General features: G+C 43.0%; 6 protein-coding genes across 9 annotated transcripts in view; 1 reads left to right on the top strand and 5 right to left on the bottom strand.

Moving 5' to 3' along the window:
* DIABLO (diablo IAP-binding mitochondrial protein) overlaps positions 1 to 11,140 on the top strand; it is an 11,847-nt gene extending 707 nt beyond the window's left edge. The window contains exons 3-6 of the mRNA XM_066603302.1: positions 5,417 to 5,545; positions 6,053 to 6,163; positions 7,889 to 7,985; positions 9,929 to 11,140. Coding sequence (XP_066459399.1) covers positions 5,417 to 5,545; positions 6,053 to 6,163; positions 7,889 to 7,985; positions 9,929 to 10,155 — 564 coding nt within the window. The 3' untranslated portion in view covers positions 10,156 to 11,140. The remainder of the gene's footprint in view (positions 1 to 5,416; positions 5,546 to 6,052; positions 6,164 to 7,888; positions 7,986 to 9,928) is intronic.
* Positions 11,141 to 28,991: 17,851 nt separating this feature from the next.
* Positions 28,992 to 42,600, bottom strand: B3GNT4 (UDP-GlcNAc:betaGal beta-1,3-N-acetylglucosaminyltransferase 4). The gene is made up of 3 exons (XM_066603301.1): positions 42,351 to 42,600; positions 37,782 to 37,844; positions 28,992 to 31,892 (listed from the first exon to the last, which is right to left on the bottom strand). Exon 3 carries the CDS (start codon positions 31,864 to 31,866, stop codon positions 30,772 to 30,774), a length of 1,095 nt encoding a protein of 364 aa, XP_066459398.1. The 5' UTR covers positions 31,867 to 31,892; positions 37,782 to 37,844; positions 42,351 to 42,600; the 3' UTR covers positions 28,992 to 30,771.
* A 20,853-nt stretch (positions 42,601 to 63,453) lies between these two features.
* Positions 63,454 to 85,805, bottom strand: LRRC43 (leucine rich repeat containing 43). The gene is made up of 12 exons (XM_066603300.1): positions 85,648 to 85,805; positions 85,219 to 85,452; positions 82,017 to 82,127; positions 81,772 to 81,911; positions 81,155 to 81,393; positions 76,590 to 76,768; positions 74,130 to 74,208; positions 71,002 to 71,138; positions 69,581 to 69,688; positions 68,293 to 68,490; positions 67,349 to 67,439; positions 63,454 to 63,881 (listed from the first exon to the last, which is right to left on the bottom strand). The coding sequence occupies exons 1-12, from the start codon at positions 85,732 to 85,734 to the stop codon at positions 63,778 to 63,780; spliced, it is 1,707 nt and encodes a 568-aa protein (XP_066459397.1). The 5' UTR covers positions 85,735 to 85,805; the 3' UTR covers positions 63,454 to 63,777.
* Positions 85,806 to 90,205: 4,400 nt separating this feature from the next.
* MLXIP (MLX interacting protein) lies at positions 90,206 to 170,429 on the bottom strand. Its single transcript, XM_066603299.1, has 17 exons — positions 170,029 to 170,429; positions 129,771 to 129,877; positions 124,976 to 125,061; positions 123,643 to 123,732; positions 123,031 to 123,072; positions 120,715 to 120,874; positions 118,649 to 118,738; positions 115,886 to 115,995; positions 114,829 to 115,423; positions 111,869 to 111,990; positions 111,451 to 111,628; positions 110,678 to 110,790; positions 100,581 to 100,682; positions 99,216 to 99,343; positions 97,661 to 97,784; positions 95,082 to 95,211; positions 90,206 to 94,970 (listed from the first exon to the last, which is right to left on the bottom strand). Exons 1-17 carry the CDS (start codon positions 170,346 to 170,348, stop codon positions 94,861 to 94,863), a joined length of 2,607 nt encoding a protein of 868 aa, XP_066459396.1. The 5' UTR covers positions 170,349 to 170,429; the 3' UTR covers positions 90,206 to 94,860.
* A 16,336-nt stretch (positions 170,430 to 186,765) lies between these two features.
* Positions 186,766 to 214,008, bottom strand: BCL7A (BAF chromatin remodeling complex subunit BCL7A). Of its 3 annotated transcripts, none has more exons than XM_066603296.1 (7): positions 213,792 to 214,008; positions 202,130 to 202,211; positions 201,173 to 201,235; positions 197,561 to 197,657; positions 196,355 to 196,519; positions 194,619 to 194,737; positions 186,766 to 190,699 (listed from the first exon to the last, which is right to left on the bottom strand). In XM_066603296.1, exons 1-7 carry the CDS (start codon positions 213,881 to 213,883, stop codon positions 190,625 to 190,627), a joined length of 693 nt encoding a protein of 230 aa, XP_066459393.1. In that variant the 5' UTR covers positions 213,884 to 214,008; the 3' UTR covers positions 186,766 to 190,624. The 3 variants fall into 3 exon arrangements, with proteins under 3 accessions (XP_066459393.1, XP_066459394.1, XP_066459395.1); XM_066603297.1 differs by having other exon boundaries at positions 197,561 to 197,654; XM_066603298.1 differs by lacking the exon at positions 201,173 to 201,235.
* An 11,994-nt stretch (positions 214,009 to 226,002) lies between these two features.
* CFAP251 (cilia and flagella associated protein 251) lies at positions 226,003 to 288,046 on the bottom strand. Of its 2 annotated transcripts, none has more exons than XM_066603294.1 (22): positions 287,995 to 288,046; positions 281,774 to 282,025; positions 279,217 to 279,525; positions 278,881 to 279,021; positions 276,835 to 276,944; positions 273,743 to 273,851; positions 273,570 to 273,650; positions 271,178 to 271,255; positions 269,823 to 269,867; positions 261,574 to 261,791; positions 260,509 to 260,703; positions 259,192 to 259,442; positions 253,445 to 253,596; positions 250,688 to 250,861; positions 250,421 to 250,605; positions 248,483 to 248,594; positions 247,346 to 247,509; positions 245,354 to 245,444; positions 240,287 to 240,430; positions 237,790 to 238,018; positions 235,646 to 235,747; positions 226,003 to 227,551 (listed from the first exon to the last, which is right to left on the bottom strand). In XM_066603294.1, exons 2-22 carry the CDS (start codon positions 282,017 to 282,019, stop codon positions 227,412 to 227,414), a joined length of 3,276 nt encoding a protein of 1,091 aa, XP_066459391.1. In that variant the 5' UTR covers positions 282,020 to 282,025; positions 287,995 to 288,046; the 3' UTR covers positions 226,003 to 227,411. The 2 variants fall into 2 exon arrangements, with proteins under 2 accessions (XP_066459391.1, XP_066459392.1); XM_066603295.1 differs by lacking the exon at positions 287,995 to 288,046 and adding an exon at positions 287,591 to 287,608 and having other exon boundaries at positions 226,003 to 227,553; positions 235,648 to 235,747.
* Positions 288,047 to 288,358: the final 312 nt, after the last annotated feature.

Genomic DNA, 288,358 nt, shown 5'->3' with positions numbered 1-288,358 from the left:
ACCCTAACACAGTGCCCCCGGGGGACACGCGGCACCCTAACACAGTGCCCCCGGGGGACACGCGGCACCCTGACACGCGGCACCCTAACACAGTGCCCCCGGGGGACACGCGGCACCCTTGCACTGGGGCGGCACACCAAACAGGTGAGAGGTTTGTGCTACTGCGGATATAATGAGGACTTTCCCACAATAAAGCGTTTATCACCTATCTGCTGGACTATTGATAAATATATGATTGCTGGGGTCCGATCACTGGGGCCCCCAGGGACCATGAGAACGCTGCACTCCAAGTCCCCTTACTGAATGAAGCAGAAGTGCACTGGATTTTATTTTTTTTTCCTTCAGCCCCATGGAAGTGAATGAAGCCGTGACTTTGCATATGCACTTTCACTCCATTCATATCTAGCATTCAGGATGTCCCATGCTCTTAATCCCTGTGGATATGTGCATAGTACATGGGGGGGGGGGGGTTATTTTATATAAGGGAATCGCATACATGGCAATTCTTTGCTAAGCCATGATTATCAGAATTGTCCCATTCCATTCTGATAATCTGTATAGATCTAAGGGAAACTGTCATCTGTTTTTACCAAACTAAACCTAGAACAGTGCTACAATTATGACTGCCCCCTTTCACAAAGTTATTTTACCCTGTGGAAAAGTTTATAAAACCATACCTGAGGAATTACAGTTTAAAAGCTTTGCATGGTGCATGTAAATCATGTAGAGCACTTCGAAGTTCAGGCCAGATGTCTCTGCTAGCTGATGGTTTTGCCATCACAACTCTTGTCTCCTCTGATGTGGATGATGTAGTAGGCGCCATCTATGCAGCACTGCAAAGTCTTGCATATGCGCATTGAGTTAGTCTATGGGACAGATGATCTGTGCATGTGAGTAATATTTTATGTAAGGCCAAAAAAAGACACATGTCCATCCATTTCAACAAAAAAAAGTTGAGATTGAGAAAAAAGAAATTCAAGATTTAAATGTTTGGCCATATCGCCCAGTGCTAGGGGATATTTTCTTTAACCCCTTCATGACATGGCCTATTTTGGCGTTGAGGACCAAGCGATTTTTAATTTTTTTTTTTTTTGGTATTTTTCCATCTCCATTTTTCAAAAGCCATAACTTTTTTATTTTTCCGTGGACGCGGCCGTATAAGGGCTTGTTGTTTGCGTGGCGAACTGTAGTTTTTATCGATGCCAATTTTGGGTACATAGACTATATTGTAAATTATTTTATTTTTTTTTTAATGATAGCAGAGAGAGAAAACGCATCAATTCTGCCATAGATTTTTTTATTTTTTTTTTACACCGTTAATCATGCAGCATAAATGAGACTTTCCATTTTTTCTGCAGACCGGTACGGTTACAACGATACCAAAATTCTAACTTTTTTTTTAGGTTTTCCCACTTTTCTGCAATAAAAACCCTTTTTTTTGGAAATCTTTTTTCTATTCTAAATTGCTGCATTCAAAGTCACGTAACTTTTTTATTTTTTAATGTACAGAGCTCTATGAGGGCTTATTTTTTGCGAGACGAGCTGTAGATTTTATTGGTACCATTTTGGCGTACATACGACTTTTTTGATCACTTTTATTGCGTTTTTAGTGAGGCAAAATGCTAAAAATGAGCATTTTGCCTCAGTTTTTTAGCTTTTTTTTTTAGCGTTTTTTTCGGTGCACAGTCAAAAGCATGTGCAACTTATTGTACGCATCGTTACGGACGCGACAATACCAAATATGTGGAGTTTTATTTTTTTTTTACCTTTTTTTATGCTAATCTGAGAAAAAGCATAAAAAATGGTTTTTTTACTCTTTTTTTTTTACATTTTTTTAAATTAATTTTTTAAATCTTTCTTTTTTTTATACTGTTTGTGTCCCTCTGAGGGACTTTAACCACTGCCCTGATGATCGCTGTCATAAGGCATGGCAGAGCTACTGCTCTCCCATGCCTTATCGCTCATACAGCGATCTCAGGCATAGGCAATACAGGACGCCAGTGTCTGGTGTCCTGTTGCCATGGTGACAGGCCGGGCTCTCGCGATGACATCGTGAGAGCCGGCCGGAGACACAGAGGGAGCCGCGCTCCCGCTGTGAACTCTTCCCCTGCCTCGATCTACTTAGATCGCGGCAGGGAAGGGGTTAAAAGTGGCGGGCGCATCTCCGATGTCCCCCCGCTGCTGCAGCGAGATGCCGGCTGTGACTGACAGCCGGCTCCCGCTGCGGGATAGCGCTGGATCACATATGATCCAGCCCTATCTCCAGGACGTAAGTTTACGCCCTGTTGCGGGAAGTACCCCGCTCCCAGGACGTAAACTTACGCCCTGCAGCGGGAATGGGTTAAAGAGGTTCTGTCATTAAAAAAATAAATCAATACTTACCTATTCCTCCCCTGTCAGTCTGCTTACTGGATCTTCTTCCCACCGATCTTCTGGCTCCTCCAGTCCCCTGGGTCACCTCACCTCCAGCCATCTGGATGATCTTCCGGTGACCAAGTGTACATTGCCGGCATTCTTCTTTCTGCAGGGCAATGTTCGCTATGTCAATAGTGATGTAGCGTTCACAATCTAGCAGGGAATGCCGAGCTATTGCCAAGAATGTACATGTGCGCTGCCCTGCGTCAATAGTATGAGACTCGCACTAGAATAGGACATGCTGCGATTTCCACCCCAGCAAACGGAATATCACAGTTGATTTTCGCCCATGGGCATGGAAATAATTTTTTGAACGCATGTCCTATGGGCAGTTTAGGTTGTATCTACACATTGTTTTTGAAGCATTTTTAAAAAAAACATTCTAGTTTTGGTTTGTCTCGCGGACAAAGAAAAAGAGAAACAAAAACTTTTTTGGAGGGGCAAATATAGAATCTTCAGACAAAAATGACTAATTTTTTTGCCAAAAAAATATTAGTTTATTAATAAGAACTAGCTTGTAAATGCGCTTCGAGGTGTATGAACCTCTTCCTCAGTACCTGAGATACAAGTTCCTGACGGTTTACATTAGAAAAAGTTCTTGCAGCGCTGAAAGACCTTTTTCTAATATACACCATCAGGGACGTGGGCTGCACCTTCCTAAGAAAATAAAAAAAAAAGTTGTCTCCATCTTATTCCTGCTTCCAAGCTTCAGGTTCCTCACTTCAGACTTTTCCACACCGGGGTTGCTCCACTTCATCCCTTTTTTCCCCTATATAGTTTTGGGTTGTCTAGACTGGATACAACTGTAGCAAATCCTCAGCTATAAAGTGTTAGGTCTATAAATGGTAATTGGGAATACACAATGCTTTGACTTCATGACAGTAGACTCATGGTTGGGCTGGAATGCTCTTCCTTATTGGGGTGTATGTGTGTCTGTAATACACACACAGGTAACTGGCCTTAAAGAATGAATCTTGGATGTGCCAGGCACTAGCGCACAGCCCTTATGTTCTTGTCCTTACTTGTTTTGAACATTTTTTATTTAGTAGTAGGGAACACAGGAAATACATTACAGTTATATTGCAACAGAATAATTTTGAGGGCTTCCGTCCTTCTTGTATGCGTAACATGTTGTTCTTGTCCTTACTTGTGATGGGTTTGATTCCAGTTGCATGTAATTTCTGTTATCTGCTCTGGGAATAAAAAAAATAAATAAATAAATTGCATGCAACTTGCATGTGTTGCAGAGCTCTTAGCAGGCACACGATGCATGTTGAATCATTGGACTGGAGTATGGAGTACTTTCTATATAGTGAGATATCCAGTGGGTGTCACCAGCTATAACGCTGAGTTGTGTAGTTTAGCCATGGCTTACAAACCAAGTGGAAATTTGGGGTAAAGTTCAGGTATATGCAGCTAGTGGACACGCGGGTAATCGCAGCACGTACTGTACAGTCTGCTTTACCAGCTTTGTGAACCTTTCATTGTTAATCTAAGTAAAATAAAAACAGAGTGGTGGCCTTGCCCCGGCCCGTCGGCTTATGTCTTTTGGCCAAAATACTAACACCCGCATTTATCTGTGTGTGTTTTTTATGCATGCAGTGTGCTATAGATGCTGGGGGAGCCCAGGATGGCATGCCCGTGTGGCACTCTGTTAATACAGGGCAATCCACTGCTTTGTCAGTGAGGGTTCTACTCCTTTATGGTGAGGCGCACTTATCTATGGCTGTCATCCACGTATCCGTTCATACTGTGCAGATTAGGTTTGTCGACAGACTCCCCTCCCCCACATTGGGTTGGGTTGAGTGGCTGCCCATTAGTCTGCACATGAACACTTTTGCTCCTCTATGTTGCAATCTGGCTTGCTGTATGCTATATGGGTACATGGCGATTGAGCCTTCCCTGCAGTATATATCTTGTATCTGACTTCTTTTTCTGCGAGTTGTCCATCTTTTAAAAAAAAAAAAAAGCCTTAAATGTCCTTCATAGGAACTAGAGAAGCCTTTATATGTGTCTTTTATAGTGAGCGTCATCGCAAGAACCAGTAGGTTCTCATACACAGGCTGAATATTAATAAAGTTTACTTACATTAATAAAGTGGGTTTACATACAAGATATCAAAAGGAATAGAGCTATAAAGACATCCAAGATCTCAAGAAAGATGTCGTCAAAAGAGACGTATAAGATCAAAGCATGCAAATAGTATAATATTATATCCGTAAGATATAGAAAAGCAAAATGGTATTGTTCTTGGCATCCATGATCTGCAGTGAGCAACCTGATGGAAATCAGCATGCCCCCCCAACCCCCCAACCCCAGAGGCTGGGAGTAGACTTCATCCTTCTTAGTCTGAAGCGAGCGTGTATACCACGGGTGACGTTACATAATGCTTTTACAAACTATCCAATGAGGCATTATAGAGCTGTTCTCTCATCACTTATGAGGTATGGCACATGGCCAAATATCTTAGGCTGCCTGTCCACGGGCGAGTTTGAATTGCATTCCCTGTGGCGATAATCCAGCTGTGGGGAACGCAGTGAACGCTCTCTATAACGTTGCTATGGAGAGAGCCCCCCCCCGAGCAGAGAATCATTGCAATTCTCCGCTCATTGCCGGCAAATCGCAGCATGCAGCGATCTGCCGCGATTCTCCACGGCCAGCCTATCTGTCAGACAGGCTGACTGGCAGAGATCAGTCTGCCGGCTCCTGCTCCGTGGACAGGCAGACTTCTTCTTAAGGAATGTAAGCAATGTTCAACTGAGTGAAACCAATTAACCCTTCAGTCAAGTGAATGCTAAAAACCAATTAATCCTTTAGCTTAATGAATGCTAAAACCAACAAGGTCACAATCAGATGTTCGCATAAAAAGCTTTTACTTCTGTATTCTTGAATGAAGAAGCAGAATATTATGCCGCCATCTTTCACTGTAATTTCTGACTACTGTATGATGATGATGTATAATAAAACGCTGACTCTGCTTTTCCTCCACATGTTCACGTAGAGATCAGAACCTGCGCTATCGAACGAGTATCTGATAAAGAGGGCTGCCGCTCTGGTAACAGACAGCACACAGACCCTCCTGTCACAGACTACATACGCTCTTATTGACTCGCTCACAGAATACACTAAGGTAAGAAAATGATGGGACAACTGTACGTTTTACTTATCTTTATTCCAGATTTACACTTGTTACGTGAAGCCTTGTTCCCACAACAGCGTTCTGTTTAGTATTCTGCATTACGATTTGTGAGCCAAAACCTCAAATTGAACCCACAGAGAGAAGGTATAGGAATAGAAAGTTTGCACCTCTTCCATACTTTGGATCCACTTCTGGTTTTAGCTTGCAAATACCGATTTAAAATATTGTATTGCAGTGTGAGTGGTGCGTTAGGCCGTCTCACAGGAACATATGATGATAGCGGATTACACGCAGGGGGTTTATGCATGTAATGTCCTGCACCAATATCGCATAGGTGTCCATGTTACAGCTCACACGAATTGCGTAAACTGCGCACACAAGAAAAATCACAGCGTGTTCTACCTTGGCGTGTAGTGGTCCATTGTAGAATGAAGAGGTTTTTTTTAATTTCCATCCTGTGGAGCACATGTGCAGTAACGTTCTCCCTTTTGCATCCAGGCCGTGTACACACTTCTCTCTCTACAGAAGAAATATACATCCCTTCTGGATAAGATGAACTCAAGTGAACAAAGTGCAGTTTGGCAGGTGATGATTGGGGCACGTGTGCAGGTGAGTTGGGCTGAGGTTTGTAATATTATGGCTGCATATTTCTCTACAACCTTTCCTTGGAACTGTCTGCTATCCTTCTAAAGTCCTGGATAATCTAGGCTGAAGTGAATGAATGCACTTGGTGTATACACAGAACTTAAGGACTGCTGCTGGTAGAAAGTGATTAATTCCTTTTCATTGTCTAGAAACCCCCCGACTGCCATGCAATCCCCCTACATACATACTCCAATGCCGCAGGCCGTCAATGGGCGTATCGGTGGTCTTTAGGGAGTTAGTGTTCATAATAATAGTTCTATAAAAATATTATGTACATTAAGTTGCACAGTGCATGGCATTAAAAAATAAATTCAATGCTAAAATTGCTATTTTCGATTCATCCACCTCAAAAAATACAAAACGCAGTCAAAACGTCACATGCATCCCAAAATGGTACCAATGGTGGCTGTTAATGTGCCATCCCACAAAAACAATGCCTCATATGGCTATTTTTTTCAGTTAATTTAGAAAAAATAATAAAGATTAAAATCGAGAATAGTGCATGCATTTCAAAAAATTGAGATCGTAATTTTTGGCAAAATCGCTCAGCTTTACTTACTACTATATATGTGTAGATGAGATTCAACTAGCTTGTAGTTGGAAGATATGACTGTGAACTTGTCGACATCATCCAGCTTTATTTTCCATCATACTTTAGTTTTAGAAGGATAAGGAAATGTTGTAGGATAAAGTTGTTTCCACCTGTGGGTTGCTTTTGGTCTTACTACCTTATATTGTTAAAGGGGTTTTCCAAGAATAGGTCATCAGTAGTTGATCGGCTGGGGTCTGTCACTCAGGACCCAACCGATTAGCTGAGTGGGCGCATGCGGTCAGCTCCACAAATCAGAGCGGAAGTCTCCACACTGACCTCTGTGTAGTGGCTGTCGTTTGAATCTGCCGGAACAGCTCTTATTTAAATCAATGAGAGCCATGCCTGCAGTTACAAGCACTGGCCACTACACAGTGGTCATAAGGAAAGGAGACAGCCTTAGGGTATACCTGGCTAAACAAAAAATTACTTATAGCATTTCTATCAACTAACACCCTGTGCATCCCAGTATTGGCTGCCTGCAGTTATGTCGTTTCCCTGAGGACTGCATGCTGTGTGAATATGATGGGGCAGTCATTTATAGCCACTTTCAGCTTAACTAGGAAACTTATAATCAGGCTGCTTGCATAGAACCTTTATTAACTCACACTTGTGTATCATACCCTTTCAGCTCATCTAGCTAACATACACTTAGTGCCTATATGGACACTCCAGATTTAGTTCAGCCACCTACTCCTTTATTTTAAAGTGTCTTTATTGTCCTTTTTTTGAACGCATATATGTTAATAAAGTATACAATCTTTTATTTTGTGAATGTGAGGGTATAACCATTAGGCTATTCTCTTGCCTCTGGCAATTTTCTTGGTAACTACACGGAGGTCAGCGCAGAGACTTCTGCTCCAACCTCTGTGGTGTTGTGGCGCTGACAGCATGCGCCCACTCAGCTGATCGGGCAGGGTCCTGAGCGACAGACCCCAGCCGATCAACTATTGATGACCTATCGTTGGGATAGTAGCATTCTCCCTGGAAAACCCCTTTTAAGAATGAAGTTTGAATAGCATCAAATTACTTGAAATTCATTGAAAGCTGACCAGGCTTAAGATGATTTATCCTCTTAAAATGTTTCCTTACATGTGAAGATGAAAAAGTTGCAAGAGGAATACCTGAAGTATGAGGCCAGCTGGGCACGTGCTGTCAGTCTTTCAGAAATGGCAGCAGAAGCTGCTTACCAGGCTGGTGAGTATTCGGTACACATTAAAGGCAGTGCTGCCACTATGTATTTCCTGTGCCAGCCCTGCTCAGTTTTGGACAGTCTACTTATGAATGTTGCTTTGGCATTCTCAAAACAGGACTTATTATTTCTCAATTTTTTCTTCCTTCTCTGTTATTAGATTGCTCAGAGTGAGTAATTCCAACAATAGAAGTATATGGGGGGATTGTTGTATATGCAGTTTTCTATGTGTAAGTCGTCCATAGACAAACTTATATTCTATTCAGTCAACCGAAGGATTGTTACAGGTTAAGTTAAATATTTATATGGTGCAGCGCAATGATAAAATTATGGTGTGGGCTTCACACGAGCATATGCGTATTTGCGCACGCATGATGCCATGTATTTATAGAATCAATGTTGCTTTTTTGCGGATGCATCAGCACATATTGTGCTGCTTTCTACATGCACGAGGCATGCATTTTTTTGCATGAGCAAATGTGCACTGATTCTCCCAGCAATTGAAATGGATAATTAGTTTAATGAGTTCAATATTTTATTTTTTCTGCGCAATTAGAAAATGTATCATACATCTCCTAGTGTATTGCTTGCAGTTGTGCATCCTCATTAACTTCTATGGGAACTTGTGGTGCACAAAATGCACAGTAAAATAGAGCATGCTCCGTATTTCTTTGCACGATCGAAATGCATAGGGAAATACACACGTGAACAAAACCATTATAATCAATGGGTTCTATGCACTGTGTAATGCACGCATAAATACGCCCGTGTGAAATCCTTATAGGCTTATGTTGCACACAGATTTCTTTTTTGTTTAAATGCAGTGTTACAGGCAACTATTGCCACTATTAAGGCAAAAAACGCCGCCACCAGAAGTCAGTTGTATTATAGGTCAATGGGGAGTTGTTAAACTCAATACAAATAGTCCATTTCTTGCACCTGCCCGTTCTCCCTCGCTCTTAATGATTTTTTTTCCCCCTCTTGTTTTCATTATTTGTATGGGTCCATGGTGTTTTTTCAAAATCACAGCACACTCTTGGTGTGGCATTTCTCCCACACATGCACTTTTTACAGCGATTACTTTGGCGTTTTGAATGCCGTGGTAGAAAACTCCCATGATTTTTATTCTTTCTTTCGCTGTCTACTCTATTTTGCCACGTTTTTTTAACGCACCTCATCACCCATCACAATGCTGGGTTAACAGTGGTAAAATCATGGCAAAACTTTTGATCGCTGCGTTTCGCCAACGCTGTGTGTGTGTGTGTGTGTGTGTGTGTGTGTGTGTGTGTGTGTGTGTGTGTGTGTGTGTGTGTGTGTGTGTGTGTGTGTGTGTGTGGCCTTATTCCTTTTACTCATTTGTATAGGGTGTACATATTCTGCATCGTTGTACATCACTTGATAAAGGGTTTATATCCCATTGGGTGTAAATTCACTTATTAGTATGTTTTTTGGAGTGTGGGGGAAACATGCAAACTCCATGCATAGATTGTCCTAGTCAGACTTGAATCAAGCCTTGCAAGGCTACAATACAACTTCAGGAAATTGTACCAACTACAGGAACTTGTCTGACCTGCCTTACTGTAAAAGGGTTAGTGGTGGCAGTGAGTGTTGGGGCGTGCAGGACTGGGTCAGTGTGTGATTTGTGCTCGATCTTGCAGCAAGGACTACAGGTTTCAGAGAGTGAAAGTAAGTGATGTCCACATCATGCGGTGTGATGTCCTGTTTCATGACAATACTTTCCCAAAAACACCATAAACTTTTATCTTGTAAAAAAAACACACATTATGAAATTATTTTTTTATTTTTTTTTTTAAAGCTTCAAAAAAAACTGTGAAGGAAGCCTTCTGCTCTCTTCCCATCACTCAGATGCAGTAATTAAGTCACTTGTAATCTCCAGTATATGTCTTGGCCTGCGTGCTGAGTTGATCCCTCTTTCTCTAATGTGCAGGTGCAGATCATGCCTCAGTAACAGTCAAAAATCACATCCAGTTGGTGCAGATTCAAGTGCAGGAGACCCGTGAGCTCGCTCTAAGAGCAGAAGCCCTGCTGGCTGCCTCTCAGTCCGAGGAAATTATGAAGACCATTACAGAGGACAAAAACAACCCAGCGGATGCTGGCAGTCCTGTAAGCAGTCTTTCTGAAGACGTTCCTGAGGCTTATCTGCGTGAAGATTGAACTATGTTTTATCAGCTTCTAATAACAAACTACTAATTGTACAGTTTACTACTGATGGCCTATGTACTAATAGTGGGGGCAGAGTCCCTGCCTTAAGAGGATGAGCAATGATCTGCCTCAGATAACCCCTCCCTGCCCTACCATATATACATGGAAGCAGTCCCTGGAGTAATGTGGTGCATCCCTTGGTGCTGAAGCTATCCATATGTTTTGTTTTGTTTTTAAATCACTGTAGAGCAACGGGAAGACTGACTGTCTTCTCTTGTCAGAACTACTATCCTTGTATTTACTAGTCCTTGTTCACCCACATGTGCACAGACTTCTACAAAAGGTGGGTGAAACTTGTTACAGACAACGAGGGTGCCTCAGCTATTACGGTACAGTATTGTGTAAACTGCATACAACCAAACTATGGATTCTGTCAAATTGTGAGCTGGCAAGCACTTAAAGGGGTTATTCCCTATAGACCTTTTATTGCGTAGCCACCAGATAGGCAATAAGTGTTATGATCATAGAGGAGGGGTCCAACTGCAATGTCCCCTAGAACAATATACCCCCCAAGTCTTACTAGGGAATGGAATGGCAATGCACAAGTACGGCCACCATGTTCGCTTTTGTGGAACTGTGGGAGATGGCCAAGAACAGTACTCTATCTCCAAAGACAGTGAATGGTGCCGTGGTCACATGTGTAACGCTGTTCCATTCACCTGGGGGACGTTGTGTGGGTCATTCTCATGATCCCTGGGGGTCCCAGCAGTTGGACCTCCGGCCTTCATACACTTATCACCAATACTACATTGTTTTTGGTGGGATAACCCCATTAATTCTTTTGTAGGTTGTTGGGTTTTTTTCAGATTATGGCTTGCCTTAGTCAATAATATGCACAATTTTGTCAGTTTTGATAGTTTCATAGGACTATAAACAATCTGCCAACTGCTGGATATATTTTTATTGATAATGTTAATAAAATTTAAATTGTATTTAACTCCTTTTTTGACCATATCTTAACTTCATCCTCCACATCTAAAGAAGATGTTGTGAAGAATGCCAACATGTCCTTTACTAACATTAAGAGGCAGAACAAAGCAATTCTGTTGAACATAATTCTTGTTGGTACAGTGAAACTACTTTGAGACAAGCACCTAAAATTGCATTAAAAAGTAGTCTTCTAGTAGGTGGTCCTCTGAAAGAAGATGGCCAGGAAGCAAAACTGATAGAACTGACAATTTCAAGGAGAAAAAAAAATGCCCAGATGGACAAATAAACTATTCTATTTTCTAAACCCCCCCCCCCCCTCCAAAAAAGTGTGATTTCAAAAGATAACCTGCTATATCGATGTAAAACCACCATATTACGTAGTAACATAGCATGTTAGGCTGAATGAAGACAATGTCCATCTAGCTCAGCTGGTTTCTAACCCCCTCCCCTCCTTGTTGATCCAGAGTAAGGCAAACAAAAACCCCAATGAGACAGAAGCCAATTTAACTCATTTGGAGGAAAAAAAAATTCCTTCTTGACTCCATAACGGCAGTCAGAATAATCCCTGGATCAACGTTTGAGTTCCTACCCAACTCCGAGACCTGGATCAACAACCCCACTGGTCACCTAATGTCTATATCCTGTAATATTAAAATTACAGATAAAGCACCTTAAAGTACAAAGCAGATTATTGGAGCTTTATGTGCAGCTTTACTATGATGACTTTCCAGTAATATACTAAGCTAGATTTGAAAATCATACATTTTGGGGGGAATATACAGTTAGGGCCAGAAATATTTGGACAGTAACACAATTTTCGCGAGTTGGGCTCTGCATGCCACCGCATTGGATTTAAAATGAAGCCTGTACAACAGAATTCAAGTGCAGATTGTAACGTTTAATTTAAAGGGTTGAACAAAAATATCTGATAGAAAATGTAGGAATTTTACACATTTCTTTACAAACACTCCACATTTTAGGAGCTCAAAAGTAATTGGACAAATAAACATAACCCAAACAAAATATTTTTTTTTCAATATTTTGTTGCGAATCCTTTGGAGGCAATCACTGCCTTAAGTCTGGAACCCATGGACATCACCAAACGCTGGGTTTCCTCCTTCTTAATGCTTTGCCAGGCCTTTACAGCCGCAGCCTTCAGGTCTTGCTTGTTTGTGGGTCTTTCCGTCTGAAGTCTGGATTTGAGCAAGTGAAATGCATGCTCAATTGGGTTAAGATCTGGTGATTGACTTGGCCATTGCAGAATGTTCCACTTTTTTGCACTCATGAACTCCTGGGTAGCTTTGGCTGTATGCTTGGGGTCATTGTCCATCTGTACTGTGAAGCGCCGTCCGATCAACTTTGCAGCATTTGGCTGAATCTGGGCTGAAAGTATATCCCGGTACACTTCAGAATTCATCCAGCTACTCTTGTCTGCTGTTATGTCATCAATAAACACAAGTGACCCAGTGCCATTGAAAGCCATGCATGCCCATGCTATCACGTTGCCTCTACCATGTTTTACAGAGGATGTGGTGTGCCTTGGATCATGTGCCGTTCCCTTTCTTCTCCAAACTTTTTTTCTTCCCATCATTCTGGTACAGGTTGATCTTTGTCTCATCTGTCCATAGAATACTTTTTCCAGAACTGGGCTGGCTTCTTGAGGTGTTTTTCGGCAAATTTAACTCTGGCCTGTCTATTTTTGGAATTGATGAATGGTTTGCATCTAGATGTGAACCCTTTGTATTTACTTTCATGGAGTCTTCTCTTTACTGTTGACTTAGAGACAGATACACCTACTTCCCTGAGAGTGTTCTGGACTTCAGTTGATGTTGTGAACGGGTTCTTCTTCACCAAAGAAAGTATGCGGCGATCATCCACCACCGATGTCTTCCGTGGACGCCCAGGCCTTTTTGAGTTCCCAAGCTCACCAGTGAATTCCTTTTTTCTCAGAATGTACCCGACTGTTGATTTTGCTACTCCAAGCATGTCTGCTATCTCTCTGATGGATTTTTTTCTTTTTTTTCAGCCTCAGGATGTTCTGCTTCACCTCAATTGAGAGTTCCTTTGACCGCATGTTGTCTGGTCACAGCAACAGCTTCCAAATCCAAAACCACACACCTGGAATCAACCCCAGACCTTTTAACTACTTAATTGATTACAGGTTAACGAGGGAGACGCCTTCTGAGTTAATTGCAGCCCTTAGAGTCCATTGTCCAATTACTTTTGGTCCCTTGAAAAAGAGGAGGCTATGCATTACAGAGCTATGATTCCTAAACCCTTTCTCCGATTTGGATGTGGAAACTCTCATATTGCAGCTGGGAGTGTGCACTTTCAGCCCATATTATATATATAATTGTATTTCTGAACATGTTTTTGTAAACAGCTAAAATAACAAAACTTATGTCACTGTCCAAATATTTCTGGCCCTAACTATAGAAGAGCCTATTTGTCTCCCTGGGCAATTTCTTCTTGTAGTATATTGTCTTTTTCCCCTGGGGTCTTTATTGCTGTGTTGAGAACTGAAGATCTGCCACAGGAAATCTGGTCTCATAAGGGGGGACGGGGGGGGGGGGGGGTGTTAGTCTTCACTGTACCCCCCCCCCCCCCTCCTCTGTTATAGGCAATAAATAGGTGAGAAAGAAAGCAATCAACTCACTTGGTGCTAAGTGGGACATACCTTTAAACTAAAGGGGACCTACTAGCACCTATTCTCCAGGCAGGGATATAATCATAAACCCCATCCGTAATCCAGCTGATCACTGGAGAGCAGGCTACCATCCACCAAGATTCCTTACAGGGAGAAGTCTTCACTTAAGCATAAACCATAAGAACAAAAAACTGGGTATAGCGCTCACAGGATCCGGGGTATAAAATTCAGGGATTGACTAGAATAAAGTATAAAAGTCCCTTCTTTAAATATCATACTATGCGTTTCGGCTATAAAGTCTTCTTCAAGCAATACAGAGAAAAAAAAAAGGGGTGCACATATATATAGTATACAATAAACAGCTCCTACCTTGCCAAACACCAATTGCATGTGGGAGGCGTTAGACCTGTGACATTTCCCTGTCACATGATCAATGAGTCACATGATACCATGGAACGCTCCAAGCGTTCCATTATTACATAGTAAGGAATGCCTCAAATTGCGTTCCATTGGTGTTCTCACTAATCAAACCGTATCCATTCATATAATACAAATGCATAATGATTCATACATACAAAGTGTATGGATGAGTTCACATGGGGCTGATTTGCCATGGAAATTCCATGCGGAATTTCGCCGCGGCAAAGCCGCATGCGGCCACTAATCCCAGGATTAGCCAGCCACGTGGAGGAGATTTCTCAGAAATCTCATTCACACGGGACGGCAAATCTGCTGCAGCTAGGTCGGCAGACGCCGCCGCTGTGGCACGGATTTGCCAACCGCAGCATGTTTCCTTCCATCTTCTTGCTTCGGCCCGGCGCATGCGCACGGCACACCGCCGACATGCCGAGCACATCCGCCAGCCGAAGAAAGAAGATCCGGCCACGAAGAGGAGAAGACCTGCCCGGTCCGCTGCGGGTAAGTTATTCTTATTTATTTTTATTTTCAGCGCTCATGTCCGCGGGGCAGGAGGGACCCGCTACGGATTCTCCATGGAAAATCTGTAGCGGGCCTGATTTTCCCCGTGGACATGAGGCCTAAAGCCACTTCTACACGCCTGCCACAGCCGTGCAAGATGCTCAAATTCCGCGCAAATATAAACCCTATTCTTTTGAATGACTAATTTTTTTCGTTTACGTGGGGAGTGGGCATGGGGCAGAGGAGGAGGAGGAGGAGAAGGGGGGGGGGGGGACAAACAAACAGTTTTCAATTAGGATGGCAAAGCAGCGTGCAAAGTGCACACGACTGCAATGCAGTGTTTCCCATTGAAAACAATGCAAAGCACTTGCTGATCTTCATGCCCTGAAGCGAGAGATAGGAGGCATTTTTGACAGAAAAATGCATTGCAGCCGTGGGCAAATCGCAGATTCCCGAGCGAGATATCAGGCCAAGTTTCACATCCTGATATTGCACTCGCCCATGTGAAATTATACTGCATGAGGGAAGGAAACATAAGTACAGAGATGTTATTTTATATAGAAAATGTTTGTGTTTTTTGTAATGTAATTGGTTGTACAGTCATGAATAGATGTATAGTCACCTATTTCTGGAGATCAACCCCCAATCTAGGCCAGATTTTTCTGAGAGGACTACAACTCTCGAAGACCGCTTTTCACTGCAGTTTTAGGTGACTGGTTCAGCATTTTCATTATATTCCACCTGTTGTACAGAGACGTCACAAGTTGCCAGGATGCAGCTGCTATTCCCATAGTGTATTGGCGTCAGGTGCTATAATAAAACACAGCTCATGTATTTCCTAGTAAACACTTACCCAAGCACCAAAAGTGCTCCTATATAACCTGATTCTACATTGAGAAGCAGTGAAATAAGTCGTTCCATTACAGATTTGGGACCGCTGCAGTATCACATGCCCTCTGATCATTAGGACCGCTGCAGTATCACATGCCCTCTGATCATTAGGACCGCTGCAGTATCACATGCCCTCTGCTCATTAGGACCGCTGCAGTATCACATGCCCTCTGCTCATTAGGACCGCTGCAGTATCACATGCCCTCTGATCATTAGGACCGCTGCAGTATCACATGCCCTCTGATCATTAGGACCGCTGCAGTATCACATGCCCTCTGATCATTAGGACCGCTGCAGTATCACATGCCCTCTGATCATTAGGACCGCTGCAGTATCACATGCCCTCTGATCACCAGAGAAATGTCTTTCAGTAACATAGTATGTAATGCCAAAAAAAGGACATGTGTGCATCTAGTTCAGACTATTACCCCAATGTTAATCCAGGGGAAGGCAGAAAAAAAAATTGAATAACTCAAGGGGAAAAAAAATCCTTCTTGACTCCAATCAGAATAATCCCTGAATCACAGATTCTTTTGAAGTAATTAGTGACTCTAACATGTAATATTGTAATGCTCAAAAGGCATCCAGGCCCCTCTTAACCCTTTAGCAACCACCCATGTGTTTTAACCTCCTGGGTGTCTGGGCTTTATTCTACAGGGCTGTGAAAATACGTTAGCCCTGTAGAAGAAAGCTGCAGGGTCGGGGAGTGTGACCGCTAAAAAGTTAGTTTCCTCTCCCGTCACCAACCTGCTTTTGTGAGAGGAGATAAACTTTTAACCTGAGGCCTCCCGCAATGTACACTTAATCCCTTCTTTTTCCTTGCGACTTGCACAAGCTGTAATGGCTCAGATACATGAAGGAGCTCCCTTAATCATCACATCAAGTCTAGAGGAATAGTACCCCATGTCTTTGGGTCAACATACCTTTAGCATGCCAGTCAGCCTCATGCGAAAACAAGTTGACAGAAATTGCGTAGTTTGGGATGCCTAATGCTGGAACTGTTACAATTGCATCTTTCAATTTCATAAACCTTTCTTTTGTGAGCTGATAGAATTGTCCATTATTGTAGGTAATCAAAACCTCAGGCGAGATGCAGGAGTCCACTCCATCGAATAACTGATCAACCTAAGGAAAGTTCTGAGTGCCCGTAACCCTGTGGGCTCTACTGCTTGTGTAATAGCTGCTTTTCTGTCTTCTGTGATAGCTACACCACATAAGGGGAAATATAAAAGAAATTAAAAACAATCACAGAAAACGGCCCTTACTTACTGAGTGAGGAGTGCATATAGATGCATCCTCCTCTCACCATGCAGGTAGCTGACTATCAAATGAGGGAGCGAACTACACCTGTGCAGGACACCAATGAGACAGCCACTCACACTGCCTCTTGCTATAGAGGGGGGGTGGCTGCTTGGTGTATACTCCCACACATAGTGGATACAAAGTGCCAGACCATTCTGATATATGTAGTTCACCCATGCAGACCAGCAACCTATTAATGACGCCATAATAATTCGGCGGGTTGCCCTGCACTTCCATCACAACCACATTGGTACTGCCACCCTGGGCTCCCCCTGGAATCTTAAAGCCACACTGCATGTGGCTCTTGTACTAACGGAGAAGTTGCCCTGTGGTAGTCTCGCCCAGCACAATTGTGTGTTCAAGTGGGGTATACATAAATTCGGGACAAATAGTATTTAATGCTGACTTTATTAATGGGTAACGGGAAGAAAAAACAGGTATAGCTGTGCATCCTTACTTATGGCAGTATTGGTATGATATTACTGATCTACAAATATATCACTTCTTCATCACTTTGGCTTTTAAGGGAGATAATATTTCCCTGCTGTACTAGTCCATGCTTCAGATTGTTTTTCATATCCATGTTTTTCTATCCAACAATCTGCATGCAAAATCCCTCCACCTCTCCACAGCAAGACACCCCTCTAATCCTAGGCATATTTGCCTTTTTCAGGATGCGTCTTGCATTTCGTGTTGCTGATTTATCATGTACTACGCCTTACCAAATCTCTCATTGTGGGTTTCGGGTCCAGTTTCATATTTTGTCCTGATTGGGCAAAGGACAATTAGCAATTGTCAAGGGTAGCAATCCCTCGATTTAGTATTTGCTATGTAAAAATACAATTTAAATACCCAGCTACTGACCCATTAGAGTAGACGTAAACGCTGCAGCCAACAGAATGCAGAGCAATAGTTGTGGATATTCTAGACTTATACTGAGGGAGCTTTGCACTTCAAACTCAGAAGAATATTTGCATGGCAGATATTATTCTCAACCACTTAAGCATCCACCCCCAAATCACCACCTGAGTGTTCAAACGTATTTTAGCATTCAATGCTATGTACCCACTGAGGTATATACCAGCTAGTGGCTATTAGTTGTGACTAGAGATGAGCGAGCATACTCGCTAAGGGCAATTACTCGATTGAGCATTGCCCTTAGCAATACCTGCCCGCTCGGAAGAAAAGATTCGGGTGCCGGCGGCTGGCGGGGAGCGGCTGGGGAGAGTGGGGAGGAACGGAGGGGAGATCTCTCTCTCCCTCTCTCCCCCCTGCTCACTGCCGCAACTCACCTCTCACCTGCGCCGGCAGCCTAACCTTTTCTTCCGAGCGGGCAGGTACTCGCTAAGGACAATGCTCGATCGAGTAATTGTCCTTAGCGAGTATGCTCGCTCATCTCTAGTTGTGACCAAACTTTCCCTAGTGCGGAGGGATGTGGAATATCGCAACAAGGAATACCAAGAAACAGCCTATTATCTATATATTAATACACTCGTGATCTAATAGTCGCACATACTTGCCAAAGAATCCAAGGGGCTTGCTTTAGTTTCCTGTCTAGCCGAAGTCACAGTACATACACACTAATTACAGACCATTCATGTAACATAGTTCACAACAATCTAGCTATTGGAAACCCGTGTTTTTGATCTTTGTAGATCCTATATGCCAACTACAATGTCATCGACAAAATCAAAAAGAGTATACCCCTCAATGCAATACGCATCCACCCACCATAGCCTCGTGTTATAAGGATGCATTGTGTTCATACTTTACTTATATTCGTGATATCCAAACACCAATCAGCACATAGAATTGATATTCCTTTCAAAATAGTAACAAAATACAGTCGCTACACTATATACTATCCAGTTAAACATAACAATATGTGTCAGCTTAAAGGCAGATAACATACAGTATAATCAATTTGCAAGTTTCGGTCAAGGACACACAATTATCAAAAAGGAGGTAGAAGTGTTAAGGCCCTTTTACACGCAACAATTATCACTCAAAATTCATTAAAACGATGGCTTTTGAGCGATAATCGTTGTGTGTAAATGCTACCATCATGCACTTTTCGTTTGAACGATGATTTTTAGTAGAGTTCAAAAACCATTGTTCATACCGCATGCTGGGAGCTAGAGATAACAATGTATTCTGTGTGCAGCCAGCCAGAGAAAACAACCCGCAGGCTGTTAGGTACAAGGGAGCTAGAGATTACATTGTTTTCTCTAAGCAGCCCCTGCCAGAACAGTGAAGCTAATTGCAGACGTCAGACCACCTGCAACAGCTCCTGGAGGCTCATTTGCACGCAAATGAAACTGATAAAGTACTAATGGGCATTAGTGCCCATTAGTACCTTATGCAAAATAATCGCTCAAAACGGTCATTTCTCTTATCTTTTGAACGAATTTTGAGCGATCATCTTTGCGTGTAAATAGAGTTTTACTGATTACAGTAGTTGCAGCACAAAGACAGGAAAACATAAAAAACAAACAGATAACACAAAGTAATTCTAGTTGGCCTATGGGTGTTCACTCCATTATTAGCCTAGTGTCCCATCCATAGATTGGGGGCTACAAGGAGGGTATTGTTGAACATAGAAGTAGCGCTATAAAGTTAGGACGAGTCTCCCCAGTTTTTCCTGCTTGAAACAAAGAAAATGGTCATGCAAGTGACAAATGTCAGAAAAAAAAAATTGGGTTGCAAATCCTCATTTTCATGTGCACTATACCAAAAAAAAGGGTCTTCAAAATGACATATTTGCAAATATATGAAATTTAATTTTTTCTCCTCTAAATTGCATTAACTACTGAAAAAGAACTGTACGGTCAAAATACTCATGACAGCCCTCAGTGAATACATTAATGGAGTCATTTAGGGGGGTGGCTATAAATCCCCAATTTTGGTGCTTTAAATAAATATGCACAAATTCTATCAGTCTATTTTTAGCACCTAAATGAAGCACAACAATGTCAGAATTACCGTATATACTCGAGTATTAGCCGACCCGAGTATAAGCCGAGTCAGTAAGTTTTACCACAAAAACCTGGTAAAACTTATTGACTCGATTATATACTGGGAACCCCCCCCGCAATACTCACCTCTTAGCCAGCGTCTGTGTCCCCAGCGCGATGCTCTCCCCGGCGGTGCGCAAAGCAGCTTCAGACTTCTCCCCGCTGTCATCTCCCTAGCTTAGTTTTGAATTCCCCCACCATCAGCGCTCTGTAATTAAGCACTGTGATTAGATCGAGTTCCAGCCAATCACAGCCATTCAGTAATGGCATTTACTGAATGGCCGGCGCTCAATCCAATCACAGCGCTTAGTTACACAGCGCTGACAGCGGGGGAATTCAAAACCGAGCCAGGGAGATGACAGCGGGGAGAAGTCTGAAGCAGCTTGCCGCACCGCCAGGTACAGCATCACCCCGGGGACACAGACGCCGGCTGAAAGGTGAGTATTGTGGGTTTTTTTTTTTTTTTACCTCACTCGAGTATAAGCTGTGCTGGCTTTTTTCAGCACATTTTTTTGTGCTGAAAAACTCGGCTCATATTTTAGTATATATAGGTAGTTGTATATACAAAATCTTTATGGAGTTATTCTATGTAAAATTGACACGTCAGATTTCCAAAATTTGGCCTGGTCATTAAGGCGCAAACAGGCTTGGTCACTAAGGGGTTAAACGCCTTTAGCAAATTCCATAGTCTCACTGCTCTTACAGTAAAGAATCCCCTTCTGTGTGGGTGATGAAACCTTCTTTCCTTTAGATATATAGGATGCACCCTTTTTACAGTCACAGTTCTGGGTAGAAATAGATGACGGGAGAGAACTCTGTATTGACCACCTGATATATTTATATATAGTTATTAGGTCGCCCCTCAGTCATTTTTTTCTAAAGGGAATAACCTTAATTCTGATACTCTCTCTGGGTATTGTAGTCTGCCCATTCCATTTATTACTTTAGTTGCCCGCCTTTGTACCTGCATTACAGTAAAAATAGGTACGGAGGGTCGCGGCCATGCTCACAGCTGGAATCCACTGCAGGCCTCCCGCATGCGGAATCCGGTCCACTCCTGTGAGCTCCGCCTAATGGTTTCTAAAATTATTTTCTATATCTATTGGATTTGTTAGTTTCTCTTTATTGTTCTGACCTATCAGATATGGAATCTGAGATTTAAGATGAAGAGCTTTAAGACGTCTACGTATATGGGACAAGCTTATGACCTACTTTGCAAACATCCTGTCCTGTCTCCCATCATATCCTGTTTCCACCCCTATGCTAGAGTCTGGTGATATCAGTTGAGACATCTTATCGATTTCTGGTAACTCAATCTGTTGCAAGAGGAAGTTAAAACAAAGAGATGTGTTTTAAGACACATTACTTGTTAGAACAATTAGCATTAGGGCCGGAGGGCAGCTGTTTCCCAGCTTTATTGTATAAAACCACCATGAGGAAAAGTGAATGATTTATCGTTCGAGCGTTGGCTGCGTTTACACTGAGCAATGGTCGTTCATTTTTGCTAGTTGGAACAAATTGTTCCATATAAAAGGGCCTTTAGAGGTTGTGTCTATAGTAGTATTAGAGACTGCATTAAATCACCGCAGATAAGAAGTTTGTTGTTTAACCCCTTAACGCTACAGGACGTACATTTATATCCTGGAGGTTCAGGGTATGTATGGAGGGGGATTGGGGGTTGATCCTGCTCCATACAGTGCGGATGCCGACTGTTTCTTACAGTCAATACCTGCCTGCATCGCCACAGAACATAGCTGTTAACCCTTTGAATGCAGCCAATTCTGACAGCGGCATTTAAATGCCCCACTGTTTGAGGGTCTTGAATGGCTCCCCTGTGATAAGATTGCAGGCTACCATGCAGTTGCCATGACATCCGGGGACCTTCTGAACCCCCCCCCCCCCCCCAGAGCTGCCATGGCAGATCACCAAGCGATGCTACAGGTAGATTGCGGTATAATGTTGTACTATGGTATTCCGTCATACTACAGGCACAATCAAACCATCACAAGTTCTTGTTCCCCGTGGGGACTAAAGAAAAGGGAAAGATTAGTTAATAAAACTTTTTTTTAAGTTAAAAAAAGTTTAAAAAATAAAAACCCTTTTGCCATATCTATAATAAAAGAATCTAAATAAATAAAAACAAAAACATATTTGGTATTGCCACGTCCATAAAAGTCAGATCTATCAAATTAATGCATTATTGGCCCTCATGCTGAACACTGTCAGAAAGCAAAAAAAAATGCCAGAATTGCACTGTTTTGCTCACCGTGTCTCCAGGAAACAAGCCGCTTAGGCTACAAAACATCGCTCATGTGAAAGAAGCCATTGGAAACTATTGGCCTCAGATACACGTTTTGAAATGATGATCTTGTAGCCCGTGTGAAAGAGGCCTAAAGGTTTCCAGTGTACAAAAAATATCTGGAGATAGCGTTTACGTTTTCCCACATATACACCAGTTTTTTAGGCTATTTAGCCCCTTTAAATTCAACAAAACTACCTTAACCCCTTAGCGCTACATGTAAGTTTGTGTCCTGCCTGCGGGGTACTCAACGCAAGAAGACGGAAACTTATGTCCTGTGGATGGTGCAGGCTCAGAAGCAGAGCCCACACCATCCCGCAGCAGGAGCCTGACTGATAAATGGCTTCCCACTGCAACAGCAATCCCCACTGTTAGATCATGGCATGCCGAGGGTTCACAGAGGAAGCGCACTCCCTTTGTAATGTCGGCCCTCTGCAATGCAATTGCGGAGGGCGATGGGTTGACATTGCAACCGGACATCAGATACTGATGTCCCAGCTTGCCATTGCCTATGATCAAGAAGACATTGCAGTACATGGATTGAACGCTTCTTGTTTGAAATAACCAACGATGCATTTGCCTGTCTTAAGACGCTACACAAGTGTGAACGAGTTAGCGATGACATTACAAATGAGAATCAGCTTGTCTTAAAGGAACCTTAGATTGCATAGATAATTGCAAAGCTTTAGCTGTCCACCACTAGCAAAAGTGTAGTGTTAGTTGGCGATTAGCCACTCACCCTGGTACTGGATTGCCCCTCTGGAGAATCCATCCTCTGCCTTTGTTTTACTGGGCTAGCAGAAGGAGAAGAGGCCGCCACTGCCATGTGGCCATGCAGAGGATAATGCTGATGATGTTGCTGTTGTGAAGACTCCCGCCTCGTTTTTCATAGGGCTGCTCTCCAAACTGTAAGGTGCGGGAGCGATCGGAACAGCTAGACTGCATGGAAAACTTTGCCCTTTGAAGCAATCGAGCTGTTCCCCTGCCCTTGTTCTGTAGAACCTGTACGCTCCGATGATCAGTCTGCAGGCTCCAATACTGGGGAGCTGCACCCTCGAGCTTCTGGCCATGCCATCTTGGCCTCACGCTGGCGATCAGGAGAAATAAAAATTATTAGGTCTTTTCCAGCTTGGCAGACATCCGCGTCCTCCTCTGTGGCATCCTGGATGTCTAAACAAGAGGTGAAGCCCGAGGAACCCTAGATTTTACGGCTGTAAAGTCGCTTTTGGGTCCTGGTGGATAAGGTGCTCTACACTAGGCAGCCATTCACTCCAGCGGCCAAACCGGGCCCCCTCTCTGATTAGGTGCCTTCCCAAGACTAAAAGACTGGAAACAGATTGCATCCAAGTATAGCAGATTTGGGGCACTTTTATTGCCCTGTGTGTTACAGGTACTCATTATGTCACACCACTCCCTAGCATGCCACCAATTTTGGTGAACTATTTATTAATTGGATTAGGCTAGTATATGATAGTTTATCACAACTTGGGCCACAAGGCTATCCGGTCAGGAGCATTTCGCTTAGGCATAGGGAACAAGACAAGTTTGTTCCTTGTTTTTTAGTTTTGGTTAGTGATGGAGCCTTGTGGTGAAAAAATTAAATGCGATTATGGAAACATCAAGACACTTTCCGAGTAAGACAATTTAGAAAGTATATTTATGGAAAGTTCTCTTTTTCTGTGGGAGTAGAGAGGAAGCTAGAATTGAATTGTAATATCGTCAGAGGAAAGGCAAAGAGTGGAGTATTTGTGAACCGTTTGATATATGCACTGGAAAGACTCCCGCTCTCAAAAAGATACATAGGTCCATTTTCATGATAGAAAACCTAGTAAGCCTGCACTGCCTGATAAGGGAGCTGTGCCTCATACAGCAGAGCACAACGTATGGCTCCTCTGGGAAAATGAGGCGTGAGGAAAATAGAAATTACTGCTCAAGAAAAGCAGTGATTATGATTGCACAGCACATTTTCAGATAGTGCCCGTACATGTAATTTTCTGCCTATTTATAGTTGCCTGTATAAAACTCAAAACAAGCTCAATTTCAGTAACATGTAGAAGCTAAATAATAAAACATTTACACATAATTCAGTAACTAAGGGACATTAACCTTCCCAAGACCATATTATATGCTTACCAGTACTTTGGAGGGGTAGTCGATATTAACTGATCAACTGCTTTAGGGGTCGCGACACTGCGGCCTCTTCATTGTATGTATTACAGGCACAGTGACGTGCAGCGTGGTGCCTGGTATTGCAGCACATGATGTCACAGGCTTGAAAAAAAGGGTGTGTACTCCCCCTTCTGACAGCTGATCAGTGGGGGTGCTGGGACCCCTCAATCTGATATTGATGAGCTATTATAGAACAGGCCATCAATTTTTAAAGAGGTTTTTCTGCTAACAGTTATCCCCTACCCACAGCATAAGAGATAAAAGGTCTGTTCCCTGGGGGTAGGACTGCTGGGACCTCCAGCGAAAGCAGATATCTGTGCATCCCGAGCTCTCTATGTGAATGGCAGAAGTGCTGTGCAGACACTACCAGTCACTCAATTCATGTCTATTGGACGAAGGAAATTTTTGGAGCACATTGATCTCAAACCATCCCACTGATGTGAATAGAGCAGTGATCACACCTGCGCACACTCGCTCCATTCACATGAGCAACTCAGGGGGCACAGATATTGGATTGCTGCTGATCCCACTCCTAGTAAACAGACATTTAGCTATTTTGTGGATAGGGGATAAATGTCAATAGTGAGTAAAACTCCTTTAAAGCAACCCTCCAGTCCAGGAAAAACAAAGATGGCTGCACCACTTCTCTGACTACCTGATGCACATTGTACATTAGTTTACACGGGTAGTCCAAGACACTACATGCTGCTCTGACCGCCCAGTGCTGCCCAATGAAAGCAACATGTAGTGTTGCCTGTACATATTTTACTGAGAGTAGTAGGTGCTTGGAACAAACTTCCAGTTGACGTGGTTGGAGAATTAACAATAAATACATTCAAGCTTCCTGGGATAAGAATATAGCCATTCTAAGAGGGAAATAATATAGGTGCAGATGGACTAGATGGACCATATGGTCTTTTTCTGCCTTCAATTTTTTTTAATGTTTCCTCTGCACTGCGGAATGGTTTAATATGTTGTGCAATAGTGGAGTCTTGCTTCAAAGCAAACCTGTCACATTGAAAGTGCAGTCCATTCTGCAGGCCACAAGTTACAGACCAGTTTTGGTCAAAATGATTCAGTATAACCAGTCATTTATTAATTAAAAATACTCATTCTTGGGTTAGTTGTCATCTGGGCCATCTTACCCCGGGACTGACAGCCACCTCTGCATGCACAGTCATACAGGGAAAGGCTGTCAATCACCGATCTTAATGTAACAGGCTCACGTTAAAGGAGTGGTGCGGTTACTGAAAAACAACTATTGCAGCAGTACTTACCCATCGTTGGCTCTGGCAACCCAGTGTTGCAGCCCAACGGTTGTCCTGGTCTCAGTTGACAGCAGAAGTCTGGTGACCTCTGCATGCCAGCATCACCACCCTTTCTCTTAGCATTAGCACTCGCATCCTGGGCGCCAGGAATGAAGACACTGTGACCTCTGACAGGTGGCGGACACCTGACTTCACTGGGAGAGTCGCGGGGCTGCAACGCCCCCGCAGCTGTAATTTTCACACATCTGCAGCTGTCATTAAAATTTTTAAAAAGCAGCTGGACAATCCCTTTAAGTCATGCTCTAGTAGTACATGCAGATGTACAGTATATGTACACTTCTCACACGTCACAGGAAGTTTGAGCAAAAAAAAAAAAAAAAAAAGGATTGTTAGAATTGATGAATGCAACTCATTTTAGTCACAGAGGTATAGTAAATGGATACAATCTGGTTTCCTGGGGTACAATCATGTACAATATTTTATGGCCATTTTTCATCTGCACATTTCTTGCCCAAGAGTCTTGGGTTGTTTCTATACACAAGTAAAAAGCTGCTATGTACAGGATGTTTCTATCTTGTGTCAAGAAGGAGCTCTGATCCTATCAGAACACAACAGGAAAACCTTTCCGAAACACAGAGAAAGTAATCTCCGATTCTACAAGGATCCAATGTCATACTTGACAGCTAACATACACCTCCAATATTATAGCTATTTGAAAAAGCCAAATTTAGACAGTTCTTCACGATTCTACTGAACCTACAGCATTCTGGAACTTTGGGGTGAATCCAAACAGGATGAAGAGAGGAAACTCTTCTCTGTAGATTTTCACAGGAAAACTCTGCCTCAGATTACAGTTGCAGGTAAATGGATGCAACGTTAACAATTCAAACATTCATGTTGCAGAAAACTTCAGCACAGAAACTGATTTTTAAAATCTGCTGAATATTTTGTTGATTTTTTTGCAGATTTCAAGTCAAAGACTGGAAGTTAGGAATAATGACACACGCAATTGCAAGCCAAACCCAAGGACCTCAGGCGCAACTCGCATCAGACAACACACCTATATGTGTGCCATCTGATCAAAAAATGTTTGGTATTGCCTTATGCCCCATTTAAACAGGACAAGCTGTCGGGCAAACAATGCCCGGCCTCACGCCCCACTGATGCTCGCTCCTGTGCTGTTACGCAGGAGCGAATATTGCTGGCATCGCTGAAAGCACTGCCGGCATGGAGACAGAGCGGTCCGAGTAGCGCTCTCAGCCCGCCCGCCTCCATTCACTGTAAGCAGACAGTCTGTCAGAAGTGATGACTGCTGTTTACACTAAACGGCGCATTATCGGTTTTCTGCATGCAGATACTGAACTCTCGTTCAGTCTGTGCATGCATTTATACGGGACGAATATTGTTCAAATGCCCGCTGGAGTGTGGAAATGTTAGCAATTTTGAATGATTACCGTCCTGTGTAAATGTCCCTTTAGCCAGTAGAGTAAAAAGCTAAACAAAGTAATCTTGTTGATATGATCACCATTGAAAGGTATCCTAAAAGAGAATTATGTTACAGCAAGCTTTCAAATCTATCCATCAGGCTTCAGCACATTACATGCCCTATTTTCGAGAATAGGACATACAATGATTTTTTTCTTCCACACACCCTTGGTTTCTGTGAAATATCACTTGTGTGTATAGCCACATAAGCTATAATGAGAAAATATGACCATGTGAATAAGCCCTTACAATCTATAAGCAATGTATTGTTATAGATATTGCTGTGCACCACACCTACAGCAAAATTTGCAACTGCAGATTTCAAGTCAAATATTTTTTCCAATTTGGCATAATCCACATGTTTTGGTACAGATTGGTCTTGCAGATCTCCCTACCGATTGTGAATTTACTTCAGAAATTATCTTCTGCAAATCCATGGATTTACCACTAAGGGTTCTTTTACACAAGTACTGTTTTTGCATATTAGAGGCGCGTAAAAACCAATGGTTTCCTATAGAAGCGTTCACATGAAGGTATTTTAGAAGCGCTAAATACTCGTACCAATCAAAGATAGAACATGCGACTGCAAATTTTGCATCTAAGGTCCTTGCAGTGAGAAAATATAGGACTTGTCCTATCTTTGGTGCGCAATGTGCAGGAGTCTCCATAGGCTCCTATGAGAGCAGGAGTCTATGGAAACTCCTGCGCACGAAAATGAGATAACAAATCTCATTAGGAGGATTTTTGTCGATGGAAGGAATTCCCCCCTACTTACAGCGAGACATTTAAAACGTGCTGCCCAGAAGCACATTTTAAATGTCGCTCTGTAAACTCCTGTTAGTCCCCGAGGTTTACCTTAATCCCTGCGGGGACTAACAGAAGTTTACAGTGGGACATTTAAAGTGTGCTTCTGGGCAGCATGTTTTAAATGGCTCGCTGTAAGCAGCTGGGAATTCCTCCAGCCCCGCTGCTGGGCAATTCCCCAGGAGCAAGGTGTTTGTGTGTGTGGTGGTGATAAAAGAGCATGGCAGAAGAGGGTGGGGCTAGAGAGATCTGCCCTCTAGCCCAACCCTTCTCTCTTTGCTATGGGGAATCCCTGTGAGAAGCCCTGTAGCACCGCCCACTCTGCGCTATGGGGATATCAGTCGGGGGAGTTGGGCTATAAGTTAATCCCCCATAGCAGGGAAAGATAGGGCGGGGCTATGGGCACCTATACTGCGCTAAAACCACGCTCGTGTGAACGAGGCCCAACAGTGATCTAAGCTCAGTTCAGTAGGTCTGCAAGGCAAAATAGTTGCTTAGTTGTTGCAGCCACAACGCAGACCCTACAATGTGAACATATTATGGCTTTAGTGTAATGACAACAGACTTAAGTTGGCAAAGCCATGTTCATTCCAAGTTAGGGCTAATTCCCACGGGAGGATTTCCGCCGCGTGATACGCAACAGAAATCCGCGGCGTTGCCCCGCAGCTATTAGGCTCTATTGAACCTAATAGTGCAATGCTCACGGTGCGGAATTCACCCGTACTCATCAGCGGCATGTTCTATTTGCGGGGGCGTACGCATGCGCGCCGGAGCGTCATGAGGGACGTCGGGGGATGGATCCGAAGGTAAGTATGGGGTCTCTGGGGGAGTGCAGTGACGGGCTCCGCTGCGGAATTGCGCTTGCGGAGCCCATTACGGCCATGGGCACTAGGCCTTACTGCATTGTGTTATGAGTGTTAAGTAGAATACCAAATTCCCCAATACAAATTTGTAAGTTCTTCTAATGTGCTGCATGGAAATTTTTGCTTTTAGCTGCACATTTTATACTGCTAGTACAGGATAAATCCAGATATGACATTATGTAAAAGACAGAAACAACAGAATTTCTGAGACATTTATTCAAGTTCCAGAAACAGCCATCTCTGAACTGTCAATTAGCAAACAAAGTTATTCCCTAGTGTGCAACGAACATTTGAGAAATTGTGCTCTGACTGCAGATTCTAGTCTCCTTGCTGATTCTTCACTCCACACGGATGTAATGATCAATAACTGGTGCAGCACTTAATACTGACTGAAGCTTCTAAGAAATTCACCCTTAAACAAGCTTCTAGCTTTCAGTATCATCTCAGGTAAATAACATTCCCTCATATGAATTGAATTGCACATATTTTGCATATTTAAGTTTTTTTCAAATATATTTCTTTCAATTTCTTTTAAGTTAGGAGCACACTACTGTATTTCAGCCGCCGCTTTGGATCCATAATACGAATGTGTCCCGGCCCAACTGTGGGGTCTCCTGACCCGACCTCCGAGCATCATACATTCCTATGGGACACAATTCTGTATTACGGATGCATAATGCTGGCCAAAATAAAGTAGTGTGTAGTTGGCCTTTATCAAAAATTATCAGGGAAGTAGCACTGGCAGCCATCAGTCTTTAATATGTGGGATCCAAGCGCCATGCAACAGAAAGAGAAGGCCTAGCCCCCCCCCCCCCCTCACACAGGCGGTTTTTACCACGATTAGCGTAGTACTTTCAGCACAGTGGTACAACACTCCCATTGTTTTCAATGGAACTGCTCACACAGGCACAGATAGCGGCTTAATTGCAGCGCTTTTCAGCATCCTGATTTTCGAGCAGAGCATATTCTATTTTTTGGCGTTCCAGCATTTTAAACACTGTGCGTCGCCCATTAAAATGAATGGGCAGCATTTTCAGCTCTGCTGAAAATGTGGCACAACTTGGTACCACGTTTTTGACAGCATTAAATGCCCTAGCTACAATACGTGAAAAAAAAAAATTGCAATACCTAGCAGGCGCTGTCTGGGTCCCTCCTGCTGCTCTCCGGAATTCCTGCAGGCTTCCGTGCAGTTCTCCGCGTCGACAGAGTAGCTACAGCAAAAGATTACTCTGATTGGCTGAGACAGTGCTCAAGAACCAATCAGACCCAATGATCAATGAACCAATCACAGCCATTCAATGGCTACCAGCAAGAAATGCTCTGTCGGCGCTGACAACTCCACAGAAGTTTATAGGAACGCTGGAGAGCAGCAGGAGGGACCCGGACGGCGCCTTCTAAGTGAGTTTTACTTTTTAAGTTTCCTTGGTTGCGTTTTCAGCTGTGCCAAAAACGATGTAAAAAAAGCATGCCAATGCTGCTGAAACCACAGTAAACGCAGCATTGAAAAATGCTGCGGTTTTTAGCAAACGCCTGTGTGAGGGAGGCCTTAGACACCTGTTCCAGCTCTGTGGTCCTTCATTGTAGTAACCAACATAGTAAAGTCCATGCCAGCACAGCGATATTGCAGCTCCATCCAGTTTAAGTGCATGTGGCTGAGCTGCAATACCAGTTGCATGAATTGCAGAGCTGCTGTGTCAGGTGTTATAGATGCAGACCTTCCTCTCTGGAGTCAGATTACCTCCCATAATCCCAGGTGTGAGGTCCCTGGCAATCAAAAACTGATGGCCTACCCTAAGAAAAGACATAATGTTACTTCCTGGAAAATTCCCTTCATTTCTTAAAGGGCCATATTCTTAGGAACCAAAGCGAGGTCCGATAATTCTAACTAGGGCTAAACTTATAACCCTTTTTTATCTTTGGGTCTCAAGACAAAAGCACTTCAAGTCTAAATATTCGCAAAATCCGTGAGGTGTGTAGTTCACAATGAGTTTTTTGATTGTGCACAGTGCATCCCTTCATCATTCACTAAAGTCCACATGATCCACATTTCTGTTGGATTTAATTTGTGAACAACCATTAGCCCTTTGTACAAACACGGATCGAATGGATTAACCAGTTTACGGATACCGAATGTTTTGAAGCCTGCATGATACTGCGGTGTCACATTCATCTTTTCAAGGCACATGCCAACAAAAACATCATCAATAGGAAAGAGCTCGGTGCTTTCAGCTGTCCTAAGAAGATGTTGGGTAGTCCGTCTGGACATTAAGTAGCCTCCTCCTCCAGCATATAAAGGATAATGACTCTTATTGTACATTTCAGATGGAATGAAGTATTTCACTTTAGGGTTCCTAATGGGAAATGCATTGCTGATTACATCTCCAACAAAAAGTTCATGTTCTGCATCCATCTCCAGCAGAAACTCCACAATATTGTACGTATTAATGAAGACATCGTCATCCCCTTTAAGAACAAAGCTGGTGTGTGAACATCCTTCTGTAAACCATCTCAAAAAATGAAGCTCCTTAAGTGTGAGGTTAAAAAAATTGTCTAAAAAATTCCACTGAATGATATCATTGAACTCCTTGTCTTCATAAGATATGAGTTGGTCCAGTGATTTAGCTGGTACACTGGCCTCGGTTTTGCCAAGCAAGAACACCAGCTTAATCTTCTTGCCCTGAAATTCCTGCCTTTTCCCCCAGGTATTTCTTATTGCAATCCTCCTATCTATATTCATAGGATGAGACTTAATAGCCAATAATAAGAAGGTATCTTTTTCACATTCTTTGGGCATGATAAGAGTTGAAAAGTTCCTGCAATGTCTGTACATCAAGAATATGCGATGCAGTTCAGGAAAGGTTGAGGAAGCATTGACTACAGACTCATTGGGAGAACATTGAATGACCTTTTTTGATGGAAGAGCCCAGAAGACAAATTCTTGTTTTTGTGCGTCTGCTTTTCTAGGGACAATAGTGCCAATTTCTGTTTTAGTATCTTTGTAAAAGTAGATAAAAAGCCCAAAGACTGACAAAAACAAGGTATAGAGCACAATACTCCGCAGCCGTAGAACCATCTCTGTGCAGCAACTTGAGAATTTTTCTATGAAAGGAACAAAACATGGGAACAGAGAAAAAATATTAAGTGACAGAATTGCAGTAAATGTCCCAGGTTCAGTTTATAACGGTGTCGGTCACTGACAGAAAATTAGATTTTTGTACTTACCGTAACATTGTTCTTGCGTCGTTCATTGGGGGACATTATTTGGAACTTGGGTATAGCTACTGCCACTAAAGGCCATTTTACACGCAACGATTATCGCTCTAAATTCACTCAAAAGCATCTTTTGAGCGGTAATCATTGGGTGTAAATGTGCCCATTTTTCACTTTTCTGCTGAACGATGATTTTAAGTTCAGCATTGGAGATGAGCGAACGTACTCGTTTAGGGCGATTTTGCAATCGAGCATCGCTTTTTTCAAGTAATTGACTACTCGGGCGAAAAGATTCGGGGTGCGCCGGGGGTTGCAGAGGGGAGTGGGGGGGGGGGGGGGCGTCTGACTGTCTGCAAAATGTGCTGACCGAGAGAGGCGTCAGCAGATACAAAAAGGTGTGAACCGTGTAAAAGTGGGTAAAGAGGTCCATGTGGCTGCTCTGCAGATCTGAAGGGCAGAAGGGAAATTACACGCTAACCAAGAGGCACCCACAGCCCGAGTCAAATGTGCAGTTTTGCAGAAGGAAGGATCTCTGCCCTTTGCACGGTATGCCTCTATCACGGCGAACCCCATCCAGCTTGGAATAATCACCTTGGTAGCCACAAGGCCTTTTCTAGGACCATCTGGAATCATAAAGAGGAAGTCAGAGCACCTGAAAGAGGAAGTTTGAGCCAGATAGACTATCAGAGCATGAACCAAAAATCGAGTTTATGGAGAGCCCATGCCCTCAGATGAGTCTGCAGGGCACAATGATGGTAACACAATGTCCGCATTTACATGGACTGACAGCAGCAATTTCAATAGGAAGGAAGCCACAGGACGAAGGACCACCTTATCCTGGTGTACTACAGTGAAGGTAGACGTAGCCGAGAGGGCTGCGAGCTCTGAGGCTCAGCGAATGGAGTCAACAGCTACCAAAAAAGCCACCTTATATCTGAAAAGGTGAGCTTGAGATTGAAGTGCACCAAGGCAGAGTTAAGATCCCAATGTGGAACTTGAGAACAATAGGGAGGAGCGGCAAGGGCAACTCCCAGTTTGAAAGTAGTCGGCCGCTTTGGACGCTAGAGGGCGCTGGAAAAGAATGGACAGGGACGATACTTGCCCTTTTAGGGAATTGAAGCCCAAGCACATGTTTAGGCCTGCCTGGAGAAAAAAGAAAGTACACGAGAAAGAGAAAAGCACATAGGGTGATAACCACACCGTTCACACAACATGGTGAACCCGAGAGCATTTCCATTCTCCCGGGTTGACTTTCTCTCTGCTTAGGAAGTCGGTTTTCCAGTTGTCCAAGCCTGCTATGTGGACCGCCGAGAGAGATGCGTTTCCGCCCATGCTAGGATTTTTTCCGCCACCTCCATGATTGCTGAGCTGTGGGTTCCACCTTGATTTATATACGCAACAGCCGTCGAGTTGTCCGTTTGGACAAAGACTGAGAACCCCAACAGCTGTTGCACAAAGTGACGAAGCGACAGTAGTATGGCCCAAAGTTTCAACGCATTTATTGGGAGCAACGACTCCTTTACGATCCACTTCCCTGATGCTGTTACGTTGTGCAATAGCCCTCCCTATCTAAAGAGACTGGCGTTTGTGGCCAGCACCAAATACTGTAGTGTCAAGAAGGATCGCACTTGGTGAACGAGAGGAGATTCCAGCCACCAAATTCTCTGATCCAGCAAGTGTGCGGATATATCTGACAGAGAGGATTGTCCACTGGAGAGGTTGGGCATGAAATTGGCTGAATGGAATAGTCTTGAATGAAGAGACCATTAACCCGAGGACTCTCATGCAATATTGAATGGGGATCAAAGTCTAAATTTGTAAGGAGCTCACCTGTGTCTGGAGTAATTGAAGTTTCTACAATGGTAGCAGAACACGGGAACTTATCGTGTCAGAGACCAGGACAATAAATTCCAGACACTGAAAAGGGAAGAGAGAGGTCTTGGAGTAGTAGATAACCCAGCTGAAACAAGAGATAGTGTCTAGGGTGATGTGGACACTCTCCAGAGCGGTTGAGTGAGAAGGTCCTTTAACTTAGATGTTGTCGAGATAGGGGATAGTGACAATTCACCTGAAGTGTAGAAGAGCCATCACTGCTGCCAGGACTTTTGTGAACACCCACGGAGCCGTGGCCAACCCAAATGGGAGAACTACAAACTGGTATGTTCCGACCAAAGTGTGAAATGCAGAAAATGTTCATGCATTCTGCAGATGGGCACATGGAGGTATGCATCCGTGATGCTGATGGATGGCAGGAATTTGCCTTGTTGCATGGATGTGATGAAGGCTTTTAGGCCAGACTTTCACATATTGATTCAGTTTCTTCAAGATTAGAACAGGGCAGGACAGACCCATCCTTCTTGGGAACAACTGGAATGCTTGAATAAAAACCTGTCAAATGCTCCACGAGTGCAGCCGGGACAATTACAGTCTGCCCATTCCAGTTGAGCAGCCAACAGAGCTGTAGCTCTGAGTGGGACAGTAGGTATATTGCTGGGAACCTGTCGCGATGGTAGACAATCAGCACAGTGTGGTTCAGACTGCCCGCATGTGAATTTGCCCTGGGGTCAGATATGGTGCCTGGGTCTAATTCGCTTGCTGCTATGAGTGCTGCACAAGGGGCACAAGTAAAAGGGAGCTAGCCTCCAGGTAGAGCGTACCCTATACTGTGCTGGTGGTCTCAGACTTCGTTGCTGTGAGAAGATGACAAGCCACGAGTAATATCACAGGTCTCAGCCAAAGAGAAGATGCCGAGATAAGGAGGAAAGGGACCCGAGGGCACGCATTAGCCCTGGGTAGCATGGGAACCAATGGGAGCACAGGAAAAGAGCGCTCAGAGCAGTGATTGGAGGATTCTCCATGAAGTACCGCCTCCCTGTAGGGGCACCCCAATAAGTTGAAGAGAGCCTGTTAACCCACCCCTGTAAGTGTAGCCACCCCCCTAAGGTCCTAGTAATATTACTGCCAACAACCCGTGCCTCCTCTCTTCCCCAAGGGAAACACGGTCTGGCAGCAAGCAGGACTGGGAGAAGATCCTGCACTGTGTGCAATGAAGAAAGTCCTGCCGGGTAGGAGGGAGAGAGGCTCCTGTCTGACCCCCAAGCAGCAGGCACCTGCAGAAGAAAGAGGAGTAGAGAGGCATTGGTAGGGGCAGCTGTCCCACTGGTGTAAAAGAAAAGGAAAATAAGTGCTGGAGCACATGGAGGGGAGAACTGAAAATGAGCTGAATTGAGATGAAGAGCCTTAAGCGGGTATGATGGAGGTGGTAGTAGGGACATTAGCAGGCAGACTCCCATTCAGTGGGTGAGGTGTTACTCAGATTAATAGAATTTTCAGGAGCACACAATTCATCCCCCAAAGAATTTTTTTTCTTTATTTGGGGGGGGGGGGGGGGGGGGGGATTTATTTCACGATTTTATGCATAGCCAGCTACGGGGTTATGAACCAATGACCCCAAGGATTACTCAAGGATAAATTGAAGAGTGGCAGCATAAATGGTGCAAAAAGCAGCCTTTGTATCAAATGGACATTTATTGTTCATGATTAGATGTAAAGGGGCAACATTTCGACCGTATCGGTCTTTTTCAAGCCGCTATCTGATGAAACAGAGCAGTAAGTCCATGCTCCGGAGCCTTTACGTCTAATCATGAAACAATAAATGTCCATTTGATACAAAGACTGTTTTTTGCACCATTTATGCTGCCACTCTTCAATTTATCAGTGGGTGAGATGTTAGGAGTGAGGAGAGTACTTACCTCATGGTCAAGTCTACTCACCCATCCATAGATTGACTCCTATATTCAGACAGCGTGCGCCCCAGTGCTCATCCACCCTTTGTGGAGGGAGTGTTTGCATTGGTGGGTGCACACTATGGCTGGCGGGTCAAATTGGCGTTACACCATACCGCCTTTTCTTCTGAGGTTCGGGGTTACAACAGGGTGGTTAGCTCCCCGCTGTTAGCTCTCCTCAGTGAGATACCAGGGAGAATCTAATGCCTACCCTGTATTCCCAAAGGCAGTCATAGAAAAAGGAAAAAAAGACAGGTAACTGAGAGGTCTGCCTCTTACGGACACCAAGCTAAAATTGATTAGCTTGGTGCCTGCAGAAGGGGCATAGCTGGTAGAAGGAACTAACATTGCTTAGTGTCCGTCTCCTAGTGGCAGTCGTTATACGCACTGTCCAATGACACAGGCAAGAAGGAAAATCATATATGCAACAACATACAGAATCTACAATGCTGCAAATGTGAACAAAGCCTTAATAGTTTTTAGAAATGAATGAATGGACAGCAAAGATGGGGTGGTACCATGTTAGCCATCATTCACCTAACACTTGTCTTATTTACACAAAACCATTTAACATCACATAAAAAAGGCACAAAATAAAAAATGTAAATAGTTGACCCTGTCAGCTCATGGGGACGGGATAAAATATTCTTCTTCATAACCATGCATAAATTCCCAATGTATGCATTTAAAAAGATTGTCCAAAGGTCCCTTGATGAGTAGCTGAGTATGCGAGGTTACACATCTGGAAACCAAGCTCTTAATGCTTGCTTCCCATCCATAGTGCATCACATTGGTTGTATTGAGAGCAGTATACTAGTCTGTCTCTACGAGTCCCATAGATTATGAATGGAGCAGCACAGTGCATCCTCGAACACCACTCCATTCAAACTCCTCACTACAGTCATGCAGTAAGGAGTAATGGGGGATGCAGATTTCCATTCTAGTGTTCATGAAGCTCCTGGGGCCCAATGCAAAATCTGTAACAGATTCCCCAACTATAATGCTTTATTCATAGTACTGGGCTCCCATTATAGAGCAGAGAGGCCTTATGTGCCCCCTAAGGCTCCTGGGCGCAACCGCATCCACTATAGTTACGCCCCTGCATGGGGAATATCTGCGATCAGATATTCATTGCCTATTGTGTGGACAGCAGATAAGTGTTCACTTTGGGAAAACCCTTTTAATTTCTTAATGAATCTTGATTTTGGTTGGAGCTCAGTTGTGCGGACTGTAAATATCCTACATAGACATTTAAAACACGTTTTAGGAACATTTTCTTTAACATAAATTCCAACCTAGGTTCTAGACTAAACCTCAAGAACTAAAAAACTGATTTTACAGGGATTTTTAATCTGCGTTTTAGTGTGACTGCTGCACTACAACCATATTGTCTAGACCCATCTTAAAGCAAACAAGACCATGTTCACATCTGCTTTGGAGGCTTCATTTAAAGCCTCGGGTACAAGATCTCAAAGTAAAGCAGAATGCTGCAACATTGCAGGCTTACTCTCACGGACGCAGCTGGCCCAAGTATTACGGGCATACTTTTCACACCAGTAATACGTGGTGCTAAAAGCCCATTGACTTCTATTGAGGTGCTCACACCTGCATTTTTCACGCACGTAGAAAAGAAAAAAAACACGGCATGTCCTATTTTGGAGCATATTATGTCCCATTACAGGCTATGGAGATTTAGGAAACGCAGCAAACATGCATGTTACATATGTATTTTCTGTGTACTGCACACTACACGTGTGAAAAATACTTGGAATGACAATCCTCCCGTGTGAGTGAGCACTTTGTCTGAGAAAATGGAAGGTGAGTGTTGGGTGCCATTCATTTTCGTCAAGTAATGGCTCTGTCCCTGGCTGGGGTTCCGTTTTCCTGCTCCTATGACGCATGGGGAAAATGGAATGCCCCAATGCAGATGTGAATTAGGCCTTTTAAAAAAACAAAAAAAAACCTCAATTCTTTCATGTGACTGTAGACATACCTCCTGTTTTAATGCCAGTTTCTCACCGCTTTTCTCATTGCTGGCAGCGGCAAAATTGCAAATCTGTAACAGAACACACAAGGAAGCTTAGTGAATGCGAATAATAATAAAGGTTCTCAATGTTTTTGCAGTGGTAATAAGCTTTAATCCTGCTAAATTTAGTTGAAGGCTCGTCTATGTGATACAGAAATTCATTCATTTAGTCAATCAATCTTCACCACAGATCTTGTAAATAGTACCCCGTAAAGTAAGAATTCAAGCAAACCTCATAGCCACGGCCGTGTCAGACTTCGCCAGTGGAATATCACAGTGGACTCTGACACGGCGCCCCCCAAAGACCACATACTCACCTCTCAGGTTCCGAGGAGAGAGTCCCGTCCAGCGCGCAGGTGCACATGCGCAGCGCAGAGCATGACGTGCCGGCGGTGACGCGTATTCCTGAGCTACTTCCGGTGTGCTCACAGCGGAGGTATTGCGGGACAGACAGCTCCCATTGACTACAATGGAAGCCGGATGCACGTATTTTTGCGAAAGTGCATGCCACTATTTCTTTCACGCTGTGGAAATCCGCGGTAGAATTCCACAGTGTGAGCATTGGAAGGCAGAAAGCTATTAGGTTCAACGGAACCTAATAGCCACGGAATAACACCGCAGATTTCCGCCGGCAAAAATTAGTTCGTGGGCATTAGCCCTCATATTGTAGATCACAATATTAACATGTTCCTTATAAAGCCCAAACAGGAAACGTCAAAACACTCAGGTATTCCTAGGAAAAGATTAGAGTCAAAACGAAACAGAGAGATGGTAACATTGTGTGCCTGACGTGGAGGACAGTTATATGAGGAGCCGGTAGTAGAAGGTATCAGCTGATGCCGCAGCCGCCTGGCTCCAGTAGATAATTCACCCATCTCTGTGCCCGGCGGCTGCACCTTCAGATATCTTAAAACTGTCACTTTGTTTAAAAAAAACAAAACAAAAAAAAAACCTGTTTCTGAAAGTGAGGAACAGAGCAAGAACCCTGATAAAGCATCCCTGCGCGATCCGCTGTATGTGCAGTGCAGGGTCTTGAGAGGGTGAAGGACCTGCGATGGCATCATTGTCACTTCACCAGGGATGCACAGCGGAAAAGGGATAGAAAGGGACATCATGCTACTGTCAGTGGGGGAGGGGTGAGAAGGGGTACAGTGCTGCTGCCAGCGGTGGAGAGGTGGGAAGGGGCCAGTGCTGCTGCCAGGAGGGAAGGAGTGGGTATTATGTGCGCTGCATGGTGGCATTCATAGAGCTGCTGGGGTAAAATGGGCACTGCACAGTGGTATTTCTTTGGCGTAGTGTGGCAGTATTTAATAACTAATGAGGTCTAAATAGAAAAAGTTTGAGAAGGTGTCACTGACAGGCACGTCCGCTGCCCGGAACAATTGTGTGTGTTGTCATTCCTAAGATGCGTCCAACCCCTTCCGTGCGCCAACACTGAAGGGAGTATTTCCAGAACGACAATTTATTACCCATTTACAAGATAGCTGATAAGGGTGTAATCAATGAGGGTCCCACAGCAGACACCCCCATTAATCATCAGAACCCAGGTCCCCCATTTGAATGGCGTGTGGTCGAGCCTGCACACTGCCGCTCTAAACACTATGGGACTGCCAGAAGTGGCAAATGTTAAACAAATGGTGCTACACAATCTCTATAAGATGTAGCAGCTGAGAAGAGACAATAGAGCCAAGTTGTAATACACAAATCCAACCTGTTAACATAGCAATAGGGAGCAAATAAGGGATTTAGTCTTAAGGGGACAGTTAACCCTTTCCAATCTAATTTTGGATACAGGGTTTCCTAAAAGGCTTTCTCTTTTGGCGATTATAAAACGGTGCCATCTGTTGGCTTAAGCCAGTGTGTGTGTGCCAGAGAGGCTCCGACAGAGTGGCTGGTGATAGACGGTAAGAATACCCTGTTGGACATCTTCGGTTTTTTATTTTAAAGGGAACAAACAGCGCTACAGACTGCGCTATTTGTTCAGTGAACATAATAGATGCCGAATGGAAACTAAGAGAACTGACAGTCTTCCATTTTTTTCCATAACCATTGAAATTTCATGTTTCTGCACCAAAAATGGAGAGAGAGAGATGGAGATAGAATTTATGCAAAAAGACCAAAAGTAAGTATATTTCATGCGGTTCTCTACTGCCCAGATTAAAGGGATAGAAATAGCGATTTTAAGCAGCACCATAGCGCTGCCTGCCGCACAAGCTGAACATGTTTATCAAGAGGTGAAGATTCCTCATTACACTAAAAACTCACTTTTATGTTCTGCCGTGCGGTATGCAAAACAATCTGCTCGAGTCAGAGATGGGCCACCTGACCACCGAGTCACAGCGTCTGCTCCGGCTGGGACAGAGAGCGCACAGTGTAAGCTCGCTCGCGCCAAGGTCAGCAGCGAAGGTGAGGCATGACTCGGGGCTCAGAGGGCAGATCTCTGACCGGCAGTGGGTCATTTTGCATGGCAGAATATAAAAGTGAGCTTTGAGTGTTAAGAAGACTATCCTCCGTTTGAGAAACATATTTGTGGCTTGTGAGGCGGGCAGCACCATGGTGCCTGCTTATAATTAGTAGACAGAAGGGTAAACTCGCACGTTGCGAAAATGTTTCCGATTTTTCACAGCCAAAAAAACAGTAAAATCCGTAGCATTTCCACATTAAAAACCCCATCAAAATCCGCTGTAGATCTCCCAGTACTGCGCACCGCTATACCCAGAGCGCAGCGCACACCAGCAACTGAAAGCTGCCAGACAGTGGCATTATATGACGGGCACATCACATGAAGGCTGGTGGTGGTACTCCGTAGCAATTGCTGATGTGCGCTGGGTAGAGCAGCACGCAGCATGGGGAGGTGAGAGGAGTGCGGCGCAGGCTAACATCACTGCTGGTCCTCAGCCAATTTTGATTCCAATTTCCCACCAATGGTGCAGATTTTGATGACATTCTTGATGCAAAAGGTAATTTCCCAAAATTTACTTTTATCAACTATGCATAGGATAGGTGATAAATGTCTGATCAGCAGGGGTCTCACAGCTGAGACGCCACCCATCCTGAGGGTCCTGTGTCCCCCTCTTTTCTGAACTGTGGACTCATGACACCCCACACAGTGCCTTTAAGATGAAGAAGAGGTGGCCAAGCTTCATGGCACCGCTCCATTCAGTTCAATGGTACTGATGGGAATAGCCAACTACAAGCGCCCAGCTATCGCTGGCACTCCCATTGAAGATGAATGGAGCAGCACTATGCACGCTCCACTGATGCTCCATGGCATCTCCTCCTCACTGCGGCCGATGCGGTGAGCCTGCAATCAGGAGAGGGGGGACGCGGGACCCCCATTCTCAGTCAATTTTGGAATACCCCTTTAAAGAGAACAGTGCCCGGATCGCTACCTGCTACAAAAGCTTGCAGGGAACATTGCCAGCGATGCAGCCGAAAGTCATGGGTGAGCGGCAGCTGGTTACCACAAAGAGAGGGAGCGCCAGCGCCCGTGCCCCACACCACTGCGTCATCCATCACGAACCTTTAAGACCCAAGCCAAGAAACAGTGGCACATTCGCTCTAGTGGCGCTGGGTGGCAAGCAGCTCCTTGAGGCGGTCGCCCAACTTTCCATGAATGACAAATCATTTTTAAATTCAGGAGTCTGGAAAGATTTTGTAGAACACCTGCAATAACTGCCCCCGAGGCCATACTGCTGGCCCCTCCTCTGCAGCCAGGGGGTTGTAGAACACCTGCAATAACTGCCCCCGAGGCCATACTGCTGCCCCCTCCTCTGCAGCCAGGGGGTTGTAGAACACCTGCAATAACTGCCCCCGAGGCCATACTGCTGCCCCCTCCTCTGCAGCCAGGGGGTTGTAGAACACCTGCAATAACTGCCCCCGAGGCCATACTGCTGCCCCCTCCTCTGCAGCCAGGGGGTTGTAGAACACCTGAAATAACTGCCCCCGAGGCCATACTGCTGCCCCCTCCTCTGCAGCCAGGGGTTGTAGAACACCTGCAATAACTGCCCCCGAGGCCATACTGCTGCCCCCTCCTCTGCAGCCAGGGGTTGTAGAACACCTGCAATAACTGCCCCCGAGGCCATACTGCTGCCCCCTCCTCTGCAGCCAGGGGGTTGTAGAACACCTGCAATAACTGCCCCCGAGGCCATACTGCTGCCCCCTCCTCTGCAGCCAGGGGGTTGTAGAACACCTGAAATAACTGCCCCCGAGGCCATACTGCTGCCCCCTCCTCTGCAGCCAGGGGGTTGTAGAACACCTGAAATAACTGCCCCCGAGGCCATACTGCTGCCCCCTCCTCTGCAGCCAGGGGGTTGTAGAACACCTGCAATAACTGCACCCGATGCCACACTGCTGCCCCCTCCTCTGCAGCCAGGGGGTTGTAGAACACCTGAAATAACTGCCCCTGAGGCCATACTGCTGCCCCCTCCTCTGCAGCCAGGGGGAGAGGTCTTCAGCATGGACATACATCTTCCATCACTGAGCCGGCAGCCTTCCCGTGCGCTGCAGCATGTGATGAGGGGCAGAACACCTTACCTTCTAGTGAGAGGCTGTCAGCAGCGGGGTGCAGGTCCCGGACAGCCCGCCAGCTTCTCCCCGCAGCACCCGGCCGGGCAGGCGCTGCCTGGCTCCCAGGGACGCGGCTATGACCTGCGGCAGCTTCCCGAGTCTCCTGCGCGGCTCCTCCGCATGTTCACAGCTGCCGTGTGAGGAGAACTTCCCGGGAGGGGGAGCAGTTCTTAGACAGCAGCCACACAGAGGGGAGGGAGGCTGTCAGCCGAGCCCGCAGCGCTCTGCGCTCTTCCCGCCTCTTTGTGTGGCTGCGAGGGCTCAGCTAGATCGCGGTTCCTAGCAACCTGCTGCCGCCCGGGAGTCACAAAGGAAGCACAAAGCCGCCGGGATCTCTATGGAGAGGCGCTGCCTGCCGTGCATGTTAAACGGGCTAGAGGGCAAGCGGCTGGCAGAGGGGGCGCCACCTGTCACAGTGCGGCATTGTACAGTCCTGCTCACCCGCAGTGCCCATGACTTCTAGGGACATTCCTATACAGCTGCCATTCTGGGAATAAAGATGAAGGCTCTCCCCTCACATTGTACATGTCAGTCCGGGGTTCTGGTACCAAATGCCCAGGGGCCCCATTGTAAATCAGAGTGGTCCATTACGACTCCTCATCCAGTTATTAATGGAAGCCATGACCCTAAAAATGAGGCTTTTACATGAAATCAGTTCTGTGCAGATTTGTATTGTGGCTTCCGTTTATAACTAAAGCCATGACATTGTGATGGATCCGCAATACGGCGAATATCAGTAATACCTGACGGATACCACTGACTTATAATGGCGTCTGTTAGGTTCTGCCAAGGCGTCCCTGGCTGGGAGGGAATATTAGGACTGTGTGCAGCAACTATGGAATCTGCGATGACGGCTCCAACGCAGGTGTGACGAGCGCCATCGCAATCCAGCATCACTGACAGATACAAGCAGTGCCGGAGCACACGGCGATGGCAGACAGTACTTATCGACTTAGGCCATATGAGAGTTGCGCCCTATAGACTCGGGTGCGACTCGCATCAGGCACCTCACAGACACATCCGTGTATTGTCCAGCATGCACTGTTTCTCTGCGTATCACGCAGAGTGAGCCTTATACACTTGTATAGGCTGCATATGAACCGCCTTCCATACGCAATACATTGTACATGGGCAGCGTTTTCATACGCATCCCCGCTATGAAACAGAGTGGGGTATGAAAAAAAAATCACACTGCACATTACCGTGTGATAAGTGGCCATGTGCGGTCTCTGCCTGCAGAGCCGATGTTTACAAACCGGTAAAACACTGCGGGCAGACTTGCACCCCTATAAAGTCCTGGACTCGTTATGTTTCCGTTTAGTCACTGTGTAGTGAGGATATCCAGTCCCAGAATGGTGGTATTTTTTAATCACGGTATGATAGAACAGTAAATATATATATATGTGTGTATGTATATATATATATATATATATTTTTTTTTTAATTTTTTTATTTTTTATTTTTGCCGTTTAGTCCATAGATTATAACAGCAGATTTCATGCCGTCATGTGTTTTACTCAAGGTTCTGCCCATTGGTACTCGTATGACATATCATATGCGTCCCTAACACAACCTGTAAAGGAACATGCCACTATTTTACATGGTCTCCCACAATACTTGAGAGGAAAAAAAAACTGTATGAACTGTACCTTCATACAAAATCGGAGATGCAGGTTGGGCAGAGAGCGGTACCCACACAATTGCCATCCATATAAACCTTTATACTGGTATACAAGAAAAGTGCTCTTCAGTAACAGAAGCCTGTGGACTGCATCAACAAGGTATGCAGACCATATGCGCTTTTACGCTCGGGCCGATCGCGGCTAATTAAATTGCATGAATGAAGAATAGCCAAGATCAAGTCCCAAGCTTTATTCGAAGTTTCTCGTCCATTCACATGCGCAGCGTATTAGTCAAAAAATACGCTGCAGCGCGGAAATCCCTCCGTCGGCGGAAATCCTTGAATGACTATTAATGCTCAAATAGAGCCAGCTGTCTTAATTTCCCAGTGTTGGACACAGCTAGACTCCCTTCCCCTCTCTTTTTTTTCAGTTCCCATAGGAGCCTATATGAGCCTCCAGCAAGGCCTATCTTTTCACGTGCCAGAGTGATTTTATTTCGTGGCTAAAAATCACTCATTTGAATGAATAGATTGGAATCCAATGCTTCAGATGGTAGCAATTTTTTTGACGTGCCTACAAATCCATATAGTATGAGCGTTTGCTCAGGCAGTTAGTTTAGAGAAATAGATAAGGTTTGGGGTTTTTTTTTGCAACAGGATCATTAAGTTGTCCAGCTAAACCAAACAATTAGCGAAGAAGCCATTGATGATTTTTATGTTTGCATGAAATAAACAATTAGCGAATGAATTATTGTTCATTGTTCGTCTGTTTACACTGAATGATTATCGATCATTTTTGCTCATGTAAACAATTTTTCAAATGATAATTGTTGCGTCTAAAAGGGCCTTTAGACTAGACAGTCTTAAAATGCATCAGATTTATCACAGTTTCTCATGCTGGATGGTAAATCTAGCATATCTTTAGACTGTCTAGTCTCACCTTATACCATCTATTATTAGGCTTAAGGCCCCTTTACACGCAACGATTATCGCTCAAAATTCGTCCAAATGGCTGAACTGAGCGATAATCGTTAGATGTGAAAGTGAGACTATCTTTCACTTTTCGTTCGCAATAGTTTAAGCGAACTTTTCTGTCAGCCTAAACGACTTCGTTAGCACTCGCTGGTCTGCTGGCTTCTCCTGCTGTGTGAAAGCTCCCCACACAGCGCTTCAAATAGGAAGCGGGGAGCAAGAAGCAGAGGAGAAGCTCGCAAGCAGCCGGCAGAACTTTCAGTGTGAAAGCTCTGCATGAGCGCTAACGACCTAAGCGGTGATGTCCGCGGTTGTGCAGTCGCTTCACAGACTGTTGATCCGTGTAAAAAGTGCCTTTAGCTTATGACAAACATTGTGCCAAAATTTGGCATACGCTTCTGTGTACAAGGTTGCATTTAGACAACACCCTTTGGTTGGGCAAGTTGTAAAGGGGGTCCAGAAGTGTCTAAAAACACACGATGGGGTGCAAACCATGTAGGACGGTTTTCTACCACATCTGTGTCAGAAAGTTGGTGAATTTTCAATAGTAAATCTGCCCCACAGTGTCTTACCAAACTATTCACCCCAGACAGACAAAGGAATAAGATTTGTCTGGTTTACTGATAAGAGGGATTTCGTGCAACCAGTATTCTTATCAGCCATTCCTCAGCAAACACTCTGCTGGCACTGAAGTGTAGGATTGGCAGCATCGTCCCCTGGGGATGCTGCTCCTCAGCTGGGACAGGGCATCTTCTTAAAATTGAAGGGCAGATAGTACAAGATACAGTGAGATACTGCGGGACAACCAGCTTTAGGCTATGTTCACATCACGTTAAGGCCCAATGCCCACAGACGGAGATTCCGTGGCGAGATTCTGTGAGGAATTTTCGCCATTGCACGCTGCCTTAGGATTGCATTAGTTTATGCAATCCTATGCTGACAGCCGCGATTTGACTATGTGAAAACTCGCACGGTATTAAAATCGCGGCATGTTATGTTTCTGTGCAGGCCTCACAGAGGCGCACACAGAAACGTCACCGCTGATGTGCCGGCTCTGCTCTGCAGCTGTGTGCCAGCCGGCACATCGCAGAGTGGAGAGAGAAGATGCCAGCCAGGTACGCAGGAGGTCAGTGCCAGGGCTGGGTCGCATCCTGCTGCGTGAATCTCACAGTCTAAATCCAACCCGGTCGTAGGCATGAGGCCTTAAGGTCCCTACTTAAGACCGGTTTCACATGTCAGGAAAAAGCATGTAAGATTTGTGTGTTGCAACACGCACAGATGTGAACCCCATTCTTTTGAATGAAGTCATATACATGAGCGATGGAAAAAAAATCGCTGCATACATGCATGCATCTCTTACCTTTCTGCGTTCCTCGGAATTCTTTGCCCATTGTTTTCAATGGGACAGTAAAACACATCACACAGTGTGCGATGTCAGGTTTCCCATTGAAAACAATGGGAAACACTTGGTGATCAGCCACGTCAGAGGATCAATACTTTACTGAAGTGATGGGAGGCGTTTTTGACATCACTTTGAATTCAGCACTGACTGAGCATGCACAGTCAGCGCCCCATTCATTTCAATGAGACTACTGATATATCAGTGTGGCATCTGCTCCGATATTTCCGTCATTCCCATTGAAATGAATGGAGCTCTGACCTGGCATGTTCAGTCAGCGCTGCATTCACAGTCATGTTACTGCTGGGGAAGAAGCAATCCTCGCAGAGACAGGAGAACGAGATACAGAGATACGGGAGTCCTGTTCTGGAGATTAGCAAGGGTCTTAACAGTGAGACCCCCCACTGCTCAGCAAGTTATCCACTATTCTCTGGATAGGGTATAAACTGTTATTTTGGTAAAACCCCGTTAATGTATGCACTAGGAAAAAGCTCCTAGTGTATATATTAAACCAAGGCCATGACAGATGCAGTACGATGGCATTAGACACCCATAAGGATCCATTGCAAAAAATAAAGTATAGAGTGGTATACCTTTTGCTAAAAAAAATGGGTCAGTTTACTGTTTCCTGGCAAGTAAAACTTGTCATTGAATACATTTAACACAGGCTTTTGACGGATGCCATACAGTGGCATCCATAGAGTCACACCATAAAATAAAAGCATACGTTTAATGTATATAGCACTTTTCTTTTTACAAGTTACTGTTGAATGGAATAGCATAGTCTACAATGCTTTTAAATATATATATTTTTTTTAATTAGTATAACAATATATACTGTCCTCACGGCGGCCAAAAAGGCAATCCTTTGGCCTTGTTTGGGTAATGGGGATCTATGGCTACTATTAGCGTGTACTCTGAGTGTTTTACTGGCATACAGGCTAAGGGCATATCACAAAACGTGATGTGAAGACAACTTTATACCAGATTTACATGGGCGTAACTCACAGCAGACAGTATACGGAGACTCAACCATGCACTGTTTAATCACCACTAACACTGCACAGTGCATGTCTTATTATCATCAGTGAAAAGAAATGAGGATAAGACATGCAATGATTTTTTTTTCACATGGGCCATTAGTCTATGTGAAAATTTGTTCATGTGAATAGGCTCCTAGGCTATAATCAGGCAGTGTACTGACAGTGGAATATGTAGTGGCCCAAAACACCTATTTCTGGCCCTTCTATAAATGTCATACATGTCATGTCTTTTATGTGGATGCACTGTGCATCATGTGAGAGGTTAATGTCTGAAAGGGGCTAGGATATGTCTGGAAAAGTAACAATATCTGTCTAGTCACATGATGTCTGCAGCTTATAAATGTGTTATTGGGGTGTGGTAGGGGGTCTTTCATCATCTTCAACGGTTGAAGTGGAGTGGAGTGCTGGCCACATGCGGGTACCTTCAACCCTCATGTGGTGAAGTGATGGAAGTCTTCAAGTACTAAGTAAATGTATGTGGAGTGTTCCTACTCCCATCCTCCTCCAGAGTGTTCCCCTTCCAGGAGCGGTAACGTACAGATAACTTGGCCTGTAGGACCGGCATCATCCTGTGTCTCTTCCCTGAACTCACATTCTCTGTCTTGCCACAACTGGTGTGTAAAGCTGTACTATGCAAAGCTTCAAGTAAAGTTCACTGGTCATTGCCCGCTGCCAGTGACCGAGTTATCAAGTTTGTGTGTGGACTCTCTTCATTTAACCGCCGGGTACAAGCTACTGTGAGAAGGAACGGTGGCATCACGGGTGACAAATCTAAAGTCTACCACCCTTAGGCCGGCTTCACACGAGCGTGACGGGCTCTGCTGCGGAATATTCCGCAGTGAAGCCCGTCACGGCGCCCCCCAGAGACCCCATACTTACCAGCGGAAGATAGCATGAAGACGCTTCCCCGCCCACCGCCGTCGCGTCATGTGACACGCCCACCGCGTCACATGACGCGGCGGCGGTAGGCGGGGAAGCGTTTTCACGCTATCTTCTGCTGTGTTACAGCGGGAGATAGCGTGAACGGACGGCTTCCATTGACTGCAATAGAAGCCATCAGCGCGTACACCCGCGGCAAATAGAGCATGCTGCGGGTGAGGACGGGAGATTTCACGGTGCAAAATTCCGCGGTGGAATTCCGCATCGTGAGCATTGTGCTATTAGGTTCAATAGAACCTAATAGCAGGGGGCAACGCAGCGGATTTTTGCCGCGAATTTACGCGGCGTAAATCCGTTCGTGGGAAGGAGGCCTTATACAGGTAACCGCTGTCTCAGCGTTGCCTGGAAGAGGCCTAGCGGTACTTGGGCTGAGGTTCCGTGCGTCCCTCCGGGAAGGAGTCTGGTAGAGCCACCGTGACAAGTGGCAACTCTACCCCGCCAACTCCTTAGTGTGGGTCTCGTGTCTAGGTGGCTGTTGGGAGGTTGCAGAATACAGGGCAGCATACGGCTTGAAAATATGGCTGTGTGAATGGGTCCTTGAGCTTCTGATACAGAAGGCAGAAGGCTATTTGGCTCTGTGTTAATTCACGTCTAGCACACGGACCCATTATAGCCTATTGGGCTATGCACACAGCCATTTTGTCAGGCTGGACTGATGTTCCTTTTGAAAAACGAATTGCATATCCCATTCTTGTTCATATCATGGACGTGAACAGGAGCTGTTTGTGTGCCCGTTCAGACAGCGCAGGGGTGGCGAGAATATGCCGAGCCCGGAATGCTGTTGGGCGGGGTAGACAGTTTAGCTCTGCTAAACTGCCTCCCCCTTTCTGACCCCTCGCCGGCTCTCGGCAAGGGGATGGCGCAGGAGCTAGTTTGCTAGTTTGGTCGGCTACCAACCATGGACAGGGGGCGGGACTCCCGCCCTGTCCCGCCCCTCCCATTGCAAACAGCTGGCAAGGGGCGAAGAGGAGGAGGGAAGGGGTAGGAGTTTAGCAGACACGTTGCTAAACTCCCTCCCACCTCCCTTCTCCGGCAGCTACAATAGGCTCCCATAGGAGTCTACGGGAGCTGCCACCGTATTCCGGCTAGAAGATAATTCCTGAACTATCTTTCCTGGCCGGCGTAAAAGCGCCCGGTCGAAATGCACTCCTATGTGCTATCTTGGCCGCACCAGCGCTTTTACGCCATGGACGTATGCCCATCTGAACTGATGCATTGTAAACTAATACATCTGATGGGCAGCGTATATCGGCCGGCCATGAAAGCGCGCGATGTACACTTGTGTGAATGAAGCCTGTGCCTGAGCCTCTCGGCCACAACTCTGGAACACGGCAGGTACTGAAAATATGACTGTGTGTAGTTAGTTATAAAGATGTTTCCATACTCCTGTGTCATTAGTACGTGCAGTGCATTCATGAGAAAACATTTTTTCTTTGAACTGGTGCTTACACTGATAGATATACTGTGGTTGCAGAACATACAAAGGACATATAAAGGACATTACCTATGGGTGCCTTTGCTGTTAATCAGTAACTTGCAAGATACCAACTGCCTTTTCATCTTGTGAAGCCTCATAGAAATTGAGGATATATTTTATATTAAATTATTGAAACAAAGATTATAGATGTTATTGTGAATATACCATTAAGTTAATAAATAAATAAATGTTACATCAAATATTAAGATTTAATTGTAAAATATTGCCTAATAAACGTGAACGAAAGAAATAAGGCAACATCATGTAAAGAATAAGGAGAGGAAGTCTATTACATCTTCAGCACATGATAACACAGTCAGCACCTTTTTCTTACACACAGCAGCATTGAACAGCAAGTTTAACCCCTTGTGACCAGCCTATTTTGTACCCTAAGGATCATGCAATTTTCATAGTGGCATTGCAAGGACAATAATTTGCTGACATGGCCATATAAGGGGTTGTTCTTTTGGGGTCGAGTTGTATATTTTAAGGGCACCACTCTGGGTATTATGTATTGAATAACTTTTAGCACTTTTTTTTTGGGGGGGGGGGGGGTTGGAGGGGTTACATCCAAAAATTTATATAGAAATAAAAATATGTTTTTAAGGAAAACAATTGATTCTGCATCACCGCATGCCAAAAACGATAGTATTTTTATGCAAATGGCTCTATGGGAGTTTTTCCTTTTTGTAGGAAGAGCTGTAGTTTTCATTGGTACCATTTTGTGGTACTTTTGGATTACTTTTTATTACGTTTTTTGGGAGGTGAACAAAAGAAAAATAGCAATTCTGGCATTACTTTTTAAAATTATTTTTATGGTGTTCACCATGTAAGATAAACGACAAAATATTTTCACTGTCTGGGTCGTAACAGACGCAGTAATACCTATTATGTGTTGCTTTTTTTATTTTATCAATTTAACCCCTTAGTGACGGAGCTTTTTTGCTTTTTTCCATTTTTGTTTTTTCCTACTCCCTTTTAAAAAATCGTAGCTCCTTAATTTATCCATCGACGTCGCTGTATGAGGGCTTGTGTTTTGCGGGATGAGTTGTATTTTTCAATGGCACTATTTATTGTATCATACAATTTACTGAAAAACTTTATAAAAATTCTTAGCGGAGAGAAATGGAAAAAAAACGACATTCCACCATCTTTCGGTGCGTCCTGTTTCTACAGCACACAAATTGCAACAAACACGACCTGATATTTTTATTCTATGGGTCAGTACGATTGCTACGATACCAAACTTGTATAGTATTTTTTTTTTGCTGTAGTACTTTTATTTTTTTTAAAGATATTTAATTTTTTTCTGCGGTCATTTTGTGCGCGCAATACCTTTTTTATTTTTTCGTCGACGTAGTTGAGCAAGGGCTCATTTTTTGCGGGATGTCCTGAAGTTTCCGATAGTATCAATTTGGAATACATACGACTTTTTGATCGCTTTTTATTGCGTTTTTTCTGGGAGACAGGGTAACTAAAAAAGTGTATTTCTGGCGTTCTTTTTTTTTTTTTTTCAGACGACGTTCACTGTGCGGGAAAAATAATGCACTACTTTGATAGATCTGACTTTTACGGACGCGGCGATATCAAATACATATTTTTATTTTATGATTTTGATTTTTTAATAATGGATATGGCAAAAGGGGGGGGATTCAAACTTTTATAACTTTTTTTTTTTAACAATTAAAAAAACTTTATTGATTATTTTTTTACATTACTTTGAAGTCCCCCTGGGGGACTTTAATATGCGATGCTTTGATCGCTCCTGCAGTATGACGTAATGCTATAGCATTACGTCATACTGCTTTTTTACAGGCAGTCTTTCAAGCCACCCTGTGTGCATGGCTTGATAGGCAGTCTGCTAAGGCAGCCTTGGGGCCATTCATTAGGCCCCCGGCTGCCATGACACCTGCACGGATCACCTGATGTCACCGCGGGGGGGCCGTGCGGGACCCCCGAACAGCGTTCGGGGGATTTAAATGCCGCTGTCAGAATTGACAGCGGCATTTAAAGGGTTAATAGCCGCGATCGGCCGAACGGCCGCGAGTGTCAGCTGTAATAAACAGCTGATGCCCGCACTGTATGGAGCGAGATAGCGCCGTTACCTCCCTCCATACACGTCCTGCAACAGCAGGACGTAGTTTTACGATAGGGCTGTCACTAAGGGGTTAAAGCAAGTTTTTGTGGGTTTTTAAAACTTAGCTCTGCCCCCATCCCACCCCTCCCATTGTAAACAGTGGCGAGGGGTGGAGAGGGGGCGAGAGCTCAATGCACCAAGCTCCCGTCCTGTCCGCACCTCCTCCCCTTGCAGAGAGGGGCAGCGTATATAGGTCGGGCGTGAAAACCTGACCGATATACGATCGTCTGAATAAGCCCTTAAAGTGAAAGCTGCTTACTGTGATACAAAGAGAGACAACAAAATTTGTACAAAGTATCTTTATTGTTTCTTAGTGCATGTCATTGTTTATACTTATAGGTGTTGATAAAAATCCCTTTGAACATAAACGTGCCCACAATATGCTTGTGTGAACCTGGATTTAGAAAATGTCTATGAAGCACATGCCTTTTTAGGGTGTATTTACCTACAAAAAATTTGTTGCAGAAATTTCTACAACTGCCCCGTAGATCTGGGTGGGGATTCCAGAAATCCATGTACTTTTGAGCTAAAATTGTTGTGTCTAAATGTGCCTTTAGTACTAAATCCAGCATAGTGCACTATTTACTACTCTAATTAATCTGCCATTTACCATTTAACTAGAGATTAGCTTCCAGGGCATGGATCATCTTGCGAAAAGCATTCTTTCTGCCTTCCTTCCTCATCTGACAAATGCCCATGTTTCCTGACTTTCCTTGCATTTCCTCACAATTTATCTTCATCCTTCTAGATTTTTCTGACTACCTGGGGATCATACATGTTTACTTTGCTAAACAGGCATTTCTGTTCTTGTGTAAACAACAAAAATTGAATACCATAGAAAAACAAGCTAGCTTGGAAAATATGACTGATCATGTTCTAAATGTTATTTTATCATTCATGATTAGTAGCAACTTCCCAAAATTATAATATTGACAGCTTTTTGGTTAACTTTGATTAACATCACAGCTGGCTCTTGCTATGTGCAACCTCATAACGTGCCATCCTTGGTAATATTTAAGGAGGGTGCAGTGAAAATCTAGGCTGCCTGCACACGGGCGGGTCAGAATGGAGCATGCTGCAATATTTTCTCCGCGTGTGCAGGAAGATTCACTTTTCCATAGCATGCTATGGATGGTAATTGCTGCAGTAGCCGGAAGCGGACGCCCACCCTGGATTCTGCAATGCAAATCAACCCGTGTGCAGGGGGCCTAAGTCGCATAACAGATTTACACTAAATAGTTTATTATAGGTCTCCTGAAGGAGAGTTACTTATAATTGAAAAACATCAAACTTACTATTTTATTTAAACTGTATTTCACTGTTGTTACCTATGCACTTTGGGATCGTAGTGGTCCGATTGCCCGAACCCCCAATAATTCTGAAAATGAAGGGACCAAAACGCTGGTGCAGACTTAATGTGCCCTTCAAAGTTCTCTGTGCACAATGGTTCTCTTGGCCACCTGCTGTGAATGGAAACGCAGTGTGATAGACATGATAATTATTTAGTATAAAATGTCTATCGCTATTTGTATATAACCCAAATGTATTTTGCTATTGTAATGACTTTCAGCTCTGAGGAGTTTAAAGGACACACACACAATCTAATCATAGTATTTGCTAGACAATGGATGTCTGATCTAATGTTAGTTAAGTACATAGAAGTTACACAAGTTGCACAACCAGCTTCTAAGAGTTAAGGGCCATAGTGTCGTGTATATTCTTATATCCTGTGTTTAATACTGAGTGTTTGTCTAGCCCCCTTCCACTCCTCATCCTGAAGCTAGGTAAACAATGAGTCATCACTACACGGAGATGACTTCAGCTAGAGGACGAAGTCCATACCACCTCAACACTTGGAGGGGGTGGGCAGAGAGGTGGGGGATTCTATATGAACCGACAAATGAGAATCTTATATGTTACTGATGTAATCTGTTGCACGCCCATTGAAGGGCGGTTGTCATGTGTTATAATAAAAAGCCTGAGCCTCTACACATGGTAGAGACTCTCTCCCGGTTTTAGACCAGCATTTGTGTCTGATTCTGGATCGATGATGTGTGCACACGATACTCAATTCGGAAAGCGACAAAATACCCCAAAGCCTGCTGGAGAAATCATAATCCAGAACAGTGGAGTCCCTGGGTGAGCGAGTGGATCTGTGAGGTCACAGCCTGGAACGTACAGAGATCGGCAGATGGCACGCAGAACTCAGGGGCCCGAAAATCTACTGAACACGGTAAGATTGCTTTATCTACCTGTGTCAAATCTGGGTTCTGACTGCTTTTCTGCCTGTTCCTGATCCAGAGTGATAAATCAATGAAAGGCAGGTAATATAGTTCTTTCTTACTCGGAAAAGACCACCGTTTTAACCTGCTTAAGGGGTATTTTGTATGCTGTGTCTGTTATGTCTGAGACGGTTAAAAATTGTTTATGCAAGACCAAGAGATAAATTCTGTGAGGGTTAATGTGTCGGGAGGGCGGACTCGGCTGTTTAAGTCTGAGGGAACACGCCAGTGACACGTGCTCCTAGGTAAAACTAGTGTGAGGTTAGGAAGATTTATGATACGTATACTTAACTTTTATGATTGAGCGTGTTATGTTCTCATATGTGGAAAGGTATATACGTATGAAGTATAGTCGTGCTTTGTGACGGCTGATTTCTCCAGAATATTATTGAGGTTTTGGTCATTGAAAATAATCGTCAGTCTCTGTGTATAGCTAAATGTCCTGTCTAGATCGTGTACAAGGAGTGCTCTTGGGGATTACTAGACGGTGGGTTGTTAAAAAAGGTAGATGAGATATATATATACCTTGAGCCGTTGTGGGTATTCTCCAGTAATCCCGTCTGTCTGGTATTATAGAAAGAATGTGCAGTGTTTATTGTTGGGGGGAGGGCTGCTGATAAGAGTGAACTGAAAGCTTTTTCCAATTAACCCTTTCTGTTTACTTTGTCGTTCCCTGTGTTTTGTAGAATTAATGTGCATTATAATTCTGAGTGGGAAAGAGGTTATATGGGAAGGATTTGAAGAAAGCAGATTTTACAAGAGAAACACTATTGTGTCCAGAAACCTTGCAATAGAATAGAATAAGCAGGTAGCATAAAGTTGAGCAGATTGAGAAGGTTCAGGCATAGACGCAGGTTGTTTAGAGAATGGGGAGCAAAGTGAGCAAGGACAAAGGTCATAGAGCTTGTGATTTGGTTACTGAACAATGGGAAAGGATCAGGAAAAGTTGCAGAAAGAAATGCCAGGTTATAGACAGATAAGATAGATTGTAGAAAGTTTTCAGAAGATGAGCAGGAAGCCTAGCAGAAAGAAATGTGTTTTTAGATTGCTAGAAGGAGGTATAATGTAGTTAAGAGATTGAAGAGGGGAAAGCATGTAGGGGGGGTATGTGTATTGCTTATGAACAATGTAATGTCTTTGTGTTGACTGCGGCCCCTCCCTGTAATGGCGGCCGTGCTTGCAATGTTTACAATCCAACATAGTGTGACTCTGCAGTAAATGTAGTGAGGCCTGCCCCCACCCTGAAGTTCCCCCCATGTGCTCACTTTCAGGGTGTGTGATGTTACTTCCGGTCCCTCCCCATCCGGGACAGGACCTGGCCCCGCCCCTTCCTCCTCCAGCAGCCATCTTGCCTCACCTGGAAGTGCTGCTGCCCCTGGCCCCGCCCGTTCCTCCGGCAGCCATTTTGCCTCACTTGGGAGATTTGTAGCCCCGCCCCTTTCTGCCTCTGGCGGCCATTTTGCTGCATTTGGGAAGCCTATATTTCCCAATGCCACTGTATCCAGTGCTAACATCATGATTGTCTGAAGTAAGGTTTTGTTTGACCAGACTTTGTTACGCTCCAAGATGTGGCCACTTTGGATGTGTGATAAGTTCAGGGAAACAAACCTTTGAGGAGATGCAGCTTGGGACATAGTAGATGACTAAGCTGGTTTATAGTGCATGGAAGATTGGAGTTGATGCATGGGGGGCAGAGGCCGGGAATACATGACAGGGGACGCTCTCTCATGTTCCCAGGGGCTCTGTTTTCCACTGCCCGCTTCTCCAATGGATGCTCAGACAGATGATGTTATGGAAGGCTCCTACAGATGGAATAATTTCACTATAGTCACCCAGCAAACTTTTTCATGCAATTTGGTGAAGTAATTTTACTTTTTATGTGAAGAAAGAGGGACTGAATTGCCCAGAGTAGGATGTTAATTCATCCGTATTCTTTAGTTTTTCTTTAAGTCTTTTGTATATTCTAGTGTCAGTTTACACTGAAGCTATAATTATATTCCGACAGGAGAGTAAAAGCTAAACGCTGGCCATACCCTGAAATACTATTACACTGGGTGACGTAAAATTTTACTTGTGTTGCGCCCCCTTGTGTTAAAAAATGCTAACTGCGACCTGAAATTAAAAAAAAATTTTTTTTAAGGAGATTTTCGCTCAGACTTCGCTGCATACAATGTCACCTTGACCTACAAAGTGCTTGTTTTTGTGCCTCTTGGTTTACTAGTTTGAACGCAATGACTCTTTTTCCATTGAGTATTGCGGTTCAAAAGGGGGGAGGCATAGGTGATCTGGGTCATAGATGATCTAGGTGTTGTAGATCAGCTATTGGGTTTGAAAAAAAAAAAAATAAATGATTTTGTACTACAAGATTCCGAGCCATGTGAAATAGAACATCAGAACGACTATTTAGTACTAATTCAGTAAGAAACTGCAGATATGCAAACAGTTATCAGAACCTCTGTTGATAATGCATATGTTGAGCTTTTTGCAGATGGTACCAGGGTGAGGACTGATGACTCCACATCGGATATGCAGTGGTCACACAACAATATGTCCTAGAAGCAGGAGCTCTGCCTCCGCATGTCACAGTACAATAAGCGGAATGGAAGGCCCTCACTGAGGCGTGTAGAGTGGAGAGAGGTAAGACCGGCAATCCTTTACACTGACTCCTGGTATGCATTTGGCATAGCTCATGATTACGGCCCAATATGGAAGGCCAGACAGTTTTTTACCTTAGCAGGACAACCAATTGAGAATGGTGCAACGGTACAGAGTCGCATGGAGGCCCTGCTTCTACCTGACAAAGTTGAGAGTTCGCACCGATTCCTACACTGGAGAGGCGAGAGACGACACACTCGCTGACAGCGCAGCAAAGGCAGCGGCCCTCAAGCCGTGGAAGAAAGAAGAAAGATACTGACAGCATGAGTCAGTGGTAAAAAAAACTTTGGACATTGACAAAAATTTGGACTTTGATATGCTAAAGACTTTTACAGTTACCAGCCAGCAAGGAAGGAAAGAATAAATGGACTAATATGGGAGCAGCAGAAACAGGACAGCGTGTGGTGAACAGTCAACAGCACTTGCCCACCACAGTTCCTGTATCCCATGATGGCCCAGCTGATGGACGCAAAGACCCACCTAGTAAAGCAGCACTGACGACGACGCTTGAAAGAGGTTGGGCGACTTCTGGGTTCTCTGTAGCTGCTGCATCATTTGTCCGGTTTAGCATGATCTATGCCATAGGTGAGTCAGGGCAGAAGTAAATTTGCCACATCACACTTGCCGGGACCACTCTACCCATTTCAGGGATTGCAAATTGACTACGTTCAGCTCCCACTTGTTGGGAAGTATGACTACGTGCTTGTTGTTGTTGATGTCTTTGCAGGTTGGAGGCCGACCCTGTCACCAAGGTAAACAAGTAGGTAACCGCAAAGAAGCTCATGAACGAGGTAAACTGTGAATATGGGGTACCAGAGGTGATTCAGAGTCAGACAGAGGTATAAACTTCGCAGGTGAATGTAACATGTCATGTCTGCTCTGGGTGTATCCCAGGCCTTTTACATACTCTACCATCTTTAGAGTAGTGGAAAGGTGGAGAGACGTAGTGGCACGCTAAAAAGTAAGATACTTAAAAATGACGCCACTTTGGAAAGACTGTCATCCAATAGCCTTATACAGTGTTAGATATGAACCCAGGGGGGATTATACATTATCTCCCTACGAGATTGTTTGGGCTAGCCCCAAGACTAGGTCGTTACTATCCTCAGTGGTTACAATTACAATCTGATGTGTTGACTGAGTATGTGATTTCCGTTGTTAAAGAACTAACCAAAGCCTATGCACAGGTGTTCTCTTCCAGACTCAGAGGCAGACACTGGGACACATATCTTGCAGCCTGGGGATTGGGTGTGCGTCAAGAAGTTCCCCAGGAAGCACCCTCCTGAGCCCCGATTTGATGGCCCCTACCAGGTGCTTCTGACTACTGCCACAGCTGTGAAACTAGCCGAAAGACTTACATGGATCCACGCTTCATACTGTAAGAAAGCTTCAGATCCGGGAGACCAGTCTTAGTTGTGCCAAAGACGTTACTCTGGTTAGGGCTAGTGAGAGAGGAAGGTAGCAACTGAAATCCTTAGTCGGAAGAATATGGGGGTATGGTTACCTTCTAGTATAACTCGTCCAATGCTCAAGTAGCTGCATATTCCTTCGACTATTGTACTGTGGTCCCGTGTCTAGGCGCAAGATCCCACCGCAGGCCAGATTTAGCTCAGTCCAGCTGGTTATATGACTTATATACCCGGGGAATACAATATGTTTGCGCCACTGATAACGTCTGGGGAGAAGACTGCCGTTATTGGGGATTAGTGGGATGGAACGCAGGAACAGACTAGTCCTATAAACCGCGAAGTGCCTTAAATAAGAAAAATAAGAGCGGGAAATCCCTAATTAGTCGTATAACCCTCCTTGAGAATAATAAGGACAGCAGGTATTGGAAGGCTGAACTTAGTATGCTGCTTGGTTTTAATGCGGTTGTTACACTAACCATGGGAGATCCAAGCCCGGGGGACGGGGGAGACTTATAGTCTGGGGACATACCGGTACGGGAGGATAGATCCCTTAGGGAAGTTTAAAATAAGGGATATGGTAGATGCAGCCGAATGGAAGCCTTCACTTAGTCCCGTGCCCATAATTAACCCCCTCCGCCGTAAGATAAAGACCTTGACGAACATGATGATTATAGCCGACCCTACCTTTTGAGGACACCTTGACAGTAGCGACTGGCTACTCTGACCAGAATCTCTGGTTGGAGTTGATGAGGTACAATGCTAACAGGAGCAACAAGTCTAACTGTTGCGTGTGCTGTAGTGCCCGACTACACTCGGGGATGGTCCCCCTAAATCTCCCTGTAGATGCTGAAGAGTGGTTTATTAGTCTCTTCACGAACATTTCCGCTAATTTCACTGTCCGTGAGAAATGAAAGAAGGAATACTCTATAACTACTTAAGTGTTTGCACCGGAGAGAGTATTACTGACTACCCTGGAAACTACACCTGCCAGGCAAATAGGCAGGGTGGAGGGAGATTTTTGGGGAACTCACCAACGGGTATTGCTCCTCCTACAGTATGATAGGAGGGGAATAGATGCAGAATCAGGTCCAGTCCTTAGGAGACGTTTACTGGCTTTGTGGAGACATGAGGTAGAGGACCCGCCTGGAGGGTAATTGGACAGGGGAGTGTGCCTTAGTAAAGCCCTTATGCTCCTCCACATCCTGTCAGACACCAACGTTTCCCTTGTTTGAAAAAGATGAAGAGCCAGTTCCGATAATGCCAACCACATACGCTACCAAAGAAAAGGAGAAATGTACTAGTACTGTGCCTGCCCCGATCTCCTAAGATGGATTGTCAGTGGAATTCCCATTTGCCTAGGGATAGTGCAGAAGACCTTAGGTTCCGGCGAGGGCACACCCTGTGGGGTGTTAACTTGTACAGATAGAGGGTATGGATGCCCGGAAATGAGCCCAGGGAATCCATGGCCTCCCTCTGAGGTGAGGTAGGGATCCCCCCCTCCTAGGAGTAGGGACTTACGGGCAGTGGGAAAACCCTGACGCAAGGGTGAGGCGACTTGGACGTGTTCACCATTAGGACTATCTCCAGGAGGGACACTGGTGTGGGTGAAGATTAGGGAGTCCCACGCCGTGCGCACCTGTGTACGCTACTAGTATTGTAACATTATGCTAGAGCGAGAAGAGAGACCCCTGGTGGTAGTTTTGATCTACACGTGTACATTGACGTCATAGGATAGCCAAGGGGGGTACCTGACAAGTTTTAAAAATTAGAGACCAAGTTAAAACTAGATTCGAGTCCATTTTCCTGATCATTATGGTAAATAAACGTTGACTGGATTAATTATGTTTATTATAATTAGCAGTGGTTTATAAATTATACTAGAGACGCCTTATAGGGACTAGTCGACCAATAGGACCTACCTCGACTATGACTTTTTTAAAAATAGAATGGCCTTAGAGACGACTTTAGCTAAAAAGGGGAGTGTCTGAAAGATGATAGGGGAGACTTGTCATACCTACATCCTAGACGACACGTGACCCGCGGGTAAAGACGCAGTTGCTATTAAGAAGCTGACCACACTAACTAAAAAGAGCTAACTTTTGGGACCAGCACTCGCCATGGATGAGCGGGTGGTAAAGGATCCTGGCACAGACGGGCGTCGCTGTTGTATGTGAACTGATGGTTACCTTTTCTGTTCTAGTCTGCTGTGTTATCCCCTGTGTCAGAGAGACCTGTGAAACTGATGCTGGAAAAGCCGCTCCCACCATGAGTTTGCTGAATGCATCCCCAGAAGGAGTGGACAAGTCCTACACCCCCTTGAAGACCCTAAAACGAACCTTCAACGCGCTCCGGTTATAGGCTCATGCGCAGAAGACTGTGAAAATTAGATAAAGAATTAGAGGATAGACATTTTAAGGGGGGATTGTGATAGGCATGATAATTATTTAGTATAAAATGTCTATCGCTATTTGTATATAACCCAAATGTATTTTGCTATTGTAATGACTTTCAGCTCTGAGGAGTTTAAAGGACACACACACAATCTAATCATAGTATTTGCTAGACAATGGATGTCTGATCTAATGTTAGTTAAGTACATAGAAGTTACACAAGTTGCACAACCAGCTTCTAAGAGTTAAGGGCCATAGTGTCGTGTATATTCTTATATCCTGTGTTTAATACTGAGTGTTTGTCTAGCCCCCTTCCACTCCTCATCCTGAAGCTAGGTAAACAATGAGTCATCACTACACGGAGATGACTTCAGCTAGAGGACGAAGTCCATACCACCTCAACACTTGGAGGGGGTGGGCAGAGAGGTGGGGGATTCTATATGAACCGACAAATGAGAATCTTATATGTTACTGATGTAATCTGTTGCACGCCCATTGAAGGGCGGTTGTCATGTGTTATAATAAAAAGCCTGAGCCTCTACACATGGTAGAGACTCTCTCCCGGTTTTAGACCAGCATTTGTGTCTGATTCTGGATCGATGATGTGTGCACACGATACTCAATTCGGAAAGCGACAAAATACCCCAAAGCCTGCTGGAGAAATCATAATCCAGAACAGCAGCACTGCTCCATTCAAGAAAATAGGGCCGTGCTACAGTTCACTGCATAGCGTCACAGAGGTATTTCAATATGTGACTGTTCTCCGCAAGAGAAACTAAGTAGCCTTGTAGATATGATACCTTTTAATGGCTAACAAAAATACATGATGTTAATGCAAGCTTTCATGAGGTTCAAAAGTTCGCTGTAACATCATGTATTTTTGTTAGCCATTAAAAGGTATCATATCTACATGATTACTTGGTTTCTCTTGCGGGAATCAATCACATTTTGCTGTAGTGGCTAAAATGGTACCAAACCTTTTTCATTTTAGAGCTATTTCCGTGACGGTTTTGACAAATTACATTCACTATTGCTCAGCAGTGTTTAGAAAGATAAAATTAACAGCACACCACTACACCTGAACTAGGGTAATTACAGTTGATGTTTGCAGTGCTTGCAGTGTCAGGTTCCAGGCCAAATTCAGCCCACCTTCAAACAGTAGATAGAAACCACAGCACTCCTTTTTAGCAAAATAATCCCAAAGTTTTAGTTTTTTAAATTCATTTGCTAAAAAGGAGTGCTGGGGTTTCTATTTACTGTTCTGTATAACCTGCTATGTATTATCTTTCCTAAGGCCACCTGCACAGGGGAATATTTGCATTGTGGAATCCGGAGCAGGCGTCCGCCCCTGGATTGCGCCGCAAATACAGTTCATAGCATGCTATGGAACAGCGTTTTTTTCCTGCACACGAGCGGAAATGAATTGTGATGTTCCGTTCACGTAGGAAAAATAAGAGCATGCTCTATTTTAGGGTGGTGTCCACGTGGATAGCTTCCATTACCCCTTAATGATGCGGCCCTTTTTTTCCATTATTGTTTTTTCCTTCCCCAATTTAAAAAATCGTAACTCATTTATCCATCGATTTAGCTGTATGAGGGCTCGTTTTTTGCGGGCAGAGTTATATTTTTCAATGGTACTATTTAATGTACCACATAATGTATACTGGAAAACTTTTTAAAACTTCTAAGTGAAGTAAAATGAAAAAAAAAAACGACATTCAAACATCTTTCGGTGCATCTTATTTTTAGGGCGCACAAACTGCATCAAAAATGACATGATAACTTTATTCTCTAGGTCAGTACGTTTACTACGACGCCAAACTTATATAGGTTTTTTGTTTGCGGTACTATTTTTATTTTTTTTCAAAGATATTTGCCGTATTTGTCGCTCCAAAAGACACATCGGAAGAAAAGACGCCCCCTGTTTTAGAGGTGGAATATAGGGAAAAAATACTTTTAACTTACTCAGGGACAGTGCAGGGGATAGTACCAAGCCACGGAGCAGAAGGCGCAGCAGAGCTCTGAAACACCAGAGCTTCGTGTCACAGCAGCGCTTGTGTATGGGAGAAGGAAGGGAAGAATCCGATTGGTGGAGGCGGGGGAGCAGCAGCAGTTCCCACTGGCGCTCTCCAGCAATCAGCGGTACGTACGGGCGGCATTGCAAAGGAGAGAGAACTGCTATCCTAACTGATCACAAGTTTCCTCACTTGAGTGTTTGCACAATCACGCGTTTAACATGCGATCACGCATTTAGCTCGCGATCGTGCAAACGGCACATTTATTCTATAAGATGCACTGACTTTTTCCCCCCACTTTGGGGGGGGGGGGGGAGAAAAGTGCATTCTATAGAGTGAAAAATCCGGTAAAATCCTGCATCTGGAACTCGACCTGGTCGTGTGCAGCTAGTCTAAGGGTCTTTTACACGGTCTGGTAATTGAGTAAGAACATTTGCCCAAATGTTCTTTTGCTCAATCATCGGAGTGTGTAAAAGAGCAAACGATCAGCTGATGAATGAACGGACACTTGTTTGTTGGCTGACTGGCTAGTTTACGCAAGCAAAAAAAAACACTCATTGCTCGGCTGTATGTCTTTCCATGTAACTAGGGTGGTGTGCAGCTGAGCAGTGATAGCACTATGGGGTCTGCATAAAGTCCAAGTAGCACATTTATCATCACTTGTCTATTGGAGAAAATGCTCCATGCAAAAAGGGCCCTTGGCCATGACAGCTGCATAATGGAGTCATTACTGAATTTCATCATATCATTTTTATTAGCTGTTATTTTTGTGCCTTCTAAAGTATTAATATTTTATGGAACAGTAAATGACAGGGTTGAATCTGCCACCTCTGCTGAAAAATAATGACAATTACAAATCTGTAGATGCAGCACAGCACTATACATGGCATGGAGATCAGTGAAAAAGGCGACAGATATATGCAGTATATTTAAAATAGCACTAAATTGTTGGCATTTGCACACACTGAACAATTCAAACAGTAACCTCAGAGCTGTGGCACAGTATTTAACCATCTATTGTCAGAATCCAGTTGCTGGGGCACGGCAAACAACTATTAGCACATGAGCTGGACTTCAACCTCTACAGTCACTGCTACTTTAGGAGGAGGAGGCTCCTCTTCTGCTGGTTTCATAGCAGCATCTTTTTGTTTTTCTTTTCCTGTTTCACACAAAAAGGAAATGGAAAGACAAAACAATACAGCATAGGACAATGGTGTCCAAATACAAAGATTACAGCTCCAACGTTAACCCCTTAGTGACCAAGCCTGTTTGCACCTTAATGATAAGGCCAAATTTTAACATAGAATAACTCTGTAAAGGTTTTGCATATGCAAGTGATTTTGACACAGTTTTTTCGCCACACATTGTACTTCATTTAGGCCTTCTGCACACGGGCAGATTTGAATTGCGAAATCTGGAGCGGGATTCCGCCTCTGGATTCTACAGCAAATCCAGCCCATAGCATGCTATGAGAATACGTGATTTCCTGCCCACGAGTGGAAATCGATTGCAATTTTCCGGTCACGGGGAAGAAATCACAGCATGCTGCGAATTTGTGTGAGTTACGAAAGGCTGGCTTCCATTGAAGTCAATGGAAGCTGTCCGTCCAGCAGCATTCTGCAATCATCATTGCAGAATGGCAGCAGGAGCCGCGTCATGGCCATAGCAATGGCGCGGCATCCTCTCAACTGCACATGTGCTGTCCGGCTCTCTGGCTGACACATTCTCAGCAGAGGGGGCCATGTCATAGCCATAGCGACGGTGCGGCATCCTCTGTACTGCTCATATGCCGGTCGGCACATGTGCAGCAGAGGAGATGACTGGTGGAGCGGTAAGCTGGGGTCACCAGCCGGGTACCGGGTCAGACTCCATTGCGGGAATCCCACATGCAGAGTTTGACCTGCCCACGTGCAGGTAGCCTTATGTGGTACAAATAGACCAATAGAATTTGTGTAGATTTATCAAAAGTGCCAAAATTGGAAACATTTTTAAGAAATTGTTATTTTATTTTTCACATTTTCAACTATAGTATGTCAACGATGTGCAAACATGCTGTACAAATTTTTGATAAGATATATATCTCCATGTGTTTACTTTATTCTGGATGCACATTTGAAAAACTTTAGTTTTTTTTTTACCATTTAGGAGACGTACAAATTTAACATTAATTATCAACATTTTGAGGAACACTTTGTTTTCCTACACCAAGGCAAGATTACAAAGGCTCATAGGTATCAGAATTATAGATACCCCCACAAATGACGCCATTTTAAAAACTACACCCCTTAATATATTCACTGAGGGGTGTCATGAGTATTTTGACCCCCACAATTTCTTTTCAGGAGTTAATGCAATTTAGAGGGGGAAAAAATTTTAAAAAAATTAAAAATTCTATATAGTGCACATGAAAATAAGGATTTGCACCCCAAAATGGAGATCCCTGTTTGTCCTGTGTTCAGAAACATACCCATTGTAGCCCTAATGTTATGTTTGTATGCACAACGGGGCCCAAACCGAAAGGAGCAGCCAGTGGTTTTCAGAACAAACATTTTGCTTGAAGGTGAGTCATTTTGAAAACTGTTTCTTTTGTACAGCCCACATATGAATGAAGACTTTCACCCCAAAATGGATACCACTGTCTATCCTGTGTTCAGAAACATACCCACTGTGGCCCTAATCTTCTGTTTGTACGTACAACGGGGCCCAAACAGAACGCGGCATCAAACCAGCTGTCTGTTAATTTTTACGTCATCACCATTATCCATTGGATAACAGCAATCACGTGACCGGAGACCACTCACTGCAGCTCTCAATCACTGCTCCAGGCTCTCAGTTACCTTTAGTAGCCAGGAGCAGGGAGATTTTAAATTTCCCGGGCCCTTCCCAGATTCTGCACTTGCGTCTGCCATTTTGGCGAGAGGCGCATGTGCCAAAGCTGGGGAAAGGTCCGCAGATAAGTATCCCATTGGGGGACATCGCCATAGACCTTAGGTAAGTAATTTCACCTCCCCTCACAGATCAGATCAGTGACGGGAGATGAAACTTTAATTTTTTTTAACTTTTACGTGATCGCTGTTATCCATCGGATAACAGCGATCATGGGACCAAGAACCGTGTACTGTGGCCCACTTTGAAATCTCCCATCTCTCGGCTACATTTAGTAGCCAGAAGTGGGAAGATTTTAAATTCGCCTGGCAATCTGCGGCTTTTGCACATGAGTCCTCCATCTTGGTGACCAATGCTTGCTTAAAAGCAGAGTTAAGGTCTGCAGATAAATCCGGGGGCCTTAGGTACGTAATTTCATCTTCGCTTACGGATATGATCTTTTTTTTTTACACTTTTTATTTTTACGTGATCGCTGTTATCCAATGGATAACATCCAATGGATAACAGAGCTGTTATCCAATGGATAACAGTGATCATGTTACCGGTAACCGCATACAGCAGCTCCCTGCCATCGGCTACTCAAACTAGCCAGCAACAGGGAGTTTTTAAATTTCCTCTCTACCCCTCTGTGCGTGCGCGTGATGTAATGACACACAGAAACCGGCGTCAGGTCCTGGAGGACCAGAACGCCGTGAGACATTGCGGAGGATGGGGGTGAGTGTTCTTAGCTTCCCCCAAGGAAACTTTAAACTTTGTATTCATTTTAATGTGCTTGTGTGACCGGGAAAAAAAAGGGGGGGGGGGGAGAGTCTTCCGCGGCCGTTCCATGACAACTTTTGGAAATCTGACACGATCAGTGTTTAACCCCTTAAGGACCAAGCTGTTATATACCTTAAGGACCAGACACATTTTAGGGATTTTACCCCTGTGGCGGTTTTACTGCCCTATTTTGTTTCCTTTAGCTACCAAAATTATTTTTACAGCATTTTTTTTCCGTGACATACAGGGTAATTTTTTAAATATCGTTTTCACTGACTTTTTTCCGTTTTTTAGTTTTATTGGGGGTAAAGTGCTAAAAAAAAGATTTTTTTAACATTTATAGTTATTTTTTTTTATTTAGTATATTTTTGCTCAAATAAAGTATGGGAATGGGTTCCTCTATTTGTTTCAAACGTTTTGATATATAATATGTATGGTTTTGGTTTACAGGGCGCATACGGCGACAGTTTTGGTTGGCGTCGGTTTTGTGCTATTTTCTTTCTTATGTATATATTGTTGTTTTATTCTGTAATATCGCTCTACTTGTGTATGGAATTATGTTTTTTTAATATCTATGTCCCCCCATAACGTCATATAAGACCTCTGGAGACATTCTTTTTTTCTTTAATTTTACACTTTCCCACTGTAACTGGGGCATCTATAGGAGCCCCAGTTAGAGGGGAAAGCAACCCCTGTTATTATATTGTGACAGATTCTCTTTAAGTCGAGCAGAAAGTACGTCATTTATGGAGACGTGTTACTTTTTAAATATTTTAAGCATTTTTAGAAATTGATAGGAATCCTTGTGTTTGTGTGCGTTTCCTTCATATACTCTGGTTTCCTCCCACACTCCAAAAACATACTAATAGGTGAATTCAGATTGTGAACCCCAGTGGGGACAAACCCAATTTCAAGTGATGAACAGAGCTGTAAAATAAGTACTATATAAATGAGTGAAAAAAATATAATAAATATGCTTACCTGATGAATATCGAGTTGTCTTAGGAGTTTCTACATTTTCTCTACAGCTTTTTAACTTGTGCTCCTTGGTTTTGTTGCTGTTTTGAGGGTTCTGAAATAAAAGTGTAGTTGGTTTCACAGTTCTCTTGGTTACATGGGCATGAAGACTTGCAAATGTAAAGACAAATAGAGGACAGTCACATTGACCTCATAATTCTTATACATTTGGTAAACTCTAATACTGAGAATTCGAACAGTTTTAGTGATTAAGGTGACTCACAGCAACAATATAAGTTTGCAAAATTATATCTGAGGAAAATAGCAAATTAATTGAATTGTATTCTGTTTGCTACTAATATAAAATCATTAGAAATCATTATTATATCCAGATAATCCCTTAAAAAAAACTGAACTATTGTAGTTCCTGCACCCCCCTGCACTATTTTCAATGAGGAGAGGCAAGACTGGGGGGAGCTAATTTCCAAAACTTAGCCCCGCCGCATTCCGCCTCCTCTCATTGCAAATAGTGCAGAGGTGCAGAGAGAGGGTGGAGAGGAGGCAGAAAGGGGGCGGGAGCTCAGAGCACTGCTCCCGGCTTTTCCAGCGTCTTCCTCCTGCAGAGAGAGACGCCGTATATCGGCTGGGCGTGAAAACCCAGCCGATATATGGTCGTCTGAATGCATCCTTAGGGCTCAGTCAGACAAGCAAATTTTTCATTCATTATAGGCGGGGGGAAAAAATAAATCGCACATCGTGTGTAGAAAAAAAAAATTGCATGACCGGGTGCATTGGAACTCACATGTCCTATCTTTTGCATGTGCAAATTTTATTTGCATGTAAAAAACGCACATGTGACCGCTTTCATTGGAAAGCATTGGTTCTTATAAAGGCGAATCGAACATGCACCTAACATATGTGCACAAAAACGCTTGTTTGACTGAGCCCTTATAATGGGATTGTATTACCTTGTCATTTGCATTCTGCGGCTCGATATTGTTGTTAATTGGCTCCAATTTACAAACAGAAAATGTTTTCATCTCTCCTGAAACAAGATTTTTTAAAGACATTACAGCAGATCCAAGGATCTGCACGACTGGAGGATCGTGACGCAGTTCAAGGAGATTTTCTTTTTTCTTCTTGCTCTTTCCAGCAGATTTACTTCCCTGGAACAATACAATTTAATTAAGTTCTAATCTCCAAAACACCTTTGTGGTTTTAATTACCCACTAATATTCAGAGATCTAAATGATATAAGTGGTATAATGGTGTAAGTGGACTGTTGTGAATAATAGCCGTTATAATATACATTTCACTGCAGTCCATAATTCCTAAATGTCCTTTATATTTCTGTATGAATTACTACTTTCTTTATACAGTGATGGTAGTCCAATGCATTTGCTGAAAATGTACAAAACAGTTTAAATGTTGTGCACTTTCATGTGGTATCTTATGTAGTCCAAAAAAAACCCTTTTTTTATTTAGCCCCTGTTTTCTCACCAAAACTACTCATCCAAAATTCTCATATTATAGTTGACTGCTTGGCATCTGCCTGTCTGCTGTGGATATCTCTGGTCACCTTAGAGTGTCTGTCGCCTGACAATGTTTTAGGTTTGTTTTATGGCATCTATAAGACATTCTTACTAAAGAAAATGGGGTGTATACTGGTACCCACTAAACAGCCTCCTTCATTTTTAATGTATCACAGCAGTAAGGAGAAGCACTCATGTGAGCCACCACCTCACTTTGGCATGGGAAGACATAGAATAGATGAGTAAGCATGCTCAAAACTGTCTATGTATCCCCATTCACTATAATAGAGGATGATTTCACATGTCCAGCCAGCTCTCTCATGCAAACTGTAGGCAGTGGACATCTCTTCTCAGTACTGTAGAGACTGCATTCTGTCCAATGAGAAAACATTTATAGCAAGTCCTATCAATATGGCATAAGTATGTATAGTAATAATATCATCTAAGTGCAAAATGAACAGGCCAGATCATTGATGATTAATAGTGACTTACTCTCTTGGGATTAGAAACTCTGAAGTGTGAAGAGCACAGTGCATGGAGCTGTATACTGTACACACTGTGCAGTATGCAAAATAAAAAGGGGCATGGAGCCCTGGGCTGCCAATTGCCCATCCGTGATCTAATGAGCTATGAATTTCATAGAATTTTATTTTACTTCTTTTACCACTCGGTTTAGTAACAGCAGTGCAACATTTCAGTTAACCAAGTTTGAAACCAAACTAACCCTAGTACTACTTCTTGCGTTGTCCTTTTCCTTGCTTTTTCCACCAACTTTTTTGTCAATTTTTGATACAGCAGCACTCTCTTCTGGATCTTTGGGCCATGAGAGGTTCTAATGGAAACATGGATTCATGCATGAGTACCACTACTGCAGAACTAACAGAAACTAGACACAATTATTGCTAATGAATACTTTAGCATTTCGTAATATGTTGCCACTTTCAAAGGAAGGAAATTTAACATTGTAGCTATTTAGTGTTGAGCATCAATTGTTTGCTGGCATAGCAGAAGAGTCTGAGACACTGTCGAGGAGGAAGCTAAAAACAATATAGCCTTTTCATGCAAATGAGGTAACAGTCTGGTGGTTGCATTCTGTGTCAGCCGCCCAAAGATTTCTTTGTAAACCAGCTCCTCTACCTCTGATTGACTAGATGACATGCTCTACATCATCCACAAGGGAGTGAAGAAGCTGATGTTCCAAAAGCCAGAGCAAACTAGTACATATGCAAAGGGGAGTGAGGAGTCTGCCCACAACAGTGCAAAACAAAATGTGCATGCGGGACATTGGCTTCTTCCCCAGCTTGTGGATGATGTAGGGGACATCATGCATGTCAATCATAGGCAAAAGGCCTGGTTGTATAAAATTGTTCATAGGGCTGCCCACTGGACTGTTAAAAACTCATTTACATATGGCGTGGGATTTTTAAAAACTTAATTTCATAAGGTATATAGAGCAATAATACTGTAGCCGCATATTTGGGAAGGGTTTCTTAATGATGGATAGCATCTTGCAAACGATTTAGAAGGGTGAAACCTGGAACAGGTTCCCTTTAAAATATACAAAACTCCAAACATTTAATATTTGTATATCCCTATAATGCAGTACGTTTGGGTTGTTAGATTCCCAGCCAAGCCAGATTCTTAGCTGTAATAAAGTAGCAAAAAAAAAATCACACTTATTATGTTTGTGAGAAACCAACCTTCTGAAATAGAGGAATCCTATTTTTGTTCTAACTGGGCCTCTATAAAGGAGAACTATAGGATGGTCAATCCATTGCAGTCAGTCACATCAACATACCTGCTGATTGCAGTGGTATTTTTAGGGTACAGCAGACCAATAGTAGTGCACAATTTTATTGGTTGTTCATAATAAGTAATTGGACCCCAAATAATGTAATACAAATGCAGTACTGATTCTATTAACCAAAAAGGAGTATTTGACTCAAGTAAGTATATTCCCACTGACCACTTCCACTTTCCCTTTTAATCATTGTTCAGAATATCAGTGTGACAGCAACATGGAAGTCATGTGCTCAACCAGTCTATGTGGTTTACAACATGTGTTTCTCCTTGCATTAACAGTTATTACCTAAATAGTCTGGATGATAAATGAATGCATACTGTTTATTGGACTGTATACATTACCGTTTCTTCTGTGACTGTCACCTTCATTCCAAAGTTAAGAAAAGACTTCACAGATAATAAATCTGAAGATTTGTGTTCCTTCACATATTCGTACTCTATACTTTCATTCCAAAGAGATTCATCAGTTTTATAGAGACCTGAGACAAAATAATGAATGATAAACACATACAAAACAAACATTTCTTGCAATTTATGTAGATCATATGCATCAGCTAGATAAGAAAATAATAATTTGTAAAGGCATCATTAGAGGGAGCTCAGTGATACATGACTGGGGGAACAGATTGTCCAAAATGAAAGATAAATGCACGAGAATTTCGCTCTGCATGTATAGATATGATGACTGCTATCAGTGGCTCAATGTCAAGCATGTTGTAAAAACCCCTTAAAGGGGTTGTCCCGCGAAACAAAGTGGGGGTATACACTTCTGTATGGCCATATTAATGCACTTTGTAATGTACATTGTGCATTAATTATGAGCCATACAGAAGTTATTCACTTACCTGTTCCGTTGCTAGCGTCCCCGTCTCCATGGTGCCGTCTAATTTTCAGCGTCTAATCTCCCGATTAGACGCGCTTGCGCAGTCCGGTCTTCTCTGTGTTGAATGGGGCGCTCGTGCTGGAGAGCTGCTCCTCGTAGCTCCGCCCCGTCACGTGTGCCGATTCCAGCCAATCAGGAGGCTGGAATCGGCAATGGAACGCACAGAAGACCTGCGGTCCACCGTGGGTGAAGATCCCGGCGGCCATCTTCGCAAGGTAAGTAAGAAGTCACCGGAGCGCGGGGATTCGGTAAGTACTACCTGTTTTTGTTTTTTTTATCCCTGCATCGGGTTTGTCTCGCGCCGAACAGGGGGGCTATTGAAAAAAAAAAAAAACCGTTTCGGCGCGGGACAACCCCTTTAAGGTTAACATGGCTCTTACATTTTCTCTAAAAAATGTCAATTATGCTGTCCACTGGTCATGTGATCAAAGAATCTGGAAATATCTCACCAAATTTCAGTGTAAGACATAATAAAGAAAGGCAACAGCAGTCATGTAGATGTGGACGAAGTGTATCATAATACACCAAAAATATATTTAGGCTGCTTTCATACAAGCATGTTTTTACTATTTGCAAATAGCATATTTGGTTTGTGTTTTGTGGACCAGAGCTAATGCAAATTTATTTTTTGTTTTATGTTTTAAAGAGCAGCATGTGCCACTTTTGTCAATTTCTGCCTCCATATTTGCATTACTGGTGTTTTTTATTGAGCAAATATGGATCAATATTTGCCCCATTGACAATAAAACCAATGACAGCAGATACAGAGGCAAATACAGATCAAACAATGATGAAATACTAATGACATACAGCTAAAATGTAATCCGCAACATGCCAATACTGCAGATCCACATTATGTTACAATACACTTGCGGGAAACTTGCCTAACCTAGATTAACAGAATAATGCATAAATCAATGGTATAAATGAAATAGAACTTGGCAGATCGGAAGTTTAGGTGAGTCCAACTACCATTTTGCCACTCAACCTGCACATAAAATTACATTGGTAGTAGAAAATCATAACATATAGTGGTAAAAAACAATATCTAGCAGAGCCATACACACAGAGGGCCACTGCGCAAGGACAATGTATGGAGTCCTTGATTCCACCTGCTAATTTGATGATACATTTAGTTTGTCCACCCCTGAGCTTACCTGAAAGACACGTATTGTGAGGTTCCAGAAGCTTAAAAGCATGGATAATAAAAAAGGATATTTTTCTCAAAAGCTGCTTAACTCTTTAAGGACCAGGCTGTTTTGTACCTTAAGGACCAGACACTTTTTAGGGATTTTACCCATGTGGTAGTTTTACTGCCCTATTTTTTGTCTTTAGCTACCAAAATTATTTTAACTGTGTTTTTTTTCCCGTGACATATAGGGCTGTTTTTTAAATATCTTTTTGACTGCCTTTTTTTTCATTTTTTAGTTTTATTGGGGGTAAAAAGCTAAGAAAAATGATTTTTTTTTAACATTTCAATTTTTTTTTTAGTATATTTACACTAAAATAAAGTATAGGAATGGGTTCCTCATTTTGTTTCGGACGTTTTGATATATAATATGTAAGGTTTTGGATTACAGGGTGCATACAGCAACGGTTTTGGGTTATTTTCCTTTGTTATGTATATATTGTTGTTTTATTCTGTAATTTTGTTTTACTTATGTATGTAATTATGTTTTTTTACTACCTATGTCCCCCGTGACATCATATAAGACCTCTGGGTGACATTCCCTTTTTTTTTTTTTTTTTTTATTCAACACTTTCCCACTGTAGCTGGGGCAGCCATAGGAGCCCCAGTTACAGAGAATAACATCCCCCTGTAGTGACACTAGTCACTAGCAGAGCTAGTCAGGGTCTATTATGACCCTGCAGCTCTTCTCACGCGACTCCCGGGCTCCTGTAGTGGAAGTTACACTTCTGCTTTCACTTTTTAGTACACAGTGCTCATTGAGCGCTGTGTACTCGGGGAAGGAGAAGGCAGAAAGGGTTAAAGTACAAAGAAAAGTGCAGTGAGGTTTTCTATAAGTGCTTCCTTTTTTTGGTGGAAAAAAAGGTTATGTGCATAGTTAGAGGTACTGCCAATATAGTGACTGTGCAACCAGTTAGAGTTGGCCAATGATACAATGTGTGAGTCAGGGAAAACCACTGACATGTTGGCATGAACTTATAGACACGTATGCACTTGTTTGTGTTTTCAAAGGAGTATCTCTTTATTTGATTAAAAAAACCAGCATGAAACGCCAAGCGTTTCGAGGTACATGCGCCTTTTCCTCAGTCTCACTGGAGACATACAGTCGATAGGGTAGGCTAGGAGAAGGCTCGTGTCTGGGAGTAGGGGGAGAGAGAGAAATGCGGTAAAATGTGGAGAGCCAGGTTAGAAGAGGGTTAAGAGGTGTAGGGGCAGGTCCCAGAGGTGAAGATAAGCAGGGACCTTCACCAGCAGAACAGTTTTAGTAAAAGAATATATATCATATCTATCTATCTATCTATCTATCTATCTATCTATCTATCTATCTATCTATCTATCTATCTATCTATCATCAACATTGCCTTTTTTTAACATTGTCAACCACTCAAAATAAGTTACCAGTGTGAAGGTTAAGTGGGTAAAGTTGTTCTACATTCCCTTCAGGAATCATCTGGTGCAGCTGGCTGCTCACATACGGCTGAAATAAAATGCAATCCAGTGATTTATAACATGTCCGAGGTTTTGTTAAAAACAAAAAATATTTAGCATAAACAACCATGCACTTGTGTGTTTAGCTACATTTTAATCTTTTCGGCCAGGCTCACTTATAGGAAGTGGTGTATTTCGCGACATGCTCTATTTTGCTGCGGACTGCCTCCATTGAAGTCAATGGAGGCTGTCTGACCCGCAGCCCATATGCAATTAATATTGCGTATGAGCCGCGGGTACCCGCGTCATTGTTAAGCAACGGCACGAGAAATACAAATATTAAAAAGAAAAACCTGTACGAGCTGCCACGGTCATCCGCAATACAGTAACCTCGGGTTTACAGGGTTGACGGCCAGACTCACAGCCAGAATTTGCTGCAGGCCTCCGTATGTGGAATCCTGTCCTCCTGTGTAAGCCCAGCCTGACTGTTTATTTACACGAGCGTATATCGGCCGCCGTTTTCATGACCGGCCGATAAACGCTACCATCTGATGCATTGGATTCCAATGCATGAGATCACACAGGCGTATCCAAGCGACGCAAAAATTCCCGGCCGGGCGCTTTTACACCGGGCAGGAAAGATAGTCCTGGAACTATCTTCCTGGCCGGACTACGTCCGCTGCCACAGACTCCTATGGGAGCCAATGACAGTGGCCGGAGAATGGAGGTGGGAGGGAGTTTAGCAGCGTGACTCAGTGCAAGGGGAGGAGGCCGGACGGAGCGTGAGCTAGTGTGCTGAGCTCCCGCCCTCTCTCCACCCTTTGCCACTGTTTGCAATGGGAGTGGGTGAGATGGGAGCCGAGCTAACCTTTGCCCACCCCGCCCATTGCAAACAGTGGCAAGGGGTGGAGAGGGGGCAGGAGTTCAGCCCACTAGCTCCCGCTCCGTCCCGCCTCCTCCCCTTGCACAGAGACGGCGAGGTGGAGACAGCTTAGCAGAGCTAAGCTGTCTCCCCCTGCCTGATGGCATATATGCAGAGCCCGTGCATTAGATGGTAGCATATAACGGCCAGCAGTGAAAATGTCGGCTGATATACGCTCGTGTGAATAAGCCCTAACTGTGAGAAGTGTGAAGGTTTGTTACAATATTTTGTGCATTTATTACCATGCATGCATCATTAATCCATCTATGTGAAGATCATCTGTGTCCTTAAATCCTTACAATTTAATATCTTTAGAGCTATTCGTGCAAAATAAATATTAAAAGTGATACTTCATTGCTTAAAGGGGTTGTCCCGCGCCGAAACGGGTTTTTTTTTTTTTCAACCCCCCCCCCCCGTTCGGCGCGAGACACCGCACAGCGCTTACCTGAATCCCCGCGCTCCGGTGACTTCTTACTTACCTGCTGAAGATGGCCGCCGGGATCTTCTCCCTCGGTGGACCGCAGGGCTTCTGTGCGGTCCATTGCCGATTCCAGCCTCCTGATTGGCTGGAATCGGCACGTGACGGGGCGGAGCTACACGGAGCTACACGGAGCCCCATTGAGAAAAGAAGAAGACCCGGACTGCACAAGCGCGTCTAATTTGGCGATTAGACGCTGAAAATTAGACGGCTCCATGGAAACGAGGACACTAGCAACGGAGCAGGTAAGTGAAAAACTTCTGATAACTTCTGTATGGCTCATAATTAATGCACAATGTACATTACAAAGTGCATTAATATGGCCATACAGAAGTGTATAACCCCACTTGCTTTCGCGGGACAACCCCTTTAACATTGGCCTAATACTTGTAATATATCCCATGTACTATTGAGATCTTACTGTAGCACTATTTAAATCTAATTGAGCCTTGTGGGAATATCCAGGAAAGATTTTCATATTACCAAGTGAATACCAGATCCCTATTAACTCAGGGACATCCAAAGAGTCTCATTAACATATACATGCCTGATATTTGCATTGGATATTCATGTGGTAATTAGCTATGCCATAGAAGGCATTAAGGAGGTTGTCTTGCCACAAGGAGGCCAAGGTAAATCTAGTATTACATGGGGGCTATTCAGATGAATGGCTGTTAATGTAATGCATCAGTGAGCCTTATCTGCAAGAGTGGGAGCCACTGAGCGCTCTTTGTTCTTGCTTGTGGAGCAGATCCTGGGTGAGGGACTCTCTTTATTGCTGCCCATGGCTGACTTTTCAACTAAGGCACCTGACAACAACCAAAATCTTCAACATGGCACATCAAGTTTTGACAGATATCTGCCATCTGTCAGCATCTGTCATGATTTTTTCACAAAAGTGCACTGATGGTCAGTATAACATGTTCTAATTAGACCTTTTCAGCAATCCAAAATCTGTAGTGTATTGCCAACTAAACTGCAAGCTAGTGTTCCTCAATGTATTTTCAGTAACCCAGATTTTTCGGCTTACCTGGTACTCTGTCATCTCACTGCTAGGCTGATCCTCAATAAATTCATAGCATACATGATAAGTGATGGTGGTTATTGGATAGTCAGCTGAGTTCTGCTGTTCTGTCTGTACATTTGGGTTTGGAATACCTTGCACTTTCCTTATGTGCACACAAAATTTTGCTTTATTCTCTAGTGCTTCTGTAATACAAAAATGTTTCATCCAATAGAGATATATTATTGTTAAAAAGGGACTTTTTTTGACATAATGTACCATTTTATACAGCATATTTTAAATGTATTTTTATGAAGGAAAGGAAAAGATATATTTTCCTCAATTATCCTATAGAAGTAGTTTACATATAGTATGTAAAAGTATTTCATATTTTATATTTATATGGGTCTTTTAGTGGTTAATGGTGCCTAGTACCTACCAATGTTTGTATAGCTAGGGTAGATTTGCTGCAGAAGGTTCTGCAACTAAAATCACTTCCATACACCTGAGTAGACACTTTCCTCACCATATGCATGGATTATAACAGTTGCAGAAATTTCTGCAACAAATCTGCTACACTTACATAGTCAAATTAGTTTGTACTCTAACTGCAATTTTCCACTATGCTGCATTATATTTAGGTTGTATCTATTGACACAACCGAAAATTTGGATTTTATTTTAAGTAGTTCAATTTTGTTTAACTACAGAGCACTCTGACAACCAAGTAAAACATAAGATATGATGAACAGTTAGATTATAACCTCTATCAATAAGCTGGAGTGGAGAGCTGCTACAAAGAGGATCTCTCCCTGTACTTAACCATGGACAACCCATTAATATTAATTGGCACACAATTTAAAGCTTTGCCAAGTTCCCCGGCAGATTACAGGCAGCAGTCACAGAAGAGGACACCCTGTGAACAGATTATTTTTAGGAAACCCTTCTAACTGAATAAGATTCCCCACTGCAGACAACCCCTTTGAATCTCTGTTTCTTATGCAATATTCTAAGCAAGCTCTATAGAGCTTATTCTTTCTGGAAATCATTAGTGATCTGAAATCCTGGATTTCGCCATTAAAATAATCTTATACAGTATATCTAGGACAAATCAGATAGTTTTGAGAGGATTTCTACCTGACTCATGTCTGGCTTACACAACAATAAAATGAACAAAATTACAGTTATATAATGTCAATATAAAAGTGTGACCCTCACTTCTGAAATCTCCATTTGTTGCCTTTTCTAAGATGAGGTTATGAGAAAGAGAATATGACCCATTGGAGGAGATTAAGAAAAACTGGTGCAAAGGAAAATCTGCTCATAGTAACTAATCAATACAAATTCTCACTTCTGAGAGCCTCTATGGAAAATGAGAGCCAAATTTTGATTTCTTATAGTGAGCAACTGCTTCACTTTTTCTTTGCACTCATTTTAATAAATCCCCCCTTACGGAACATGGTGCCATGAGGAAGCCGTTCTTGTGAGCTCCTGAAACGGGCATCACTGCTCCTCAGCTCAGACAGTCGCCTCTACTCTTTACCGCTAAGCTGCAGCATGGATGGGGAGGAAGACCAGACGCAAGGGACCTGCTCTGCTACCACAGGGAGCGATATCTCGAGGTACCTGCACTTCCTCCATTGCCGCAGGCCACGGACCTCAGTGAGGCACCCCCACGCCTCTCCTCAGTGTCTCCTCCCCTGAGCTCTAACACTAGGACCATGAACTTTACAGCAGCAATGCCACAATGCTTACTGGCAGCCATCTCCTTGAGCCTCGAGGTGGGGACTGCAGAATTTAACAAGGCGCCGCTGTGCTCACTTATCAGTGTCCCCCTCCTTGAGCCTGGAGCTGCAGGCAGTGGATTCCGAGATGGCACCACTGCACTGCACACTGGCAGCTTTCCCCTCACCCAGGAGGCCTGAGGCTACGAATTTCAGTGGCCATGCCATTCATTGGTACCAAGTGCCCATCTGCTCCTCCAGCCTCTAGACCAGGTGTGAATGCTACCCAGGCCATATCTGACTCTGGACCCTCAGTGTTACCTGGCAGCCCAACTCTTGCAGCACACACATGCCTAGAGAAGGGGCCCTGGCAGTTGCAGATGGAGGGGGTGAGTGAAATTACCCACCCATCACCTGGTCTCTCTGAGAGACATACACAGTTTGGGAGAGTGGATGCACATAGGCTGCGCTAGAACTCTCACTGTGGGTATATTTCCTTTTTAAGAGACTCAGCACAGTGTCTGGAGAGCCTGTCAGGATGACAAATGTGGAACGGGACTTTGGGGCTCCCTCTCCCAGCTCTACCCACTCGTCCCTGACCTCTAACTCCATTGAAGGACTCCTCCATCTTCCTTATGGGGCTCCCATGGCTGCTTCTGATCTCAAAAGACCTCTGGAATTTCCTTCATGCTCTACCTACCAAAAAAGACAGAGTCCATGATGCAACGCATGGAGCCAAAGCTATTGCAGCATTTAAAACAGAACTCTGTTCAATTGTCTGGTGTGTGTCGACTACAGGACAAACCTCTTCGATGCTAGAAGCACAGGGGACCAAAATTGAGGAAACACTAGCTTCTCAAGATGCCTTTAACAAAGCAATCCTACACCAAGTTGGTGACCAAGAAAATAAGGGTCGCAGAGACAACATCAAACTACACAACACGAAAGTTGGATGTTTGAACTATCCTTCAGCGATCCTCCTCCTTTCTTTCTTATTGATCTGCTTGTCATATTTATGAGAAAAGTCATTGTTTGATGACCCTGCGTTTTTAGAGAACCATACAGATAGCACATTTCCTGAGGTCCCTCCCACCAGTGAGAGACTTTTGCAGACCACTCACAATATTTGAAAATGCTTGTCTGGGAATTGGCCCCATTCACTCTCTATTGCTGATTTACTCTCTCCTAATCTTTCAGCCACAGGACTATGAACCCCTTTATTTGATCAAATAGGAGCCAGAGCTTGACCTGTGTCTTCCCAGGCAGGTGGATAGGATTTTTCGAGTTCAGGCATAGATCAATCGCCAATAAATATCAAGAGGCAGGCTTTAAGCTCCTCTCGCATTAATACATGGTGCCCCCTAAATTGGCCAAAATTTTCCATTCCTCACCTTCGATGTGCTGGCACTGTGGTACATAAGTAGGTATCCTTTTATACGTCTTCTGGGATTGCCTGCTGATATGTAACTTTTAAAAGGCTGTCCATTCTATTACCTTTAACATTTTACACCTGCAAGTTCCTAAGTCATCAACCCTATGCCTTCTACATCTCTCAGATCTCCCTTTATGCACATACCGCAAATCTATACTTAAACATTTCATTAATGCAGCCCACTCGTGTATCCTGGCTCTTTGGAAGTCCCCTTCAGTGGGACTTATGATAAATATGGGTACCTGGGTTCGTTTCAAACACACACAAGAATACCAAGTACTGGATTTTAGTCTCTATCCGAGACACCAGCTAGGAGGGAGAAGGGAAGTGACAAGGATATACTGGTTGCCTATCGACACCCCCTACCCTCCTCCAATCCCCTCCTCTTTGTTTTGGCTCCCCATTCCTTTTATTCCCTCTTTTCTTTCCTCTTCCTCTCCTTTGTTGCTCTACTTAATAAATACTGTCTGTCTAAGTGATGCTGCAACTTGTTGTTCATTGGCCTTCCCCGCACCAGACTCGCCCCTCTCCAATTTATACTAAATGCGGCAGCTATACTCATTTTTCTATCCAGCCGTTTCTCAGATGCCTCTGCACTATGCCAGTCACTGCATTGGCTGCTCATCCACTGCAAAACGAAATTCTCACCTACAAACTCACCCACAAAGCTCTCCATGGTGCTGCGCCATCGTACATCGCTTCCCTCCTGTCCATAGACCACCCAGCCCGCACACTCCGATCTGCTAACACACTCAGACTAAATACCACTCTAATACGAAACACACATGTTCACCTCCAGGACTTTACCAGAGCAGCATCGATCCTCTGAAACGCACTACCCCAAACTCCTCCAGAGCAACTCCTTACTGCCCCCACCCCGTTTGCCTCCTAATAACTGATTTCCACATGTAATTTCTGTACTGTCCCCCGTGCTTTATCCCCCCCCCCACCGTTACCTCCTACTTGTATACCACATGTACTCTGTTGTATTTGTCTGTGTTCTCTTGTGCTTGAAAGTGCTGCGGACTAAGTTGGCGCTAAACAAATAAAGATTATTATTGTCCCTTCCTTTAGTTCATGTTTACGTTGCTTGATTAGTGGCATTTTCTGATAACATGAACTTTTATGTAGCTATGAAAACTTGCTTTTCTTTTTGCTCTACTTATTGCAAATCTAAATCCGAATGTTATAGTAACAGAATGCAGACTTTTCGCTTTGAGAATTGTACAATCCCTCATTTCTCGGTCAGAGTATATGATGATCTGCATTTATTATGGATTTTGTACTATTGAACTGTTAATTGTGTTAATCCCCTAGATTTTAGGGGGGAAAAAGGCTATAAATAAAAGATTTAAAAAAATAAATAATAAACCTCCCTTAGGTCAGGGAAAATAAGGTTAGTATTATCCAACTGTAGGCCATTACCCATAACCTCACCTTTCTTTTTTGATAGTCCATAGAATTTATATTTTTCATCTGGTAATATTAAGATATCATCCAGAATGCATAGCTTTGGTAGACAATCTATAGTGTAGCCTCTATATGTGGTGATAAATGTCAGTGGATTTCCTTGCAGCACAAGAATACGAAGGTTTTGTAAAGTAGAGATTCCAGAGATTAAGCTAAAGAGATCAGTAAGTTCATTGAAACTAAGGTCAAGAGAAACCAAATTTGGCCTGAAAAACAAAATCAAATAACAGTTTCTGTTAGAATGTGAAAACCTAAAAAACACAAATCTCTGGAAAGGTAGCAAATACTGAAAAATTTATAGGGGAGAAACTTTTGAGTATTTTAATTATGAACGAATCAACCCTTATATAAATAATACCCTATTAAAATATATAACTAACTCATCTGATGACAAAGTTGCACATTAGAGACTGTCCTTTTTATTTAACTGTCAGCTTTGCTCAAAAAATTGCAAGAACAAGGCACATTATATTCATGTGAATTACAATGTATTGTATACACGAACTATAATGAATGTAGCCAAGAATAATACCTTAATGTATTCATAATGGACTACTATTCATCCATAAACCAAAAGGTCTTACCAGATATCCACAGTTAGAAATCTACTCTCCGAGGAGCAGTGAATGCCATTATAAGCAAGTCCCAAATGCTGTAACAATGGAGGTGGATTTATACTTAGATCTTTTAAGCTTGTAATGTGGTTAGAACATAGCTCCAATATCTGAAACAAATAACAGTATGCATATCCGGTAGTTCTCAAGGTCATAAAACTGTCAATAATCATAATGAATTGACTAGAAAAAAAAACTGCGATCAGCATATTCACCTTAAGTTTTCTTGGAAGGTTCCCAGAGTGCACAGTTTTTAATTTATTTACACTCAACACAAGTTCTTCAAGATTATGAAATTTAAGCAGCTGTGGATCTACTTCAGTTACCTATATAAGAGATAGAGAGATATGCAACATCAATGAGATTACTATGACCAAGAATTTGAATAGCATAGGGCATTCAACTAAGATGTGTAAACACAGGAATCATTGTTACCCAGGACATGGGCTCAGCTATTGAGCCACCACAGACCATACACTTTCTCTTGCCTTAGCTGTAGCTGGAACTTGAACATTGACTCACAAGGGAACAGAACAGATAGTCAATGTAATTGTTAAATTGGATGTTGGTTTTAAAGTGGTCATTAGAGGCATTTTAATTATTTTATTCCATGGTTGTTAGGCTGGGTTCACACGGGGCGGATTTGCCACGAAAATTCCATGCGGAATTTCGCCGTGGCAAATCCGCATGCAGACGCTAATTCCGGGATTAGCCGGCCATGTGGACGAGATTTCTGAGAAATCTCGTCCACACGGGACGGCAAATCATCTGCGGTTAATCCGTCAGAAACAGCCGCTGTGGCGCAGATTTGCCGACCGCAGTATGTTCATTTTTTTTTTACGCTGCGGCTGCGCTCTCCTCTATGGGAGCGTCGGCCGTAGCAGAAGAGCGAGCGGCCGGGCCGCTTCAAAACCGCCGCGGGTTTTGAAGCAGCGGTTCTGCTGGCGGAAATGTCACGGTTTTTTGCTGCGGCCAAACTGCGACATTTCCGTCAGGAATCCGCCCCGTGTGAACGTTGCCTTATTGGTACTTAATTTCACCATGTTTAATCAACATATTTAAAGATAAGCTTTTACTAAGAATACAATACCAGAACCAAGCTACTTACATGCAGAATCAGAACCAAGAACTAATGTTTCTTCTCTATATAGCCAGATTCAAACGTGCATATTGAGAGTGCATTTTATAGAACAGTGCCCCAATTCAACCATGGGTCTACTGACCTAAGCTCACGAAAAGACAGGGATCTATGAGGTGAGCAGGTGAGAGTAGAACAGGGGTGTATAAAGAATTGACAGGGCCTCATAACAAAACTCAGAATTTGCCCTAGCTGGAAAAAAAAAGTCATAGAAATAAAGTATATAACAACTTTTATAAGGCTGCAGGCATAGACACAGCGATTCAGCTCTAGTACATCTCTAAAATAATACATTTATGTAATGTGCTCAAATACCAGCTCTACACAATAATAGTGATTATAGGTGGTGTTGTCTGTTTGGAGTCATTCATATTTGGTTTTCTGTTCTCTGGTTCCACTGAGATCTCTTTCAGCCATAACTCGCATCTTTAGGATTCTTAGTCCTGTTGCCATAACCCTAATTAACTTCTCAGTGCCACCTGTAGTAACGATGTGCCCACTGGCGTCTCAGTAAGTAATAGTGCATCCGCTATTGCCCCACTAAGTAAAAGGCCTCTGTGGCCCCAAATCCAGCTGCTGGTAGACCTTACTATCATCTTTAGACACAGCACTTGCGTCTTCCATCTGCAAGCAAGCGTTTAGGGACGCCTGGCAAAAAAAGTAATATTGTAACTGCTATTGCTCTCTGTTATCAGCCAGAAAGCTGAAGTATATTATAGACTTTTTTGCTATTTATAAGTGTTTCTAAGCACATAGGATGGGTATTATTGTATCTTGACCCCACCGGAAGCTAGAGGTTAGACAGAAGGAACACCCCTGTCACACCCCCAGCTCTTGATAGGGTCAAGGCACGAAGGTCCTTGAAGGTGCTAAAGTGGGTTAATGTGAGGTGTACGATGTGCTATGTCAGTGAAGAGCCCTCCACAGCTACATGGCTGTGGCCCTGTCCCGGCGCTGTGGCCTCCCAGCTCTCCTCCTCGCGCAGCTGTATGCGTCTGCAGGCTGTAGGTTACATTCTGCCGCCGCTGTTGGGTCCCTGCTGTGACCTCCCAGGTCTCCTCCTCCTCCTGCTGCTCTATGTGGCCGCATGCTCTAACATACTGTCCCCTGCAACTGTACGCTCCCTGCTGTCCAGATGCAAGTGTGCCGGGGATGCATTGAGTGTATCGCGCTGCTCCCGCCTCTGTGCTGCTGTGTTGGTGTATGTCTGCACGCCGTGTGTCACTTACAGGAGCCCCAGCGCTGTGTCCCCCCTGCTGGGCACCGCAATGTGACAAATATTTGGCGTGGGGTTTGGAGCGGCAAACAGCCTTCACAACAGTTTGTCGTCGCTCATGGTAACCCCGCTCTGTGCTTCAAGACAGAGTGGGGTGCCGCCTTCTGCTCTGCCACTGGGAACCAGGGGTTTCAACAAACAGAGCTGCAGGCCGCTGTGCTTTACTAAAGCACTTCAAGCTGCATTACATTAGCGGCCTTCCAGGACCTTGAGGCAACGAAGATGTGCAGCCAATCAACATTGGGGGGCATCAACCCCGCTGTCAATCTTGACTCCACCAGGACTTCCTGTTGGCATCAAGATACAATAATACCCATAGGATGTAGCTACTGCATACTAACTTTTGCTTTATTAACTTTTCTTACCCTTATGTAGAAAACAAACATTTTCTTCAAAAAAATACTATATACTACTGCTGAACTATATCTGACACTGTGAGAAAGCCCCACCCATGTTCCTTCCCTTCCCAGTTTCTTTGTTTAGAAGTGAAAGCAGAATTTCGCTTCCTGGTTCTTTGTTTAAATGATTAACCAATAGTTATGAAGCTGTGAATAAGCCAGCCTACTTGGTATAAAGCTGTATGAAGTCTTCTGTTAAGGGACTTAGAGCTTTGGACTGAAGTCCTTCTAGTTTGTGTGCACACAAATAAGCTTATCCACTTCGTGAAGAGAGATCGTCCTGTCTCCACAACCAGACGATCATAAGAAATTCAAACCCGCCGACTGCATTTACTCGCATTCAGATGCAATCTTTGGTCACGCGACATGTGTCGTGCCAAAAGCCACCATGTGGACCTTGTGAAGAAAGTATTACATCTAGTGTTATTCCATTAGAATTAACACTGTTTGGTGGCTAGGAGATATCTGCATATGATTACAACCCATGACTCCCAGAGCTGGTTAGGGTCTACTGATCTAATTAAAACACACAAAACATTAGTCTAGAGGTCAGAATAAGAAACCATAATTCATTCTTGATTACAATCAGCAACATTTCAACCCACCTCTTTATCAACTACTCTGAGTTGTTTGAAATAAGAACAAATGAACTGATCAGTGATGTTTTCTGGACATTTAACTGCTAGTTGCCTCAAGTGCTGAACTTCAGAACTATACTTGTCATCAGAGTCCCAGGGCGAGCTACGCTGGTTCAGGGGATCATACAGAATGTCTTGGTTCTCCTCATCTTCCCAGTAGGTTTCTTCAGGTCTTTTCCCAGCTACCAGGTGAGACTTGTCCTAAGCAGAGGTGTAACATATGGTTAATCATAACAGAGATACTGATTGCCATATCAAATCAGTTATGAAGAATACTTTGTGTCCTTCAGACAATATGGCTAGCTTCATTAACACAGTATATTAATATTGTCAGTTTGCATGTAAAGTGGGAAACCAGCGGTAGCCCTAATAGGAATCAGCTAAATGGTGTTTTACCCGGTTTCCAGTACCACGGGAAAAGGATGTCAAACACAGGACTTTCAGCTGCTTCCTCAAGGCATCAGACACAGTGATGTGATCCATGATGACATCTCAGCCCAGTACAAACCAATACTCCACTGTCGAAGTGCAGAACGTGGGCATAAGATTTAGGAGAAACACTCTGTTGACTGGAGACCGCATTCTGTTCCTTAGAAACCACACAATATCCTGTTCCGCAAGTTTTAAAAGCTTCTTTGTATTCCTGACTTTACTGCAGTCTCATGTGATCTTGGCCACAATTAACTTATCAGCCAAGGCGAACCATTTAAGCTGTGCCGTTCATATTACTTCAGCAGATGCTACAGTTAAGATACACCTAAAGAATGTTTTAATTCTAAACATTCTCAAATACACTTATCAATACTTTGTTAAATGGAGAGAACATTTGTTGGTGCTGTTAGGGTAAGTTACAGGCACTGGAGACTATTCACCAATGTGAGAAAGAACTGTATATTCATACAGAGCAGATTTGTAGAAATCCAATCCAATCCTGCAGAAACAGCCCCATTCAGGCAAAACTGCTGCATGTGATGCAGCTGCAGAATTGCAGCAAAGGGAATATTTCTGATTATTCTTCCTCCACCTTTCCTAGTAAATAATTATGGGGTCTCACAGCAGCAGACTAAGTCACTACAGCAGTAGGGGAGACACATATAGCAGGCAAAAGCTTGAAGGTGCATGCTCACTATTGGAACCGGACTTGGGTCCCGTTGGATACTAGGTAAATGTGTAGATGTAAGCAGCACCGCATGCAACTCTTTAAAGAATCTTCAAGTAGTCTTCATATGGTAAAAAATCCAAGTGTCATCTTTATTGCTTAAAAACTCCATCCATTAAGAGAGAACTTGCGACGTTCCGTCCTACGCAGAGGACTTTATCAGCTGCAATCTTTGGCTGCACTTCCTGCATCACAGCTAAACTTGGCATGTAGCTTTACCCCTTAACGACATGGCCAATTTTGGGCGTTGAGGATGCAACGATTTTGGCGGGATTTGCATCTTCACTTTTCAAAAGCCATAAACGTTTTAATTTTTCAGTCAACATGGCCATATAAGAGCTTATTTTTTTGCGTGGCGAACTACTGTTTTTTATTGGTACAAATTTTTAGGTGCATATAATGCATTGTAAACCTTTTTCTTGAGAGCAGGAAGAGAAAAACACAATTTTTTTATTTTTTTTTACAGTGTCAATCTTTTTCGCAGCATGAGCTATAGTTTTTAGTTGTACCATTTTGGGGTACATATGGCTTTTTTGTTGCACTTTTTGGGAGGTAAAAATGAACAAAAGCATTTTTATGCTGCATAGTGTGCTCAAATTATAGTACTGGTAATTAGGGACATGATGATACCAAATATGTGGGGATTTCCTTAAAATGTTAATTTTCTTTACACCAATAGGAAAAATGAGCAAAAATGTGGGTGGTATTAATTTTTACCAGGTCTTTTTTTTCCACGGTTTTTCCACTGTTTATGTCCCTGAAGGGGACCTGAGCCATCGCAGCTATGATAAAGTATTGCAGGACTTATGTACTGAAATGCCTTATCACTTGTAATAGCATACATAGGCAATGGCAAAGCAGGAAGTCTATATCTGGCAACCTGTTGCCGTGGCAACCAGTCGTTTCTCTGCGATTATATCGCGGGGGTTCCAATGACGTCAGAGTGAGCGCCCTACGTGCTGCGATCTAGGGGGTTTAACAGCAGGGAGCGCTGTCCTGATGCTGTTGCAGCAGGAGACCATCAGTAACAGCCAGCTCTCGCTTCCGAATGGCGCAAGCTCCCTTCTGATCCCGCACCATCCACATGACGTAAGGTTACGTCATGTTGCATTAAGTACCCCACTGCCATGACGTAACCTTACGTCGTGTGATGTTAAGGGGTTAAAGGATTTGATTTAGCCATTAAGAGTTCCTGCATAATAATATTGTCGCAGAGTTTAGGCTGTAGAACATACACTGACATTCTGCAAGAAAAGTACAGTACAATTAGTGAATGGGGGTTTTAACAAATCTCATTCACTCACAGCGCTGTCTAGTCATAGGACATATTCACACGTAACTTTTGCTGCGGATTTTAAGCAGTAGAATACTTGTATTTTGTAAGAAACCTTGTAGCCAAAAGGTATGTGAGCACCTTACAGTCACACCTGTATGAACTTGGACCTCTCATTTCGAAACCTAGAAGGGGTTAAAATGGAGTTAGGCTCCTGTTTCCAGCTACAACAGCCTCTACTCTACGGGAACACTTTCTACAAGATTTGAGTTTGCAGTTGTTAAAGCAATTCATTCCATAAGGTATTTGATGGGGTGGAGGTCAGCGGACTAGGCCACACGATTTCCTTCACACATTTCAAAATATGTCTTGATGTACATTAAAAATGGTACACTTCATAAATTTGGCACATTTTGGACTGCCCAAAAGTCTGAAAATGAATATTTGCCTGCTTTCAGTAGGGGTAGATTTGCACAAACAAATGCTTCATTTTCTGCCCTTCAACTTTATGAAGGTCTTAAAAAGTGAAATTTTTGTGCAATTTTTGTTCACCATGATTTCAAGAAAATTTGTTAGCCAAGTTACTCCAACTGGCACAAATACATTTACTTTTATGGAAGAGATTTAAGCATGCTTTGTGACATGTGCAGCAATCATGGTGTGGAGGAGGAGGTAAGCTGTGACCATCACCCATCTTGAATGGTGGATTCTAGGTTACCTACTTAGTAGAGATGAGCGAACGTACTCGGGTCGGGTGTCTTTGGACCCAAGCACCACCTTTTCCATATAACTGACTATTCGGACGAAAAGATTCGGGGGGCGCCGGCGGTTGCAGAGGGGGGAGAGGGGGGGGGGGGGAAAGAGCTCCCCCCTGTTCCCCACTGCTACCCCCCACTCCACCACGCCGCCCCCCGAATCTTTTGGTCCGAGTAGTCAGTTATATGGAAAAGGCGGTGCTTGGGTCCAAAGACACCCGAACCGAGTACGTTAGCTCATCTCTACTACTTAGGCATTACCTTTCATTGTAATCCTTTCTGAGACAATAACGATGAGATGGTCTAGAAGGGATTACTACAGCACAGGAAGGGTTGTCTTATTACGAAGCTTAGTAGCCAGAGGGATTTCAGGATTCTTATTATATAGTTGGCACCATGGAAATTACAAAAACTCCAGACCTGTTTAAATCAAAGTTCTAGGTTTAAACATAACAGGTCAATTTCTAATAAACACAAACTCTTTAAAGGCCTAATGCCCACGGCCAGATTTCCGCGGCGTTTCACTGCAGCTATTAGGTTCTATTGAACCTAATAGCTCAATGTACATGCTGCTTCCGCAGCATAAAATTACCCGCGGCACGTCCTATTTGCTGCGGTTATACGCGCGGACGGCTATCATTGTAGTCAATGGAAGCCGCCTGTCACGCTATACTTCGCTTTAGCACAGCTGAATTATAGCGTGAATACACGCCCCGTCCACCGCATCATATGACGCTGCCGGCGGGTCATGTGACACCGCCAGCGTGTCATATGACCCTGCCGGTGCATCATGCGCTGTACTGCGCATGCGCACCGGAGCATCATGCGGGACTTTGCGCAGTGGATCCGGAGGCAAGTATGGGGTCTTTGGGGGGGGGGGGGGGGGGGGCGTGACGGACTCCGCTGCGGTATTCCGCCTGCGGAGCCTTTCATGGCCATGTGCATAAGGCCTAAGGCTTGCGACGAACAGCAACTCTGGCTCCTTGACACATTGGGGGGGGGGGGGGGGGGGAAAGCAACGTCACACTACTACATCACAATTAATAAAAGTGAATGTGGTTACAGTGCGACCTGTAATTTACCATGGCATGACAATTGACAAAGGCAGACATAATAAATTTCTGCATGACCACACTTTTATTAGTGGCGATGTAGCCAACAAAGCATTGCAGTTTTTGACCTTGTGGCTCTAGCCTAAAGCGGGTTTGTTGAGCTGTTGTTCTATAGTGTAATGGTTACCATTCTGAACTTAGATCCCAGGATTCAAACATTGTTTGGCATTTGTAGACTTTGAGGAGGCTGAGCTGTAATACCAGATAGCCCACAGACGAGCATTGGTGCCATTTCAGGGAGAAAGCAGATTTCATATAGATTTTTTTAAAAATACAATTTCTTCAAAAAAGGGATTGAAGCTTCAAAATTATTACTTTGCTTTTATGCACTAAGCTTTGACTGCCCTAATGGACTCCCGATTGATCTACAGGCCAATACTGTGGGTTTTGGTTCTCTGCAACCCCTAGCTCTATATTTTCTTCAGTATGACATCAGCTCAAGAAAAAAAAAAAACAAACAAACAAAAAAAAAAAGATGGCACATTAGAGGCGAGGGTCGCATTACAGATTATGCAATGAGGCTTGAAGCTTCAAGTTATCCCCCTGACTATTACAATAAATAAGTGTTGCCTCCACCAGTTACTGTATACATCAGTGCAACTATTGAAACCCCTCATACCAAATCTAGACAAAATGAATGCAAGACAACTTAGAATGACATATTTATTGCTTTATTCTGTTGCTGGTAAACATTAAACCCATGCATGGGACTATAAATTCCATCAGCAAGTAAAAGCCTGTTTTAGATATAGGGTGTACATCTTTAGCTTCTGTCACAAGGCTTGATAAAGAAATGACGGGGAGAATTAGGAATCCCACTAAAAAGGTTACTACAAAATTGGAAATTGGCCTTTTCAGAAACAGAGTCAAATATTGTGAAGGCTGGCCATCTCTTAAAAGGGGTATGTACAAAAAGCTAAAAAACACGTATTCCCTCTGCACAGGGTAGGGAAGAACTTTATGATCAGTGGGAATTCCAGCGGTCAGACCACCACCAATCATAGTTATCCCCTTTCCTGTGGCTAAGGGATAACTTTAGATTTTAATGCAAACCCCTTTAAATTGTGTGGCAAATCAAGTTTTATACATTTTATACATCCACACATGTACAATACACAGATACACCTATTAGGTAAGTTTATGGAGAAAAAAAGCAAACACTGGCGTTCGTGGGATTGTTACATAAAATTGATGCCAACACATTACCAAGGCTGAAGGCAGTAAGAAAGGTTGCTAATAAAAGGCGCACACCATAGTTGAGTAATATGTGACATGCTGCCCTTTATTAGGTACAGATTAGAATTCCTGATGCAGCGACAGTAAAAAAAAAAAATGCACAAAAATTACGATATATTGCACCTCAGTTTTGCTCAATCTGTCTCCAGAAACTGCCATTTAAGACTGATGTAAGATCAGTAGTCTTTAGTAAATTTTTCCTTTAGCATTTATGTAAATTTGAATGCCCTTTGGTTTCCATAGTTCTATAGTTTAAGGGGATTTGTCTATAATTTTGTAACACTAAATCAAAGTCTGAAGAACGCTGTTTATCTGAGCTCATATTTGAAAAAACATACTGTCAATGAATAATCACCTTCTGTGTATATTTCTTTTCTTCTTCCTTGTGCTTTAAAGTGGGAAAAAATATTACCTAAATAAAAATTTCACATCTGTATTCTAGCAGTTTCCAAGACTTCACTTAAATGGGGCTGTAATACCAGACACAACCAACTAGAGGTGCTGCTTTGGGTTTAAAATTAAAAAACGCCACCAGCCAAAAAAACACAAACTTTTCTCAAATCTCATGCAAGCTCTTAAAATATATACTTAACACTGGGTCCTACAACCTGTAAGCTCTTGTAATTGAGACAGTTTTGGGGAATAACCAAACTCTGTTACTTTATCCATTCAAATACTGCAGTACAAAAATGAAAAAAAGGTTATACAATAAAACATTCTTGACCAATTTCTTTAATTTCTATTAATAAAATCACACTAAGCTCAAAGAGAGACAAATCTGTATGATCCATAAGAATCTGAGCTCCAGAACTTCACCTTGTAATGAACCTATTCCTAAATTGTGTCAGAAAGAAAGCAGTAAATGCACTTTGAGAAAGAATATTCCAGGGTTTTAAAAAGGGAAGACTTAAAAAGGAGGAGTTGTCCCACTTCTAGCTACTGACGATGTATCCTCAAAATAGGCCATCAATAAGCTAGACCAGCGGGTTTCCACTACCCAGGACCCCCAGGAATCAACAGTGTCCCAGAATGGTGTCTTTGTGCACTGAGCCGATTTGCTGTAGGAAGCAGACAGCTCTGCACATTGTGCAGTGGACTGGATTGGTATTGCCAGCTGAGTCAAAAATCACTTCAATAGGACTCAGCCTGCAGTACCAATCTGGGCAACAGAAGTGAGACATTTTTCCTTTCCAATGTAAAAAATTAACTCATTAAGAAATTGATTGCAACAGCACATCTCACAGAAGTTGGGACAGGGGTAACAAAAGGCTGGAAAAGCAAGTCGTACTAATGAAAAGCAGCTGGAGGGTCAATTTAGACCCTGTTGGAGCATGTTAGAGAGGCAGAGTTTTGTTTTAAAAAAAAATGAAAACAATTCTCCAATGTAAAATTGTGAAGTCTCTTGATAAAACCTACTGTAGATGGGATATTCAAAGCTTCAGAGAAACTCATGTGCACAAGTGACAAGGTCAACGGTCAATATTGGATGCTCAAGATCTACGGGCTCTCAAGAGTCACTGCATTAAAAACAGGCATGATTCTGCAATGCAATGTCTTCTCTGCTCTAAAAGCTTCTTTAAAATTGAAGCACAATGGAAAACTGTTCTGTGGTCAAACGAAACATTGAAATTCTTTTCTGGAAGCCATGGACACAGTGTAAGTGTGAACTCAAGAGGAGAGGGACCATCCAGCAGGTTGTCAGCACACAGATCCAAAAGCCTGCATCTTGGATTGTATAGGGCTGCATTATGGCATGCACAGCTCACAAATACTAAAAGGCACCATCAATGCTGAGCAGGATATAGAGGTTTTAGAACATTTGCTCCCATAAGGACAATGTCTTTCAGGGAAGGCCTTGCATATTTTAGCAAGACAATGATATATCATACATTGCATCCATTACAACAGCATGTCTTTGCAAAAGAAGAGTCTGGGTGCTGTACTAGCGTACCTGCAGTCCAGACCTTTCACCAATAGAAAACATTTGGTGCATTAGGGAATGAAAAGTCTGGCAAAGACGACTCAGTGTTGTTGAGCAGCTAGAATTCTACATCAGACAAGAATAGGACAACATTCCTCTCCCAAAACTCCAGCAATTGGTCTCCTCACTTCTGAGACATTTACAGACTGTTGTAAAAAGAGGGGATGCTACACAATGGTAAACATGGACCTGTCAACTTATTTGACATTTGTTGCTGCCAATTTCTAAACGAGTTAATTTTTTAAAAAATGAAATTGAAAAACATTTTACACAGAGTCAACTTTTTTGTAATTGGGGTTGCAAATAGAACAAACGTTTTGTGACGTTCATTTAGGTAAAAAGTTTCTAGGGGGCTTTGGGGGTGTTCTGAAGATCAGTAGTCTTATTCTGTAAACCAATTTTAGACTAGTATAGGAGGTAGTACACTAGATCCAGCAATATTCTATTGGAATGCAGACTTTACTGTAAAACAGGGTTGGACATACATGCCAATAAATGATTTATATCTTGGGAGCTCAAAAGAAATCCGAATATCTTGAAAATCCTACGCAAAACTCTATAACTACATGGCATTTATGACTATTAAATACAATTAAACCAGCTGTACTTTCCCTTTGAAAAGTTTGGCAATAGCTTCTCAAAAAAAGTTCATTCTAACTGGCCAGGTGTGCAAAAGTCTAAGAATGTTCTGTAACATAAAACCACCTTCTAGGTCTTCATAAAGTACCCATAAGCTTATATGAGAGCCTGCATTGTCAGCTGAGGAGAGGCAGTACAGCAGAAACCTCTGCAAGTCTTCAGTTGCCAAGATCATAGTGAGACTATAAATGAGCTTGTATAACCCAGGTTTGTAAAGGGAAAAAAAAACAAAAAAATAACAGGCAAGTCCTGGTACACTACTTCAACGCAAATCACTTTGGAAAATTAAATAATCAAGCAAAAACCTGAGTGAATTAACACGTAACATAAGAGCTTAATGGGCGATTTTGAATATAATACTGAAAGATGTTCATTTCTGTTTTATTTAATAGTAGAGGAAAACACCCAACAAATGTCATATAAAAGTCCCATCAACTTGATAACTTAGCATAGGGATCAAGTAGGAGTACTTGAACATCTGCGATGACGTCTGAGGGTACTTCATCTGTTCTTGGGCAGTTCAGCATTATCACAAGGACACAGGGCCTCAAATAAAGTAGCCAAAATTACCAGTACAGGTAAGACAATGAAAAAAGACCTGGTTAGATGCTATGAGATCCAGTGGCCACATGAGAACACTAAGCTGCAAGGCAAAATTATAAGTACAGCCATTAGAATAGAAGAACAGAAGTTCGAACCACTGGTGGTGGCTCATAGCTTCAACTTCTAACAACTTGACATAGGCATCACACTAAATAGTTATACAACCAGTCAATTCAGAATTCCCGCTGCTAAACATGTGCTTGGCCAAACACGTTCTTTCAATTCAACAAGCTAGTAGTTACCAGACAACAGTATGACGTTCATTACTGGTAAATACAAAAAATCTAACAAGTATAAAAGGAAAAAAAAAGAAAAAAGCCTGTCTAATCCTTGTCTCCCGAATACAGACATCAATTGATGGCCCTATAGACATTAGGCTGATGGCAGATCCATTTATATCTAATAGAGCCGGTGACATTTATTGTCAACTTTTATATGTGCTTTCACTGTATACAGAGCTTGTAGTTCTCCTTACTTCATTAACACGATTATAATAGAGCAGCTAGAACTTTAAGGAATAAAAACACTTTAAGGAGGTCTTAAGGATTCAGCAAAAACAAAAGTCAATTACATCTGAAAAATGTATTTCCCTTTTGACTGTTTCTGTAATTCTGGCATCAGCGGCATCTTTGTTGCAGCGATCAGTACAGAAAGTTTCCAGTCGTTTCTGCTCTTTGAAGAAGAGATGTCTAGCAAAAATCGCCAAGACAGGGATTCCCCAAATACATTTGATGACTAATCACTGGTTGCTTCAGCACGGATGTTCAGGCGGAGTGTTGAAAGACGTCTCAGAGCAATGCTGGGTAACAGCACAAGCTTTTCTCTCCACTTCTGGATAATTTCATTGATTTTCAAGTCTTATTGTTCTTAGTGACAGCCTGCTTGGCTTGCTCTGGCAAACTTAATGGATCAGATAAAATGGACGTCGTCGTGCTCAGATAACGCAATGTCTTTAGCACCACTGTGAAAAAGGATGAAGATTTTAAAAGATGAAAATCATCAAAAGGAATTTGTAATATCTAAACACACTGTAAGACCATGTATTATGTAAAAGGTGCACTACAGTACTTACTAGGCCTTAGAGCTGGGAGGGAGCAATGCAGATCTAGCCATTCTAGAGTGGTAGTGTATAACTCTTCGATGTTGGTTGTCGATACCATGTCATTGAAAGAGTCAAACAATGGTTTAATAATGATGCTGAACTGGATTAACAATATACGTTAAGGAGAATTACACAAGCATCAGTCTATACACACACACGAGGTTTCTATGCTATTTAACCCCCCCCCTAAGATAAAAATGCCAAAATAGACATTTGCTAACATACTATGTTAAGCCAAAAAAACACAACATACGTACATGTAGTTCAACTCCCCCACCCCTTCCCCCAGCCAATTTTCCCCTCACTTAAGGGGGAAAAAAATTACTTCCTGACACAAAGTCAGGCAATCAGAATAATCCCTGGATCAACCACCCTTCTGAAGTAATTAAGTGACTATAACATAATATTTTAATACTCAAGAAAGGCGTCCAGGCCCCTCTTAAACTCTTATCAAATTAGTTATCACCACATCCTTGGGCTGAGAGCTTCATAGTCTCACTGCTCTTACAGTAAAGAAACCCTTCTACGTTTGTGTGGAAACCTTCTTCCCTCTAGACGGTAGAGGACGCCCCCCTTGTTACAGTCACAGTACCGAGTATAAATAGATGATGGGAGATATCTCGGTATTGTTCCCTAATATATTTATACATAGTTATTAGGTCGCCCCTCAGCTGTCTTTTTTTTAAGTGACTAATCACAATTGTGATAACCTTTTTGCATTCTGTAGTCTGCCATTTATTACATTTGATGCCCATCTTTGTACCCACCCAAGCCCCGATATGTCCTTAAGTAAACATGTCCTTGATTTGTAAAGAGGAAGAACAATGTTCTCATCATGTGGCCTTCTACCTCTTTTGATGCACCCATGATCCGATTTGCCTTGGCAGCAGCTGCCTGACACTGGTTGCTCCAGTTAAGCGCAACTTACCTAAAATCCCTAAGTCGTTTTCCATGTCAGTGTTACCCAGTGGTTTCCAATTTAGTATGTAATGGCGACATGAATTTTTCCTGCCTATGTTTATAGCCTTACATTTATCAGCAGTAACCTCATTTGCCACTTTTCTGCCCAATACCCCAGCTTATCCAGATCCATTTGCAACTGCATTCTGTGCTTTCATGTTAATTACTTTAATAAATATATTTGCAGATGATACAAAAACTATTAAATGACCTGGTAGAAGAATTGCACAATAAAATACCAATATTACAGAAGAATAGGGCCCAGCCCTGTCCCCTGTGGTGCCCAACTAGTAATGGTAACACAATCAGAGTATGTACCATTAATAACCATCCTATGTTTTTTATCATTGAGTTAGTTACACCCACACCAATCTCATTTAATATACCAACTTTTATGTGGCACAGTATCAAACTCTTTGGAAAAGTCAAGATTTATAAGATCCAATGACTCTTCCCTGGTCCAGTGTGGAACTTAACTTCTCTGTGAATACACTGGAGAAAAAACAAACTATTTAATAGATTTGCTTTTTTCCTCATCGCCCTCTATTATTTTTCCTACATTATTTATAAAAGGGCTAACACTTTCAGCACTGTTCAAATTTTGGTGAAGTGAGAAACTGTTCAACCATACAAAGACTAAGTATTCAAAATAGTCATATACCTCAAAATGGTACCAATAAAAACTCCAAGTCATAATGTATCAAAAAAAAAATCCCTCATACAGCTTTGTCGATGGAAAAATAAAGCTACTCTGGTCTTGGAATGTGGTAACACATAAAATGTCTTTTTTTTTTAATTAAAAGTGTTAAGATTGTGTAAAAGTAGTAAAGCCTAAAACCTTTATAAAAATGGTCTTCTAATAATCATAATGACTCATAGAATAGAGTTAACATTTTTTACAGTGTTCACCATGTGGTATAATGATCATCTAAAATACAAAACAACAATGGTTTGTATTTTTTCATTGCCCCAGAGCAAAAACAAAAGTTGGTCATCTATAAAAGGCACCATAATCTTAGGGTCCTGGTGAGGGGTTCTCGAAGGCCAGCATCATACGGCCGAGAAAAACCTGCTAGATTTGTGCATTTTGAGACGCACAAATGTGAACCCCATTCTTTTGAATAGGGTCATACACACAAGTGATTTTTTTCCTGCATGGCACCACAATACAAAGCGGGAAACAAGTCACAGCAGGTTCCATCTGGCTGCGTGATCTCACATTACAGCCCCATTGTTTTCAATGGGGTGGTAGCAGCAGCGCCCACTCCATTGAAAGCAGTTTTGAGAACTCCACGGCAAAGGATCCCTTTATCCCTGAAGGGATGTAAGGCCATTTACCCATGAAAATGGTTTGCATCCCTGGGGATTTCACATGGTGGATAACACGATATGGGGGTGGGATTCGCGGCCCGATATTGCACTCGCCCGTATGAAGTTAGCTTTAAGGTCTTCGTACTGATGCAACATATTACAGCACTGGTCATATAATGTCCTTATTTCAAGAATGAATGTTCTGACTCGCAAATCAAAATTTTCTAAAATATCTTGAAATCCTTATAAAACATTGTAATTAACCCACAAAAGGATACAATCCAGAACTTCCAGTTTTCAAGTGTTCTGCTTTTCACATATTTGTCAAACAAATCTCTTGTGTGCTCAACCCTCTGAAGGGTGATCGGTACCCCAGTGGCTGGAAGCTGCTCTTGATAGGAACTGAAAATAACACAAGTTTAATTAATTTATATATTTTCCTCAACACAAAAAGGAGCACAAAAATCTATATCAGTCTCATTCAATATTACTTCTCAACTCACTTTACAAAATATATGAAGGTTCTTAAAGAACAAGTCAATCCAAAAAATAGACATTTAGACTTGTCAGAAAGGTGTCAGAAAACTAAAAACAGTGAAGTCTATAGGCCCAGGCCACCAGTAATTTACAGATTAAGATGCTGTTACAATTACTGTAACCTTGTAATTATTCAGTATCATTACTACAAATCCGAAGTTTTAAGCAAGAGGAAATGACAAATCAGTTCTAACTTGCATGAAACATTGTGCTATATGATGAAAGTTTAAGATGAGTCAAAAGGAGTTTGGGTGCTCTGAAGTTTTGGAAATGTAATGTAAATTTTAGAAAATGGGGATGGATTTCCCCTTTAAGTATGTTTTCATATCTATGTTATCCATCTCCACTGTTCTGTTTAATCATACAAGCGGAACAAAAATGATGTTATATAATGAACACCAACAGCCAATAATGGACCCCATTAAAAGAGACTGGGAGTTTCTTCTTCTGCAAAACCACACTGACCATGCAGTAAGAGAATTAACCGGCATATACTCGCCTCTCCCAACCCTTTACTGTGCCCTATGCCAGTGTTCCCAACTCCAGTCCTCAGGGACCGCCAACAGGTCATGTTTTCAGGATGTCCTCTGTGTTGCACAGGTGACGTAATTATCGTTAGTCCACAGACATTGCCACAGGTGTTCTTACTATAGGATATCCTGAAAAAACATGACCTGTTGGGGGTTCCTGAGGACTGGAGTTGGGGAACACTGCCCTATGCCACCAAGCCAGATGTTTCCCGAGACATGTTTACAGGATGCCTCTGCTTGTTTATGAGATGTCACAAGTTGCTACAGCCAATGACAGAGCTCAGCACTCGATCACTAAGCTCTGTCATTGGCTGCAGCAGCCTGTGACATCCCATAAATGGGCAGTAGAAGCAGAGGATCGAGTGGTGCCACAGGGAGAGCTGAATATATGCCAGTTAGTTATGTTACTGCATAGTTAATATGGTTTTGCAAAGGAGAAAAAAAAAAAAAAAGACCAACAACTCCTTTAACTATAACTGGGTCTGTCAAATATCCATTATGGTGTTAGTTATTCTAGTGAAAGAAAAGTGGTGCTGTATGCAGTTATTTTTTTCTAGTAACTTTGGCAGAATCTGTGACAGATGCTTCAAAGAGTGCTTCCAGCGCATATATAGCCATACCATAATTTGCCCTCTTATCAAGCAAGATCAGTATGTAATCAGGCAGATTTGCGATTCATAACCCCATGGGATTCTACCATCAGGACTTGCAGAAAGATACTGGTTAGTCTCATTTCTAAAAGGTTGAAGGCTATGGATGTACTGACCTAATAGCATGCTGCAACTCTTCCACCTCTTCCCTGAGTCGTCTGGTTTCTTCTAACACTTGGGACCTTTCTTGCTGAAGTTTGGCAATGTACTCCACCGTTTTCTGTAGAATAATTGCATGGCTGATCTGTCAGAAGACAACAAGGTAAATAAAGAATCAAAAAAGGTAGATCTTATGAAAGACGAAGAGTGAAATCATAAAGCTCAAAAATGTGTGCTTTATAAACCATGATGCCCTATGCTACAAAAGGTATATACTGTAGCCCTTTTTTGCATGATATCCAACATAACAATTTGGTATTGATTCCTCAGTTGGGGTGTTGAGTCCCAAGTGCTAAAAGCTGGAGGAGTAGAGTATGAGCAAGCAGCAAACCAACAAGCCATTCTACCTTGGCTGTGTGATACAATTACAGGACTAGAACAGTGAACCCAAATTTTAGCCTGGGCGAAGGAAAGCCTATATCGGACTCCATTTATTTAAAGCAACTCACCGTTCCTGGAGAAACAAAGATGGCTAAACTAGCTTCTCTGACTACATGATGCACACTGTACATTGTATTCAATAGTAGTCCAAGATACTACATGCTGCTCTGACTGGCCAATGAAAGCAGGTGTAGGGTCTTAGACTAACTATGCATACTAATACACAATGTGCATCAGTCAGAGAAGCGGTGTGGCCATATTTGTTTCTCCAGGACCGGAAAGTCGCTTTACAGCTCCTAAATATGGACAAACAAAAACTGGATTAGCTACAGAAGATGCAAAGTTCACATATCCCCGTAGTTTGCAGCAGCTTTATTGTATAGACTAAAATCAACACATTAAAAGGGGTTATCCAGGGACAAAACAGTTTTACAAAGCTGTGCAGGAGTAGTGTACCAACATAAAAGAAGCCATGCTCTCTTCACCCACTTCCCTCATTGTCGTCACTTCTGTCTACAGCAGGGTTGACATTCTTACAACAGGACAAGTGGCTACTGCAACTAATCAATGGCCGAAGTGAGCCAGTGTTTGGCTGCAGTGGTTACGGGTCTCTGTTGTCAGTGGGGTTTTCGCTGGTTTGTTGCTTCAGGAAGTGAAGACCAGCATGGAAAGGGCACCAGCAGAATGAGAGCAGTCTAAAAAAAAAATTTAATAAAAATTGTCCCTGGATAACCCCTGCAAATAACTAGATGTCAGATTATAAATAGGAACTTGTATATTTTCTTTTTTAATTTTTAAACCATCTGATGTGTACTAGAAATGTCTCCATGTAGCCACTGCAGTGGACAACTTCAATACATTTCACTCACACATTTCACCATGCAAATTCTATGAGACGCCAAGACTTCTATGAGACTTAAAATTCAGGGGGTTTAATTTACCGGTTTGTTGCTTGAGGACACAAAACTGTTTAGGGTGTTGAAGGCAAGTTTTATGTTAAATCTCCTCTTCTGTTCTGCTGAAATATGCTTCATCCTTTGAGTCTATAAAAAAAGTAATTGGTTTGAGAGTGTTATAACTTGTATTGCTTCCATAGTGGAATTTACAAGGGTTAGTAGAAAATAGGAGTCGTTGCAGGTTAGGCAATGGAAATCATTAATTTTTTTTCAAAAAAATACTTGCATTTTAAAAGAAATTCTAGCAGGCTTCCCCAGGTTGTGCACCCAATAAATCAAATCTTTACTAAAAACATCCACAATCCAGTGTTAGGTCTAATCTTCTACAGCAGAGACAATAGTGGTTAGTGGGACATATGAATATGCACACACTAGATCTCCACAAGAACATGGAGATGTAAAGTGATCAGACTTTTTGTTACTAAATATGGTGTCAAAAGTGATTAGATAGACAAGTGCACAACCAAACTGGTGCTTTTGGTAGAATTTCGCTTGAAAACATTAAACTCTGTTTTGAATTTTGCGTACATTCCCTGCATCCTTCTACTAGAGTGAAATTGTACTTGGCATACACCGATCAGCCATAACTTTGTAGTAAATAGCATTATCTTGCTACAGTGGCATTTGAAATATGTCAGGCAGAAAATGACCACTCAGTTCATGAAGTTGATGTGTTGGAAAATAAAGTATAAGGACTCCAGTGACTGACAAAACGGTGATGGCTAGACAAGTGGATAAGTGCATCTCTAAAATGGCAGGTCTTGTAGGATGGTTAGGTAGACATTAGAGATGAGCAAGTCTACTCACTAAAGGCAATTGCTTGAGCGAGCATTGCCTTTAGCAAGTACCTGCCCACTTGAGACTGAAGGTTCGGGTGCTGATGCGGGGGAGCGGTGAGTAGCGGCTGTCAGCAGGAGGGAGAGAGAGGGGGGGGGGGGGGGAGAGGGAGAGAGAGGGGGGTAGAAGAGAGGGAGAGAGATCTCCCCTCTGTTCCTCCCCGCTCTCCCCCGCAGCTCCCTGCCCGACGCCGGCACTGGAACCTTCAGTCTCGAGCGGGCAGGTACTCGCTAAAGGCAATGCTCGCTCAAGCAATTGCCTTTAGCGAGTATACTCGCTCATCTCTAGTAGACATCTAATAAAATAAAAGTGGTCTACGGAAGGACAAGCGATGAACAGGTGACAGCGTTATGAGCACCCAACGTTCATTGAGGTGCATGGCTAGCCCTTCTAGTCCTATCCCACAGAAGAGCCATTATTGCACAAATGGCTGATATTCCCATTTCAGAAATGTATGGTATATCCACAAGAGACCTGGAGCCCACATCGATCTCGAGAATTGGGGCTGAATGGCTCACCTCCATGGGCCCTTGATCCAGGCTACCCAGGGTAGCCAGGTTTTATGGATAACATCTGACAAATAGTAGAACAATTTGCTGACTCCCATAGAAATAAATGGGAGTTGTGTAACAGAGCAGCACAGTGAGCTATATACAATTCCCGTAACTTCTGAGATATGGAAACAGCATAGCACACTGTGCTAGATCATTTGCGCAACTTCTATTTACTTCTATGGGAGTCATGGAAATATTTGTGTCAATTATATGACTGCATTACGCTATCAGTTCTGTCTTGTAAAATGTAATACAACTGTATCCATCACATGACGATGGAAGCAGACAATGAATGAGTGCAAGCAGAGATCCTAAACAGAGAATGAATAGAGAAAAGTATAAATGAACAATTGCATAACTTTTCATTATACACCAAATAAGAAAGGCACATTTTATATGTATATTCATTGTAAAAAGAAAAAAAAATTCAATAATAATCAAGCATGTAGGAGTTGTCGGAATCAAATGAAGCTTTCTCTGTGTGATTGTAACGTTGATATAAGTAAGCGATTACAATACCAGAGCAAAAGAATCACTTATTGCAGAAAACTGAACCCTTGAAGGGAGACCCTAGTACCCTGTTGGGCCGCCTCTAGCTGGGATGTAAGATGTGATACGGGCAGGCATGGAGGCTCTAGTACCCTGTTGGGCCGCCTCTAGCTAGGATGTAAGATGTGATACGGGCAGGCATGGAGGCTCTAGTACCCTGTTGGGCCGCCTCTAGCTGGGATTTAAGATGTGATACAGGCAGGCATGGAGGCTCTAGTACCCTGTTGGGCCGCCTCTAGCTGGGATGTAAGATGTGATACGAGCGGGCATGGAGGCATACAGGTTCAGTATGGTATCCTGCAGCATACAGGTCCACATTTGCTGTAGTCGAGCCTCTAGATCCTGGAAACTCATACAGTGTTGAAGTTGACGTCCCAGATGGTCCCATACATGTTTTATTGGTGATAAATCTGGCGATGGAAGTGTGGCAATTTTGTAGAGGCAATCGTGCAACAGCCTTGCTGTGTGGGGCTGAGCATTATCCTGCTGGAAAATGCCTCTTGGAAGTCCTGCCATGAGAGGAACACAGGTGGCTGCAGAATGTCCTGAACATATCGTTGAGCTGTCACATTGTCCCTTGTACTACTACTAGAGGCGACAGACTTTGTCCCTCAGACCATCACACCAGCAGAGGGGGCAGTGTGCTGCTACACGGCATGTGCAGGATTGAGCCACTCACACCTAGGGTTCCAGATATGAACACAGTCATCATCCGTGCCCAAACTAAACCATGATTCAGCACTGGAGACAACTCTGTTTCACTCAGTTTTAGACGTTCACAACACCACTGCACACTGAGGTGGTGGTGGGTGTCAAAGTCAGTATATGCAATAGGCGCTGCGAGACCAAATGTGCTTCAGCCAAGCGCCTGGAAATGGTTTTGACACAGGAGCCTATAATGAAGGTGCCAACTGTCTCTGGATGGTCGAAAAAACAAACAAAACCGTTGGAGCTGCTCGTGCTTGTCGGACAAGCAGAAGATCCTCTCTACTTGCGGTCTGTCAAGGACATCCCGAGCCCGGTCGCCTTATATTTGCCCTCACGTGTCCACTGGTTCAACACCTCCTAACAGTCTGGACAGACTGTCCCTTATCAAACTGTTAACTGGGCGAAAACTCTTCAATTGCGTCAGAGGCATGTCCAGTGGACAATACGCTCTAGACAAGCGAAAAAAAGAGGTCTACTACACACAAGGAACCTCTGAGAGCCTTTTTATAGGCCAAGGGTGGACCTGCTTTTAGGGCCTCAGGTGGCAAGACTGTTCATCTAATCACACCACAACTCTAATCATGTGCATGTCTGCCCAAGATGTAACTGTATGCAGAGTTTTGCTACAAAAACTCCTTCTAGGTGCTTGATTATTTTTTCTACAAAGTGTATATTAGCAATAGCTGGAAGTTTGTTCTGCAACTGTCATAAGTTGAGATAATACAGGCTTTACAATATGCTAAAGACAAAAAACAGGCAAGTATGTTAATGAACTACACTCATTGACGAAAAACAAAAACAATGCACCAAGAAGAAGCTGTTAGAATCAAATGAAACTTTAGGTGTGTGAATGTAATGCTGATGTATGAAAGTGATTACAATATTAGAACAAGGTTAAAGTTTATTAGGGAAAAAAAACGTACAACTCAAAAGGAGGCTCTAATATCCATTCGGTCAGTAAATTTAAAAATGGGTGTAGGCACAACTTTCTTAGAGAAGAACAAAACATTAGGGTATTAGGTCAACTGCTTAGTTTTTGCTGTGGACACACATCCAGGGTGTTCTTCGTGCTGGGATATGTATCTCTTACACAGAAGGGAGGAGCAATGCCATTTATGCTGTTGCAATAAAATATAAGAGTTAAGCTTATACCCTGATGTCTTGTGCTTCTCTAAGAGGGTTGCACGTACACCCATTTTTTTTTACTGTTCAATAAGTTTTTATTGGATAAGATTTATACAGTTACAACATGTAAATAACATAAGAATCGTCAATTTTTATAGTCATTGACAATGCATAGGAAGGATAATGATTGTATAACTATGCTTAACATACATGTAAACTATTAGGCTACTTGCTTTGACTTCCAACAAATAAACTGTTTGGTACTTAGCTGGGTGGGAGGGGGGCAGGGGAGAAGTAGGGTAGGGTAGGAACGGGGAGGGGGGGCGGGGGGGAGATGGGGGAGGGAGGGTGGTTTGGATAAGTGGGGTAAGGATGCATATGGATATAGTTATCGTTAAAGTTTCTTCTGTTTCTACAAACATTAAAATGTAGGTTCTTTCGGAATATGCCAAGGTCCAGTCCATCTGAATTTAAGTATTCAGGTTGATCATTCTCTGGTTTGGATGAAAATGTGTTAACCAGGAGTTCCAAGTTTCCACGAAACCTGGCAGTCTATTTTGTCTGATGGCATGGATTTTTTCCATGGACATATGATCGGACATAAGTTGGGTTATGGCAGAGAGAGATGGGGTTGTTTGGGATTTCCAGTTCCTAGTTATTAGAAGTTTAACAACCAGGAGTCCGTGGATTATTAATTTTCTTGATCCCTGAGGCATCTTTCCCAAATCTAATAGTAGTATTGTTTTTTCCGGCTTCGAGGGAATCCTAATTCCAGTAATCCTTTTCATAAGCTCTAGGAATTCCCTCCATACTGTTTTAATTTTTGGGCAACTCCAAAAAATGTGAAGGAGTGTGCCTCTCTCTCCGCAATTCCTCCAGCATCTATCGGATGTGTCTGGGAAGAAATCCGCCAGTCTCACAGGGGATCTGTACCAGCGTGTAATTAATTTATAATGTACTTCTAGGAGAGGTGCGCATAAAGATGCTTTATTTGCCCAGGTTAGGGCTTGGGACCATTGTTGTACTGTGAAGGTTGTCCCAGTTTCCCTTTCCCAGTTAAGAATGTGGGCCTTCTTCTTTAGGTCAGGTCCTGCGTCATTCCCTCTGCAAAAAATGTCATAGATCTCCCTTAACGGGATCTTTTGGAGAGAGGGAATTGAAGTGGAGATTAAATATATGTTTGGGTAAGAATGTGGAACCAGAAGCCACAGTTGGCCATCTGCTTTTCAGTTGGGAGTATAAAAGAAAATCCCCACCTTGCAAACCAAATTCTTTTTGAAGACATTTGAAGGATTTCATGTCGCTACCTTTGGCCAGGTCCGAGAGATTTTTGATACCTCTTATTCTCCAACTTTTTGTGTTATGAGTATCTGGATCAAAGTCTAAGATTTCGAACGGGAGGGGGACCTCCTTTTTAAAGGATTGATGTTCTGAGGAGTGAAGTAGCAACTTACAGATCTTTACAGTGTTTAATATTATTGGGTTTTTGATCGGGAATATTTTCATTTTTAGGTTTGTGGCTAGAAGTAGGTTTTTTAATTTTTTGTTGCCTATGGAGCTTTGCTCTATGGATGGCCAACTGATGCCTGACTGGGGGGAGCTCCAGGCTCTCATCTGGGATATGATATTTGCTTTATAGTAGGCCGCAATATTAGGGACCCCCAGACCGCCATTCCTCCTGGAGCAATATAATATGGATGCAGCTACTCTTGGTTTCCTATTGTTCCAAATAAAAGACATTAGTTGTTTTTGTAATTCCTTCAGGAGCTTGGTACTACAACTTAGGGGGATGGTTCTAAATATATATAGTAGCTTGGGCAGGATCATCATTTTATACACGACGATCCTACCCATCCATGACAGTTCTGTTCTGTTGAAGTTGGACATGTCTTGCTGAATGTTTTCCTTTAATTGCATTAGATTATGTTCTAGTACTTTGCATATCGGGAGGTTAATTGTTGTGCCTAAGTACTGGATGCCCAATGGGTCCCATTCGAATGGGAACTCCTCCTTTATTAGATTTTGTAGTTTGTGGTGAATATTAATGGGGAGAATTTTTGATTTAGTTGGGTTTATTTTGTAGTAGGATATTGTCCCGAAGAATTCCAGAAGCTGAGAGGATTTTCTAAGGGAGCTAAGGGGGGATGTGAGCATTAACACAATATCGTCCGCAAATAGGCCTATTTTTTGGTCTCTACCTGCCAAGGGAACTCCTCTTATTTCACTACACATGCGTATTGCTTCGGCTAGGGGTTCTATAATGAGGATAAACAGAGTTGGTGACAGGGGGCACCCCTGTCTGGTGCCATTGGAAATAGTAAATGGATCAGACATAACGCCATTGGTGAATATCCGGGCCGAAGGAGAGCTATAGAGGGCCTTTATAGCTGACAATATGTTACCTCCAAAGCCGAAGCTTTCCAACGCCGAGAAGGCATAACCCCAATGTATTCTGTCGAATGCCTTCTCTGCGTCCAGGGTGAGGAGCAGACAAGGCATTCGAGAGCTCTCCATCTCCCAGACTATGTCCAGCAGTCGGCGCGTAGCATCTGATGCCTGCCGGCCCTTAACGAAACCGACCTGATCGCTATGAATGAGGTCCGGAGTTACCTCCAGCAATCTTAAGGATAGGATTTGGGCATATATTTTAGCATCGTTGTTTAGGAGAGAAATAGGTCTGAAGTTGGCGGGTTTCAAAGGTTCTTTACCGGGCTTTGGAATGGTTACTATCGTTGCCTGTAGCATTTCAGGCGGCAGGGAACCCATCAGCATGGCTTTGTTGTATGTATTTGCCATATGGGGGATGAGTTGTTTTTTATATATTTTGAAATATTCACTCGAAAAACCATCGGGTCCTGGGGCTTTATCCTGTTTGGCTCTGTTTATGACTTGTAGGATCTCTTGGTGGGTGATGGGAGAATTTAGTTTTGTTAGTTGGGTTTCTGTTAATTTGGGTAGATGTAGGGATGCGAGGAAAGTGTTAATGGTAGCTTGCGAGGGGGGGGGTGTTCCGACTGTTCTTTATTTAGGTTGTAAAGTTTTTCGTAGAACCTTCGGAATTCCTCCGCTATTGCTTTAGGGTTGGACATTTTATATTTAGAGGTAGGGTCATACAAAAAGGGGATCTTCGCCTTGGATCTTTTTAGTTTGACCTTGTTGGCCATCCATTTGGTGTTTTTGTTGGCCTCTGTATAGTAGGTAGTTTTGGTGAATTTTATGTTTTTTTCGTGTTCATCTATTAAGATATTTCTGACCCTCAGTCTAGCCTCTCTAATATCTTTGCTTAAGGAAGGTGAAGGGTTGGCATGGGTAGATTTTTCTAGGTTTTTTAGTGTTTCTGTAGCATCTTTTAGGAGGTTGTTTTTTTCTTTTTTATATATGGCTCCCTGTTGGATCATTCTGCCTCTAATGACAGATTTATGCGCGTTCCAGAGTGTAAAACGGCACATGTCTGGGGAGTCGTTGTAATGAAAATATTCTGCTATAGCATTCCTTATTTTGTTTTGATATTTTGGAATTTTTAAGAGGAAGGTATTATTTCTCCAAGAATTAGGGGAATTTATGTGTGGGCCCAATTTTAGCTTCAACGAGATCGGAGCGTGGTCCGACCACGTTGTTACGCCTATTGTGGCTTCTCGGGATTTGTTTAAGATTTGGAAGTCTCCTAGGAACATATCTATTCTAGATGAAGATTTGTGTCTAAATGAATAAAAAGTGTATTCCCTGGAGCTGGCATTCAAGGCTCTAAAGATATCATACATGTCAATGTTATGAATCCAGGATGCTAGACTTAAACCTCTATTTTTTCTCGAGTGGCTAGAGTCCAGGGAGCTATCCGCCACTGCATTAAAATCCCCGCAAATAATTAACGAGCCCTGTTGGACCCCCCTGATTTTCCTTGCCACCCTGTTCAAAAATCTGATTTGTTTGGAGTTGGGCACATAGACATTGACCAAGGTGACAAGGAAGCCATCAATTTTACATATTAGTATTAAATATCTACCCTCGATGTCTTGGATTTCTTCAATCAGATGAAAGTCCACTGAGTCCTTCACTGCGATCAGTACTCCTGCTTTTTTCTTAGTTGCGTTTGCTTGAAAGCATCTGGAGAATTTGGGGTGGGATATCTTCGGCGGGTTGAGCTTGTTCAGGTGGGTCTCCTGGGCGCAGAAAATGTCCACTTTAGATAAGATAATCTCTCTCCATAGAGCCGATCTTTTATAAGGGGAGTTCAACCCCCTAACATTTAGGGATGTTAGCTTTAGTTCCATTTTGAGTTGGGGTTCTTTTTGCTGGATCTGGGAGATGATGGGGGACCTTGGATAGGAATCCGGTTGTTTTGCACATTCCAAAGATTATATGAGTAGGTTTGTTGAGACGAAACGTCGTGTCTTTTTTCAAAGGGATGGTATTTGGGTACGGCTTGGGGTGTAAACGAAGGATAAGGGTATCTTCTTATTTGCGTTGAAGTATATTTTTCGTTGCAACCAGCAACTGTGGATATTGGAAGATAGAAACGGACCATTCCAAGTCTAGGTTCTCAGTCCTTAGGAAGGTCTTTAGAACGTTGGGCAAAAGAAACACCCATTTTTTTTTTTACTACTTAGCGACCAAATTATAGATGCATCCTCTGAGAAGGTCGACATGATCTTTGGGTTGGCTGCGCCTGTTAGAAATACTACCTCGCCCTCACTCCCCTTTTTTCTGGAAAAACCTATTTGTTCCTGGGAGTTACTCCTTTTTCAACTGTCCTCTGACTGTGTACCCTTGTTGGGCTGCCACTATCCTGCATACATGATGCAATACAGTCAGGCATGGAGGCATACTGGCTCTGTATGTTACCCTGCAGCACATTTGCCCACCGATGTTTCAACTGGGCCTCTAGATCCTGCACGCTTGTAGGCTGCCAAAGCTGGCATACTGGCTAGTTACATAAATGCGCGATCGGCGATAAATATGCCCACGGGCAGACTAAAGAAGTGTGCCAACCTGATGGAGGCAACTTTTGCATTAGCCTGCAAAAAAGTCTGTTGGAAGCCCTGCCATGAGAGGCAACATGTGGCTTCAGGATTTTGGTACATATCCCCTGAGTTGTTAGTGTCCCTTGTATTACTTCCAGGCATGACTGACAGTTGTATGTGATGGCTCCCTAGATCACCACACTAGCAGTGGGGGCAGGGTGTCATTCCACAATAAAGGCAGGATTGAAGTGCTCACCACGAGGCCTCCATACTTGAAGATGTCCGTTGTTTGCTCTTAAATAGAACCTGATCATTGCTAAGGGCTCAGGCAGACGAGCACATTTTACACACACGTATAAATGCATTTTTAAAACGGATCTATTAGAACCAACACTTTCCAGTGAAAGTGGTCACATGTCCGTTTTTCACGTGTTTAAACTTCGCTCCGGCAAAAAAACCAAAAAACGACGTTTTTCGTTTCGCGAAAAACCCAGTTTTCGACCGAATCGATGCAACTTTGACAATAGGAAATCCCCTGCCACAGCTCGTGCTCCTCTGCCACTGCTGTGACAGGGGATTCCTTCATCCCACGGGAAGACCCCTTGTCAGTGCTCTCACAGTGTTCAGTGATGAGGGGACTTCCCGTGAGGATGAAGGAATTCCCTCCCACAGCTGTCACAGCAGTGGCAGAGGAGCAAAATCTTCTCCCTATGTTTTCAATGGGGCCGGCGTCCAGGAAACCCCTGTATGTGACAGCATCCAGGGGGTTCACATCCAAGGAAAACCCTGCTGCAGCTGTCACAGCTAGAGCAGGGGATAGCGATCCTCTCCCATTGCTTTCAATGGGGCCGTACTATATGTGCAAATTTTTAGATCGTGTGACCGCACAAGTGCGAATAAAAACGCGACCTATACATGAGGAAAAAAAAACACTCTTCTGACTCAGCCCTAAAGAGTATACAGTCCCAGTCCCTAGCAGTTCAAGATTCTCGTTCATGACACCACTGCAAACAAAAGGCGGTAGGGTTGGGATGTTACTAGCGGGAGACATAATGGGTACTGTGACACCAAATTTCCTTCTGCCAAGCATCTGAAAATGCTCCCGGCACTTGTGTAGCCTCTGAGAGCCTTTTTATAGGGCAACAGAAGCAGCACTTTTATGGCCTCTGGTGGAAGACCCAATGTATAATCAGACCATAACCATAACTGTAAATCCTTTACATATCTGCCTAAGATGTAAGTGCATGCCGAATTCTACAGCAATCTGATGTTTCTATCTGGGTGCATTCTTTTTTTTGGTCCAAGTATCTTGGATAGCTGAAACAAGTTTTCCAGGTGGCTACGCTACCTTTAGTGCAGAGCTTTGTTGGTCAGCGGTGTTTTTTCCTGAGCTGTGCGGAGGACTGAGGCTGTGTTCAGATGCACATGGTGATCCTTGCCTTGAATTCTGACAATCTCGGCCTTAAAACACAAAAACAAAAAATTTACATAAATGAACAGTTTTAAAACAGTTACTGAAGTCTAAATCCTTTAAAAATCAAAGAATTTATTTTTCAAGATAGGAGATCTCTGTTGATCAGCGTTCTCCCTATGTCGCAGGCACGTACTGGGGCAGCAAATGCAGCAAAAGTTTGGAATCCAATCAAACAATTTCACATACCTCACCCTCCTACACCGCGAGTGTGAAACGCAGGAGGATTTGAATTTCTAGGCTTAAAGTGGAGTTAGGCTTTAAACTAGGGTCATTATTAAAAACCATATGACAACAAGAACACGTTACATTAATCATTAAATAGTGGTAATGTTCACAGTACCAGATAAATGACATACAGCTACAGAATGCCTCTATACGAAGCCCACACATAGGTACATTTACATATTCCACCACTGTCTGCATTAGGATTTCTAGAATAACTTTATGGACAACCCATAGACAGAACTGATAAACTGCAATTAAATATACAGTATGCCTCTATACGAAGCCTACACATAGGTACATTTACATATTCCACCACTGTCTGCATTAGGATTTCTAGAATAACTTTATGGACAACCCATAGACAGAACTGATAAACTGCAATTAAATATACATCATAGCATGGTGTATTCTCCTGAGCTCACAAGATGGAGAGGGCACAGTGCTGCAGGTCTGTAATGGGGTCATCTCTCTTTTCACCAGGTTATCTTGAGTCGGACTGGGAAAGATTCGAGAAACAGCAGACTGGGACTTCTGGGTGCCCTGAGATTGTTTAGATGGTCCAACAAGAATACTCCCATGAAACTCCGGCATTCCCGAGGCCTGTAAGATGGAGATATTTAAGTGGAGATGTGATCTACAAAACTACACATTGAAGGTCTTGTTAGTTTGCTGGTATGACTTTAATTTGCACACAAAATACGAGTACTAAACAAAATAGAGTACTCCGCAGAGTATTCAAAACAAGTCCTTATATAAAGCTTTATAGAGACTAGTTTGACTATACTGAGAATGTGATGCAATAAAATTGTACATATATAATGGAAAACCATAGCCTCTTACTCCAGCGAGTCCAGCTGGTGCGATAACAACATTGGACTGTGTAATCCGTGGTGCCAGCAAGGTATCGGTCTTGAGAGGGGCAGGAGATACGATCACAGTTTGAGTTTGACCTGAAAAGGGTGCTGAGAGAGACAGGAGCTGTCAGAATCTAGGACATGTAATACCTACAAACAGTACTGCCAAACAAGAAAAAAGGGGACGGCAGTGATGGACAACTGCTATATTTACACAACTAGATCACAATCTGCAAATAAAGGTTACAGTATTCATTGCATGATACAAAGTTGTATAATTTTACAGTATACCTTGTCCATGCTTCACACCTTTCAAGATCACTGCCTACAGTCATTAAATAGGAACCTTCATAGTTTCCTTCCAGTGATAAGAATCTGCCCATGTGATGGATACAGATGCACGGCTCTGACAATAGTACTGTAAACAACTGTATACTACCTGTTCTCCAGCAATAACAGATTGTGGATCTGCTCTTGTGAACATATGCAGATGTTCAACAAACCATTGTTTCCAATTGTTTAGGCTTTCAAACTCCTCGCAAAAAGTCATGCAGTAAGATCATTGTGTTTAGGCAGCTCTGTGGCAACAATGATCAGTGCCCATACTCTTGGGATTGTCACCCAAAAAGGCAAGAAAAAGTCTCTACTAGCACTGATGGCTCTTCATGCAATGTACAGAAAGATGGAAAAACCCAGGAAGGGGAGGGGGTAGAAGGGGGACCTTAGTCTGGCACATCTTAGGGCTAAGGCTGGGTTCACACGGGGGCGTAATTACCGCAGAATTTCAGTGGACTTTCTGCACGGAAATTCCGCCTGCAACTTTAATCCCAGGATTGGCCAGCAAAGTGGTCAAGATTTACAAAAATCTCGTCCACGCGCTGTGGCCAAGCAGTGCTGAAATTGACATGCCATGTCAATTCTTACCCAGTTTCCATGGTGGCCTCTCTCCTCTCGATGGTGAGAGATGGTCCCAACGGAATGCAGGCGGTGAAGCCGCTCCAAAACCCATGGCCTTGCATTTCTCTCGCGGAAATCTTGCGTTAAAAAGCACAAAAAACACGCCAAAATAAAGCAGAGCCTGAAAATCGCAGCGTTTGAGCAGAGGTCTGTGAGGCCCCATTGAAATCAATAGGTACGCTGTACCGCGATTACCGCAGTTGTTGACTATTATGGAGAAAATATCTAACTTTGCACCAGAATTTTGACACTCAAAAATTTGACTTGATTTTAATTTATTTTTAGACAGGTTATAATTGCACTAAAACATAAGCCTTTTCTCTTGCCACCTTTGAAGGTGGTTTTAAGATTTGTTGGGACTAAACAGTGGGGGGGGGGGGGGGACCAAATGTTTCCATCAGATTTAGCACGATTTAAAAAAAGGAAAAAAGAAAAAAATAGCATAAAAATTGTGGCATGAATTTATGCCTGCTTATAGCAAGCGTAGATTTAAATTTTCTGTACTTGGGACAGTCTAAGATGCATTAAAATTTATTAGGACGTTTGCGCATCTCACTGATGATCTTCAGTTTAACCCTGGCTTACGAAGTACCAATTTTAGAGAGTTTCACCCTGCTGTGGCTCATTATGATGTTATGATTTAATTCCTAGACACAAAATACACTGCTGTACTTGCATCTACCAGTAGTTGTCCCCGTTGACCTTCATCTTTTTAGTTTGCTGCCTATACATGATCATTATTTGGCCTAACAAGATGCTGTGTCCCAGGTGCTGAAACCCAGTATCCTGAGTCCGCTGCCAATCAGTCACCTTAAGCACCAATTTGTCGGCAGCTAGACCCCTCTACTGCATCTCATTGGTTACTTCTAAAATATCAAACCATCCCTGGGAGCAGATTGGCTGACACGAACTGTTCATCATCTGACCCTCCTACCCTTTCTATCTCTGCACTTCCGCAAACTCCATTGATGATGGCTGTAACTAAATTGTGCCACATCACTATTAAACATAGATATCTTGTTTACAAGTCCCATCTCCCTGCCTCCTATTGTGTAATGCTACAGATTTCACCGGGGCAAAATCATCCCATGTCATCTTACTCAAAAGGTCACGTCAGACCAATGATGGATTATAACAAAAGGGCATCTGCGAGAAACTGTTGTCATGGGGGGGGTTACCAAACTTCTAAAAGAGAAATCAACTGCAAATTATATAAAATCAGTAAATTGACCTCTTTTCCTCAGTGATTCAACGCGGATGGTCCTCTTGTTTTTTTTATAACAAGCAGCCAGCATTGTCACTACTGCAAACAATTAGTGGCCGCATGCTATACTTTACTGCCATCACCACTCAGCGCTGCACCAAGATGCCAGTAATATGACGACATGTGACCAATGGAACAACGGAAGAAAGATGCGGCAACTACTATTTGTTTTATAACATTTGCAGCTGTTTTGCAATTAATTCAAGGGATTATCAAACTTCAAAAAAAATGTAAAAATGGCCCGATTGTGGTCTTTGAGTGCAAGAATATTAAAAGCTATTTTCCGATTGCCAAATTTGGAGTCGGGAAGGAATCTTCTCACCAAAGAGGAGGAAAATTAGCTTTGTCCTCATGGGGCGTTTTGCCTTCCTCTGGATCAACATTGTAGGATTAAAAGTTTAAGAAGATGAACGGGTCTTCATGTTTTTTCCCCAACCTTACCAACTATGTTTCTATGATGGGACTTGTGGTTTTGACACTGCTCTAAAAATGACATGCCAAATTGTTGGACCCATAGTCTGAATTATACGTTAGGTGAATTGCAAAGACCTCAACATTATAGGAATCAAGGTTAGGAAATGAGCTCACAAGTAAATTGTATACAGATCATCTGTGTAAAGGGTAATAGGGCTGCAATGATATAAAGCATGATCATTATGCAACAAATGCTAAATTGGCTTTTCGTTAAGTCGCAGACATTGTTTCAGTGCTGTAAATAAGCTTACCGGGAGTAAACAGCAAAGACAGTGTCTCTGGCTGGCGAGCTGGCACAATTTTCTGAGGATGCTTTTTCTTGGCTCCAGAGTTGGAGATAGCAAAGTATGTATTAGTCTGAGGGGCATTTTGCTGAGCAACCCCAGTAGGTTGTAGTGAAATGTTGCAAGGCACTTGTTGCTGAGTAGTAAGAATGAGGTTCTGTCTCTGGCTGAAGGTAGTTGAGGAAGGATTATGAGTAAGTGTAGCAGAAGCCGTGTGTGTGATTACTGAGGAGTTACACACTGGGAACTTATCACTGTCCGGACTAACAAAGGATGGCTGGGGTGCTAGGTGAGAATGTAGAGGCACGGTTGGTGGAGCAGAGGGGGTCTGGAAGATCGTCACTGGAGGAGGAAAAACAGGGACAAAACCGTGCTGGCTGCTTATAGCAGTCTCTGAGCTAAACTTGACTGGCCCATGGACAGCAGAGATGCTGCCGAGACTAGATGCTCGCTCCCTTCTCACTTCAGGTACTCGAGGGAGGATGGAAGGAGGACCTGGGGACGGGATTAACTCCTCATCAAGATTCACTGGAGCAAGAGTGCTTGATGGCAAAATAGGAGGCTGTAACAAAGAAAGGTAGGGTGAGAAACAAGAACATTTATTCCAGAACTCAATACTGCACTAACATCCAGCAGCATAACATTTTACATCTGTACCCAACACAAACCGAATTTACCAGTGATTACTCTAAATGATGTTGTGCTCAATTTAATTAAAAGGGTGTTATGCAGATTTCAGTATCAATACAATAAATGAAACCCTCAAGACATTTAGATTCTAGGTCTAGAAGATTTTAAAAAAAGAAGAAAAAAAAAAAAAAAACAACACACATCCTCCTCCGGAACTTTCATGTCAATCCTCCTTACGAAAAGTCAAGAAAAGTCTGGATGACTGTATCCGTGTCTTTGGTGAGCAACCAGTTCTCACCAGCATTAATATGCTAGAATACATCTCATTTTTTGAATGATGCAAGCCTGACCTCCACACACACAACTAAACTCTAAGGATAAAAAGGTATCTTACCACTAATGTCTGATTACAGGAGCGCAACGTAGGGTCAGGCAGTGGGACGGCAGGCACAGAAGAGGAAGAACTGAATAAAGTGGATGACAGGGTCTTGGAAGAGAAAATATCTGTAAGATAAAATAAAAAAAATAAACTCCAATTTCTAGGTGTTTGTGACTAAAAATAATGAACATTGACAATTTTTTTTTTTTTTTTTTTAAATACAGGTTAAGGAAAACACATAGATTTCAGTACTAAAATGACCTATAAGCTCTCCTGACGTATTTTAGTAGATTCTTCCTAAAATGACAGAACTTTATTTAAAGAACTCTGCACTATGCTGTTCCTACTGTTAATTGTCCTGGAAAACTGTCAAAGTGACAACTGGGGGTTAGGCCTGTGTCATACGAATGTGCACGCATTTGTGTGCGCACTTGCGGAATGTTTGTTGCGTTTCAGCATATATGTACTTTTTGCAAAAGCAAGTTGTGCACAAAAAACCCCCCAAAAAACATGCACTGATGCTCTAAGTTGATGAAATAGCCAATTAGTTTAAAGAGTTTAATAGGTACAATGCTTTTCCTAGAGCAGGTTTTCTTTTGCGGTGCAATTGTGCAAGTAAAATACGCACTTGTTGCACTGAAATCAGTGGCCTGTATTTTCTGTATATTGCATACACAATTAAGCCCATAATAACACACTGCTTAAAAGGTACTTCAATAACTGTTGGCTGAACACTCATTCGGCCAACATTCATTTCGCTCGATTTAGGAATGATATCGCTCAGTAAATGGAGGTGATGTAGGTCAGCGATTACTGTGAATAGAGGCGGGGGCTGTAAGCCAACAGGCAGTCGTTCATCGATGAACAACTGCCTGTTTACATGGGACGATTGCCATTTGATTTTTATGCCTCTGAAAACTGAATGAACGATGAGCACATGAATTATTACTTGTCGTTCAGTTAGGACAGTGTTTACATTGAAGACTATCAATTAATATTTGCACAATCCAGAGAGAACCTGAATGATCGCGATGTGTAAAAAAGGGCCCTAGCCTGCGAAACCAGTTTTTGATTTAACTCAAGCATCACCCAGTGTTATCTTTCTAATCAGACAGTTAAGTGTTTTGTTCCATTTCCTGTTCTATCTAGTGTTTACCAACACCGATTCAATGAATCATGTATGATGCGCATTTATAGAATACATGTAAACACACACAGATCTAGATGACAACACAGGGACAAGATCTCTTTACAACAAAGCATATCCAGCCATCAATCTTAAAATTACCAACATTTCAAAGTTCAATGAAGGAAAGAGGAATATGTCAGGAAACTTTTTTTTCTGTACAAACTTATGGCTGTGAGTAAAAGTTACACACTTTTCTTAACCCCTTAGTGACGGAGCCAAATTTTGGAAATCTGACATGTGGCACTTAAACATAGAATAAAGGTGGTTTCACACGGGCGAGAAAAATGCAAATTTTTTGCCACGATTTTCGCTTGCTGTGATAGTCCATTAAAAAGCAGATTATGAAACCAATGATTGTCAATGGTTTCTTTCCCACTTGCAATGTTTTCACTGATGCAATGTTCAGCAGACAAAAAACCCAAAAAAACTGTGCCTGCGTTTTATTGTTTGCAGCGTTGCAATGCATGTGTTGCAATTGTAACAATAGAAACCACATTAACTTTTGCGATAAAAAAAAAAAATGCTCGATTTTATCACAGGTGGCAGCGATGCGAGATTATTCTCCCAAAAAAAGCATCGCTGACGCTACAAAACGAAGTGAATAAAAGATGCGATTTTGTGTACATAGGAATAAAGATTTGAGCCGCAAAATGGATCCCCTCCAGTTTGTCCCATGTTCAGAAATATATCCATTGTGGCCCTAATCTTATGTCTGGCTGCACAACAGGGCTCAAACCGAAAGGGGCATTGAAGTTCAACTGTTTATCTTTTACGTGATCGCCATTATCCGTTGGAGAATGACGATCACGTGACCAGAGACCGCTCCCTGCGGGGTCCTCGGTCACTGCTTCAGGCTCTCTGCTTTAAATTTTCAGCACCCTCCTCAGCTTCTGCGCTTGCGTCCGCCATTTTGCCAACAGCGCATGCACTGAAGTTGGGGAAAGGTCCGTGGATAAAGATCCCGTTAAGGGACATCGTCGGAGGCCTTAAGTAATTTCACCTCCCCTCACAGATTTGATCCGTGACGGTAGGAGAAATTTTAACTTTACTTTTGTGCGATTTATCCAAGACCGGCATTTATATAGTATTAAAGTGCCACTAATGTAATAAAACATGCAACTCCAAAATATATGTAATACATTTGGCGCATCTTGTGACGTTAACACGCCTCCTGAAATCTGTGCCTGGTACAGCCTGCCATATATTTGCACTAGTTTCTGGTTTAAGTTATAGTGAATTTGATGACCATGGGCGCCCCCCACTAAGCCCGGTATACTTTTATCAATAAGGAGAGGCAGACAAATGTCCAAGTGCTGCAACGGCTTTCATGAATTCCTCCTATATTTTATCCAATCTTCTCCTTAGGCCAGTTTCACACAAGCTTATTACATCGGCATCAGTATTACTGCTGTGTGCTCCGTACCAATTGCGGGGTTTACTGACCCAAACTGTCCCCATCATAAGAATCTATGATGTAGATCTATGTATATACATTAATCAAATGTTATGTCCTTAACAACTCCAATATCTTACCCTCCCCATAATTGGTTAAAGCGGAGGAGCAATGTTTTCGTTGTACAACCACTCACCTGGAAATGATTCAAACGTATCCATCAAGTCCAAGTTGGGTTGCAGTGGAAAAAGCTCCGGTTGGATCATATCTGCATTCACTGAATGTGCTGTAATAAATAGGATAGAATTAGCAGGCGTTCCGTTGTTTAAAGAGCCAGCACACCAACAATTCAAAATGTACAAGAGAACTACCTGGAATTTTATCCCCTTAAGGACCAAGCACAATAAATTTACGCCACTTGGGTCGGGGCTTTAATATCAGCTGATAGTAAAAATACGGCACAGGATTAAAGCTCCTGCAATGTAGTAGGAGTAAATTGGGTCCGCGGCTGTTAATCATACCCGAGCACCTGGTGAAGGCAGAGGAGTTTAATTGCTACTTCTCTACAGGATACATAGCAATTAGAGATGAGCGAGCGTACTCGTTAAGGAAAATTACTTGAGCGAGTATGCTCATTTTCAAGCACATGCCTGCTTGCCCGAAAAGATTCGGGGGGCCGTCGGGGTGGAAATCTCTCTCTCCCCCCCTCTGCAACTCACCGCTCACCCCCGCCGGCCCCCCGAATCTTTTCGGACAAGCGGGCATGTACTCGAAAATGGCGATACTTGCTCGAATAATTTGCCTTAAAAGGGGTTGTCCCGCGAAAGCAAGTGGGGTTCAGCACTTCTGTATGGCCATATTAATGCACTTTGTAATGTACATCGTGCATTAATTATGAGCCATACAAAAGTTATTCACTTACCTGTTCCATTGCTAGTATCCCCGTCGCCATGGTGCCGTCTAATTTCAGCGTCTAATCGCCCGATTAGACGCGCTTGCGCAGTCCGGTCTTCCCCCTGGTGAATGGGGCCGCTCGTGCCGGAGAGCTGGTCCTCGTAGCTCCGCCCCGTCACGTGTGCCGATTCCAGCCAATCAGGAGGCTGGAATCGGCAATGGACCGCACAGAGTCCACGGTGCACCATGGGAGAAGACCCGCGGTGCATCGTGGGTGAAGATCCCGGCGGCCATCTTAGTAAGGTAAGGAAGAAGTCGCCGCAGCGCGGGGATTCGGGTAAGTACTAAACGTTTTTGTTTTTTTTAACACATGCATTGGGTTTGTCTCGCGCCGAACGGGGGGCCTATTGAAAAAAAAACAAAACCGTTTCGGCGCGGGACAACCCCTTTAACGAGTACGCTCGCTCATCTTTAATAGCAATCAATGAGCACTATGTAGTGAAGAGAGAAAGCAGAAATTTTCCTTCCGCTATTCGAACCGGCGATCGTGTGACTGTTGGGCGCCCCCTACCATGACAGAGTTGCAGGGTCCTAGCAGACCCAGATCATCTCTGTTAGTGAAAGACACTACAGGGGGATGTCCAAGCTACAGCAGAAAAGTGTTTTTGGTTTTGTTTTTGTAATTTCACAACACCAACAAATGTGAATGTTCCCCCAGAGGGACATCTTAGAGAACGTAGACGGTTAAAAAAGAAAAAAAGAAACAAACAAAAAAAAAAGGTTCAAAACATAAGTACAACAAAAAATAATTATTATAGAAGGAAAAAAAAAGTTATATAAAAACTAGCAATCCAAAACTATACAAATTATATAGCAAAACTCCCTAAATAAAAAAATTAGCTTTATACCTTTAAATAAAACAAGTGTGAAAAAAAGAAGAGCTAATAAATTTTTGGTAGCTGAATAGAAAAGAAAATTAGGACAGTAAAACCCCCACATGAGTAAAATCCCTACAAAAGTGTGTTGTCCTTTTGGACCAAAACACCCTGGTCGATAAGTAGGTTAATAAATCCCATCCACATGCTGCAGAGAAAGTCTGCAGGAGAAATTGATCTGCAATGCGGACATTAAATTTGCAGCATTTTCACCACCGATACCACTCCTTCAAATGAGGAGAAATGCACCAAAATCAGCACTATCTGATGCGGATTCTCTACTGCAAAAAATCTGCAAAGTGTGAACATACTCTTGTATGTCCAGGTATAATGAATCTCAAAACATTTGTTTTAAAGAAAAAAAAAAAAAGAGAAGAAAACACAACAAGGAACTAGAGTAGCGGGACGGCTTCAGCAGATGGAGGACTCTTACCAATCTCTTTTGGACTGTGCTGATGTGAATAAATAGTAGAAAATAAAGTGTCACTGAATTCTGCCATGAGCATCTCCATGTCCAGAAGAGGCTCCTCTTCCATTGGCACGGGCGTTTCTCTGCCATCCACACTGGCATGCCAAGCAACGACATCATCATCCTGCAAGACAAGCAGAAATCCCTTACCAACCCCACTGCACAGCACCTGCCCTCACTACATAATACACAGTAGTTCCAGCATCGTGTGTCTCATGTAACTTGTGGATTTTGCAGTGAATTTGGCAGTTTTCAGCCACTGCATTGCAAAATGTGAAATTCATGACAAAAATCAGCATATAAAGCCTTGCAGAATTTGTTTCCCACTTTTACATGCTGCTTTGTAAATGCCTGCTTATTAGCACTGTGCTGCACATTAATGCAGATTTTCATTGTGTAATTCTCATTACGAATCCACAACAAGTCTGCAACATCTAAAATGTGGCCCTAAAGCCAGGGTGTGCAGGGTGCAATCATATAGGAACGTCCAACGCTCCCTGTGCATCTCTGTCATATCACTTGATTAGAGTCCAGCAAATCAAATTTTAATATGCATGCGGCGAGTGCTACTGTGTTAATAGAGGACACCACACAGGATTAGCCACCAGAACGGAGTGGCGCAAATGGAAGAACAAAGCAGGCAGCATTAGAAACACCAAGGGGTGCCATCCTTACTGACATAGGTGTAAAGCAAAAATAGTGTGGTACCATGTTAGATAGGAAAACCAGGCTAATCAGAAAAATTGAGGCTACTTAAGCTTCTTCATCAGGGTAGGTAACAGCTTATATCTGATCTAATCTGCGACACCAGCCTGATGAAGAGGCCTATTGTAGGGGAATATCTTTGTAACAGGCAATCACTTTTAATAGTCATTAATGGAAAAATTAACATGCAAAAGATTTTAAATACTTAGGCCTCATGTCCATGGGCTTTAAATCCACAGCGGTTCTCCCGCACGTGGATCCGCGCGCCCATAGGGATGCATTAGACACCCACAGATAGTTAAATACCTGCGGATGTCATTTTTCCCGTCAGGCACAGATCTGCGTGTGGGAAAAAAAATGGACATGCTTAATTTTGGTGCGGGTCTCCCGCGGGGACGGCTCCCGCAGGCTTCTATTGAAGCCTATGGAAGCCATCCGGATCCGCAGGAGACCCGTACCAGATTAAACTCACCTGCTCCGGGCGATGCAGTTCTTCCCTTCTTCGCGGCCGCATCTTCTTTCTTCGGCCTGGCGGATGTGCCCGGCGCATGCACGTGGCAGGCTGCTGGCGTGCCGAAGAAAGAAGATGCGGCCGCGAAGAACTGCATCGCCCGGAGTAGGTAAGTTTATTCTGATTTTTAGGCCTCATGTCTGCGGGGCAGGAGGGACCAGCTCCGGATTCTACATATACGATCCGCGGCGGGCCTGATTTTCCCCGTGGACATGAGGCCTAAGGGTATAGTTAAGTTTCTTGGATTAAACCTGATGTGCAATTTACAAGAAAATGTGCAAAAGAAATCTTCGGCTGGGTTCACACGGGGCGGAATTGCCATGGAATTTCCGTGCGGAACGTTCGCACGGCAATTCCGTCCGCGGCTCCTAATCCTGGCATTAGCCAGCAAAATGGCCGAGATTTCCCAAAAATCTCGTCCACATGCTGCGGTCAAGCCGTTCGAAAACGGACATATGGCGCGGAAAACAGATGCAGGATGTCAAATTTTTTTCCTGCAGCAGCCTCTCTCCTATTTATGGGGGAGAGAAAGCCGCAGCGGAATGCCGACGGCTAAATGCTGCGGGTTTTGAAGCTGCACTTTCCCAGCGGAATTCTTGCGGTTTTTCGGCGCGGCCATTCCACGAGAATTCTGTCCCGTGTGACCCCAGGCTTACGCTGGCAGTCAGGTTTCTGCCGCAGATGTAGCATAGATGCACACAAAGATTAGCATCATTGTTTCATGAGCTAATCTGTGGCTTTTCCATGTGGAATATGGATCATACTGAAGGACGTGCACAATATAGTAACATATGACAGTAGTAGAGCCCATCATCACTAAAGGGTAACTATTGCTGTTAATGGGACAGCAAGCTGAAAAGCACAGAATTCATGATTTACTTAATGACTGAAACAAACAAAAAAAATTGACTGCCATCAAGTTACTCAACAAGACTTGAAGCTTGCTGCGTACTGGCTTTGGCAATCTGTTCCTGGCCATGTGCAGTCTCACATCAAAGCATCTTCTAATGTTCTGCTGCAACTAATTTGTTTCGATATAGTACCGAATGGGGTAAGTTACTCACTTTAACCAGGCTGGAGAGATCTTCATCTTTGTGCTTTTGTAACTGGAAAAAAAGTCACATATTGTCATAAACAACTAATGCCCTGGCATTCTTCATGGCATGAACACTTCCTTGGCACTCAAACAAGTACCCCATTGTGAAGCAAACAATGGCTGCTCAGGGCAGTAATAAGCAAAGCTCCTACAGCCAAATTTATCATTATCTTGTAACAGGTTTCTCTGGTGCCAAAGAACGAGGCCAGCACCATGTTGAACTGGATAACAATAGTCATTAGAATACTGCTGCTGATATAAAACTGATAATTCACCAACACACAACTCCTCAAGCTAAAAAATATTTAATTTTATGAGAGGAGATAAAAGCGCCTACCATTAGAGTCACAGTATTTTGCATAGGCAGTTTCTGAAAAATTCATTCTATGCATGTGAATAGATTTCTGCAAGCCCCATTCATTTGTATAGCACAGTCGAAGGAATATCTGCAAGTCTCTTATGAGAATTATTATTAATCTACATGATGATTAATCTGTAAAGTTTTCAATGTTTACCTAAATTATTGCCTCTCTTTTACATTTTTTTTTTGCAAAATAAGTCAGTTAAAACACAATCTTACTCTTTTCTTGAAGTAGGTCCTCCACTTGTGATATTCTCTCACCACTATCTCAATTCTTCTTTTCCAATACTTTCCTTCAGTTGCAATTGCCTATAGAGAGTGATGGGTAACTTGGTTTGTTTTATAAAGAAATTGACAAGAGACTGACAAGCTACCGTATACAAATCCATAACAACTAAATTGGAACTCAATATCACAATTGGTTTCAATAGCATTCATGTTAGATTTACTTTAAAGAAGTTTTCCAGGCTATTTTTTTATTGATGACCCATCCTTATGATAGAGGATTGGTTGAGTCAGCCGCTCAGGACCCCAACCAATCAGCTGTTTGGGCGCCGCTGTCACCGGCAGAACATACAGGGTACAGAGGGAAACGACATTGGTCCAACCCCTGTGTAGTGTCCAATGCTGGAAATTTCAGGTGCAGCACCCATTAAAATCAATGAGAGCTGTGCCTGCAATTACCAGTTCTGGCCACTATACAGTTGGCAGAGCCATCTTCTCCGTACCCCTTGTGTTTTACTAGTGACAACTGTGCCCATGCGCTGGACCCCAGATGATTACCTTTTTTGGAGAGGTCATCAATAACATTTACCTGAAAAACTCATTTAAGCTAAGCTTGACTATGTCCAGGAGGACCAAAATGCACCCACAGAAAAGTTACACTATTGCTGAATAATAGTCTTTATTCATATGGTGCTCACAATATTCCGCTGCACTTTACAATTAAGAAGGTTCATGAACAGACAAAAATCCGACATTAAACAAACTAATAAACAATGAGGAAATACTGGTGAAATAGAAGGTAAAAGACCAAAATCAAAAGGCTTTAACTTGAAAACAAAGGCCAGTGATTAGTTTTATGCCATGGTAATGTCAAGGTTAGCTTCCTGCATCTTTTTAGCTCCCTGTACCATCCATCAGTTAGGCTGCTGACGTCTTCTTGACCTTGTAGTTGGGTCCAGGAAGTTATAGGAGTCATTTCTAATGACTTAGAATTATTCAATCGGAGGATCACCCAACTGTCATAGTAATGTATAGCTGCAGACTGCTCACCATAGCTTACATATCATATTGGATATAATGCAGCACCTGAGATCAACAGTCTGCTTGTAAAAAGCTGGGACAATTTTTTTTTTACATTGTTAAATGCAGTATTTTTTTAAGCAATTACAGGAGTAAACACCATTGACGTTAAAAGACTATATGGCTGAGTCCATCACTTCGTTATATTCAATTTTCTTAAGACTCTTTAGCAGGGTTCTAGAATACAGAAATACCGTTTACAGGTCTAGTCGAACTGCACCATTATAAAGTAGTCATACATGTGTACCTCTGGTCTTCTGTGCTCATCAAAATCAATAGATGCATCCAATGGCGTCACAAAATGGCACACTGGGTTTTGCCTTTTCTCAATATCTGGTAGACAGAAAAATAAAGTCTGTATAAGAACACTGGGTAGATAATTATCAGTCAGACTGGCAACAGAAAGATGCCCTTTGCCTAAGGCACATGCACAACATACAGCAAACGGGGTTGTACCAAAGTAACTTATCTCCCATTCACAGGATAGGGAAAAAACTATTTCTCCATCAAAAGTCAAAAGCAACAGCAACGTTTCAACCTCTAAAACTAGGCCTTTCTCAAGGTCGAAACATTGCTGTTGCTTTTGACTTGTGATGGAGAAATAAAGTATTTTGCTTTTTTTTTTTATTTCCTGCATCTTCCATTGCTGCCATATTTCTGACTTTGTGGATTACTTTTGGGTTGTGGTCCAAACCCTTTATATGGCGTGCATATGGCATCTTAGCTGAATTGCTGAAGTGTGGAGTTTTTTCCACTTTTCTTTGCTTCTGACCACTACTTCTATTCAGGGAATAAACTTTATGATTGTGGGGGTCTGAGTACTAAAGTTTCCAGAACAGTCAGTGAAATGAATGGAGCTGTGGCGCACATATGCAACCATTGCTTCATTCATGCAGGAACTGTCAGGATACCCGTTCTCTTGATCACTGGGGGTTGCAGCAGGTGGCTCCCCACGATCCTAACGTTACTTCCTATCCTGTGGATTGAATAACTTTTTTTTAATACTCATTTTATTGAGAACAGCAGAACATATTAATTTATATTACTCAGTGACAACCCAAGTGTACCATGGTTCAAGTCAACACATCAGTTACAATTACTTAAAACAATATACACTGTATAACATAGCGTATTTAAAAAGATAGTTTGCAGAGTTCAGATCATCATCATACCTGTGAAGGGCTAAATGGCACCTGAATGGGTCGAAAACCTCATTTGGTCCACCAATTGCTGAAATGCGTTTTGCATGTGGGTTGTGTTTTATGAGCCACAAATTCCCCAGATTTTAAAGAATTTATCTAGGCACTTTCTATTTTTTGCATACTATTTTATCATATGGGAGAATAGGATTGACTAGATTACACCATTGGGGGAGCGTTGGGGGTCTCCTATCCATCCAGTGCAATGCTACAGCCTTACGGGCCAGAAACAGCACTTCAAGAAAAATGCGGATATAGAATTGCCACTGCTCTTCGTTTAGTATACCTAGTAGACTTTCAGTGGGGTTTGGTGGAAGTGGCACCCCCAATAGTCTGTAACCTCTGTCCAGAAGGAGTATACCATCGGACAGCTCCACATCAGATGGTTAAAGTTAGCATTGGGTGTCTGACAGCGATGACATTGCGTGTCAGAGATTCTATTCATGTTAAAGAGTCTGCTTGGTGTCAAATAACATTGTTGTATAATGTGCAATTAAATCATCTTTTTGTTAGCTGCTGCAAGACTGAAGTATATGAGGATATTGTAGTACTCCACTCCTCATAATTTCTGCCTATTTGTCCAAGACTACGCTCTACGTGTGAAATTTTAGATTGAATGAGGTGCGTATATATCTGCAAGATTAACCCTGTAGGTCCCTGCGTGCGCAAAACTCCTATCAAGGGATAGGTGGAAAGGGACTGATGCAGCTCTGGGAATTGGGCATTGAGCACATGTCTTAGCTGGAGGCATCTGTAAAAGCTGGTTCTAGGGATCTGCTGCAAAACTCCATTAATGCCCCAAGGAGGTGACTCAGATCTCTCCAGAATTGCGTGTCTGGGAGGTTCAGCAAGTGTGGGGGTGCTCTGTTACCCCACAGGGGGGTTTCCAGGGAAGTGCCTTCATACCTAGTAATCTGTTTACACATCTGTCAGACTCTAGCGGCCAATCTGTGTATTGGGAGCAGCAGTCTAGTGTGCAGGCCCATTTTTTCCACTACAATCCAGAGAGAGGTCTCAGAAAGGAAGTGCATTAAATGATGTTTTGAGTTTGGGAGGTCTGAATCAGAGAGCCAGTGGCGAATGAACCCAGTTTGGCCTGCCAGGTAGTACAGTTTAAAGTTGGGTAGTGCCATGCGGTAATGATGTATCTTGTCTCCACCTGTATCCTCCCAGTGTACGCCCACAAGCTAGCGATTGGCAGCCTGCAGCAAAGTCCTAACAGCGTGGGGACTGAGTTTTAGTGTTAGTTTCAGTGTAAGGCTTACATTATTAGCTGTACATGCTTCCATTTGAGAGCAGGGCAGCATTAATATGGAAGCATTTTCAGGTAATAATCTAAGCCTACTATTGTATCTGTGTGTTGGATTCGAATAACTTAATATTTTGGTATAACCCTTTTAAACAGACTTCTTTGGGCAACTGTAAGGGAGATACTTGTTAATGTGGAGCTTTTCTGCTTAAAAGATTTCAACCCAAAACATAAAGCGGTCTACTTTCTTATTGACAAAACATAAATAACTGCTAAGCATCAGTTTTTGAGGTGACCAACAATATGGCCGCATTTCATGTACACTTTTGCAAACATGGACTCAACAAAAATTTATATCCAATTTCTAGAAAAGCCATGTGACAACCAATATGGCTACCATTACAGCCCTCATGTGAGGCTGGCCCAGTTTACATGGAATCCTGAATGGTAAATCTGCTAGTCATGTATCCCCTGTTCCCTTAGGCTATGTTCACACTAGTATTTTTTTCAACTAATTCAGTTCTACGGTACTAAAAATTGGAAATCAGGAAGATAGAAAAGCTCATTTCTGTTTTAATTCTGTTTTTTGCTGGATTTATAAAACGGATAGAATGATTTCAGTTTGCAATGCTGAAAAACAGATGTGAAATTTACGAGTTTTCTTGTGCCGCCTGGTAGAGAGTGAACCGAACCCATAGGATAGTGATGTTGCCCTTTCGTACCACAGGACATTTTTGTGTGGTGGTGGTTCTTCAATGATTGTGGTTCAGTTGTTTTACCATGCAGAACATCTGCAGAGGACTTTGAAAAACTCCATACAGATGTTGTTCATGGTCAGACTTAGAGTCCCAATTCTGCAAAGCCATAGTGCTAACCACTCAGCCACTGAGCTAGAGCAGAGGAGGAGCTACAGCAAAGAGTTCTAGGGCCAAACAAGAGCAAGAACTGTATGGAATTTGATCAAGTCCAAGCAGAGGTTCTTGATATTTGAACCTAAGACCCCTGCCCTGCAAGGCAACGTTAACCACTGAGCCACATTCATTGAAGAGGCACAAGAACTACCACCGCCTGATGTGCGCATGCTCACAAACAAAACTGGAAAATGGAAACAAAATGCTTTCTGGTTTTCATTAGTCTCCCATTGACTACAATGCAAGGGGAAAAAAATTTATTCCATAGTTTTAACTGGAAACAAAAAGCACAGTAGTCCACGCTTTTGTTCCAGTGTGAAAAATGGAATGAAGATGGAAAATTCAGAAACAGTCTAACTGAAGGGCTTCCGTTTTAAATACATTTCTACGGGCTGTAAAATTGAAGCATTTACGTTTTGCTGTTCCCACGGCAGAACAGCAAACTAGAAATGAGACTGCTAGTGTGAAGCGGCCCTTATTGCATCAGAACTACGTAAATAAATTTTACATGACTTAATGCATTAAAAAAAAAAATTCAGTTTTGTAAACATGAGAAATTAACATTTATTAATTATTAACATTATTAAAATTTTTGCAGGACTATGGATTTCAAAGCACTACAAAAGGTGCAGAAGTGTTACTACGTGATAGAGCCCTTGGGTGTGAACCTGCAGGTCCTATCACAAGCAAACCACAAGATAAAATTAGCCATACTCCTTAGAAAAATATCAGTTGTGTGTCACCAAGATGATGTTATTCGGGATCCTTATTATTTCTGTACAATACAGATCTGTAATGTGGTTGTGTATTCGAGCCAACAACTGCATAACATAAGCAGTTATTCACACAGTGTAGATTTGGCGCATTTTATACACTAGAGCAAAGAATGAATCCCAAAATGAGAAGAAGCATAAGGCCTCATGTCCACGGGGAAAATCAGGCCCGCTATGGATTCTCCATGGAGAATCCGTAGCGGGTCCCTCCTGCCCCGCGGACATGAGCGCTGAAAATAGAATAAAAACTTACCCGCAGCGGACCGGGCAGATCTTCTCTTCTTCGCGGCCGGATCTTCTTTCTTTGGCCCGGCGGATGTGCCGCGCGCATGCGCCGGGCACATTTGCCGGGCCGAAGAAAGAAGATCTGGCCGGAAAGAAAAGAAGATCTGCACGGTCCGCTGCGGGTAAGTTTATTCTTATTTTAGGTCTCCCACGGATCCAGACGGCTTCCATAGGCTTCAATAGAAGCCTGCGAGAGCCGTCCCCGCAGGAGACCCGCACCTAAATGGAGCATGTCCATTTTTTTAAAAATTCACTTTTATTGACCATCCGCTGGTATTTATCTACCCGCGGGTGGTCAATGCATCCCTATGGGCTGCGGATCCGCAGGCGGGAGAAGAGTTAAAATCCGCTGCGGATTTTAATTCTTCTTTTTCCCGTGGACATGAGGCCTAAGTCTCTTCTTTATACATTTCTGTTTTGGTAAAGTCAAGACCAAGATCGGTTCCTAAAAGTTCACTGTGTGAATGGGGACTAGGATGACAAAGGGTTAGTTATACAGAAGAGGCCTGGGACATAAGACACAAACAACTTTTTGATATGGTTGTGCAACCCTGAATTCTAATATGAAGATGCAGCCAGAAAGGAAAGCCTTCTAATAGGTCTCTGGATTCTTGTTTATACTTACACTGCATATACCAGGCCCGCCAAATAGCATTGTTTAGACGGATTTTATCTCTCCACTGAAGCTTTAAACCTTTAAAGTTCTTCCATTTTGGAGACACCAACTTTCCACTAAAAGAAATAAAAGAAAAATGTTCATTTGAGAGGTTATATACGCTACAGTAAGAACCACCACAGTGAGCACATGTGTTAGAGGGATTGAAATCTTGTCATGAAAGGTTAAGATAAGAATTGAGAATCAGAAAGGGTTGTGTCTGAACCTTACATAAAAGAGAATCTATATTTAATATAAGGCACATGTTTTTGAAAGGCACACCCTGCTGAGCAGATTTTAGAACCATGCGCTGCACATCATTATGCCACGTCCCAGCCCAACTGACCAAAAGACACTATGCGGTCCTGAGGCCTCCCTTTCTAGTTCAGAAGTGTATGCAGGTAACTAACGGCATATTGGGCTCCCAACTCAGTGGGCACTATTGCACCTGGTGAATCACAATATAAACTGCTTCAAGACAATTTCTCCCTATATACTAGTTTCGCGCGGGCATTAGCAGTTTTGTCGCAAGTGGAAAAAAAAAAAAAAAAAGTCGCAGCTAAAATTGCGTCTTTGTTGTCGCGATTTTTGGGTGTCAGCATTTTTTTTTTAAAGAATAATCTTGCATCGCTGCCGCCCCCAATAAGATCCTGCGATATGCGATTTTATTTGTCGCGAAAGTCAATAGGACCTTCTAATGTTAAAATTGCATCGCATCACAACTTTGTTGCAACGCAATAAAAAGAAGGCTCAGTAGGGAAAATAAATTAGAAATCGTACATCGCAAAAAGAGCATGCCGCGATATTTGTTCACTCAACATCGCATCCGTGAAAACATCGCAGGTGGAAAGGAAACTATTGGTTTCATAATCTGCTTTTTTTTTTTACTGACTTTTGCATCACGTGACTGAAAAAGGGGAATATCGAATGTAGATTTGCATTAAAAAAAAAAAAAATCATACCAAATGGCGTGGATCCACACAAAAAAAGAAAAAAATCCATCAAGGGTTTTCCCCCCTACTAACAAGCTCAATTGTTATATACAGTACAAGTACAATTATCCAGACTAGTTACAACTGTATCCACATCCCAGCTAGAAGTAATAAGGTCGGGCTCACATGACCGTATGCTCACTGTGTATTAGGGCCCCCGTCCACGGGTGTTGCGGGAGCCGAATCTCGCGCGGGTCAGCCCTATCTGATAAATAAGCTGACCGCGGAGAATCAGGGCAATTCGCAGCATGCTGTGAATTGCCCGCCGCAAGCGGAGAATCGCAGTGATTCTCCGCTCGTGGACAGGGGGCCGACGCTTTCCATAGCAACGCAATGGAAAGCTTCAGAGGGACAGGCACCCTTACCTGCACAGATTTTGCACACTTAATACACAGTAGCAATCTCCCATAGACTTTAACCCCTTCCCGCACCACGACGTATAGGTACATCATGGAGCGGCGGGGTATGTATGAAGAGAGGTTGCGGGGCAACCTCTCTTCATACAGTGCAGGCGTCAGCTGTTTATTACAGCTGACACCCGCGGGCAATAGCCGCAATCAGCTGATCACGGTTATTGACCATTTAAATGCCGCTGTCAATTCTGACAGAGGCATTTAAATTCCCGGACGGTGTTTGGGGGTCCTGCACGCCGCCGCCCCCCCCCCCCCTCCCTGCGGTGAGATCGGGGAGCCGTGCAGGTGTCATGGCAGCTGGGCCTTCTGAAAGGCCCCAGGGCTGCCTTACCAGACTGCCTATCAAGCCAGCTATAGCATTACATCATACTGCAGAAGCGATCAAAGCATCGCTGGTTGTAGTCCCCCAGGGGGACTTTAAAGTAAAAAAAAAAAAAAAGTTATAACAGTTTAAACCTTTCCAATCCACTGTCTGACATCTGAAGACATTATGATTTAAGGCTGTACAGCTCCAATGTTGGAAGACATCGTCGGGGGTTCTCTTACAGTATATTGCCAGCCTCTCTGCTGTCGGAGCCTATCCAACGTGTCACCTCATGCAGTACTGGCTTTAGCCAGCATATAGTGCCGTTGTATAACGGCAGAATAAGAGTAAGCCCCCTAGGAAAACCAGGATACAAATGGGATTGGAAAGGGTTAAAATCCCCCCCCCCCCCCCCTTGCCATATCTATTATTAAAAAATCTAAATCATAAAATAAAAATATTTATTTGTTATGGCTGCGTCCGTAAAAGTCCGTTCTAACAAAGCAGTGCATTATTTTTCACGCACGGTGAACGTCGTCTGAAAAAAAAACAAAAAAAAAACAACAACGCCAGAAATGCACTTTAGTTACCCTGTCTCGCAGAAAAAACGCAAGAAAAAGCAATCAAAAAGTCGTATGCATTCCAACTTGGTACTATCAGAAACTACAGGACATCCCGTAAAAAGTGAGCCCTTGCTCAACTACGTCGACGGAAAAATAAAAAAAAGTTATTGCACGCACAAAATGACCGCAGAAAATAATTGAAAAAAATTAAATGTCTTTGGTATTGTAGTAATCGTACTGACCCATAGAATAAAGTTATCATGTCGCTTTTGTTGCAGTTTGTGCACCGTAGAAACAGGATGCACTGAAAGATGGCAGAATGTCGTTTTGTTTTCATTTTACTCCACTTAGAATTTTTTTTTATAGTTTTTCAGTACATTATATGGTACTTTAAATAGCACCATTGAAAAATACAACTCGTCCCGCAAAAAACAAGCCCTCATACAGGGACGTCAATGGATAAATTAAGGAGTTACGATTTTTTTGAAGGGGGGGGGGGGGGGGGAACGAAAATGGAGAATAAAAAGGGGCCGCATCATTAAGGGATTAATTGTGCCGCTCACACAAGCCAGGCGGAATATGCTCACAAAACAATCACGGCATGCACTATCTTAGCCCGTATTACGCGCACATCCACGCCATGAGAGTGTATGCAGATTTGCAGCATAAAATTGACAGGAGTAGGATGGGTCATGAGTTTTTTCACCTGTGTATAGGCTCAAAAGGCCTATAATGGGGCAGTTTGCCATCTGTGGATTAACATGGATAGGACACGGCCTCAAATACAGTAGTGTGGAACTAAAACAAAAAGTATGGAAGAAAGTTGTAAAGTGTAATCGTTGTATAATGAGACGTTGTACATTGATATGAAATTGGAAGACCGAAAAAGAGTTCCATTCCAACACAAAAATTCCCCGTTTGCAGTATATATAGTAAATAGGGGCATGGGCTGTTCTGACCTTGGCTTTAAGCCCAGACACAGTTTCTCAGAACTGAGAACACAGACGGCCGCTGGTGCCAAACTGTGCCAGATAACAAGCATTATTCATAATAGTGTTGTTACAGTAACCCCCAACAACAGAACCTTCAGTGGGAGGACAGACCTCAGATAACTCCGATCAATGCACAGATGCAGTGTGGGAATGCCCAGCCAGCAGGATGAGCAATCATGAATGTGCGAACGGGGACAAGTACACTTCAGTATTTTTTGACTCTTCCCAAATTACAACACCCCCCATCCATGTAAATGAAATCCATTAAATTCTTGCTTCAGCCTTGTGTATAATACACTAGACTTCCTCTACTATGGTTGGCTCACAAGTAGAAAAACAAGATGCTACAATTAGCAGAGCTAATTCTCCTAAACGCAAACCTATAAAAACAGACCATTAGGCTGTCTAGTGCAGGGGCGGGAGAAGTGTCCACCTATCGCTTCTTAAAAAGGGAACCTATCAGGTTCCTTTCATTCATCTGGTCTTCAAAGTTTGCTTATGAAGGGGTTGGCCCATCAGGCCAGAGAACACCTTTCAGATTGGAGCTACAGCAGCAATCAGCAGATCGTTACAGGCTGGCTGCCAGCACCCCTGACAAAGTTGGCAGTTTGCTGTGGCCAGTCAGACAGTTCTTTCCACAGAATGGAAAATGTAGTATTACATGGGGCGATTCAAATAAATTGATGGCGATGTAATACATAGATAGTCCAGGTCTACCAGAACAGTTCCCCATTCGGGCTCATAAAGGGGAGTCCCGAGTGAGGACCCCACTGTATAATTCCAATATAACAGGGCATTTGGATAGGAATTGTCTTCATGAGACAAACCCTCTAATACTGAAAATGCTGTGTGACTACTTCTAGGACTAAGGAAGGAATGGAAAAAAAATAGTCACATATGTCTCTACCCTTCGATAGCCCTCTCAAATACTTAGTAAAGTTGGAAAGGGCCAGAATGATAAACGTTCCCACAGCTACGACTTTTGGTGCATCCCTACTCCTTTAGGAAAGCACTTAAAGAGGAATGGACCATTTCAAATTGGGAAGCAACATACCCTGCCGACAAAGGGGACAGACATGCTCAGCTGTCAATTTAATCACGACTTTCTAGAAGAAATAACAGGAACAGCACACCAAAGTTCTACAAAAGGCTGAACCAGACCTGTTACTCTCAGGGTATTGCCAGCATTTACTGAAACAGACTTGTCTGGAGAGTCAACAGGCCCTCTTTAGAAGTGGCAATTGCATCTTATAAAGTGATGGAATATTGCCAGGATATGCCGCAAACTTTTGCATCGTTGGGTTCATCTTTTTCAAAACCAGTAGTATTTTCATAGTAGGCGATTTAGTTGTACTGGAGCAATTCAGGAAGATGACCTCTAAGGCCAGCAATATTCCATGTATTGCAAGCAACGTATATAAAATGGCACTGAATGATATACTGTTTGCCTGCAGCACTGGCAGCTACAACAATAATGCTCCAGATAGCAGAACAAAAACTTATCGCTATTTTTTTGAAGTCCTACAGTTAAATGTGTACACTGGAGGGTCATAGGCAGGTAAGAGAAAAGGCCAAAACTGGATTGTGTGATTTTGCATCCATTAGGATATGTGCATAGCGTTCTATGCAGTCTTGAAACTCTTATGTGGCATCTAATAAATATAATGCAACCGAATCTTGGTTTTAAAACAAATATTAGATTATCCTTTCATTGGAAATGAGCGATTTACATGTTGACTTTAGATTACATAAGCATTACACTTTATGCAAAAGTAAACCAGCCACAACCGCTGACTCCTTCATTTTGAAGCACCATGTGACCTCTGACTATTGACTCCTATTTAATCGGGAAGAACACAGCAGTCTTTCATCACAAACAAAGCCAGCTCAAAATAAGTAAAAATGCAACATCAAAAGGGAGCTATATAGAGGTACATAGTCTCAAATGATCAAAATAATCACCTAATTAAAAACAAACACCACAGATCACACGTATGCTGGAACATGGAAGAGGAAGTGTCACATTCTAACACTACAACAGCCAAAAAGTTAAAGTGACCCTCCAGTTTCAGGACAAAATTCTGTTCTGGGCCTGGAGGGGCATGGGCGTAACTATAGGGGATGCGGTTGCACCTGGGCCCAGGAACCTTAGGGGGCCCATAAGCGCCTCTCCTCTCCTTATAGGGAGCCCAGTACTATGAATAAACCATTATAGTTGGGGGCCCTGTTACAGGTTTTGCATTGTGGCCCAGGAGCTTCAAGTTACACCTCTGCCTCTTTGTGCCCTCAGCTGCAGGAGTCTGATGAAGGGCATCCTTACCTGAAAAGTCACAAACAAACTTACATCTGTTGACCAGCAGTTTTTGAGTCAGTTCCACTCTCCTTCTATGGGCGTTAACAGTGGTCAATTGTTTTAAAATCCTTGCTGTGAATTATGAATTTATCTGTCATTAACTTCCTGGATCCAGGAGAACAGTAAATTAAAGCACAAAAGCAGTCATTTACATTGCCAAACCAGTGACTGGTGAAGTCAGATAATGGACAGTGCATTCTATAAGCACTAATGTGAAAACTGCCTCCCCAGCTGAGCCTCGCCGTTTGACCCGCAACATACCCTACAGTACTCGAGTCCAAGTAAACAAACTGCAGTGCAGATCACACCACCAGTTGAAGTTTCAGTATTACATAATGATTATTGCACATGGTGAGGACAACACAGATGGATGCAAGCGACACAAGTAAAAAGAAACTCCTTTCCAAAGGCAAAACTGACCCTCCAATAATAAAGTTATAATAAAGAGGGTTAGGAGAGCCCATGGATTAACATAGTGGGTATGCCATTTTACTTGCAGTATTTTAATGCTGTAACTTTCTTTAAAGTTGTTCTACATCATTATTGATTAGACCGTGGCAGTAGAGCAAAGTGGTGGCTAAAGTCTCGTGAGATTAAGTGAGAGAGGGGGGCAAAAAAAGGATCTGCGAACAGAGGTGAGAGGAGTGCTGCAGCAATTTGGTTAGTGGAAAAATAAAAAATAAAATTTGCCTGTGGGCTGCCATTGTTTCCCAGAAACGCTGAGGGCCTTGTGGAGGAAGAGCTGCTATAAAAGAGGGTCCGATCAGACCTGAAGATTTGTCGTTTGGACAAGCAATGTTAAAGTTTGCTCAAGTAATCAGTCGGAACAAGACAACGATGTGTCTGCCTGTGTAAACAGTCACTGTATAAGTGAATGACCAAACAATCTGTATTTAAACCAAATGATCAGTAAATGAGCCAACGATTATTTTTATGCTTGCCAAAAATGACTGATGAACAAAATGCGAACGGTTTTTCGTTTGTTGGCTGAGTTTATTCTTGCTCGTCTGATAGATTTTTTTGAATTTTCGCACTAGGCAATAAAAAAAAAATATTTTTTTGTGTCTCTGGCAAATCCGTGTTATTTTCACATTATTTGGATAACAAACAAATTATTATTAAGAGTTATTGAGCCAAAACTTTGATTGTCACATTGCTTAGATTATATGAATAGTGCCGGTTCATGATTCTTATACATGATGTCCTGACAACAAAAGCTAATTTTTTTCCTAATGAAAGGTATTTTCCATTATATTATACAAAAAGTTAAGAGGAACGAAAACTTTTCTCAGACACAAAAATCGTGTTGCCTAGTGTAATTGTTCAGTGTAAAAGTCGGCCAAATGTCTGCTGAGGAGACGCACTGCTGACCTGGGAAACCCAGGGTGGGAAGAAACAATGAGGATTGTACTTGGTTGTGGAGCGAGGTGAAGTAAACCGATAGGAGTCCTGTTGGACTGCTAAAGTATGAAAGCATGTGGCCACAACCATCTCCTTATAGGTCGCCTCGTCGGACCTAATCACAGCTTCTGAAAATTTTTCCGGCATCACCCAGAAAGGACCTGTAACTTCAAAAAGGTAACCCCCGCAGAGAGGTGCCCCACACACACTCTGTGGACCCATCCCGCCACCAATTGTGAAACTTATTTAATGGAGAGTTTACTTTATCAGTGAGCACCCTCACTCAAAAAGCCAACCTATACACTACTAGGACCACATGGCATACACCCACATTAAATAGGTTTGTTAATCACCTTTCATGTTTTGCAGAAGAGGATATTAAACTGCGCAAAACATACAGAAGGAGCCAGTATTCCATTACAGACCAGTATGAATCTTAAAGGGTCCCCCTCACTGAAGCTGCTGCCCGTCCAAAAGCTCAGTGTGGATCTCAAATGAACGAAGTGGTAATTGACTTTAGTATTAAATAACCTTATGGTTTTAGGCAAAAAAAAAAAAATTTAAATTACCATTTCATTTGAGAGCCATGCAGACCCAGTATTGGATTCCAGATCACAACTACTACACAGATGCATGATGGCCACAGCATGGCACCCTACCTAAAAGACTTTGGTAGACAAGGTTAGCACCAATGTAAGGTTCTGGGCCTGGGAAGGAACAAATAGCATCACCATTATATAACAAGTGTTAGAACTCTGGGCAAGATTACCATGGAAAAAAAAAACAGGAATATTAATGGATAGCAAGCTTGTAAGAGGGGCTCACTTAAGTGCTCCTTCAAAATGGCGTATGGGGCACTTTGGCATGAAATGCGCACAAAATAGAGCGAATTCTATTTTTTTGTGTGCGCAAAAATGGGAAATATGTATGAGCCCATTAATATCAATGGGTTCTATTCTCTGTGTATTGTGTGTGCAAATACGCTTGTGTGAAGGAGCCCTTAGGCATAAATCCTATAATTAAACAGAGTTACTGAATATAAATAGCATGACTCTCCAGCACAGTCCTTACAGGGTAAGTTAGTAGAAAATGACATTTAAAAACACAAAGAAAATGGGATTTATTTCAAAGCTTTTGAGAAGCTTTTGAGAACTTTTGCTGACTTATTTTTCAGTCACAATCGAGATTTAAAAAAAAAAAAAATCTTAAAATTTTACATTTTTCACATTGACCACAGAACATAATAGGCAAGATGATCGCTCAAACGGAAGTTTGAGTGACAGTTTTGAGCGTTCACTTTGCATAAGTGTGTAAATAAAGGCTCACACTGTATGCAGAAGACAAGTGGGACCACTATCTTCTGCATACTCGTGCTGTGTTCGCGGTATACAGCTGAGTTCTCCGAGCAGGGTATACAGAACACAGCTGCAGCGCTGTCTTCTGTATACAGCTGTTGTCTTTTCAGAGCGCTGTCTTCTTCATACTGCGGCTGAGTTCCCTGAGAGGGATACCAGCTGAAACAATATCAGCGGTATCCCGCTTAGAACTCAGCGGGTGGTACTGATAAGGCTCATCGTTTTTTCAGCTTGCTGAAAGACAATGACGAACGACTCGTTAACGTAAACTGAACAATGTTCGTGCAGTTAGGCCCAACGATTCCCACTCAAAAGATGTCTGAGCGATTTTTGAGCGAGAATCGTTGAGTCTAAATAGGCCTTTATACTTCCTGTTCTGTAGAGAAAGCTTTACAGCAGTTCTCTCACTAACACCACAGACAGGATTACACAGAGGTAACACCTACAGTATATATAGATAACACAGGATCCACCATTCACAATAGGGGATCAGCTGTGACCATCTACTCACCCACCCTGCAAAATGACCACATGCCTAGGACAGACTCCCATACAAGTCAATACGGTGCACCAGTATCATTAAAAATATCCAATGTGCATGCTGCGCAATTACCTAGCACATGCCCCCACCTAGGCAAATATGCCAGTCATGTAATCTCTATGCTGCAACAAACAGAACAATCCCAGACCCAGTCTGGCAATTACATTTCCAGTCCATAAACCACATAAATGAAGGCATCTCTTTGGGACTGCTGCTGTTACACCATGTCGCTGTGTCTACACATGCAGCCAGAGCTGCACCCACCCGCCACTTTCTGCTCTTAATACCTCCTCCAAATGACCACACCATAGCAGAGAACGGAGCACCGCAATCCTGCCAGTGTCAGGCCCTGCCTGGGCCCACATGGACAGCCGACTCCTCTTCCTTAAGACCATTTCGTGGTAACTAGTAACACTACAAGTATTCGGTGGCAACCTTGTTCTCATTGGCCCAAACTCCACCAGAAAAGAAGAACATGCAGACACAAGGGACAAACCAAGTCAACATGATGAGTGGTATGTGTCATCTTCCTCATGAGCTATATTGCAGTAACCAGTGCCAGGGAGCTGCGGTAGGCCCCCTGTCTACGGCAGCGATTTCGCCGGCGTTGCTATGGAAAGCGTCGGCACCTGTCCACGAGCGGAGAATCATTGCGATTCTCCACTCGCGGCGGGCAATTCGCAGCATGCTGCGAATTGCTCCAATTGTCCGCGATCAGCCTATTAGATAGGGCTGACTGGCGGAGATTCGGCGGCGGCTCCTGCTCCTGGGCGGTGGCTCCCACGGCAGAGCTTCGCCGCAGGATACTGCATCGCCCGTGAACAGCCATCCGTAAAATGATTAAAAAAACGTTTTAGCCCTATACAAAATCACTAGTTTAAAAACAAACAAACAAACAAAAAAACTCAACACTGCCAGCAAGCTAGATAACACACACTAGCCAAGCCAGAAACCTGCTGCACACCGATGAGGGGCAATCACCCCAAAACAGCTGTCTGTGCATCGTTATCTCCTTTTGGAGAAAATTCTGACCTTGGCTTACCATTCCCAATCATTGTCACAAGGCTTGTTAAAAGTTCTGACATGGACCTGCAGCAATGCTGCCTTCCAATAGGTGGCGATGTGCAGGCATTATTCCATCTTCCCATTTGTATATTTCCCAGAGGAGCATGCATGGCCTTATAAATCTTCTCACACCTTCTAGGTGCTTTCTCTAAGGAGAAACGTTACCATTCCTGACTAATACCTCAAAACATCTCGAACAATGTAGGAAGTAGGCCATAAACATTACACAGGAATGCAGTCAGGGTGGATGGAGTAGTAAGCAGTTACAGGCTGATGGCAGCATACAAAGTGATTGAAGGGGTTGTCCTACAAATAAAAATATTAATTTACCGTTAGATCAGACAGAATAAATCAAGTTTTCAACTAGAATCATTAAAAAAAATAAATAAGTGCTGCTGTGTCTTGATACTGCTGTGACATACCGGTACTTATCACACCGTATTATAGACTCGGGCTCAAGGTGCCGTCTGAATCCCGAACAGAAGATTTAGATGAAACCCCAAACAGAACTATGGTATTTCAGTAGTTAAATGAAGACCAAGCCTTCATAAAATGACATGTGAGACATTAAGTCACTATTTACATGGTTAAAGCAGTTAATTGCAACTGAGATATTTTACATCTATGGCAATTACCAAGTATGCATACAAGAAAATAAGGAAAGTGTAAGGTTGTTTTCACACTTGTGCTGGGGATTCTGCTTTCCTGTTCGGGTTGGCGAGTAGAAAAAAGGGGAATCTCCGTGACCGAAAGGTTCTGTCTGTGGATGAACCTGAATAGTATCAGGCAGACCCCACTGGCTATAATGAGGTCTGCCCGCTTTCTGCCCAGTCTTTGGCTGGAAAAGAGAAAAAAAAAAAAAAAACAACAACAAGAAGTGCTACATGCAGGAGTCTACTGATTATTTTCCTGGTGCAGGACCCTGGAGAAGCTTCAGTCCTTTACATAGAAGGCGATTTACAGCTACCAACAGCTCTTTCTGGCTGTTACATGCAAGGACTTTATATGTACTAGTGGTCTACTTATTTTCCTTAATCTTTATTTTGTATTACTTTGGTCCCAAAGCCCCAAAATGGCAATCAAATTACCAGTTTTGCATAGTTAATGTTCCAACATACAATGGTTGTCCTGGAACCAATATTGTAGGTTGACAGAGCACAGAGAGATATAATATAATATCACACACACACACACACACACACACACACACAAAACTATGATACAAAAGAGTTCTAGAGTTTTTTTTTGGGGGGGGGGGAGCACATGTTGAGGGGACAAAGGCTAGTTTGTACACGGGCCTGAGGAGGCGGGGGCAGAGAGGAGTTTCCATATAGCTTAACCAATAAAAATAAATATACATTATGTATGTCTTATGTTATACGCCTGTCCATAAAGGGCAGGTATTATGTGTTTTAATAAAAGAGACTCACCCACTTGTAACTGGGCAGAACTCTCTTTAGGCTTCACACTGGACACGAGTCTAAGTCTGAATTCTTATTACGCACGTACATCAGAGTTTTGTAATTAGGAAGCTACAGAATACCTCACACCCTGCCTGAGAAATTTGCATCTAGAGCGCTTGTGGCCGTAGGGTACTTTTACACTAGCCAAATTCTTGTCCTGTTGTAATGAGCGCCAATCGACAAGCACTCGTTTAATATTCTTTTACATGGGCCAAAAATCAACTTATGAGGATCTTCCCATTCATGTGTGGAGATGCATAGTTGATCAGGGAGCATTTTTATGCTTACTGAAAACCATGGATCAGTTAACGAAGGCTGATCTGTGTCTTTTACATGGCCTGATAACTGGGCCTTAAAGGGGTTGTCCCGCAAAATCAAGTGAAGTTAAACACTTCTGTATGACCATATACATGCACTTTGTAATATACATCGTGCATTAAATATTGGCCATACAGAAGTTATATACTTACCCCATGCGCAGACGACCTGTGCGGCGCGAGCACGCTGGAGCGGCCCCATTCAATGGGACAGAAGAGGCAGACTGCGCAAGCGCATCTAATCAAGGAGAAGGATTTGGCCGGCGCCAGGGAGACGGGGACGCCAACACAGGGGGGGGGACCCCTGTAGGGGAGTATATAACTTCTGTATAGCCAATATTTAATGCACAATATATATTACAAAGTGCATTGAAGGAGAGTGTTTCAAGTATCTTTGTGAACAGTTTCCTGGTCTATCAGATGCTAAGCTGAAAGAGGGAGTCTTTGTTGGGCCTGACAGAAGAAAACTTTTAAAAGATGAAATCTTTGTCACTAAAATGGAAATGGAAGAAAAAAAATGCCTGGAATTTATTTAAACTTGTTGTAACAGGCTTTCTTGGAAATAAAGACCCAAACTACAAAACTTTGGTTGCTGAATTGTTACAAAACTACAAAATCTTGGGCTGCAACATGAGTGTCAAAGTCCATTTCCTTCACTCACATCTGGACTACTTTCCAGAAAATCTTGGGGCTGTAAGTGAGGAACAAGGAGAACGTTTCCATCAAGATCTAAAAGAAATGGAGCGCAGGTACCAAGGTCGATGGAATGTCAACATGATGGCAGACTACTGTTGGGTGTTAAAAAGGGAAAATTCACAAGAACACAGCTGAAAAAGTACCAAAAGAAGCTTTGATGGAAAAAGACAACGTTTTTACAAAGACTTATAATAACTTGTGTGCAACACATGTGTATCACTATTATGCTTATTTTAGCTAGGTATTTTTTTTTGCTTTTACTTCATGTTAAAATAATAAAAACAAATAAAAAAATTTCCGTTTTTTTTATTTTTTCCAAATACTTCAACTTTATTTTGTAGGCAAGCCTTACGTGATAGAAAAAAACCCATGTCATTTTTGAAATCTGTGCAAAAAACTACATAAAAGATGATTTAACAAAATCAAAACAATTTTTAAAAAAGTTTTTTTTGCAGACCTGTGTTATCACTCAAAATCGTTGTGTCTAAACCAGGCTTAACCGATCAGCAATCATAATCAGGAAGAAATCTATTGGTGTAAAACACCCTTACTAAAAAGGGAAGTGAAAGCTTTAGTCCAGGGCCGTTTTTTCATGGGGACAGACTATCTTTAAAAAAAGTAAATAAAAGCGTGAAAGGCCTACTGTACAAAAACATTAAGCTGAAAAAGGACCTCCATCATTTGCTCTTGGCCAATAAGCATTGCCAAGAACAATTCTGACACAGCAGCTCATTATAAAAGACTTCCAAATATCCTTATCGGCTGGACACCAAGCGCATTATACAGTGCCCAAAATGCCAGTTCTGTAAAAGGGACATTACAAGGACATCCATGCAATGTGTATAAAGTGCAAATAAAAAATAAAAAAAATCGTAGAAGTCACATCTAAAAATGTCAGGGCTATTGACTTAACAGGTCTAACCTTTATAGTCAGCTCTTCGCTAAACAAAACTTAACCTCAGTAAATCTGTCTCTCTCCCCCTCTCAAAGAGGTGCATATCCAGTTTAACCTTTATCCAAGTTGGACAGACTACAGGGAGGACGTCACATCCACCCAAACCAACCACCCAAATCACTTCTATTTTCGATGTATAATGTATAACATTTTAATATACATAGTATGAGAACTGAAATCTGATGGGTCAAACTGAACAGTTGCTGCAATGCGTACTGTATAGGGGTCACTTCATATTGCAGGCAGCCTCATATAGAAGTGTTTTAATGCTATAGTTACCAAAATAAGCACAAATTACCAGGAAGTTACGGTGACAAACTGAGAAGTCAGTCATTCAAAGCAAATCTCCCAGCAGCACACCAGTCATATTGTGTGGATTCGTACTGTACGGGTCGCAGTTTGCATTAGGTAAAGTAAATATTCTATGACATGAGAAACTAGAAGAGTCACAAAGATCACATGCCAGAAACCAAAAAACGGTTCCTGAATGTTGATTTTGTGGGCAGATGGGTCATGTGACATTTATTTATGAAGGCATCTCAAAATTGTGCCAACAGGAAAGTAATGGATATGAAATATCAAATTTCATTACCTATTTTTTGGCTAAATTAAAGTTCTAATTGTTTTTATCCACAGATGCGATTGTCATAATATTCAATATGAAGAGTACAGCTGGCCATACACAAAGCTCAGCAGCCAGAGCCTGCTAATATCTAGCAGGTGCCAGTACACCTTCATTAGAGTTAGCTGAGAACAATGTTATTGGACGCTGAACTTGCACACTTCCTCATACTTTTTTTTCGCCCCCATGAAATCATTGGAGGGGAAAGAGTCTAACTGCCTATGCCCTTCAGATAGTTGGCATGTTCTGAAGCCTTCACAGTCCCCAGACATTTGCTATCAGTTTATTGTTTTTAATCGCTCAGAACCTCGTTTTCCCGAAGCCAGAAGGGTTTTAAGGCCCATTTACACACAAAGTTTTAGCGATCTTTTTGCATATAGAGTGTTAATGGACACGAAGGTCCATTAACACTTTATCATCTGCACTTGCATGTAAATGGGCCTCCAGGAGCTGTTAGAGCCCAGCATGTGACTACACACACCCAGCTGCATTGTTCTCTTTGAAGCTTCTGGCAGAATACAATATCTCCCGTCTCCCCCGGAGAACACAGTATGCGGTCTGCTGAGAGATACTTTGATGGATTTTAAGTTCACTTTAAAATCGTTGTTCAGATGAAAAGTTCACGATGCCAGAGTTTACATGTATTGATTATCGCTCATTTTTGGTCGAATTTTGAGCGATAATAGTTACGTGTAAATGGGCCTTTAAGGTGTTTTTAAGACATAATGATTATTATTCAAATGAGCAAACGTGAAGGATAATCATTTGGTCTGAAGATGCAAGTCAACGACTGAACAACGAACAAGAATAGTGTGCCCATTGTTCGTCATTCGCTTTATGCAAGCAGAAAAATAGTTTACTCATTCGCTTATCGTTAAAACAGCAATCGTTCAGTCCCAGTTTTTGCTTATGCAAGGACTGAGAGATTCTCCTGTCAATGAGCCAACAATGCATGTGTTTGTCTAAATGGGCTGCACAAGTGCGAACAAGTTAGCGAGGACTTCACTCGGCTTGCCTAAAAAGGACCATTAAAAGGTGGCCACACACATATTAGATAGCAGTAGCTGGAGGTTTGAATAACTCTCTGGTGAACAGATGTGACCATACACATTTTACTCCACATTGGCCGCCACAGTTATTCAAATTGGCCATACATGTTCAGTGACATCGCAACGGATGAAAGATCTTTCTGGGAATATTCTTTCAATGAAAGATAGTTTGTCCGACTGCCTGTCGAAAAAGTCTAATGGGGCCAACTTATCAAACAATGACTTAACAACAAACGATCATTTCAACTGATAAGTTTCCCCGAACAAACAGTAGTTTTGGTGGATATCCATTCTCGTCAACTTTAGCTAAGCGTGTATGGTATAGTTATGGTTTCTTATCTCATCTACTAAGGGGGCAGAAAAACAATGAAGTACCTCAGTGGGAGAAGGGTGGAGGCATAACTATGGGGGTACTTTGTAATGGCTGGTTATGGATCACAACCTAGTTTAACCCACACGGATAGAAGTAGTACCAACATATACAATTTGCATTCACTTTCCAAATATCATTGATGATGCTGAGGAAAGGCCCTGCCAGTCATATTATACATATAAAATAGGGCCAATAGAAGACTGGTATTTACTCACAAACGGGACATATGTCTATTTATTCCAGATCCAAAGTTTCAGCAGTAACGCTGTTCTGGATACACGGGGAGAAGCAGCCATCTAATTTTAGGAATTGACACCAACTGTATCATCTTCCATTCAGCTCTCCCTAAGGATCATGTTCTTCAAACCTCCTGTTAGGCTCTAAAAATATCCAATGAGAGGAATCTCAGAAAACAAAGTCCCCACCATAATTCAGATTATGAGAGTGCTCATACAATGTGCTCAGGACACCCACTATACATAATCTAAAATAGTGGAGTAAGGGTAGAATTGACCCATCTCTTACAGAGTAAATATTTATACATGTTCTGACCTACAGTTTAGTATCAGCAAGTGCCTGGTAGGCAAACTCGGGGCAGAGATTTCTGTCCTTGGCAAAAGGAAAGCAAGATGCAGTATAATTGCTACTTCTAAAAGTACAGAAAGACATCACAGAGACAATACATGTGTGCAACGATTACAAGTGTAAGCATCTGAAGACATCTTTTCAAGCAAAGTATTTGAAAAGATTCCTGGAGGCCTTCAGTCTTCTGGTGCTAGGTAGTTTGCTGAAGTATAGAAAGTTCCAAAGGAATTAAGAGGCTAAGCAGTCAGATGCTGCTAAGCAAAGGCCCTTGATTAACGGATCATCAGCAAGTATGATTACTTCTATAAAAGCAGACGTTTTGGCATTTTGCTGGTCTGGAACATTCAGGTATGTGTTTACACAATACCAAGGAAGAAAGACATCAATGATATTAGAGAAACAATTGTTGCTGCAGATCCGATACAGCAAACGACCATATAATTTAAAGAGGGTGTGCTTAGCTTCTCAGGGCTGTATGCAACACATCTGATTGGGCTCATATTTTCCAATGGGGAAAATAAAACAAAATCTGAAAAAAATCCCTTTTAAAGTAATATAGCTCAACAAGGACCTACTAGGCTGTTCTCACTGCTACAGTCAGCAAACAGATGAGTGGGGGAACTATGGCTCCCTCATTGCAGTGCCAGAACAACAGTGTTTTTGTTCATATGTTGGTGTCTGGTATCGAAGCACAATATAGGCTACTGTAATAGAGATCCATTGGCCTCTTCATTCCGACATTCGGTGGGTTCTAGAGGTCAGTTTTCTAATGATCCCAATTGTATAGGCCATGCTATAAATATGTTCTGTCAATTTTAAAGATTGGCTAACTACATTAAATATTAAGCCACCACCCGTCAGCCTTTGGTACCCATTTCCACTATAACATACTTGCCAGAGTTGAGGCAGCATACATGACGTCACAGATCAACTTTTAGTGAAAATTCACACAATATTTGATCTTGTTACTATACTGCAAATGTTTTGTGGGTTCCAACCTGACAGGTCTTAAAAATAAAATGTACAAGTTCTTACTATAAGATTTACACTGGACATTCTTGAGATACCCTGTATAAACAGGATGACTGTACAGTTCCAGCATGTTCTATTGCTCCCCTCTGCCTGCTTAAAGAGATATAAGCAATAGTGTGGTTTTCTGGTATGTAAGGGGCAGACATGTGGAGAGAAAAGATAAAGCAATGTACTTACTGCTGAATGATTTCTGCGCCTTAATTCCCCATTTACATCTGACCTACAGAAATTGCCACTAAAGGTTCCTGTGTAATGAGCTTGGATACAATGAATTGTTTTAAAGAGCGTCTATATTGGCCAACCAGTTTTACTGTAGTTAAAAGGGTTGAGATGGTAAGCTGATAACAGAATGTCAGGCTGCGCTGACCAGGAACGGGAGGGGCCGCTACATGGTTAAAACCACCACCTTTATAAAAAGGAGAACCAGACGGTGATGAACACATCTTTGTTTAGATTTTGCTTTGCGAGTCTCTTCTGCTCTTGGTGCCACCCCACTGGGCTCTCATGCCTTCCAGTATCAGTAAGTAGTGTGCTGAATCATCAGGAGCAAAAGAGGACAAAGGAGCAAGCGTGGAAAATATTAGAAAGGCCTCATGTCCACGGGCGGGTCAGATTCTGCATGTAGGAGCCCACAGTGGAATCAGACCTTGCCGGCAGCGGCGTCCACGTGTGCCCCATCTTTTCTATACTGCGGATGGTCCGCACGGCTCGCTGCTAGACATGCGCAGTACAGATTTTTTTTCTTTTAAATCTCCTGCTTTTCCCCTGGCCTGTTCACAATGTCAATTGCGGACAGGTCGCGGATCAGACGGCTTCCATTGACTTTAATGGGAGCAGTCAGCACGGAATCCACTCCAAGACGTAGGATGCTGCGATTTTTTGTTTTATGCACGCAGAATCCAAAAATCAAATCCGCATGTGTTAATTGAGGTGTGGATGCCCATGCTTCCCTATGGGCAGCTTGAAATGCGAGTGCCCAACGCAGATTTCACAAATCAAATCCGCCCGTGGACATTGGGCCAAAGTCTGATCTTGGGTTTGCATTTTTTTTTACTTCTGGTACTAGATCTGGTCTGGGTTATTTTGGAGTCTGGTCTAGGGTCTGACTTTATTTAGGAGTTTGGATTAATTTTCTAATTTAAAATTAAGGTGCGGTCTGGATGGATTTAGGAGCATGCTTATCATGTGCCATCTGTGACAGCTGTGTGTATAAAGCAAAAACAAAAGCCCGCACAATCAAAATATATATATTAAAATTATAAAAATATGGGAGACACCCTTTCACCACCATTTAGCAGTATTTTGGAAATACATGTGCTGCATGAAAATAAATCCAGGATGCCTAAAACTGCCCTTAAAGGGGTTGTCTCGCGGCAAACCTCAAAATTTTACCTTACCCCATTCCCCCTGTCACCCCCCTGGCATAAAATAGCAAAGTAAAGCGGTTTTTAAGCCGCTTGCTACTTACCGATCCGACGAAATAAGGACTTTAAAAAAAATCTTCTCCCAAGATGGCCGCCGGACCTTTCCCAGGGATGCACTGCGGTTTTCTCCCATGGTGCACCGCGGGTCTTCTCCCATGGTGCACCATGGGCTCTGTGCGTTCCATTGCCGATTCCAGCCCCCTGATTGGCTGGAATCGGCACACGTGACGGGGCGGAGCTACGTGATGACGCGTAGAAGGGGGCGGGGCCAGAATGCAGCTCGTGCCTGGACCGAGCAGAAAGGGAGAAGACCACACAGCGCAAGCGCGTCTAAAAAAGCAAAACGACATCAGAATTAGACGGATCCATGGCGACGGGGACGCTAGCAACGGAGCAGGTAAGTGAATAACTTCTGTATGGCTCATAATTAATGCACGATGTATATTACAAAGTGCATTAATATGGCCATACAGAAGTGCTTAACCCCACTTGCTCTCACGGGACAACCCCTTTAAAGGTGTTGGCCTAACTATGAAACTTAACACCTATCCACAGGAAAGATATTAGTGTCTGATAGGTGGGGATCCCCATCCCAAGAGCAGGATCCCCAATTCCTCGATTTAAATAGAGCAGCATTCAAGAATGTCCGCTGCCACTCCATTCAACACTAGGGAACTGCCAGAGATAGAAGTTTGCTGTACTGTGTGGAACTAGCAAGGGGAAGCAAAGTTGAATGGAGCAGCAGTTTGCATGCTCAACCATCACACCTTTCAGATGAGGGACTCTGGGACCTCTGTTCTTATGCCATGTGGGGGTGCCAGCGGTTGGACCCACACTGAACTCATCACCCATCTTGTAGAGAAGTGAGAAGTTTCAGTCTTGGGGCAATGTTCAGAGAATCAGGTATACAACAATACAACCATGCACTTAAAATATATTAAGAACAGGAGACTGAAAACGTAAGCATGTTGGCCATATACAAGAAGCAAAAAAAGATAATTACTCTTCTCCCCCATATGGGTGGTTTTTGTTTTCCCCAGCCTCAGGTCTCTTGCCACAGGCCTGGAAGTTTGAGGGCTCTGCACAGAACCTTAGCTGTTCCTTGCAGTACATTTCTGCAGAGTGCTCAGATGTTGTTCCTGGGATACATCGGAGCCATTCCCCCTGCTTATGAGTGCTCCTACCACCACTGGGACCACTTTGGCCTTCACTTTCCACATTCTCTCTACTACAACTTCTTTCAGGCCCTATTGTTTCTATGGCTTCTCATACTCCTCCTTCCTGAAGTTTCTGTTAATTACCATAATGTCTGGTCGGTTGGCCAGTACCCGTCTGTCCCAGTATGGGAGTCCAACAGATCTTAGCCTGGTTATTCTCTACAACCTTTTGCAGAGTCTTCCATATGGATTTGGGAGAGTTTAAGTGTTCAGTTTATGCGGTTCCTCTCTGCATTGTTAATTATAATATTTTATATTATATATTCTACAAAGTGGACCTGGAAAGTCTTCAGACCCTTTCACTTTTTTTACATTTTGTTATGTTGTGGCCCAGTGCAATAAAAATTATTATATATATATATATATATATATATATATATATATATATATATATATATATATATATTTTAAAAATAAATACATTTTCCCCATTATTGGGCACTCAATACCTCATAGTAACAACATGAAGACAGAATGTTCAAAAAAAACCAAAACATTTTGTATTGACTTAAGTATTCAGACGCTGTACGCAGTACTTTGGCAGTGATTACAGCCTTCTTGGGTATAATGCCAGAATGTTTGCACACCTGGATTTGGGCATTTTCTGCCCTTCTTCCCTGCAGATCCTCTCAAGCTCTGTCAGGTCCGATGGGCACCATCCAGGGACAGCCATTTCCAGGGCTTTACAGAGATGTTTGGTATTTAATTTTAAATGGGAAAGCGCATATACTAACTGACCGACTACATAGAAAAACTTCAGCCAAGCAATAAAATGCTACATTTACAAAAAGAAGCCCAACTCACCTCTCAGATCATAGAAATTGACCACTATATTTGGTAAACCCTGCGAATTCCCATCGGGAAATGCCGAGATTCTGTACAAAACAAAAAACAAGCAAACCGTTTCTACAAGATCACATGAGGCGCTCAAAAGAACCAATAATTGGCCCTTGCTGGATAGTAGGACCTCAAGTGATGTTTTAAAACAGGTCAAATCACACATTTTACAAAGTTCACCTTCAAATTGATAGTTACCAGTTCAGCTCAAAGGCCTTAGCCTTATGGTTAATCTTTCTAGCACTGCAGGCATATCCACAGAAGGGCACAATGATGAAGCTTTAACGTACATCATAGGCAAGCAGCTAGGGCAGCGTTTCCCAGCTTTTTAAGGCTTATGTCACCACTGGGGCAAAAAGGTTTTCCTTTGAGAAACTCTCACAAAGAGGAAGTGTTAAAAAAAAAAAAAAAACTAACTGTGGTCGGTAATCATTGAAATAGGGACTAAATGTTGGTGTTCCTTTTATTGCCTTTTCATTATCTTGTATACATGATATGATCAGCCAACCAGTATGCCCTGGTTTGCACATAAACTACATCAGATTTATCACATAATCCTCAGATTTCAGTGAGAACTTCCAACTACAGGTAGCAGCATTGAATGGCCAGCCCAAGACATGGTCATTAATTGAATGTTCTTTCTTTTGGCTCCTTCGCACCTCATGGGGCCAATATCTCAAGAAAGACAAAAAAAAACTTAAGGCATATTTCCTCACAACAATTATCGCTCAAAATTCGTTAAAACGATGGCATATGAGCGATAATCGCTGCGTGTAAATGCTACAAATGTGCACTTTTCGTCTAAACAATGGTTTTTAAGCTCGCCTAAAAATCATTGTTCAGACCGCACACTGTGTTCTCCACGGGAGCAGGAGATAACATTGTTTTCTCTTAGCAGCCCTTGCCAGAACAATGGAGCCAATTGCAGAGCTCAGGCCACCTGCTGAGATCTGCAAGCAACATCAGAGACAGAAAATATATTTTACCAATAGGAAATGCTTGGAACAAACTTCCAGCAGACGGCGTTGAAAAAAAACAGTAAGTGAATTCAAGCATGCCTAGGATACGTATAGATCTATCCTAACAGATACATAAAAAGGAAATGATATAAAGGCTGACTTGATGGACCAGTTTGTCAGTTTTCTAGGTTTCCAAATCATATTCATATATTATATATACACACACACACACACACACACACAAAGTCCCTGTACAAAGCATTTCCAAGGTATAAAACATTTCCGATATTTAGTCCAAATCACTAATATATGGATTAGTGTATCTCACTTTAATAGGAGATTACGATACTAACTACACTTTGTTACATGGAGAATCTAGTAATTGTACTGACTGTCACTAGGGGATAGAACTGGGCTGAACGCTTTCACAAGTACTGATGAATGCTCAAGTGGCCTCATAGAGATCACAGTGCGCCTCCAGTGTGAACACTTCATGAAACAATTACTTGTCACTCAGCAGTGACAACCACTGCCAAGATTTCACTGCACCCACGGGGCATCCCAGGGTGACGATCATCCAGGTAGAAAGTCAGAAGACATACCCCAGAGCCTGCATCCTAAGGCATCTACATAAATCAGGATCACAAAAGGAGGCTAGAATAAGGAAATAATAGAATAATGCTATCATTTCCTATAACTATGATGTTGCATAATAGCTGTAAGATTGAGTGCAGTGTTATCATATCCTTTATATAGCTCTACCCCTGAAGGACCAAACACTCCAGAGAGCAGCCATTTACTGCAATAAACACTATACAAGGAGTGCATTAGGTTGTGGTCTTGAACAAAATAAAAAAAAATAAAAAAGGTCACTGCCATATAGCCCAGATTGGTGGAGGGCTGCAGCGATGGCTGACCTTCTGAAAGTTTCTCCCTTCTGCACACGGGGTCTTTGAAGCTTAGCCAGAGTGACCATTGGGTTCTTGGGTCACCTCTCTTACCAAGCCCATTTTCTACCAATTACTGAGATTGGTGGGTCGGACAGCTCTAGCTCTTATTATGGAAGCCACTGTGCCGTTGGCAACTTTCAGTGCCTCCACACAATCCTATCGCTGACCTCTACAGTCCGTTATTTCTCTCTCATGGCTTTGTTTTAGTTCTGATATGAATTACGAGCTGCAAGACCTTATATAGGCAGAGGGGTGTTTAAATTATGTCCAATCAAGTAAATTTACTGCAGGTGACTCAATCAACGTGCAGAAACATCTCAAAAGATGATCAAGAGAAATGGGAGGCCCCAGAACGAAATCTCAAGTGTCATAGCAAGATGCCTAAAGATGCAAAGTGTAATATATATATATATATATATATATGTCGCGGCAAAAATATATATAGCCGTCTAGGGAAAGCGGAGTGTACCTTGTGAATGACGTCATATGACCCATGCTACAGCGATAGCCTGCTGAGGGACAGCAGAGTGTACCCTGCGACTGAAGTCGAGGTGACCCGTGCAGTAGGGCTGCTCACACCTAGAGTTCAGTACGCCATATGATGGAGGAATTAAATGACAGAGCCCACACAGTTATGGATTCATCAAAGAATTCCCAACAAATCGATGTCGGGCATCTTTATTTATAGCCCCCTTACATTGGGGTGTCGCAAGATCATTGGACAATTAACTAAGCAGTTTATTGGTTAGTTTCCAATCCAACATTTGTCATAGGTCAACTTAACCCTTCATTTGCATACCTTCCAGAATCTTCCAAGTCAGCAGTGAATAACCTCTTGATGGAGTGCTGAGGGGCCCAAGTAGCTCGAAGTTCTTATCTTATCAACACACATGTATTCCCTGTACTTTAGCAAAGCATGTGGTCGGCCATTTTGTGTAGTCCTTTTCATGACTCTGTGGCGTAATATTAAATATTACTTATATACCCACATTTACATACATATAGGCACACATACATACATGTGCACCTTCATATATACATACACATGCACATATATATATATATATATATATATACATACATGTATATTCATATATATACACATCCACATATTTGAACATTATTCTTTTATTCCTAGTGTGAGGAGTCAACCCCTCCCTTAGTATCTTGTTATTCCTAGGGCCCCTTCAGCTAACATGTGGAAGCTTCTTGATATTCTTATCTCATCTAGACATATGTCCCTAGTTTGTGAAGTAACTTCTCCTGGTATATTTCAATGGCGTCTCTCATTGCGCAGTTTAAATTCATATAATTATTATAATACCTTACAATCAAATAATTTCCATTACTATATATATATATATATATATATATATATATATATATATATATATATATATATATATATATATATATATATATATATATATATATATATATATATATATAAAACACACACACACACACAGTTTCCCTGAGAATGAGGCCTACACTGAAAATAAGACCTAGCATAAATTTCCAGGATTTTTGAGGATACTTGAAATAAACTCTACTCCAAAATTAAGCCCTGCTTACAGTTAATTTTAAAAAGTCAATTTAAATAGTGTCCCGGCAGGTGTACATGAAAAAAAAATAAAAAAATTGAGCAAAAATTAATATAAGACACTGCCTTATTTTCAGGGAAAGCAGGGTATATATATATATATTATACACACACATACATACACACACACACACACACACACACACACACACACACACACACACACACACACACACACACACACACACACACACACACAGATTTTCAATGTTGTTTTCACTTCATCATAATGTAGTAATGAGTGCAGCATGATGAGGAAAAAAAAAATGAATCAAAACTCGTTTTTTAAAATTTGCACAGGGCCTCAACATAAGATGTTAAAAAAAGTTAAGGGATCTGAAGATTTTCTGGACCCACTGTGTATGCAATATAGAAAAACTAAAATGGGTTCTCAACATTTTTTTTACTACTGTAGTGCAATTTAAAAGGACCAAAAACACTGTCACCTTGCTAAACACAAACTCACCAAGTCCGGCTTCTTCTCTATTACATCCCCAAGCAGAGCAGATATGGCATGGATATCACAGATATTATACATTACAAAGACTTTCCATAAAACAGAATACTCACAATATGTGAAGAGACTTTGTACAAATTAGGCTTGCTAATCCCACCAGCAAACATACATTAGAGCCCCCCCCCACACACACACACACACAGGGACTTGTTCACAAAGTGTAGTTTTGTTTGCTACAGCAACTGGAGATTATGACGAGAAAAAATAAATAAAATGATCTGGACAGACTAGATTTTCTACCAGATTCTAGTGTGTTGTCCCTTCATCTGATAAATCAGGATTTAGCAGGGTCCTAATTAAAAAAAATAAATGGAGAGAAGAGGTTGGTGAAGTCAAACCCCCCCCCCCCATTTCTATGCTCGTAAAATATAACTGACAATTCTGTTCACATTTTCTAGATCAGACTACTAAGACCGGACAGGGGGTCATCACTCAGCAACAAAGATGGGATACGAGCCAGAAAGAAACATCTGCTCAAATTCAGCTGCAGCAAATTACATTTAGTTCATTGCATGAATGGGACAAAGGAAAGCTCACTGCTGTATCCCGCATCATATGTTCCCTGAGTATTGTATACAGACAGGTAGCAGAGTAACCGTCCACTTTTTAAAAGCATGTCTGGTTTAAGGTTAAACATTATTTCTTATTCCCAAGATCTCCAATTATATGGAGAAGAGATAGAACGATTGTGCATGCCGCTGGACTAAGTCACATGCATTGCCAATTCTGCCAGCATGCATCAGCCATGATTCGTGCATTAGAAGCCAGTGCCCTGCTGTCCTCTAGGCACCCATATCCAGTATGGCAGCCAGCGCTATAGAATCCAGTTAGTCCTACAGCGCTCACTCCAATACCAGATTTGGGAGCCTAGAGGGAAGAACGATACGGTCATAGTACACAGATATGAGCAATGCGCAGCACAGACCGCAGTCAGTTTATGCCGCCGAGTTTGAGACAGAGTTTGCAGTGCAGGTCATTTAGAAGAACTATTATTGGTACTCCTGGACCAGAATGGTTTTCCTGTATTACCGGAGGTACACCTAAAGACGTGTCCATCCTCCTAATACAAAGATTCACATCCCTTGTATAATTATCACTTTAAAGAGCTGCTCCTGCAAATCAATCCCAAGATGCATTAGACCAACATTAGCAAACAGACTGTACCATCTGCGACTGCTGAGGTAGGGAGGAAGGTGTGTGTGTGTACCAAAAGTACACAGTCAGGAGGAGGTTAGGGAAATTCAACGGTTTCCTGATATGCTGCCGGGCTCCAAATTATAGCGGTAACTGACCGGTCAGGAGGATGCAGACACACACAGACCATGATGCTATGTGTAACGCATTCTGGTTTATTATGCCATACGCTCAATCTTTATAGGATTTTACAAAGCGAGTGGCTTTATGCCAAATACAATTAAAGTTAATATGCACATATAGCGGTTTAATACATATCAGTTTCTTATCAACTTGTCCTCCTCTCTGCAGGTGTTAGGCTTGAGATACATCTTGTAAAGCTCGTTAGTAAGTTTTGGCAAGAAATATCTGAAGATAAGAACAGGACAGAACCCTTGTGGTGATCCAATTAACCCCTTAACGACCAGCCCATAGTCTTTTTACATCCTGCTCAAGTGGGCTTTATTCTCTGAGGACGTAAAAACACGTCTCCTGCAGAGAATAAAGCCCCGTGGGCTCTGGACGTGACAGCTCCATGCTGTCGGTGCCCGCAGGTAGCCGACAGCATGGAGCTGTCATCCTGGGCTGCGGGGACTCCGTGAGCCCGGCGTTACTCAGACCGCTACCTGGGATACATATTTTACAAGAAGCCTTGGGAACGCTTGCCTTCCTGCAGTTCCAGGAGCAGCTTGTTGAGCACCTTCTGTGTGAGACCGCCGCACCTCATCAAGCTTACGAAGACTCACGGAGTGCTACTTTTTACACCCCATACCTGCCGCTGAGGTCAAGAAATGACCCCCAAAAAGTATGAGAGGAGGGGGGATACCGGTTTTATTGCCCCATGTGCCTAACCCAACCTGCCTCCGTAATTACCCCTGTCTTCGGACATAAAACGCAGTTTATATTATTACTTTTATCTAATATTTAGGGAATGCCAAAGAATGGGGATGGCGGGGGGGGGGGGGGGGGGGGGATTATTTTTAGGAATTCCATTTTTTTTCCGTATAAGTGGGCAATGGGGCCTTGAATTTATTCAGTTGTGCCCTGAAATCCAACGGGCATTCCCTCCATTACAGGCCTTGCCATGTGTCCTGTAAGTAGATTAGGGCCACAATGGGTATGTTTCTGAACACGGGACAAACGGGGGTATCCATTTTGGGGTAAACGTCTTCATTCCTATGTGCACTGTACAAAAAAAACCTGTTTTTAAATTGACAAAATTGCCAAAAAAATGAAAACCGTAATTTTTTCCTTCTGCTTTGCTTAGATTCATTCAAATACTTTGGTGTCAAAATACGCAGTACACCCCTAGATAAATTCGTTAAGGGGTCTAGTTTTCAAAATGGGGTCATTTGTGGGGGTTCTCTATCGTTTTGGACGCTCAATGGCTCTACAAGTGGGCAACGGGGCCTAGAATCTATTCCGTTGTACCCTGAAATCCAACGGGTGCTCCTTCCATTATAGGCCTAGCCATGTTTCCTTTAAGTAGATTAGGGCCACAATGGGTATATTTCTGAACACGGGACAAACAGGGGTATCCATTTTGGGGTGAACGTCTTCATTCCTATGTACACTGTACAAAAAAACCCTGTTTTTAAATTGACACAATTGCCAAAAAAATGAAAATCATAATTTTTTCCTTCTGCTTGGCTTAGATTCATTCAAAAACTGTGAAGTCAAAAAAGTCATCGTACCCCTAAATAAATTCGTTAAGGGGTCTACTTTTCAAAATGGGGTCACTTGTGGGGGTTCTCCATCGTTTGTCACTCAATGGCTCTACAAGTGGGCAATGGGGACTAAATCTCCGTCAAGCAAAATTTCTGTTCCGAAAGCCACCGGTTGCTCCTTTCATTTTGGGCCCCATTGTGCATCCAGACATAAGATTAGGGCCACAATGGGTATGTTTCTGAGCACAGGACAAACAGGGGTATCCATTTTGGGGTGCAAGTCTTCATTCATATATGTGCTGTACAAAAAAACTGCTTTTAAAATGACAGAATTACCAAAAAAATGAAAATCATAATTTTTTCCTTCTGCTTGGCTTAGATTCATTCAAAAACTGTGAAGTCAAAAAAGTCATCGTACCCCTAAATAAATTCGTTAAGGGGTCTACTTTTCAAAATGGGGTCACTTGTGGGGGTTCTCCATCGTTTTGGTCACTCAATGGCTCTACAAGTGGGCAATGGGGACTAAATCTCCTTCAAGCAAAATTTCTGTTCCGAAAGCCACCGGTTGCTCCTTTCATTTTGGGCCCCATTGTGCATCCAGACAGAATACTAGGGCCACAATGGGTATGTTTCTGAGCACGGGACAAACAGGGGTATCCATTCTGGGGTGCAAATCCTCATTTTCATGTGTACTATAGAAAAAAGTCCTGTCTTTAAAATGACATATTTGCAAAAATATGAAATTTTAGTTTTTCTCCTCTAAATTGCATTGACTCCTAAAAAAAACTGTGGGGTTAAAATACTCATAACACCCCTCAGTGAATACGTTAAGGGGTGTAGTTTTTAAAATGGGGTCATTTGTGGGGGTATCTATCATTTTGACTCCTATGAGCCTTTCCAATCTTGGTTTGGTGTAGGAAAACAAAGTGTTCCTCAAAATGCTGAAAAGTAATGTTAAATTTGTACGTCTCCTAAATGGTTAAAAAAAACAAAAACAAAGTTTTTCCAATGTGCACCCAAAATAAAGTAAACGGTCGGAAATATATATCTTAACAAAAATTTCTATATTATGTTTGCACATATTTGAGATATTGCAGTTGGAAATGTGAAAAAATTACGTTTTTTTCAAACTTTTCCCAATTTTGGCGCTTTTAATAAATAAACACAAATTCTATCGGTCTTTTTTTTCCGCCTGAATGAAGTACAACATGTGGCGAAAAAACAATGTCAGAATCACTTGGATATGCAAAACCTTTCTGGTGTTTTTCCATGTTAAAGTGACACGTGTCAGATTTGCAAAATTTGGCCTGGTCATTAAGGCGCAAACAGGCTTGGTCACTAAGGGGTTAATATCTCCAGCTGGATTATTCAAAGTGAAATCTAGCATATTTCTAGGTGCAAGTTGAAAACCATATAGTGAAAATTAAAAAAACATACAAATATGTGTAGCTAAGTAGAATAGCAGACAAGCAAAAGAAACAGACATCATGGAGTCTTTGTAGGTCATCTTTTAGGCCTGCAGTCTTCACTAGGATGAGCTGTGATCTCTGTTATAACCGTGTGATCATCAGTAACTGACAGGAGAGATAGTTTTCGAGGAGTGGGTCCATGTAACAGCATGATGTAGAATGAGAAATTGACTAGAAAATTACCAGAAAACTAACTAAGGCCGCCTGCAGACGAGCGGGTCGGATCCGGTGGCGAGGATTCTCGCCGCGGGACCCGACCCGAGCGCCTACAGGGAGGAGCGTGTACTTACCCGTGCCCGGCAGCCCCGACTCTTTCATGTGCCGGCTGCCGGCGCATGTGCAGACCGGAGCCGGCGGCCGGGTGAGTGACATTTCTGTGCGGGTCGTTTGCATAGGAGTGTGTATTGTAATGCACTCCTATGCAGGCTTTCAGTGGCGGAAATCCCGTGGGAAATCCCGCCACGGGATTTCCGCCCTTGTGCAGGCGGCCTAAATCTGAGCTGCGCAAAACTGAGATCACATGACTGAGGAGAAAGAGGCCGGGAGGGGTGTTCTCTCTCTCCTTAGGCCTCATGCATACGGGCGGCTTTTTGCTGGAGAATCCAGAACAAGCGTCCGCCTCCGGGTTCCACAAAAATAAGCCTCAATAGCATGCTATGGAAAAAGGATTCTTCATCCACATGAGCAGAAACCAATTGTGATTTTCGCTCTCGGATGGAAAAAAAGATAAATAAATATCGCAGCATGCTCTATTTTACTGCGGTTCCCACACGGACGGCTTCATTGAAGTCAATAAAAACCAACCGACCCGTGGCCCGTCTGCAAATCACATTGCAGACGGGCCACAAATTGTGCTAGAAAAACAGGAGTTTAAAAAAGCAAAATGAAATCTGTACCTTTCTTCAAAGTCAATTGCGGAAGGGCTGCGGGTTGTATGGCTTCCATTGACCTCATTGGAAGCAGTCCGTGCAGAAGAAAATGGACCATGCTGCGATTTTTCCTCCGCGAGCATAAAATCGCAGTCGCTGTCAGCTCGTGTGAGCGGATATGCATATGTTCCATTGGTTTGAATTGTTACGGAATGCCGCAGATCATGCGCGCAGAAGACGATCGCAGATTCTGCAATTCAAACCCGGTCGTGTGCAGCCGGTTAAAAAGAATTTCACAGGACTGGATCTTCAGATAGCACTTTTGCATCTACCACTAGAGGGAGCTTATGGTTTGAATTTTGCATTCAACATAAACATTAAGGCTGGGTTCTCACAGAGCGGAATCCCGACGGAAATCTTGTGGTTGTGCTACAGCGAAAAGCCGCGAGATTTACACCGGGAAAGTGCAGCTTCAAACCCCGCGGCACTAAGCCGTGGGTTTTGGAGTGGCTTGGCCGCATGCTTTTCCGTTGCAGCCGGCGCTCCCATAGAGAGCAGCCAATTGCCAAAAAAAAAAGGGTAAATGATGTAACAATATGTAAGAGTAAACAAGAGTCCTCAGTAATTGTACATTATGCATAAGTAGAGCCAGTCAAGAGGTCACCAGTCACAACCAATTACACATCTGACTCAGCAGACTGCAATAGGTCCTATGTTCCACCACAAAAATGCTGAGTCTGCCCCATGTGATATACACACAAAGCACCTGTTAATGGTGCGTAAAATGTTTAGGACACTCGGGTTAACTCTTCGCAGCCACAAACCAACAGTATGAAGCAATGTAAGCTGTAGTAATGCTTTGTGTACACTGAGGTTTAAAGTGTTACCGATTACTTTACCAAGGTTTCAAGTTATCTTTGAGAAGCAGAGAGACAAGTAGAACTTCGGACATCGGTTTATTAGGGGCTTATATTTACTAATATTTGTTTCTTCTGATAAAGTGCCTTACACGGTTTTACAAAATCTACTTCTCCCTTCGGAATTTTGGCTTTTCTTTTGTACGCAATTCTGTTTTCTTGACCCACCCAGCGAGTAAGTATGTGCGCAAAATCACTAGGTCTTTCCTGGTAACAACCATTGAAATTAGAAGTCTTGTTTACCCAGGAGCTCTCAGACGTCACGCTGCATGAAACTTATCCAAATAATATTAGTTTTTGGCTTGTTATCTTGGGAGAAAAAAAATAACTAAAAAAACAGTGAGTGAACAATAATTGTTCAGTCTAAGGCTGCATGCACACGGCTGGGTTGGATTCCGCAGTAGAATTCGACCCTGTGCCGAGCCGGCATCTGCACAGACCTGTCCTGAAGTCTTTATCTGTACTGCGGATGGTCTACACAGCAAACCGCCGAACATGCTTTTTTTTTTTTTAAGTAGAACGGTGTCCCAGTGCTTACCATGAACACAGCACAATCAGAAGACTTTTACAAGAACAAACCCCCCACCCCACCCCCACAATGGATCATGGCTTACAATTGATATGGATATTGATAATGGGATTAGAATGTCATACAACTAAACTAATTGCATTGCATTTACAATGTGTATTGGCTCCTGTAACAGACTTTGCTTTGGGGCCCAGGAGCTTTGCGTTAAGACTCCGACAGGGTGTATTTTGTCTCATTTAATATTTTAAAAGGAATTGTTCTCCTTTATTATCCTTAATTTGGTTATGCTGACAGTACACCATCAAGCATCTATTAAAAAGGGCAACTCTGGTGAAATTTTTCTTTATTCATTCATTATTTAACTAGCTCCCCAGTGTATATAAGCGAGATAGAAAGGAATAACTAACCAAGGTAATGCTACCTGGAACCCCTGGACTCCTCCTCTTCTGGTAGGTCATGTGATCTCATTCTGACCACCTGAGAATGTTCTCTCAAGAAGTCAGTTTTTCAGGTCAGCATAATTCCCGTGATATTACATGGACTCTACCAAACAAGCTCTTCATGGAGGGTGGGGCAGAAATTCCAATCATAGTTACTGCTGATAATTAGAGGCTCCTGTCACACAGTTATAATGAAAGAGGTCACAGCTCATGCTCCTGACTAAATACCTATGGTCTAGAATGGAGTTTATTTAGATGAACAGGAAATACAGAACGTAACGGCTGTGTCCTCCCTGTAGGCAGAGACGGTATTACTTCTAGCTGGACATGTGAAGCTATGCTGATGCATCATGGGAATTTTAAAACAGAGAGAAAATGAGCAGAGAGGAATCTCCACATCTCAGGCTTCCAGCTGTGAGCTCGTGCAGCTGCTTTCTGTGCAGCCAAGTTTCATGTAATAAACATCCACTTCACTAGCCGATTTCCTTGAAATACTTCTTTCTCTTGCAGGCAGTTACTGTGCAAGCGCCCAGAAACAAACATATGCAATGGAAAAGTTTGCGCAATCTACAAAATAGCAAAGTAGTTTGGCAAAAACTGGCTTCCTGGGTAGGCGATGACCCGAGAAAGCAAGGAAGGAAATGCAGCCAGACGACAGCCCACCGCCGGCAGCACCAAGCACAGCATCACCCCTGAGGGGAGGATTTATACAGTCACAGATATGGTAAAAGCTATTTAATAGGAGAGCTGGAGTGACAGAGCACTAATCCCTGAAGACATGCCTGGCACACGCTGCTTGTTTGTGCTAAACCAACACGCTGCTTAATACAAGACAGCAGTTGTTGGCACTTTAAAGAAAGACGGAATTTCCAGTTCCAGAAGTCCTGCTTATTCTCTCCTCCATTACAAATGGAAACACATTTTCCAGGCTCATTTTCCACAAGGTTCCCAAGCCACTAAACCTGTAAGAAATTGTAATAAAACAGTGAAATGGGGATCTGTGGATAATAAAAAGCATGGCGAACATTATTATACCTACATATATTCATATGGCTGTGAAGATATAAGGTAAAAATAAATAAATTCATTCAAGCCATTTAGGTCAAGTATTTCAGATCACGAATAATGGAGTCATCCCTCTGAGCGGGAAAAAAAACAAAAAAAAACACCATCTCATCAGGCGGGAAAAAACTATTTCCATCCAAATAAGAGTCCTGCGGCTCCTTTATTATGCATTTAAGAGATAGTGATGATCACATTTGTTAGAAACAAACAGCAATGTTTGATCACAAGGATACAATTTTACAGTGCATATTTACAGAATACATTAAAGCAGCCCGATTCCTATACAAGACACCAGGACAGGAGGAACACTCAGATGTAACAGAGGCCTAAACTCTAACAGAGTACTACTAGTTGGGTATGTTCACACTGCAGAATTCTCAGCACGAATTCCATCTAAGGGTGACTACCCACTACAGTTTCTTTTCACTGCGAAATTCGCAGCTTTTTTTTTTCTGCAGGGGTCTATGGGACTTGTAATGTTAAAATCGTGATTGTGCGAAATTGCAATTTACAGCGAAATCGTGATTTTGCGCAAAACATTACAAGTCCCATAGACCCCTGCAGTAAAAAAAAAAACAAAAAAATAAAAAACCTGCGAATTTCGCAGTGAAAAAAAAAAACTGTAGCGGGTAGTCACCCTAAAGACCGCATCAAAATCCACAGCTTTCTCCCCCAGTTTTTGGCTGTGTCAGTGGGCAAAATCCACATGCAGAATTCCACTGCAGAAAATTGTGATTATTCAAGTTGCCATGTCAAGAAGTGACATCACTTTTTTGACGCGGAGACTCTCGTTTTTCCGTCAGATTTTTGACATGAGGATTTTGTGCATTGACAAATTTTATGCATGCAATATGCAGTAAATGGAACCTATTGATTTCAAATCGGTTTGTTCACAAGCATATATTTTGCATGTGCAGTTTGGTCAAGAGAAAACAAAAATAGCATGCTCCCTTTTCCTGCGAGTAGGGAACACATCTTGAACTCATTGAACCAACTGGCCATTTCAATGGTACACTTTTGCGCACAACGTGCGTGAACAAAAAGTACAGTAAAAACGTTGTTGCGCACGCAAGTACACGAAGATTTGCCGCAAATGCACATATCACGTGATCCAGGCCTTAAGCTACTTTCACAGTGCTTTCCATCGTGGGCTGCGGTCTCACATGCTGAAAACTGCATTAAGATGGGAACTGTGCCCAAGCCTGCACTACTTGGAGCAGTCTGCAGAATGCTGTAGTTCATACAGCATGAACTTTGAAGTCTGCATTGCAGGAAAACAAAACCAAAACACACTTCACGTGGCAATTTTTAATGCAGAAACCATGTTGAGCGGTCACATATGGAATTAGATGGGTATTCAGGGAGTTGTTTTTTTCTATTCGTGACAGACAGGTCACCAATAGATAATTGGTGGAGACCTACCGATCAGATACCTGCTGATCAGCCGATTCCCAGGGCCACTCGTCAGCGCAAGAAGCAGAACACACTGACCCGGCAGCAGCAGTCCAGGTTGGTACTGCAGCACATCTCACAATGAATTTAACGCAATACGAACCCAGGCCATTGCGCTTTGGTCAGCGCTTTCTGCTTCCTGCACTGACCACAGTGACAGTGGCGGTGGGAATCAGCTGATTGTGGGGATCTGAGGGGTGGGTCTCCACCGATCTATTCATGACCCGTTGGTTATCAATAGAAAAAGATTTTAATCTCTTTCATCCTCTGTGGATCATGAAAATCCGCGGCAGAACTAAATTTTAAGGCCCAGCCTTGGAGTTCTGTCATGAATTGATCTGCCAGATCCACGTCAGAAAAATCTGACCATGTAATGCTCTTAGAAAAGGTTGATCAGTATTTTGCACCAATGTTTTTAAGCCCAAACCAGGAGTGGACCCTAAACATGCACGGCATCCATCGAGGGCGATACGGCTCTGTGCAGGATCCGTACTACAAATCAAGGACAGGATAAGATCTTCTCGAAGCTTGTTTTACAATAGCCATCTATAGTATAGTACATGGTTAGAAGAGACTAAAGAAAACTCGAGTGCTGTGTTGTATATTCCCTGGGGAAGAACTAGGAGTCCTGATAATCTTGTGATAGACACCAAGGAGACAAAGTGGGAATTCTCCAACCCTCCATTACCACAACCAGTGTAATGGAGGGTTGGAGAATCCAGTGTCTTTACGGAGGATAGTGCTATCCTGCCTTCCACTGCCCTCCCAACTGTTAGGAATAGTAACTGCTGTATTCAGGTTTATACATCAGGACAATGGAAATTGAACGTTCACTGATATATGCATAGACAAAAAAAAACAAAAAAACACAACCATTCCGGCACATGTGAAGGTATTTTAATAAACACTTCCTATCCGGAGTTCATCCATCTCCATAATTATAACAATGACACAATCCTATCATTCATCATCCCAAGATTCCGTTATTACATCAAGTATCTGTAGCCAAAGCATTGCGCAATAACAACTGCGTGCCAGATTATTTCTCACTACAGAGGAGAGAGACGACCTTCCCAGCAAGGAAGGCAAACAAATGGATTGATAAGGCGAGCAAGATACAGAGTGCTCAAGGAGATCTAATACAAATATGCAGCATCTGACCAGCTGAAGGGTATATTCCCACAGGTCGGAGGTGCAGAAATAACATAGCTTTTACAGCATCAAGCTTTGTGAAAAAGATACCAAAGAAAAAAAAGAAAATCACCTAAATGGTGCAGCAGAATTGGAATACGGTATGAATTTTGAATCCGCAGCACGTCAATTTATGCTGTGTATTTTCTGTGCGGATTCCACCTCTTCAAGTCTTTTAACTATGCCCGAATTTGAAGCAATGCATTATAAAAAGAGATCTCCTACAAGTATATTAAAAACGACCCTCCAGTTCCAAAAAAAAATTCCATTCCGGGACTAGATAGAGGTGGAGGGGGATAATAAAGGTCTGGGCCCTTTTTTAGACTGTCCAAGATGGCCACAGCAATTTTTTTTACCATCTAATGCACACTATACACCACTGACTAATTGGCCAGTGCTGATCACATGAACAATTCTGGCCAATTGGAATGCAGGTATAGTGCATCAGTAGTCTACTACCACCAATGCACTGTGAGGACTAGGTAGTCTGAAGATTGCCTCCACCATCTTGGATGGTTGAAAACAGAACCTGGAAGGGGTAGATCAGAAGGACAGCAGTGAAGAACTACAGATAATATACCCTCCACCCCCTATGGTGCTGGGACACAACTTGGGTCACAAAATCAGAAACCCATTTTACATTAAAAATAAGTAACATTTGAGGATTGGCGCCCACTTTATGAGTGTTCAAGAAAAAAAAAAAAGCTTTTAATAAAGACCTATGACCTTCTATGTGCAGTCATCTCCCATCCAACATTCAAGAACACAACTCTATAGTGGAATAATGTTGCTATAAGTTTTTAATTACAAGGCCTGTTACATTTCCCATAGGTTTAGCCCAAAAAGCAAGATTGGACCTCATCAGGGGAAAGAGGAAATTACTTCTATCTCAGTAGATATTCACACTACCAATATGGCTTTGTCTATAACTCTACCGTACCTTCATCAGACAGGAGTGGACAATTTCTAGACAGCTTACTCCAATGTGATCATTCTGAGCGCAAATAACTATGTGGTCACCATTCCGTAGGTTTATTGCAGCACAGAACTATAACTGGGTTGTTTGGGATGTTTGGGAACTTTATGGCGTCTTCACTCCTATAATTGTGGGTTTATTCACAGGAAACTGCAACTCTGGGTTATACTGGAAAGTATACAAAACCACAAAAAAAAGTTGTTTTTCTCTTCTTAGTCAGTACGAAGCACAAAACGAGAATATAGAGAACAATCTAAAGGGAAACTGTATGAACATATGAAACCGATTGTGCCGAGGTAATAATTTACCCTCTATCCAAAGGGCAGGAATAGTTTCCTGATTGGTGGAGGTCCCAAGGGTTGGACCCCCCCAGACACTTATCCTCCCATCCTGAGCATAGGTCATCAATTTTTGGCAAAAAACCTCTTTTAGCTCACAGAGCATTGCCTAGACTGATACCTTGTCCTTAAAAAGTGGATACAATTGTAACAAAACTGCTCTCATCCAACGACAGCAAGCAGAGATCATGAAAACACTGAGGAAATGAAAGTAACTATATTAGGAAGATGCTGAACTTTTCAGTGTACAATTGTTGAACTTTCTTTAGGGAATACCAGTTGCCTAAAAAGCATATCTATATTGGCACTGCAGGCTCCATTTAGAGAATCTGATGCAAATCTGGCATAAAATCCAAGACTAAGTAGTGGAGCATGCTGCCCCATTTCATCCAGGAGAATGAGGAGAATGCCAAAAGCTGAATGGACACCATTAGTCAACAGAGAACGTCCAGCACTGTTTGGGTCCAACATGTGGCAGATCCGGCGGGGCCGGTACTTTCATTGTTCAGGATGGAGCTGAACAATCAAGCAGGGACACAGGCACAAGAGTGAATGTGCCATAAAAAAAGTAAGGCAGCCCAAGTAAGCAAAGTGTTATAGACGCAGCCCCATTGTAAAACGCTGATTGTTTATGGTCAAATGGTTAGATACACGCTCATCTGTACTTTTTAGATAGCCAATAGTAGAAGTCAGGCATTATTTTATGTGTTTCCTATTATTAATATAGCGTTCTGCAACTGACAACCACCAAAAGGCATAAAATCTCATTCACATGTGGAATCCATATAACAATACAGATCTTAAATAAGATATTTGTACTCTATCATGTGGAGAAGCTCGGCGCATCCAGTTTTCCCATATTTCATTGTGGAATACAACACCAGTATTAAGCCACCTGAATTTGCACGGCTTGGTGGTTATGATAGATCTGCAATAATGTGGATTTTCAGTACATATGCTCATAACTGGAGCCTCATGGTGAGCCACACAGCAAGGGGTTGTGAGCCACATGCGTCTCCCGAGCCAGTTGTTGGAGACCTCTGCCCTAAAGCCTATGGGAGTTATGGAAACAGCCATTTCGAACATTCCCATAGACTTCACTGGAGAAACGTCTTGCTATACCATCAAATGTACGGTAATAGAAGTAGGACATAAATGCAGAAGGGACTAGGATTGTAGGATCAGACTACTCGGAGTTAGTAATGTATTACCACAGAGACACAGATTTGCATAAGGGCTGTAGACGAAATTTAAGGCCCCACTAGAAAAGACACCAGTGCTAACCATCATATTGCCATTTTAGGCAAAATGACGACATTTCAAGAGGTCCAAGACAATAGCTGTGCGATTATCCTTAAAGGTTAAAGACACGTAGGGTACTTTTACATGAACCAACTATAGGCTGACGAGTCACTCAAACAAGTGATTTTAGGCAATAGTTGTCCTGTGTGAACATGGGAACAAACCGAGCGAGGAATCACTCAAGTCGCTAGTTGCTTTGTTTCACGACTAGTCAGCGACTTCTTGCTCAGTATAAACAGGCAGTTCATCTGTGAACGACTGCCGGTTCACAGTGATTGGAGAGGGGCAGCCAGAAGAGATCTCTGGCCCACTCTGCCTGCATTTAGCTATTGCCGCTGTGTAAAAGAGCAGGAGTGATAGTTGTTTGGGACGCCTGACGCTTTGTGCCCGACAGTCACCCAGTGTAAAAGTACCCCAAGAGGATTAAATACTGGCACTTTCCAATCAGCTGATCCTCTGACCTGCTGTCAGTGCAGTGAGGCTAGATGTTGTCATCGCTGGTCAGGAAAGGAAGCGTCATGATGGCTTCACTCCCACTGAAATCAATGAGAACTCTGTGCTTCTATCCATAATGAGGAGCAGGAAGTGTAAGAGCACAGCGCTCCCATTGACACTTCCTTCCCCGACCAGCAATGACTATGGCTGGCTACACTGACAGCAAGCTGGACAGATCGGGTGACCAGCCAAGATCCCTAGTTTCAGATCCCCGCCGATCAACTAGTAATGACCTAGCATTGATGATCAGTTGTAAAAGCATGGAATACCCCTTTATGGGTCTATTGACATGGGACAAATGTTGTGGATTTTCTGCAGTGGAATTGTACACATCTGCAACATTTACAGTAGCAACAGAGCAGAGGAGATCTGATCCACAAACTAGAAGAACGCAACAATAACTGACCTGCAAGGTGGAGTTCAAATGTGCAGAATGTCATTTATACTGTGAAAGCAACAAGGAAGATTTATCAAACTACTGCGACAAAAAGAACATCTAAAGGTGATCTCACAAACTGTGAGAAAGTCTGATGACTGATACACAATTGTCTGGCAGCACAGTGGCAGCTGACATACCACTGCAAACTTTTTTTTTTTTTTATAAAGCCTGACTGCTATCAGTACCTGTGGGAGCTGACCACATGTATGTAAACATCAGATTGTCAACTTGCAAAAGTCATTTGGTTGTAAACAATTGGTCCGACAGCAGCATGTGAACAATTTATGGATAGCAAAACAAACACTGCAAGCATAGGACGAATCTTACGAGGTTTGAGCGCTTCTGTTTTTGTCTCTTGCTCCTATAGTGTTGCTTTGTATTATTATGGAATAACATCCAAGTTTTAGATCTATTTTGTGTAAAATCTTTGAATGGTGTTACGGCATTACCCGTGACCGCAGCAGGCATTCCCTTCACCCCCAGTTTGTATGACTGCAATTGATGACGGGGGAACTAGTCTGAAGTCAGTTTGTAAAGTAAACAATTCCTGGGTGACATGGAAGAATGCCCAAACCACTTATTTATAGTGCACTTTGAGCACGGCTACAATGGGGGGGGGGGGGGGTTGACAACATGATGTACTGCTTCAGCCAGATCCACCGCTATTTCCTGCGCTAGGACAGCATCCCATCCACCAGAGTCTGCAGAGCATAGTCTTAGGTTTCTGAAAAATGACCCCCTACCGCAGGCATGCAAGATTATACTGGGCAGGGCGCATTCACACGAAGCACGGATATAAAATCCATTATTTTGAATGGATTCATTCACATGAGCAAAAAAAATAAAAATAAGTCGCAGCCTGTTCCATCTTTGTGCCTTCTGGCGGAACGCATCGCCCATTGTTTTCAATGGAACCTTCAAAGACATCACATGGCATTTGCAGGTCATGCCATGGGCATCCGGATGCAAGGTTTCCTATTGAAGTCAACGGGAAACACTTGTGAGGATCACAATGTCACAGAACCGATGCGATTTTTAATCAAAGAAGCTTTGTATCGCCATGAAAATAAATATCGCATTGACAAGCGCGATATTGGGCAGTTTGTGGGCCCAGTATTGCACCCCGCTATGTGACTGTAGCCATAGGAGTCGGGGGAGTAGTTACAGCCTGTACTGCGCTACAGAATAGGATGGCTCTATATGAACAGGAGATAAGCCCCCCATGATGTGAGCAGTGCTGTACAGCCCCCCTACTCCTGGCTTATGGCAGAGAATAAAGGGGGTCAGCACGCCCCCAGCAGGATGACTGCGGTACATGTGTGCGGTACCTGTACGCCAGCGTCATGCACTCCAGCAGCTTGGTGAGCGACGCGTCTATTGACAGGTGGCATGTGCTGGTCTTGCCGAAGCTGTACGTCTGGCAGGCCTTCTCGTTCACCGTGTCGAAGTCGTAGCCTTTCTTGGGCGGGTGCTCGCTGTGCGGGGAGGACACCATGAAGTGGCCGCTGTGGATGATCTGCGCTTCGGTGCTGTCCAGTTTTTTGAGCAGCAAGTTCGGCTCGTCTATATCCGAATCATCGTCCGGCTCCTGTTTCACCATGACAGCGCCGTGCGCCAAGCGCATGGGCAGCGCCTTAGCCATCATCATCCTCCTCCAGCCCGCAGCACCGGCACATTCCCGAGCACCGAACCGATTGTCGCTGCGTTATTGTCACTGGCGAGGCCGGGCTCAGAGGGGCCATGTGACGTCACACGCCGTCCGCCCAATGACTATCAGCCGGGCTCCAGAATGGGCGGGGATTTGTTCGCATTGGCTGACTAGTTGACCAGCCCCCGACAACGCCCACTCAGTGACGTCACGCCGGGGTGTGTTGTGCGGCGGTCGGGGATGTGGGGGGTGCTTCCACTTTCTTTTGTTCCATGTACGTGGCTCATGCGGGGCGCCATGTGCTGCGGGGGGCGCTCTCGAGCTACCGGTCCACCGCCTGTCACTGCCAAGGATCTTCCAAGATGTGGGACATGGTTTTCACTGCTGCAGATATTGCTCTGTTCCCTGAACTGGGCAAAAGTGGGGCCCCTACCCACAATGCACCTAGGAATTTGTACCTCCACACACTGCCAAATAATACAGCTATAAATAATGCTCTTTATGGCATCTCATAAGACTGCAACAATTATTCCGAGCATCCCCCCCCATACAAACCACAGTTACTTGCATTGTAGCCTTTGTTCTTCACCATTGTCCAGAACAAGACTGTATTCACACAGGGCAGTCGGATGCAGGAAAAGCCACACTGCAAACCGCAGCTAAAGCGGCTCTTACCAGATCCCCGGCGTAAGCAGCCTTACACCTGCTTTACATAACCGTATGCTCATTGTAGATTACCGCGCAGTTTTTGCACTTGTAGTACACAGCAGCAATCTCCCATACACTTTCATTGTGCTGCTCACACGAGCCACGCAACACATGTGCGCACAAAAAAAAAAATTATATATATGTTATAGTGGTATGTTCTAATATCATTGCGGAAGGGCCGTGGGTCGGACCGTTTCCAGTGAGTTCAATGGCAGCCGTCCGTGCGAAGCCCAGACACAAAAATGGAACATGCTGCAGTTTTTCCTCCACAAGTGTGTAGGGAGCAGCGGTTTTCCATAGGATGTAACAAACGGTATTTGGTGCAGACATCGACCACGGATGCCGCAATGCAAATCTGTCCGTGTGCAGTCGGCCTCAGGCCAGTTTCCCATAAGCACATTGTTACAAACCCGTAATAGACATATTACAGATGACATTACAAGTGTAGGCCATCAGTATGTGACCTGTACAATAGAAAACGATACAAATACAGTCTGAAACAGGTCATGCAGCATTAAAAAAAAACAACCAAAAAGACGGGTCTACAGATGGTCCCCTACCTGCGAACAGTTCAAGATACGAACAAAATTGACCTGCAGTATGATGTAATGCTTCGGCATCATACTGTGATAAGACAGGCATTCTATCAAGCCACGCCATAGGCATCCTGCGATGGCAGCCCTGGGGCCTTTCAGAATCAAACGAAACAGATCACATAGCGCTCACATGTACATGTCATTTTCATGCAAGTCTGATTTACATACGCTTTAAGTCGTGTGAAAAATCTCAAGTGCAGTAGTGATTTTTTCTCGCAAAATGCATTGTATTTACATAAACATAAAAAAAAAGATAAAGATTGGTTTTTCAAGTGTGACATTAGTTTGAGTTTCTCAGATCAACATTGCACATGCACAAGCGCCGCGTATTTGCAGAATGAACTGTGCTTTTTTTGCGTGCACATTGGCATATGCTTTGGCGTTTTTTTTCTGCGTACATGGCATGTGCATTTGCGAGCGTAAAAGAAAAAGACAAAACATTAAAATGCCTAATTAGTCTAATGAGTTCAAGATGTGTGAAACACTGCGCAATGTTTTACACATCTAGCATATCGTGCGTGCACTTGTGCATCCCCATTAACTTCTATGGGGACCTTTGGTGTGCTGATGTGCAGGAAAATAGAGCATGCTGTGGGGTTTTTTTGTATGCGACCGAAATGTATGTGAATGAACCCATTGAAATCAACGGCTTCTATTCAATGCATATTGCGTATGCAAATATGCCAGTGCAAAGTCGGCCAGTCTCCTTTAATGACGTCCCTGAAGGTCATGGAAATAAAGCAGTTTTCAGCCGAGGAGCAGTTTACCCAGTGGTGGCAGGCGTGGTAGACAGTTGGCAGCCACGTAGGATGCAAAGAAGGGGGTGGTATATAATGTACTATTTTGGGAAATTTACCAAAACTAGCCCGTTGGACATGGTTGGCGAGCTGGGAAATTTTAATAGTTTATCAATATTTTTATTCCCCAACTTAATAAACCCTTTGGAGAGCAATACCGATTTGTTTGCCGTTATATAGCATTTCCCTGCTACTGAGGGCCCTTTCACACGAGCGTAGTGATTTTCGGTCCGACTTGTCACGGACACAAAAAAAAACAAAAAAAAAAAATCGCATGAACAGGTGCACAAATCTGCCGTTTGTGCGCCCGTGCAGATAGCCTGGGTCCGGCGCATATACGCCGAGACCAGAATGCCGTCGGGCAGAGGGAGACAGTTTAGCTCTGCCGAGAGCTGGTGAGGGGGCGGAAGCTAGTGTGCTAAGCTCTCGCCCCATCCCCACCCCTTGTCGGCTGCCAGCAATGGGCGGGCGCGGGAGCTTAGCACAATAGCTCCTGCCCCCTCCCATTGCAAACAGCAGACAAGGGGCAGAGAGTTGGAGGAAAAGGGGTGGCAGCTTAATAGACACGCTGCTAAACTCCCTCCCACCTCCGTTCTGCGGCAGCTACCATAGGAGTCTATGGGAGCCACCACAGTATTCCGGCCAGAGGATTGCTCCTGAACTATGTTTCCTGGCTGGCATAAAAGAGTCTGGCTGAAATGTGCCATCAAGGCCGGCTGGCCGGGCGCTTTTACGCTGCGGGAATACGTCCATCTGAACTGATGCATTGCAAACAAATGCATCAGATGGGCAGCAACCGATATACACTCGTGTGAATGAAGCCTGAAGCTGTCATTGCACAGTTGCAGTCCTGGTAATAACAGCTTATTGGACCCTCAGAGTAAAGGCTCATTCACGCAGCCGTATGCGCAAGACGCTGCATGTATTACCGCTGTGTGAGCCTGCTAACGCTGTATATGGCGGTGATTGTGCACTGCACATGACATTGTATCTCACGCACGCTGTCATGCACAGTATGGCTAGTTTTTTGTTTTTTAAATCCCCACTCTGTCTCACCTACAGCATTTAATACGCAACCCATAGAGAATAGGACTGTATGTACGTTACACGCTGTGAAATAAAACATGCATTCCTTTTTACGCACATATTATACACAAATGTGAATGGATCAATGAGAATCAATATACTTTCCTAGACTTCATTCATATGCTGTGTATTTGCACTCGTGTGAATTAGCCCAAAGCAGTACTCTGGTAAAAAGCCACTGTAAAGAGGATTTCCACCCAAAATATTTCATAAAAATGGCAGATTAGAAAATCAGAGGTTAGAGCTCATAACTGTGTAATAGTAATCCGTTTTTCTGTTTTGTCATGGAAACAGAATGGCGGAATGTCAGACAGGGACTGATCTCTCATGGCAGAAGTGAAAATCGCCCAATGGTTCACGTCGGCTATAAAGGGCTCCATCGGGCTTTTGTAATGCCGCCATGTATTACCCCGGACAAGCTAGTACAGGATGCTGCACGCTCTTATCTGGGATTTTGCACCTAAGCTGCAGCTGAGGCTCCAAACAGAGCCTCACACGCAGATGTGAACAAGGCCGTACATACAGAGATATTGGTTGGGTTCTGCCCTATTTTGGTGGCTAGTTTTACAAAAGTGAAAACAGGAAGTGAAGACATTGTTACTTATGTGTTAGTTTCTTAGGGGGTCAGGATCTCTCAGATTTCTCACAGTATTCTGTCAGTAACCATTTACCAAGGCACTTATTTCCAGAACCAGCAATCTTTTGGCCATTGCTCCAACCTCTGATATGCTAATATATGACTTACTACATTATGGCTATAAAAAAAACAAAAAAAACAATCACTTTGAGGACTTCTATAAAATGGCATATGCACCATCTGTAGAGGATTAACCCTTTGCAATGCAATCCAATTTTGGATTCAGGTTTTCCTAGGGGGCTTGCTCTTTCTGCCATTATACAATGGCGCCATCTGGCAGCTAAAGCCAGTACTGCTGTATGGGACATGCTGGAGAGGTCCCCCGACAACAAAGCGGCCAGCAATATACAGTTAGAATACCCTGCTGGACGTTTTGCGACATCGTAGCTGCACAGCCTTCAATCAGAATATCTTCAGACATCAGACAGTGGATTGGAAAGGGTTAATAATGGTTACAAGTCATTTCAGGGTAGTTGTGTTGACTAGCACGGCCTTCTTAAAGCGAATTGGTACAGTTTTGCCACATGGCTTCTTTCACCTGTAGGCGCTGTGTGGCCAAGTTATGACAAAAACCACAGCATTTTTATGGTAAAACACATAGCTTTTCTGCATAGTAATTGACCACATGACAAAAAGATTGGTGTATGTGTGCCAAATGGTACAATCACAACACAGCAAGAAGTAAGCTCGGGGCTTTAGATGAAACAAGGATCAGGGATCTTATTGTTCGGCTTCCTTCTCTCGTACTTTTTTGTGTTATTTAATTTTTGGTGTGTAAAAAAAATGGATCAAATGCACAAAAACCATCGTACTTACTGATACATTGGTAGGTATAGACACCAGTGCCCAGCAGAAAAGGCAAAATGCTCTATGGGAAGGCAGCACAGGTGCAAAATACTGATGACCAGCCACTCACACACCTTCCATTCATTGGGGGGCGGGTGCTTAGTATCCTGTCCCATTCAGATGGACGTGTTTTGCATCAGTATTTAGAAGCCAAAACCAGGAATGGAACCTAAAGAGAAAAAGCAGAATGGAAAGATTTGCTCCTCTTTTATATTTTGGACCGGCTCCTGCTCTTGGCTTATAAATACTTCTTCTAAATTCTGATCAGAATGGTCAGTCTGAATAGGGTCTAAGGGTAAGGCCACACCATCAGGTCAGGATGCAGTTTTAGGCCTCATACTTTGCATCAAGATCAGAAGCGGGTCGAAAACACAGACTTACAAGTCTTTCCATAAGGGTGCATTCAGACGACCGTATATCGGCCGTGTATTCACGCCGGCCGATATACGGCATCCCTCTCTGCAGGGGGAGGAGACTGGAAGAGCCAGGAGCAGCGCTCTGAGCTCCCGCCCCCTCTCCACCCCCCCTGCACTATTTTCAATGAGGAGAGGTGGGACGGGCAGAGATAATTCCCAGAAGTTAGCCCCGCCCTGCCCCCTCTCATTGCAAATAGTGCAGAAGGGCGTAGAGGGGGTGGAGAGGAGGCAGAGAGGGGGCGAGAGCTCAGAGCACTGCTCCCGGCTATTCCAGCCTCCTCCCCCTGCAGAGAGAGACGCCGTATATCGGCTGGGCATGAATAGCCGGCCGATATACGGTCGTCTGAATGCACCCTAAGGCTGCTTTGAGATGAGACGATTTTAGCTCCGTATTTGGTCCATTTTTTGCAGACCGTAATATAGAGCTATTGTAAATCTATGTATCTATTCACATGGCTGTATTTTTTGCAGCTGTTTTTTTTTTAATGTAACATGACCTCTTTTCTTCTGTTTTTGCTTCCATATTTGTCCAGTAGAAAATAAAATATACGGAGGCAAAAACAGATCAAATAATGAACACGTGTGGCTGTAATGCCATCTGTAACATGTCCGTAATATGGATCCGTATTACAACCGTGTTACAATATGCTCGCCTGAAACCAGCATTAGGGCTTGTTCACACAAATGCGTTTGCACTGCATATTACATGTGCATCATTTGCTTGCGCAATATGCAGTGAATTGATTTCTATAGGTTCGTTCACATGTGCGTATGTTCAATGTTCGTATGTATTGCGCACAAAAATATTGCATATTAAATTAATTAAACTTTTTCTACATTGAAATTAATGAAAGCCTGCATGTTTTTTTTTGCACGAGCAAATATGAAGGGCATGCATGCGCAAAAATGTAATAAAATACACATAGACACATAAGTGTGCGAAAATACACTTACGACCGTGTGAAGCCGGCCTTCTAGTTTTTGTCTCTGTAGATTCTACACCTGATTTTAGCTTAGAAAAACAAGCAAAATACTGACCAGATACTGCTGTGTGAATGAGGCCTGCAGGGTGCGTTCCCAGTTGGAGGATTTGCTGTGGATCTTCCATAATTGGAAGCAATCCGCAACAAGTCCGATATTGGCGCAGATATGCAGTAGTTCTCACCCCTTTAATTGCTGGCAAATTAGAAAAAGCAGGCTAGTGAATTTTGAAGGTACGAAACAAATATGTTACTTTTCTATCAGAAGTGGTCGCAAGGAGGGGGTGAATAAGGATGGTTTCACTAAAGAAAGACGTGATGGCATATGTGGTGCAAAAAGTACAAAAACAGCAATGTTTCAGGTAAGCAGCCCATAGCCAAAACATTCCTGTTTTTATATGGACAAATCAAGAGTTTTTGTACTTTTTGCACCGCATATGCTGGCATGCCTTTCTCTCTTTTTGCTTCCAGATTGGATCCTGTGATTCTGGCTACTTTGTGACTGCATCAAGTTGGCTCGCTGGAACCAGCAGTGAGGATTATGCTGCTGGCAACACGTTTATTTGTACTGCTAAGGATGGTTTCACATCTGCACTGGAGTCTCCGATCGGAGGTTCTGGCAAGGATCTGGCAAAAAATACCGGAAGAAAAAGTACTACCTGCAGCGCTACACAGAAAGCGAACAGACCCCAATATAGTCTATGGGGTTCGTTCGGTGCTGTTCAGTTCCATCCTAAGGTGGGGCCGTTCGGCCACGGGGATTCCCCTTTCCTGTTTCCCGAACGGGGGAGCCTCCGACGGAGATAGGAAACCATCCTGTCTGATACTTACAAACATTGCTTTCAGGGGCAGCATAAGGTACCAGTTCTAATGCAAAGAGCAGGCATACCAGGGATGTGATATTCAAGGAGGATCATGTGAAACAACTTCAGTAGAATACAGAGGGGTTCTGGTAGAAATACTGTACTGGACTCAATGGAATAGTACCAAATTCTGCATTGTTCAAATAGAACAGGAGGGATTTTTTGAAGTCAGTTTTAATGATAAACTAGTCATCTTTGTAACAAGATGTAAATCTTGTTATTTGTATAGCGCCAGCGTATTCCAAGCGCTTTCAGGTGAGAATGCACTCTTATGGAAATAGTGATTGTTTGTGGTTGGAAGGTATGATTACATACAATAGGGTCCCGCAATTGTAATAGTTTGTAACATCATGCAAGAACCCAATTACAAAAATATGAAGCTGGCAGCAAACTAGATCACTTGATGCAGGATTTATTACTTTTTATTGCATTCTTTCAGGGTTTGCCTGAATACCAGGGCAGCCAAGAGATTTCAAATGTTCTGGGGATACTTTGAGTCACTCCTCAATCTTAGAGACTTAGGGCTCATGTCCATGAATGTAATGGTAAAGTGCTCTAATATATCTATATGTTGTGTTGTACTTCTGGTTTTCTTGTGGGTATATAGATTTGATACAGATGTAGCACCTAGTTACTGGTTAATTTGATATCAAAATTATAACAATTGTATAATATTGCTTCTTCATTTGTATATCGGCTGCTAGATTATATTAGTTATAATAGTGCAGTACAGGCAGAAGCTCTCTAATTCTATTTGATACTGTGGTTCAACCACTGCAAGAATATTCCTAGTGCAGGAAGCGCTCCATCTAGTGGTCACAACATGTTAAATGTGAAATCATCAAGGAATAAAGTTATTAGCATTATATATGCAGGACCACATTCTTTTTTTCCTTTCCCATTCATTACTTTTGTGCTGCTTGAAGAAAGTAAGGGGAGCGTTGATTTTTAATGTTAATCTGTTTGCCCTTAGTTCTAATAGCAGCACAAGCTTCTCTTATTTTTTTTGTTACTTTATAATTAATACAGGGCAGATATAAACTAACCAACAGTATTTGGGGGTAGGAAGAGTCCAGAATTAATTTAGCATTTACATTTACTTTCATTAAAAATTCCATCTCTCCTACCAGTACAAAGGGGCAGAAATACCCCACGGTTGTTCTGCTGTTAGGACAAAGGGAAAACAGATTAACTTTAGAAATGGAAATAAACCTGTGGACCTCAAGACCCATTTAGACACAACGATTATCGCTCAAAATATGTCGCTCAAGCGACTTTTGAATGATAATCGTTGTGTCATTTACAGCGCAAGATGAGCGATCACCTTGTGCTGCCAGCGGAAAATGCAGGAGACAATCGGGGTGTCCCTGCTTGTCTTCTGCATCCAGCTGTTCCCCGCTCCAAGCGCCTGGCTGTTATACAGCCGAGCGCTCGGAGCGGAGGATGCAGAAGACAAGCGGGGTGTCCCCGTTTGTCTTCTGCATCCAGATGTTTTTTGCACAGAGCGCCTGGCTGTTGTACAGCCGAGTGCTCCGTGTCGGGTATGGAGAACAGAGCTGGACCGCTCTGTTCTTCATACCCAGCTGTCACCAGGGAGCGGAATAGAGCTAAAACAATAGTATCAGCTGTATCCCACTGTGAATCCCTGATAAGGCTCATCGTCGTCTTTCAGCACGCTGAAAGACAACGATGAGTGATGGCATAATGAAAACTGCACGATGTCAGTGCAGTTACACACAATGATTATTGCTCAAAAGACTGCTTTTGAGCAAATTTTGAGCGATAAGCGTTGTGTGTTTAAATGGGCCTTTATGCGGATCATTTAATTCCTGTAGTTGCTACTACTGGGAGGGGCTTTAGAAATGAACGCTTACAGCATATCATGTGGATAAGACATACATCTGAAAAAGGCATAGGAAAGCATAGGGGGAAAAAAAGAAATTACAGGTATATATAAAATACCATACAAAAGACATAGCTTACAGTAAATAAAATCAGTGGATGTATATGAGGTCATGTAGCTTATGTCCACAGTTTTCTTTCTATACCCATAACCTCCAACTACTTGGTACTGCCCCTGTATGTATAGTAGTATTTTGAAGCCACCGATGTAGTGCAATTACTTCTGTTATGCATTTCAAATAAATGTTATCCTTTTTATTAATTGTCTCATTGTATATAGTTGTATATCTGTTAGTTTTCCTTGAGCTGGTGGGAGGAGACTAGCTACTATGTCTCCTCATATCCTGCACACGTAGGAGAGCAGGATCTCTTCACTATGTTTCTGTTGCACAACCTTATAAACAGCAGCATTGTGCAAGACATTATACAGAAGTATTGAGTCTTGTCGATGTGATTTCAGTAGCTGAGAGACAGTAACTACTATTGTCTGTAGCAGTGTCTGTGTGAGTCTCCCTGTTTCCATCTCCCTCCAACCCCCCTTCCATAGATTTCTGTGGGTAGTATGAGACATCAGCAAGCAAAGATTCCCACACACATCCCCCACCCAAACACACACACTTATTTGTTTTGGCTGCCTCTTTTAGTGAAACCTGTAATGGCCAACACTTTAGGCTGGGGTCACACGGGTCATATTCCCGGCAGAAATCTCGCGGTTTTGCCGCAGCTTCAAAATCGCAAGATTTTCGCCAGGAAAGTGAAGCTTAAAAACCCGCGGCACTTAGCTTCGCTGCATGCTTTTTTGTTGCAGCCGGCTCTCCCATAGAGGAGAGTGCGGCCACAGCAGAAAAAAAAAAATGGACATGCTGCATCCTGGGAATCCGCGCCACAACGCCGACTTTGCTGCCCCGTGTGGACGTGATTTTTGACAAATCTCGTCCACATTGCTGGCTAATTCCGGGATTAGCGTCCACGGGCGGATTTGCCACAGCGAATTCTCGCGGGGAAATTCTGCTGCAAATCCGCTTCATGTGACCCAGACTATACGGCATCTCTCTCTGCAGGGGGAGGAGCCTGGAAGAGCCGGGAGCTGTGTTCTGAGCTCCCACCCCCTCTCTGCCTCCTCTCCACCCCCTCTCTGCCCCTCTGCACTATTTGCAATGAGGAGGCGGGGCTAAGTTCAGGGATTTAGCTCCGCCCCTGTCCCGCCTCTCCTTATTGAAAATAGTGCAGAGGGGTGGAGAGAAGGCAGAGAGGGGGCGGGAGCTCAGAACACTGCTCCTGGCTCTTCCAGCCTCCTCCCCCTGCAGAGAGAGAGAAGCCGTATATCAGCCGGCGTGAATACCCGGCCGATATACGGTCGTCTGAATGCACCCCTAGAGTGATTTTACTGCACAAAAACTTATTAAAGTGATTTGCATTTTAGCTAGTTATCACATTGGCGATCACATAAGCACAAATTTGTTCATTGCCTACTTAACCTCTGTACCGAACTGTAGTATATCTATGGACCATCATTTTTTGTTTAAGAAGCTCCATTTTTTTGTTTACCATTTTAGCTATACATGTTAATTATTTTCTTTCACCAACTTGCAAGTCAGATAGAAGACATTTTGCTAATATGTCAGTGAAATCAGTCTGCATTCCTCTCTCTAACCTTATGCAAGAGATAAACTGCCTAGAAAGAGCAAGAGGTATTATATAGAGAATTATGTTTGGCTTAAAGTCTACTGCCAAAAGCATTAAAGGGAGTGTCTGGGACTTTTTTTTTCTTTCTATTGATGATTGTCAGGATTCCGCTGCTTAGCTGATTGCCAGAGCTGCTGGCACTATGTAAAGTGGAGGAAGTGCATTGTGCTGACCTTAGCGCAGTAATCCAGGATAATATTGCGGACAAAGCTCCCATTAAATTCAGTAAGAGCTGTGCCTGCAATACCAACCCAGTATGATACCTTATGCCAGAGGCAATAAACCTTAAAGTGCGAACTTAAAATATAACTTTTATTATTATATACTAAAAAAAAGTCCCACTGTGTAAATTTTAAAATTCCATATCAACCGCTGTTGACAGTATGGACGGGTGCGACAAATATTTACCTGCACAGATCAATAAGGACAAGTATAAGGAGCCAAAACTGCCCTCCCTATAAAGTACCAGGCTGCATGTAATTAGTCAGGCCCATTGGTGAAAGCTCTATAGCCAGCTGCGGACCTAGGGGATGCCAGCACTCCCTACTCAGGGTGCCTTAACACTGGTGATGAAACCGTACGATTTCCCAGCGCTGCAAGGCTGCGAGAAATCGCTAAATTATGACGCCAATGGCTTCCAATGGCTCCATTCACATGTGCAATGTTTTAACACTTGCAATGCAAGCCTAAATAATGCCGATGGGGGGAAAAGTCTGCTATTCTGGAGGTTGCACAACTACATGGGTCCCAAAGGGGATTTCATCTTCTTGAAAAGAGTGAATTAGCAGCACTGTTGTCCCCAATTCAAACCACATGCATGGTCTCCCCATATCTGTGTGGGGAAGAAAAGGTGAAACATGGATTTGTACACACACAGTACAATTTCTTATTTTATTTAATAGGTAATTATAATTCATCAGAAAAGGATCACATGTAATTAAAAGTAAGTTAACTCATGCTGACAGCAGTGCAAAATAGAAATGTGTGAAGAACAGGCAAAATTAAGTGGAATATAATAATAGTGACCTACCCCTTATATAGAAAATCAATTTATTATAGGTATCGTTTACAGAAAAACTGCAAATGAAGTGCTGTAATTTAATCCCTCTGGTGCGCCACTTTTTAGAAGGAAAATCCATCTTCACTCTTCCTTTAACAGCATCCAAGTTCCCTTGACGAGGGCCGAGAGAGAAAGTTGTGTCAGCCCCAAAATTTAAGCATATGAATTTTACTTCCATGGATGGTATTCATATGTCTGGCAATGGGTGCATCTGCATTAGTGTGAATAGTACTCTGGTACTTACTAATGCTCTTCCTAAATTTTTGAATTGTTTTGCCCATATAAACCTTGGGGCAAGGACAGACCACCACATATATTACTGCCCTACTCCTACAGTTGATAAATTTCCTGATCTCATAGATTTTATCATCAAGTGGGTTCAAGAAATGGGAGGCATTCATAATGAGTCGGCTCTCGTTAAGGGGTCCTTTCCACGGGCGATCTTGCATTGCGTTACTCGCAGCGATAATCCGTCCGCGAGTAACGCAGTGAACGCTTTCCATAGTGTTGCTATGGAAAGCGCAGCCCCCTGTCCATGAGCGGAGAATCATATCGATTCTCCACTTGTGGGACTCAAATCCGCAGTTCTCCTGTCTGTCAGATAGGCTCACTGCAGAGAACTGTCAGTTCTCTCTCCTGCTCCCGGGTGGCAGAATATCACTAGCTATATTCCGCCTCACCCGTGGACAGGGGGCATAACCCTTTCACCTTCGCTCCACTTCATATCATATATTTTTTGTGTGAGTGGAGGTGCTATAAAAGGGTTTTCCAGGGAGATTATTGATGCATATCCTCAGGATAGATGATCAATAGTTGATCTGCTGGGGTACGTTGCTTGTGACCTCAACCGATCAGCTGAACGGGCGCATGTTGTCAGCACCGCAATAACAGAGGTTGGACCGGAAGCAGCAGAAGTTTCTGCGTCAACCGCTGTGTAGTGGTTGGCGCTTGTAACTTGCCCCTGATGATCTGGCTGCGGTTCGCCAGAGAAATGCTTTGGGGTTCTTTGACTGGGCATCTGTTTGATTTCCTTTTGTGTGAATGGAACCTAAGCACTATTCTAACAACTGTGTGCTGCTTTGCTACACTACACACATTTCAGCTATTAATACTGTGTCTTTCTTAAACATGGTTTAGGTGATACAGGGACATATATCTGCGTTTGGTACGCCCCCATGGAGGATTGGTGCTTTGAGACAGGCGACTGTGTAAGCACAGTGGCAGCTAAAAGGATAATTTTTATTTATATAGCGCCAACATATTCCTCAGCGCTTACAAAACTGGGACTACAAATACAAAAAACCAAAAAATACAAAAACCACGGTTACATGAAGTAATCAATTAATGGAAACAGTAGGGGTGAGGGTCCTGCTCCACTGAGCTTACATACTACAGATAATGGGGTGATAGAGAAGGTAAAGGAGCTGGAGCTGTGCACAGTATGGCGAGGTGGAGAGTGAGGGGTGCTATACACACAGACAGTGGTCAGATTTAAGCTGTGTGATGGCTGAATCAGTATGACTACAGGCAGTGGTTGATTGCAGCTACAGAGATTGCAGTCAGTAGGACAGGGAGCAGGTTATCAGGCGGAGTACTGAGGAGTTTGGTTTAGGAGATATGGTATGCCACCCTGAAGAGGTGCGTTTTCAGAGCAAGCCTGAAGTTGTGCGAGTCAGGGATTGCCCGGATACTTTGGGGTAGTGCATTCCAGAAGACTGGTGCTGCTCTTGCGAAGTCTTGGAGGTGGGAATGAGAGGTTCGGATTAAAGGGGCAGTCTGATTTAGTTAGCAGAGCGGAGGCCGCAGACTGGGTTGTGGATTGAGATGAGGAAGGCAATGCAGGGCAACGTGGTGCTATGGAGAGCTTTATGGATGAAGGTAATGAGTTTAAATTGAATTCTGTGTTTGACAGGCAGCGACTGGACAGAAAGATGAATTGGAGAGGGGAGAGTGTCACAGAGAAGGCTGATCAGCAGCGAGTTGTAATAATCGAGCAGAGAGTGGATGAGGGCAACAATAAGCGTTTTTAGCGTGTCTACGGTAAGAAAAGGGCGGATTCTTACAAGGTTTTTGAGGTGCAGCTGACATGTTTGGGTGAGAGATTGGATGAAGGGGGTAAAGGAGAGATCAGAGTCGAATATAACCCCAATAAGCAAGCATGCTGTATGGGAGTTATGGTGGTGCTGCACACTGAGATGGAGAGGTCAGGTATGAGGTCGGTTAGCAGAGGGTGGAAACATGGTCAGTTTTTGAGAGGTTCAATTTTAGGTAGAGAGAAGACATAGTGTTAGAGACAGCGGACAGACAGTCAGTGGTGTTCTGAAGGGATGGTGCTGTGAGGTCACGGGAAGAGGTGTATAACGGGGTGTCGTCAGCATAGAGATGGTACTGAAAGCCAAATGTCAGAAGGGTTTGTCCAATAGGGGCTGTGTAGATGGAGAGGGCCAAGCCCTGGGGGACCCCAACAGCCAGGGAAAGAGGAGGGGAGGTAGAGCCTGCAAAGGATACGTTGAATGATAGGTCAGATAGGTAGGAGGAGAATCAGAAAAAAAGCAGTGTCCTTTAGGCCAATGGAGCGAAGCATACTGAGTAGAAGTTTGTGGTCAACAGTGTCAAATGCTGGAAAGAGGTCGAGGAGGGGGGAGGGTCAGTAAGGAGTAGTTGCCCCTCGATTTGGCCATCAGGAGGTAATTTGACACTTTTGTAAGAGCGGTTTCTGTCGAGTGTAGAGGGTTGAAGCCGGATTGTAGGGGGTCAAGAAGAGAGTTTTCTGATAGATGGCTTATAAGGCGGAAGTAAACCAGACGTTCTGATAGTTTGGAGATGAAGGTGAGATTTGAGATGGGTTGGTAGTTGGCAGCATTGGTCGAGTCAAGAGTCAGTTTCTTTAGCATTGGAGAATTAATAGCATGCTTAAATGAGGAGGGGAAAATGCCAGAGAGAGGTTCCATATGGTGGTGAGGTGGGAAATGACCACCAGGGAGAGGGTCCGGAGGAGGTGTGAAGGGAGAAGGTCGCTAGTGCAGGTGATAAAGCGCGCAGAGGAAAGCAATCTGGAGACTTCTTCCTCTGTCTTTGGTCTGAGTACAGAGAGTGAACAGGAGCTAGATGTAGTAATGACTAGGGTCAGTGCTGGTCTGGGATTAGGTGGTTATTTTCTGCTGGATGTAGTTGATAATAGGAGTTCATGTTGAGCATTATTTGATTAGAATTGACCTACATGAACCTCCATGTTATATCTGTGGGCTGCCCTTGCTCTTTGGAGTTCGGTCTCGACAAATCTCGTTACTATATTTTTTTCACTAACACTATTGAGGTTACTGTATATCTGGACCTCCTTGATATTTTTTTCTCCCTTTGTAAGGACTCTTAAGAATAGTTTTGTGCCACAAACTCTCCTTCTAACCTGGAGGTCTGTACTTCGCTTGCACAAATCTAAGGACCTGTATTGTTTGCATGGCCTACCCTTGATACCAAGTGAGGGCATACTTGTTACACAACTATGATTAAGACGCCCGACCTCATAGTGTCTCTACAATACGCTACATGTTATTTGTCTTCATTTTGGTTTCAAACCCCAGTTTTAATTGTATTTAATAAAATGTAAAAGTTTTAGGTTGTTCTGTGTATTATTCATAACTACTGAGCAAAATGTATAGTTACCACATGGATGGCAGACTAAAGGAGGAATAGGTGAGCTAGGGAGACTGTTTATTGAGGGCGAAGTAAAGTGGCTATGGACTGAAATGTTCTTAAGATTCTGCCCTCGTCTAAATGTAATATTCATGCAATTTGAAATAAATTCGACTAGATGAGGATCGGATTTCAGCATTGGCCAGTATTTGTTGAATATCTTGTAAATTTGATTTGTGTACCCATCATATGTTCCAAAGCATCTGATCTTTTTAATGTTTTGTATGTCTTTTGAAACAAAGTATTTTGTTCCGTTTTGAGCCTTATCATATGCTTTCTATAAACAAGAAGGGGAATAGCTGAGTTAGCTAAATGTCTGCTGTAGGGTCACACATTCAGACTTAAAGGAGCAGAGCAGTTTCGTCTCGCTCCAAGATATTGGCCCATCGTTATGTCTCTTAAGTGCTGATGGGTACCAACTATTCCAATGTATTTAAATTTTATTGTATAGAACCATCTACTATTAACTTGTTTATATTTTGCCCTCCATATCTAACCAGATGTTCAGATCCAGAAATCAGACAGATGACTCATTATATTCATAGGTAAATTTGATATTGAGGTTATTGTCATTGCAAGTTACCATGAAACAATCAAAGGAGGGACCATCACTGTGCCAAAACACCAGAATGTCATTTATATGTCGTGTCCAAAGTTATATCTGGCTATTGTATTCTTTTGCAATGCCGGAAAAAATACATGGCACGTCCTATCTTTGGGCTTGCCCTTATGTCTCCCATAGTTTTCAATGGGTCTGGTGAAGCATCGCTGAAAACAATGGGAAACACTCCTCGACACTTGTCAGCAGTGCCGGAGGATCGCTACTTCCCCAAAAGTAATGCAAGGCGGATTTAATACAAAAACACCTTGCATCTGTGGGAATATTGAATGTTGGTGAGCTCAGTAGAAAAATAAATAAATAAAATTGCTCACGTGTATGACCCCTTCAGAATGAGGTTCATATTATTGCGAGACTTGTGCATATTCGCACAATTTTCTCGGCCGTGTGAAAACTGCTTTACAGGGCAATATATTCCTTTGCACCCAATGTATTTTTTCCCTAAAAGGGTCCTAGGCAAAAGTGGTACACTAGTACAATAAACTTTAAAAATAGTCAATTGCTTGTTTCAAAAGAAGACACAAAAAGTTTCTGTAATCAGTTTATTTGAAAAGAAATTGTTGTACATTGTACAAACCCATAACTACCAATGAAATAAATATAGAGAAAAGAGACAGTGTTACAGTTAGCAGAATGTTAACCAGTTAAATGTCCAGAACATGATGCATTTGTGAGAAGTGTACAGATGTCAGTGGTCACAGACATTTATGTTGTACTTCCTGTGTACAGACAGATCATTAAAATCTGGTATTAGAAGAGATGCTCTATGGTAATAAAAATATAGAAAGATCAACAGTTTAGGTGAGATTCTCAAAGAAACAAAGATTACTCAAGATTCGTGAAGTTGATGGCTTTAAAAATCAAATGTATGCAACATACCTTACACACATACATTAGCCTGTTACACAAGAGTTATCCAGCCATTCGTATTCTTCAGTTTTATATCAAATGGGGGAAAAATAAAATGACATGTGTTTTCTGCAGGCCTGCCTGCTTACGTATTATACACAATTTCTCGGATTTACTTGGTTCTGACTTCCACAGTGCTAAATATAGTTGCTCGCCACATGCAGTAAATTGTATAGAATTTGCTTTAACGCCATGTTGATAACTTTAGAAAGTTCTTTTGCAACAATTCATTTTCTTTGTACCATAATTCATACAGGTTAAGTTTAAAACCGACGTGTTCGTTTTCCTGATAAATTGACATGTTAAGGCCTTTCAAAGTAATTAAACAAGTTTACAGAAAAGGGCTTTTTACATGGCCCGATAATCAGGCAAGAACGTTCACAGGAACATTATTTTGCCCAATGTAAAAGTGCAAGCGATCAGCCGAAAGAGCAAATTGATAATTCGTTAGCTGATCGGCTTATTTGAGCGAGAAAATGATCGCTGATCTGCTACACATCTCCCTTTGTAAATGAGGAGATGTGCAGCCAACCAATGACAGCTCTATCCATAGGGACCAATGATCGTAGCAACAATCGTTCACCCCCTACTAGGGTCTGAATCGACCCATGTAGAGGCCCGGTAGACAGCCACCAATCTCACTGATCGGCACTTATCAACTGGACCAAAATTTCTCAGTTTAAAAGGACTCTTAGCTTAACTTAAATTGGAATATGACTAACTGGTTCCCACTTGTTTACATGGAGCCTCACAATTATATATCTCCCTATCGTCTGTTTTAGTTTTGGCCCTATGTTTGGTGTATAAACTGAGAAAGCTTGAACACTGTATGTATCCATAGGGCAGTGACTGTACATATACCGAGTATACGTTAGGCATATGGCGAACCAGCATGTATTGGCATACATTTTACCTTGCATTATGGAATAGCATTGTGCTATGCTACTCTGTACAAAGGTATGCAGGGAAAATGTATACATTGCAAATACATATATATTCTACATTTTTGCTTTACTATGGGACCTTATTAGTGGAACATGTCTCAGGAGATTCTCCCGATGTGTACTTCCGACGAAAGACTTAACAGAAGTGTACATTGGCCTTATACATATTCCAGAATTCATTTCTACAGAATGCATGTAACATTCCTTAAAACCACTTTAGAACAGGTATTTCACTGTGGATTCCATAAGAAATGGTAACACGTGGGCCGTAAAAGGGATTTTTATACTTTTTCATTTGATGGCTTAATACACCATTGAAGACCGCATGCAGAGATAATTAGCCATTGTAAATATTTTACAGTGCTCCTTCTCAAATTATATGCATTACAGTAGACAAAAGAGCAACATCCTACAAAAAATACCAATGCTCTAATCCACAGTACGGCCCTCTTACAACAATATAAGGAGCACTAGAACTTAATTCACTTTTGTTCAGGCTGAAGTGTGTAAAACTTACTGACTGCAGGCATGCAAAGTGAATAATGTACATTCTGAATGTAATGTGTCTACCGCCACTACCAACTTAGTACTAGTGATGCAAAACCACTGCAGTGAATCAATTCATGGTAATTATAAAATGTACATTTTATTGTAAAGTATCGAGGTATATTACCAATAATAACCAGAACTCAACAGCTCCCCAGGTTTCCACAGCAAATCCGCTCTGATCAATGAATTAGAAAAGAGGCAAACTTATAGAATGAACTGGGATGGGCAGTGTATCCGCGCACACATAAAGGGATCCACAAGGCTTCAGTTTATGCAGGATACAACAATCTTGGGCTGACCAGCAGTCAGGCAGTCTCTAATCCAGCATCTAATAGTTATATTTCATGGAAGATAATACAGTGTCAGATCGCATTCAATGGTCAATGAATGATTGAGAACACACATAGTCGCCATATGAATGACTCTTTATAGGGAATGTAGTAGGAGTTATTAAAACTTGCAAACCTGAACAAAAAGGTTATTCTCAATGCAAAAGCCCAGGTGAAACAGAAATAGCCGCCTTAGCTGTAGCAATGGGAAGCGTCTGTTTTTATAATAAAAACATTTTTTTAAAGCCATTTTCACTTATGGAACAAGAACAAACAAATCTGAAAAAAAAAAAAAGTACAAAAACATCTTTTAGCAGCTATGGAGTCACATAATAAGATGTTCCCGTTTAACATCATGAGAACCAAAAACAATAGCTGAATTGTCAAGATCGAGATTTTTGTTTTCAATTAAATTGTTTATTGGCTAAAAAGTAAAAGTGAGTGCATAAAATGTCAATCCACAATAAATTAAGCTTTCACTGTGTCAGTATACCATCAGTTCATACACAATACAATTCTAGGACGACCGCGCTTTGTCGAAAGTGTGTAATGTGAAGACGAGAACGTTCTCCTTACAAAATCATGATACCAAAAGGAACACCTGTACTGAGCTACATCTGCACTATTATCCAATGAGCCAAATACAGAGTAGTGCTGCTGTTCATGGAATGGCATAACACACTGCATTAGGTAGCAGCTGTAGAAATATCACATTATTCACCCAAACTAGCTCTTGTCTAGTGCCTAGCACCTGATTCTTCTAGAACACTTACATTATGTCAAGTGTTACACTTAAATAAACTAGTTTTTGTAGGAATCTAATATGCAGCCAATTACATAGAAATACCAATACTGCTCCGAGTAAACACTTGATCTTGGAAGAATAAAACAAATACAAAATTACACTAAAGGAAAAAAAAAAACAACAAACTTTAGTCTACAGCAAAAGTCTGATAGTTAGTTTAGCTGCCTGAAACACAGAAAGCAGACATTGATGTTAACAGAATTATAACAATATGTGTGCTACAAGCTAAAAGAAAAACAGAAGTCAAAAGATAAAGACACTGGAATGAACGCTTTCAAAAAGTCAAAGGCTTTCGAATAGTCAGACAAGAGGAATCGATCACTCCACATGTGAAAATGGCTTAGAATTGGTTAAGTCTTTGTCTAAATAGATTCATCCACTTACACAGAGCTCAGTTAGACAGGAAACAAAAATAGGTCAAAAAGGCACAAAAACAAAACCGGAAAGCAAAATTTACATGGTGGCTTTAAACTGAACAGGTACCATCTTTAAATAGTTTTACATGTTAAATAGCAAAATGGAAAAATATATATATACAGCAGCAACACAAATGTAAAAATGACTACAGAAAACAGTGCGTAGACCCTCCTGAGTGTTCACATCAACCACTTCAAAAGACTGTCATTGGTATTCTGATTCCTCACAGAAATATTTCACTTTTCTCTAGTCCTGGCCTCTGATATCCAGGCATTGTTGGATTTTTGCTTTGTAGGTTGAAAAAAAAGTAGAGTCCTATTCTCATCAAGGAGATAAAGATGGTTTTAAGTAAGGCTGTCCTATTGTTGGAATAACCAATGTACCTTACAGTAAACAGACCCCAAATAAAATAAAGAGAAACCGAGTTGGATAGTCTACATAGCCTCAGAGTTCTGTTGCGAACTATCACTTTTAGCCTTTTTGCAAGGAGGAGCACCATCATCAGAATCCTGTAGGGGGTGAAAAAGAAGAGACATAAGTGATGGTAAATAATACAGTATAGGGTCTCACACGTTCGCTTTGAGCCTGTCAGCATTTAAATAGCTTTTTATTGATCAAAGGATAACGTGTTTCCCTGAAAATAAGACACTGTCTTATATAAAATTTTGCCCCAAAAGAGGCACAGTGACAGCCATTCAATGAATGGCTGTGATTGGTTAATAGAGCGCTGTCTGAGTGGCTGACGCGGCGCTTGATTGACCAATCAGGACATTAGCTTGCTGGAGGCGGGGTATTCAAGCCCCGCTACCAGCAAGAAATGCTCTGTCGGCGTTCAGGAGAACACGGCAGCTTGCAGCAGCGCCGCAGCCCAGCACAAGGGACCTGAACGCTATCTACTAGGTGAGTATTCCTTTTTGTTTTTTCATGTAGTCTAGCTAGGGCTTATTTTCAGGTGAAGGCTTATATTTCAAGCCCCTTCCCCCTGAAAAGTGTGGTAGGTCTTATTATCAGGGAAACACGGAAGTAACTTTTACTTAATACTTGCAGTTTCCATAAAACAATTATGGAGCGTCTTTAATAATCTAGTTACATAAAGTTGTTGGCGAATGAATGATGATCAAACGTTATTAACGTTTGCAATGTGGTTCTGCTTTGGATTTTGTGTCTGCAGCTCTATAAACCATCACCTTCTCCTGGTACATCAGAAATGTTTATTCCACGTTGCCGTGGATACGTCCTGCAGACATTCTAGTACTAAAGGTCGTCTTGCTCAGTAGGAACAACCAAAGACGGCTTTATTTCTCTTCAGCTCTGGGGACGGGATTGCTGACCAATAGCAAGACAACGCTTATCACACACAGGAAAGAAGTTAAGAGTGGGGGAATTGTGATAAATGCATATCAGCAGGGATGTGGTGGCCCTTTAGGCTGCTTTCACACTGGCGCCTGTAAAAATACAGCGTTTTACAGCATTATCGATCACGTTAGGCAGTGTTTTTAGACGCACCCCATCATCACATTGGGTAATGAGGTGCATTCATAAAAAGCAAAAAAACAAAACGCCTAACGCACTAAAATAGAGCAGACAGTGTTCGAAAAGCACGGCGTTAGACACACCATGCTCAAACGCTCGTCTGAGAAGCCACATTAAAGTCATGGGGGTCGTTTAGCACGGGGGCTTAATGCTGCAAAAAACGCCTGTGTGAGAGTGGCCATTGTATAAATCAAGTTTTTAGGCTATACATTTTAAGACTCTTTGGTGATTTTGTTTTTAAATTGTTGCTGTTCCTAGCTGGACTAAAAAAATAAAAATACTACAGTTTTCACACCGATGACTAAGCCTAATAGGCCGAACTTCCTGTTCTGTAGAAAAACCTTTTCAGCAGTGATTTATTATCGTCACAGACAGGATTACATTGAAAGGTAACACCCACATGTAGAGAACACAGAATCCACCATTCACAATAAGCATGCCTGGAACAGTTTTCTATAGAAGTCAATGGGTCAGCTCTTGTTGATTGCGTATGAATGGCCCATGGGGCTGCTGTAAATCAGATCACTAAATTCTGCTAACTGCAGATCAGACAGGTGGCCGCCCATAATATAGTCAGAAAACAGAATTAAGAAATCTACAATCAGAAAATAAAAGATTAGAAAAATGAAAAATATTTAATAAGTGCTGTTTCTCTATTACTCCTTCTGGAAATGTATGAGTAAATTCACAGCTGGGTGTTCCCATTGTCCATGTAAATAGGGGCGTACATACATATTCTCCAACAGTCCAGTCAGTGCTGACAATGTCAGACTGCAGGGATACAACCCAAAGTAAATCATACCTGGTAGTCAATGGACTCATTTACAGGAGGAATTAAGAGAAGTGGCACAACAGAGTTCAAAGGACAGATACTCCAGAAATGTTCATTCATGCAGCATACCAGTATTTACTGGCACTGCGATATAATGGTCTCTCTGTAGGAGTCAAAGGCCAGTGTTTGCCATTTTGCATATATAATGCATTATGCTCAATTACCCAGGTATGCGCTAGAGGATTAACCCCTTCCCGCTCCAGGACGTACCGTTACGTCCTGGGAGCCTGGTACTTCCCGCAACAGGACGTACCGGTACGTCCTGGGGATAGCGCAGGATCACATAAGATCCCGCGCTATCCCGCAGCGGGAGTCGGCTGTCACTCACAGCCGGCGTCCCGCTGCAACAGCGGGGGGGCATCAGAGATGCGCCGCCCCGCTGTTAACCCCTTCCCTGCCGCGATCTATGTAGATCGCGGCAGGGAAAGAGTTCACAGAGGGATCGCGATCCCTCTGTGTCTCCGGCCGGCTTTCGCGATATCATCGCGAGAGCCCGGCCTGTCGCCATGGCAACAGGACGCCAGACACTGGTGTCCTGTATTGCCTGTGCCTATAATCGCTGTATAGGCGATAAGCCATGGGAGAGCAGTAGCTCTGCCATGCCTTATCACAGCGATCATAGGCATACTGCTGCAAGTCCCTCAGAGGGACTCAAATAGTGTAAAAAAAAGAAAAGAAAAATGTAAAAAAAAGAAAAATGTTAAAAAAAATGTAAAAAAACCCCCTTTTTTATGCTTTTTCTAATATTAGCATAAAAAAAGGGGAAAAAATGAAAACCCCACATATTTGGTATTGACGCGTCCGTAACGACGTGTACAAAAAGTTGAACACACTTTTCATTTTGTACGACAAAAAGCGTAAAAAAAAAGCTAAAAAAAAGTGCAATAAAAGTGATCAAAAAAGCCGTACATTCACCAAAATGGTACCAATAAAAACTACAGCTCGTCTCGCAAAAAATAAGCCCTCATAGAGCTCCGTACATAAAAAAAAAAAAAGGTTACAGGACTTTGAATGCAGCTATAGAGAAAAAAAAAAAGATTTCCAAAAAAAGGGGGTTTTATTGCAAAAAAGTGTAAAAACCTAAAAAAAATATAACAATTTTGGTATCGTTGTAACCGTACCGACCCGCAGAAAAAATTTTTGTGTGTCATTTATGCTGCATGATTAACGCTGTAAAAAAAAGAAAAAGAAATCTATGGCAGAATTGATGCGGTTTATCTCCATGTTATCATAAAAATTTTTTTAAAATATTTTACGATATTGTCTACGTACCCAAAAGTGGCATCGATAAAAACTACAGCTCGCCACGCAAAAAACAAGCCCTTATACGGCCGCGGAAAAATAAAAAAGTTATGGCTTTTGAAAAATGGAGATGGAAAAATACGAAAAAAATCACTTGGTCCTCAACGCCAAAATAGGCCATGTCATTAAGGGGTTAAAATAAGTAAAGGGGTTTTTAAATAATTTACTTTTTTCAAACACTCAATCAGTGGAGGACCTCGCTATAACGAGGGGCTGCAGTGCTCATGTGAGTGCTGTGTTCCTTTGGTTTTCTTTGTTGGCAGCGGAAGACATACTCCAAGGTCTAAAGAGATCCCCTAGAGACCTCTATGCATCAGTCTTCAGTTGCTGAGAGCAGCCGACAGTGAAGAGGCAGCCACCTTGTTCTAGGGATGAGTGAGGGTATCAGCAGCAGGATCGACAATACTTTTGACATATTGCTCTGACATGTGAGAAGTTTTAAAAAAGTGCAGTTACTTTTTAACACAATTAGGGCTTGTTCACATTGGCACTTTTGGTTTTTGTTTTCCTGCTCCATTTTGGAAGCAGAAAAACGGTACCCACTTGCTCGATGGACCCACTGACTACAATGGGGTCCATAAACGGAATTCAGCGGCGGATGTTCTGAACGGAACCCGTTGAGGTGCATGCGCCCTTACTGAACCATACTCTAACTTTCATTATTTGTTTCCTAAATTTTTAGAACATAAAAGCCCTCTGCCCTCACTGACAAGTTTTGACCAGTGCTTCTGAGAATACAAAGTACATCACCGCGTCATTACCTGAGAATTTTTGGAGGTCTCTGTAGCACTCTCTTTTTCAGCAGAGCTTTGTGTTTCCGTTTTCTCTAAATTATTTAGTGAGCTTTCAACTGATGACTGAGAATTTTGCCCTGAAGTAACTAAATTGGCAAGAAAAAACAAGTTAATGCAGAATAATCATTTCCCAAAGTAAACGTTTATTACAAGCCCCACGTAGAGAGAGCTCCACGATAAAACTGGCCTGGAATATGTAATAAATCAGAATAAATCCCTTTGCAAATGAGCGTGCGTTTTTCCTGAATTTCTAGCTAAGGATATGTTCACACACAGCAGATCCGTGCTAAACATTACCACAACTGAAAAATCCATCCCATACATGTTAACTGTTTCTGCAAGACCAGTTCAGATTAATGGAACATCCAGGGACAACAGCGCTGCAGCTTGTGTGGGTTTGCGTCTGAATGGGCTTCTCCCACAAGGAGATATCTTAAATGAAATCAGGAATCTATCATTTCAATGTTTAGTGTGATCTTTTATTCCAAATAAATGCGCAATATATTGAACAAGCAATCAGCGGTTTTAGCCACTATAGAAAAGCCTTTCATCAAGATGTATATGGCTGTCCACAGGCAGTTGAGCAGCCATCTAAAGTTTAAAGGGGATTTCAGGGGAATACGATTGATGACCTATCATCAGGATAGGTCATGAGTAGTTGATCGGCTGGGATCTGCCGCTCTGGACCCCGATCGATCAGCTGAGTGGGAGCGTGCTGTCAGTGCTGCAATAACACAGAGGTTGGAGCAGAAGCAGTTACAGGCGCCGGCCACTACACAGAGGTTGGTGTGGAGGCTTCCGCTCCGACCTCTGTGCATTTGCGGTGCTGATAGCATGTAGCCGCTCAGCTGATCGGACGGGGTCCCAAGTGACGGACTCCAGCTGATCAATTATTAATGACCTAGCCTGATGATAGGTCATTAAGAGTATTACACTAGAAAACCCCTTTAATGAAGGGCTTTTCCAAAGTGGCCCAAACGTCACTTGTTTGTCTAAAATATTGCTGAAATTAAAAAAAAATCTTCTAAATTTACACTAATATACACATTTCTCGATTATAATAAGCACTGAAATTAGAGTGCTGTCTCTATTTAGGATATCCAGATTAATGGGACATTTGCAGAGCTTTCTGCAACAAAACTGCTGTGTGTGAATATACCCTAAATGTCTTTGTCCTAAGCCTCCTACTCTTAGGGATTGTGCAATCAGCTGATTGCCCTGTGTCCCATTTTTGGAACCCCTGAGAACCCACCAATTTTGCAATGGAAATCTGCAGCTAGCTTGAAATTTTTCTTGCAGCTGCTACAAGTGAATAGTAGTATTAGAGGACAGCAATTCTTGTAATAACAGGGCGGCAGAAGGTCTGCCAGGACAGAAGTCATTCTATGTTTTGCGACTGTGGCAGGGGGGTTCTAAATGTGGAACCCAGCTCTGATGTTCCTATGTCCTAGTATGACATATTAGAATAGCAGATGATATGTTGGCACAACCCCTTTAACCTTTCCACTTCCCGACAATTCCATTATAGTCGTTCTGGACTACAGCAAAGTTTTAGGTCACAGAGCTAAAACTAAAGATTTACAAAAGAAAGGATTGCAAAAAAGTTTATGAAGTAACGTGTTAAAATCTAAGGAGTGATACATGTAGTTTCTGCAAGTGCGTACCTCCCTCACACAATAGAGGTGTATGGTGCAGACTACTACCTTCAGAATCCTGGTGTTCACTGTTATTGGAGTGAGCTTCCTCTGACTTCATCTCAGTACTGTCCGCCTGAGTGTTGAGGTTGTCAGGGGCAGGGCTGCAGTTGCTGCTGTTCTCCTGCTTTACTGGGGATGCATCAGCTATTGAACTCTGGTTGCTATTATCATCTGAAAAGTAAAAAGACGTTAGTTAATTATACGTTGTATGGAAAAATGTGCTTAAACCCCAATTTACATAGCATCCATACCTGCACAAGCCAGAAAAGATAAACTAATGCAGTTATGTTATTAAGATCATTGCTTTTATCCAGCATTTATCTCCATTGAACTCTACAAGCGGAGATGCGGAATTACATGACTGCTGCCAAACGGTTTTCCTCTTCTTTGCCGCCAGCACAACAATAACCCAGCTTGAACTGAACAATTACTTGTGACAGACTGGTTGCACAAAGGCAAACAAGCTTTTCCAACTGGGTTGTCAGAGGGCACCTCCTTAGCAACCAGCCTGTCTTAGATCACTGAGAAGCTTCGATCAAAGTGGAACTGGCACCGAACAGGGAACAGACGGTAAACCTCTAGTAGCAAAAGTCGGATTCTTGAACCAACTTATTGCACTTTTGGAAGGCCCAATATTTATTTTGGACCTTAAGTATCATCTACATGAGCAGCAGTTGTACAATGCCTGTTAAAAGATCAGGTATTGACTTGCAGGAATGCTACCTTCTAATAGGTGGCACTGTAGAGGCATTCTCCCATCTCCTATTTGCATATATGTCTCACAGGGGCATACATGGCCTTATAAGTCTCCTCACAACTTCTAGCTGCTCTCCCTAAGGAGAAACTATACTCCTCCTGACCAACATCTATAGGCCTCTTACCCAGCTAGCCAGAAACCTACTACTGCACACTGATGAGGGGCAAAACCCCCAAAACAGCTATCTTCTGAAGAGGACTCGGATTTGGCTGATTCACCCTGACATTGACTTGCAGGAATGCTACCTTCTAATAGGTGGCGCTGTAGAGGCATTTTAGCATCTCCCAGTTGCATAATGAAACATCACGTAGTCTACAGTGCTATTTCTACACGGTAAGCCAATGGGCTCCAATAGAAGACAAATCTGTCATGGCCAGCTAAGGATAGCAGCCATGATGCTAATGTGAACAAAGCCTAAATGATATTTACAGCTTCAGTTATAACTCTATACCCACCATGCATGTCCATCATCCCTGGGGAAGAGCTATTTTCTGGGGTGGTCAATTCTGAGCCACATTTCTCATCTTTTGCCTTCTTTTTATTCTTAGTCTTCTGAATGGGAAGGAAAGTGGAGAGATAAAGGAAAAACACCAGAATAATTAACACAATGAACACCTATGATAACTGTTAGTGTATCTCAAACGCAAAGTATGAAAGTCCAGAAGAAAGTTAGGAGGAAAAGTAAAAGGAATGTAATAGAAACTATCTAGAGACGGAACACTCTGTGCACAAATTGTAGATTAGGGTTTAGTGGTTTTCCGACAATTTTTCTTCTTCAAAGTTAACCCTCCCCGAAACCTTACTTTTTCAAACAAGAGCCACCAATGCACACGTGCTGCAATCCGGTGAGAGGTGATGTGACCTGCGATGACACCGGGTCTTCTGCCCCCAGTGACACACTATACACAGATGACACAGCTTAGGACTGTGTAAGGGATGTCACAGAGAATGTTCTGTTTTGGGGCTCACATGGACTGCGGTGGTCCTGTGGTTTATCCACATAACTGCCACAGCCATTATTAAAAGACCGGATGAGTGGAGAGCTGAATGTTTTACTCCCCCCCTCCCTCCACCAATGTTTATTCGGATATCTCTTTTAACCCCTTAGTGACGAAGGGGTTTATAATTTTTTCACCGGCAGCCATATGAGGGCTTGTTTTTTGCATGATAAATGGTTTTGTTTTTTTAACGGTATCATTTTTGGGTACATACAATGCATTGTATAACCTTTATAACATTTTTTTAAGGGGATTGTGGAAATTTTTTTATGGCGTTCAGTGTGCAAAATAATGTGATAACCTTAATCCTTGGGTCAGCACGATTCCGGCGACACTGAATTTATTCAGCTTTTTTTAGGTTTTGACATTTCTGTACTTTTTTTCTTCGTCAAAGATTAGCTTTTGTGTCACTGCATCCCAAGAACCAGAGCATTTTTATTTTTCGATTGACGGAGCTCTAGGACAACTTGTTTTTTGTGGAATAAACTCTTCATTTATCCAATTTTTGGGAACATATAACAGTTTGATTGCTTTTTATTCCTTTTTTTTCTAGAGCCAAGATTAACAAAGTCTGCACAATTCTGTAATGTTTTTAAGTTTTAGTTTTAATGGTGTTCATCAAATATGTTAAAGTAATTCTGAAGGCCAGTACAATTATGTAAATATTCATAGAGTTAATTTTTTTGCAACTTTTCCACACTTTATTTTCTGTTTATCGCTGCATTCAAAGACCCCTAACATTTTTTTTTGTCAATGGTGTTGTAAAAGTTTTATTTTTTTGAAGCTTGTACTTTTTAATGGTATAGTTGATCCATGTAATGTTTTGACTACTTTCTATTCCGTTTTTTGTAAGGCAGGATAGGCAAAATTAGTTATTTTTATTACATTATTTATATATTTTTTCATGAAGTGCACTGTGCGAGTTAAAGAATATCTTTTTTCTATACTTTAACTTTTTATTTTTATTCCATTAGTTGACTTGAATAATCACCATATTATATAATTCTACTAATACACTACTATACTTCAGGATAGCAATGTATGACAACGTCTATGAAGATCAGCCAGGGGCTAAGCCTTATAGGCTACCATAGCTAGAAGGCTCAGAGGCTATGTCCAGGCCTCTGGGGTCCAATGGATGAGAGAGGAAGCCCCCTCTCTTTGTCAAGGTATTACATGCTGCCGTCATATTGATCCGTGGTTTCTTCGGTCCCCGCTGTTAGAGCAGGTGCCAGGCTGTCATCCAACAGCTGAGCACCCGCTCTCCCTGGCACTATGCAAAGTAAATGTAATCTAGTACTAATTAAAAGGGATTCCACACTTAAAAAGCCCCATAAGCAGCAATCAAGACAGTTGCTACTTCGCAATATGCAACCTGTCAATATTCATCCTCCCCGACACCCACTTCAGGACCTCTGCATTGCGGCCCCACCATACAATCACTACATAGAATAAGGACGGGGTGCAGTTATACAATGCCAACATATTCAGCAGAGCTTTAGAGTATGATTTACATGAGTTTTTGTCCTCCGTGGGCTCACAATCCAAATGTTCCCATCTCAGATAATTAACCCCTGAGTATGTTTTCGTAGTGTGGGAGAAAACTGGAGAGAACATACAAATTCCATGTAGTGCTGGTTCTTGGAATCCAAGACTCTACTACAATCAGTAGTCTTAAATTAAAAAGTAGCACCAATCTCGACTGCTGCTACTGGGGCAGCTTTTAAAAAAAAAAAAAAAGAGTCTAGGACCTCTAAAATTAAATACATCCATGTAGAATGGTGATGAAAGCTCAAGTACCAGTGACTACAAATAATTTTATTTGAACAGATTGTGATCACAAGGACACGATCTACATATTCATCTGTTCAATATACGGTATCTGCATGTAGTGACATAGAAGACATTTATACTGTCACAGTGTTCAGTGATGAGGGGACTGTTAGCACAGATGAAGGAATCCCCCGCTACAGCTGTGACAGAGGAGCGCAATGCTACCCCACTGCTTTCAATGCGGCCAGTGCTGCTGCCGCCCCATTGCAATGGAATGAAGGCAACCTCCACATTAATTTTAGGGGGGGGGGGGGAGCGATTCATTGAATGAATTGCTGTGATTGGTCACAGCGTTAAGCCAATCAAAGGCAGTGCTTCCAGGAGGCGGGGATTTTTCAATCTCTGGCCATTGATTGGTCATCAATAGTTGATCGGCCGGGGTCCGTCGCTCGGGACCCCTACCGATCAGCTGAGTGGGTGCAATTGTCAGCACCGCTATAACACAGAGGTCAGATCGGAAGCCTCCGCACCGACCCTCCCATGTAGGGGCCGGTGCTTGTAACTCCGACCTCTGTGTATTTGGAGCGGAAGTCTCCGCGCCGACCTCCATGTAGTTGCTGGTGCTTGTAACTGCAGGCACAGCTCCTATTGATTTCAATGAAAGCCGTGCCTGCAGTTACCAAAGCCGGCCACTACACAGAGGTTGGCGCGGTGGCTTCCGCTCTGACCTCTTCTATTGCAGCGCTGACAGCATGCACCCGCTCAACTGATCGGTCGGGGTCCCGAGCGACGGATCCTGGCGGATCAACTATTGATGACCTATCCTGATGATAGGTCATCAATAGCATTTCCCTGGTAAACCCCTTTAAAAAGTGAAATCCCCAACATAAACTCAAACTGACACAATGCAGATTTTAAATCAGGTCAACAGGTCAATTTACAAAATTCTGAAGGCCAAGGGAGGTCTAAAATGACACTATATGGGGTTTCTAAAAAAAAAGTGGCAATTTAGTGTGTAAGTGACACTGATAAATCACATTTAAAGGAACAATTTGAGGGTTTAGCTATAAAATATGTAGAATTTAATTTCTAGTTTCGCCGCAGACTGTGGCTGCTGCTAGTTATATGAACCTCTCTGGCTTCTACTTCTCACCAGTACTTGAGCTTTCATCATTAAAAGGCAACAAATCCAACAGAGTTAGTGGCAGTATATAAATCAACATGCTTGCTTGTTAGTGAAGAACCCACTCCCTGCAACATGAAAAACAAACAATAGTAGAAAAGACAGGATCTGACTTTTCCACAGGGTTTTGGTCGCCTCAGAAGTCCCGAATTCTCATCTGTCACTTTCAACTCAATCTGAAGGGAAAAAATGTACAGAAATGAAATGACTGGATTCAAATTTCCAGTGCAATTGACTTGCATAAAATTTAATTTTGCCCCCTATAGGGAGACTAATATGCATCCTGCAGAATAATGTTCACAGGTCAATTCATTCTTCTAGTAAATACTAGATTTTTTTCCAACCTTTAATATTACTGTTTAGAATTCCATTTTCATTTCTTCAGAGCGCAACCAAGACAATCTATTTTCCAGCAGTGCAGCAGGCATTTTTGTTAGTCTGTGAATATCTGGTTGGTCGGACTCCTGGTAAGACTCGGTTTTGGCATTGTAGAACTAAAGTGATGCAGGCATTTAGGACTGGCACATTAACTTCAATAAACAGCGTTGCCAAGTATTTTCCCATTAAAAGGGGTTGTCCGCTTTAGGCAATTACTGTTTGTTAAATGGGCCCCCTAATGGGAAGCAGATCACGGGGTGTCCCATCTAATCTATGGAGGAACCTGGCAACAAGTGTTCAATTTCCCTGCAGTGCCTCCACAGGGGAAAATAAAGCATTACACAATGCATATTAGAATCAATGGGATGTCTGTATAAACACAGACCAGAGCAGGAAACGCTACACTCTGGCTAATTCTTCCTGCATTAAGTGAAAATTGCCCTATAGGCTACGTAAAATGGCTCTTGTACACCAGGCAACCTCTCTAAGCTTGGAATTCATAAAATACAGTTATATTAGCAAAGTAAGAAGATAGAAAATGTTCTGTTCTACGTAAACAAGGCAAGGAATTAGGCTGAACTGGTTGGACATGTCTTTTTGGGGCCTTATATACTATGTTACTATAAAGAAGGGTGAACCTTTAACTTTTTGTTCTGTCTACGTTTTTGATTAATAACTACTAAAAAACTTACATCGTCCCCTTTTGGCTCAGCAACCGGCACCCACTTGTAAATCCTAAGAGAGGTATCGCCAACAGTTACCCATTTCTTTTCCCTGAAAAACAGAAAAGAATACAATTTGTGACGTCTTAATGCTATAAGAATACTCTATTGGTTTAGGCATTGTTCAGACTCTGGAGCAGATCAGACACAAAATAGTACAAAGTGCTGTGGGCATGGCCGGAATCCAGCAGACCCTATTACAGTTAACCCCTGAGTGACGGAGCTTTTTTGCTTTTTTCCGTTTTTGTTTTTTTCCTACTCCCTTTTAAAAAATCGTAGCTCCTTTATTTATCCATCGATGTCGCTGTATGAGGGCTTGCTTTTTGCGGGACAAGTTGTATTTTTCAATGGCACTATTTATTGTACCATATAATTTACTGAAAAACTTTTAAAAAATTCTTAGCGGAGAGAAATGAAAAAAAAAAACGACATTCCACCATCTTTCGGTGCGTCCTGTTTCTACGGCGCACAAACTGCAACAAAAACGACCTGATATTTTTATTCTATGGGTCAGTATGATTACTATGATACCAAGCTTATATAGTTTTTTTTGCTGTAGTACTTGTATTTTTTTTAAGATATTTAATTTTTTTCAATTATTTTCTGCGGTCATTATGTGCGCGCAATAACTTTTTTATTTTTCTGTCGATGTAGTTGAGCAAGGGCTCAATTTTTTGCGGGATGTCCTGTAGTTTCCGATAGTATCAATTTGGAATACATACAACTTTTTGATCGCTTTTTATTGCATTTTTTCTGGAAGACAGGGTAACTAAAAAAGTGTATTTCTGGCATTCTTTTTTTTTTTTTTTCGGAGGACGTTCACCGTGCAGGAAAAATAATGCACTACTTTGATAGTTCGGACTTTTACGGACGCGGCGATACCAAATACATTTTTATTTTATGATTTAGATTTTCTAATAACTGATATGGCAAAAGGGGGGTGATTTAAACTTTTAGAACTTTTTTCTTTTTTACAATGTAAAAAACTTTATTGATCTTTTTTCTTACTTTACTTTGAAGTCCCCCTGGGGGACTTTAACATGCGATGCTTTGATCGCTCCTGCAGTATGACGTAATGCTATAGCATTACGTCATACTGCTTTTTTACAGGCAGTCTTCAAGCCACCCTGTGTGGATGGCTTGATAGGCAGTCTGCTAAGGCAGCCCTGGGGCCATTCATTAGGCCCCCGGCTGCCATGACACCTGCACGGCTCCCCCGATCTCACCGCGCGGGGGGGGGCGGGGGGGGGGGGGGCGTGCGGGACCCCCAAACAGTGTTCGGGGGATTTAAATGCCGCTGTCAGAATTTAAAGGGTTAATAGCCGCGATCGGCCGAACGCGGCTATTGCCCGCGGGTGTCAGCTGTAATAAACAGCTGACGCCCGTGCTGTATGGAGGGAGATAGCGGCGCTACCTCCCTCCATACACGTCCTGCAACAGCAGGACGTAGTTTTACGATAGGGGTTAACCTTAACACAGGTGCAAATAAAATCTTAACTGACTATGATTAGCTTCATAATCATAACTACATTATCAATAAAAGGTTTACTCATTGTAATCTTGACTTAAGGCAGACACTTTCTAGGACTAGTTATCAGGATGATCAATTACACATACAGATATTGAGCTTTTGGGACAGTTTTTCTTTAAACGTGTTGTCTGGGATGTTGATGACATATTGAATGTATGACATGAACCCACTAAGACCCCTTTAGTCATCTGCTTACCCAAACATAGCGCAGTACATAAGGACCCACCTCACTGAAGTAAATAGCAGGGCTGAGAGTACTAGGCACAGCCGCACTAGTACGTATGCCATTGTGGCTGCTGGCTCCTTCATCCTGCAGATAGGTAGGAGTTCCATGGATAATATAGTCTAATGCCCCTTTAATGATTGCAGCCTGGAAGCTATATGGCAGCACTCTAAGCTGCTACACCCCGTTGGTTTGAGTCCGTCTCCTCAAGCAAAGTGATCTCACTTGCGTTTGGCACTTACTGTACTTTGCTACGCCTCTGCATGTACAGTATGGCCACCATATGAACAGACATAATATGGCTGTGTGCAGAGGGAAAGAAAAGGCTCAAAATATCCCCTCTATATACCAGATGTCTGACATACACTACATCAACTACAGCGACCTAGGGAGGTAGTAGTAATTATTTTTAACTACAGGAACTCTCTAAAACCCATTCATCAGAATAGAGCACCATGTAGCAGACTATTTCTTTATAATATTCTATTTGTTAGCAGACTTTAACAAATGATAGAACACACTTCATCACAAGCATTGGATATTTGTTAGAACCTTCCAGCAATTTCAATGTGATAGAACTATCAGTAGGTCCAAAAAATGTAACACAAAGCTTTTCTTTACACTTTTCTTAGTAGATTTAGGCTACAATGCCAAAAAATGCAAGAAAATGTACTTGCTGTGTGATCAACAATTTACCAATCTCTAAGCTTGGAAAAATCAATGTGGTTTAAAAGGGGACAATATCATATGGCTTATCTAGAATCTCACAAGAGTAAGGACTTCTGTCCACGGGCAATTTTTCACTGCATTTCCTGCGGCGATAATCCGGCCGTGGGGAATGCAGTGAACACTTTCCATAGACTACTATAGAAAGCGCAGAGCGGAGAATCATAGCAATTCTCCACTCGCGGGATTTAAATCGCAGCATTCTGCAATTCTCCACAGTGAGCCTATCTGTCAGGCTCGGAGAGCCATCAGCTCTCCCCTGCTCCCCAGCGGCGGCTCCCACGGCGGAGATCTGCCGCGGGATATCACTACGTCCATGGACAGCAGACCTTAAGGCCCTTTTACACACGATTATCGCTCAAAATTCGCTCAAAAGCCATCTTTTGAGTGATAATCATTGCGTTTAAATGTGCCTGTCTTTCACTTTGCTGCGGAACGATAATTTTATGTTCGGCATAAAAACCATTGTTCAGCAGAAGAGCTGATAGCAGGAACTTCACGCTGTGTTCTCCGCGGGAAGCACTGATAACATTGTCTCAGCTGTCAGCCCAGCAGCAGAACAAAGGGTATGTATTCAGAGAACAGACCACCCGCTATTCTTTGAATATAGCTCCGGGCAGTTCACACGCATTAATAAGCTACTAATTGTTATTAGTACCAATTAGCAGTTTATGCAAAATGATTGCATCTTTGTGTGTAAAAGGGCCTTAATATAGGTTGGAGAGGTCATAAACATGTTACTCACTACTACTTCTCTGATGGTTGTATGAACCCCTTAAAGGGGTTGTCCCGAGGCAGCAAGTGGGTCTATACACTTCTGCATGGCCATAATAATGCACTTTGTAATGTACATTGTGCATTAATTATGAGCCATACAGAAGTTATAAAAAGTTTTATACTTACCTGCTCCGTTGCTGGCGTCCTCGTCTCCATGGTGCCGACTAATTTTCGCCCTCCGATGGCCAAATTAGCCGCGCTTGCGCAGTCCGGGTCTTCTCCTCTTCTCTATGGGGCTCCGTGTAGCTCCGTGTAGCTCCGCCCCGTCACGTGCCGATTCCAGCCAATCAGGAGGCTGGAATCGGCAATGGACCGCACAGAAGCCCTGCGGTCCATGAAGACAGAGGATCCCGGCGGCCATCTTCAGCAGGTGAGTATGAAGACGCCGGACCGCCGGGATTCAGGTAAGCGCTGTGCGGGTGGTTTTTTTAACCCCTGCATCGGGGTTGTCTCGCGCTGAACGGGGGGGGGGGGGGGGGGGTTTAAAAAAAAAAAAAAACCCGTTTCGGCGCGGGACATCTCCTTTAAACCACTCTGGGATCAACTTCACTACACGCTAAGATCAATTTTGCAAACCAATATGCATTGTGGCCCAAGCATTGCTCTTTTCTCATTAGGCATAGAGGACTACAATTCCTCGGACCTTCTTATCTCCCATATTGTAATAGCAACTAGAAGACCTATAGCCAAAAAAGTGGGAAACACAAAAGTACCTTCTTTAATTTAAACTTTCCTAATGGTTTAACTCAATTGTATTATTGTACATCTAATTGCGTCTAGATTAGACCAACTGGCTAGATTTAAAAATCACTGGGTGAAATAGTTAGACTTTTCAGGATATACTTGTTAAGCCGGCTGCATACAAACAGGTCGGATTCCACATGTGAGAGCCCGCAGCGGAATTGGACCCTGTGCTCAGCCGGTGACACTGCATACCTGCTTCTTGTTGGTATTAGTGTATCTTGACGCCACCGGAAGTACTGGTGGAGCAAAGATACAAGGAGTTTGACAGGGGGTTGACGCCCCCGGTTCCTGATTGGCTGTACTACATTCTCCCCGTCCTCGTCCTTACAGGTCCTGTAGCCCCCGCTGTGGAAGGTGAGAGACGGCTATGGGGACTTATGAGCGCTGCTGGGCAGGGGACCACGCCGTCCCGTAGGAGTTGGTGGTGCTGCCGGGGACTTAGGGGCGCTGCTGTGCGAGGGAGCGGTGACTGCCTGTTTTCACCGGCGCACCGCCGAAGTGCGACAGCGATGCTGTGAGCCGGAGTGCTGACTGTCGGTGTTCACTTCACGTCACTGCTGTGGTCTGCAGCGCTGAGTGGGGCCGCTCTGGAGTTCACTGTGGTGCTGTGCCATGGGCCGCTGGCAGTCACCACTTCTGAGGCATAGATTGGTGAGAGCTGCAGAGCGGCGGTGGGGGTGGGGCGATGTATATTCACCTTTGCACTTCCAGTGTTCCCGCGGCTCCGCTACACTCACTGTCGGCAGGAGCAGGAGGTGTCACGACAAGGAAGGATCAGCCAGGACAGTTACAGCGCCCTGCTACAAGGCAGCGGAGGTAACAGCAAGGCCAGCAGCAAAAGCTGTGAAGGCCAGAAAAGGGGCGCCAGGGACAGCGGGGCTGCTGGGACGCCGGCTACAGTCAACGAGTGTCCAGAAGCAGGACCTTTGAGTCAGAAAAAGCAGGACAGTGACGTGCAGCCAATCACGAACAGGGGGCGTCAACCCCCTGTCAAACACCTTGTATCTTGGCTCCACCTGTACTTTCGGTGGCATCAAGATACACTAATACCCTTCTTGTCTTCATCTCCTGTACTGCACATGGTTCGTACGGCTCGCCTTGGCGGTCATAACAGCTTCCGCAAAGGCCATCATTTTATATCCTGGACTACCAAATTACCTAACGAGGGTACATTTATTTTAGAGAGACTTTGCAGAAATTCCTGTGACTGAAAATCAGTTTAATTCATCTGAATGAAGCCGTTTTGGCGGTAAGCCCATGGCTGCCTGCAAGCCACATTTAGATGAATGAAATAGCTGCAAAAGTTCCTGTAACAAATGTGCTGCATGTTTATAACCCAAGACTGGTTTCACACAGGCGGAAGAGTATTTACACGTATATGTGCGTATTTTACTGTATTTTGCGTATACTTAAAAAAAAAAAATCATGCAAGCACGGTCCCAATTATTTTAATGGGCAATTAAGCTTAATTAGTCACAATGTGCTATTTTCAAGTACGCATGAAAATAAAATATGCTGCTTTTTTAAAAATTGGCACAACCGTAATACGCGCCCAAAAACATCAGCAGCAAAATTTGATAAGCTACAGATTTAAAATCCGCAGCGCAAGTCAATGTAGTCGGCAGATTTTCCCCACAGCGTGCGGGGGGGGGGGGGGGCGTGGAATTTTTAAGATCCTACCCACTATATTTGTACTGTAAATGCTATGGATTTTAGGCAGCCGATTCCGCTACGGAAAAAAGAAGCATTACCAACTAGTGTGAAGATATCCCTAAGGGTCAGAATGCCACTTTCTCATGGAATTTCTACAAGAGTTTTACGCCACCAAAAAACATGGGGTCCAGCTGCTAGTTGTAGTTCAGCAGAGAGTCTGAAACAGCCGGCACACAGATTTACTTCCAGCAGGGAATGTGCAAAAAGTGACACATTTTTGTGGTGTGCGTCAAAATGTCCAGCTTTTCTACATTAGTTTTCTGATACAAAAACTTTGATAAATCACTCCTTTTCTGGCAATTTTGCTCACTTGGCTCCAGGTTTTTTCCCCCCTCCAAATGTGGCATGCTTTATGGTTTGCGTTTTGTACCGGTGGTTTCACAGAGACTTCTGTATAGGAAAAAGAAAAACCATGGGGGAAAAAAAGAAAAAATGTGTGCATAAAAAAATACCACCACCCAAAACCCTTCTAAAAAAAGCATAGAATTTTTTTATTTTTTTTTACAAGCCTCAAAAAGTGACACTACAGCCTAAGTCTGAAGAAAACCTTGCTCCACAGTACTGGGCAGCGGATGTATCACTGCATAGCTGGGTAATAATGTGGCCAGGACAGCTGGTAGAAGCTTAAGGATGGTCTCACACATGTGTTCACAAAATGCCATGTTCGAAATCACAACATTTTACTGCGATTTCAAGCTGCGTTTTTGAACACATTGTACGGCGTTTGAGGGCACTTTTTAACGCACCCCATCATTGTGATGGGGTGCGTTAAAAAGTAGTAAAGCGTGCAAAACAAATTAGAGCAGACAGCGCTCGAAAATCGCGGTGTTAGAAATGCCATGTTCAAGCGCAGGTCTGCGAAGCTCCACTGAAATCAATGGAAGGGTTGTACTGCGGCGTTTCAAACACCACACTAATCACTGTAAAAAGTGGGCTGTGTGAGAGTGGCCTTAGGGTATGCTAAAGAAATCCCATCCAAACACCCCCAAAAATAGGTAGCTTAAAGAGAACCTGTCGCCATACAGAATTAGTAGGGCTAGTTGCATGGCTCCGAGTGCCGGCCCCGCTGACTCAATCCAGGTTTTATTTGTCCATAAGCCCTTTTCTTCTCTTGGAAGGGCTCGTCTTCAGTCTACTTCCTGGTGCTCTGAATGTGCCAAGTGGTCGGTTCTCACCACTCACTGTCAGTCAAGTCCAGCATCACCCACCGAGAGCAGGCGGTAGGGACTGGCCACTTGACACATCCACTGACCTAAGAAAAGCCCGTCAAGGCAAGTACGGGGGAGCGGGGGATATAGTTCGCAGAGGCAGGCAGCCACCCCAAAAGCGCAGAAAAGTAGAGCGTGCTGCGGTTGGCTCACAAAATACAGAAATGTGAATGAACCTATCGATTCTATACTCTGCGTTTTGTGCATGCAAATACGCCTGTGTGAAGGAGCACTCAGACACATTAGGCAAAAGTCATCTGAACTTGCCGATTTAGGTGGGATTGGTTGGTTATTGTATGGATCCGGCATGTTGAATTTTAATCCTTTTGTTCTCCCTGGAGGTAAAGTGCTACCAGGAGTCTAGAAGTGGCTTAAAAAGTGATCCTCCGGTCCTGGACAAACAAAGATGGCGGAACCACTTCTCTAACTACATGATGCACACTGTACATAGTATATATACACATTAGTAGTCTAAGGTCAGATTCACATGGGCGTATTTGCATACACAATACGCAGTGAATTAAACCCAAATAGAATGCAAAAAGTACAGTAAAAATACGCCAATGCGTACGCAAAAAAGCAGTATTTGTTCCGCAAAAATGTGATGCTTATGCACACGCAAATACACATATGCTCATGTGAATTTGGTCTTAGACAATATCTGCTGATGTGACCAGTCAGCACTGCTCATGTGGACAGCACTAGTTACTCAAAGCAGGTGTAGGGTCTTACACTAATGACTACTAATGCACAGTGTGCATCAGGGCAGAGAAGCTGCTGCAGCCATCTTTGTTTCTCCAGGCCTGGAGGATCCCTTTAAGTTACCTTTACACGGAGCAACTATCATTCAGATAGTTGCTCAGAAATGTCTTTGAAGCATATGACAGTGGTTAATTTGCTTTTACACAAAGCGATGATTGTCCATTAGTCGTTTGCTGAGATATTGTTCTTAGAAGGGATCTCCATGCAAATTCATTCCTAAGTCATTCAAATATGAATGACTGCGGCTTTACACCACGCCTTTTGTTTAGTCAGCGAATATATTTTCGGTAAGCTGAAACGTAACAACTACTTTCTTACCGCTCGTCACCCTGTAGGTGGCCATGTTTACACTAAATGATTATCATATGAATTAAGCTGCTTTTACACGGAACGATTATCATTTAGAGTCCCACAATCCTGCTTCCTGTGAATGGAGACGGGCGGCTGGAACGTTTTGCAGCCCACTCTGCCTCCATTTACTAGTGATGCTCGCTTCTGTATAACAGGGGTGATTATCGCTCAATCGACCTGTCAGGCATCTGTTGCCCAACAGATCGTCTCATGTAGAAGGGCCCTTAGCTCTTTCTAGCAATTATTTGGCCAACAGTCATCATGCGAAAAGGTACCATTCCTCCCCTATGTCTGTGTGTATGGGGGAGCCAGAAGAAATGACTGTCAGTCTAACAAGCATTCAACCAACAGCTATTGTCAGTGTATGCGCAAATTGTTGTTGATGCAATGAATCCTCTACATACAATACACTTCACCACTCTATGCAGGAATCATATATGTGACCTTCTGGGATCGCCTTCTCTTCTCCACACACAGAAAATGCTTCAAAACTGCATCCTTGAAATCAAACATGATACAACCCGGAATGCTGTAAATCATTGGAGTCCCCTCTGTAAGGAAGCTAGCGGTCCTCAATATGGCACTGCAACACTGTCCGAAGACAATTCACAATAATCCTTCAGATGTAGTCCTACATCTGGACAAGAAAAATGAAAGAAGCATGTACAGAATGGGAGGAATTGTACCTAAGCAGCAGCACATGTGAAAAAGACTTGGGTATACTAATAGATCACAGACTGAACATGAGTCAACAGTGTGATACAGCAGCAAAAAAGGCAAACACAGTTCTGTGATGTATTAAGAGAAGCATAGAGTCTCAATCATGTGAAGTCATTATACCTCTCTACTCTTCCTTAGTCAGACCTCATCTGAAATACTGTGTCCAGTTCTGGGCACCCCAATTACTGACAAACTGGAGCAAGTTCAGAGAAGAGCTTCCAAGATGAACGGTCTGCAAATCATGTCCTATAAGGAACGGTTAAAGGATCTTGGAATGTTTAGCTTGCAAAAAAGGCCAAGAGGAGACTTAAAGGGGTTGTCTCGCGAAAGCAAGTGGGGTTAAGCACTTCTGTATGGCCATATTAATGCACTTTGTAATATACATCGTGCATTAAATATGAGCTATACAGAAGTTATTCACTTACCTTCCCTGCGCTGGCGTCACCGTCTCCATGGTGCCGTCTAACTTCAGCGTCTAATCGCCCGATTAGACGCGCTTGCGCAGAAGGGTCTTCTGCCTTCGGGTCTGTCCGGCAGTATCGGTGTTCTGGCCCCGCCCCCTTCTACGCATCATCGCGTAGCTCCGCCCCATCACGTGTGCCGATTCCAGCCTCCTGATTGGCTGGAATCGGCACACGTGACGGGGCGGAGCTACGCGATGACGCATAGAAGGGGGCGGGGCCAGAATGCCGCTGCTGCCGGACAGACCCGAAGGCAGAAGACCCTTCTGCGCAAGCGCGTCTAATCGGGTAATTAGACGCTGAAGTTAGACGGCACCATGGAGACGGGGACGCCAGCGCAGGGAAGGTAAGTGAATAACTTCTGTATGGCTCATATTTAATGCATGATGTATATTACAAAGTGCATTAATATGGCCATACAGAAGTGCTTAACCCCACTTGCTTTCGCGAGACAACCCCTTTAATAGTGGTCTACAAATATCTGAAGGGCTGTCACAGTGCAGAGGGATCAGCCCTATTCTCATTTGCACAAGGAAAGACAAGAAGCAATGGGATGAAACTGAAAGGGAGGAGACACAAATTAGAGATTAGAAAAAAACTTTCTGACAGTGAGGGTCATCAATGAGTGGAACAGGTTACCACAGGAGATGGTGAGTTCTCCTTCAATGGAAGTGTTCAAACAAAGGCTGGACAAATATCTGTCTGGGATGATTTAGTGAATCCTGCACTGAGCAGGGGGTTGGACCAGATGACCCTGGAGGTCCCATCCAACTCGACCATTCTATGAACTATGATTTTATGACGCGACTCTAGAAGGATGCACATGTATTTGATTCCTACATAGAGCGGTGAAGTATATTGTATGTGGACTTAGGCCTCCCTCACACAGGCGCTTTTTTTTGCGATTAACACGGTGTTTTCAGCGCCGCACTAATCGCGGTATAAGGCTCCCATTGTTTTCGATGGAGCCTCCTGATCGCGGCACTTTCCAGCGCCACCATTTTGGAGCGGAGTCTGTTTTATTTTTGACGTTTAGCACACCTTATCCATGATACAGTATGCTAAACTCCGCTGTCGGCTGCAGGGAGCTGTGGCCGAATGTGAAAGTCAAATTGTGGCAAAGCCGAATGCCTATTTGAGGGAGGCCTTCTCATGTCCATGTTTGTATTTTCACCGCATATTACATGTGCTACATAAAGTGAATGGAGTCAATGGACTTCCACTGATCCACGCACATCAGCGTGTGGACACTATGTATCGATATGCAAAAGAAATAAATTGCAGCATGCTCTAGTTCTGTGCATACCCACACATTGTGAGCCCTTTACATTTGTATGGGCTGCGTATGATACACTGTCCATGCGCAATACATTGTGTACGGACAGAGTTTCCATCGCATCGCTGCTCTAAAAAAATTTTAAAAACCTCTCTGCGCATGTCCATGTGATACGCGGCCATGCACAGTACACCCGCAGCCATAGGTGATCACTGCCGGCTCAGCGTATGGCTGTTGATGTGTAAAATAGCGCAGGGAGACCAGCAGCGCTCTACGCATACGGCCGCGGGCATGAGCCCTATGTGATTATCAGTCCTTTATTTGCAATAGATGACCTGCCTCGGAAGTGACAGTCAGGGCTGATCAGTGCACTGAGCATCATTAGTTGTACCCCGGCAGGGGGACGGCTCTGCCCCTCTCCGCACACAGCAGCTGCCACGCTGGAGCAGCACGGAGGGTGAACGTGATCCGATGTCTCCTGATCATATAGAAACTTCTTGGCCATTTAAATGACCGTCCAATAAGGTCATCCCACCATAAGCCGGCGGCCTCCCATTGGCTCCCGCCCGGTGACCGAGGTGTCCGGATCACAATAAATAGCACATGAAAACACCGGTGAGGAGGAAACTTTGTGCACGGCCGGAGCGCGGAGAGCCGGCCGTGTGCGCGGGGTCCGCAGCCCTCCGTGCGGTGGAGACAAAGGAGCTGCTGGAACGGCCCCAGCGTGACTCCTCCCGTGTGCGGCCGCCACCATAACGCACGTGTGAGGTCCGAGTGTAAACACGGACCGCCGAGCCGCCGCCGCCACGCCGCGCTCCCCCTGCAGCCGCCGCGGACGGGAGGAGGGAGCAGCCGCCGCGGGCCAAAGCGCTAAATTTAAAAGCCATCTCCGACCCTGATAAGGATATAAATAAGAGGCGGCAGCTCCGCAGTCAGCGGGGAGGAGGCTGCGGGAGAGCCGCCACAATGGACTGCCTCTTCTCCGGCTCCCCGAGCTGACATGGCTGCCGGCTTTGGCGGGAGCCTCTAGTGACTGTACAGTAGAGGGGGGAGACCCCCGCACAGCGCCGCGCTCCGGTCACACCGCGTCCGCCGCCGCCACCTCCCTCCATTCCTCTCCTTTGTTGTCCTTTTTCTTACCATTTCCGTACTTTTTCGATGGCGGCCATAACCCGTTTGATGTCATCTTTAGCTCGGCTTCGTGTCTCGGCTCTGACCGATCGTCCGGACATGGCTGCAGGGTGATGAGGGAGGGGGAGGAGAGGGACAGTCGCCGCCGGTTACTTGTAGCTTTCTTCGCTCTCACACACTCACATACGGCCGAGCACAGGCGAGCAACGCGCACGCGCAGTGTCCTGCCTGCCGGGACTCGCAGCGGGGGGATGGGAAAGGGAAGCGTTCTGCACACCCACAATTACAATGCAAGGCTTCTGCGCCCGCTTCCAGCCGGCATGGTGGGGAGAGGATGGGGAGATCTCCGGCTGCGGACAATGGGGGTGTTGTCGGGTGATGCGGCAGCAGGGTCTCGGATCTGGAAGTGATGGGCAAGGAAAGTTTGAGTTCTGTCTGGAGAACACGATGACTTGTGGAGTTTCACACGAACGTTTTTATTTTTTTTTTTAATAAATAGAGCGATTTTTCCTGGATCTTTTTTTTTTTGCCTATTTAAGAAGGCTGCAGCGAGATGTTAGGACCCATTCGCATCGGCGTATTTTCTGACTAATTAGTCCGTATCTTTTTTTACTAACTGATTAATAAGCTCACTGAATTATATTGGTGCAATCGGACGTGCGTTTAACTGCGTTTTTGCCTATATCATGTAACAAAAACGCCCATGAAAGTCTATGGGAGTGTAGAAAAACGTAGTGAAAAGCGCATGTTATATGCATATTTACTGCGCCTTTTTACGTATGTTGGCAGGAGCCAGTGGGGGAAAAAATAACATTTATTGCACTCGTAAAAAACGCAGTGATTAGACGCAAAAATGTCATGAAAAACGTGTAGAATCACCAACAATGCATCAAGTACACACACAAAGTAAAAGTGCATTTTCACAGACTAAAAACTGCACCCGCCCGTGTGAACGAGGCCTTGGGGTATGGCCACTCATGGGAACTACCTATAAAACTGCGGCAGAAATCTGCAGGGATTCTGTGTTTTTTGTCGCGGATCTGCACCTGGATTTAATTCTGTCAACAAGCAAAATCCATGTGCAGATTTGGCGCGGAATGTCTGTGCGGACCCTCCACACAGAATTCTACGGCATTTACAGTAGCAGCAAAGTGGATGGGATTTTTGAAGTCAATGGAAGCCGTCTGATCCGCAGCCCGTCCGCAATGATCACTGCGGACAGGTTGCAGATGCCGCGTTGTTGTCTAGTGACGGTTCAGGGAAAAAAAAGCACTACGCATGCCTGACGGTGAGCCTCTGGGTCCATCCGCAGTACAGATTACCCGGCAACAGATCAGGTACATGTGGACGTCGCTGCTGGCAGAGCCAGATTCCGTCTGCGTAATCCAACTGCAGGGGTCTTTGTCTAGTTTCAAGTGCGCACATTACATCATTATATTGTGGGGTACATGTATATTCGTGTTTATGTTTTCTTGTTATACGTATATGCTTCAAAACTAATACATAGATTAGACCCAAAAGCTAAGAATGCTCCCATTTTTTTCTCTTCTGCTGAACGGTGATTTTTTTAGGTGAGCATAAAATCCATTGTTCAGCCGGAGAGAAGATAACACAGACTGCATGCTGTGTTTGCTGTCCATGGTGCTGTATTCTCCACAGTAGCGCTGATTACATTGTATTCAGCTTGCAGCGCTGCGACAGAACAAAGGAGCTGAATGCAGAGAATACACCACCTGATTTTCTCTTCATACAGGTCCCGGAGGCTTATTTACATGCAAATGGAGGTGATAAACTGCTAATGGACACTAAGGCCCAATTACATGCAAAGATAATTGTTCAAAAGATAGGTTTTGAGCGATTATTTTGCATAAACTGCTAATGGACACTAATGTCCATTAGCAGCTTATCACCTTCATTTGCATGTAAATGAGCCTCCAGGACCTGTATACAGAGAACAGCAGGTGGTCTGTTCTCTACATTCAGCTCCCTTTTTCTGCAGCAGGACTGCAAATTGAATAAAATGTTATCAGCAGCTCCCGTGGAGAATACAGCACCATGGACAGCAAACACAGCATGAGCTCCGTGTTATCTTCTCTCCCGCTGAACGATGGATTTTATGCTCACATAAAAAATAATGGTTCAGCCAAAGAGTGAAAGATGGAAGCATTTAATAACGATTATCACTCAAACCATTGCTTTTAGGCGATGATCGTTATGTGTAAATGGGGCTTTAGTGTCCATTAGCAGTTTATGCAAAACAGTTGCTAATCTTTTGAATGATTATCTTTGTAATTGGGCCTTAAGGCTCCATTCACTTTCAATGAAATCGTAGAGATATTCGAGTGGGCGCTGCCCGGGTATTTCTGTGAGCCCCTTTGAAATGAATTGAGTGCTGACCGCGTATGCCTGGCCAACGCTCTGGAGAAGGAACCTCCACAGTGACAGGAGAGTTGTGACATAGGGATCCTGTTCTTGATATAAGTGGTGAGGCCCCCAGCAATCAGCAAGTTATGCCCTATGCTGTGGGAGAGGATAACTAACAATTGTGGTACAACCTCTTTGAGAGATTTGACTCCCAAAGTATTTTATGATGTCAAGAGTAAATGTCGTAAAACACTGATTGGCGAGGGTCCTGTTAGACACAGATTAGATTGCTAAAACAATCGCCAATTAGCAAGTCGTTAACATTCCCAAGACTTGTATTTATGTGCTACAATCTTTTTGGTTCTGTTTTTTCATAACTATGATCCTGACTTTCCCCTCTTCGTGTTGCTTCCATTAGGCCAATTTCAGACAAGAGTATTTTAACTCCTTATTTGGTCTGTGTTTCGTGAAACATAATGTAAATCTATAGGGCTATCCACATGGGTGTTTTTTTCTCATGTGTTTGAAATGTGCAGCATAACTTATTTTTGTCTCTTTTTGACTCTGCAATTGCATTCATTGGTATTTTTTCCTATTGGGTAAATACGGATTTGGATTTGCCTTATAGAAAATAAAACCAGTGACTGCAAATACAGATCACACAATCCTAAAATAGGACATGCAGATTAAATTGTAACCGTAAGACGTCTGTGTTACAGATGTGCGACAATATGCTCTTGTGGAACTGGCCTTACAAATGACAGTCAGATGTTTATACAAGGCGATGTGCTGCCAGTAAGTAATCATTTATGGGTCAGCATAAAAGATCTGATCAAAGACCACCCATGCAAATTATTGCTGGTTGTTTACCGACTGCACGTGTGTAAAAGTCCTGAGGGTCCAGTAAATGGAGCCCCACTATTTGAAGAGTAGCCCAGTGGAGAGGAAGCCATGCATGCCCGCTTATCGAAATGAAAGGAAGTTATGCAAAGTGCTGTTGCATTGGCTACTGCCCAGGATTAGTGCTAATAACATGCTATAAACCACATGACACTATAATGGCAAACTGTTGTAAAGTGAAGGTATATGTCTAGGATTGGTGGGGGTCTGACCTTTGGGACCCTCACGTAATACTGAGAATGTATGCATTATGCTGCAGTTGCAGGCATGTCTGGGGAGAAACTGTGAAAGAGATGCTATATCTCTTTAATTCTTAGGATCCGTAGGGGTACCAGAGGTCAGACCCCACTGATCATAAAGTGATGGCATATCCTAGAGCAGCCCTGCAGAATCTGAATTCTCTGCAGCTATATTGCTGTATGTTCACAAAATAAAAACCGTTCCTTAATAGTTAAATCAGTGGCATAGCAGTAGGAGTACCAGGGAATGCAATTGCAACTCGGCCCTTAGGCTAGGGGGTCAAGAGGGTCACCTCGCCACTAACAACGCTGGGCTTGCACTCAGCACTAACTATCCAGCTGAGCAGTAAGAACACAGACGTCCTGTTTCAGGCTCACACTGCCTGTCAGTCGGGTCATGTAGCCAGCGTGGAACAACTCCTCCCCCTTTATACTGATGTCCGATACTTAGGGCTCGTTCACATGGACCTATTTCCGGTCTGTAGTATGCAGGCTTGTGGAGTCGGAGTCAGTTTCAGTAAAATTAGGCTGAATCCAGCTTATGAAAAAAAAAGAATTATATAAATATTAGAAATATAATTAATTCAATGCAGAATATGTTGCATATTTTCTTTCATAGGAAAGTAGGAAAGTTTTGAAATGCCATGTGTTCTATCTATCTAACTAAGGCCAGCTTCACATGACCGGAATCCGCGCTTGAAATGCCCTATAAATATGTGTTCTATCTATCTAACTAAGGCCAGCTTCACATGACCAGAATCCGAGCTTGGTGTCCGCACGGAGGAGCAGCAATAAATACAGTTTCCCCAAAAATTAGACCTACTTTGAGAATAAGCCCTACTCTGATTTCTCACTATTTACACAGAAAAATGCAGCGTATTTCACAGACCAAAATTGCATACGCCCATGTGAGTGTGCATATAGCAACACATAGTGAAGGTGAGAGGAATTGCCCCACACTCTGGTCACATAACCCAGCAAACAGTTGGTGTTAGTTCAGTGCTGCTGTTTGCGGAAACAGGAAATCAGTATTCTCGCTGCTCAGCTATAGCTGCGGCTCTACTACCTTATAGGGGCACAGAGGGGGGCTCTATTATTCTAAGGGTGTAGGGCGAGTTATTATTTTTTTAAATCACATCCCCAACATAGATCTGACTCAAAATCCCAGACAAAACAACGCAGAATAATAGAAGTTTGTGTGGCGCCATTTGTTTCCATTACACGACTGATCCAGTATTCAATTTCCTCCCAGAGAAGGAAAATGGAATGTAGAACACCCAAAATGAAAAATAGCAAGTTTGTAACATATTGCATGGTGGGCCATGGAAAAGAAGTCTACCTTTGACAATACTGTGGCAGGAAGAATAAGCGAGTGGATTGTTTTTTTCCAAAGCTTTATTCTGTGAGGGGATCAGTTTGGCATTGCCTTTGTTGAGGCCAAGGGTCACACATTTTTTTTGAAAATCTGCAGTACATGTAGCCATATATGTGGTTTAACTGACACTTTGTCAAAATTTTATTCAGAACAGTTGCACAACTGTCAGGGTTCGAACCTGGAAATTCCCGTGCTCCAGGCGGTGTCTCTCCCTGGAAAGCCTTTCAGCCTGCTGGACAGTGCCCCAGCCTAAACTTGTACAGTTCTTGCTCCTGCAATCCAGCTCCTGATTAGCTCCACCCTGCACTGATTAGCCACACTATAATAACCTGCCCCTGTCTCTCCCTCAGTGCTCCCAGCCTGTAGTTAAGCTTTCCCACCAGCTGCTCCTACATACTGCTACCGGACATTCCTATCTGTGTACTGACCTCTAGCTTCCCTGACTACGCTACCCGCCTGCTCCTCTGTACTGCAACTGATATCTACCTATGTAGCGACCTCTGAACTCCCTGACTACGCTACCGATCTGCATTGATCCGGATCATTACAATGACAGAATAAATCAAAACAAAAAAAACCCTGTTGTCTGGCACTATTACATGAAGATTCATCTCTATCACTTCATAAAAGTCACAGGGTTTTTAGCAACTGTACTTACAGTCCTTAGCTCACACAGATCAGCATTTCTGTATCCCCCAGGTTTAGCAACTCCCTGTACTCTGAGTTGCTCTTAAATATACACCCACTGGACTAATTATCCAGCAGATGGACACTCCCTATTACCTCACATAGATGAGGAATCTAGGGGCAATATATCTTCCCTGACTGACCACATCTACAAGTTTGTCACAATTGATTTACCCACATTATAACAGATGCTGGAAGTGGTCCCCATTCACGTCTGTGCACCTCTGGGCACGTTGGCTAATACTGTCTGCAGCTCTTCAACAGTGATGCTGTGGAAAGTGTTTGTGACGTTTTCTAGGTGTGCGTATTGTGTACACTTTATGTTTTAAGTTTCCCCACAGATAAAAAATGCGTTTGGACAAGTTTGGGAAACACAATGGCCATAACCCCTTGCTCAAAGTTGACTCTTCCGTAAACTGTTCATAAACATGTGCCAGCGAACCGTGGCAGGTGTAGCATGTTGCCCTATCTTGTTGGAAAAAGTAGTACATTATTTCTTCTGGTGTTAGTTGGTCGTAAAACTGTTGAAACATGTCCAGATAAACTGTAGTACTCACAGTTGATTATAAGGTTTGTGCCCCAGACGCCAATTTTCTGGTGGTATAGTGGTCTCATGAGACTGGTGGAGATTTTCAGTAGACCAGTACCTCATATCTTGTGAAATCAAGTGACCTGATAAATGAAACCACACTTTGTCCGTCATAAAGCAAAACCATAAATGGATCCAAAAGTCCTCTAGCAATCATAACCAGCAACCACGTACAATAATTTACACATTTAGCTTTGTCTACCTCTTTCAGTACCTGCACGTTATTCGGTATAGTTTCATGTTCAGAGATTTCAGCGCTCGCGGACACATCTTTTATGATATACAAACTTGCTGGGACAGTCTGAGTTGATTTTCGATGGCCATTTGCAATCCACTGCTGAAGGTCAATGATGATTTTGGACGTTGAATACAATGTTTAGCACGTGGTTTTGTGTCTAGGTACTTGTCGGTGAAGGTCTCTTGCGTTTCCTTAATTCATCCGTTTTGCACAGAGCCCTCCATAATAAATATTCACTGTTACAGATAGAACACCATAGGGCAGATTTCTGAAAGCTGTCTGAAAGAAATTCTGTCTTTGTTGCCCATAGCAAGCAATCACCGCACAGCTTTTATTTCTTATAGTGCTAAGGTTAAATGAAAGCTGCACTGTGATAGGTTGCTATGGGCAACAAAGACAGCTTTTATAAGAGTGTGATGCTGGGATCTGAGGCAGGCTACTTTTCTGTGGTCCACCCTACACATGTGGAAATTCAGATAGTCACCCGCCGCTTGGCCTCCATCAGTCTTTAGTTCCTGAGGTACCGTAATAATGTGTCCTTAATAATGAAGTCACATGACTGTGACAGTTACTAACCAATTTTATAAGCATCACATATATAATATTTATTTAGGTCTAGTGATTCTTTAGGCCCATGCTACAATACTCTAAAAGATCCAGTTTTTATTTATCACTGGCTACATAGGATTATGGCATTCTAGTAATATATATTTATCTCTTTTTGCTGTTACTTATTTTCCATTTAATTTTTACTCTGCGTATTAAAGAAACATATCTCATGTTTCTAACCTGAATCTGCCCACTGACAAGTCATAGCTTGGTTTTATTCTCACTATGGCAGATTTTAATACTTGGAAAGCAAAACCGTGTACTACTGTGGAAAGTACATGGTTATTAGATGTCGCTATCAAATATTCATATCTTAAAGGGATTGTTCTTGAAGCTTAATTGACATTTTACACCTATCCACAAGATGGGTGATACATGTCTGATTGCTGGGGGCCCTGCTGTTATTGGAATACAGATGATCACTAGAACAGGCGTCTCGAGAGTCACATTTCTTCTCTTTCCAGTGACCACAGAGAACAGCAGTTAAGCATACGCTATTCCGCTCCATGCGCAAATCTGCACTATCTTCCACTCCGTATCTGTGGGGCTGAAGGAGATAGCACTTGGTAACCTCCCCGTAGGGTCCCGTGTGGCACAAAGTGTTAAGGCAGCAGAAATGCAGTCTTAAGCTCTGTGTTCAATCCCCTCTTGGTTCAGATAGCCTCAGCATGCGCGGTCAGTAAAATGAGTACCCAGCATGGGTAAATGACGACTAGGGAAGGCAATGGCAAACCACCCCAAGAAAAACCAGGGGACTTTACCTCAACCTCCCAGTCCAAAGATGGCTAAACCAAATCTCTGACTACTTGATGCATAGCATGTACGGTAAACATCAGTTAGGGCACCTGCACACGGGCGGAAATTCCGCGGCGGGATTTCCCGCGGAATTTCCACCACTGGAAGCCTGCATAGGATTGTGTTAACAAACGCAATCCTATGCAGACGACCGCGGTTTGGCGGCGCGAAATGTTGTGCGGCAAACAAACCGCAGCATGTCCTATTTCTGTGCGGGGCTCGCAGAGCCCCCCACAGAAACGTCACTCACCCGCCGCCGTCTCCGGTCTGCGAATGCGCCGGCTGCCCGGCAGCTGGCACATGAAAGAGCCGGAGCTGCAGGGCACGGGTGAGTACGCGCTGGTCCCTGCAGGCGCTCGGGTCGGGTCCCGCGGCGAGAATGCTCGCCGCCGGATCCGACCTGCCTGTCTGCAGGCAGCCATAGTCTTTATTGTCAACTCATACATACAGTTCACATGGTAGATCACCACTCCATTCAAAATCCTTTTCTAGGATAAAGTGGACCTATATAAATAACTTTAATAAAACTATGGAACTGAGCAGGAAAACAGAACTCCCTAATACTAAACGAGCCCTTAGCAGTTAAGCATACGCTGCAGGGAGTAACTGCAGTAATTCAAGTCTCTTCCTTCTCTGCCACATATTAAAATGCATCCAGTTGCAGCCAGCCTGTAAGTGAATAAAGTATCGATCAAACCACGTTAGATTTAACAGTCAAACTTATTACTACCCGCCTGATGGGTATGTATGTATTGTCGTTAATGTCAGCTGAACCCACTGACTGTGCATGGTATAGTCTTAACTTTACCCGAAGACAAATGTCAGAAGAAAGAAGAATCAGGCTGTTAAATTTCAACATGTCTGATCCTTTTGTTCTTAGGGGAGATAAACTGATGCCAAAAGTGTTATACAGCATTTTAATCCCCTCTCCCCATTTAGAACATATGCATGATCTGCTTAGCTAAGTGTAGATTGTATGGAGGGGAGATCTGGAGGGATGGCCTAGAACAGTGATGGCGAACCTTTTAGGCCTAATGCCCACGGCTGTGACGGGCTGCGCAAGCGGAATTCCTCAGCGGAGTCAGTCACGACGCCCCACCAGAGACCCCATACTCGCTTTCGGATCCGCTGCCCGATATCTTGCATCCCGTGCCGGCACGTATGCACAGTACAGTGCATGACGCGCCGGTAGCGTCATATGACGCGCCCACAGCGTCACATGACGCGCCGGCCGCGTCATATGACGCAGGCGTCGGTGGGCAGGGAAGCGTTTTCACAGCTACAGCGGAAGATAGTGTGACGGACGGCTTCCATTGACTGCAATGGAAGCCATCCGCACATACGCCTGCGGCAAATAGAACATGCCGCGGGTGATTACGGATGATTTCACGGGGCGGAATTCCACAGTGGAATTCCGCACTGTGAGCATTGTGCTATTAGGTTCAATAGAACCTAATAGCTGCGGGGCAACGCCTGTGGGAATTAGGGCTTAGAGACTGAGTGCCCAAACTGCAACCCAAAACCCACTTATTTATTACAAAGTGCCAACAAGTCAGGGAGCGGGGCTTATCACGATGTATAATTTTACATCCGTCATTCTAAAAAGGAAAGGGCTGTTTCTAAATAGGCAGCGTGCAGATTTTGACTGCTTTTTGGATGCGGAAATGCTGCAGAATATCCTAAGCGGAAATTTCTATGGCAAATTCTACAACATTTCCGCATTCAAAAAGCAGTCAAAATCTGCACGCTGCCTATTTAGAAACAGCCCTTCCCATTTCCGCCACATGTAAACATACCCCAGGGGTAATAGTGACCCCCCACAGCGGCCCCAGTGGTAATAGTGACCCCCCACAGCGGCCCCAGCGGTAATAGTGACATCCCACAGTGGCCCCCAGCAGTAATAGTGATATCTCACAGCGGCCCCCAGTAGTAATAGTGACATCCCACAGCGGCCCACAGCAGTAAAAGTGACATCCCACAGCGGTCCCCAGCAGTAATAGTGACATCTCACAGCGGCCTCCAACAGTAATAGTGACATCTCACAGCGGCCTCCAGTAGTAATAGTGACACCCCACAGTGGCCCCCAGTAGTAATAGTGACATGCCACAGCGGTTCCCACTAGTAATAGTGACATCCCACAGCGGCCCCCAGTAATAATAGTGACATCCCACAGCAGCCCCAGTGGTAATAATGACCCCCCACAGCGGCCCCCAGCAGTAATAGTGACAACCCACAGCGGTCCCAGTAGTAATAGTGACCCCTGAGACCCATATACTTACCCCCTTGTCCTCGTCGAAGCACCGCCGTTTCTCTGCTCAGCGCTGATCCCAGGTGCACACTGTGACATCAGTGTGCTGCCAGACACCTCCTTCCCCTGCTCTTGAGGAACCAAAGAGGAGAAGGATCCTGCTGCACACGGAAGTTACAGTGTGCGCCGGGATCAGCGCCGCTAGCAGCACAGCTGAGTGAATACCAGTAGGGGAGCCGCGGCCCCTGCCGGTATTCATTAACGTGGTGAGCGACTGACGGCGGCGCGTGCCAGCAGGGAGGGCTCTGCGTGCCACCTCTGGCACGCGTGCCATAGGTTTGTCACCACTGGCCTAGAGCAAGATTGATGGTTGAAAGAATGATCATCTGTGAACAACTGTTTTGCAGACACATTTTACTCCATATTGGCTGTTGCAGTTCATAGAATGGTAGAGTTGGAAGGGACCTCCAGGGTCATCTGGTCCAACCCCCCACTCAGTGCAGGAGTCACTAAATCATCCCAGACAGATGTCTGTCCAGCCTCTGAACAATTATTTAAACTGATCATACATGCTCAGTGACATTGGTGAAGGATGAACAATCTTTCTGGGAATATTCTTTTAATGAAAGCTCTTTCACGATTGAAAGTTATGTCATTAGAATGAAAGATATTTTGCCCGACTATCAGAAGATAATTTCAAAGTGGCCGACTTTGTTTTAGATGATAAATGTGTATAATTGGTCAGCTAAAACCATTGTTCGTTGTGAAATTTCATCCAGCAAATGATCATTTTAGTTGAAATTTTCCATTTTTAAAAACTTTCGTTTACTGATTACGGGCACCGTAACACACTAACGGTAGTCTACAGTGGAGTGCTCATGATGTGAGGTATACACTAACTGATTATGCAAGATAGGTGATGACCCCATGAATGAGATATAAGCAGCTGCATTTTACTTTATATTGTTTTTTAACAAGTGTTTATGTAACAGGTCTTATTTTATACATTTATTTTTACTTCTATTTTTTCGTTTTGGCCGCCTGCAGACGGCCGCGTCGGATCCGGCTGTGAGAATTCCCGCAGTGGGACCCGACCCGAGCCCCTGCAGAGAGCTGCGTGCACTCACCTCCTTCTGCGGCTCCGGCTGTTTGATGCGCCGGCTGCTGGGCAGACGGCGCATGCGCAGACTGGAGCCGGCGGCCGGGGATTGAGATTCCTCTGCGGGGTTCTATGAGCCCCGCACAGAAATAGAGCATGCCGCGATTTGTTTGCCGCGCGAGATTTCGCGCGGACAAATCGCGGCCATCGGCCTAGGATTACGTTTGCTAACGCAATCCTATGGCAGCTTCCACGGGCGAAAAATTCCGCGGGAAATCCCACCGCGGAATTTCCGCCCATCTGCAGGTGGCCTTTTAATAGTATTTTATTGTAAGTGTTTTATTTCCTTTTCCTTCTAAGACCACTTTCACATTTATGCTGATATTTAATGTCGACATTTACGCTGATACTTACGTTGTTCTGATATGCCAGTTATGAATGACAGAGGATAGACCTTATTGCCCATAGTCTATCCACTGTCCATCCATTGAGCTTCCGGCATGCCGCCCAGCATTTTCCTGGATGCTGTGCTATTTCATCATGGGTGTTATGCCAGATCTACACTGGAGGCTTTGAACGAAGCCTTCAGCACAGATGTGAACATGCCCTAAGGGGCACGGCCTAGCAGGATAGGATTAATATGTCCTGTGTTTTCCCCTGAACTATACAGAGAACATAGATCGATTAGCCATAACATTAAACAGGTGAAGTTAATAACATTGATTACTCTGTGACAATGGCACCGGCCAAGAGTGGGACATAGTAGACAGCAAGTGAGCAGTGAATTCTTGAAGTTCATATGTTGAAATCAGGAAAAAGAAGCGTTCTGACCGCAAATAGCTGGAAATGTTAATGCCAACAATGATAGTAAGATGTAAAAACACACATTGCATTTCAGGTTGTTGTGTATGGGGCTGTGAACCCACAGACAAGTGCGGGTGCCCATGCTAACCTTTGTTCACCACCAAAAGCACTTACAATAGACATATGAGTATCACAATTGAAGCACGAAGCAGTAGAAGGGGAGGTAGTCTAAGGAATCAATGAGTTTTGATTTACAACATGCAGACTGCCATTTTAATTTATCAAACCGTGCTGATCATTAACACAAGAAGAATCTTGTAACAATTGTGTTTTGTATGCACCAATCAACTTAGAAATGTGTAACCCATTTGGTGAGTTTGATACAAATCAGTACAGATGTTAATTACACTATTACATTGTATATGAAAAAATATAGTGCACTGTATACTTGATTAGATAATTTGTATTTTAAATAATAAATGGGATTATGGTGGGAATGTTTTCATGAGGACCTCGGAGTTAGGCCTCTTCCACATGGCCGTAGGCGTTTTTGTGTGTGCCCGCGGGCAATGTAAAAACGCATGATTGGGCACACAAATCTAACATTTGTGAGCCCCCTTCTCTTGCAAACAGCCGGAGGGGAGGGGAGAAGAGGGAGGGAGTTTAACAGTCATGCTGCTAAACTCCCTCCCACCTCCTTTCTCCAGCCGCTGTCATTGGCTCCCATAGGAGCATCCGACGTATTCCGGACGAAAAGATAGTTCCAGAACTATCTGCTCGGGCCGGCGTGAAAGAGCTTGGCCTTATAATAGCCGTCTGGGAGCTTTTACACCACGGGAATACACCTGTGGTCTGATGCATTGGAATCCAATACATCAGATTGTAGCGTATATCGGCCGGCCATTAAAAAGGCGTCCGATATACGCTTGTATGAAAGAGCACTCGGGTAATTTAGGCTGGATTCACACACACCATTAACGTGTTTGATGGCATTTTCATTTGGGTTTTTCACTAAATTTTTCTTTGAGTTGAAAAACACTGCAGCCAGATATTATTTTAAAGTCTATAGGAAAATATTGTAAAAGCTACAGTGTTTTTCTTTTGGGGTCACTGGTATTTTATTTTCAAAATGCAGTATGCTCTAGGTATAACATTTTTACTAGTATTATTTCCAATAGGCTTCTCTACATCAGTGTTTCTCAACTCCAGTCCTCAGGGATCCCCAACAGGTCATGTTTTCAGGATTTCCCCAGTATTGCACAGGTGATGTAATTATTGTCGGTGCCTCAGACATTGCCACAGGGGTTCTTACTATAGGAGATCCTGAAAACATGACCTGTTGGGGGGCGCTGAGGACTGGAGTTGGGAAACACTGCTCTACACAACTTCAAAAACGCCAAAAAAATGCATATTGTCAGAATTCATAGAACACATTATATTTTAACAATGTCAAGGATGAAATAATGGCAAAAGGAAATTTCAAATTTAATTTTCGCATTGAAGAATTGTAGTAAAATATCCAGTTGGATCAACATACAACATAATAATAGAAATATAAGAAAAACAAGAAATAAACCCAGTTTTCTATATATTTATAATATAATTTACACATTGTGCAGATATTTGGGGAGTGTTAAAGTTTGTGTACCATTGACATTATAGAGACATTATGTGCATAACAGTTAATAAGATGCAGATTCTGGGTTTTGTGAGAGTTCTTCATAATCATCAGACTCATGAATTGGTAAACCAAGAATATCTGCAGCCAGCACATCTATTGTGATTGCATTTGGTATTTTCTGTTCCAGCAGTTCTGCTATACCTGTAATAATAGATACAGTTATAAAAGACATTCCATATTTTCTGGTAACAACATTAAAATGTATTCTCACCAGGTTGTGGACAACATACAACATGTGCCATGTGAGCAACCCAAAAGTTTTGCTTTGCTCCCAGCTCCAAACTCCATTAAACTTGAATAAAGAAAGCGTAACTATCTCTGTATTCAGACTGCAGCTGCCTAAGGGTCCTTTTACATGGAACAATGCACTTTTGATGATGAGTGCCGAACAACAAGATTGGTGCTCATCTGCTTGGCCTCCACATTGTGTTCTAATAGAGTCTGAATGGGCCTAATAAATGTTCATAATCTTTTGTCCCCATAAAGGTACAATTTACTTACTCAATTCCTCTTTCCTCTAGTCTTAACAGCACTATATATACAAATGGGAATTTACCCCCCTACCCCCCTACCTCATGCTTTAGACCAGTGACACGAAAAGTGAATTCAAATTAAACAGAGCCTATAAGCCTCCTCCCCCTTTTTTATTTTTAAAGACTATACCAAAGTTTAAGAAAAATCAGAACTCTTATTTATTTATTTGTTAGATATTTCAATATCTGGATGATTGGCTCATCAAAACAATTTTGCCTAGACATAAGTAGATTACCATAGCAAGGACTAACTTCTAGGACCTGTGGGGATCTCGAAGGGAAGGGCCCAAAGGGATGGCCACATAGATGTCTGAAGGCTTTTTTTTTTGCGGGACAAGTTGTATTTTTCAATGGTATTATATAATGTACCATATGATGTACTGAAAAACTTTTAAAAAATGTGGAGTGCAATGGAAAAAAATGAAATCCTTTTTTTTTGGGAGGGGGTGATTTGTTTCTACAGCATATGCAGTAAAAATGACAATATAACCAATTACTACAATACCCAATAATTATAGAGCTTTTTTGTACTATTATATTTTCCACAAATATTTAAAAATTATTTTTTGCCACCATCTTCTGACAGCCATAACTTTTTTATTTTTCCATCAATAGTTGTGTGAGGGCTCGTTTTTTACAGAATATCTTGTAGTTTGTAAAATGCAGGTATGTGAAGCCCATGGTTTTCAATGGGTTCTTTCAGGCTTCAAAATATCTCTCATGTGAAAGAACCCATTGGAAAGCATGGGCTTCACCACATACATGCGTTTTGTAGTGATGTCGCATCGCTACAAAATCGTGCGCTTTTGTAGCCTGTGTGAAACAGGCCTTAGTCTTTCAATATCTGAATGACTGGCTCATCAAAACAATCTTGTCCAGACATAAAAAGACCACCATAGCAGGGACTAGCTTGGAAAAATTCTAGGAGCTATAGGGATCTCAAAAGGGAAGGACTCAACGTTGAAAATGTTGAATCTTTGACCTCCATCTGTTAGTTAGCCTCAAGAATTTCCTGTGAACTTTAGCAACTGGGACGTGTAAGTAGGCGTCCATGAAATCCAGGGTTATCATATAGTCAAACCATCTCCATCAGGCCAATTATGGTTCTGAACCTCCACCTGCTTTGGATGCTACGAAAACCCGAGAGAGCTTACTCAAGGCTTGAAGAATGGCAAGTCTTCTTGCAGGACAAGCAGGTAGACCTGTCTCTTAGAAGGCATTGAAAATTTATGTAACCATGATCTACTTGGTTTTGTAGCTCTTGGATCTTGAGCTACATGTTGCCATTGAGAAATAAAAATACTGGCCTGCTTTCTACAGTTATCTTTCCAGTGTCAGAGATGAAGCCTCATTTCCTATTCTGCTGGGGATGATTTTCCCCTTACCCTGGATCCTATGTGTGAGTTGTCTTGGGAACTAGATTGATCTCTAACTGACAAGGAAGCTCCAAAAAAGGAGACCTGGCCAAAGACTTACTTTTTCTGAATGCCTTTTCCAGACAGATAAGCCAAGATGTTAACACCTTGTGACATGTGCAGGGGCTAAAGAAACTCTAGCGTGGGTGGCACTGGCCATGTAACCTCTTTTCAGGATGCAGTCTGCATATGATCCATTGGTTCTGATAAAATGGCACTGTAGAGATCTATGTGCTATAGCTGCATCAACCTTTGGAGGAAATCCCCATTTCTCCTGTTCCTCATCAAGCTTATAAGGATTAAACGTGTTGGTTATAAAAGGTCGCCTCCCAGGCCTCTCTATTTTATGGTACTCACTTCCTTCAGCTTCAATAAAGCAAAGTTCTTTGATGCTCTAGACGAATCCTGGTCGTCATACAAAACCCCTGGTTTGCGATTCTTCAAATAAACTGGAGCGCATGAATTTCCTTCTTAGCTATGGAAGCATGCCAAATTTTTGTAGGTCTTCCATGACTCCTCGCATGGCGAACTGGACAAAGACCTTAACCCAGGACATCATCCACTGGGAAGCAACTGAGGTGGACAACACTAATTCCTACCTACAGTAGTTTGTACAAGGCTAGTCATTGCATTTATAAGGAAGGGAAGCATTGCTATTCCTGCAGGATAAATGGTGATGCTTCCAAAATCTCATTCAACAACTCCTCTTGGCAAGAACCTGAGTCCTCACTAGACAGCATTCCTAGTGTAGGCAGTATGAGCAGGGTAGCACCAAAACACAATGATACCTGGGTAAGCATACTTACAGTCACTATAATAGAATGCCTGTTAACCAGCTCCCATTACAAAAGGAACCAGCGCAGGTCAAACCCCTCTTAGCTGGTGTTAATTATTACTTCTTTTTAAGAGAGGGAGGCAAGCTACGGGACCATAGTATTGTCAGGTCCTGAACTAAACACATTTTATAACACAGTTTTTGTTGCCCTTAAGCCCTATGGCTACTGTATGCTTATCTGACCTCATATGAAGAGAGGTTTAGGCGGGTCTCACACAAGCGAATTTGAATTGTGGATTCTGCAGTGCATACGCAATTTACACTGCATATGGATGCGGATTCGTATGCACGTTGCTAGGAGACCAGATATAAATGTAATAAAGAGAGCAGAAATGTATGGGCACAAAATATAGGACAGAGTCTGGAGAGGAACACACCATCCAGCCGGCTGTCTGCAACCTCTGCTTATTCTTTTGGGCTCTTCCTCCACAAGAATTAGGGTGACTACCCACTACAGTTTTTTTCACTGTGAAATTCGCAGCGTTTTTTTTCTGCAGGGGTCTATGGGCCTTGTAATGTTAAAATCGCGATCGCGCAAAATCGCGGTAAATTGCGATTTTGCAAACAACCAGAGGGGAGGGAAAGGGGAGAACAGCTTAGCAGAGCTAAACTGTCTCCCCCGCCAAACGGCATTGTGGCCTTGGTGTATGTGCGCGGGGCCCATGCCATCTGAACGGGTGCACGAACATTAGATTCGTGTGCCCGTTCACACGTTTTTACGTCGCCAGTGGGCGAATGTAAAAATGCATACGTCCGTGTGAATAAGCCCTTATTCTGTAAATTTGGAAGAGATATATTCTGATAAACACTGCCATGACTGGCATTCAGTGAAGATGGCTACCTCATATCTGCCATGTGAAAAAGCTATGACTAGTATAGAAAGATGACACGGCTGCCGCAAGTTTCCCTGTATGAGTTATTCACCGACAAATAAAATTGCAATGAACACCCCATAATAATATTAAAGTCATCAACTTTGTTATTTATCCACAAGACAGAGATACAATGACTTGGAACAACCAGATGCAAACTACTCACTAAGCAGTACCTCTCAGTTGCCACAAAGTATAGGAGTTGTGCCAGTGACAGCATTTGCACAAACCAGCAATATAACACCTGACCTCAGAACACTGCAATCAGGAAGGCAAGGAAACTCCCAATCAATCACTCTAGAACCAGCGGATCTCACACCAAGAAGCTCCATCTCTGCAGTCTAGACAAGTATTGGACAGGGTTTAAAAGAAAATCACAAGGGTAAGTGAAAACCGTACCTAGATCCAATACTAAAAGGAAAAAAATAATCTGTGGGGAAAGGAGCAGCCACCTGTCCATAAGCATGAGGTAGGATGATAAAAAAAACAGAAGTGGGAGCAGCCAAGGCCCTTCTAATAGGGTCTGTTTAATTTGAATTAAGTCTTTGTGTCACCTATTCAAAGCATGAGGTGGGGGGATAAAGTTTATATGCTTCTGGAGGATGTCCAGGAAAGTATCATCATTGTTAGCAGCATATACCCCTCTTAGGATTTTGTTATTTTTCCAGGACTTAACCACTAGTGGCCGCTGTTACACACTTCCAAATATTATCCTGCAATTTTACTCCATACCACTGGAGGCCACTGTTTTTTCCCATTAACGTGCCTTTAAATCTGATGTTGTCTCTTTGGAAGCCATCTTGTTTCCTGTTTGGGTCTACTTTTTCCCTACTTCTTTTTTTGTGCCCCAACAAACGTTCTTTATAAAATCATTTTCATACCCTCATGGGTTACCTACCATACTGTATTCCTTGCAGAATATTTCTTATCTGCATTCTAAACTGTACGCAGCTTACCTTCTCAAGGCTTTTGAATTCCAGGCATGACCCACCACTACTGTAACATTACTGTTCACATGGGAGAATGTGTTGCTGACAACAATGATTTTTTTTTGTGTTGCATAAAAGATGCAATCACCCGAAGAACAAGCGTTAACGGCGGCACGTTCTAATAGACAATTTTTGGCGCAATCAAATCTTCATACCCGATAATTGAGCTGTGTAAAAGGCCCTTAATTGTATAGAATTGGAGGTTCAGAGATATCTCCTACTCCCAATAGATAGGGTCCATATAGATCCGACCCCCCACCTGTTATACATTTATGGCATATTATATATATGCCATAGTTGTCTGAGATGGGAATATGCCCTTAATGGTGGTAGGGGTTAACCATCCATATATACAGTGCTTTAAACAACTGAGGGAACACTTAAAGGGGTTGTCCCGAGGCAGCAAGTGGGTCTATACACTTCTGTATGGCCATATTAATGCACTTTGTAATGTACATTGTGCATTAATTATGAGCCATACAGAAGTTATAAAAAGTTTTATACTTACCTGCTCCGTTGCTAGCGTCCTCGTCTCCATGGAGCCGACTAATTTTTGGCCTCCGATGGCCAAATTAGCCGCGCTTGCGCAGTCCGGGTCTTCTGCAGTCTTCTATGGGGCTCCGTGTAGCTCCGCCCCGTCACGTGCCGATTCCAGCCAATCAGGAGGCTGGAATCGGCAGTGGACCGCACAGAAGAGCTGCGGTCCACGGAGGAAGAGGCCATCTTCAGCGGTGAGTAGAGAAGTCACCGGAGCGCGGGGATTAAGGTAAGCGCTCCGGTGAGCTTTCTTTACCTCCCTGCATCGGGGTTGTCTCGCGCCGAACGGGGGGGGGGGTTGAAAAAAAAAAAACCCGTTTCGGCGCGGGACAACCCCTTTAAGCATTACAGTATAACCCCAATTCATAAGGATTTGTTCACATATGTTCGGTAGTTTTTGTCCAGGCTTCTTAATGTGGTTTTTGAAGCCAAAACCTGGAGTGGATCGAAACAAGAGAAGTTATATCTGTTCTTTATTATTGGTCTATTTTTATCAACCCCACATGGTTTTGGCTTCAAAAACTGCACGTTATCTTCGCAGGTCACCCACACGGAAGATCCGCAAATCAAGCCGTCGATAGGGAAACATGGGCGTCCGCAAATGAAACAAAGCATGCGGATTTGATTTACGGACAAATCGCAGCAGGCTCCATTTCAGTGCGGATACCGCACAGACGGCTTCCATTGAAGTCAGTGGATGCTGTCCGATCCGCAGTCTGTCTGCAATTCAATCGCGGATGGGACGTGGATTCTGTTGGAAAGCAGGAGTTTAAAATAAAACCTCCACTGCGCATGTGCAGCAGTGTGCTGGCAGGCGCTTCCGCACACATCCGCAGTGAAGAAGATGAGTAAGCAGAAAACCCGCAGTGTCCTCGGTTGCTGGCAGGGTCGGATTCCGCTACGGGCTCCCGCATGCGGACTCCAGTGGACATGAGGCCTAAAGTGTTCCCTTAGGCCGCCTGCAGACGAGCGGAAATCCCGCCGCGGGATTTCCCGCGGGATTTCCGCCGCTAAAAGTCTGCATAGGAGTGCATTACAATACGCACTCCTATGCAGACGGCCGCGGTTTGGCCGCGCGAAATCTCGCGCGGCAAACAAACCGCGGCATGTTCTAATTTCCTGCGGGGCACGCACTCACCTGGCCGCCGGCTCCGGTCTGCGCATGCGCCGGCTGCGCGGCAGCCGGCACATCAAAGAGCCGGGGCCGCCAGGCGCGGGTGAGTACGCGCTCGCCCCTGCAGGCTCTGGGGTCGGATCGCGCGGCGAGATTTCTCGCTGCCGGATCCGACCCGCTCGTCTGCAGGCGGCCTTAATTGTATATATGTATATAAATCAAAACACACAATATTTATAAAATGTAACATAAATATTATGTCAACACATCCAATGTGTCGGCAGTGTGTTTTCTTTGCCAAGCTACAAATTCCTAATTATCACTTAATCCCATGATTTAGAACTGCCTTGCAACTTCAATGGCGTCTAAATATTGCTTGCCTTTGCCTTGTTAGAATATCAGGGAGGTAGAGATGCAGATTCTTTCAGAGCTTTACATATTTAGCCTCAGCTACAATTGGAAGGTTGGGGTTGGCTCTGATCTTGGGCCAAGGCCCTCTTGATACTAGAAAGTATGTTCCATAACTATTTAGCCACATTTATGGCTAATCAGGTATTTTTTCATGTGCGCTTGTGGTACAGTTCCTTCAAAGAAGTTAAAAACCTAGTACAGGATTATTTTAATTGGCTTGTGGATTTCTGACGGGTTCCTATAATTATGCCAGGCAAGTAGGGTGATTTCACACACAGCTGGTTTTGGAAAAATGCCATGTTTTCAGTGACATTTTCCAAGGTGCTTTTTGCCGCAAAACTATTGCAGCCTAATGTTAGCTGTAGGTCAATAGGAAAATATGAAATGCACTAAAAACTGTGCATGTTTTTGAATGAGGGGGATGTTCTTCACCTGTTGTGTTTTTTGGGGTCAGTGGCTTTATTTGCAAAAAAAAAACACTGCAGCCAGATACTAGCTGTAGATCAATAGGGAAACATGACACCAACTAAGAACATTGCATTTTTTGTTTTGTGGGTTTTTTTTCTTTCAAGATGCATTTTTGGGGTCAGTGGTGTTTTAGTTGTAGATTTTGTACTTTTTCAGTTTTCTTTGATATAAACTTCAATTTCTCTATAGGCAAAACACCAGATTAAGGCCTCATTCAGATGAGCATGTGTTTTTTTTTTTCTACATCTAGGGATGATTTTTGGGGTAGGGCTTATATTTCAAGCCCCCCAACCTCCCCCGAAAATCATCGCCGCGGGGCTTGCCTTTATCCCATTGCTCTCAATGGGGCAGCAGCAGCGCTAGCCCCATTGAAAGCAATTGGATAGCATTAGGGTTCTCTGCCACAGCTGTGAAAGGGGATTCTTTCATCCCCGTTGCAGTCCCATCATCACTGAGCACTGTGACAGTGCTGTCACAGTGTTCAGTGATGACGGGACCTTCGTGGTGCAGCTGCTCCAGTGAACGGGCAAGGTTTCATGTGCAAACTTTGCCCGTTCACACGTTTTCCACGTAAGCGAGGAGCGCATTTTTGTTGCGCACATAGGCATAAAAGCCAAATGTTGTATGTAATCAATAGGGACTATGGTGACATGACAGCCAAAGCATCCAAGCATTCTAACCAGTTTGTGGGTAATGCTCATGCACACACATGGCACCCATTCCAACAAATGGTTGATAATGTAATATACGGTTGTGTCAAGTCCATCAGAGCAGGAACCACTCTTTTATACCACTCTGGCTAATAACTATGTAATACATGTGAATGGTCCAACCTCTCATTGAAACCAACATAAGTATAAAGGTGTATGAAACCAATAAAATGATGTTTTATTACTTTACAAAACTATATTGGAACACCGGGTGTGCTTCATATATGATTCACACATTCATCTTCTATATCATGTTTCCTAGTATAGCTACCAGTATGTGTTTTTGTAGTTTAAAAATAGCACATTTATTATGCATCATATATATTTGCATAGTGATATTTTTATACTTACAGGTAGAGTTGGAGCTGCCTAATTCAGAACTTCCTCCTTCTGGGTTTAGCCCTATCAAGGTGCTGAGATAATCTGCAAGTTCTTCTTCGGTCATGTGTTCTCCTGTGTTAGAAATGTTAAACATGCTGTACATAATATACTGTCTTGGAATCGCAATTTAATAGTCAACACTTGTATAGTGGAAACAGATCTGAAAGATTGGTCCATAGGACTGATTGTCCTCCTACATAGTCAACCACGATAATGAAGTTATGCATTTTCAGAAGTTTATTACCAAGCGAAATTGTTTTTATGAGTTCCTGTAGGCCGAATGTCAATATATTAATATGCATCTGCAATAACTTAACATGTTTGACCACCTTCACTAGAAACTGCTTACAGCCCTCATGTCTTTAGTTCTAGGCATGAATACACTACTGTTAATTCCACAGTGAATATAACTGAAATGCAACCCTTTATTAATTGAGCCTTTGATCTACTGCATATCATATGCTCTTTGTATACGGAATTAGAAGCAACCATGCTCAACACAAGATGAAGGCTAATTTATGGTTAAAACATACCTATGAATTAAGGTTCTTGGGATTAAACAGCCACATCTACAGTCAACTACATAGTCAGCTTTAAAACAGAGAAATGGGCTAACAATCCAGGACAGCTATTCCATTGTGGCTTTATCAATAATGACAAATCACTAACTTAATTTGGCTGCAATACATAGCATATTGCTGCATGGGTAGGCTGTATATCACCTCCATTCCAAGTGGCCAAGATTGTTTGTATGTGCAATAGGAGACTGGATGAAAATTAATACTGACAAAATAGGATCAAATATTAATGTAAATTGTGCTTTTTTTTGTGGGTACTGTTGTATCTTGTCTCCACCACAAGAATGGGTGGAAACGTGGGATTGTCATGGGGGAAGTATAGTTTATGTCCACAGCTGCTGATTGGCCCCCCTCTCTCTCTCCGCTGTCATCCTTCTGGCATGTAGGCTCACCATGTAATCTCCTGTGGCCGCTGCTAGCCCCGTTCAGCTCCCTAAGGCGGCAGAGCCGCTCAGGTTCCCTGCTGTGACTGTTCCCTGCCGGGCTCCCTGCAATGTCCCCCGCTGTGAGTGCTACCGCCGGCGTGCCTGCAATATGTGAGGATGTCTCCAGGCCCCAGATGCCGGCCACATTGTGTGTCAGCCGCTTTGTTCAGAGCAGCACTCAGTGCCTCCGCTTCCTTCTCCAGCTGTCACTGGTGCCGCTGCCGAAAGGCCGACAGACACACACATTGGGGGAGGGTGGTGATGCCCTCAGCAACCACATCCCCCAGCGCTCCTTTACCCCAGCTGTCACGAGCGCCACTGCCGAGAGAGACACACAGGAGAGAGGGGTAGCCCTCAGTGGCCGCATCCCCTGAAGCTGCGGAGAGTGGCGATATGGCCGCATCCACTGCGGTGAGCGGTGGTACAGCAGGTGGAAGAACAGTGTCGCCTGCGGCGGCGGGATGGGCACGGATCGGAGGTGTTAGCAGACCGGGGAGGACAGGGACACTGTGGACGCTTGCAGCGGCCACATCCAGAACAACAGCGCCTAATAAGTTGGAAGCTAAGGAGCGTTACATGAGTGGTAACAAGGCATACCCGTCAGTGTGGACGTCTCCACCCATTCTTGTGGTGGAGACAAGATACAACAGGACCTTTTTTTGTGCTTACTTAATTACTTATTTTTGTGTTTATTTATATTGCATCACATTATAATCACTTGCATCTGTCCCTAACCCCATTGGGTGGGTAAACGTTTTTAAAAAGGTATTAAATGGGTTGTCCCATTTCAAGGCTGAGATGAGAAATCTGCGGGTGTTTGCCGACCAGTCGCAGAGTGATGCAGAAACACCCGAGGCGGCAGACTTACGCTATTTCTGTTATCCTCACTGACATGTTACGGAAACAGTGTAGCTCAGTCACACTGGAAAAATGATTGCTGGAATCTATTCTTATGAACCTCTGCTCCATTTTTTGGTCTACAATCAATTTATTCATGAGGTCCACTCTAATAGCATCAGACTCAGTTACCAAAAGTAAGAAAATGAAAAGATAAAATTCTGTGCTATATGCATGTATATGTAACATAACCAGATTTGTTGTAGTTACTCACCCCTTGTCTGCAGCAGCTGCAATAAGTGTCCTCTATTTATATCCCGCTCCCCATTCTCATTAGTGAAACCCAGAACTTGAAAAGCCTGTTGTAGCTCCTTTAAACTTAATCCAAATGCAGGTTTGTGGTTTATGTAAAGTTTTATGAAATCACCCAGGTTAATGTGCATGACTTGCTTTCCAGTATTTACATAGTCACTAAATTTCACTTCATTCAGCATATTTTCCACCTAAAGAGATAAGACATAGTAAACACTATTAGCTAAGGTTATTCTTTCCCTTTTTTTCCTATTCCTAGGGCTCATGTCCCCCACCATGTTTTCACAGCGTATCACATGTGCATTGCACATGATGCGTAATGAATGGAGTCAATGAAAGTCAATAGACTTTCATTGATCCATGCACCACGGCGCGTGGACAATCGTATCAATACGCAAGAGAAATTAATCGAGCTTGCTCTATTTCTCTGCATACATACGCAGCATGAGCCCTATACACTTGTAGGGGCTATGTATAACACCTGGCCATAAGCAAGAAATTGAGTATGGCCAGCGCTTCCATATGCATCTTCGCATGGTACAGATCCGGGAATTAAAAAACAAAAAATTACACTGCGCATGTTCGTGTGATTTGCGGGCATGCGTAATGCCATATGCAGCCATACGCGGTCTCTGACGGCAGAGCATATGGCTGCAAAATATGTAAAACGTTTTAAATGCGTTTTACGCATATGGCCGTAAAAGCCCATGAGCCCATATTTTGTAGAAGGCGCACAAATTTTAATTAAATTGATTCCGTACAAATGTAAGACATGCATACAGTGAAGAATTATAATTTATATTGGTATTATATTAATATGTTCATAGCTTCTTTTTATATGTCTTACCTTCCCACCTACGTGCCACCTTCAGAGCATGCCAAAGAAAAATGGAATAGAATGGAAATAAGGAAAAGTCTGATGCTGAAGAAATAACTTTCTCCATTTGTTACATCAGCACTTTGCAACTGACAGTAGTCTAAACTATTTGGTACAGACCCCATTCTGTAAGCTAGACTGGATAGATGCTCCACATGTTTTATATGGATGCGAGTTATTTGCCACGGCAGGGGAATGTCTAGGTGGCTTCAGTTTACCTTGATGATAAGCAGTAGACCGTCAATTGTTTCTGAACCTCAATCCATTATGAATAACTAATCATGGAGTTTTCTTCACTTGTAAACGAGGTTGTTGTAGTGAAACAAGCATAAGCATAAACCTGATTCTTTGAACTTGTCATATACAATGCCAATCCAATTGTTTCAGAACAAGATGTTCCATCAGTCAGATTTTTTAATTCAAGGAACAAGGTTGTTAATTTTTAAGTGGAAATGTTTTTTTTTTAACATTGAATTTTCCTACTAAAGGGGTTGTCTCACGTCTAACTATTCATGACCTATCCTCAGGATAGGTGATCAATAATAGATCGGCAATGGTGATCTGCCCAGAACCACCTGGCGATCAGCTGTTTCCTTGGGTCTGTGTCTTTGTCCTGAGCTGCTTTGCTGTAGGAAGTAGATAGCTCTGTACACTATGCAGAGACTAGGGTTGGTACTACTGACTGAGACCCATTCACTTCAATATGACTCAGTCTGCAGTACCAACCCAAGCCACTGCACAATGTACAGAGCTGTCTTCTTCCTGCAGCAAATCAGCTCCATAAATAAAGACACCAGCCCCAGGAAATCGGTGATCCCCGAGAATCCCGGGTGGCAGATCTATGCCAATCTGCTATTGATGATCTATTCTGAGGATAGATGATCAATAGCTAGAAGTGGGACAATGCCACAAAAGGCTAGTGTGTTACATTCTGCAGAATTTCACATGATACTACAAGCAAAGTGCTATTTAATAAGCCCACAAATGTGCTATATCTGCTGCGAGCAGTATACTGTGAATGATAGAAAATAATTTGAAATATGTAAGTTATATTTAAAAGGTGGAGCCATTTAGACAACAGGGAATTGTATTATGAACAATTACCTACCATTTACAGTACCATGGGCACATGGAGATCAGCAGTACTGCTCATATTACAGCTCCCTTAAAGGGATTCTGTTATCAGGTTCATGATGTTTGACTTCGAGCTGAGCTCCGAGTCACAGAGGTGGGCCGCGTCGGCTTCTCCCCACCTGCATCATGCAGACTGACAGCTCTCTCTGCTTTGGGTATAGGGAGAGAGCTGTCAGTCTACATGATGCAGGCGGGATAGGCAGGCACGGACCACCTCCATGACTCGGAGCTCAGCTCTGAGTCAAACTTCATAAACCTAGTGGCAGAATCCCTTTAATATATTAACTTCAGTTCTGTGCTTTTATATAACACAGTTATGCAACTATAATAGAGATTCATAAATTTAAAAAAATGGAAATTCAGAAGAGTTACTTTTTCATTCTACAATATCACAATACCAACAAAGACATAATTTCTAGAGGTCTAGATTTGTGAATTATGTAATAACCTCTTGCTCTGTTGGATAATATCCCAATGCTCGCATGATGAAAGGAACTTCTTTCAAGGGAATATGAGTTGAAACTTGTCTGGTCTCCATTGTATCGATACCCTGGTTACGTAGTTGTGCATAGTAAAAGTAATCTTCCAGCTCCTGAAGAGAATGAAAGCATCATGAAAAAATGCCAGTGTGCAGCTACATTAGTAGTAAAGCAATAGTAAATCGTGTTGTAAGATGATATAACATACTTTAGTAACATGTTGTACCAATTGACCAAAATGAACATAATCTAACATGTGAATATCAACTGCATTTAGGCAGGGGCACAAATATGACTATGAAAATGTACATGATGTGCAGCTCACTGTCCCTCTGGTTTGCCTGTATCACATCCTTTTGCATGGCTGTTGTGATGCCTCTGGGCATGGGATCGCATAGCAAAAGTATCCCTAGCCATGTTGAGAAAACTCTTAAAGAGGCTCTTATGCCATGTCTTTATGTCAGAAGGAGTGGCTGTATAACTTTAGAGCATTTACCCTGCAGACTTTACTGCAGTTTTACATTTGCTCATACTCCCCCTCCTTTGCCCATAACAGCTCTCCTTAGCTCTGGCTCTCAGTGCTTGGAATGTGTCCAGTGTGCAGTCCCCACCGCTCACTCTCAATGGATGGCATCAGATTTGATTGACAATGAGAGGGTTGGACCACCCACTTGACATATTCTAAGCACCAGGGCCTGAATATAAAGAGAGCTAAAATGGGGGAATGAGTGGTGAAGAGAGCATGAACATAAAAAGGCTGTAATAAAATCAGCAGGGCCCTAGCTGCAGAGTTAGGCTGCCTGCACACAGGTGGGTTGGATTTCGCATGCGGAATTCCGCAGTGGAATCCGGCCCTAGCAGCAGAGGCGTCTGCGTGTACCTGCTTTCTTTTTTCTTAATCTGTAGTGCAGATGGTCCGCATGGCTCGCCGTTGGACATGCGCAGGACAGATTTTATTTTTTTAACTACTGTTTTTCCCACATCATAGCCTAGCGATGATGCGAAACCCATGATCTTTCCCAAATGTCAATTGCGAAAGGGCCGCAAATCGAATGGCTTCCATTGACTTTAATGCAAGCCGTCCACACGGAATCCGCACAAAAATGGAGCATGCTGCGATTTTTCCTCCGCGGGCTATTGGTTTGCGCTCGTGTGCAGGAAGAATCACTTTTCTATAGCATGCTCCAGATTACGCAATGCAAATCCACCTGTGTGCAACCGGCCTTATGCAGATGGTTCAACTGATATGAGGATATGACAGTCTTTAACATTTTCTATACACAGTTTCAAAAACATCATAACATTTTTACTTTTCTGGCCACATAGCCACGTGAGGGCTTGGTTTTTTTTTTGCAAGATGAGTTGTATCTTTAATTATATGACTTAACGTATCAAATAATATATTGGAAAACTTTAAAAAATGTATAAGTGAGGGGGTAATGAAGAAAAATGTTGCCATTTTGAGGCTGGATTTTGTTTTTACAGTGTTCACAATGCAGTAGAAATGACGTTATCTTTATTCTGTGGGTCAATATGGTTATTATGATATGAAATTCATATAGTTTTTTATGTTGCACTACTTAAAAAACTAAAATACCTTTTTTAAGAGAAAAAAAGTAGCTTTGTGTTACCCTTTTTTTCTTGGTGACAGGGTGATCGATAGAAATCACAATTTTGGCAACCCATATTTTTCTCAATTCACTGTGCAGGATAATTAATGTGCTATTTTAATAAATTGGACTTTTACAGACACAGCAATACCATTTTTTTAATGTTTTGATGTGACAGCCTGGAAAAGATTTTTTTACATTGTTTCAATTGAATAATAATTAAAAAACCTTATTAATCTTACTGTTACTTTTTATTTCTCAGTCCCTACAAGGGACTTGAACCAGCAATCGTCTGATCACGTGTACAATGTGCGTCACTATATACTGTATGTAAGTTGATTATGAAATGGTGTTACCTAAGGTGACGGTTTGGGAATGCCCACACCTGTATAAGTTGTAAGGCGTTATCTTGTGAGGTTGAACACTGGACAATGTGCTCGTGGCAAGCTGGGGTGAATTATCAGAGTCTGAATGAGGAATAATAGTGGGTGCCAAATGAATGGGACATTACATTTCTGAAGTTGTGTTGGCATTAAACGTTCCTTGTCCCACAGTGTCACATGTGTACTGGAAATGTGTCCTAGAAGGTATTACCATCTACAGTGGACAGCACAGTCCTTAATGATCACAAGCAGTGGCGTCAAGCTGGAATTGTCTACTAGCAGAAATCACATCCACCATCAATGCAGGAGGTCTTACACACATATTTCGAAGGTCAATGCAGCGTTCTTTAGCTTTCATGGTATATGGGAGCAGAAGACCCACCAGGGAGCTTCTCTTAACATCACAACACCAGACATAACTCCTCACCTGAGATTGGGAGGTTGCTAACTAGACCCTAAAGGACTGGAAACGTGGCGCAGACCCAATGAAGCCATAAACCTCAGACGTCAACAAGGAACTGTGCAAGCTGATGGTGGTTCCATACTGGCGTGGGATGCATTCTCATGGCATGAATTGGGTCCACTGGTCTCCCCAGACACATCAATGACCGGCGTCTGCTACGTTTCACTGCTTTGTGACCATCTACAGCTCTTCAAGGACTTCATGTAACTCAACAATGATGGGATACTCCATCAGGATAATGTACTGTGCCATAGGGCCAAAGTCCAAAGTATAGAACTGGTTTAAGGAGCATTCTGGAGAGATCCTATGAATGGTGCGGACAGGACCTTCACCTGACATGAGCCTAATTGAGCATTTATAGGATGTGGTGGAGAGGTCCATTTGAACTTGAGATCCTGCACCTATATATACCATGGAGGTGTGGGTAGTTATCAAGATGGTACAGCTTAACATCCCTCCAGATGTTTTCTGTCCATTTGTGGAATCAATAAGACATCAAGTTGCTGCATTTCAGAGTGCATCCTACAGAATATTAGTTTCTGTCCATAGCAAGTCAGTGTAGTATTGCAGCATATTGTACATTTACTGGCATTCTATTAAGTCCTGCCAAAAGCAGGGCTTAATAAAAAGGCATCCATGGCAGTATTTGGAGCTTTTTCAAGGCCCTGGGCTGCCCTGGAAACCTACCGATAGCCTCTGATCACATCGGTTCAGTTAAATGCCACTGTCTGCACTGACAGCGGCAGCTAAAGAGTTAATAGCTGGGATCGGAATTATCTCCAATCCTGGTTGCTGACTGTCAGCTGTCAAAGGCTGCTTAGGGAGCATGCTTGGCTGCTGAGCCCCATTCATACAATGATGCCTGACGAGCACTGTACATGTATGGCACTCATCAGTAAGGAATTAAATAGGTAGCAATACTTCCTTTGATCATAATTGATCATAAACCACATCCAGTAATACATTTTGGATACAAGTTGTCGATACCTGGAATCCACTATGAGGCTGGGTTCACACGGAACTGAAATCTCGTGGAATGACCGCACGGAAATACTGCGAGATTTCCACGGGAGAAATGCAGCTTCAAAACCCGTGGCCTTTCACCGCGGGTTATGGAGCAGCTTCGCGGCCTGCATTCTGTTGTAGCTATCTCTCCCAATAGAGAGGAGAGAGGCCGCCACAGAAATTGGGAAAGAATTGACATGTCATATCTTTGAATTCCGCATGGCATGTCAATTTCAACGCGGCTTGGCCGCAATGGATCAGCCACAGCGTGTGGTTGAGATTTTTGCAAATCTCGTTCACTTTGCCGTCTAATCCCAGGATGAAAGTCGCAGGCAGAATTTCCGGGCAAAAAGTCTGCGCGGAAATTCCGTGGCAATTACGCCCTGTGTGAACCCAGCCTGACTGTGCTGACAGACATTTTGCAGGGACATAATGCTACCGTAACTCACGCTTTTTTTTTGCCCAGTGTTTTAGGGCTTGTAAAAAATGTCATGATTTTTCTGCATTATTTTCATGTGGTTTTTTTTCCTCACACAATTTTGAATCCGCACTAAAATAAAACACGCTGCGATTTAATTTCCGCAAGTGGAAATCGCAGTTGCTGTCCACACATGTGAGCAGACATGTGAATGTTCTATTTTTTTTTTTTTAAAGAATGTGGAATACCGCGGATCGTCTGTCTGATTCTATTTTAGTGTGGATTCTGCGCAGCCATCCGCAATACAGTATATACCAGGTACGTGCGGTCGCTGGCCGGAAACCGTGTCGGATTCTGCTGCGGGCTCCCAATTAAATCTTTGTTGAATACCCAGAAACAGCTGAAAAAAATACCATACCTGTATGTGTGAATAATATGGTTGTTTCTGCAACAAGACATGGAATTCTGTAAACCTCATTCAGGTAAATCAGACTGTCTTAGAAATTTCTCCAACAAATCTGCCACTTGTGGCTAGATAATATATAACCTAGAAATATACTCACCAACTCTGTTTAGGATAAAATATGTATAGCTTAAGGATACTATGTACAGCAATCATAGGCCTACTATGCTATGATTTTTTTTTAAGCATATTTTATGAACACGAGAACAGTGATAAAACTAGTATTTGGGTGATTTTATGATTTTAATTGAATATATGAAGCTCTGTTCACATCTCTGGAGCTTTTGTTGCAGATTACATCTACAGCATTATTTTTCCCCATCAGAACTGTGTATACTTTGGTGGGATCTGGGGCCCTTTGTGTGGTGGATATGGCACAGTGCCAAGACGTCTGTAGTAATCAGAAGCTACAATGCTGATGTGAATAGAACCTAATAATATCCTGATGGAAGGACAGGACACAAATAACAATTATATTGTAAGTGTCATTTCATAAAACGTCTGCTCTATCATACATAGATTAATGGGATCCATCAGAGACAGTTCCTCTTAGTTCTACCAATCAGTGGGGGTCTCAGCACTTGAGCCACCATAATCATAAACATGTCTCTACGATCTAAGATTTTTTCTGTCTAGGTCTCCAATTATTCATTGTCCAATCTTTGCCACAAAGAACTTTTAATTAGTAACCAACCTTGAATAATGCTCCATCTCTCCCTCCTGACAACATTCCATAGAAGGGAATAAGATCTTCACCTCCAAGGGAAGCAACAGCCTCCAAAGACCTGCAGTATAAGTAGGAACATCAGTGACGTACATAACATTTGTATTTTCATACAGTAGTTGAATTTCACGGCATTCTCTGATTGGGTCTTTTAGCTGAATACACTCTAAGTGTAATAAAATTACCGGTAAATGTATTATCACAGAATGAGATGTTATTTAAATTAGGTTTTTGTTTTATATATTTTGGTGTTTTGTTTTTTTATTTTCTTACAGTGGCCTATAGAGCAGTTCCCTGCAGTTCACTTATCAACTTTGTTGTGCAGCTTGGGACAGGGGCAGCAGAGGCAAAGAGGGGGATTTAATGACAGCTCTAGTCTAGTCCACAAATACACGAAGGGCCACGTAAAATTAGCCCGCCTCCGATCCTGGTACCGCACTCTTTGAAGGAGGCCGTAGCTCTTTCATTGAACCTCAGCTGTATAAGAAATGAAAGCTGAGCTATGGACAACAAAGACAGATCTTCTTCTAGACAGCTATCATAAATCTGACCCATGGTGTTCTTCCTGCAATAGTGAACAGTTATTGTGGAAGGCTATGCACGAAACAGATTAATTAAGTATACACAAGAGGCCTTTGCCGACAAGAACCCAAATACAAAACCATGTGCTAAACGTGGTATTCAGAGCATAGCTCAAAAGTGGCATCAAACCAGGTCTGTCACAAACATGAAGAAACCGCCTCCATCAGTTTGGATGTCCAATGTCATCAGTGACGTTCAGTAGCAGATTGCAAATAGCCATTGAAAATCAATTCGGAGACTTCCCAACAAGTTGATGTATCAAGAACGACCTGTTGGTTACTATTGAAATCTCTAACCCTGAAACCATACCGTGCAGTAACTGAAAATGTTAGACCAAGCGAAACACGTAAATTACTGTTTGTGGCTGCTGACTTTAATTGCTCTAAGCAGGACTTGTGAATTCACAGAATACAAGGTACAGGTCTACTGAAAATCCATACCTGACTCACGAAACACCGTTGCTCGACCATAAAATTGGTATTTGGTGCACTGTGTCTAGAACATGAGTGGGCCTAATTTTCTTCGAATCAACTGTGAATACCGCGGTTTATCTGGACATGTGTCAACAGTTTTTCAACCAACTAAAACACGAAAAAAGAATGTACTGTTTTTTACAACAAGATGGAGCAATATGCCACCCCTCCCACGACTCAATAGCACAGTTTCAAAAACTGTTTACGGAAGAGCAAACTGTGAGCGAGGGGTTATGGCCACCACGTTCCCCGGACTTGTCCACAGGCGACTTGTATCTTGGATTAACTCAAGGAAAAGAAAATGAACACTATCTACAGCATCACTATTAAAGAGCTGCAGGCAGTATAAGTCAATATGTTGCGAAGTGCCCACGGGTGCAAAGAAGTGAACAGGGACCATTTGTTGTAATGTGGGTAAATCTTTGGAAAAAACTATTCACTTCTTCCTGTCACAGTGTTGTCGGAAGCGGGCTACTGTTCCGTGGGCCAACCCATATATACGCATAACGACAACTATTCAAGCCAGTCAAGATAATATTACTAATGCCAATGGTGATTAGGATGCTTACAATCTCTCTATGACATGGGCCTCGAGTGGCGCAGAGTGTTAAGGCAGCAGAATGCAGTCCTAAGCTCTCACTCACGACTTGAAGATTGTGGGTTCAGGTAGCCAACTCATAGATGAGTCAGCCTTCCATCCTTCCGAGATCGGTATAATGAGTACCCAGCTGGGGGTAATAACCAAATTATGCTGTGGAATAAGTTGGGGCTATACAAATAACAAGTCCCTTCCCTTCCTATGTCACGACTGCACAGCACTGAACAGGTGAAGCTACGCAACTAAGGGATTCTGATTAAACATTCTATTAACATGATGTTAGGATGTGGCAATATGCTTTGTACTTACTGTAAGTTTGTTTTCCACATAAAAACTGTGCAGTCTTTGCCTCCAGCAGAGAACACATATTGACCATTATTTGAGCAGACAATATTTTCTACCCCATCTGGGTGACAAATGAGAGCCATTGTCTTGTGAGGGTTTCCATCGACTGGTAGCATTTGAAGTCCAACCTAAACAGAGATATTGGTAAAACAGAACTTATGACGAAATTTTTTTTACATGTATAACTGCTGTGATTTTGTCGGTGAGACGCATCATAGCAGTAATATCAATTGAAGTCAGCTGGGACCCGCCATGATAATATGCAGAGAATAGAACCCGTTGATTTCAATGGGTTCATTCCCATATCCGTATCTTGTGCATGCATTTTGGTTGCATTAGAAAAAAACTATGCAGCATGCTCTAATTTCTTCCACATTTGCGCACCAAAAGTCCCTATAGAAGTGCAAATGCACGCACAATATGCTAGGAGACGCGGGATATGCTGCATATTTCCTCTGTAACAAGAACACATCTGGAACTCATAAAACTAATTAGGCATTTCAATCAGTGCGTCTTTATTTGTCGCCTACAGATGAACATGCCTTGCCGGCAGAAAAGTACAATAAAATACACTGATGCGCATGCAAAAAAACAGTGTTCAGTTTGCAAATACGGTGCACTCAGGCACTCAAAAATGGTTCTTCATTAAAAAAAGGAAAAAAAAAACCTTTAAAAAAACGTAAGTATTATTACATCCTGTAATGGCAGGGTCTCACACTGGCTTTAATTTTTCTCTATGAGAAAAATTATTTGAATCATGAACTGACATAAGAGACTAATTTTATGCATTGTATTCGATTTTAAAGGAGTTGCCTTATGACGTTCCAGTCTTCATGTGCCTATTAGGGCATGGGGACATCATACAAAGTAGTTGCACTCTCATGACCCCCGAGATGTGAACCAGAATGAAAAACTGAACAAGCAAAGGTTCCTGCTCCGGCCGAATTAAGCTATCCATGTTTTATATGGACGACATTCATCCAAATGGCTGCCATGTAAGACTGCATTCATAATACTACACTGCAGGGAAAATATCTGGCTGACTGCAACTTCCCTATAGAAAATCAGCTGTGGCAATAGAAAATTTGTCACCCTACATACCTTGTCATCTGTAATATAGGCCAGGTAACCTTTTCCTGAATCCAGATTATAAGAAGGAAACACTTCCATTTTCCTTATAGGGGAACCAAATGTTGGCCCCAAAAGAGTTTTTCTGAAGGTAAGAAACAGAAAAAAATTACGATAATCAATTAAAAGCAATTGTATAAGACGTGCTCAGAAAATATGAATATTAGTCCTTGATTTGTCCCTTTGTGTGTCAGTTTGTTAAAACATTATACTAATCTATTTCTTAGTTAGGGTGAAACCGCACAATGCTGCTGAATGAATGCACATGACCAAATCTCATCCATGTGCAGTGGCGAATGGTTGCACGAATTACCAGCAAAATCGTGCACCCATTAACCATCAGATGCAGACGTGGCTTAGTCACATATGTTGAGCCGCATTGTATGGTCTCGCTCTTAAGAGCTCAGTCAGATGAGCTTGGTTTAGGAGCCTATGGAAAACACCCTGCACCGCTGCACACCATGGAGCTGACAGGCGAGTCGGCACTCGCTGCCTCTTTTTTTTTAGAAGCGCAGATTCTGCGCTTCTAAAAAGGGTCCGTGTGAGCGCTTCCATAGGAACCTACTGGTTCCTATAGAAGAGTGGTTTACACGCTGCCGTAGCAGCGTGTAAACCACGCTCGTCTGACCAAGCCCTTACATTAGCTTTTTGGAGAAAAAGCTGAGGGTTCAAAAATAGTTTCCATTGTTCCAACAGTAGTTTTCACCCAACTTTCTCACAGTATTGGCAAATCTGCCAAGTTACACGGTGCTATGGTAGCATTTATACATTTGAACATTATTACAATGATTTCGTTTTCTTCCACATTACAATACAAGCTGTATTAAATAAAAGTTATTGCTGTGATCTTTCTCCATAACCGGTAATTGCAGAAGTATATGGAATTACAGATTCATGTGTCCCATCACTTACGATGTTTACTGCAGAGACCAATACCGAGCTACACAATTTGTAGGAAATAATCTTTTCAGTATACATCAGCGTATTCCGCTAATGAATTATTTCAAGCTGCTATAGAAATTATCAAGGTTTCCTAAATATCCTTCTTGTTTGTAAACGCATGTGCTAGCTGGGGTGAATTCATTAGTATTCTGCTCCATTAGCGTCTGTGACAGTAGTTCCTTCTAAACATTTATCTGTAACAAGGGAAGCTGTTTTCTATAACAAGGAGTCTGTCTATAATAAACATTAGACAAGCGCAATATAAATATGAAAAGATATGGGCAGAATGTTTTGTATGCTCTGTATTACTCATCCTCCTACTAACTAACAAGTGTAACATTAAAGAGCAGCCAAAAATCAAGCACTAGATATGCCTTCCATTATTTAATGTGATGGATTAATGAAGTGTAATGAATCATTGCTCCCTTGAGTAGCAAAAAAAATCAATGCCTAGGAATATTAATTTAACTATTTGCGTGCTGGACAATGAATTCTATCTCAGGTTTTCACCCAGACAGTGTCTGAAACACTAACATCTGAGTTTTGGTCAAGTTTGAAACTGACAGAACTCGGACCTGTTAAAGTCAATGTGTGTATTCACATAAGAGATTTTTTTTTTCGTCACTGACCAATTGGCAGTCCTAAAAAAACAAAACACAGCATGTCCTAGTCTGGTGCAATCTGCAAACCAGAATTGTCCATTCCAGTCAATAGGTACGTTAAAGAAAATAGAAGACACTTGCATGGCATGTGTGTGTGGCATTCCATGCTTAGGCCTACATTGTTGGATTATGGCTACCTGGATACACCACATTCACAAGGCTATGTTTCTGATTATAAATTATAAATTAGTATTTTTCTGAAAACTGGGAGTGGGTCTCATGAAAGGAAAATAGGAAGGACTTGAGAAACAATTTGCAGACAAATGTAAAAGGTGTCCAAGACGGGAGGAATCTTTTCTCCGCTTACCTGCACATTTTAGTAGTTGTGTTGTAAAGTTTCATTTTGTACTCATCATTGGCTACAAGAATAAAGCTTTCTTTAGTGAATGGAGGATACCAAACTAAACACTGTGGAACAGCACTTTGGTCTATGCGGTCACTGCTCTGAATTATAAGATGGTCTTTGTTGCTACTTGTAAGATCATATTCCACCTGTAGGAAAAAATGTAACAGAAGCTTTTACATAAGACGATAGACACACAGACAGACACATAGAACACAGACACCAACTAACCAACATCCGATCTGTGCCAAGTGATAGAAGTCTTGGTTCATTGCTATCCAGATGGATGCCAAAAATTAAATTTCTTATAGGTTTATAGTGGCTTCGATATCTGGCAAAGTATTCCCAGGATGCATTCCCTCCAACATCTTGTTGCTGGAACAGTGTCACTGTGAATTCTTGATCCTAGAAAATTATGTATTAAACTTTGTTACATTATGCTCCATTCAATTATAAGATATAAAAACTGAGCTCGAATGCACAGTCCATCTGCAAGTTCTCCTTTATTATAAAGATATTTGATATGTGAGGTATTACATATCTCAATCGTATGCGCACCAAGCCCCTCCAATCACATCAGGCTGCAGTAATGATGGGACATACTGTTTTACTATAATGAATGAATGAGTTGGACTAAAAACGGCAAAGGAGGCGTAGTGGGTGGATTTGGAGCTGACTCACATGCCAGCCCAAAAGGAGTGTTGGAAACTGCCCAGGACTGGAAGTTCAGGTTGCAAACAATTGAGGGCGCACCAGTAGGAAAGAGACTATTAATAAAAAGTTATTTGGGTGCTTCATTACAGTTTGTATATGTATATATATATATATGTCAGACCCTCTTCAAAAGAATCAAAAAAGGTTTAAGAAGCTCCTTTAATTTTCACAATGCAATCAAGTTATTACCGGAACCAGCAGAGTTATGACTGTATGCTACTAGTATCATCACGTCTGTTAGTATCTGTGGAGAAGCAGCTCTTATATTTTCCATCATCTCCTCTGTGTGGTGGTTTCCTATTTCAGTTGACTTAGATACTTGACCAGGGTGAATTGAGCACCATGTGTCACATGACTGATGGCCATTACTATGGACAGACCTGTCCATGGGCTATACCAATCTACAGATAGGGGCCACTGTGCTGGTATAAGAAAGGGATGTTAGCAGGATTTAAAATATGTATATTAGAAAATTGTATGATTTCCTATTCTGTAACTAAATAGATAAAAACTGTAAAAAGTAGTAGAAAGTGGACAACCTCTATAACACCACAGGACATAAGTTTACATCATGGGCATATTGTACTTGACGCAGAAGGATGTAATCTTACATCCTGTGTTAAAAGTGTTGCTGCGGTGGCAATTGCGGCGTCACTGTAGTGATGGCTGCTAACCTAGTTAGCAGCCATCACTACTTGCCGCTGGGAGACAAATCACAGTGGCCCTGCCCCAGCGATTGCTGAGATTGGTCAGTCAGCATTGACTGACCAATCATAGTGCAGCAGCCCGCTATTTACAGTGTGAGCTCTCTCCAACCACCTCAGTGTCTTATCAGTGGTTGGAGAGAGAGATCTGAGAGAACATTCTGTGATAAAAAATTTAAATGACAGCGACCGTCGTTAGTGTAGTGTGATCAGTATACTGGTGTAGTTAGTAAAGAGTGATCAGTCAGTGCAGTGCGAGCTGTCAGTATATTACCGTGTTTCCCCGAAAATAGGGTACCCCCTGAAAGTAAGTCATAGTAAGACATTTGCAGAAGTCCCAAATATAAGGCACCCCTCCGATAGTAAGGCATAGTAAAGTGTGCAGGCAAGTCAAGAGGCCTGTCCCCTGCTGCCATCCCTGTTGTCGCCTACCTCCAGGTGTATAGGTAGATCTGCAGACAGTCTGCTGTTATCCTGTCCCTGCTGTGCTGTACGAGTGTGCTGTTGTGAGCTCCCCTTGCTGGCTGGAAAAGTTCATACTGTACGTTCTGTTCCTGCTGTACATGTCTGCTGTGATGAGCTCCCCCTGGTGGCCGGAAGCTGCAATACCATCCCTGCTTACAAGTGGTACAGGAACTTCTGTCTGCAGACATGCACGTTACTTTGCAGCCCTTATTTTTTTTATGGCTCTGTGTGTGAGTCAGGCAACCTGTGTGTGATTCTTAAGGCTGGGTTCTCACAGAGCGTATTTCCAGCGGAAATCTCGCGGTTTGGCCACAGTGATAAACAGCGAAATTTGCGCCGGGAAAGCACTGCTTCAAAACCCACGGCACTCAGCCGCTTGTTTTGAAGCGACCTGGCTGCACGCTTTTCCGTTTCTGTGGCCGGTGAATCCGCACAACAACGCTGGCTTCTCCTAGCTTTGCCGTGACAGATCTGCTGTCCCATGTGGACGAGATTTCTGAGAAATTTCGTCCACAAAGCTGGCCAATTGAAGGATTAGCGGCCACAGACTGATTTGCTGCGGCGAAATAAGACACCCCCTGAAAATAAGACGTAGCGCATATTTGGGAGCAAAAATTATTTTAAGACGTGTCTTATTTTCAGGGAAACAGGCTAGTTGGTAAAGTGTGATCAGTCATAGTGGTAACGTAGTGTGAGTCAGAATATTAGTGTAGTTACTAAAGTGTAATCAGTGTGTCAGTGTAGTATTAATTTAGAGTATTTAGTGTAGTGTCTGATCCAGAGGCATAACTTGAAGCTCCTGGGCCCTAATGCATAACCTGTAACGGGGCCCCCAACTATAATGCTTTAGTCATAGTACTGGGCTCTCTATGTGGAGAAGAGAGGCCTTATGGGCCCCCTAAGTCTCCTGGGCCTGGGAGCAACCGCATCCCCTGCATCCCCTATAGTTACACCAGTGGTCTGATCCTGTTAGTGTAATACAGCAATTATTTTTTCAGAAGCAAGGACACTTCTTACTGATTCAGAACTTTATCGCACTAATTTATGTAATTCCAGGTATCTTAACATTGTAAATAAATCTCTATACAGATACTCAGATACGTACTGCTGTAGCTAGGTAATGTGAATTGTGCGAGAAAGTGACATGGGTTATTGATCCTTTCGCATACTTGAAAGGTTCTGTGGTTTCATCTTCTAGTGTTACAGCATCCAATATATGTACACTTCCATCAGTAAATCCAGCTGCTAAAAGGAAACCTGAAATTCAAAAATAATATCAATAAGTTTCCCACTGAGACAAGAGGAGTGACCATGAAAAGACTATGAAAAGAAGCCAAGCACCATGAGATGTTATATGATACATCAAAGCATGGGATCCTAAACACCTCAAGCACAGGCACAAAGTGGCACTGGTAGCCTAAAATCACATCATGCAGTCATCTAACAGTCAGCAATTAAGTTGAGAGTCCTTCGGTAGAACTTACAGTCTGTTCTTCTGTGATGCAGCTGCACCTATTTGTGCAAAAAACAGATGTGGGCCTCTTTTCCACGGGCATAATTGAATTGCGCAATCTTTGCGTGTCATCCACACGTGCGATCCGCAGTTCAATCAGCCCATAGACAATCATTGGGCATCCGCAGGTAATTAAAGGGGTTGTCTCACGGCAGCAAGTGGGGTTATACACTTCTGTATGGCCATATTAATGCACTTTGTAATATACATCGTGCATTAAATATGAGCCATACAGAAGTTATTCACTTACCTGCTCCGTTGCTGGCGTCCCCGTCGCCATGGTGCCGTCTAACTTCGGTGTCTTCTTGCTTTTTTAGACGCGCTTGCGCAGATGGATCTTCTCCCTTCGGCTGGTCTCGGAAGCATCAGTGTTTTGGCTCCGCCCCCTTGTACGCGTCATCATGTAGCTCCGCCCCCGTCACGTGCCGATTCCAGCCAATAAGAAGGCTGGAACCGGCACACGTCATGGGGCGGAGCTACGCGATGACGCGTACAAGGGGGCGGAGCCAAAACACCGATGCTTCCGAGACCAGCCGAAGGGAGAAGATCCATCTGCGCAAGCGCGTCTAAAAAAGCAAGAAGACACCGAAGTTAGACGGCACCATGGCGACGGGGACGCCAGCAACGGAGCAGGTAAGTGAATAACTTCTGTATGGCTCATATTTAATGCACGATGCATATTACAAAGTGCATTAATATGGCCATACAGAAGTGTATAACCCCACTTGATTTCGCGAGACAACCCCTTTAAATACCTGTGTATGTCATTTTGCCTGATTTGTGGATCGCACGCGCTGGAAAAAATTGCAGCATGCTCCATTTTTTTGCGGGTCCCGCATGGACTGCTTCTATTAAAGTCAATGGAAGCCATCCGATCTGAGGCACACCTGCAATTAACACTGCGGACGTGCCGCGGGAAAACAGGAGATTTAAGAAATAAATAGATTAAAACTCCACTGCACATGTGCGGCAGAGCGCCTGCCCACATCCACAGTGAAGAAGATGGAGGGACCCACACAGCCACCCAGAGGATCCGGACAGGTAAGCAGTGTCCTCTTGCCGCGGGCAGGGTGGGATTCCGCTGCGGACTCCCGCCCGCGGAAAACGACCTGCCTGTGGGACATGAGGCCTAAACCTCTGGATCTTTGGGTGCCATTCTGTGACAGACTGACAAATTGCGTCACTTATTCCTCTCTTAGCACATGGCACCCTTGTATTACCTGCACATTGTACTAGATAATGGGCAAGGACATTAGACAAGACTAACAGGGAAAACAGACTGGTGATGATAAATGAGAACAAATAATGGTGCATAACGCTAGGATGAATGTCCTCATAAAGATTTGACTACACTGGCCCCACTGTCCAAAATTTCCACCAGAAATATAACAGCATGTTGATTGCATACATGCTATTTTGATGGGTACACAATGTCTAGGACAGTTATTGTTAGGGCTCCCTTACATAGTCAGACCAGACATGAAATATTGTGTACAGTTTTGGGCACTGGTCAAGAAAGACATATCACAGTTTGTGCGAGTTCAAGTGGGCAACTAAAGTAATACATGAGATGCGTTGACTACAATACCCAGAGAGGTTATTAAAATTAGGTTTATTTAATTTAGAAAAAGCTAGCTAAGGGATGACCTAATAAATATATCAGGGGACAATACAGAGATCTCCCCCAATATCGATTAATACCCAGGACTGTAAGAAGGGGCATGCTCTACATCTAGAGGAAAACAGGATCTTTTTGTTACTCACCTTTTCTCGTATGTCATTGGGGGACACAGCTAAGATCTTGGGTATACCTCCTTCCACTAGATGGCAGACACTAAGCAAAGGAAGAGTTGACTCCTTCTACCAGCTTATACCCCTCCTTTAACTGCTCTGCTAAATCAGTTTGTATATAAGTAGTAGAAGAGGAAAAGCCCACAGGCTAACTGAATATATAACTTGGAAACAACATACAACTAAACAAAGAAGTGAAGGGGGAAGCTCAGAACAGAGAAACGGATGGTTCCCCCGAACAATGTGTGGGTGCTATGTCCCACAACGAACATCGAAGAAAATTATCTTATGATGAGTAATAGGGATGAGCGAGTATACACGCTAAGGCACTACTCGCTTGAGTAATGTACCTTAGCCGAGTATCTCCCTGCTCGTCCCTAAAGATTCAGGGGCCGTCGCAGCTGACAGGTGAGTTGCAGGGGAGAGCGAGAGGGAGAGAGAGATCTCCCCTCCGTTCCTCCCCGCTCTCCCCCGCAGCTCCCCACCCCACGCCGGTCCCCAAATCTTTAGGGACGAGCGGGGAGATACTCGGCTAAGGCACATTACTCGAGCGAGTAGTGCCTTAGCGAGTATACTCGCTCATCCCTAATGAGTAACAAAAAATCCTGTTCTCTTCACTGTGTCATTAAGACCTTGCGACATTCAAAAGCAGTCCTTAAAGGTGGACCAAAAGTACCTCTGATGCGATAAGGGTACTGACGCCTGCAGAATCCTTCAACCAAGAACAGCATCAGAAAATGCAAAAGTATGCACTCTAAAAAAACTTTGTAAAGGTATGAAGTGAAAGCCAGGTCGCAGACTTGCAGACCTGAAGAGCAGAAGCTATCGGATATTACCCAGGAGGCATCCAGGTGAGCCGCCACGTGAATGGGCGGAGTCCTGTCTTTGGCACAAGAGGCCTCAATAATTGCTGGCCTGATTAATTGGGCAAGAGTGGACTTGGAGGCGGCCAGATCACAATGGGGGCCATCAGGAATGATGAAGAGAGAATCTGTAAGGCAGAAGGTTTCTCTACATGCAAAATAGATCCGCAGTACATGGACAATGTCATGCTTGTGCAGCCACCAGAGGCAGGGACGATGGACCAACTGAGAGAGGATCAATGGCCAAGCAATGAATTAGCGCTATCTGTTCCAGCAAGCTAGGATGGCTTGTTAAACTTGGCGAGTGTGAAACTGCAGGTATGGTACTGCCTCGAATGCGGCTAGGATGAGCCCCAGCAGCTTCATGCCTTGGAGGATATAGATGATAGTTTACAACTGCAGAAGATGAACACATTGCTGAAGAAGAGCAAGCTTGTCTCTTAGGAGTTACAGCTTCTTTCGAGCCGTGTTGCAGGGTAGGCCGAGAAATATGGGCTGCCGTGACTGGATCGGATTCAACATTGGATGATTAATGATCCACTAGAATCACCCAAGAGTATTCAGCACCATCTTGAAGTTCTCCTTGTTGGCCCCGAGGGACGGAGTCCTGATCAGTTTGTCATCCAGATAAGGGATTGCCACTATTCCCCGAGAATGAAGTAGTGTCAAAACTGCTGATAGGACTATTGTGAATACTGAGAGGGCTGCTGCCAGACTGAATAGTTAGGCAACTGGACTGTAAAACGAAGAAAGGGCTGGTGGGACTGATGAATCGAAATGTGAAGATAAGTGTCTTTGATAACTATCAACGATAGACATTCGCCTTGCTCCATAGAAGCAATCACTTTACACTGTACACTGATGTACTTTGACGTAGCGGTTGAGGAGCTTCAAATCTAATGCCCCTTCCTCGCGAGTGATGACAGGCCGAAAACGGCGGGGCAACCAAAAGGGTGTGTGACCAAAGGGGTGTAAGCAGGCTGGAAGGGGAGGGGAATGAAAAAGCGCAGACAAGAAATCCAAGATTGTGGTGACTGGAAGTGATCCGAGCATTCGCTGGGCCCGAAGAAACAACTGGAAGTCCCCATAACATGGTGCAGTTTAAGAAAACCACCTTAGAGAAATTACTTTCTCCCCACAGGTAACAGCTCATGCAGGCCGCTCTCCCTCTGGGGACGCAGAGTAGCATAGAGAGGAAGTCCAAGAATATGGATGAGAAAAGAAGGGATAGGAATAGGGGAGCCCCATGCCATACAATCAACTCCAGCTTGATGCTCAGCTACATCTCACCTCCCTTTGCTGGGGAAGGGAAGCCCAGGGATCCAAAAGAGATTGTCTTCGCTGGCGGGTCACAGAAGAGTTAGTGCGTTTCTGTGCCACCCTGCCTTTAGAAAGTAGGGAGGCAGCAGGAAAGTTAGAGGCAACCCTGGTGTCCCTCCTCAGTAGATTCGTAGGGGTACTCTGTCACCCTGTGAGACCACAGAACTCCAGGATCTTTAAGACCTGCAGCAGGAAGGTCTGTCTCAAAACTAAGATAAAAGTGATTTAGCTGTGTGCCTTCATGAGAAGTATAGCTGATAGGAGGAGTCAACTCCTGGCAGAAACTGTACGCAAGGTCTTAGCTGTGTCCCCCAATGACACAGTCGAGAACGAAGGTTTCTACGTGAACATAGAAGGGGGCTCTTTACTGTAAGTGCAGTGAGACTATGGAACTATCTGCCTGAGGACATGGTGATGGTGAACTCCCTAAAAGACGGGCCTGGATGCCTTTCTTGAGTGTAACAATATTAGATGTTATATAGTCACTAGATTACTTCAGAATGGTTGTTGATTAGAGATGAGCGAGCATACTCGCTAAGGACAATTTCTCGAGCAAGCATTGTCCTTAGCGAGTACCTGCCCGCTCGGAAGAAAAGGTTTGGGTGCCAGCGCAGGTGAGCGGTGAGTTGCGGGAGTGAGATCTCCCCTCCGTTCCCCCCTGCTCTCCCCCGCCAGCACCCGAATCTTTTCTTCCGAGCGGGCAGGTACTCGCTAAGGACAATGCTCGCTCGAGCAATTGTCCTTAGCGAGTATGCTCGCTCATCTCTATTGTTGATCCAATTCTGATTACCAGATTTGGAGGGAAACTGGCCACCTCATAGGATTTTTTTTGCCCTCCTTTAGTTCATTACAGCATAGTAGACAGAACTGGATGGACATTTGTCTTTTTTCAGCCTTACATACTATGGTGCTATGTTTTCTGGTATGAAAAATCCTTTTTTTTTTTAAATGTATGTTTTTTTGTGTTTTTTATGGCTATAACATCATGTATTTTTGTTAGCCATTAAAAGCTATCATATCTACAAGATTACTTGGTTTCTCTTACTGAGTAAAATCACATTTTTATTTAATGTCATTCCATACTGATTTTTGTTCTGGGATTTTCAAGTCCTATGTGGAGAAGCATATGGGAAAAACATTGGGGGCAATGGGCATACCTGCCCTGGTGGAAAAAAAATATACCTAAAAATGGCATTAAAAACCTTCTGTTTTTATTTACAAAAAAGTTGTGTATAAAACCAGCTTTATAAATACAGCAATGATCACAACCACTACATATGTGCCTTTTTATCATTTGTCTATAAATATAACTAATGAGTGGTCATCAGTCAATATGTATATATACCGTACTTAAGGTATACTCACCTTTAGGGTCATAAGCAAGGCAATGTAAGGATTTTTCCTTTCCAAATATCCTGCTAATGAAGCTTTTTCGATCTTTGTAATCCCACACCTTTAAAATTCCATTATAACTTCCAACAGCAATCTGGGTCTTGCTTGGGTGACAGGCAAGTGCATGAACAGCTTCCGTGGGTTCTTGCAGCACCTTCTCCAGCTTTGTACCATCAGTAAACACATGTAGAACCATTCCTTCTGATGTGGATACAATGAAATTGCTGAGAAAAAAATGGAGAGATTAAATAATTGTGTTGTTCACTTATTCTCATAAGTAAGGAGAAATACTTCACAATAACCTATATTGCATTCATATGGCATTGGTCTATGCTGTTACAATATTCTTATCAATTAACCCAAGCACTAGTAGTCTAAAGACCTATTTACACGCAAAGATGATCACTCAAAATTCGTTCAAAAAATAGGGAGAATGACAGTTTGAGCGATCATTTTGCATAAGCTGCTAATAAGCACTAATGCCCATTAGCAGCTTATCATTTGCATGTAAATTAGCCTCCATACGCTAACAGCAGGTGGTCTGTTCTCTGCATACAGTTTCTTTGATCTGCCATGGGGCTGCAAGCTGAATACAATGTAATTAGCACTCCTTTTGGGGAATACAGCCTGCGGTCCCTGCTATCAGCTCTCCGTCTGCACAATGGATTTTATGCTCACCTAAAAATCATTGTTCAGCCGAAGAGTGAAAGATTGGAGCATTTACACACAGTGATTATCGCTCAAACGATGGCTTTTGAGCGAATTTTGATCAGTAATCGTTGCGTGTAAATGGGGCATAAGGAGAAGGCTGAGGCTCCATAGCGTTGTTCAAAAGTTGCAGAAAAATTACTGCATTACCACAACTTCCCTTCATGAAAAAAGTGGTTGAATTTGTATTTTTTTACCCCATAGTATTACAGTGGCTTTAGACATTTGCAGTGCTTAAAATTCAGTTGAGCCATGCACCTGTGTCCTCACATGACCAAGACTGATACTCATCTTCTAGAAGAAAAACATATACTATACTCATGTTATAGAAAGTATACATCATGAAATGACCAAATCAGAGGCGTAATTTGAAGCTCCTGGGCCCGAATGTACAAACTGTAACGGGGCCCCCAACTATAATGCTTTATTCATAGTACTAGGCTCCCTATATGTAGAAGAGAGGCCTTATGTGCCCCCTAAGGTTCCTGGGCCCGGGTGCAACCGCATCCCCTATAGTTACGCCAGTGGACCAAATATTAAAACCTACTTTAGGCTAAGTGTGTGTAGATGAGAAAAATTCACCTGATAGCAAACTGGTCTCCCTTGATAGAACAGTCCTCAGGGTACATTGTCTTCTCACTTGCTGCTATAGGGGGGCATTTAGAGAATGATATGGAATGGATAGTTGTGACATTGAGATGGCTGTACCAATTTGCAAGCTGCAGTTGTTGATCATAGAATTTCACATGTCCTCGAGTATCACCAGTAACATAATATCTGGAGAAAGATGTGGTGTAATGTAGAAGTTACAGCTTCAGGTAACAGCAAAAAGCCTACAATGACAGTGTTTAATTACTAGAACCCCTATATTTGCTTCTGTGCCCAAAAGGCTATTTAAATAACCCAATACATACATCCAATACATTCAAATGTATTTTATGTGGTCTCAGTGGGACGTGATAGGTGCAGAATTATCAGACATTCTAGAATATTGGATCATAATAGAAAAGTATATAAAACGTCTGTCTAGCATGTCCACAGGACAGAAAAGACCAATGCAGGTGTGTAATGGGCAGCACTAGATGGGGGAGGGGTGGGACTAGCAACATTAGGTTTCCTTTCATTAAAAGTTCCATCTGTCCTACCAGTACACAGACGCAGGAATACCCTATGGTTGTGCTGATAGAAGGACATAAGGGAATTCAGCAGTGCTGAGTGGGGCTGAGCTGCAATAGCAGATACAGATAATGGTCACTTTACTTGGATAAACAGTGAAACATGTTGCAAGTGACACGATTCATCAGTGATGGTGCTGAGGGTCAAACTTCCACTGATAATACATTGAAGAATCAATAGAAAAAAAAAATCACAGAAAACTAATTTAACACAAACTATACTACTATCATCATCTGGTCTTCTACGTCTAATTTTTTTAAATTATATATTATCTTGCACTTCTGTGTGGTAAATAAGTGGCAGATTATCCAACAGTCTGGATTATTAGATGCCAGGTTAAGAAATCTCACTTTAAACACTGCAAACTATTTTTTAATTAAAATTACTCTGCAAAAGCTCCACGGCAGGGTGTCTGTTATGGGCACTGAATGTAGGCAGTTACTATAGAGTGTTTGTAAATTAATTCGTTACCTGTCATGGGTAGTGAGCACAGTAATGGCATCTTTCTGCAGATGCATCAACTTTAAAGCTTTCTTATTATGTTGCTTTATGGAAGACTTTGTTCTGATCAATGGGGGATTGGTGGTCTCCCAGACAACCAGTTTCCCTGCAGATGTAGCTGTCAAGGATCTTATACTGCTGAAATCAAAAACCGATTGGCTGAAAGCTCCCACAGCTTTGTTAAACGTCTGGAAAAAAGTGTATTTTAGTATTAAAATAGTAGACAATATGCAAGAATGTAGCAGAACAAGGTTAAAGGGAATGTGTCAGCTGGAACAAGCTTTCCAAACTGCAGGCATCATGTTATAGAGCAGGAGGAACTGAGCCGACTGATATATAGATTTATGGGGAAAGATTCAGTATAACTTGTAATCTATTCATTTAAATCCCTGCTCATTCTGAGTTGAACAGTCCAATGGGCGGAGCTATCAGTGTGTGACGGCACATGCAGCAATAGCTGATCTGCCGCCCACTGGACCTCTGAGTTCAGAATGAGCAGGGATTTAAATGAATAACTCCAACAAATAATGCCTCCTGAACCCTAGAGTATTTAGGGCTGTGTGTTGTCCGTGTTACATAGTAACATACATAGTATGTTAGGCTGAATGAAGACAATGTTCATCTAGTTCAGCCTGTTTCTACTTCCCCCTTGTTGATCCAGAGGAAGGCAAAAAAAAACAATGAAGCAGCTGCCAATTTAGCTCATTTGGAGGAAATAATTCCTTCCCAACTCCATAATTGCAGTCAGAATAATCCTTGGATCAACCTTTGAGTTCTAACTAACTCCAAGACCCGGATCAACAACCTTGCTGGCCACCTAATGTCTATATCCTGTAGTATCATAGCGCTCTAAAAAGACGTCTAGTCCCCTCTTAAACACCTCTATCGATTTTGCCATCACCACGTCCTCAGGCAGAGAGTTCAACAGTCTCATTGCTCTTACAGTAAAGAACCCCTTTCTGTGTTGGTGATGAAACCTACTTCCTTCTAGACGTAGCCCTCTTGTTATCGTCGCAGTCCTGGGTATAAACAGATCATAGGAGAGATCCTTGTATTGTTCCCTAATATATTTATACATAGTTACTTGGTCGCCTCTTAACCGTCTTTTTTCCAGGGTGAATAATCCCAATTTCCATAGCATCCATCCTGACAGCACACATGGAGGTTGCCCCGCCTGTGCTCATTGGGACAGGAAGAAGGAGAGTTCTTAAGGCCACCTCCCATATCCATCTCCAGTGTTTTTTCCTGTCCCAACGGACACATAAGGAGTTTCTCTGTGCTGGAGGACGGACACTAAGGAAAGCTGCAGGATCCACTCACCGGGCGCAGGTTTTCTCCCAGCCGGGGGTAGGAGCCTCAGAGCGGCAGCCTGTCGTCCGACACTATCCAGGAGCGGTAAGGAGACCAGGGGTCCCGCGGCAGGTACTACTGTGCCTTGCGCCTAGGTCCCGGCGTCTAGCAGCGGCCGGCTCGCACTGATAAGCGCGGCGCGGCAATTCCCCTCTAAAAGGCGGCAAAATCAAACTTCAAATCGATTTCTCAGCGTTTGGGACTCCATTGCACCTTCTGGCAATATGGAAAGTGCAGAGGCCAATAAGGGGATTATGTCAAATGTAAGTAGTCCACACAAAAAGAAAGTGTTTTTCATTGTGATATGTTGGTAAAAATAGCTTCTCCTACTATAGGAGGAAGCATTAAAAATCAAGGGAGATAAAAAAAAACATAAAAAGGTGCACCCTGTGCGCAAAAAGATTGGAAGAGAATGTCAAAAGAGCAATTTGCCCTGACTGTACTTCTAAAATGAAAAAATAAATAAATAAATTTACTACAAGGGATCCATACTATGGTCTGTGAAGAAGTACAGGCCTTATGGTCAGAACAGATATCTGACCCACAACAGGGATCTTCCAGACAATTGAAAAGAGCGCGTACTAGCGAATATGTGATATCTTCCCCTGAAGCGTCAGACTTTGACGAATCAGAGGATGAATTGTCAGAAGCTTCAGCACTAGAGTTGAGCGAACATACTCTGCAGAGCTTGATGCTCGTGCGAGTATTAGCGTACTCGATGGTGCTCGTTACTCGAACGAGCCTCAAATAGTGTTCAACCCCTGCCCCAGTTTTTGGCTCCTCCCCGCTGTGACGTGCCTGTTTTGGCCCTCCCCCCCTCCCGCCACGTCGCAGCGCACGTCATTACCAAATTTTTTGTCTGGTAGGCAGAAGAGAGAGAGGGAGAGAAAGAGGGAGAGAACACACACGAACCAAGAAAAAAAAAAAAAGCTCGGGACCCGGCGTCCCACATACAAAAATGCTCGAGTCTCCCATTGTAGTCAATGGGGTTCGTTACTCGAGTAGAGCTCTCGAATTTTACAAAAAGCTCAACTCAAATAACGCAGACCCGAGCATTTGGGTGCTCGCTCATCTCTATTCAGCGCCAATCGGAGGAGAGGACGATGAAAGCAAATACTACTTCTACAACCAGAACTTGGATGAAATTATCACCGCAGTCCGAAATACTATGGAAGTCGTAGACGTTCCTCAAGCAAGATCAGTGCAGGATGGCATATTTGGGGGGCTTAGAACCAGACAAAAGAAAAATTTCCCAATAAACAAAAATTTAAAGAAAATGGTGACAGATGATGGCAGAAAGTTAAAAGAGGTCAGGCCATTCCCAGGGAATTTAAAGAGCGTCTCTTATTTGCACCTGAAGACATAACTCTATGGCAGACAGTTCCGAAGGTAGACATACAAGTAGCCAAGAACAGATTATGCACGATCCCTTTTCAGGGAGAATATTTATTCGAACCAATTCTGGATAAAATCCTAGAAAGAGCCGCAGACGGGAAAAAAGGTTTTCCAACAAATTTTTTCCAGAGGAGAACGCCATCCTTCCGGAAGGAGCCTGAACAACCCAGGACAAGAAATAAAGGGAAATCGGGCAGATGGTCCTACCCGAAACGAGAGAAAGGTAAAAGCTGAGGCTTTTCCGTTAAAGCCGAACCCAGATAAAAAGATTGAGGTGGTAGATTCTCTCAGTATCCAGGGAGATGGAGCCAGATTTCTGGTAATCCCTGGGTACTGAAAGTCATCACGCCGGGATATAAGATAGAGCTAGCGTCTATTCCCCCTAGAAGATATGTAGTCACCCCGACACAAATACCTTTTCTCCAAGAGCGATTAGAGGAAGGGATTATTAATTTACTGAAATTAAATGCCATTAAACCTGTCCCCGTAGATGAACGAGGTCAGGGTTACTATTAAACTTTATTTTTAGTCTCGAAATCTAGCGGAACATTTAGGGTTATTATTAATTTAAAGTCACTAAATAGTTTTATTGAAAATTCTACTTTCAAGATGGAGACTATCAGATCTACGGTTCCGTTAATAGGACCGTCTAATGTTATGTGCACAATTGATTTAAGAGACGCCTGTTATCACATACCAATCCATGCCGCATGACAAAAATGTTTGAGGTTTGCAGTAAGGATAGGAGGGGGTATCCTCCATTTTCAGTTTGTCTGTTTGCCGTTTGGCATTTCCTCTGCCCGAGGGTATTCACTAAGGTCATGATTGAACCTAGTTTTTTACGTGGAAAAGGCATCAATATTATCCCCTATTTGGATGATTTTTTTTGTTAACAGCAAAGGATATAGAGTCTATGCAGTCTCACTTAGACCAAACGCTCAGTCTATTCTCGTACTTAGGCTGGATAGTAAACTTCTAAAAATCCAGTTTGCTTCCCGATACTAGGAAAATTTTTCTGGGGGTACTCCTAGAATCAGTAAACGAAGTCTTGTTCCTCCCAGATATCCCACATTATAAATTCTTTCCAAAAATGTAAAAAGAAAAATTATGTTTCTATTAGAGAAGCAATGAAGATTCTGGGGCATATGAGATCTTGCATACCCACCGTTTCCTGGGCACAATTCCATTCTTGAGTACTCCAACAAACCATCTTGTTGATTTGGGATAAGAGTCAAGCCTCTTTGGATAAATTCAGAGTATCAGGTGGCATAAAGCAGACATTAAACCGGTGGTTATCACCACCCAGGTTTAGGAAGGGGGTACGATGGGCACCATCTCCCTGTATAACAGTCACCACGGCTGCCAGTAAAACCGGTTGGGGGGCCCAGGTGGCTGATATTACAGGGCGCCTGGTCGACCCACGTCAGCGCCTAGTCATCAAATTATAAAGAGCTCAGGGCAATCTGGGAAGCATTAGTCCGATCGGAAGGTATTTTGGAAGGAAAACACATAAAGGTGTTGTCTGACAATATAACTGCCATATCTTTTATCCGCCACCAGGGAGGCACCCGGTATCCACACTTACGGGGAATGGCACAAAGAATTTTATCCTGGGCGGAGAACAACGTCCTGTCAGTATCAGCGGTCCACTTAAAGGGGTCCTTAAACCAGGTAACAGATTTCCTAAACCGGAAAAAGCTGGACCCAGGGAATTGGGCCCTCAATACAGACGTTTTCTATCATCTCACGAAGCAATGGGGCCAGCCACAAGTCGATCTGTTTGCCGAGAGGAAAAACTCAAAATGCCAAAAATTATTTTCGCTAAAATCTGCAGATCATCCGATGGCACTAGACGCCCTTTCTCAGAACTGGAACATGACTTTGGCATACGCCTTCCCTCCTCTCCCATTAATTTCTCGTTGTCTACAAAAAATACAAACAAGCCGAACCATGGTAATTGTGATCGCTCTAACCTGGACAAAGAGACCATGGTTCCCAATGCTAACCTCTTTGGCGATACAACCCCCCCATAACGTTGCCTTTCATGGAGGACCTCCTATCTCAAGGTCCAGTATTTTTCCAGAAAATCCAGTGGCTTCGATTGACAGCCTGGCTATTGAGAGGCAAAGACTAAAAACACAGGGGTTTTCTCAAAAGGTAATTGATTCACTATTAAAAGCCGTAAATCCGTTGCCTCAAAGATCTAATCCAGGATCTGGGATAGATTTTATGTATGGTACAGACCCGATTGTCCAGATATGGATAAACCAGATTACTCTAAAATCCTAGATTTTTTTCAGTCGGGATTAGATAAGGGACTTAGTCCAAGGACCTTGCGAGTCCAAGTAACGGCCCTTAGTTCACTATTTGATGTTCCTCTTACCGAGAACAAATAGATCAAAAGGTTTTTGAAAGGAGCGAATAGGATGAAACTATTTGTGAGAAATTTGGTCCCCTCTTGGGACCTCAACATTGTACTCAAAGGGATTATGCGATCCCCCTTTTGAGCCCATTCATGAAATTTCAATAAAAAAACTTATCTATAAAAGTTGCTTTTCTAGTTGCCATAACATGCACTAGAAGAATTGGGGAATTGCAGGCGTTATGCTGTAAGAAACCATATCTAAAAATTCTAGACGACCGGGTAATATTTAGAACCTCTCCGGATTTCCTCCCAAAGGTTGTTTCATCTTTCCACATACAGCAGGAGATAATCCTACCTTCTTTTTGCCGAAATTTTAGAAATAAAAAAGAGCAACGCTTACATAACTTAGGTGTACGTCGGGCTATAGTAGGTTACCCACAAACTTCCCAGTCGTTTCGCCAATTGGGAAATTCTTTCCTACAGTTTCAAGGTCCCAACAAGGGTAGAGCGGCATAAAAAAAGATACTATAGCGAGATGTATCAAGCTAGCTATCCAAGAGTCCTGCAAGATTAGGGACCTGCCAGTTCCAGAAGGGATAAGGGCCCACTTCACTAGGGCCCATGCTTCCTCGTGGGCCGAACACAGGAGTGGGTCAGCAGATCAGATCTGTAAAGCGGCGACTTGGTCGAACGTGCATATGTTTACAAAACATTATCGAGTAGATCTTCATTCTAACTCAAAGCTGGCCTTCAGACATAAAGTCCTCCAGGCAGTAGCCCATTCCTAGGGTAATGGTGATCTGGTATTACCTCCATGTGTGCTGTCAGGATGGATGCTACGGAAATACAAGAATTATTTTCTTACCGATAATTCCTTTTCCATGAGTCCATCATGACAGCACATACTTTCCCACCCAAAAAAAAAGAGAAAAGAAAGAAACGTTTTTTTTTTCTACGATTATACGTATGACCATAACATGTTATTGATCTATTTTTCAGCAAGAATGATTGAGGCCACAGTTCCGTTGTGATGATTTAAAAGTCACTGGAGATGGATATGCGAGGTGGCCTTAAGAACTTTCCTTCTTCCTGTCCCAACGAGCACAGGCGGGGCAACCTCCATGTCCATCTGTTATGATGGACTCATGGAAAAGGAATTATCGGTAAGAAAATAATTCTTGTATTTTGGTAGCATCTCTGGGTATTCCAGTTCTCTCATTCCGTTTATTAATTTAGTTGCCCTTCTTTGGACCCCTTTAATCCACAGTCTGCATGAAAAAACTGATGGCATGTCCTATTCCTCTTTATTTCCTGGATGAGAAATAGGACATGCCAATGCATGTCAAAGTGCTGCCTCAGCAGAAATCGGACAGTACACACACTTGTGTCCATGTGCTGTCTGATGCGAGTTGGCAACTGACACACATGGGTACTGTGTACCTACCCTTATACTGAATCTGCTCACTATATATCTATGTGCTCAGCTCCTCCTGCTCTTTAACATGCTTCCTGCAGTTTGGACATCATGTTTAACCTAACAAGTTCCCTTTAAATACATGGTAGAAAGCATCGAATTGTGGACTACTGGGCAGACAAAGAAGTGGCTTAAAATAATGTAGAATCAGTCATGACACAGAATAGACAAAGGGTTACAATTTAACAGGCTGCTGCAGTCAATCAAAAACTTCAGCGGTAACTGCTAAAGTCTGTGATTGGCTGTAGTAGGCTGGGACATCTCATCAACAGGCTGACTATAGCCTGTAAACATAGCGCTGGCAGGAAGAACGAAGAGGCGGCGCTAGAGTTGAAGGGACCTGTGATGGGTTAAAGTAGCCTCTTTTATTATTTTCAGTCATGGGCAACTTAAATTAATTATCTCAGAATACCCCTTTCATTTACAGCGGCAATAGTAGCTGTTACAGTGGGCAGCTAAGAGTGTCCTTTTTGCTGAGCTGAAACTCATATTGAAAGAAAGCCCATCAGCTCAAGTAACAGCCATGTGCACCACTAATCAGCAAAAGGGAAATTTTGTATGAGGGTGGAGGGATATTAGGCTTTATGTGTTTATCTAGAGGTTTGTATGAGCCCTTTATACTCTGGAAGGAGGATTATAGGCCACTGTAGAAGCTGGTTGATTAATTATCATCTAGTGTAAACAGACAATCATTTGTCTTTCAATGACCAGCCAATAACTTTGTCGTTCATACATTAACAACTTAAGGCCCTTTTACACGCAACGATTGTCGCTCAAAATTCATTCAAATTTTAAATTATCGTTCAAAATGAACGATAAGCGTTACATGTAAACCCGGGCAGTCATTCACTATTCGTTCAATTATTGTTGGCCAAAGTTTTTAGGCTGGCATAAAATCCATCGTTTGCTTGCTGGAAATTCTTTCAGTTTGAATGCAGTTCCTCCAGTGTTTCCAGGGAGCAAGTGATGGCTTTGTTTTGCTTTGCATATTCAATTATTGCAATGTTTCCTCAGCCTGGAGGAGAACAATGGAATGTGTTGGTCAGATGTTTGCTCAGCTGGGCGAAATGTTTATGCAATAACAATCACCTAAACACACGCCCAGCTGAGCAAACAACTTGTGGAGGAAAACACAGATGATTGCAGAAATTATTATTCAAAAATCTCGACAGCTCGCTTGAATTTTGTTCAATCTTTCGTAGTTTGAGCAATTATATTTGTGTGTAAAAGGGCCTTTAGTTGAGCGACTCTTCAGACCATAATTGTCTCATGTAAAGCCACCCTAAGGCACATTAGTAGTGTGAGTGAGCCTTTTTTTCTCCCTTATGTGTTATAAAGTTAATTTTATTCCCTTACAAAAATAATTTTAAAAATTGTAGACAAACAATGAATAACGTTCAGACAGCAATAAAAAGCCAGACCCCCAAAACTGTACCCACTTTTTACCCATGTAAACCTGGCCATTCTTTTTTGGTGGAAAAGACAGCTACCCTAGGTACAGCACCCAATAGTAATAGCTCATGAGGAACTGAACTCTGTATCACTTGTATAGAAACTGGACTTTGGGTCCGCAAGAACTAGTCTCTATTTTCAGGTATTTTTGTTACCATAAAATTTTAAAGCAAATGAACTAACCTTATCATTTAATGGAGGTGCAACATATTCCAGGGTGCTATTATCCTGTTAAAAAAAAATTGAGAAAAAAATCAACAAATACAATGAATTAGTCTCTTGTGCCTTACCACAAATAGTACAAGGGAAGAAGGTACAATTGCAAGTAGCAGCCAATAAGTTTCCAGCTCTAATGTCAGGAATTGAACCTGAGACCTCCTGGCTCTCCCTGTTGAGCTATCCAGCCTGTGGACAGTTCCACTGCATGACTTTCAGCCTTGTTCCATGATCCCGGTTATCCAATTCCTGCCTCCTGGTCCTGACCCCGCCTCTGTCTCTGATTAGACTTGCTATATAAACCTGTCCCTTATATCTCCTTCATTGCGTGATTATTCTGCTCCACAGCATTTTGTCAAGCTTCACTTCTGCCTGCTCACTACTATTACTACAAGACCTCCTGATACCTACTTCTGGCTTCCCTTCTGACTACGCTACCCACCTCATTCATTTGTGCTGCACATCGAGACCTCTTGCTGCTGACCTCTGACTTCCCTTTTGACTACGCTACCAGCCTCATCCATTTGTACTGCAAACTGACACCTCCTGTTGCTGACTCCTGGCTCTCCTGCGACTACTCTTCATACCTGCCGCTGTTACACCTGAGGCTCCACCCCAGTGCCTGAAACCAGTACATCTAATTTCTTCACATTCCTTGTGCAAACAATAATTTAGATACTTTGGGCATCCATCATACTTTCATAAATCCCTCAGTACACTTATGGTTAGCTTCAATTTGTGTTGTCACAAAAATGAACACTATTGATCAAGATTGAACAACCATCATAATGTGGTATTATGTCTCAATGCAGACACATAACTTGGTAGAGTTAGGTTGCTTTTACACAAAACTATGACAGAGTTCGCTTGTGCAGTCTGTTTATACAATCTGTCGTTTATTCGCAATATTGTTCATATTCACTGTACCAGTAAATGAGAACAACTGAACGATTGGTATTTAAACTGAATGATTAGCAAATGAACAAACAATGATTTTCATGCTTGCATGAAATGAACGATAATTGTTCGATCGTTAGCTGTGCCCACTGTGATCGATTTATTTATTTATTTTTATTTTTTTAAACTATAATTGTTCTGCGTTACTGCAACTTTTGTAGTGTACGATCTGGCTATGGGTTGCATGGCCAGTTATAGTCAAATTGGGCTTTACTACAACTCATGTGCAATGTCTGATTTCTTATGGTGGAAAAATTTGCACAAATTTCCCCCTCCCAGGATTTTACCACAACCCATTCCTTACCAAATACAAACCTAGTCTAAATGACCAGAGAGAAACACGAAACACTCAAAGCCTTACTTACCCAAGAATAAAATATGACTTGTGTTTCGCTGTTGGTGATCAGTTGTGTCTCATCTTCAGGATTAAATAGAATGTAATTCTGAAGAAACAGAAAATGTTTTAAATTGTAAAGCTCCACATTGAAGCTTCTGGGCCCTAATGTAAAACCTGTAACAGAGCCCCCAACTATAATCCTTTATTCATAGTACTGGGCTCCCTATATGGAGAAGAGAGGCCTTATGGGCCCCCTAAGGCTCCTGGGCCCGGGTGCAACCGCATCCCCTGCATCTTCTATAGTTACATCCCTGTTTGTGATCCTACCTACACTCTCAAAGAAAAGTGTACTTTTTATTTTTACTAATTCAAACATATACACTGCACAAAGTGTTGACCACACTGATGCCCCAAAACATGAGTTTGTTCATAAGTTTACTGAAGATCAATCAATGGATTTGATGACTTTGTTCTCCTGACATACAATGGAGCCCAACCACTGCTGCTCCAGCCTTGTCACTGGTCTCAGAACTCTGTCTCTTTGGAGTAAGCACAGAACACAGGCTGTTGTCAGAGACAGAACTTCTTTAGTAGCTTCTGGTGGCTATATTTCACATTTACATTATTAGAGCTAACATTCATATCAGCAATGCATCTTAAAGAGGATCTGTTGTGGGATAAAGTCAGGAAGGGTGGCTGCATCGCTCCGCTGACTCTTATCTCTCCTTTTTTTTAATACCCATCTCAGTTCGCCAGGAAAAGCTCATCTGATGTCTGGCTCTCAATGTATGTCTATGTAAAGGGGTATCGGTACAGTGTTCACCCTTGCAGAGACCAGCTTGCAACCACTGTTATAGGCAGTTGATGGCCGCAATGGTAGGCCATGCCCCTCTGGTCGAGGACCTGGACTTTATTTTCTGGGTTACTGCGATTTTTGAAGATACCAAATGGATATTTTTTTTGCTGTAAAATATCTTCGGGGGAAAAATAAAATTATTTTCTGCCTCCATCTTCTGACGGCCATAACTGTTTTATTTTTTCATCAACATAGTAGTATGAGGGCTCATTTTTTTCAGGATGTCATGTAATTTCTATTGGAGTACATACAATCTTTTGATCGCTTTTTATTGAATTTTTTCTTGGAGATGGGATGAAAAAAAGGCGCAATCGTTTGATCACTCATGTAGTATAATGTAATACCATAGTATACCATTATGCCACAATCTAACAGGCATTCTACCAAGCCATGAACGGAACTTCATGATTGCATCGCGTGGGAGCCATTTAAGATATCTAAACTTGGATTGAGGGTTTTAAATACTGCTGTTAGAACTGACAGTGGCATTTAAAAGGTTAATAGCCGGGATCATTGTTCACACAAAACCCTTATAGCTACCAAAGCCTAAGAAACCTCCTTTAAGAATACGCCACGCTGGTACAGGGTACCTGTCGTTCTCTATCATCAGTTCCCAGAGGTCCTGGACACTTGCTGGGGATGTGGGGAAGAGAAAGGAACGATAGATTTTAGTCTGAGGTCCTAAATTTCCCTTCAAAGATGACAGGAATCAATATTCCCAAATATTCTGAAGCAAGCCTTCTGTTTATGATCCCCACTGCCCACTCCAGTATGAAAGACCCTTGGCAAGTTTTTTACTTCAAGCAGCCAAAAATGAACTCCAACGTCATTGCAAAAGCCAAGACTCTCCATCTCTAGAGTAATAGTTTGCTGAAGTCTTTGTGTTAGACAGCATGGAGAACCTCATAGCTTCAACACCAGCGGCTAGAGCTAGATATTGTCGAATGTGAAGGACCTGGATGGAGTTCTCACAAACTGACTCATCGTCACTCTCAGAGTTAAAGGCCACAGGCTTTATCTTTCTCCGGAGTGCGCTGTCTCATTTTTATAGACCTGCATGGTTTTAGTCCACCTTCCTTCACCATATATTGACTAGTGAGTTGTCTTTCAGTATTTTCATGAAGAACTGATATGTTTTCTTATTGTAATGACCTCATTTTCTCCTCTGTTCTCCTCTGTTCCCCTTCTTTCCTACCCTCTTTCCAATTACTGGCGTTTTTTTCTATGTTTGTTACCATATATTGCATGAAAATTCAATAAAAAATTAATTTAAAGAAAAAAAAATACTGGGGATACAGCCAGCTCCGTTGACATTATCCCATGATAGATCTTCATTAAGAAAATGGCATAATATTTAAAATCAGATGCACATGCATTCTCCTGTCAGTATACTGTTAGGCTCCACCCCATCTGGAGCCCCCCCCCCATGCCCCCCTCCTTTTCCTCCGCTGGGTTGAACATGAATTCTCCGGTCCTAAGACAGGTTTTCACAGACAGTCATTGTATACCATTCCTGGACAGCCCCTTTAAAAATAAAGAATACAATGTCAAATGTAGGGCTTACCTGTAAACCAAATTGTGCATTTAGCTCAGCTGTACAAATGGGTGTTTCAGAACCTGTTGTCCAGTCCCAGATGCAAACTTTCTAAAAACGGAAAACCTGTATCAGCTAACGAATGCATAAATAAACTGCTATACATTAATATAATGGTATACAACTAAATAATGTATAGCTACCTGAACTGTACCTCCTCCAATAGTTGCCAAGTACTTGGCATTATGTGACATAGTTATTGCAATTACTCCCCCATTAGGATGACTTTGAAATATGGTGTGAACAGGAATTCTGCAAAGGAATAACATTAACATATATCAGCTGTACAATATATGTGTGTATGAGGAAAAGTATATAATCATGAACTAGTTTTGATACTATCACTAAACCTACAGTATATAAGGTCTGCTTAAACTATAAAGCTATTTATTTACAGATCCTATTTGCAATTAGCACATAAAAAGTTTATAAATACATTGTATCACTGATCCTGGGATCCACTCTCTATTTGATGTAGTCTTTTTTTTTAACAAAGACCGGGAATGGATAAAAACAAAGAAGTACAAAAGTATGTTTAGCATCATATAAACGCTGGAGAATTTCCACTCAGCAATTCTGCAGCATTTACAGAACAAGCCATATGGATGAGACTTCAACAAATCTCATTTAGGGCTCAGTCAGACGGGCATTTTTATGTTCACAAAAATGCACGCCAAAAAAATTTGCGTGACCTAAGCAGGTGTCATGCAGAAAAAAACGCACTTGGCTGCGTTTTTGCGCACATAAAGTGTGCTGCCCGCAATCCTTGGATGTGAAACCCCTGGATGCTTTCACATCTTGGGGTTTCACCTTTGGTCATTGGGGCCGGCGGCAGCAGCGGTGGTCCAGCAGGTGGTGCAGCATTGTCACAGTGTCCAGTGACAATGGGACTCCCCGCGGAGATGAAGAAATCCTCTGCCACAGCTGTCAGAGGATTTTTTTTACACATTTTAGGGATGATTTTCAGGGAAGGGCTTATATTTATAGCCTTTCCCCGAAAATCACTGCAGGACTTGCCGGCAGCCCACTGTCGGCTTCATTGAATTCAATGAGAGAACATCGTGCTCCTGTGCCACAGCTGTCACAGCTGTGCCAGAGGATCGCGACCTTCACTGTATGTTCTCAATGAAGTCAGCACTGCTGCTGTTGGCCTCGTTGAGCACAAGGTGAAACCCCTGGATGCGACAGCACCTAGTGGTTTCACATTTTAAAAAGACGGATGCCGAGATTACCTGTGTTTTAAAATTCGCTGCCCTATGTTTACCGCTGCGCATTTCTGTGCGCGGGTAAATATCAGGCATATGACCGCTGCCATTGAAAAGCATTGGTTCTTAATACATGCGGATCGCAAATGCAGGTAACATATGCACATAAAAACTCCTATCTGACTGAGCCCTCACATGGTGAAGAAAAAATACGCACAGAATCTGCAATGCCATTGACATGAAGTGAGAATTCCAAATCCACAACATGTCAATTTATTATGTGAATTTTCAGCAGGGATTTAACCGCTTCTGTTTTTTTTTATAAGTGTGATTTGCACGTGCATTTCGTGCATCCGCAAAAAATAAGTCCTGCTCTATTTTCCTGCGTATTTGCACACCAAGGGCCCCATAAAAGTCTTTGAGACTTGCGTAAATGCACACTCAATATGTGCACAAATGTGCAATATGCTGTGAAATTCCTCGAAAAAAAAAGATCACATCTGTACTAGAGATGAGCGAGTATACTCGCTAAGGCACATTACTCGAGTGAGTAATAATAATAATAATCTTTATTTGTATAGCGCCAACTTATTCCGCAGCGCTTTCAGGCATGGATAAATGCAAAACAATACAACAATTACAATGTGAGGTACATTGGGTTAGACACAAATGGGTTGGGGGTGGTACAGGAGGTGCAGGGGGTGGGGAACACAGGCAATAGGAAATTTTATGTACAGATCATTTATCAGAAGGCAAACAGGGTGGAGCACCATAGGGAGGGGCGAGGGACTAGGTCAGGAGATTTGGTATGCTTCCCTGAAGAGGTGCGTTTTTAAGGCACGTCTGAAATTTCGTGCATCGGGAATTGTCCGGATGCCTTGGGGGAGAGCGTTCCAGAGGATGGGTGCTGCTCTGGTGAAGTCCTGTAGGCGAGCATGAGAGGTTCGTATTACACGGGTGTTTAGTCTGAGTGTGTTAGCCGATTGGAGTGAGCGGGCTGGGTGGTGTACTGACAGGAGGGAGGCGATGTATGGTGGCGCAGCGCCATGCAGAGCTTTGTGAGTGAGGTAGAGGAGTTTAAATTTAGTTCTGCAGTGGATGGGCAGCCAATGCAGCGACTGGCATAATGCAGAGGCGTCTGAATAACGACTGGATAGAAAAATGAGTCTAGCTGCTGCATTTAGTATGGATTGGAGCGGAGCGAGTCTAGTGCGGGGGAGGCCAATGAGTAGCGAGTTGCAGTAGTCGAGCCGGGAGTGGATGAGCGCAACCACGAGCGTCTTTAGCGTGTCCGTGGTTAGGAACGGACGTATTTTAGCAATATTTCTGAGGTGCATGTGGCATGTAGTGCCTTAGCCGAGTATCTCCCTGCTCGTCTCTAAAGATTCGGGGGCCGGCGGGGGCCAGGGAGCGGCAGGGGAGAGCGGGGAGGAACTGAGGGGAGATCTCTCTCTCCCCCTCTTCCCCCCGCTCCCCGCCGCAACTTACCTGTCACCGGTGCCGGCCCCCAAATCTTTAGAGACGAGCGGGGAGATACTCGGCTAAGGCACTACTCGCTCGAGTAATATGCCTTAGCGAGTATACTCGCTCATCTCTAATCTGTACCTCATTAGGTTAAATAGCCTTTTAAATCACAGAAGGTGTGTGTCTCACACGTGAACTGGGCCTGCGTGTGCAAAAATGACAGTACTGTGCGCTGATACACGTGTAAATGTACCCCATCAAACTGTGTTCACTGCGCAAATATGTTGTGCTGAATCGTGCGCAATTGCACATACCTTATTAAAAGGCGCATTAAAAGTCCAATGTGCAGGTTTTTGATTCATATGCATATTGGACTTTTAATGCGGCTTTCGATAAAGAATTGATTTTTAAATTTTGGATTGATGCTGGATTCTGTGTAGACTTTGCTGCTGATTTAATGTAGAATTGTGTCTGAATTATGGATTTTCCAAGTGAGATTTGCATAAATTCCATTTATATGATGTAAGATGTTCTGTACAATAATGAGACAAAGCAGCTTTACTTACCCAGAAAATGAATCCCATACAATGATGAGACTTTCTGACCCTTGGTCACCAGTAGCAATCCATCGCCTGTCCTCACTAACACACAAGCAGGAGATGCAGCTACAGTGACCCTAGAGGTAAATACAGGTATAGACATCAAACTCTGCCCGTATACAAATATGGAGGTAAACACAGATCAAATATTGATGACAATACTGATGACATACACTTGCATCCGTATTTTAATCACTTTTCATAGACTATAATGAGTGTAGTTTTAATGAAATACGGAGAAAAGTAGCACATACAGAGTTTTAAAAAAAAAAAATAGCAGTGAAAAAATATTGGTGTCCTGGAATGGCCGCAGATTTCCTGAGCCGAGCTATAAGCATCATAGAATCCTATGATGCTCAGAATTTGGGTCAGGACACCCGCGGGCAGGCCAGGACACCCGTCCATATTACAGATGCTAAATACAGCATGGAATACGCTCCTCTATCACCAGCCTATAGCTGGCAATATAAAAGTCTGTGTTGTCTATGTATTTTCTGGTAGTCAATATGCCACCAGCAAAGGATAACAGAACACTAGGAACCATCAGACCATATCTTAACGAAATTATACAATTAACCCGAAATTCCAACATGTTGTATAGGGTCAGACTGTTTGGTTGCAGCACCTATATTTTTATTTCTATTACAAAGCAACATCCCACCCACTATCAAATATTTATAATCAGACGTAGTGTCCAGATTTGGTTGATATGAAAATATCAGATGTTCTGGTTTCACAGCAATTCTCATTTTCATGACAGAGTTTACAAACTGCAATATTTTATTCCAAAACCTCAGTCCGCACAGTAGGCACGGAGCATATGGTATAGTTGTGAGAGCATATGGTAAAAGCAGGGAGCAGACATGAGGAACACAAGTGGATTATTTGAGATAAATGCCCTATTAGTTTTGGAAGCAGAAGACAAAATGCTAAAAAAATTATTAGGCCGCTTTGAGACAAGCTTATTTTTTCTTTGTATTAGGTGCAAACTGAGGGGGTCATTATACAGAATTAGTGTATATCTATAGGGCTTTAATGTAAATCTATAGGGCTATTCACAAAGCAGTATTTATTGTGGACATTTTATGAAAATGCAGCATGATCTATTTTTTTGCATATTTGCCTCCATATTTGTATTCATTTCTATTGGGTAAATACACATCAGTATTTGCACAATAGAAAATGATAAAAATCCGGAGGCAACTATGGATGAAAAATTGATGACATACGGATGTAATGTCTTTTGAAACACGCCCATAGTATGAATTCATATTACAGATGTGTCTTCATGCACTTGTCAGAAACTATCCTCAAGCCGGTTTCAGAAGAGCGGAATTTAGCATGTTTGGCAGAATGTAAAATGGAATTAATGTAACTTTATTAGAGATGAGCGAATCTACTCGTTTTGAGTAATTACTCGATCGAGCACCGCGATTTTTGAGTACTTCCGTACTCGGGTGAAAAGATTCGGGGGACGCCGGGGGGCGGGGGGAGGCATGGCGGAGCCGGGGGGAGCAGCGGGGAACAGGGGGGAGCTCTCTCTCTCTCTCCCCCCCCCCCCACTCTCCGCTGCAACCCCCCACTCACCCACGGCGCCCCCCGAATCTTTTCACCCAAGTACGGAAGTACTCGAAAATCGCGGCACTCGGGCGAAAAAGGGGCGTGTCCAAGTAGGTTCGCTCATCTCTAAACTTTATGTATCTATTCACATGGCCGTACTTTTCACAGACATTTTTACCTTTTTTATGTTTTTAAAGGCAGCATGCCCTTTTTTTTTTTTTTTTTTTTAAGAAGAAGAAAAAAAATATACGGAGGCAAATACAGATCAAATACTCATAAAATACAGTTGTACTGCGATCTGTAGCACGTCCGTATTACGACTCTGTAACAGGGACAGGTGTCAATTTTCATCTATGTTTATAGATAAAAAATAATATTCCTTATAATCTGCACAATACAATTCTTTTGCAAACAGCAGGGTGTGAGATATTGCATGAAATATCTTCCTCTTACCTGTAGATGGCGCTGACGGTTCAGAGTGAAATCATGGATTACGGCAGTATGAGCGCACACATACACAACCACTTGATGCGCTTCATCGTGAAGATTAAAAACTGGGATGTTGCTATTCATGCCGAAAGACCATGCTAGATTCTGCACAAAGCAAAACACAGCAGCCATTAGTATTACATATACATATCGTATACATTTAGTGCATGGCAAGTAATCTAAAATATGCAGGTTATGATTTAGATGAAAGGAACCCAAAGCCCATCATGGAGGATCTAACAGAGCCCTATCCATAGCCACGTAGGGGTAAGAACAAGACCTGCCAGTCCTATCACTCACAAGAGGTTTAGCTGTAGAAGTTGAGCTGTCATCTTCAAACACGGTCCTTGGTGTGGCAGTGTAGACAAGTGAGTCTTCCGCGGCGGAGACCTCTAGGACCGCTTCTTCTGCATAATCTTTGTCATTCACATCATCAGAAAGTGAGATACAATTATTGATTTCACCTGACCACTGGCTCTCTGTAAGGTAATTGTCAGAGCTCCCACCCAATTCCTGCGCAAGGTAATTGTCAGAGCTCCCACCCAATTCCTGCGCAGCCTCGAATTCATCCTTTCCTTGCTGTGAAGTTTCTTCATCTGTAACGGCGTGCTACAATATTCAACAAAGAAGCAATGATAAAAGTGAATAAATAAGGTAACATGTTTTTATCATTAAACATTGTATACGGCCAAACCACTCCCACCTGCAGCCCCTGTAGCCACACGATTTACCAGCAAAATCATGCGGCCAGTGGCCGCCATGGACAGGCCATATGTGCACAGCTGAACCGTGCATCTACAGCCTAGGCCTCATGCCCACAGGGAAATTCGGGTCTGCACGGATTCTCCATGCAGAATCCCGCAGCGGGTCCCTCCTTTCCCGCACATATGAGGCCTCATAAAATCGATTATACTCACCACTCCGGACGCTGCAGATCTCCCCTCCGTCGCAGCCGAATTTTCTTTCTTAGGCCCAGCGGATGTGCTCGGCACGCCGGCGGTGTGCCGCACACATGCACTGTGCACATTTTTTTTTTCTTTTGATCTTCTGCTTTCCCGCGGCACAGCACAAATACAGCTGCGGAAGTGCCGCGGGACCAGACGGCTTCCATAGGCTTCAATGGAAGCAGCGGGAGCCGTCCGTGCAGGAGACCCGCACAAAATGGAGCATGCTTTGGGTGTTTTCCCGCACGTGCGATCCAATATCCACCTGCTAACTGCTGTTAATTTGTACAGACTAATCTGATACCTACTTACTCCACAATCTATTTAACCTTTTAAAATAATCTTAAATTTACGCAGAAAAGAAAATTTGAGTTACTACAGCTACCGATGGATCCCGTTAAGCACCCTCATCTATCAAGTAGTACAGAAGGCAGCTACAAAAGAGCATCCCAAACTGTAGTGGCAGTATAGACATGTACCATGTCAGTGCATTATACATACACGGATAGTCAGCTGGTTTCAGTCGGTACTGTGTAATGGTTAATTTCTAGAGCTGAGCGAACGTGCTCGTTTAGAGCAATTACTTTTCGAGTAACTGCCTAATCGGGCGAAAAGATTCAGGGGGCGCCGGGGGTGAGTGCCCCCAGTGCCCCCAGTGCTCCAACCCAGTGCCCCGCGCCCCCCGAATCTTTTTGCCCGAGTAGGCAGGTACTCGAAAAATGCGATACATGTTCAAGTAATTGCTCTTAGTGAGCACATTCGCTTATCTCTATTAATTTCCCCTATGGAAGATGGCCTCCCCCAATATCTTATAAAACCAAAATCCACCCAAGCACATGAGAAAGCATTAGCTTTCATCCTCCCTTATCACATCCTCTCACCCCATGTGCATTACTTCTCACGTGCTGCTCCTATTCTGCAGAACTCACTGCCCTGGACCTTTGGGCCAGTCTCGCATGACCAGATTTAAATTGCACATTCCGTGACCGTATGATCCGCGGTAATACACAGTTTGATCAAATACATGGGAGTTCACAATTCCACTTACATTAGTGGGTTGGAATTTCGTAATCTGCTCACAGAAAATAAAATGTGTTCTATTTTACAGCGGAATCCGCGACCATAGAGCCTCTATAGTTGTGGATATACCCGTAGCCCATGCGCAATTACATTACGCATGGGCTGTGGGCACCAGCGTCATCACTAAGTGATGGCGCGGGAAATACAAACATAAAAAAGAAAAGCTGCACTGCGCATGACTGCATGCGTGAGTACACAGTCATACGCAATACAATTACACGCAGTACGCAGGGTCACTGGCCGGGCTTGCAGCCGCATGCGGGCCTTCCACATGTGGAATCCAACATGGTTATGTGAGCCCGGCCTTAAGCCCGATGCACACGGGCGGTTTTTGCTGCGGGATTCCGCAGCAATGTCCGTCCATAGCATGCAATGTAAAATGATTCCACGCACACGAGCGGAAATCACTTACGATTTCTGCTCGCAGAGGAAGAATCCCAGCATGTTCTATTTTCGTGCGGGAGTCGCACGAACGGCTTCCATTGTCAGACACACGGCGATTCCGAAATGTCAATGCATGAAAAACGCTTCACATCTGCAGGTAAAACGCACATTGACAAGCGTGAAATAGGGCTGGGTTTCTCAGCCCGATATCGCGCTCACTTGTGTGAAGGTAGCCTGAGGCTAACAGCTTGTAATGCAGATCAACCCGATCATTTTGATTTAAGATCAGCCAATGCAACATTCACTATATACAGATCAATTCAAATGGTCTAAACCAGGCACAACTATTTTCCAGTAACATTTCCAATATATCTGACGGGTGTCTCCAAGTACACTCAGTACTGTATGTCATCTGCTATTTCTACCTCTACGGCTTTCTTGATTCTTACATCATGAAACATTTCTTCATGCGAAGCATTAGCAGGACTCTCTTCTTTAGTTATTGGCCCATTTTCTTCCTCTTTGAAGTCTCCATTAGTGGCTTCAGGGAGCGGTCTCTGAGAAGGCCCAGCGGTTGAAGAGATTGTCTGATCTTCATTATAGTTTACTGCTTCCTCTTCATAAACTTGAAGTGGGACATCTTGGTCATCAGCATTCAAGGACACTTCTTGTAGATCAGCGTTGCCTGCAGACATCTTGCACTGCGTTTAATTATATTATTATAAGTGGAATTCTCGTTATTTAAGTTTGCATAAAATAAAATACTTTCTATAATATTTTTAGGTGTATGTGTCTAATGAAGGACTAACATGCCACAATTTGGATAGTTTTTCCCCTTCAAATAAGATATGAGACTCTTTGCAGCTCCAGTACAGCGCCATCAAAATACTAAGGCCGCCTGCAGACGGGTGAAATTCCGCGGCTGGATTCCCCGCAGAATTTCCGCCCGTACACGCCTGCATAGGATTGCATTACAATACGCAATGCTATGCAGACGGCCGCGGTTTGTCTGCGCGAAATCCCACTCAGAAAACAAACCGCGGCATGCTCTAATTCTGCGAGCCCTGCACAGAAACGCCACTCACCGGTCGCCAGCTCCGCTCTGCGCATGCCCCGGCTACCCAGCAGCCGGCACATGAAAGAGCCGGAGCGGGTGAGGTCCGCGCTGCTCTCTGCAGGCGCCCGGGTTGGGTCCGGCTGCAAGAATTCTCGCAGCCGGATCCGACCCGGCCGTCTGCAGGCGGCCTAAGGCTGACTTGTCCGTCCGTGTGTGAGTGAGTAGTAAGTGAGTTTGTGAGTGACTTACATGCTCCGTCCCTGATCACATGATGGTGACATCATCATAGGTCCTGTACGCACACGGCTGCTGTCCAGCTACGTGTTCGCTAGTATTCCATAGCAACTCAGGCCACAGAGGGTTTGTAGTCCACCCGTAATCTGCACAAGGACGCAGGACCTGTGATGATTTCACCATCATGTGATAAGGGGCAGAGCATGTATGTCTTTCACTCAGGATGAGTGTCAGTCATGTGATTAGGGGTGGAGCATGATGGTGATGTCATCACAGGTCCTTCATCTCCAGTGATGTGCTGCTTCTGATGCCCGCTGTATGGGATGAACAACATATGTAGCAGTGCTGTGTGTGTGACGTGCATGTAGCAGAGCTGTGTGGCGCACTGCGCCACCAGAAACACTGGTACAATAATCTCCTAATAATTATTAGTCACTATATATTGTCTTAGGGTATGCTCCTATCAGGTGGATATACTGCGGACTTTCCTTGTAGAATGTGCCACATGGAAAATCTTTAGCATTTACAGTACCCACTACCTCATCCACACACTGTGCAAAAACTCTGAAGGAAATCAGGATGGAAATTCACATACATTGCAGATTTTAAATCCACAGCAGCAGATTTTCATGGGACTTCACCCCAGGGGCGTAGCTAAAGGCTCATGGGCACGGGTGCAAAAGTTTATCTTGGGGCCCCCCAACTTCTCTTAACCCCTTCATGCAGAGGCATAACTTGAAGCTCCTGGGCCCTTATGCAAAATCTGTAACGGGGCCCCCAACTATAATGCTTTATTCATAGTACTGGGCTCCGTATATGGAGAACAGAAGCCTTATGGGCCCCCTAAGGCTCCTGGGCCCGGGTGCAACCGCATCCCCTGCATCCCCTATAGTTACGCCAGTGCTTCACCCTTTGCAATGAGACAAATCTGTGAAAAGCCTGACACCACTTGGTGCAGGATCTGAACCGGAAAATTTGCATGAAAGTCCATATCAAATTCCACATCAAAAACCGCACCAGTGGAGCAGATCTTGATGTGGAGCCACAGCAGACTCCAGTCCTCAAATTTGAAAGGGCGAAATCTGCTGCGTATCCACGTCAAAAACTGCATCCAAATCTGCAGCAAATGTGGAATATGACATCTGCACTAAAATCTGCAGTGCAAACTATACTGCTGATTTTGGTGCTGATGTGCACCAATATCCACTACATGTGAACATACCCTTATGGCCTATTTACACATAACGATTATCGCTCAAAATCAATTCATACAATGCCATTGTTCACTCTTTGGCGGAATGATGATTTTAAGGTGAGCTAAAAACCATCGCTGAGGGTGGCTTCACACGAGCGTGTTTTAGTGCATGCATACGCGCGCACAAAAACGCGTGTCTATTACAACCAATACATTCCCTATGGTGTGTTCACGTGTCCGTGTTTTAGGGCCTTGCGTCTGTAAAGATAGGACATGCATGCACCATAGGGAATGCACGCATTGCCTTCAATGGAGCGGTGTCTGCTGCCGGCGGCCCCATTGAAGGCAATGGTCTGCCAGCACCCCATAATTGTTTTTCAGGGAAGAGATTTAAATATAAGCCCTTCCCTGAAAAACAACCATTCTCGTGTAAAAAAAATTTAAAAAAAAAAAAATATTATATATATATACTTACCTGTCTGCCGCTGCCGTGTCCCCCGCGGGGATGAAGAACACATTTGCCACATGCAGTAGATGTTTTCTTCATCCCCGCGGGGAATAAAGAATTCCCTGCTGCACCCGTCACATCTGCAGCAGCCGCAGCTCCATTAAAGGCAATGCGCACCTGCATACACGCGTGTTTTTGCGCATTCAGGGGTACTATGTATGCGCAAACACACGCTCGTGTGAAGCCACCCTTAGCCGGAAAGAGATAACAAGGACTGCATGCTGTGTTCTGCACGGGAGACGGAGATTACATTGTATTCTGCAACCCGTGCTAGAACAATGGAACGGTGTGCAGCGCTCAGACCACATGCTGTGCTCTGCAAACAGCTCCCAAAGGCCCTTTTACACGCAAATGAAGCAGATAACGTGTAATGGACATTAGTGTCCATTAACCCTTGATGCAAAAGGATCTATAAAACTGTCAATCTTTCAATCGTTTGAAAGATTGTATTTGCATGTAAATGGGCCTTTAGTCTGTCTTCGCACACAAAAGAAATATTGCGCAATTTTCGCTCCGAGAATTCCAGAGAAAATTCCACATGTGCATTTACAGTATTGCTAAAATCTCCTTCACATACACATGGGTGTGATTTCTTCATGTTTTACGACCGTGAAAATCACAGCTGCAAAACTTGATGAAAGTAAACCATATTACTACGCACGAGAAAAGATAAGCTAGAACCCATCATCCTGCTTTTTTTAAACTTGCGTGCAATAGCATGAAATTTGAACTGTAAAAGAAAAAAAAGAATTTTACCGGGTTCATGCGCAAAGATGCTCCGTAGCGGCGAGCGTATTTACGCATGCGCCCGTGTGTTTAAGCCTTATGGCCGGGATCACATGGGTGTAAGCACATTTTGAACGTGTAAATATGCTGCATGTCTGCACAACAAAATTGCGCTTTCCCCCACGTCTTTTGCCAGCTCATTTAAGTTTGAGCACACAAAAAATACACACCTATATGCAGGTTTTCTATGTATGATGTGCGCATTTACCCAAGCTTATTGATTTCAATGGGCTCTTGCGGTGCGCAAAATGTAGGTCATTTCACATATTTTTTCACGTGAACGTACATTGTGTGAAAAAAATATGCTCATGTGAACATAATTGCTGTAGGTTTTCCGTTGCAGAATGACCACAGCGATCAAGCGGTTTCTGAAGGAACCCTAATGGTATTACGTTCACACGGTGTATTCCGCCACAGAATTTTCCACACAGGATCCGCCTGTAAAACTGCTGTGGCTATTATGCTGCGTTTTTTCTTGTGACTCTGCGCGCAAATTTATCCCAGTCAATTGGCAAAAACCATGTACGTAATTTCCAACGCATTTTTGCCTAGATCTGCATGAAAAAGTGACATGTCGCCTCTTTCCGTGGATCCGCACAGAGATGTATAGAAAATTCCGCACATGGATTTTGCCCACTGACTTTTTAAATCCACCTGTGGATCCGCAACAAAAACCGTATCAGAATAGCTGCAGATGTCTGCCACGCATTTACAGGATTCTGTGTGGAAAATTCTATGTTTGAACATACCTTTAGGCCGGCTTCACACGGGCGTATTTGTGCAGGCAAATGTTGCACATGCTATACGCGGTGATTAGAACCCATTGATTTCAGTTGGTTTGTTCACACGGGTGTAGTTTCCTGCGCATTTCAGTCGCACAAAAAAAAAAAACAGCAGTAAGGGTGAAATATGCTACGAATCTGCTTCATAAACTGCCCCATCATATGCACCAAAATTTGCAGCACAAAACGCACCATTATCTACCACCGAGCCCTTTGAAAACAATGTGCGCCCAAAGATAGGACATGCCGCTATTTTTTTCCCGCATTGCTCATGTGTATGACCCCATTCAAAAGAATGGGGTTCATATTTGTGCGTCTCACAACAGACAAATCTCGTGCAAGGATGTTGGCCGTGTGAAACCGGCCTAAAAGCACACTAAGGGCAAAAACGCACAGGGCATGCGCTAATATGCTCTCCACTACAGAGCATCTTAGTGCATGAACCAGTTGGTTTTTTTTTTTTGACTATTCAAACTCCACACTCGTGCGCGGGCAAGTTTTAAAAAAAAGTGGGAAGATATGTCCTGCCTTATCTTTCTCTTGGGTCGTATTAAAGCGCGAGACTCCCAATATTGAAAATGAAACCATTAAAGTCAGCACAATGGTTTTGTTTTGTCCCGTTATGCGGCCGTGATTTTCACACCCGCATAACGGGACAAAATTACGCCCGTCTGTTTATTTCCTAAGAGCTTCAATAGCTGAATGTATATGCTGGCAGTAACGAAGCTTATTGGCGCACGAACAAGGGTTGTCCAGTGTCATACCCATCCCCTTAGACCTCATGTCCACTGGAGGATTTGATTTGCGGAATCCGCGCAGAAGATCCGCAATTCAAAGTGTCCATAAGGAAGCATTGGCGTCCACAACTGAATTAAAGCAAACGGATTTGATTTACAGATCATTTGATGCGGAAAACAAATCGCAGCACGCTCCATTTCAGTGCGGATTCTGTGCGGACGGCTTCCATTGAAGTCAATGGGTGCGGATTTTAAGGTGAAAATCAATCAGGGAGGTGGGGAAAAAACTGGGAGGTGGGGTTGTGTTTTTTTCCTGCGCAGATGATCCGCAGTGCATCCACGTACACCTGCGTGGAAAAAAACATTGTACCTGCGATCTTCTGCAAGCAATTTAAAATAGTTTCCGCAGATCTCCCGCTACAGAAATCCGCATGTGGAATCCAACCTGTCCGTGGACATGAGAACTTACTTTTTTTTACCTATGGCAGCTTTCTGCGTAACACGCTAAAAAGTAGGTTAGGACCTAAATAGACAAACATGTTTGCGCACGGATTTGCGCACATAAACATTGCGCCTGTAAAATGGGAAAAAGTGAACACATTAATTTTAATGGGTTCCTTCCCGTGAGCGTGTTTCTCACATGCAATTCTTGTGCACGATCAAAGGCAGGTGTGTGTTACATAGAAGGGGGAGCGTGTGGCCCTGCGGACAACCCTTGTTCAAGCGCAAATACGCTCCATTGCAATGCGCAATCTTCCATTGTATTTGCGCATATGTTGGTCTGTTGAAGCCTCAAATCATATCTTTTTTCACTCGCAAGAAAACCGCTGATGAGAACGAACCGCTGAAGTCAATGTGTCCGCTTCGTAACATGTTGGATGAAGGACTGAAGCCATTCATCTCATTACACAAAAAGTAATAAGTCTTTATCATTTACACCAAAAACATGAGTGGTGTTTATAATTACCCAATTCAGTAATAGAGGAAAAAGGTATTGACACTCCCGATCCGACCGATATTTCGATATGTTCCGGTTGCTATGAGGGAACATATCAACAACAATCGGAATAATATACATGATGGAGAATCATTCCCATCCCTGCCATCTGATTCCCTTGCAGAAAAAATTAAGAAAATCAGTTTTAACCAATAGTAAAAAAAAAAAATGTAGCAGAGCTGAAAATGTTTTGACAGAGTACGATCGTTTGTCGCCCTCAGTAGATCCCTGCGGGGCGTGTAGATCGGCCGCGGTTATATCGGGCCGACAGATGGAAAAGACCCTAAATGATGATGGCTGTTAGCTGCCATCCACAACCACAATATACGGCCTCTCTCATCACAGCAGATCTCTACCATAGTCCGTATACTTACAGCCGGGGACACGGGCCGCCACTACAGTTACCTAGCAACCGACGAGTAAACCATACTGCGTTCCCATAGCGACACGGAAGTCAGCGCTCCGCCAGTAATTCCTGCACGCATGTTAACATTTTCCACTAGACTTCTGCCCTATTCAGCAATTCCAGCAATCTGATTGGTTGTTTGGGCTGATTCACAATTCCAGCAACCTGATTGGCTGTTTGGGTTGGCTAATTCACCAAACAACCATCCAGGTTGCTGGTATTGCTGAATAGGGCAGAGCTGTTGTGGAAAAAAGTTAATATGCACACTGGTAGTATATACATATCTACATCAGTGTGAGGCATATGTAGTACGGGGTGTATACAGTGTGCTA

Source organism: Eleutherodactylus coqui, chromosome 5, assembly GCF_035609145.1.
Source record: "Eleutherodactylus coqui strain aEleCoq1 chromosome 5, aEleCoq1.hap1, whole genome shotgun sequence".
Lineage (NCBI taxonomy): Eukaryota > Metazoa > Chordata > Amphibia > Anura > Eleutherodactylidae > Eleutherodactylus > Eleutherodactylus coqui.
Note: the sequence above shows the minus strand (reverse complement) of the source record. Positions and strands in the feature narration are given on the sequence as shown.

Coding starts and splice junctions, on each gene's coding strand:
- LRRC43 (XM_066603300.1), bottom strand. CDS start 85,734: ATGGATCACATCACTGTGTCTGATGCCTTGAGGAAGCAGCTGAAAGTC. Junction 69,689..71,001: donor TGACAGTCACAGAAGAAACG/GTAATGTATACA, acceptor TGTTTCCATTAG/AACCTCTCATGGCCCAAAGA. Junction 63,882..67,348: donor GACAACTCGATATTCATCAG/GTAAGCATATTT, acceptor TGTGTGAAACAG/GAAAAGAAAAACAAAAAGAT.
- CFAP251 (XM_066603294.1), bottom strand. CDS start 282,019: ATGTCTGCAGGCAACGCTGATCTACAAGAAGTGTCCTTGAATGCTGAT. Junction 279,526..281,773: donor ATGAAGAAATGTTTCATGAT/GTAAGAATCAAG, acceptor TGAATATTGTAG/CACGCCGTTACAGATGAAGA. Junction 271,256..273,569: donor ATGCACAATTTGGTTTACAG/GTAAGCCCTACA, acceptor CTGTTTCTTCAG/AATTACATTCTATTTAATCC.
- B3GNT4 (XM_066603301.1), bottom strand. CDS start 31,866: ATGGTTCTACGGCTGCGGAGTATTGTGCTCTATACCTTGTTTTTGTCA.
- MLXIP (XM_066603299.1), bottom strand. CDS start 170,348: ATGATGATGGCTAAGGCGCTGCCCATGCGCTTGGCGCACGGCGCTGTC. Junction 111,629..111,868: donor CACCAGCTGGACTCGCTGGA/GTAAGAGGCTAT, acceptor TCCATCTTACAG/GCCTCGGGAATGCCGGAGTT. Junction 110,791..111,450: donor CACTGTGCCCTCTCCATCTT/GTGAGCTCAGGA, acceptor TTGTGTTTTAAG/GCCGAGATTGTCAGAATTCA.
- BCL7A (XM_066603296.1), bottom strand. CDS start 213,883: ATGTCCGGACGATCGGTCAGAGCCGAGACACGAAGCCGAGCTAAAGAT. Junction 202,212..213,791: donor ATCGAAAAAGTACGGAAATG/GTAAGAAAAAGG, acceptor TCTGTTTTTCAG/GGAAAAGAAATGGGTAACTG. Junction 194,738..196,354: donor TGAACACCAGGATTCTGAAG/GTAGTAGTCTGC, acceptor TTGCCAATTTAG/TTACTTCAGGGCAAAATTCT.